The sequence below is a fragment of the Aristolochia californica genome, unplaced genomic scaffold, assembly GCF_029961685.1.
Source record: "Aristolochia californica isolate CCGP_79_NKW_82.1479 unplaced genomic scaffold, dmAriCali1.0.hap1 SCAF_11, whole genome shotgun sequence".
Classification (NCBI taxonomy): Eukaryota; Viridiplantae; Streptophyta; class Magnoliopsida; order Piperales; family Aristolochiaceae; genus Aristolochia; species Aristolochia californica.
The window spans coordinates 33,235,100-33,509,287 of record NW_027181782.1 but is presented as its reverse complement, the minus strand read 5'-3'; the positions used below and the strand labels follow the sequence as shown (position 1 = coordinate 33,509,287).

General features: G+C 38.2%; 40 protein-coding genes, 1 long non-coding RNA gene and 1 pseudogene across 50 annotated transcripts in view; 22 read left to right on the top strand and 20 right to left on the bottom strand.

Moving 5' to 3' along the window:
* Positions 1–4,372, bottom strand: part of LOC137944697 (dolichyl-diphosphooligosaccharide--protein glycosyltransferase subunit 4A-like) — a 4,919-nt gene extending 547 nt beyond the window's left edge. Inside the window, exon 1 of the mRNA XM_068790416.1 lies at positions 4,205–4,372. The gene's annotated coding sequence lies outside the window, so the exon portion shown is untranslated. The remainder of the gene's footprint in view (positions 1–4,204) is intronic.
* A 1,224-nt stretch (positions 4,373–5,596) lies between these two features.
* LOC137944246 (chloroplast protein FOR GROWTH AND FERTILITY 2-like) lies at positions 5,597–10,193 on the top strand. Its single transcript, XM_068789867.1, has 2 exons — positions 5,597–6,052; positions 9,077–10,193. The coding sequence occupies exons 1-2, from the start codon at positions 5,738–5,740 to the stop codon at positions 9,905–9,907; spliced, it is 1,146 nt and encodes a 381-aa protein (XP_068645968.1). The 5' UTR covers positions 5,597–5,737; the 3' UTR covers positions 9,908–10,193.
* Positions 10,194–10,960: 767 nt separating this feature from the next.
* LOC137944893 (GDSL esterase/lipase EXL3-like) lies at positions 10,961–12,995 on the bottom strand. Its single transcript, XM_068790683.1, has 5 exons — positions 12,675–12,995; positions 12,463–12,593; positions 12,132–12,365; positions 11,452–11,707; positions 10,961–11,360 (listed from the first exon to the last, which is right to left on the bottom strand). The coding sequence occupies exons 1-5, from the start codon at positions 12,919–12,921 to the stop codon at positions 11,170–11,172; spliced, it is 1,059 nt and encodes a 352-aa protein (XP_068646784.1). The 5' UTR covers positions 12,922–12,995; the 3' UTR covers positions 10,961–11,169.
* Positions 12,996–16,594: 3,599 nt separating this feature from the next.
* On the bottom strand, positions 16,595–19,734 carry LOC137944892 (GDSL esterase/lipase At1g59030-like). 2 transcript variants are annotated; one of them, XM_068790680.1, is made up of 5 exons: positions 19,412–19,734; positions 18,250–18,380; positions 17,931–18,164; positions 17,255–17,510; positions 16,595–17,117 (listed from the first exon to the last, which is right to left on the bottom strand). In XM_068790680.1, the coding sequence occupies exons 1-5, from the start codon at positions 19,692–19,694 to the stop codon at positions 16,924–16,926; spliced, it is 1,098 nt and encodes a 365-aa protein (XP_068646781.1). In that variant the 5' UTR covers positions 19,695–19,734; the 3' UTR covers positions 16,595–16,923. The 2 variants fall into 2 exon arrangements, with proteins under 2 accessions (XP_068646781.1, XP_068646783.1); XM_068790682.1 differs by lacking the exon at positions 19,412–19,734 and adding an exon at positions 18,597–19,100.
* Positions 19,735–24,077: 4,343 nt separating this feature from the next.
* On the bottom strand, positions 24,078–25,958 carry LOC137944312 (GDSL esterase/lipase EXL3-like). Its single transcript, XM_068789960.1, has 5 exons — positions 25,656–25,958; positions 25,275–25,405; positions 24,943–25,176; positions 24,485–24,740; positions 24,078–24,390 (listed from the first exon to the last, which is right to left on the bottom strand). The coding sequence occupies exons 1-5, from the start codon at positions 25,924–25,926 to the stop codon at positions 24,197–24,199; spliced, it is 1,086 nt and encodes a 361-aa protein (XP_068646061.1). The 5' UTR covers positions 25,927–25,958; the 3' UTR covers positions 24,078–24,196.
* An 8,582-nt stretch (positions 25,959–34,540) lies between these two features.
* Positions 34,541–42,485, bottom strand: LOC137944894 (protein FREE1-like). The gene is made up of 10 exons (XM_068790684.1): positions 41,419–42,485; positions 37,834–37,920; positions 37,592–37,723; positions 37,273–37,419; positions 36,184–36,249; positions 35,979–36,089; positions 35,776–35,868; positions 35,134–35,167; positions 34,962–35,035; positions 34,541–34,865 (listed from the first exon to the last, which is right to left on the bottom strand). The coding sequence occupies exons 1-10, from the start codon at positions 42,292–42,294 to the stop codon at positions 34,788–34,790; spliced, it is 1,698 nt and encodes a 565-aa protein (XP_068646785.1). The 5' UTR covers positions 42,295–42,485; the 3' UTR covers positions 34,541–34,787.
* A 7,956-nt stretch (positions 42,486–50,441) lies between these two features.
* Positions 50,442–52,634, bottom strand: LOC137944358 (probable BOI-related E3 ubiquitin-protein ligase 3). The gene is made up of 3 exons (XM_068790019.1): positions 52,414–52,634; positions 51,338–52,288; positions 50,442–51,123 (listed from the first exon to the last, which is right to left on the bottom strand). The coding sequence occupies exons 2-3, from the start codon at positions 51,578–51,580 to the stop codon at positions 50,611–50,613; spliced, it is 756 nt and encodes a 251-aa protein (XP_068646120.1). The 5' UTR covers positions 51,581–52,288; positions 52,414–52,634; the 3' UTR covers positions 50,442–50,610.
* A 1,967-nt stretch (positions 52,635–54,601) lies between these two features.
* On the top strand, positions 54,602–55,777 carry LOC137944311 (heavy metal-associated isoprenylated plant protein 26-like). The gene is made up of 3 exons (XM_068789959.1): positions 54,602–54,720; positions 54,841–54,916; positions 55,185–55,777. Exons 1-3 carry the CDS (start codon positions 54,640–54,642, stop codon positions 55,493–55,495), a joined length of 468 nt encoding a protein of 155 aa, XP_068646060.1. The 5' UTR covers positions 54,602–54,639; the 3' UTR covers positions 55,496–55,777.
* Positions 55,778–81,843: 26,066 nt separating this feature from the next.
* LOC137944009 (histone-binding protein MSI1-like) lies at positions 81,844–86,327 on the top strand. Its single transcript, XM_068789499.1, has 6 exons — positions 81,844–82,191; positions 82,885–83,214; positions 83,368–83,520; positions 84,596–84,720; positions 85,254–85,349; positions 85,848–86,327. The coding sequence occupies exons 1-6, from the start codon at positions 81,889–81,891 to the stop codon at positions 86,041–86,043; spliced, it is 1,203 nt and encodes a 400-aa protein (XP_068645600.1). The 5' UTR covers positions 81,844–81,888; the 3' UTR covers positions 86,044–86,327.
* A 554-nt stretch (positions 86,328–86,881) lies between these two features.
* Positions 86,882–87,433, top strand: LOC137943815 (NPL4-like protein 1). The gene has a single exon (XM_068789248.1). It carries the CDS (start codon positions 86,882–86,884, stop codon positions 87,431–87,433), a length of 552 nt encoding a protein of 183 aa, XP_068645349.1.
* A 190-nt stretch (positions 87,434–87,623) lies between these two features.
* LOC137945058 (uncharacterized) lies at positions 87,624–91,899 on the bottom strand (annotated as a pseudogene).
* Positions 91,900–97,875: 5,976 nt separating this feature from the next.
* LOC137944500 (protein FD-like) lies at positions 97,876–99,499 on the bottom strand. The gene is made up of 3 exons (XM_068790184.1): positions 98,863–99,499; positions 98,691–98,774; positions 97,876–98,574 (listed from the first exon to the last, which is right to left on the bottom strand). The coding sequence occupies exons 1-3, from the start codon at positions 99,463–99,465 to the stop codon at positions 98,509–98,511; spliced, it is 753 nt and encodes a 250-aa protein (XP_068646285.1). The 5' UTR covers positions 99,466–99,499; the 3' UTR covers positions 97,876–98,508.
* A 2,431-nt stretch (positions 99,500–101,930) lies between these two features.
* LOC137944891 (la-related protein 1C-like) lies at positions 101,931–108,803 on the bottom strand. 3 transcript variants are annotated; one of them, XM_068790677.1, is made up of 6 exons: positions 108,158–108,803; positions 107,399–107,927; positions 107,164–107,320; positions 106,996–107,086; positions 103,359–103,430; positions 101,931–102,882 (listed from the first exon to the last, which is right to left on the bottom strand). In XM_068790677.1, the coding sequence occupies exons 1-6, from the start codon at positions 108,563–108,565 to the stop codon at positions 102,580–102,582; spliced, it is 1,560 nt and encodes a 519-aa protein (XP_068646778.1). In that variant the 5' UTR covers positions 108,566–108,803; the 3' UTR covers positions 101,931–102,579. The 3 variants fall into 3 exon arrangements, with proteins under 3 accessions (XP_068646778.1, XP_068646780.1, XP_068646779.1); XM_068790679.1 differs by having other exon boundaries at positions 107,164–107,305; XM_068790678.1 differs by having other exon boundaries at positions 107,399–107,924.
* Positions 108,804–115,026: 6,223 nt separating this feature from the next.
* LOC137944889 (aquaporin PIP2-7-like) lies at positions 115,027–116,719 on the top strand. Its single transcript, XM_068790676.1, has 4 exons — positions 115,027–115,431; positions 115,724–116,019; positions 116,109–116,249; positions 116,341–116,719. Exons 1-4 carry the CDS (start codon positions 115,140–115,142, stop codon positions 116,458–116,460), a joined length of 849 nt encoding a protein of 282 aa, XP_068646777.1. The 5' UTR covers positions 115,027–115,139; the 3' UTR covers positions 116,461–116,719.
* A 6,328-nt stretch (positions 116,720–123,047) lies between these two features.
* Positions 123,048–125,654, bottom strand: LOC137943814 (transcription factor ABORTED MICROSPORES-like). The gene is made up of 7 exons (XM_068789247.1): positions 125,557–125,654; positions 125,294–125,470; positions 125,030–125,150; positions 124,163–124,807; positions 123,745–124,053; positions 123,472–123,648; positions 123,048–123,392 (listed from the first exon to the last, which is right to left on the bottom strand). Exons 1-7 carry the CDS (start codon positions 125,652–125,654, stop codon positions 123,186–123,188), a joined length of 1,734 nt encoding a protein of 577 aa, XP_068645348.1. The 3' UTR covers positions 123,048–123,185.
* A 3,992-nt stretch (positions 125,655–129,646) lies between these two features.
* Positions 129,647–131,496, top strand: LOC137944888 (probable cinnamyl alcohol dehydrogenase 6). Its single transcript, XM_068790675.1, has 6 exons — positions 129,647–129,846; positions 129,923–130,036; positions 130,133–130,360; positions 130,496–130,781; positions 130,893–131,046; positions 131,151–131,496. Exons 1-6 carry the CDS (start codon positions 129,752–129,754, stop codon positions 131,348–131,350), a joined length of 1,077 nt encoding a protein of 358 aa, XP_068646776.1. The 5' UTR covers positions 129,647–129,751; the 3' UTR covers positions 131,351–131,496.
* Positions 131,497–132,537: 1,041 nt separating this feature from the next.
* LOC137943812 (UPF0496 protein At1g20180) lies at positions 132,538–134,073 on the top strand. The gene is made up of 2 exons (XM_068789246.1): positions 132,538–132,606; positions 132,983–134,073. Exons 1-2 carry the CDS (start codon positions 132,558–132,560, stop codon positions 134,071–134,073), a joined length of 1,140 nt encoding a protein of 379 aa, XP_068645347.1. The 5' UTR covers positions 132,538–132,557.
* Positions 134,074–136,168: 2,095 nt separating this feature from the next.
* LOC137944326 (uncharacterized) lies at positions 136,169–139,186 on the bottom strand. Of its 3 annotated transcripts, XM_068789983.1 has the most exons (6): positions 138,885–139,186; positions 138,440–138,558; positions 136,777–136,834; positions 136,556–136,633; positions 136,417–136,482; positions 136,169–136,326 (listed from the first exon to the last, which is right to left on the bottom strand). In XM_068789983.1, the coding sequence occupies exons 1-6, from the start codon at positions 139,051–139,053 to the stop codon at positions 136,289–136,291; spliced, it is 528 nt and encodes a 175-aa protein (XP_068646084.1). In that variant the 5' UTR covers positions 139,054–139,186; the 3' UTR covers positions 136,169–136,288. The 3 variants fall into 3 exon arrangements, with proteins under 3 accessions (XP_068646084.1, XP_068646083.1, XP_068646085.1); XM_068789982.1 differs by having other exon boundaries at positions 136,169–136,482; XM_068789984.1 differs by lacking the exon at positions 136,169–136,326 and having other exon boundaries at positions 136,423–136,463.
* A 1,006-nt stretch (positions 139,187–140,192) lies between these two features.
* On the top strand, positions 140,193–141,076 carry LOC137944859 (uncharacterized). Its single transcript, XM_068790634.1, has one exon. The coding sequence runs from the start codon at positions 140,342–140,344 to the stop codon at positions 140,804–140,806; it is 465 nt and encodes a 154-aa protein (XP_068646735.1). The 5' UTR covers positions 140,193–140,341; the 3' UTR covers positions 140,807–141,076.
* Positions 141,077–143,849: 2,773 nt separating this feature from the next.
* Positions 143,850–150,582, bottom strand: LOC137944887 (probable ubiquitin-conjugating enzyme E2 23). Its single transcript, XM_068790674.1, has 8 exons — positions 150,297–150,582; positions 146,605–148,644; positions 146,112–146,237; positions 145,536–146,015; positions 145,371–145,443; positions 145,125–145,264; positions 144,717–145,028; positions 143,850–144,427 (listed from the first exon to the last, which is right to left on the bottom strand). Exons 2-8 carry the CDS (start codon positions 148,642–148,644, stop codon positions 144,176–144,178), a joined length of 3,423 nt encoding a protein of 1,140 aa, XP_068646775.1. The 5' UTR covers positions 150,297–150,582; the 3' UTR covers positions 143,850–144,175.
* A 2,764-nt stretch (positions 150,583–153,346) lies between these two features.
* LOC137944008 (peroxidase 64-like) lies at positions 153,347–155,096 on the bottom strand. The gene is made up of 4 exons (XM_068789498.1): positions 154,820–155,096; positions 154,525–154,713; positions 154,246–154,408; positions 153,347–154,143 (listed from the first exon to the last, which is right to left on the bottom strand). Exons 1-4 carry the CDS (start codon positions 155,021–155,023, stop codon positions 153,749–153,751), a joined length of 951 nt encoding a protein of 316 aa, XP_068645599.1. The 5' UTR covers positions 155,024–155,096; the 3' UTR covers positions 153,347–153,748.
* Positions 155,097–156,196: 1,100 nt separating this feature from the next.
* Positions 156,197–160,707, top strand: LOC137944886 (uncharacterized). Of its 2 annotated transcripts, XM_068790672.1 has the most exons (6): positions 156,197–156,385; positions 156,482–156,578; positions 158,775–158,853; positions 158,959–159,040; positions 159,627–159,805; positions 160,626–160,707. In XM_068790672.1, exons 1-5 carry the CDS (start codon positions 156,353–156,355, stop codon positions 159,765–159,767), a joined length of 432 nt encoding a protein of 143 aa, XP_068646773.1. In that variant the 5' UTR covers positions 156,197–156,352; the 3' UTR covers positions 159,768–159,805; positions 160,626–160,707. The 2 variants fall into 2 exon arrangements, with proteins under 2 accessions (XP_068646773.1, XP_068646774.1); XM_068790673.1 differs by lacking the exon at positions 160,626–160,707 and having other exon boundaries at positions 159,627–160,576.
* LOC137944884 (expansin-A11-like) lies at positions 160,633–162,065 on the bottom strand. Its single transcript, XM_068790670.1, has 3 exons — positions 161,665–162,065; positions 161,266–161,587; positions 160,633–161,150 (listed from the first exon to the last, which is right to left on the bottom strand). Exons 1-3 carry the CDS (start codon positions 161,804–161,806, stop codon positions 160,844–160,846), a joined length of 771 nt encoding a protein of 256 aa, XP_068646771.1. The 5' UTR covers positions 161,807–162,065; the 3' UTR covers positions 160,633–160,843.
* A 2,674-nt stretch (positions 162,066–164,739) lies between these two features.
* LOC137944882 (monooxygenase 2-like) lies at positions 164,740–166,744 on the bottom strand. Its single transcript, XM_068790667.1, has 6 exons — positions 166,581–166,744; positions 166,338–166,484; positions 166,120–166,179; positions 165,880–166,036; positions 165,541–165,769; positions 164,740–165,460 (listed from the first exon to the last, which is right to left on the bottom strand). The coding sequence occupies exons 1-6, from the start codon at positions 166,652–166,654 to the stop codon at positions 164,925–164,927; spliced, it is 1,203 nt and encodes a 400-aa protein (XP_068646768.1). The 5' UTR covers positions 166,655–166,744; the 3' UTR covers positions 164,740–164,924.
* A 359-nt stretch (positions 166,745–167,103) lies between these two features.
* LOC137944885 (uncharacterized) lies at positions 167,104–171,071 on the bottom strand. The gene is made up of 9 exons (XM_068790671.1): positions 170,867–171,071; positions 170,508–170,635; positions 169,470–169,550; positions 169,303–169,391; positions 168,731–168,805; positions 168,027–168,088; positions 167,874–167,933; positions 167,581–167,748; positions 167,104–167,467 (listed from the first exon to the last, which is right to left on the bottom strand). The coding sequence occupies exons 2-9, from the start codon at positions 170,628–170,630 to the stop codon at positions 167,370–167,372; spliced, it is 756 nt and encodes a 251-aa protein (XP_068646772.1). The 5' UTR covers positions 170,631–170,635; positions 170,867–171,071; the 3' UTR covers positions 167,104–167,369.
* Positions 171,072–172,456: 1,385 nt separating this feature from the next.
* Positions 172,457–173,314, top strand: LOC137943811 (uncharacterized). Its single transcript, XM_068789245.1, has 2 exons — positions 172,457–173,095; positions 173,237–173,314. Exons 1-2 carry the CDS (start codon positions 172,457–172,459, stop codon positions 173,312–173,314), a joined length of 717 nt encoding a protein of 238 aa, XP_068645346.1.
* A 1,333-nt stretch (positions 173,315–174,647) lies between these two features.
* Positions 174,648–178,787, top strand: LOC137944881 (protein CHAPERONE-LIKE PROTEIN OF POR1, chloroplastic-like). Its single transcript, XM_068790666.1, has 3 exons — positions 174,648–175,059; positions 176,947–177,292; positions 178,417–178,787. The coding sequence occupies exons 1-3, from the start codon at positions 174,691–174,693 to the stop codon at positions 178,590–178,592; spliced, it is 891 nt and encodes a 296-aa protein (XP_068646767.1). The 5' UTR covers positions 174,648–174,690; the 3' UTR covers positions 178,593–178,787.
* A 192-nt stretch (positions 178,788–178,979) lies between these two features.
* LOC137944880 (protein ALTERED PHOSPHATE STARVATION RESPONSE 1-like) lies at positions 178,980–182,911 on the bottom strand. Its single transcript, XM_068790665.1, has 4 exons — positions 181,979–182,911; positions 180,482–180,702; positions 180,180–180,403; positions 178,980–180,092 (listed from the first exon to the last, which is right to left on the bottom strand). Exons 1-4 carry the CDS (start codon positions 182,844–182,846, stop codon positions 179,261–179,263), a joined length of 2,145 nt encoding a protein of 714 aa, XP_068646766.1. The 5' UTR covers positions 182,847–182,911; the 3' UTR covers positions 178,980–179,260.
* Positions 182,912–184,274: 1,363 nt separating this feature from the next.
* On the bottom strand, positions 184,275–190,120 carry LOC137944878 (probable protein phosphatase 2C 60). Its single transcript, XM_068790664.1, has 5 exons — positions 189,698–190,120; positions 188,404–188,956; positions 187,677–188,044; positions 185,662–185,898; positions 184,275–185,038 (listed from the first exon to the last, which is right to left on the bottom strand). The coding sequence occupies exons 2-5, from the start codon at positions 188,720–188,722 to the stop codon at positions 184,769–184,771; spliced, it is 1,194 nt and encodes a 397-aa protein (XP_068646765.1). The 5' UTR covers positions 188,723–188,956; positions 189,698–190,120; the 3' UTR covers positions 184,275–184,768.
* A 7,829-nt stretch (positions 190,121–197,949) lies between these two features.
* LOC137944006 (CSC1-like protein At4g35870) lies at positions 197,950–201,158 on the top strand. The gene has a single exon (XM_068789497.1). The coding sequence runs from the start codon at positions 198,245–198,247 to the stop codon at positions 200,669–200,671; it is 2,427 nt and encodes an 808-aa protein (XP_068645598.1). The 5' UTR covers positions 197,950–198,244; the 3' UTR covers positions 200,672–201,158.
* Positions 201,159–201,626, top strand: LOC137944007 (uncharacterized). Its single transcript, XR_011110776.1, has 2 exons — positions 201,159–201,262; positions 201,345–201,626. It is a non-coding gene; the product is annotated as an uncharacterized lncRNA (long non-coding RNA).
* An 11,597-nt stretch (positions 201,627–213,223) lies between these two features.
* Positions 213,224–217,703, top strand: LOC137944875 (protein DETOXIFICATION 33-like). Its single transcript, XM_068790661.1, has 9 exons — positions 213,224–213,783; positions 215,546–216,087; positions 216,164–216,250; positions 216,342–216,398; positions 216,521–216,759; positions 216,842–216,960; positions 217,086–217,172; positions 217,260–217,328; positions 217,469–217,703. Exons 1-9 carry the CDS (start codon positions 213,520–213,522, stop codon positions 217,496–217,498), a joined length of 1,494 nt encoding a protein of 497 aa, XP_068646762.1. The 5' UTR covers positions 213,224–213,519; the 3' UTR covers positions 217,499–217,703.
* A 3,330-nt stretch (positions 217,704–221,033) lies between these two features.
* LOC137944877 (uncharacterized) lies at positions 221,034–223,370 on the top strand. Its single transcript, XM_068790663.1, has 4 exons — positions 221,034–221,422; positions 222,521–222,623; positions 222,735–222,896; positions 222,996–223,370. The coding sequence occupies exons 1-4, from the start codon at positions 221,142–221,144 to the stop codon at positions 223,161–223,163; spliced, it is 714 nt and encodes a 237-aa protein (XP_068646764.1). The 5' UTR covers positions 221,034–221,141; the 3' UTR covers positions 223,164–223,370.
* A 352-nt stretch (positions 223,371–223,722) lies between these two features.
* On the top strand, positions 223,723–225,651 carry LOC137944876 (uncharacterized). The gene is made up of 4 exons (XM_068790662.1): positions 223,723–224,186; positions 224,723–224,825; positions 225,052–225,213; positions 225,306–225,651. The coding sequence occupies exons 1-4, from the start codon at positions 223,915–223,917 to the stop codon at positions 225,444–225,446; spliced, it is 678 nt and encodes a 225-aa protein (XP_068646763.1). The 5' UTR covers positions 223,723–223,914; the 3' UTR covers positions 225,447–225,651.
* A 2,329-nt stretch (positions 225,652–227,980) lies between these two features.
* LOC137944874 (aspartyl protease family protein 1) lies at positions 227,981–232,370 on the top strand. Of its 2 annotated transcripts, XM_068790660.1 has the most exons (11): positions 227,981–228,111; positions 228,257–228,507; positions 228,633–228,768; positions 229,986–230,218; positions 230,298–230,522; positions 230,640–230,775; positions 231,199–231,272; positions 231,347–231,446; positions 231,530–231,587; positions 231,749–231,820; positions 231,905–232,370. In XM_068790660.1, exons 2-11 carry the CDS (start codon positions 228,371–228,373, stop codon positions 232,147–232,149), a joined length of 1,416 nt encoding a protein of 471 aa, XP_068646761.1. In that variant the 5' UTR covers positions 227,981–228,111; positions 228,257–228,370; the 3' UTR covers positions 232,150–232,370. The 2 variants fall into 2 exon arrangements, with proteins under 2 accessions (XP_068646761.1, XP_068646760.1); XM_068790659.1 differs by having other exon boundaries at positions 227,981–228,507.
* Positions 232,371–233,341: 971 nt separating this feature from the next.
* LOC137944128 (translation initiation factor IF3-1, mitochondrial) lies at positions 233,342–238,959 on the top strand. The gene is made up of 9 exons (XM_068789663.1): positions 233,342–233,478; positions 233,945–234,183; positions 234,272–234,362; positions 234,501–234,568; positions 234,704–234,802; positions 235,426–235,479; positions 236,830–236,898; positions 237,382–237,444; positions 237,545–238,959. Exons 2-9 carry the CDS (start codon positions 233,974–233,976, stop codon positions 238,766–238,768), a joined length of 1,878 nt encoding a protein of 625 aa, XP_068645764.1. The 5' UTR covers positions 233,342–233,478; positions 233,945–233,973; the 3' UTR covers positions 238,769–238,959.
* Positions 238,960–240,327: 1,368 nt separating this feature from the next.
* On the bottom strand, positions 240,328–242,592 carry LOC137944853 (pentatricopeptide repeat-containing protein At1g20230). The gene has a single exon (XM_068790626.1). The coding sequence runs from the start codon at positions 242,590–242,592 to the stop codon at positions 240,328–240,330; it is 2,265 nt and encodes a 754-aa protein (XP_068646727.1).
* Positions 242,593–242,885: 293 nt separating this feature from the next.
* On the top strand, positions 242,886–249,855 carry LOC137944872 (uncharacterized). Of its 3 annotated transcripts, XM_068790655.1 has the most exons (14): positions 242,886–242,939; positions 243,082–243,698; positions 245,427–245,508; positions 245,632–245,688; positions 246,457–246,512; positions 246,702–246,921; positions 247,112–247,198; positions 247,273–247,347; positions 247,443–247,526; positions 247,630–247,691; positions 248,848–249,073; positions 249,152–249,240; positions 249,330–249,444; positions 249,521–249,855. In XM_068790655.1, exons 2-14 carry the CDS (start codon positions 243,109–243,111, stop codon positions 249,560–249,562), a joined length of 1,785 nt encoding a protein of 594 aa, XP_068646756.1. In that variant the 5' UTR covers positions 242,886–242,939; positions 243,082–243,108; the 3' UTR covers positions 249,563–249,855. The 3 variants fall into 3 exon arrangements, with proteins under 3 accessions (XP_068646756.1, XP_068646755.1, XP_068646757.1); XM_068790654.1 differs by having other exon boundaries at positions 242,897–243,698; XM_068790656.1 differs by lacking the exons at positions 249,330–249,444; positions 249,521–249,855 and adding an exon at positions 248,688–248,731 and having other exon boundaries at positions 242,897–243,698; positions 249,152–249,238.
* An 863-nt stretch (positions 249,856–250,718) lies between these two features.
* Positions 250,719–259,840, top strand: LOC137944871 (vacuolar protein sorting-associated protein 41 homolog). Its single transcript, XM_068790653.1, has 19 exons — positions 250,719–251,074; positions 252,304–252,573; positions 252,672–252,851; positions 253,109–253,369; positions 253,612–253,744; positions 253,831–253,921; positions 254,075–254,177; positions 255,579–255,682; positions 255,760–255,853; positions 255,965–256,120; positions 256,208–256,270; positions 256,380–256,445; positions 257,076–257,276; positions 257,382–257,459; positions 257,548–257,667; positions 257,784–257,864; positions 258,119–258,204; positions 258,746–258,827; positions 259,006–259,840. Exons 1-19 carry the CDS (start codon positions 250,778–250,780, stop codon positions 259,411–259,413), a joined length of 2,874 nt encoding a protein of 957 aa, XP_068646754.1. The 5' UTR covers positions 250,719–250,777; the 3' UTR covers positions 259,414–259,840.
* A 1,020-nt stretch (positions 259,841–260,860) lies between these two features.
* On the top strand, positions 260,861–264,455 carry LOC137944899 (uncharacterized). Its single transcript, XM_068790697.1, has 13 exons — positions 260,861–261,138; positions 261,232–261,286; positions 261,482–261,588; positions 261,769–261,837; positions 261,936–261,990; positions 262,354–262,401; positions 262,537–262,694; positions 262,780–263,018; positions 263,183–263,273; positions 263,350–263,478; positions 263,570–263,723; positions 263,973–264,067; positions 264,146–264,455. Exons 1-13 carry the CDS (start codon positions 260,941–260,943, stop codon positions 264,329–264,331), a joined length of 1,584 nt encoding a protein of 527 aa, XP_068646798.1. The 5' UTR covers positions 260,861–260,940; the 3' UTR covers positions 264,332–264,455.
* A 1,629-nt stretch (positions 264,456–266,084) lies between these two features.
* Positions 266,085–270,468, top strand: LOC137944870 (probable nucleoredoxin 2). Its single transcript, XM_068790652.1, has 3 exons — positions 266,085–266,601; positions 267,589–268,083; positions 269,522–270,468. Exons 1-3 carry the CDS (start codon positions 266,440–266,442, stop codon positions 270,143–270,145), a joined length of 1,281 nt encoding a protein of 426 aa, XP_068646753.1. The 5' UTR covers positions 266,085–266,439; the 3' UTR covers positions 270,146–270,468.
* Positions 270,469–272,670: 2,202 nt separating this feature from the next.
* LOC137944255 (NEP1-interacting protein 1-like) overlaps positions 272,671–274,188 on the bottom strand; it is a 2,042-nt gene continuing 524 nt past the window's right edge. Inside the window, exons 2-5 of the mRNA XM_068789882.1 lie at positions 273,540–273,718; positions 273,351–273,434; positions 273,084–273,251; positions 272,671–272,974 (exon numbers count right to left, since the gene is read on the bottom strand). Coding sequence (XP_068645983.1) covers positions 272,852–272,974; positions 273,084–273,251; positions 273,351–273,434; positions 273,540–273,718 — 554 coding nt within the window. The 3' untranslated portion in view covers positions 272,671–272,851. The remainder of the gene's footprint in view (positions 272,975–273,083; positions 273,252–273,350; positions 273,435–273,539; positions 273,719–274,188) is intronic.

The following is a 274,188-nucleotide window of genomic DNA, read 5'->3' as shown; positions in this document are numbered from 1 at the left end:
AGCCAAGACTCCCCCCCCCCCCCCCCCTTTGCTAGCCCCCACCAACTCGGGATGGCAACGGTTCTCTCAGGGTCAGATTTGAAGAAACTCGACCCCACCCACAAACCTGCCCTGTGATGCCATCCATGCAAAAAACCCTGAGAGGCCAAATTTCTAAAACTGTCCTTGCCTCATCCCCAAACCCTGTCTCCTTGCCTCCCTTTGTTATGCATGACACATCCAACCCAGATAAGAAGAAGGAATGGAGCTCAAGCCCAAGTTATTCAGGGGACTTTATTTTCTCTGATTTTCTGTTGTTTTAATAACTAAGGGTTAAGGACATTACACCTGTCATTAGTTATGACCAATTGATCTCTTTGGAGGTGTTTTGTTTTAAGTATATATTTTGGGTCGTAATCAGGGGATCTACTAATTAGAGAGAAGAATTCTAGCAGCCTTCTCAACTTTTTCCTATTCCCCATTTTCGCCCTTTAGGATTTCAGCAGGGAAGCCTTCATTCTCTCAACAATTCACGCATCATCTTCTTCTAGGCATAAGACTCCATTCTCAAAGTTTCAGCTCCAATGGTGATTGAAGATGACTCAGTGTTAGACATTGGTTGGCTTCAGCAAAAATGTGCTGGTTAGATGTTTCAAATAATTTTTTTATGAAAATTACATACATCTAATAATCATACTTATAAGCCCTGATAACTCTCTCTGACTTCCTGGCAAAAGAGAATGTATCTAGCCAAAAATGTAATCATTGGATGTTCCATCCCAATAGTGCAGTCGGCTGAGAACTCTCCGCTCCCTACTCTCCAATTATTCTTCCTTATTACTATTTGAAAACTAAAAAAATTCAGAAAAAATTAGGGCAACACAAGTGTTTTCATGTAAAAATTTTATGAGGCGGGGTTGGGGTATTGGCGGGGAAGTGTTTCTAGTGCTAGGTCTTGGGTTCAAGTCTCACCAGGTACAGAATTTAACATTCAAAAAAAAATAAAAATGATAACAGCAGATTCCTAAATGTTAGATCAAACAGGAACAACGAGATCCCAAATCAATGTCATTTGCTTATATTTGCAGACCCTAGAAACCACATTAGAAAATTCTTTTTTGTTAAAAATGGAGACAAAAACAAAGACTCCTAATAGATGAACAAGTTTTTAAATTTAAGAATAGATAAAACTTACTTCATGCACGTCCTTCTACAAGCACTTTCGTCAAAGCCTGAACCCATGATACAGTATAGACCTCGGTAGTCCTTTTCAACAAGTACTGCCCATTCACTATTATAAATTAATGGCCTTGTAAAATTATGTCATAAATGTTCTAATTTTTGTCACCGATCAGAAGATTCTTTATAATCCCATTACCCAAAGGTCATGATATCATTATGGGTCAAACTTGTCATTTCTAGAGTTCTTGGGCAGTTTGCATCCATCCCGAAGAAAAAACAAAAAGCAATCTTTCTTAACTGAAATCTATTAAGAAGTCCTCTTTAAGGTTCAGTTCTCTCAGGCATGGATGCAGCCTCTGCAGTCTTTTTTGATTGGTGATTCTACAAATGCAACTAAGATTTGTAGCACTGATTTGAGATATCTGCATCACACGTAAGACTGCTTAATGAGCAGTACTTACTGATCTTATTAGATAGATATACACAAACCCAACATCAAAACCTACACCAAATGTCCATCATGTTCACCTACCCATTGCCCTGACCAACTTTCCATTTCTTATGATGAATGATTCTATAAGACCCCTAAATGCTAACTATTTCATACATTTATCTTCTTTAAACAGTTATTTTTCAGGTGCTTGAAGGAGATCCCAAAGATCTAAAGACCTAAACAATCAAAGTTGAATTTTCAGATGCAAAGTGTTTCTATATCCACTAGCAAAGTTAACTTCTCGAGCCTGCTTGCGAGTCCTCAAGTGGAGCTCAACCATGCTTGAGCTCAGCTTGTAAAAACCACCAAGCTTGGGTCAATCCAACTAGCGGGCTTGTTTTAGAGGTTGAGCTCAACTGCTCAGCTCAAGCTCGGGAAAAATCGAGCCTGAGCCAACTTTCAGCCAGGCCCAGGCTAGCCAGCTCCATGCTACCCCTAGTAGCAGGTTCAGAAAATAAATCAAGAGCTCCTTCCTTATCTGAAGTCTCCAAAGGAAAACATGTTATTTTAAAATATTATTGGAGATTCTCCAGATGATAAAGATTATGTGTGTTTAACCCATGGCTACTTTAAGCACAAGAAGTATCAGTTTTCTCACTTGTACCTCCTTACCTCCTTGGATTGTAGATTTTGGGGTGTTTGTAAATATAAAAGGTCTAGGGGCGGCACTATGCCAAGTTGATTCGCGCTCAGCTAAGTGTTGAATCAACTTAGCTTAGCTCAATACTTACCTAAGCTCATGAATGGTAACAAGCCAAGCTCAAGAACAATTGCTCAACTCAAGGGCTCGTGAGTCGCTCAATAAGTTGGCTTCTTCATATAAGAAACTAAGAGCCTAGGTATTGATATTCAAGAGGAAGGCATTGAAGGCTTTTTCAAACTTCAAATTGTTCCAGCTTATAAAAAAAGTAACTAGTCAAATTCCACAATGAATGCCACAATCAATGAGTACATGGCAATGTTTTTTTTTTCTTTTGTCTCTAATCTTTGTTTGTTTTTCTTATCAAAGTCTACTTCAAATAAGACATATCTATTGTGGAACTCTTATTGCTTTTGACATTTCTGGAGTTCAACGTAAGTTCTAAGCAGCAACACTCCAATTCAGCCAAAGACATACTCTTCCATCTTCCGATCTTCTTCCTCTTTCCTTTTCTCTTGTTCGTCACTTCTTCTTTTACATAAGGGCACAGTCACCCCTCTCAGTACAAATAGAGGGGAAGGGTCTCACCCCACTCCCCCTTTGCTCTATTTCGATTTTTTAGTTTTGACGAAGAGAAGAGGGGGGAGACACTGCCCTCTTTCTGCAGTGTTGCTCCTCCCAGATTCATGGAAATGAGGAAGTATCAACCTCCCCCACCCCCATTAAAAGATTTGAGGGCTAGAGTAAGGAAGAGGACTTTTGACCTCGAGTGTGACCTCAAGCTCAACTTGGCTCATTGCTACCTCTAAACAAGGCAACTTAAGACACTCTTACATTTTACTCCACGCTCCTTTGATATATTTGTTTCTAGCCCATGGGTCCCAGTTCAAGTCCATGGTTTGGTTCCTTTTCACTTACTTTGAATTTGTCATTATTTAATGTTCTTCATGATCCCATCTTTCTAGTAAATCTTTTATCTATAAGTCAACTTACTAAAAAACCCATAAATTTTTTCTGTACCCATTGTTTTTTGAAAGACCTTTGATGAAACAAGAAATTGGTGGCAGTCGTGAGCATGGAGGTCTATATAATCTCAAAATTAGTCAACTGCAATAGCAATTTCCAACATCATTGCATTACAATCGCATTCCAACTATGAATACAGTTGATCCATCTTATGTTTATATCTAATTTTTGAGCCTATTGCTATCAAATTGCCCTTCAAAATAAAAAAATGGGTATGAATTATTCAAAAATAAGGTAATGGTATGACAAAGTGTAGAACACAATATCCCATCAAACAAGCAAACTGAAATTGAGAGTAATAACTAACAAGAACACAAGCACAAAATCTGAACCATTCCTTACGCTAACAAGTCCGCACGAGCATTTTGCTCGTTGGCCAAATGAGGAGTTTACTAGTCTTGGATTTGAGTCTCGAGGGAGATAGGAACAGACTGTGGATGTCTGCTTTTGGAGATTGAATAAATGGATGTCACAGTGGTTGTCAGAGTAAACACTCCAAAGGACTTGTTAGAGTACATTTAAAAGAGCAAGTAACTTCTACTATGATTTCTCAATGATAATAAAATCATTTCAAAGCATGAAATTGAAACACTCAAAGACAGTAATCAATTCACACCAAAGAGGCAAATGTCAGACATAAACTGTAAGCCAGATCCATCCTTTCATAACAGAGATCGGACAGTAAAATACAATGAGGGGAAGAGCCGCCTCCCTCTCCCCCCCCCCCACCTCCTAGCACGAGGCAACCGCTGCAGTGCGGAGAAGGGGAAGGCCCCGCCCCCTTTTTTCTTTCCGATCTCTGTACCGGAGATCGGAGAAGAAGGGGAAGGCACTGCCCTCGTCCTTTCAGCCTCTAATGAAAACAAACTAAAAATTTAACATACCGGTAAACTGTAAGCTGACGAACGACAACGCTGGACTCTGGAGGGTGAGAACGGGGTCAACTGGGATGTGAGCGAACGTAGGGTTTTGAATGCAGATTTCGGTATGGAAGGAAAAAGATTAACGAAAATTTTATAGTAACTCTTCTCCAGTTGGGGCTCATAGAGGAAAGAAGTCAAATAAGAGATTCATTTATAGCTTCAACTAAAAAAATAAATGAATCAGAAAATATAATATTAATTTTATTTTACGATCTTATTCTAAAAATAATAAGGATACGAGGGATGAAGATGATATCCTATGTTATAAATATTTTATTGTTTCGAGATCGAAAACCGCTTGCACCCTAGAAATCAACAAGTCGAGTAAAGACTGAAGGATGTGTTTCTAGAATACTAATCCAAAGTCAGGCATCCGAATTGAACCCATTAGGCATGGGTGCATATATGATTTTGTAGAGGATGCATGATAGCAATGTGCTTCATCCGGTGTTTTAAATAGTAAGGTAGGTGGCTGGAGAGATGGGACCTGCATTATCGTCTTGGCTGTTTTTCCACATTCAGCAGTGACCCATTATTTAAAGGAGTTGCCGTGGAGTCTTCGTCTTTCTCGTCAACGTTGTTATGAGTCAATTATGGCTGTATTGACGGAGTTCCGGTGACTTCTGTGCGTCATTCTCTTATTTGCACGGTGGTTAAGGTGGCAACGTCAACACACATTCGGCCAAAAAACAGAAATGAAGGACGAGGAAGAAAGGAAACAAAAAGCACATTTTGCCAAAAGAAAAAGTAATAATGTGATCAAATATTTAGAGTAAATATTTTTGTTTAAGTATATTATTTTTATAATTAATTAAATTAATTTGTTTATTTTACTTTGTAATTATCGTATTAATTTAGATAAACAAAAATCTATCTCATTTTTATTAATAAAATACCTTATTTATTTGTTTGTTATATTTATGATTTTTAATAGTATATTAAATTACTAATTTAAGAATAATAATTTAGATATTATGAAAATAAGAATTTAAATAAGTATCTAGATATTATCAAAGTAACCATTTATTTAGGTATATTATTTTTATACTTAATTAAATTATTATTTTTATTTAAAATTTAAAATTAGTTATCTTATTTTTTAATTAAAAAAATTAAATAAAACTATCTTAATAAAATTAAATCTATCAAAATATTTTATTAATAAACTCATCCTCCATTATCCACTAACTTTTACGCCCACTAACACAATAAAATACTTTACATTGCAATTTTAATTAGTCATCGCCCAGCAAATAAAGCAAAAGCAAGATGAACGGAGGAGATCACATAATCGTGCCTCCACTAACCTTTTTTGACTTATTCAGTGTGGCGACTTCTCTTCGATCCGCCGGCAGTGTGAACCGGAACCAAACAAACCAACCCTCGTTACCGGATCTGCTGAAAATTTTCAGACGCTCTTTATCCAAATCCCGCTCTCTCCCTGTTTACTGGGACTCCTTCCCTTCGCTTTCGTCGAGCCACAGCTTTTCGGCCATGGAGAGGCTTATCTACTCGTCTCCTCTCCCTTCTAAGACACCCCTATTCGCCCGCTCGCGAATCAATCTACCCAATTCTGCTTTCTCCCCGCGGCTGCGGCCGAATTTGAAGCGGGTGGGATATTTTCTCTCCAAGGAGGAAGGCCCGCCCTCTTCTTCCTCCTTCTCTTCTTCTTCTGTCTCGTTTACTGGGTTTCCGGTTAGGTTTTCGAATAGGGAGTCTGATTGTACCAAGGCTGAAGTTGACAACTTGCCGCAATCACACCCTTTTGCCAAATTTCTTGGAGGGATTCCGGAGTCATTGTTTCAAAAGGTATGGTCTTGCATCGATGTGAACTTTGTCTTGAATTTGTACAAGTACCCTTATTGCCCTTACTTGTTACATTTTTGTTTGCATTTGGAGCTCAATTGATTTATCTTCTGAAACATTTTGAATCTTCTGTGCTAATTTTGGTCGAAAGATATTAAATTAGTTATATCATAACAAAATGTTGTTTCTATTTTCTTCTTCCTCATCCTCTTCTTCTCATCTTTCCTTGACATGGTTTTTGTGAACGGAATTCTAATGGCTTTCGCTAGGGAACTTGCTACTGTTGATCTTTATGATAATTCGATATACATAGATAGGACTAGATGTGGAATAATTCTGCAATTTTTCTGTGGATTGAACTCCAGAAGGGGGAAGATGCGTTAAATCTTTACCAGATTACTCGCTTTAACTTTTTGGTTGATCTGAACTTAATTCTTTTTTTTTTTTTTTTAAATGGTGCTGATTTTTATTTAAGGCAAAAGCTCAAGAGAGCATATTACAAGGGAGGGAAGCCTTCCCAAACAATGAGAAATTTCTGGGAAGTTCCGAATTTTGCCAATTCGATGTAGACATATTAGCTATCCGCAGTATACGAAATCAGACAGTTTCTGGATAAACATTTACGAGGGTGTAGTGTCCATACTTTTTTTTTCCTACTTATTATTGTCAAGTATTAGGAAAATGAACGTCCCTGTTATCCATATCTCTGGGTTTAGTGACAGTGAATTTTGTTGAACGACTAACTGACTCAAATTTGGCGGAATGTTCGTTCCTCTTACTCTTACTAGGGACTGCCCCCTGAATTTGTTCTAGAAGCTGCAGTAAGAAGTTCTAATGTGAAAAGTGTTTGCAACGATAAGTTCATGTTGCAATATCCTCTAATTATGTGCTTAGCTGAGCAGGTTGTAATAGCTTTACTACTTTGATTGTAAGGGTTGATCTTTCATTATTTCTTTTTGTATATTTGACTTTTAAACCTCTTCTAGGCTTCTGCTGTTCTTCTCTTTTTGTATTTGATCGTGGTAAAAAATGGTCGTGTGCATCTTTTGGTTACATTGCTAGTGCAAATGTTAGAAAAAATTAAATCGAACATGTCTGTGGGGCCCACTTTCAGCTTTTAGCTCTGTAAGAGAAATCTAGAAAGGGCTCTTTAAGCTTATCCATGATTAGATTTTTAACGAGGTGCATTTATTTGACATCCATATGAGTTTGTGATGCTTTTGGTTGTGCCCCTGAAGAAGGTGAGGAAAATGCTTTTGGATATGATTGGTGTACAATTTTTATCATGACTAGAGTTTTCATTTTATGCCAGTTGGTGAAGTCTGTTAAGAAAAGAAATTTAAGAAATTTGGTCCTTTGATAAAAGTGAAGTATTGGAACATGAAGGTTAGGGTCAAGTGGGAATCTTGTATGCTTCCAATGTATCAAAGCGTTTTAATTTGATCAGTTCTTTGGACAATTCTGCCTTTTGATCATTTTTCAAATTTCCTATGTAAAGGAGTATGCACAATTTTTTCACCAATAAAAGATCTGATAGTGTATTAAAAGTTACTGTTGAAGAAAAAAGAACTTGTTGAGGCCTGACTGCATTAATTTCCATGAATCTTTTATGATACATGTTCTGATTGCATTGATACCTGATTAAGAACTTGTTGAGGCCTGATCACATGAGGAAGTGTTACTCCTGTTTTATTACACTGCATAAATTTCCGTGAATCTTTTATGGTACATGTTCTGATTGCATTGATACCTGATTAAGAACTTCCATGGCTACTTCTTCTTCATCCTTTTTTTTTCTTTTCTTTTTTGAGAAAGTTCCTTAGACTGCAGTCATCCTATTTCAGATTTATATGGTTGGAGTATCAATATGGAGCTGCCATGTTGAACAATATTGTTATAGGTGTACATTGAGCAAATTGATACTCAAATGCTTTGCATTTACAGTGATCATGAAAACTTGTCGTGGTGGCATCTACATTTAACAATATGGGCAAATTTTGCTGCAGGAGATGAAATGGATATTGTGCTTGTATGTTTCAAGGGGTACCATGTAACACTTATCTAATATACTCTTACATTGAAATGTATATGGTTGTAACAAAGGACAGTTATGCAGCTAGCTGTTCATTAATTTTAATATTGATGTTTCGCCATGGACAGTTATGCAGCTAAATGACTAATGATTCCACTACTTAAACCTTATTTTACCTAGTCAATGAAGAGCTTGTTTGTGGTTTGGGCTGCAAATTAACTCAATTGATTAAGGGAACTGACAGAATCATTATCCTGGTTGTCGTTGCGCCTCGTCTGCTGCCAACAGGATACAGACTTAGCTCCTTTTGTGCATGATATGTTATTTCCATTTATACCAATGCAAAATTAGCATTTTCTAAAAAAAAAAAAAAAAAACTGTGACCCTCTGTGGTATTTATTTTTAATTATTATTATTATTTTTGGAATGGGCTTTGTGGTATGTAGGGATGGAATCCTGTCTTGCTAGATACTGAAGGTAAAGGTTGCTAGCAGTGATCTTATGTTAGACTATTCTGTAGATTATTTTGGTAGGAAGCTAGCAGTCTCCTTTTATGCTCATTCTTGTCAAATGTTCCAATAATGACTACAGGTTTTTGGCTCCTTCTCTACAAATCAAAATTTTATGGGGGACATTGACTCTAGCAAACTTTCTGTGATCTAATGTCTTAAGTTTTTTTTTCTAGGAACACCCTTGGTTCGATCTTCGGGATAAGCTAGCAGTACATTTAACCTGTCTGGTTCTCTTTTGAGTCCTAAGAAATCTTCATAATATGCTTTACAGATTTTTTTTCTTTTTTTGTAATTCTGTTAACGATCTTTTACCCACTTCTTGAATTACTGATAGATTCTTGGAAATTGTCTTTAGTTTTATTTTGTACTTTTTAATTGATAAAATAATGAATGATGCTTACTAATCCTTTCTTGGATCAGTTATCATGTTTTTCTTTTGGATCCTTAATCTTTGTAAAAATTGATAGATTGTTGTGCTTTCAGGTTCTTCCTTCGGCTGTTATTGTAGTGCTGTCAGCCTTAATTGCTGTCTTAATTCAGCCATTTCTAGCACCGCAAGCATATGCTTCAGTACAAACTGCTGCTAAAACTGGAGGTTCTACAGCTGCCATAGTTGGAGGAAAGCTTCTTAGAACCGAGTTACTAAGCAGTGCCTGGACTGGTTTCTTTGCTGGCTGCTTACACACACTATCGGGGCCCGATCATCTCGCTGCTTTGGCACCATTATCTATTGGCCGTACTCGCTTAGAAAGTGCAGCAGTTGGGGCCCTCTGGGGCTGTGGTCATGATGCAGGCCAAGTTATATTTGGTCTATTATTTCTTCTTCTGAAAGATAGATTACACATTGAGGTCATTCGTACATGGGGTACTCGAGTTGTTGGTTTGACCTTACTTGTGATTGGTGCAATGGGAATTAGGGAGGCCTCAGAGGTTCCTGCACCATGTGTTGCCCTTGAGAGTGGAGATTGTGAGGTGAGTATGGTTGAACCTCTTGAAGCCCCTAAAAAGAAGATAGGTTTTGCTACTTTTGCTACAGGAATTGTTCATGGGCTCCAGCCTGATGCGCTGATGATGGTATTGCCAGCTCTAGCACTTCCGTCACGGTTGGCAGGGGCTGCTTTTTTGTGTATGTTTTTAGTAGGAACCGTGTTTGCTATGGGAAGTTATACTGTGTTCATAGGTTCTTGTAGTCAAGCTTTGAAAGATAGAATTCCTAGAATAACGGAGAAACTGACTTGGGCTTCTTCCCTTGTGGCAATTGCTCTTGGAATGGCCATTCTCATTAGCCAGTTCTTTGGTTTTAGCCTGTATTGACCCAATCAACCTTACCAGTTTTCAGTTTCCTTTTGAGGTAGGCATTAGCGGCAGGAATTATTGATGTATTCCAAACTGCTTGACTGGGTTCACATGGAGCCATTTTACATGTCAAGCAGAGGACATTCGAGTTCCTCTACAGACAGAGAAAGTGGTCGATTATCAGTTTGTTCCTTGGAAGTTTGTTTTAGTGCCCCTGGTTCTGATACATCAAGCTTTATGTGGACTTATTCCTATCAATATTGCTTCTATTCTTGTAATTTGTGCCTGCTGAATTAAATTTATCCTATCCAATTCTTTTAAGCATTGGCTGTGGTCCATTTGTTGTGGTCTGAGTGCAGCAATGAATGCGTAAAAGATGATATCAACTGAAAGCAGTTCTACTCTGAAGATGGCGAGATAACGAAACCATAAACTGGCGTGTATATATATCCATGCCAATGATCATCGTGCTTGAAAGCTTGGCACCAATTTGGTCCAGTGAAGGTAAAAAACAAGCTTGTTTTGGTTGAACTGGCCGTTATGACAGAACACGAAGGTTAGACTTTAACCAGAAAACAAAATCCCCCTAGAGGAACTCATATTGAGATCTTTTCATGATTTGTTAAACTACATTAGTTTTTTATTCTTCTAACTGTTGCTTTATAAATGATTAACTGAAAGCTCCATGAGTGAAACTGGTTATGTTACATAGTCTCCATTAGCAATTGTGATAGTTAATCAACAAATATTGTAGAAAGATGAGCTGAAAAAAAATCGTCGTTACCAGATCTTTCTTTTCCTCTTCTCTCTCAAGGAGCGCAAAATCCGACCCATATCAGCAGAACATGATGTGTATTTGCAGAACGTCCATCCTCTCTCTCTGTGTCCGTTTCTCTGAGAGTTTTGTTATAGCCTTGGACATTTCATTGGGTACCTTCATGATTTGATGGAATGAGCAGAGAAATGTCAATACCACAGTTACTACGGCTTGCTTGTTTACATTTGTTTTGCTTGCAGGCAAGGACGATGTTAAGGTTGTTGTGTAAATGAACACAACTATCTTCATTTGAAATCCAAATCCGAATTTAAGCGAAATCGATTTTCTTCCACAAGTTTAGAAGGAATATCCAGCTATCTACAGCAATGGAAGTCCAGTCAACTAGTAATGTTTTTGGTACTGGAAATTCGTAGACATTTATATTTTAGCAAATAATCATTTTTCAATCAACGTGAACTGAATATAATATTGAAAAAGGATGACGAATCCAGCGTGAATCAACTCAGAGTGAGGCTTCCAGTTTCTTAAACACTTTCTCGACAATAACGTCTGACGCTTTCTCCGTGGGATGATAACTATCCCAGAACAAGTACTTGGAATCATCCTCGCACGTTTCTGGGTTTAATCTGTTGCACAGAATGGCGAATTCAAGTTTTCCGGTTCCGCAGCATCCTTTACTCACTTCCTCGAATCCTGCACAGGGGTTCAGCAATATTTTCTTTTTTTCATTTCGTATCAAAGTCAGAAAAACCAAAGCAGAACTTCCTTCGAAAGATGAGATTACCATAAGCACTTGGGTTCGCAATCAGATTATAAACAGGACTGTAGAGATCAATGTAAGGCATGGTTGAGCCTGCGAGCATAGAACCCAGTCTGTGCAATTCTTCTGTGAGCTTCGAGTTGTAGAGCACTGCAGCTTCATTGTAAATGTCTACGCATTTCCTGAGGATCCCTCCGGCTAGAGTTCTTTGTGACGGCAGGCAGCCCAGTGGCGGAAGTCCGGCGACGGCGATCTTCCGAGCACCCAGTCGATACAGTTCCTTGCAGAGTTAAACAATTCTGTAATCAGTGGTACTGCACTATGGTTGAAAATTAATCACTATGAAGAATAAAATTTCCCAAAAGCAAAATAAAAAATAAAAAAGCGATTCAAAATCAATTGATTCTGTCAAAGTGTTTGGTGTCGAAATGGGCCAAGAGTAGTTCATGAATTAAATTTTTTGCCAGATCTATGAGGTTTGCATGGATGGGTAAGGTAGATGCCGCTTTAAAGAGGCAAACGGGACAAGTAAGACATTTCCAACGAGCTTTTAAAACCCCACCAGCCTATTACTCCTATAAATGGACTTATTTCCCCATATGAATAGATATCAAGGACACTTTGGAAGTTTTAGGGGGTGGGTGTCCCTTTGGGGTGATTGAAGTGAGACAGTAACACAGGGTCCATATGATTGAAGTTCTTACCTGTACAAAAGTAGAAGCTGTATCAAGAAGGAAACCGATGTAAGTATCGACATCATAACTTTTGAGATTGATAGGGTTCTCAAAATAAGTGAACAGCATATCGTTGGAGCCTGCACAGACTACGTAGAGACTTCTGGAAACGATGCTTTTCCCTGTCTCCTCTCCCGCCACTGCCTTCAGCTTCTCCATGTACTCTTTGAAGAGCTTCAACTGATCCCCGACCGATATAACAGACTGAAAACAGAGAGACAGAAATTAATACTTCAGGAATTCAACAAAAATTGGGACAGCACGATCACAAATAACTGAAAAAAAACATACTGAAAATTACCCAGAAGTTGGCTGTACGCTCATCGTACCCTGTTCCAGCTGACGCGAAGCTGACACCAGTGAGGAGGTCTTGAGGCTTCAGTTGCGGGTCGAGGTAAGCTGGCAGAAGCTCCTTCAATCCAAGCGCCGATGCTGCGAAGAAAGACCTGTCAGATGAGAGTTTCCTGCACGTATTTGCATGTAGCTGAACGTAGTAAGAAGCATTTCGCTTACCTAGAAAGTCAGAGGGCAGCTTCCCATTGCTGAACCTCCCGGTGGGTTTTTGGCCGGAAAATTTCCGGCCGTAGGGAGGGAAGTTGCTCCTGGCGATGGTCGGTAAGACGTTATTGTTTCCAGGATCCACCAGAGAATCCCCGAAAACCAAAAGTGCTGGTACCCTTGTCTTGTTACTCGAACCAAGAGCATAGGCGACCTGAAGAAGGATAAGGAGGAGGAGAAGATGCAGTGGGAGCCTAGCCATGTTGTCGGTGAAGATAACGGTAGCAGGAGAGGGCTTCCGCTCGCATTTATATTTCCACTACAGATCACTTTTCTTTGCTGTTTGGCCATCTAAAGATGAGAAGCAGTGACCAACTGGCCATATTAATGCCATTCCTCCTCAGTTGGATTTCTCACCTCTTTATTTTATGAGGCGTTTCACTCGGCATGAACAGGATAATTGCTGGCAAAGATTCTGAATGTAAGGGGTGGTTGAACGGGAAACAGGCGTTCAAGTATAATGAGTTGCAGATAAATATAAAAGGGTAGTTCCAAATTGAATATTTTCTCTTAATGGAATCAAGACATTTATGATTTGAATCAAGATTCAGCTGTTTCAAATAATTTTGTCTGCTCGGTTTATTTGACAAGTGCCGTCCACGTTGTGTCTCCATGCAGTGGCAGCCCATATCAATTAAATTTTTTTTATGGAATTTTACTAAATCACCCATATTTTAAATATTAAAAAAATAACCAACCACAAAACTTAATATAAAAATACCTAACTTTGATTTGTCAACTACACATGTGTATAGTCCAAAACTACACATAAACTTTGACCGGTTATATGGTGCCACATCAGCGCATGAGGGCATTAATGCCCCGTCACCTACCACATAATCAACACACCACATTTAGGGTTGGGGCTTAGGGCTTAGGACAAGGGGTGGCATCGAGCTGGGCCGAGTCGAGCCGAGCCGAGCCCAACCTGCTTATGTTCAAGTTGAGTTTGATTTAAATATTTCGAACTCGAGCTCGATCCTAATAATTTTAACTTAGTTCGAGCCAAGCTCGAGTCGAGCTCAAGCTTCAACATTCATTTAAAAATTTTCAAAAAATACATGTCAAATAAATTGTATATAAAATTATGCATACATTTTACATAAAATTGAGAATGACCTCTACTTAAAATTGGGCATAAGGGTGGCATCAAATCCAGTTGAGTCCGAACATTGTTCAAGCCGAGCTTGATTTAAATATTTTGAACTCGAGCTCGACCAACCCTAGCCTGGAACCTAAAATTGTAATCGAACTCGAGCCTAATAATTTTAACCGAATTCGAGTTCGAGCTTAACCTACATTTAATACTCTATATAAAATATATGTCAAATAAATTATATATAAAATTATACATACATTTAAAAAAAATAATGATAGGGGAGGTTCAGGATTGAATTTCAATAATGGATTAGAATGTACCAATATTAATCTTTTTTACTCCAAATGTTGTTTAACTTATTTTGTAATTTTTGAATCTGGCCATAAATTTACTATGGCCTCCTTAATGCCCCTAGTTGAAAATTTATATAAATATTTTTCCTATGATACATATTTCCAAAAAAACCTTTAAATAAAATCTTATTACTATTAGTGACTTATTAAAAAATTACAAGAAATATTTTAAAATTTTCTTAGGAAAATTAGGACCTCTTATTGCCTCTTTTAGGGAAATAAATAAAAATTAATAATCAATCTAATATATTATAATTATTGATAATTTTTAATCAAATAAAATGTCAACCACAAAATTGCCTCATGCTAAAAGTATTACAACATCAACTGTCAAATACTTATTCAAAATTTTTTTATACGATTTTCTAGCCCATCTTGGCAGGAAAATCTTACTTAGAAAATTATATGATTTTTTAATAAGAATTTTCAATTAAAAAAATATTTAAAAAAATGAGACACTAATAGTCCCTAGAAACTTATTTATGCTAAAATGTATTTTCAATTTCTTCCAGAGTCATGAGGAAGGAGAGTTTAAGATTTTTAAGATTTTTTTTTCACTTTATGATCTTGCACGTGCGAAATCGCACAAACGAAATCATCTTCGCACTGAGATGGGGGGGGGGGGGGGGTGAAGAAATTATTTCTCCCCCTGCTCGTTCTAGTTTTCCATCGAGACAAGGAATGACGCCGAGGGAAAAACTTCCAGTGGCACTGACGATCATCGGGGATAACGGCTGCGACAGAAACAAAGGTGAAGGCAAACGAGGTGGAAGAAATCGAGTGACGGCCACAGAATCGACGACAATAAAAAGGCAGAAGGCGGCCGGCGATAGAGGTGGCCACACTAGCGGCCAGAGGGGCTCGACAGTGACGAGGGGAGGAAGAATCTCTCCCCCTCGCCCTAGCTCTCGCTGCCGCTCCCAAGTCCCAAATCCTGCGCCGCTCGTTAAATTAATAAGCCGGTTAGCGAGCTTTCGAGCCGAACCTCAATTCGGTCGAGCTCGGCTCTTTAATTTAAACAAACCGATCCCAGATCTCAAACTCGGCTCGAGATTCGGGTATACCAAATTGAACCGAGCCAAGCTCGAGCTGGCTCGGTTCGAAGCCACCCCTACTTAGGACTAAGGGTTTGGGGGTTAGGGCGTAGGGCTTATGATGAGGGTTAGGGGTTCGGGGCTTAGGATTAGGGTTTAGGGCATAGGGTTTAGGGTTTAGGGTTTAGGAGGGTTTCAAACTCTAAACCCTAAAAAAATGGTAAGGGTTTCGGCCCTAAACACACAAATTTACAAATTCTATGAAATAATAAAAATCAACTTCCATTAACCATGGTTTAGGTTTAGGGTTTAGGATTTAGTGGCAGAGAGGAAGGAGTCGACGGCGAGGCCGAGCGAGAGGGAGAGAGGAAGGCATCGAAGCTCTAAAGTGTCAAAATGGAAGCACGCATCGATGAGAGGAGCATTGAGAGAGAGCGAGTGTCGAGAAGGAGGCGGAGATGAGCATCAATAGGGAGTGACTATTGAGAGGGAAGCAGAGAGGAGTGTCAAGAGAGAGTGAATGAAATAAATTAGAGGGTTGAGAGAGGGCTGGCATGGCATTACGATGACAAGATAAGATGACACGACATCCTACATGGATGCTTATGTGGTGATTCGATGGTGTAAGGTGACATGGAGTTAATTCCTTCGGTGCTGATGTAGTGTACTGATGTGGCACCATGTAAACGGTCAAAGCTGACGTGTTGAGTTAGATTATGCACGTGTAGTTGACGGTCAAAAGTTGGGTATTTTTTATATTGAATTTGGAAGTTGGTTATTTTTATTAATATTTGTTTAAAATGGGTAATTCAATAAAATTCTCTTTCTATTATTGCTTTCAGATTGCGCCGGGAAATTCTAGACCAATATTGTAATAAATAATGAGTCATGAAAATATTTCTGTGTCTACCTTATGTCTGTCGCTCACTCAATACTCTAGTTTAATCATTCTTTTACCTCTTGACGGAATGGGGTATGCAGGTATAGTAGCCGTTAACATCACAACCAAGAGTGAGCAGGTTTGGGTCTCTCTCATCATAAAGGATTTGCTTCCTGAAAAAAACTCGACCAAGGTTGGAAAATCAAATCCATCCCCACCCACCCCATCTTGGTATATCTATCTCCTATTCTCTCCCAGTCTCCCTATCCTTGCCCTATCCCAAATCCATTTCTATACCTTGCCCCATCCCTATGGGTTGAGTTCGAAAAAACTCGTCCTTGACCCAATACGTGAAGGGTTTTTTTATCCCCATCCCTTACCCACAAAGTAAAACACAAACTACATCCTTAGGATTTTTGTAATTCTACAATAATGAATAACCATTGCCGCATAAAAAATATGTCTGCATATCACATAGACTATTTAGGTGTAAAAATCTGCAGTGGAAAAATCTGTAAGTAACTTTCGTGTTCCAGGTGACTTCATAGCAATCATGGCAACAACAACACTATTGGTCGACATTGAAAGCAATGGAGTTGTTTTTATCAAGATCTCCAATCCTCTGGTTAACGTCTTAGATAAAATCTAACTTCTCTACCAAAGGCTCACGATTTCTTCTCAGTTCTCACAACTGAATCCTATAATCTTGTTCACCATTTTTTGTTTTTTCAAACAACAAGGAAGGAATGAAAAGTGAGAGATTCGAAATAGCCTCTGGATTTGAAACACATACAAGTTTTTATGAAAGATAAGTAACAATGCAACTTGAGCTACATAATCAAAGGAGGCTAGGGAAATCATTCTTTATAACCTGGGCCAGGACTATCTCAATGAGTCTCTCAGAAGGATGGAAACTATCCCAGAAAGCATACTTGGAAGCATTAGAACATGTGTGAGGACTTAGGTCATTGCATAAAAACGAGATCTCGATTTTCCCTGTGCCGCAACACCCTCTTGATGATTCCTCAAAACCTGAAAGGAGCTCACAAGTTAGAGAAATTTAAAGTCCTATAAAACTAAGTTCAGATTTGTTAGTGGGTGTTCTAGGAACTGGGTTTCTATCTTCAAATTAGATAGCTAGGATTCTGGAAAATGAGACAAGAAATTACCATAATTTGAGGGGTTTTGAATCACTGCATGCAATGGATCATAGAGATTTAAGTAGCTGATTCTTGACCCTTTAAGCTTGGAAGAGAAAGTCTTGGCCTCCTTGATGAGCTTAGAATTGAATTTAATGGCTGCCTGGTTGGCTGGAGTTGCACAAGTTCTTTGAATCCCACCCTTGAAACTTCTTTGGAATGGGAGGCAGCCCAGAGGAGTCAGACCCACGAGTCCTATCTTCCGTGCCCCCAAGCTGTACAACTCCTGCCACAATCATAAAGTCGACTAACTGTCATCTGTTTGCTGCATTGATATTAATGTACGTTTTGGTAGTTGGGACGTTCTTCTGGCATCTTCTATTCCACTTCATGTTCATGAAAATAAGCCTCAGACACCCAACCACTCACATGGTTTTAATACTAATGGTCTCTTGTGATCTTTCTGGGAAGTTTTTATCTTACAAAGATGGTGTCGTGGAAGAAAGACAAAATTTTACATCATTCAAAACAGTGTTTTGATACCGTGAGTGAATCACAGAATACCGGACAAATAGGCTTGTTTTGATGGAGAGGGGAGAGTGCCAGAGCTACCCACTAAAAGCTATGCTATTTTCTGCAACTGAACACCATGAAAATACTTGTGAAAAGCTTCGTCTGAAGAGCAAGGGAAAAGACTGGGATGTACCTTCACAACGTTAGAAGCCGAATGGATCAACAAGTCTACGTAAGAGGAGACATCACGGTGCCACGTTCTGAGTGTAGTATCAAAGTATGTCACCAGTATGTCGTTGCTTCCACCGGAGACGATGTACAGACTGTCTGAGATGATACTGTGAGCTCTCTCTACTCCTGCGACTTGCTTCAACTTCTCTATGTAGTCTCTGAACAGATCCAACTGATCCCACATCGATAGAACGGACTGAAACAGCAGATGTGAAGCATCTAAATAATGGGATTCCTATAAGAAGAAAAATGCGGAAACTTGGAAGTGGAGGACTATTTACCAATGTTTCTGCGGTGAGAACATCATACCCAGTTCCAGCTGAAGCAAAGCTTACACCAGTCAGGAGATCTTCAGGTTTTAATTCTGGGTCTAGATAGGCTGGCAAGAGCTCCTTCAATCCCAAGTATGAAGCTGTCAACGAAGCAAATATTGAATCGTTAAAGCTGGAAAACTTTCTGGTCAGAAAGGAGAAATTAATCTTCCTATTGATTACGTCTCAAGTATTCAAAATGCAATAGAGCTTTCTCACTAGAAACGATTTTCTGTCAAAGGGGTTCTTCTATACGACTAAGTTCTTAGAGAGAAAAGAGTACTCCCGGACGGAAGAGTATGCAGAAGGCTTTTTACCCAAAACATCTGGAGAGATCTTGCCATTGCTGAACCGACCGGTGGCTCTATGACCTATGAAATCTGTGCCGTAAGGAGGAAAATCACTCTTAAGGAAGGTAGGGAGCACGTTGTTGTTCCCCGGATCGTGAAGCGAATCGCCAAAAGCAAGCAAAGCTGGCACTCTGGTTCGATTGTGATTCAGAGAAACGACGAGCAGAGCATGATGCAGCAGGAGAGTGAGCAAGGTGACAGAGAACAGTGATGGAGATGGATTATTCATCTGGCGATGGTTGAAGTTTTTGGCCAATGCAGACCCACTAGTGGGTGCTGACGGGAAGAGACGATGACATGGCGTTTAAGCTGCCAACTACCTCCGGAAAGGCTAAGTTATCACTTAGAGCTTGAAGCTGCAGTAGCTGTTCTGATTTAATCTGTTGTTCTTCATCCATTTGTGGGTTGATTTCGTAGACTCTCTTCAATTATTATCTACCTACCACTCCGGAATATTAAAATATGATGATATTTTTTATTTATTTTTGGGAATTAAACCAATATTAGGAGGTGGCTTCTCATATCAATTTATAATGAAAAGCCTAGACGGGAATTTAACTACAGAAACCAGATTTATTCTCCATACTTTACTCCGTAAATTAGATTCTAAAAATATTTTAAATACAACACTCAAAAGTTAAAAATGAACAGAAATTGGATTAATTAACAGAGAGAATGAGATTTTTTAGATGATAAAAATGCTGGAAGAAAAAATAGTAAAATGGGAAATAGGAACTTAAAAAAAGAAAGAGAGAAATAAGAACTTAAGAAACGTCTGTTACCGACGAAATCCGTGGCGATCTTTCCATTGCTGAACCGTCCGGTAGGTTCGTGGCCTTCAAAATCCTTTCCGTAAGGAGGAAAGTCGCTCTTGAGGACCGTCTGAAGCACATTGTTATTCCCTGGATCCAACAGAGAATCACCGAACGCAAGAAAAGCCGGCACTCTACTTCGATTGGGAATCAGGTGTTGGCCATGGACAATAAGTATCGTATGGAGAAGCAGGAGAGTGAGAAAGGTTGAAGAAGAAGAAAAAGATAGCAGCAAGGATGAAGTCAGCTGCATTCTGGGACTGTTTCAGTTTCTCCGATTGATTAAAATGTGTAACGTTGGCATGAATTTATAAACGACCACCACCTTTCGTTCTTGTTGGAAAGACAGGTAAGCGTCGGCACATATTTAAGAAAACGGGAATTCGTGCAAAGGTTAGAAACCTAACCCATTACTAAGGATGGGAGACATGTCTACTAATAAAAACATTATTCAGGCCAGGATCAAATCACTTATAGCTAGGGGTGGCTTCGAACCGAGCCGGCTCGCGAGCGGCTCGAGTTCGGCTCGGTTCGATTTGTTATCTATCAAGCTCGAGCACCGAAATCGGCTCGTTTACCTTAATGAGTCGAGCTCGACCGAAGCCAAATTCGGTTCGTCGGCTCGTGAGCCGGCTCGAGGTGAGTCGGATCGGTATCGGGATCGGGATCGGAAGCGGGGGAGGGGGAGAGGGAGCGGGATCGAGAGCGAGTGGGGGAAAATCTTTTCCTCCCCTCGTCACCAGTGAGCCCCTCCCGTCGGTTGTTGTCGCCGCCTCTACTGCCGTTGCAGTTGTTCGTCGGCCATCTCTACCGCCGTCACAACTGCTCGCCGGCCGCCTCTGTGGCCGTTCGTTCGATTTCTTCTTCTCCTCGCCGTCGCGTCTGTTTTCGTCGCCGCCACTTCCGTCATTGCCGCCGCCTCCGTCGCAGCCGTCATCCCCGATGACAGGTCCTCCCCGGCGCCATAACCCCCTTCCCTTCGTAACCGTCATCCCCGATGACAGGTCCTCCCCGGCGCCGTAACCCCCTTCCCTTCGCATCGTCTCGGCGGAAACCTAGAACCTAAGTTCAGGGGAGAAATTAGGGGAGAAAGAATCTCCCCCCTCCCCCGTGTGAAGATGATCTCGCACGTCCGAGATCATAAAGTAAAAAAAAAACTTTTTCCACTTGAAAAAATTAATTTTTTTATAGAAATAAGTTTCTATAAACTATTAGTGTCTCATGTTTTTTTAAAATATTTTTCTAATTGAATTTTTTTTATTAAAAATCATATAATTTTCTAAGTAAGATTTTCGTACCAAGATGGGGTAGAAAACTGTACAATGTTTTTTTTGAATAAGTATTTCACATTTGATGATGTAATACTTTTAGCATGAAGCAATTTTCATTGCAATTTTGTGTTTGATATTTTATTTAATTAAAAATTTATCGATAAGTATAATAATATATTAGATTGATTATTAATTTTTATTTATTTCCCTAAAAGAGGCAATAAAAGGTCCATTTAACTTTCCTAAGAAAATTTTAAAATATTTCTTGTAATTTTCTAATAAGTCACTAATAGTAATAAAATTTTATTTAAAGGTTTTTTTTTGGGAATATGTATCATAGGAAAAATATTTTTAGTTTTTTCTAGAATATAAATTTTCATCTAGGGGCGCTAAGGAGGCCATAATAAATTATAGCCAGATTCAAAAATTACAAAACAAGCTAGACAACAATTGGAGTAAAAAAGATTAATATTGGTGCATTTTAATCCATTATTGATATTCAATCCTGAACCTCCCCTATCATTATATATTTTTAAAAATGTATGCATAATTTTATATATAATTTATTCAAAGCCACCCCTACGTGCGAGATTATAAACAAGAAAAAAAAACTCTTTGTCCCTTCCTCATGGCTCTTAAAGAAATTGAAAAGATATTTTAGTAGAAATACGTTTCTAGAGACTATTAGTGGTTTTTTCAATAAATATTGAAAAGACATTTTTAGTAGAAATATAGGGACCATTAGTGCCTCCTGTTTTTTCAAAATATTTTTCTAATTATAAAATATTTTTAAAAAATCATATAATTTTCTAAGTAAGATTTTCTTGCCGAGATGGGTTAGAAAATCATATAGAAATTTTTTGAATAAGTATTTGAAAGTTGATGATATAATACTTTGAGCATGAGGCAATTTTCATAGCAATTTTGTGTTTGACATTTTATGTGATTAAAAATTTATCGATAAGTATAATAATATATTAGATTAATTATTAATTTTATTTATTTCCTTAGAAAAGGCAATAAGAGGTCCATTTAACTTTCCTAAGAAAAATTTAAAATATTTCTTGTAATTTTCTAGTAAGTCTCTAATAGTAATAAGATTTTATTTAAAGGATTTATAGTTTTTATTTGGGTGATTGTAAATTGATAGTGATATTTCATCTAATTTTGTTATGTTTGATTATTGTATGGAGTTTATTTATAATGTATGCAGTGTATGGAGTGTTTAGACTATTTTATGGAGTATCTAAACAATTTCATGGAGTGTTTATGGAATGTATAGACAATTTTATGGAGTGTTTATGCAGGTATTATGTATATTGATTATGCCCAAATTTAAGTAGAGGTCATGCCGAATTTTATACAAGTATTATATATATAGATTATGCTCAATTTTAAGTAGAGGTTATGCCCAATCTTATACATGTATTATATATATAGGTTATGCCCAATTTTATGTAGAGGTCATGCCCAATTTTATGTAAAATGTATGCATAATTTTATATACATTTTATTCGATATATATTTTTTGAAAAGTTTTAAATGTATGTTGAGGCTCGAGCTCGAGCTCAATAACAATTTTAGGTTCGAGATGAGGTTCGAGTCGAAGCTCGGCTCGAAATATTTAAATAAAGCTCGGCTCGAACATAAGCAAGTTCGGGTTTGACTCGGCTCGATGCCACCCCTACTTATAGCCCTTATCAGGAAAACCAAGGAACACACATACAAGGGATCTAGGGAAAACTTTGTTTTGTTGAAATCTTTCATATATGGAAAATATAAGAAACCAAAAATTTGTATGGAGAATCTCAAGGATTTTCCACCTTGGGGTTAAAAATTCACTAAGAATTGCCTTACGACGTCGTCAAGTAATCACCTCTAACGCCAATTATAATGTTGCTCACACATGGGCTTACACTTACTAACTAGGTACACCAAGCCTAGACCCACAACGACTTAAGTCTCACACAACAACAAACAAGACGTCACAATCTTTTCTCTTCAGCCACATATGGATTCATTCATTCAAATTGAGGTGAGGACATTCTTGCTTGCCAAGTGCTCAAGGCAATTTGAAAGTGATACTTGTTCACAATACACCTCACAATACAACCCAATATTAATATCTCTCAATAGGTAGGTTCCACCGATTTAAGCATAATAAATAGATACACCAATCATAAGTACCTACTTAATGTATTCAACAACTCAAATAGTCTTTAATGATTTGATTTCAAAATAGAAACTTAAGGTAAATAAGATTGGTTTTCCAGACAGGGGAAAACGCACAATGCAGGTAAATAGGATAAATGATTCAATTTAGACTTTTCCACTTCCTCAGCTGATCTTGTTGGTGGGATGTTAAGACTATGACATAATTAGCTGATTCATCGAGAGAAATCCAACTAAACTTTTCTAGAGAAATTTCCAACTTTCAAAATTCTCTCAATATTATAATATTGATGAATATTCTTCTATAGGACAGGTTACTTAAGTTTAGGACATAAGATATTGCCGTTTCATCATTATTTTATGAAGACAAGGAGTTCATCTTGAAAGAAACTTTGGAAGATTCATATAAATAGCTGTATAAACACTTATTCAAATTCAAAAGAGATTTTTGTCTCAATCAAATATTCTCAACAAGGGAATGGTAAAGTTTAGAATAGTTGTCTGCTTATTACTAAACTTTAGGACATAAGATATTGAGTTTCCATTCTTGTTTTGTAAAATCAAATTTTAGCCAACTTTCATCTCAAAAGAAACTTGGGATCTTGTATCTCAATAAATCCAATTCAAATCGACGGAAATTTTATCTCAATCAAACATTTTACGACAAGAAGAGTATTAAAAATAATCCTTGATGAATTCAAAATAAAATGACTGTCCTTATTCTTTGGGAAGATTCTTCCTAACTTTGATTAGTCCCTTGGAAATGGACGTAGAGTTATGTTATGGACTCCATAGCATCTAGAGTAACTAGTCGACGCAAAGGGTAGACTATGTAATTTACAGCTTTATTTCATTAGTAGGTTTTAATATAATTTCTTTCAAAACTGATGGCCTCTTTTTTGGCCTATGTTAGCGTCGTTCCCTTATTCTTTTATAGGGACATCTGGTTATGAAATGAATTAAGCATTGATCAAAATTAGTGTAGTGAAATCGAATTCTCTCTCTGACGAGGTCCAAGGTTGAGTCTCCTTTGAAGGCTCATTCTACCCCAGCCATTGGGCGTTCGAGGCATTCCAAATCACTCTCAACCTCAGTATTCAATCTGGAAGCCAGAGGAGATCGCTGGGTGACTCGATCCATGGCAAGGGAACCTAATAAGTTACCTGAAGTCGATCTATTTACGCCATCCCACATAGCTGAACGGACCTAAGACAGCTTTTCTGCTCTTGTTATTCATGAAACAATACAGTCGAAGAAGGAATCTGCTGTGATCAATAATCAGCAGTAATGCCTGCTCAAGCCTTGTCCAGGACTATAATAAGCGAGGAAGGTATTCAGCAACGAGGTCATCGATGATTATCTTGTACGCCTTCTCTGTTGGGTGGTAGCTGTCCCAGAAAACATAATCATCAACATCTGTACATGTGTGGGGGCTCAATTCGTTGCACAGAAGAGTCACCTCGATCGTGCCAGTGCCGCAGCAGCCCTTGTTTGACACCTTGAATCCTGAAGATTTAACCAATTCATGAGTGAGGTAATCGACGAGGAAAACCACCCGTTTTTGTTTTTTTTTCCTGGGGAGAAAGATGGAAGTGGTTACCATAAGAAGATGGATACAGAACTACGTTTAACAGGTTTTTGTAGATATCTACATAGACCATTCGGGCGCCTGGAAGTGCAGCAGAAAGCTTGTCGATCTCCTTGGAGAGTTTTGAATTGAACAAGCGTGCTGCTTGGTTGTAGGAGTCTTGGCACTGTCTGAAGATCCCACCCCCTATGGTTCTCTGTGATGGGAGACATCCCACCGGAGGTGCCCCCGCTATGGCTACCTTCCGAGCTCCCAGTTCATACAATTCCTACAGATTTTCAGGGCAAGAAAGGTTAACAGTTGCAGAAAACAAAAAAGAGTTGAAAAAGATAAACATATTAGCATGGTTTGCTCTTATGGCCTACGCCTATGGATGAAATTAAGAGGAGAGTTTCTTATATTGGCTAAAAAGTACAATTCAAATCCTTTTCACCATATTTATGGGAGAGAGAGAGGGAGAGAGAGGAAACCTGATAAAAGATGGAAGCTTTTTGGACCAAGAAATCAGTATACGTGGGAATATCATAGTGTGCTCTTCTGAAAGGAGTAGAGAAATAAGTATTTGCCAAATCATCAGACCCTGAAATCACCAGGTATACACTATCTGAAACAATTCTGGCTGCCCCATCTGCACCAGCAATTCCCTCCAACTTAGATATGTATTCTCCGAATAGCTTCACCTGATCTTCTAAGGGTATGACAGACTGAAACAGCCCACAAAGAATAGCCATTATTTTGAAAGTAAATAAAAAAATTCAAAGGAAAAAAGCATTTCAAAAAATGAAATCAAACAAATACCCACCACGATTTGAGGTGTTAGAGGATCATATCCAGACCCACCAGAGGCAAAGCTCACTCCAGTCAGGAGGTCTTCTGCTGCTAGAATTGGATCAAGATAGGCTGGCAGAAGTTCCTTGATTCCCAATGACGAAGCTGCAAATTCTCATCAATAAGAAGAAAACCAAACCACATTTTAGGTAGAGTCAAACCATCGAAAGCCTCACTGATTTTATACATGTAAATGAATAAACTAGAAAACGAAACGAAAAAAATGATTTATCAGGAGCAGTCCTTTCCATGCAGTTCCAGAACAGACAAAAAGGCAGAAAATCTATAGGCTTTCTTCTTCTTGTTTCTGTTTGTTCTTGACGATCTCATGAATGTGCACTGTGCAGTGATCTACCTAACAGGTCTGAGGGGATCTTTCCATTGGAGAACCTTCCACTGGGTCTGTGCTGAACGAAGTCCCTTCCGTAAGGAGGGAAATTGCACTTAACAACAGTCTTGAGCCCATTGTTATTGCCGGGATCCACAATCGAATCTCCGAACGCGATCAGTGCCGGAACTCTGGAGTGATTCCGGAGCAGCGAGTCAGCTCCCAACATCTGAACTAAGATGAAAAGAAGAGAGAGCAAGAAAGAAGACGAAGAAATTCTAACCCAGAATCTCCCCATTCTAAATTCTGATTCTCTTTTTCTGTGGAACAAACTTGTAGTCGGAGACTCATATATACGACTCAAGCTGGTTAGTTGCTTAGATAGAATAATAAAAATCTCTTCAGCAACCGAATCGTACGGTGTTCCCTATCTTCCTCAACAGTGATCCGCACAACAGAAGTATCTCTACAAATTCCTGTCTACTGAGTTTATCGTTATAGATGATATTAATTACTGAGAAATAATGAAACCACATTATGCTTCAGAGCGATTTCTGACGACTTTTCCGACAATTTATCTCAATAATACTCGTATAAAACAGTTCAGATGCATCCTTTACTACAACTCCAGTCGCTGAGATCGTGTGACCAATCTTAATAAATGGGATCCAGCGAATACAATCGAGGATAATTATTGAAAATCAAGACGAGCAATAGAAAGACGAGAACTAAGAATTTGTCTTATAATCTTTCAAATAGAATGTACGTGGAATTGTCTTGTCTACAGTATCTTCAAACTTTTAATGAGTTTCACCAACCGGAGAAAATTAATCAGTACTCTCTGCATGCTTATAGCTATATTAAATTAAACCTAGCAGCCTCAACTGCATCTCGTTTTTATTGTAACGTGGGCAACTCCCAACTGACGTTGAGCGGCTGAGCGCATCAATGCCCACCTCCCTTGTCCCAATTGATTTTCCCCCCTCCTTCAGGCATCTGTGAAGAAAAGGAAGGGAGGAAAAGATTTTGCAGAGATTAATAATGACAAACAGGCTCCAAGTAGCTTTAAATCTTTGAGTAAAGAATATAGTTTCATTGGGAGATATGAATCCCTTCTTACGAGCCAAAGAAAGTCCTTAAGAGAGCCTTGATCTCTTATATGAAATTTTGATTTAGAAAAACAACTTGAGGTTAGAGAAGATCTGCTCATCATTGCCTACAATGAAATTATCATCAACATATTCCAATATTACTGTAGATGAGTTTCTGAGTTAACTAAATCCTACACTAACAATTGCATTAGACACTTTCGAGAACTAATTCTGAGATGCTTGTTTGAGCCCATAAATGGATTTCATAGGTCAACAAATGCGGTTCTAACTTTGCAGAGATCATCATGAAGGCAAGCATTATGGACATTAAGGACCAATTTTGAACAACAATAGCAGCTATTGAACAATGAATTATGACAAGTTTGATAATGGGTACAAAAGCTTCATGACATCCATTCCTTCAGTCTAAGTAAGCTTTTTAGCGACAAGTCTGGCTTTATAATGTTCTATACTGCCATCATGTTTCAACTTTTACACCCACTTACAGGTAATTGTTTTCTTGCTAGGAGGTAATTATGTCATAATTAAGGTCATATGGGTACCATTACCTTATAATGTGGCAATCTCATCATTCACATTTCAACAATTAGAGTCTTGCATGGCATGTTCAGTAGTAGCATAGAAGAAAAATGAACAGGATTGAATCATGGATTGGAAGTCTAATTGGACATAGGATAATAAGTACTTGAGAAAGAACTTGGTGTTGAGGTTAATTTGTTGGATGGATGTGGTTGGTTGATGCTAGGATAGTGAAAATCTTTAAGAAAGCACTGATGAAGACAAAGGAGATGGGATTGTGTATATGGGTTTTCTGGTGAGGTTGAAATGAGTTGAGGACTTGTTTCCATATTTTCTGGAAGTAAAGAACTTAGTTCTTGATTGTTTTGGGTTGAGGGATCTGAATCAGATAGGGAACTAGTTGTGTCAGTGGAGTTGGGATTTTGTCATTGTACAATGATTGAAAGATCTAGAGCTGGTTTAGACAAAACTAATCGAGCATCATTACATGAAGATGAAATAGTATGGAAGAGAAACACATCTTCATAAAACTTGACATTATGACTTTTAAACATAGATCTTGCCTCTATGACAATAACCCTTTCGACCAAAAGGAAAACTAAAAAAACACATTTATGAGCTTAGGGTGAAAACTTAGCACTCTCTAGGTTGGTATTTATGGCATAATATAAACTACCAAAGACTCATAAATGTATGTATTGGGGGGTTGTATTGAAGATCAACTCATGTAGAGTCTTGTCACCGAATAAAGGTGTAGGTAACTAATTACTAAGGTAGGCAACTGTTAAAGCACATTCACCCCAAAAATGTAGTTGAATTCACATCAAAATTTAACCAAAGTCTATTAGCACAATGACAAGCATCACACACATGACCTAGAGAAAAACATTTATGGGACATGTGTTGGCTCAGGTGTCTTCTCCGGAGGGGGGTGAATTGAGAATATAAAATAAAATTTTACTTAAAATCCAAAAAGTAAGGAATGAGATATAATTGACAATCATACACCACAAGGAGATACTGATTTTTTTTCTCGATGCTCCTCTAATCATAGTCACCACCCAAGAACCCTTTTAACGGGAAAATTTCACCAATAAGCTCTATTAGCTTAAATTTACATGCAAAAGAAATTATGGCTCTCTTCAAGAGGAGTTTCAGATAGGTGAAAAGTATCTCTAAACAAGGAATCGGCAACGGCTTAGTCAAAAGATTGGCATTATGGTCATGAGTGGAAAAGTGTTGAAGTTTGAGCTCCTCAGCTAACACTTTTCTCAAAACAAACCGTAGTCTATGCATGTATGCTTGTTACAGGAATGTAGCAAAGGATTAACTATAAGGAATTTGTGGTACTTAAGTTGTCACATGCAGTGATGGGTTTAGAAAAAGAAATAGCTTAGTTATTTAGAAGGTATTGAAGTCACATGGTTACAACCGATATTTTGCCTCCATCCTGGAACTAGAAACATTAGGTTGTTTCTTGGAGGACAAAGAACAAGGCTTTGAATAAAGTAAATGGCAATGCCTGTAGTAGACTTTCAAGTGAAAGTGCAACTACTCAATCAACAACTGAAAAACCCAATAAAATTTGTATTATTAATTGAGGGATTAATGGTGATACCAAGAAAAAAGGTTCCTTTAAGGTACCACCGAAGAATCCTTTTGACCAAAGTAAAGTGATAGCAAGATGGATTATGCATAAACCGAACAACCAACTTTATAGCATAGCATATGTTAGAATATGATAATGTAGCATACTGAAGAGTCCCAATGATGCTTTTATAGTGAGTAGGATCTGAATGTGGAGGACTCTCATCACTTTGGTATTGACTGCCAAAGGTGGCTCAACAAGAGTAAAATGTAGTCATACAAACTCTATTCAAATGCCTACAATTTATTTTTGTTGGTTACTGATAAGGCCACGAGATGTCTTATGAATTTGAAGACCAAGAAAAATATCTTAAGTCCCCAAGATTGTTTATGGAAAATTCTTTTTCAAGAGTTTGAGAAAAACTTTGAAATAGTAAAATAGAAGATCCAATAAGAATGATTTTATCAACATAAAGTAAGAGATGGAGTTTACCTTGAGTAGAAGAATAGATAAAAAGTGAAGGATCAGCCTTGCTTTGGTTAAAACCAAAAGTTAACAAAACCTAGTGGAAGAGATCAAACCATGCCCTAGGCACTTGTTTAAGACCATCGATGGCTTGTCTAAGATGACATGCAAGAGTTGGATTGTGAGGATCCTCAAAACCTAGTGGTTGTCTCATAAAGAGCATTTCTTATGCTTGAAAATTTTGTTTTAAAGACTAACTTGACATAGCAAATGAAGCTCATGTTAGATGTGGGCAGTCATAAACTTAAAAGAAGAAAGAAGGAAGAAAAGATAGAAGAAGAAGAAAGAAAAAAGAGCGAAGAGAAAAGAGAGATGACTTCCCAAAGAGCTCTAACCCTTTCAAATTAGGGTTCATTAATGAAGCTTGTGTATTTTATTGGTTTTTATAGACTTAAGATTACATATTAACCAAATTACCCTTGAGCCTAACTAAACTAGAATTAAAAAAAAGTACATTAGGTTTTATCTCTTATGCACATAAGCACATACTAGTCTTCTAACACTCCCCCTCAAGATGGTGAGTATGCATTAGATAAACCCAACTTGGAACGTAATTTCACAAATCGAGCTTTATGGAGAGATTTGGTAAATAGATGAACTAGTTCATTTTAGTTTCACATGATGAGAAGTAATTTTTTCCACTTATAACTTGATGTCAAATGAAGCATCAATCAACTTCTATATGTTTGGTACATTCATGGAACACTAGATTATTTACAATAAAGATTGAGGGTTGATTATAACATTTCATCACCATAGGCAAAGTAACATGAAACCAAATTCATGCAAGAGTGAATGAACCCAAATATGTTCACAATTTGTATGAGGTATAGCTTTATACTCAGTCTTAGTACTAGATCTTGCCCATATAGTTTGTTTTATTGTTTCTCCAGGTTACACAGTTACCTCCCTCAAAGGTACGAAAAATAGATGTAGATTTCTGGTCACTTTTAGACCCTACATATTCTACATCTGAGTATCCTTAAACTTCATAATGTCCATTATATTTTTTGTAACAATCCCTTATCTGGTTCTCTTTTCTAAGTATCGAAGAATTTGAAGAACTGCCTCCATATTAACCTTTCAAGGGTTTTTCATAAATCTACTCACCAACTTCATAGTGTAAATAATACCCATCGAGTAACTATGACATATCAGCTTACCAACCAATTGCCTATATTGATTTTTATCCCTCAACTATGGTGAATGTTCATCACACAAGTGAGCATTGAGCTCTAATGGAGTATTTATAGGTTTAGCTCTCAAAAGGCCTTTTTTAGAAAGTAAATCCATTACATATTTCTTTGTGATAAAAGTATACCTTTTTCATTCCTTGCTACTTCATTTCTCAAAAAAAAAATTACCAAAAATCTCCCAACTCCTTAGTCTAAAAGTGGTGGTACATATGATTCTTTACTTCCCGAGTTGATAATGTCATCAATATATATGATTAAAATTACACAACTTGTTAACCTTTTGAAAATAAACACTGAGTGGTAATAGCTATTTCTCACAAATCCAAACTCAAGAACTAGACTAAATTTTTTAAACTAAGCACAAGGACTTTGTTTCAACCCTTCAATTGCCTAATGCAATTTACACACTATATCAGACTCTTCTTGAACAACAAACCCCGGAGGTTGTTCCATATATACTTCTTTAGCTAAATCACTCTATAGAAAGATACTTTTTACACCTAATTGATGTGAATGCCATCCCTTGTTAATTACAACAGAGATCAAAATATGTATTGAATTCAGCCAAGCAATTGCTGAAAAAGTTTCACCATAGTCCACTCCATCCATTTGTGTATACCCTTTAGCAACCAGTTGAGACTTGTACCTCTTGATGGATTTGGCAGGCTTATGTTTAATAGTAAAAACCACCTACATCCAACCATAGTCACCCTACGAGGAGGATAACACAAACTCCAAGTATTATGAGACACCAATGCAAATATCTCTTCTTGCATAGTTACAATCCACTAAGGAGATTGCAAAGCTTCAATGAAAGATTTTGGAATAGATGTTGACTATATATTAGAAAAAAAATATTTTTGAGGAAGACGAAAACAATCATAAGACACAAATTTATTGATAAAATGACAAGTACATTCACAAATTCTTTTAAGAATAGCAATAGGAAATAAGGGATGGGATTCATTTGTGTAGACCAAGGAGATGAAGGTTGAGAACCATGATAGGGTGTCTAAGTCATAATAACTTCTTGGACCTCTTCAATAGATAAGATTTCTATAGCATGGACCATGATCTTAACAGGCAAAAGTACATGCATCTCCATATTAGAATCACCCATGGGTTGACTAGAATAATAAGGATCATCTCCAGAAAAGGACACATTAGCGAATACGTACCAACTCTTTGTTTTAATATCATAGCATTGATAACCTTTGCGAGTACATTATATAGACCGAGGATAAAACCTTTTCTTGTGAGGATTCTAGTTATACACATAACATGTGCAAGACCTTAGAAGCAAGAGGGAAGAGATCAATACTAGGTTTTAACACACTACGAGGGATTTTCCATTGGAGAACAAAAAAAGGCAGTCGATTGATTAAAAACGTAGGTGTAAGAACCGCCTCTTCCCGAAACCAATCTAGGACATTCATATGAAATATTGAAGTTATAATGGACCCATAATATGCAAATTTTTGTATTTAGCAACCCCATTTTATTGTGGAGTATAGCACACAAGGTTTGTTGCATTATACCATGAACTCAGAAAAAATTATGAAACCTAGAACTCAAGTATTCCTGAACATTTTGCATAAAAACCCTTATTTTTTAATTTCTTTGAATATTAGAAAGCCTTTTCAACGAAATTGAAATCACTCGGAAATATATACATTCTCAAAAAAATTAAATTTCATTGAGAATAACCTTTTTTGTTTAATTTTTTGGTATATTGAAAAACATTTTTCAATGAAATGAAAATTATCATGAAATGCATATATTTCTTGGTAATTTTAAATTTTTTTGAGAATAAATTTATTTGTATTTTATTTATTTAAAATATTGAAAAACTTTCATCGACAATTTGAAATTCAAAACTTGCTAAGAAAAACAAGTCCCACCATTGAGCATAATACATTTTTAGACGAATTAAACTTTTACATTTCTTGGCAATATTAATTTCACTAAAAAACTATATTACATTTGTGAGTGAAAAAAAAATCACCAAGAAATGTAAAACATCGTCAAGAAAAGTCAAAAATTTTAGTGTCTTTTTAAACCATGTTCATATAACAAAAAACATTCTACCCCAGCCACCCAAAAAAAAAAAAATCCTTTGAATAAATGAACAAATCTACTGGACAAGCCTATTCGAATAAATAGGAATTTTAGGGCATGTTGTGTCAATAAAAATATAAGAAAAACCACTACAAGAATTTTTTTAGGGGATGAAAATTTTGCCACCAAAATTCCTCTCATCCTTAAAAGTGTTAAAGGGATAGGATAATCAGTTTGCAATTGTTCTGATAGAAAATGATGAAAAAATAAATTGAGAAAACACACAAAAACAAAAAACTGGCCATAAGAAATTCTTGCCGATGCGAAAATCAGTTAAAAGGAAAAACATTTTTCACCAATTTATTTTTCTATGATGGGATGAATGATCCCTAATATTTATCTTTGAATTTGACAACTTACCCTATGTTGCAAAAGTGACAATAAAGCTTAGTTAGCATTTTTCAAGATTCTCTCTATTTTATGTCATAGAGACATGAAAATAAGAGACAAATATGAACTTTTAATAAATAGTAAAGATAAAAGAACCAAATACAAAGCCAAGAAGAAACTCTAGAAACATAAACAAAAAAATGTGTACACAATATAAATCTAAAGGAACCAAGAATATAAACCTTACTTGACATTGATCTAATTTTCTAAATGTCATTTTGTTAGCTATATCCAATTTTTTTTGTTCATTATCTAGCTTAATTTCATTTTAGCTATTGGAAAAAACACAAGTCATGGAATTGAGAGAAATCTATCTTTTTGCATGCTATATTAAATTTAGTCATTAAGATTTAAATTTTAATAACAAATAGATAATAAGTTTATTGAGTGTAAAAGGTGGTAGAGAGATAAATATAAAGAGTTCCTCATGAAAGAAAAAAAATCCAATATCTAAAAGAAAATATGAAAAAATAACACATAAATATTTTAAATATCCCATGATTAGTCTACATAAGGATGAGGAGGCAGCTAAAGTAAAAACTTAAATAGTTTAAACATTCCTCTAATCTTAAAATTGAATAAAACTTGTGGAAAATGGTTTTTGTTTCGCCTTCCCAATGTTAAGGGTCTTCTTGGAACCCACGGAAAAGAAAAGGGGAGAGAAGATTATTTTTTGTTGTTCGATAGCAGAGAATCATTGAAGAAAAGAAAATGCGAGACAAATTAGTTAATAAATTTTCTCTCACAAAAAGATTGAATTTAGAGAGAAAAGAAAAGAAATAGAATTTTAAAATATTTTTTTTTATTTTCCGTGTATATCCAAACAAGATAAACTATATTTCTCTTTCATTTTCTATGAGAATCCAAACAAGAGAAAATAAAGTTTTTTTCTTTTCCCACTTTTTTTTTTCTCTCCACTTTCTGTGTTCTAAACATAGCCTAAAGGTAGCTAAATAAAAGAGGCAATTAAATAATAAATGAATTCACACACTTTAATCTAATTTCTTGGGAAATAGAGTAGAACCAAAGAAAATAGTTTAAAATTTTTAACTACTGAAATAATCTTCTTCTACTGGCATCTCTTTTGATACGACCCTCGGAGAGCGAAATGCATCTGATTCATTGAGTTTGTTGCCGGCCAGTGGCTTCCAGGGAAAAGACTTAGGAAACAACAATAAAGAGATATATTTCATCCAAGGAAAAGCCTTCGAAATGCAGTTGACAATGCTTCATGTGTATGTATTTGAACTTATTTCTCTTAGGATGTGGGCTGAAATTCTGAAAGGTGATGCAAACGACGTAGTGACGGAGAAACAACTTCTATGGCGACAGTCAAAGCTGCCAGTGGAAGAAAGCTTATCTCACAAGTGTCTCAACGTGAGGACGAATAAAAAAAACAATTAGAAAAGTAGAATTACCAGAAAGAAATCGATCCAGAATTAGAAGAAGACGCAAGGCATTCAGATACAGATTTCTACATTACCCTCAAGATTTATCTACATAAATGTTCAGTGATACACTCTCAAACGAAAGTCATATACATGAACATCAGTATTTCATAAAGGCTTTAATGGAAGCATTAAAGAAAGAAAGAGATATACACAGACCACTACAGTCATGCAGCTTATTCAACCACGTCGTTTAAAAAAATTAAGCACAGTGGTTTAAGTGGTGCATTTACTCGGATGCCATTGAGAAAAATGGAAGCCAATCAATGAGCACTAACAAGGAAAGGGTGCTGGCAGACACCACACTCAATTGTTTCTGAACCAGACGCTGGAACCTGAACCTACACATCAACGGCAGACGAGGCAGAGAAAATGAGGGGCAAAGTAATTTACTGCTATCTTCTTTTCATAGTTTAGCCAAGCAAGGATACTAGTACCTGCAAATGAACAGTGCAAGTGGGGCAGGCAACTTCTCTCATTCGTTTCCCAGATCCATCTGATAACTTGGAAGCTGAAAAGCAGCAATGCAATGTAAGAGATGTGATTCACCATATCTATTAAATAGCATAAAGTTTCTAAAATGCATTTCAATCAAATCCAAATGATTACCTGATGATGCCTTGCGGTTTCTTTCCATCTCCTCCTGTTGTCGGTAAAGAATGAAGAAACTTTTGAGTTAGAAGAAACAGTCTATACCTCCAAGGATGACAATCGATCATGTTTAACAATGAAACATCTGCCATGGGGCACACCTCCCAGAAGAACAAGGAGCAACTAGCAACTAAGCTAAACAACCAACCAGGCCATGAATAGAAATAAAAGAAATACTAAAAAGAATAGCACAAAGCATAAAAGTTTTTTTTTTTTTTTTTGAAGAACCAAAGCATAAATAGCTAGCAGTGTAAACACCATTCAAATTCTGGTGGTTCAGGATTTTGCTGTAAGCATACTCAAAACAAAAAAAAAATTCTGTAAAGTGTGTTGTACCCATTATTTCAACACACTCTGGTAATTTCAAGTTCCTCCAGCCATTCCAACTTAAACCTCTAAAAAAGAAAAAGTAAACAGCAAGAACATGAAAGGGCATGAGACTGCCAATGAAATTTGATCAATTGCTCTCGTCATTTTCATGTGAAAATTGGAAACATGACCATGCAGATCTAGTACATTATATTGTTCACCACCATCACAAAATCTAAAAGAAATAACTAAAGATGCATAATGCACAGATGCAAAATATATGAAATTCACCTGGAGCTTCCTGGCAAGATCCTCATGACTAGAAAGCACAGATGGCCTACTGAGAGCTTCCTTTGCATTGCTCAGCCTTTGTGAAACTTCTGCCTGTAAACAGACAAACAAAATCCTCAAAGGTCAGTAGTGCTACCCAATCATGTAGAATTGAATTTACTTTCACGTATAAATAGAGAACAAAAAGAAAGTTCAATACAAACCAAGCATCTATCACAAACTCGGACTGGCTGAGCATTAGGATCAGCAGTAAGAGCAGTTCTACCATATGTACATTTGTCACAGAATATATCCCCACAGTTCCTGCAGTGATGCTGAAAAGCAAGAACAATGTTCTAAGTCAAGCTAAAGAGCCAACATAAACATGAATTTAAAACAACAAAAAAGATTTTGGAAGAGGACTTCTACCTTACGCAAAAAAGCTCCAAACTCAGTTCCACATGCAGTGCATTTAGTAACCACTTCATCTGGGACCTGAATACGAAAAAGAGAAAAGAATTATAGGTTTAAGCACTAAAAATAAAAATAGGAAACAGAAAAGCAAAAAAGAAGCAAGGCACACTCAGTCAAGATATTTGTGAACACTTAAAGCAGGTCAAATTTAATTTCACAGAGTCATATAGGAAGAAAGTTGAGAAGAGAAGCCACACACTCATATACAGTGAAAGTCAAGAAGAGAAGCCACACAGTTATATACTGTGAAACTCAACATGAGAAGCCACTACGAATATCAATTATAACCTGACAACAATCAACATGACAGATAGAAAATGATAGAAAGATGACATGAAAGCTAGAAAAATTCAATACTTATAAAGCATATGTTGTACTCCATCTCCCTCTCAGAACAGTATACCATCTATTCTGTCACTCTCCTGGTCCACTTCAACAAATTCTATCAGAAATGAAGCCTGGGATGATATGCCTCATACACGAAGGGGCCTGACTATACCAAGAGCCAGCTATTTAAGCAATTCAGACAACAGTTCCCTCAAGAACCCCGACGCCAGATTCTTTAAAGTTGTTCAAATAGTCGGTTTTGGCCTCAAAATATGGCATTTTTCGAATGCACAGGTGTTAAGAAAATTCAATAACCTAATGTTCCTCCACGCACATGCACAAGAATTAACCAAAGATGACTCTGAATGCTTAATTGCTTGAACAAGAATGGCCTGGGTCTCCATTGACATTGCCTAACATCCTCAAGACAATAATGGAACTTCACCAGCCTCCCTGACATTTGCAGTTTCATATCATGGGAGCCAACTCAGCTAAGTAAGAAGTTCAGATACTTCCATTGATTCTCATCAGCATTTGTTGCTCTCTATAGGTCCACATGATTCAACTGTTAAAATTCGTTTCTCATCTTACTCCAAAAATTTTCCACATTACTTTCAAATAAAACAGACTCCATGAAAGACTCCCCTACAATGACATGGAAAGGAAAAAGAGATAAAACATGCACATAAATGTTAAATATAGTTAAATAAAGCTTACCCAGTGGTCTTTCTCCTCATTACCGGGCTTCATCAAGTTCATCCAATCTGTAAAACCTTTTCTCTTTTCACTAGAAGGATCAGGTAGGTTGCCACCGTCAGAAGATCCTTTGCTTCCAATACTGTCCTTTCCACCCATCTCCTTAAGCTGTTAGTCAGGAAAGAATAAAAATGATTTTACTTTGCGAGATAAATGTCCTAGCATATGAGGTTATAAAAATAAACAACTTCCAGTTCATAACCACCAGACAGCATGAGCAAGGAAGAGAGGGAAACAGGAATGAAACCAGTCACTCCAATGAAATGTTTGAAGCCCCAACCTGCACAGTTGCTGCAGTAACGGTGTCAAGTATTGTACTGGTAGTATAGCTGTTTGACTGCAGCCTAATGCGCCTTGGTTCAATGTCGACAGAAGTTTTTGCCCAAAATGTATAGATGGAGGGATCGTTAACCTAAAAGAGAAAAAGAAAACCCTCATAATTGTTTTTTTCTTGATGGTCAGAAGCCTTACGATTCAATCTTTAAAAAAGACAGATTCTTCAACTTATAAAATGGAGATTACCTCCCATCTTGTTACTGTCTCCAGAGGGTATATTCTTAATGTACGGTTACTGTTGGGATCAAGCATGCGAATTCCATCTAGACCAATCTGAAAAGGAAACACAGATAAATATTTTATAAACATAATCCTGTAAATCCAACTACAAGAAAAAGCTTATCACATCTGAACAAATAAATTAGAAGTTGCCTGGATCATCGTAAAAGAAAAATACTGCCTCAAGAAGGTCATGTTTCTAAGTTCGATTTTTTTTTTTTTTTTTTTTTTTTTTTTGAAAAGTCTGAACTTTGACTTCCCTTCTCACAGTTGGAAGTTATAATTTCCCATGTACGGATGTAAGGAGAAATGAGACTCTTGTGCCAGAACCCAATGTAGCTTCGCTCAATTTAGTCTTTAGTTTAGTTAAGCATAGTAATTAGTAAGCATGAAGAAGGCAAGGTTATGAAAGTTCTTAAATACTCTTCATGTTTTGTTTCACTTATTCACCAGGTATTCAACAAACCATGGTTTACAAATGACAAAATAACAATAACAGCAAAAACACAAATAAAATGAAGGGAGAGAATATTAAGAAATCATCCAGTCAAGTCAACAGCATTAAACAGAATCCATAGTGGTTCGTGCATAAAGAAGAAAACAGAAAGTATACTAATTTATCAGTCTCTCACCTGCATGAATCACACTTAGTTCATGAAAATTTTCTTCTATCATTTCCCATAAAACAAAATTTAACTTATTGATATTCTTGTCGAAAAAGGTGTAAAGTGTTTCCATCAAATCATATACAATGGAGTAGTTAAAGATTTTCCTCCTCATTCCAAGAAGAAAGGGAGCCAACATAACTCAGATAATTAGGGAAGTTCGAAATGGAAAAAGAGAAAATTTAAAGCCCAGAGCACAATATACAACATTCAAAGGCAACCCTCAAACCAACAGAGATGATAAAAGACTGAGAATCTCAGGGCGCTTCAAATTTTGATACAACTGCCCAGAACAATGGTTTGGAATAAGAAGAATTACATAGCAAACAGACAAAATAACTTACTTTTATGAGATTGATCTTTCATGAAAGATCACCCTGCAACCTTTCCCAAATTCGAAATTCATGTTGAAGAGAGTTTCATGCATCTAACTTTACTCTAATAATCTAATATTAGAATATGTCAATGCTAGTTTAGTTGAAGACAATCAGTTGCAGGTGCAGTGAACAAGGCCTCATCATGATCAAAGAACATGACAGGCTTTATAATAGAAAATTAAAAATTAAAAGAATTAGTTGTTAGAGTTCAGTTAAAATCTGCCCATGTTGAAACAAAAAAAAAAAAAAAACTCTAATTATGGCTGAGATCTGAACCAAGTTAGACGGCCTCTTCTGATGTAATAAGCACAACTTTCTTATAATGGGTTTACTTGGGACTGTTCTTAACACTCCTCGTGATGTTTGGGCTCTCTTTTGTGACTTCCACACAGGAACAATATTGCGTAGAAGCCCACATGTATGCCCCCACTCTAATACCATGTTAATGTTGGATCCATATCCATTCCAAAATAAATAGCTGAAGTTAGGACAAAAATGGCCAAAGGGCCTAAGACGTGGACAACAAACCGAGCACAGACTACAAAGGCACAAAAACCAGGCCCAACAAGGCAGCCATTTTTTATTTTATTTTTTTGAAAAAGCCAACAAGTCAACCCTTAGAAGGCCTCCTAAAAAACATGTTAAAATTGGATCAAAGTCCATCCTAAAATAGCTAGCCAAGTTAGAAGGCATCTTCCTAAGTAATAAGAATAACTTGTTTCTTATCATGGGTCCATGTGGAACTATTCTTAACAGATACATTCGAACCTAGGCAGTGATTTTTCTGAATAATAAACTACAACAGTTTACTCATGATATCTTAGACATTCAAGATAATTACAGACACCTTCAGATTTGTTTACATCATTAGCACACATCGCTTTGAGACATTGATCACTTATCATCTTCTAAAATTACCAACAAGGACACCTCCAATCTCAGCGTAATGGCAACTGGCATAAGGCTTGCTATTTATGTGCAACACTCATGACCACAGGCTCCCGACATTGCAATAGTTTCCACTACTATTAACAAACATAATCCAATTTTTACAACTGTATAAAACATGACAGATATACTCGTTTTCAGAAAGGAGAAAACATGAGTTTAACACAACTCAACTAATAGAGCTACCTATCAGACTTATAGCACATACCATTTCAGTAGTTAATGCATATACTTCTTGGGGAAAAAAATCTGATCCCTTCTAAAAAAAGACTCGAGAACACTTCTAAGCTATTGACTCATCCATCAACCCTTAGTTTCATTGTGCATCTGGACCCTCCACTCTTCTAAAGTCTTCTATGGAGATCCAGAGACCCACTACATAAATTGTCTGTTTAAAAACATTTTTAAAGTGCTTAAACAACCATGATGAGAATTTGAAATTTATAAACATTCAGCTCCAATACGTTTAGGAGCCCAAGAACTCAACTCAACATCACTTTGCAATCATAAATGTGTCCATCACATATGTGGTTGCATGTTTAACATGCATCTATCTACAAATAACTTGACAGTCAAACATGATCTACCTGGTTTCTGTTGTATTTGCAAGATCATTTGTATTACTTCTTAGCTAATACAGTGTTCCAAAGTGACACTTTTGAATGATACACTTGCTCTAGAGTATATATTCTGCATTAGTTTGCACAAAAAATACATTATATTTTGCATTGATTCTAATGTTTTTCAAAACAAGGAGCACATGTGCAAGTAGTACCTCTAGCATTCCTTCATATCCTAAAACATCCGTAAAACTGGAGCAGCACAGCACCTCCACATTCAATGCCAAGACTAGAGATGACTAACAAACTGCTGATCGACGTTGGTGTTTTTTCTCCTATCTCAGTATAGAATCATAATTAAACTCATTTTTGCATTCCTGTGGTACTTTTTGAACTTTATTACATGACTAATAACTTAAAAACTCATAGAAATTATTAAATTTATTTTAAGAGTAAATCAGTTCCATTCAGTTTCACCGTAAACTATGGTCACTGCCAAAAAATTTATATAGCTGAGGTAAAAATTGTGCAAAAGATTCATGACAGGACTAAAGAGAAAGGAATAAAGCTAGTAACAAGGCCCCCTACTCTAGCATGAAAGTATACACTGAAGAAACAGCATTTACTTAGTTCACACCAATGCGGGGATTCATGGCAGTCTTGATTATTCAAGTTACAGGATAGCAGAAACTCAGAATTAGCTAGTAATGTCTACCTCACCACGTGGATTGAACCATTGGCTCAATGGCCGTAGATATCTAGGTTACCATTGGTATGTGTTTCTGTGAATACATACTTAAAAAAATTAAGTGCTTTCTTCGAGAAAAGAAATTACTGGTACTTATACCAGCAGGTTATATTGGTTTAGAACAGTCCAAAGACTACCAGATCTAAAATTTTCAAATACGCATAAAGAAGTTTGAGCAGATTATTAAGTCATACTACCACATAAAAAAAAAAGAAAAAGAAAAAACATTAAGGCAAAAATTCTCGTTTTTCTACCTGACAAAGAACATCCGTGGTGTTCTGCCCACCGCTCTCAGCAATAAGTTTTACCCGGAACTTTTGAACCCCGTTCCACACGTCCTGCTGGGGGTCCGTCTTGGGCACCGCCCTGACGATCTTACCAGAGGTCGCCGACTCCTTTGGAGACGAATAACTAGTCAATGACCTCCCATAATCATCAAACGCAACAGAAGACGACCTGGATCCACCAGTGCCTCGCGCCCCGTACGGCTCCACTCTTCCTCCATCATAAGCATATACCCCATCTTCAAGCCCATCGCTCCGGTCATAGCCGAAGCTGGTACGGCCATACTGCCCCTCACCGTAACCACCAGAACTCTCAGAACTATAGGCCCCGGACTGATCCAATCTACTACTCTCGTAGGGATTATCATAAACCGGCGGAACTGGGGGAGTAAGATGTGGATATGAATTTGGGTAAAATTCAGGACTGGGAGTAGGATTGGTCACTGGGGCTGGAGGGGTGGAATCATAGTTACCCGTCGGGGGATGATGCTCATAGGAATAGTACGGGACCGTCGCCGGCGGTGGGTACGTCTGCACCGGCGGTTCCGGAACCGAAGCCGGCGGCTGGTAGTTGAATTGCGAGAAGGAAGGAGGGGTCTGTTGGGAGAAGGAAGGAGCAGTCGGGACAGGATCTGGATTATGCGAAAAGGGAGAGTAGTTGTTGGAGTAGGAAGCCATGTCAGGCTGGGGACTGTAAGGGGAGAAAGGAGGAGCAGAAGCGAAAGTTGGTGGATTAGGGGACAGAAGGTTACCAGTGAGCAGATCGTTCTGATTAGGGCTCGGAATTTGGTGGGGAGGAGGTAGGTGGTAATTCGAGGCGGCGTAATCGCTACTGCCCGATTGCATGTTGGATTTCTTCTTCAGAGGTTTCCGCGACAGGGGATAATCTGAGCTAGGTTTTGGTATGGTAACGAATTCGCTTAATTTGGTTTTCTCTGGCTCCGGTTAAATCTGTTCTGCGACGATCGGAAGATTTCTTGGAGAAAACGCGAAGATGCCTGGAAGAACAAACGGAGAAAGCGAGAATATATTTAAACTTTTTGTCATCGCGACGCCTTCAATGACAAGAAGGGGCTCATGAAGCGGCATGAATCACTTTGATAGGCCTGGGCTTGAAAGTTGTTGGGCTCACCATGCTATTTCATTGTAAGAGACCACCTATTGCCCATTGGTGGATAGATCCAGAGACTCCCGCTAGGGAACAATCTAGAGGAATATGATAGCAGAGGCTAGAACCGAAGGGTGTCCATGGATTGGATAGAATCCTCTCTAGAGGCTCACCATATATGAAATGTAACACAGTATACACCATGCTGATTCACCCATTAATAGATATGTCCATTGGCTGAGCTCAAGTATGCAAAGACTATGCAAGAATGATCACTTATGTTGATTTTTAGGGTTATCATATAAACACAAGATATCTCAAAGGAATAGGAGAAGAGAAAGAGAAAAAAAATGAACTCCAGCACTTGGGAGAGAGAGAGGGACGAATTCCAAGAAGGGAATGAGGCTCAAGAAGCTAGAGCTTGAAACTTTTTCCTATGCCCATTGGGTTGTCCTTATAGTTGTAGAGAGATGTTTACAATATCAATAATACCCTTAGGGCTATATCTCTTAAGGGATTAAAGAGATAAAAGGACATACACTGATTACAAAGTCGTGCCACCTCTTGTTGAAGAGTTATCCAATTTAGCATAATGTCACCCTATACACGTGGATGTTTTTTAACTCCCCCTCAAATTGGCTTTTTTAACTTCACTTTGCAAACAATCTTGGTCAAGAAACTTATGTGCTTGAAAAGAAATATTGATCTTGTGTGGGTTAAAAAAAAATCGATTGTCTTGTTTTGATTCATCTTGTTTTTGTTCACATGTTGTTTGTACTCTTCATTTTTTCGTCATTTTTTTTCTCTCCCTCACTTGGATTTTCTAGTCATATAGAATTTGATTACTACAATACTTGTAATTCTTTTTTGTTGGTTACCTCTTTCTTGTACTTCTTTTTCTATTTCTCCCCCTCAAGTTGGAGAATTCTTTGTTCTTTACCAAGAGACCTAGATTGCACAAAATAACGGTGAGAGAATAAAAATCACCCCTAGCCCAATGAAAAAACTCCAACTCCATCCTTGAATGGCCACTTAAAATTTAAAGGCGGTCCAACCCATTTTAGGGCAATAAAAAGAGTCTAATAACTTTTTAAAGGTAGCTCAAAATACCACTTGGTTAAAAAAAAAAAAAAACTGAAATAAGATGGATGTTGTGTACACTCTTGATCTTTGTAGGTAGCGAGTCAGTAGGCATTGCTCTGAAATGTTTTTGAAAAATACAAATTGAAGAAAATACTTTAAGGAATTAAAGGTATGAATAAAAAGATAACAATTGTCATACTTCAAAAGGAAGGAGGTGCACATTGCAACTCTTCATACTTCAAAAGGAAGGAGGTGCACACTACAACTCTTCAGACTTCAAAGTAAGAAGGAAGCGCTTTTAGATCAGTAGATAAATAAAAAGTGACCAAGTTTGACTCAAGAGGAAGATAAAAAAATAATTCGTCTACGACCATAATGATTGAATAAAACTTAAATAATAGAGTTTTGAGATAGAACATAATAATGAAAACTTTCTAGACTCCTCATATAAGGTAATTACTTTTTAACACTACTTGACTAGTTCGAAAAGAAAACATTCAAGGGAAAATTTTTGGAATGAAGGATTTTTAGGACACTAATATTTGAACTTTAAAATGAGATAAAAGGAAAATAAACTCATGTAGAGAAAAACTTCTCTTAGGAAACTAATGTAATATGAGATCAAAGAAGAAAAATCTTAAGGAATGAAAGATTCTCAAGTTGACTAGAGTGAAAAGAAAAAGGAAACTTAACAAAGATTAGCAACTCAAAAAGTGAAGCAAAAAAATGGCTTAAATTTTGATTTTCATGTGCAACAAGCTACCAAATTTTGATTTTTCTAATGTGGATATCTCTCTCTAAAAAGATCGAATTAAGAAACGATTTATTGGGATAGAAAGTAGTCTCATAGAGCTTTATGTATGGAGTTTCATTTTGAGATAGAATTCTCCATATTAATTCTCATTCATGTTGGTACAAAGCATCCAAAAAGTTGTGACTTTCTGCTCTTACTTGAAATTTTTCTATCGTTTGACCTTCGTTGCTTTATATATCAATTTCTCTTTGTAAAAAAATATTTTTTTATAGAAACTAAAATCAGAGATTTTTTAGACAATATATAATTTTCTATAAAAGAATTATGGCAAGAGAGTGTGAAATCCAATGACAAACATGAATCGGGAAAGAAGAAGATTAAAGGGAAAAAATGAAAAACTTTCCTTTTTTTATTTTTATTTTTCTTCTTCTCATTCTTTGTTTTCTTCTCCATTTCCCCCCGCTGATCTTATGTTGATTTTTAGGGCCTTTAGATAAACACAAGAGAAGGAGAGGAGAAGAGGAGAGAAAAGAGGAACTAGCTATTGGGAGAGAGAAGAGAGGGGGGGGGGGGGGGGGGGGGGGGTGTGGGGGTGGCGGAGGATAGAAAAGGAACAAATTCCCATAGGGGAATGAGGTTTAAGAGACTAGATGATCTTCCTTATACCCATTGGGCTAGATTATAGTGGTAGAGAGATGTTTACAATGTCAATAATGTCCTAGGGCTACACCTCTTAAGAAATTAAAGACATAAAAAGACATTCATTGGCTTGTATAGTTACAAAGTCATGCCACCTCTTATTGAAGAGTTGTCCAATTTATCATAATATGACCCTACACATGTGGGTGCCTTTTAACACCCTCACACTGTATCTCACATTCTCCAAGAGGAAGAATTGTTTATTCTATAAGAAATAAACATTTGGCATCCCTTAACTATTGATCAAAGAGAACTTCACAAGTTACAACTAGGAAGAAAACTTTAGAGAGGAAGAACAAAGTAAATTTAGAGGTTTGCTCGTCCGGCATTGGTCCCTCAACTCAAAATCTTTATTGAGGGAAACACCCCAATTTTATGATTATAGTTGTTGAAAAGGGCACATCGGATTCATTGGAGGAGAGGGTTCGGCTATTTCGGATGACCCAAGTTGCTCCACGACCAAGGGTGGTTGAATTGGTTGATCACCACCCAAAACGAAAAGGTCTACATGTGGGGTTGGATGAAAAGGACTCCTTTCCCGTTTACCTTGGTTTGGGGTCTAAGATGATGCCTCCCTGGTTCCCATAAGCCTCCTCAATCCAAGAGTCGTAGGTAGATATGGAAAGTAGGGGAACGTGCCTTAACTGACACAGATGTTGCATATGGTCTTGATACCAAAAAAGGTGTTGATAGAGTAAAAGCAAACATGTTGAGCCAGGAAGTCAATATAGTGAGAGAAGAGGTATTTTTACTTTCTCTTCTCTAAGCGTTGGAAAGATATATTATTGCTCTCGAGCCGCTTCGGGATAAACTTCATCCTCATTAGCAAAGTGATAAACAGATTGCCAACCAGGTCTTTATATGTCTTTGGTCGAGTTGGTCTTTGTTCATTGAACCTTCCTCCCCTTCTAGATGACTGTTTTATTGAAAGTGGAATGGCTCGTGCATTGTGATTCAAGTTCAAGACAAAGGTGCAAGTTTAAAATGAAAGCTGTTCTAGGGTAGGGTTTGTCGGTCTTGCTTTCTCGTATGACGAAGTGAAGTGACTTGCCTAAATGAATCTCTGCTTCCATCTTTGATCATCTCCTTTGATTTTCCTCTATGCGTTTGAAATTGTGTGATCAAGTCAAAATGTGCGCATTAGGATTTGGTCGGTGTTAAGCGCAATTCATGTATCGAGATTCTAGTTGCATATGATGTTGTGCCATTGCACCAAACAAGAATTTTCAATGTTGAACCTAGTTGGTTCAACCATCACATTGAGGAAGGGTCCCACTTTGGTCTTGATTTGGCATGGACAGTATATTTATCTCTATCTAGGGTGATACATCCCTGGTTTTTCGTGTTCCCAAAAAAGGGGCAGTAACATGTTTCTAAGTTCTTGGATGGATTAGGACCACATTTTAATACAACCTGGGCACAACTACATGTTTTACACAATGTCCCATCACAATGCACGGCCTTTAACAAAGTAATGCATGTTGACACCACCATTTCATCTAGGGGGAGTAAAGAGGCGAAAGATGCTAATGAATTTGCTCTTAACATTGAGTTATTTTACATTAGAGGTCATGGTGGAAATATTAGAGGCAGTGGCAGAGTTGGTTCTAGTAGAGGGAAAGGCCGAGGTGATGGTTAAAATGAAAGGAATCACTCATGTCACACAAATCACCTCCCATATGCATATTGAGGATCAACCCGACAAGGAATGGATCATATGGGTTACCTTTTGAACCAATAAAACAAGTCGATTCAGTCAGACTTTTGTCCTCTTTTAAGTCAATTAAACTCAACAGTTGGACAAGGGATGGGGTCAGGTTGAACCTAGCTTAGTGAACAAATACAACATGGGTCTAACACTACTACATTGAACCAATGAATGCATCTTTGTTATAAACTCTTTATTTGTGAGAAATTGATTAAGTGTGTAATTTAACTCACAAACATGCATTCTTTAATTTTTCTAAGTTAAATGTATTAACATGTCATTTCCATCTTTACATTAATAGATCATGGAGTGCCAAAGTATATTTCTAAACAACTTATGTAAAAACAGTAACAAAACTAATAATTAGTGTGCTATAGATTTTTTACGCATATATTTTGTACAAGTTTTAATACTTTGTAAGTTCAAAAATTCTTCAATTAAAGAATAATCCTTGCTAAAATTAAGGGTTTGCATGTTGTTATATTACTCTACAAGACATTTTTTTGTAATGCTTCAACCATGTGGGGTTGATTAATTCAAATTACTTTAGAACTTTATGTTCCACTTGGAGTCGTAACTTACAAAATAAATTTGTAGGAAGTTGCAAAAGTAAATGAACTATTAAATTCAATAGTGTCATCGTTATGGTGGAAAGAGGTAACGACTAAGACAAAGAAGATACATTAATTGCTCAACTTGAAGGTGGTGCATCTAAACCCTATAAATACATCTGATAGAAAAGTTTTAAGATAACTCTGAAGAGGGCAAAGAAGAAAAAGGACATCAAGAAGAAAAAAAGATGGTGAAGGGATATCAACTTATAATGGTCCTTGTCATGGCAATTGCTTCTTTATCGCTGCCAAGTGAAGCGAGACTTCGATATGAAGAACCTCCATTGCCAGTCTACAACTTTACAGAGTTTAAGAAGTGTGATAAAATCTTTAAAGCAGTTGCTGGAGAAGCATTTTTGGAGTGTGCTACGGCGATCATAACACAACTAGTAACAGACACGTTCTCCTTTTCACCAACTTGCTGCAAAGCAGAAAATGCTATAAGCAGCTTGCCATGTTGGAAGGACAGTGTAGAATACTTCTCATCTATTATTCCTCCATGGTACTCGTTTCTACTTAAGGACTATTGTGGATCAGGAAAGGCCCCTACTCCTATTCCTGTAGAGCCATATGCTGAAGCACCTAGTCCATTATAAATGTCTTTTTGAGTCCCTTTAAATTTACGACTATCTTTGTATCTGAACTTTGTTTTACTATTTCAGAAATACAAGAAAAAGATTGAAATGCTATTGCTAATAAACACATGCAATGACAATATGTACTCACTGCTACAATTTTTGGACTTACGATCGGAAATGAAGGATGTAAAGAACATGTTTTTAAAGTTGGTAACATCTTAAGATTAATATTTGGGATGCATTGTATCCTTACTTGGAGGTGATTTAACGATTATGACATGGACCATTATTACAACAAGTATTACCTAATATTGGAAAATTTCACAATTCCTTGCTAGCAATGATGTAAAAAAATGAAGAACGGATAAGTGGCAAGAAGAAATATATAACTCTAATGTTATCTTAAACTAAATTCAATCAATGGTAATATCATAATTTTAGAATATAAACTTGATAATTAGATGGAAGTATTGAACTTTATGTTTGACAATAAACTATTACTCAATGTAGTTTAACATAGCATATTTTTGAATTCCATATCAGTTCCTCAAAAATTGCTCACGGCTAATCCTTTTTAGTTTTATTATTGTTTAAAATATCTACTTTATATATTTTTTATCAAAGACAAATTCCCATCTCGGGTACTTGTCAACTATGTACAATGTTTTCTTTGGCATGTTCATTACGTATAAAAACTCTGCAAGCAATAATTGCAACTCACCTTATATTTGCCAAAGAGTGGCATAACTTAAAATGTTTAGGAAGGGGGATGAAACAATAACAAAGTAGAGAGGAACAATATGGGGCCAAATCTTAATAAGGGAGAAAAAGTAAAAATCTTCAAATTTTGAAAGGGGATTTTAAGCAAAGTAACTAGGACTAAGCTTTGTAGTAGGTTATGTTACATAAATATGCATATAATATTTTTTCAATACCCTTAATTTTACTCCCTAGTAACTAAAGAACACCACTTTCAGTTATGCAAGATACACATTGTCATGCATCACCTCTTAATGGTGGAAAATATATTGTTAATCTAGAAGGTATTTCGTCATACTCTCGCATGTGATGAACAAACAACAACTTTACAAGATGTCACTTTCCAAAACCAACTTTCAAAAATATTTATCACGCACAATATGTGAAATACTTCCCAATTATACTAAAGAGGGTATTTCAAGAAAATGGTTTGAATAGCATATAAAAAACATGGGTTGCAATACCTATACAAGTGCAAAATGTCTAAGTACACTAGAATGGTCAAATTCTGGAGGCAAACAACAGCAACAACCAACTTTAGAATCTTGAATTCACTTAATGAAAACATAAAGAATGAAAACGAAACATAGATCAGCCCCTCTTAACTTCTATGTGGCTCATGATCTATAATAAGTAAATTAGGCACATGCAAGAAGAAGGTAATAGGAACCAATGCACTCAAATTGAGTAATAATTTTTTATTTTGTTTTTATTCTATTTAATGAACTATAAAAAAAAAAAGATCAACACCACTTACTAGGATTGAAAACCTAGTCTTTGTGCATATATCAAGGTTTGTGTCATGGCCCAATCTATATTAACTTGAGTAAAATCGAGTTAGTTTATTTTTCACCCTTAATAGTAATGGATTTTGGGTTACTTTTAAAAGTGAATAGACTCTTAGTAATGCCCTTAAAATGGATTGTTATGTCTTTGAAATGATTCTAAGATTGCTCGAATTGAAGGGAGAAAGTATAGAGACAAGTATAAAGAAATATGTATTAGATAAAGCTTCCAATGAAGAATTTCACTGTAGCATTTCACGAGTTGAAGTAGTTGAAAACGGAGGAAGATTGGAGAGATTAAACCACTCCCATGATACCTCGCCATCAATCAAAAAGAAGAAGATGAATTCATAAATCCCAAAATAGAAAAATCATAACAGGATTCACGGCTCGTTTTACATCAAACGTGAAAAAGGAAATGAAATAAAGAATTCATGGAAGAAAAAAGTAGAAAGAAACAAAAAAAATCCCTTAATGGGAAAGATGCTGTCCTTCGCTGAGGCTCCCTGAAAGAAACGGGTCTTTCCTAATTCATCTCTCGTATTGAAAATGTCGATACAAGGAAAATAAGGAAAAAAACAGAAAGATGCTCTGAAAAAATCTGCAAAAAAAATGGCAGATGGGATTTTCCCACTTAATGAAAAATGGCGAGAAACTGTGATGACCATATTCTATAATCTGAAGGAGGCTCTGTGAAACTGAAATTCTGCAGATTTGAAACCGATTCAACGGAGTGGAAAGTAAAAAAAGAAAGACCCAGTTCTTATTTGCCTCTGGGTAGTGTTGGCTCGAACGAGGAAATGTGAGAGGTTGCTTGCAGATTTCCAGTACTAACGTATCCGATTTCGAGATGAGTTCTTTGCCGTTCTCAAGAACAGAGATTTCGGAAGCCATATTCATTGTAAAGCTAGAGATTCCAGTTTCACTAACTATACATCGAAAGCAAAAGCAACGTCGAGCACTTGATCACGAGCAGTACAAATTCGTCTGTAAATTCTGAATTCGCACCACAAAAGCTCATTGAACGAAGGCGAAAAGCCAATCCTTTCAAGACAACAAAATCGGGCAATTCTCCAATCAAATGAAAACCTCGATGCTCGCTTTCTTCGCGGATTTACAGATGGGACACAAATCCAGAAAAGCTTCGCACGATTTGCACGAGCAGAGGTGCCTGCAGGGAAGCAGAAGAACGCACGAAGGTCGAGAATTACACGCCTTGCACGCCATCTTCTCGTCGATATCTTCTCTTCCCTTCCTCTGAGATGAACCCAATGCCGGCCAGGAGGAGTCGCAACACGACTCGGCATCATCAGCGGATGAAGAGCTGCAGGCGCTCTCTCTCGCTTGTTCCAGCGTGTTGTTCAGAGCTAGAACCATCGCCTCGTTTTCTCTGGCGATTCTTTGCCACGTCTCGTTCTCAATCTGAGCTTTTGTTAAGTATTCTTCCAGTTCTACGGTCCTTTGTCTGATTCTTAAGATGTCTTCTTCTTTCTGTTGGAGCAAGGCCGTTGCTTTGGATTCAAGTCTTCTTATAAGAGACAGAAGTTGTTCTTTACGCTTTTGTTGCAGGGATGTTATTAATTTCTCATTCTGTAAAACACAAGAATTAACCGAAAAATCACTAAACAGAAGAACGAAAAAACGACCAGAAGAAGAAAATTTTGAGTTCCTACTAGCATTAATCATGTACGATTCTTGAAATGAAAACGACCCAGATAGAATTCACAAGTTTAAACGAAGAAAGAAACCATTGAGCAACCCATTAACGGATTTCTCCGAGGCTTAAACACTTTATCTATCTTACCTGCAAGGCGATGAACCGACCAATCTCAACCTTCTGCCTCTCGAGTTGCGAAGCCAAAGAATGAGAAAGCGTCATAGGCGGAGGACAAATATTACAGTAGAAAGAAGCACCTGCAGCAACAGATGACATCTGATTGGCGAAACCTAAGTTGGGATTTGATCTCTGCAGAGGCTGTTCAATCATCGGCTCGAAAAACTCACAAACTCCTCCAATCTCCATCCAGTCCTGCGCCTGGATAGCCATGACAATCCCTCCCCGCTCCTTCTGATCCCCCCACTCACCACTTTAGAATCCCTAGAAATCTCTCTCTCTCTCTCTCTTTTCGTACCGCCACCACCACCACCACCACCCAGATCGTCAAAATCAAAGCGGGATAAAAATAAAAAGGCAGCGAAAGAGACGAAACGGACTGTAAGTTAGATCAGAAGCGCTGCATGAGCTCTTAATATGCCGTTATCTTTGTATACACGTATCCACTGCCATATACGCTCCACGTTCGAAACGGCCAGCTCTTTAAAACCAGGGAATGCGCATACACCTTCCGAGACGTGTGTTTCCTTGGCTGTTTGTCCAGCCCTGCGTCGCATTCATGGAAGGCAGTAATGGGAGTGGGCAGCGTACGCACACGCAGATTTTGTGACAAAACTATCGGTCAGAGATTTCAGAGCGTCCTGGAAATTCAATGGCGGACAGAGGGATAGAGGCTGGGTGAGTCACTGACTCAGAGTATGTGCGATAGACAGCGAATAGATTGATCGTAATTGCATCTCTCTTATATAGCTTAGTTTACAGGAGCGAGATGGATGATTCAGTTTTTCTCCATTGGGAAGAGCTTTCATTCAATTTTTCTTCTCTTTCTGTGATCCACAACTGCAAAATACCCGGAGAGAAAGCCGGCAGGAGAAGTGTAAAGCTAGGAATATATAACTATTGCCCCGCGCGCGACTCCGGCTGAGTGAAAAAAACGAGAAACGATTAAGAAAAAGACTTGTTCTACTTGTTACAGTTCACTGTTCGTCGGTGACTCGGTTCGTGTAATCAAAATCAAAAAGGTGAAGAGGAGGAGATTTTGTTACCCTGTAAGGCGTGTTTATAGATAGAAACATAACTGAATCGTTCGAAATTGGGATGAAGGTCCAACCCAAGCAGCACAGAAGCCTTGAATGTTTCAATGACGGAACCAAACGGTGATAACTGAATCCTGTCTCGGATGGCTCTCTTTCAATTCAATTGTCTTCCCCCCACCCCTTACGAAAGTTTCTTTCAGAATTGGATTCCGGGGGAGAAATACCAGGAGGTAGACCACGTGTCCTGATGGGTTTCTTTACCCATCTTCACCCTTCAATGATGAAACGACACGGACAGGTGACTCGATGCCTCGCTGCTTCTCTGGGCAAGTTCAAAGTCTCTAAGAGGAAGAAGAGGGGAGATGAAGCTGGTATCGTTTTTAATTTTCTGGGCTGGTTTTTTATCCGCGCTTCCATGAATTGCACTTCCCAAGATCTGAATAGTACGGATTTAAAAGGGAGGTCTTCGAACGGCTGGTTGGGTACGCCTCGAGAAAGATGGAGAGAGAGAAAGAGTTTCAGAAAAAGGGTGATGGCCACCCATGTGCCACCCACCTACCAGAATGCAAGAGGCTAAGCTTGCTTGGGGGGCCGAAGGAGAAACCAGTGGTGGGTCATGTGATTCTAAGCTTTGAAGACACCAACAGAAAGACCTCACTAGGATTTATTTTTTTAAACAATTATTTCCCCTCTTCCTCTTGTCTGATCCTACTTCCTAGAGAAAATTACCTTCCACGATCCCTTTCAATCTCTTTCCCTGTTGATATAAATCCAAAACCCTCGTGATTGATGTCTGAGTTGTTGAGAGTGAGCAGGCAGCAGGCCTCAAAACCTTTTTATTTTATTTTTAAATGTTTCTCCCCCCTCCCTTTCCAGCTCCCAGAAAACGAAACCTAGTTTACTTTTCCTCTCTCTGGATTGACTCTGTGCTTCTGATTTCGTCCCCTCTTTCATATCTTCCTTTGCCATGGACTTCAACCCAGTAAGCGATAATAACTACTCTGTATTCTGGACAGTGACAACTCTTTGGTTTCTTTTCAAGAATCCACCCATCGGAACGTAGAAGCTTCCTCTGGACCCCAGGTAGCTTGCATTTAATCTCATAATACAGATTTTGTCCCCTGATAGATTCATCAAAATAAAGACAGAAATAAGCTCAATCAGAATAACAAGGTATCGTTGCACAAACCAGAAGACAGAAGGCTGTGTTACCGTTCTGAATTCTGGTAATACCCAAAAGATCAATCCTTCTTTTCTTCATTATTAGATTGAAAACTGGAAAAGGGCTACTTGTCCATGGATTAGCACAGTAAAGACAAAGAGGAGTACTACTTTTCCCTTACAGAGAAGACAATTGAAAGTAGTTTTTTGTTGCTTGGACGATACGGGTCTTGGCTTGATGCGTCAATTGTTTCTACTTTCTTCAGAAAATTAAAAAAGTCTGAATGGATACGAGCAGCAGAGCCTACCATGTGAAAACCTTCTTTTATACGGTGGTTTATGAAATCCACGTGAAGTGTCCTGTACTGCTCCCATGGTTTCCTCCGCTTAACACAGACACATTACATTAAACCTTTGCGAACTTGCCTCCCTCTTTCCTTCATCAATGAAACTGACGAAAACCCTATCGAATCTCTGTCACTGTGACCCTTTGCTGATCTTTAATTTTCCTTCTTTATGGATTTTTTTATAATTATCTAATTATATCAGTCTTTTATGTGTTTTATTGTATATCATATTACGGGCCCACTCAACGTGATGAACGTGTAGTGGGCCCTCCCCTTGAAGGTGACGAGATTAACGTCCAAGCTGTCGTGGAGTTCCATTATTAATCTTTTATGTCACATGTCACGACTAATGGCTTTGGGCGGTTTGAGAGTGAAGTGTCGTGGGCCGTGGCGTTGTTGGGATGTGGTGCACCCATCTTCTTTGACCTACGGGTCTAATCTGTTGGAATATCACCTCAGCCGACCAAACGCTCTCTGCGCTTAAATCTGACACGTGTACGACACGTGTCGATCCTGGGGACCTCATGTGCTATGTAGGAAACGCCTACACACTTCGAACACTGCGCTCTGTTCCCGCCCTTTCCCTTATCTTCCACTCGCCTCTCTATAAATACAGAAGATGAAGCAGAAACGAGAAGACTTGGAGTCGTTTGTTTAAAGCAGCGATTGCGTGAGGACAGTTGGACAATTGAGATATTTTTTGCTGAAAGAGTTTGTCATTCTCGACATGGGTGCTCTTGACTACATCACCAACCTCTGGGATTTCTCCCACAGTAAGAAGAAGTTCAAGAAGAAGAAGCAGTTGCAGGTTGGTCGTCTTTTCTTACTTTTTCTGTTTTTTGTTGGGCTCGGTCGTCTTGGAATCTGTTCTTTTATTTTCTCAGTTCTGATCTATTTCTGGGTGGTTTTCTCTGGTGGGTGGGATTAGACTGTGGAGATTAAGGTGAGAATCGACTGCGAAGGCTGCGAGAGGAAAGTGAAGAAATCTGTGGAAGGAATGAAAGGTAAGTCCTTGCTGCTTGCTTGCTTTAAACTCAATTATTTTAATCTCTTTCTCCTATCTGTCCGGCATTCACTGCGTAATATACGAACCATTTTGTGTATTCAGTTACTCGAAACTTTTTGATTGACACTTGCCAGCCTTAAAAGTAGAGTAGGAAGCTGCCTTTTCGGCAAAAAATTACTGGAATATACATTACTTATGGTGCATCTCCTTTAATGGAGATGAAATCCGAGTCTTTAGTATCTGACGAATCTCTGGGATGGGCATAGGGGTGACGAGCGTCGAGGTAGACCCGAAACAGCACAAGCTGACGGTAGTGGGTTACGTGGATCCGGACAAAGTTGTAAAGAGGGTGAGGATGCGAACGGGGAAGAAGGCGGAGCTGTGGCCTTACGTGCCCTACGACGTCGTCTTCCACCCTTACGCGCCGGGCGCGTATGATAAGAAAGCTCCACCTGGGTACGTCCGAAATGTCCTGGTCGATCCAGATTCCAAAACAGCCGCGATGGCTAGTCCCACTGAAGAACGCATCTCCACCGCCTTCAGCGACGATAATCCAAACTCCTGCTCTGTCATGTAGCTCCAAACTTCACCGTGGAAAATTCACGGAGATCATGTATATTATCCTAATCTTTTTGGGTGTCGGGTTTTAGATTCTGAAATTTCTTGAGTGAGCTTTTCGGATTGTCTCTCTCGAGAAATTTTTGTATTCTGTAGATTCTGGGGAGACTGAACTGCTATAGTACTGCTTGGAGTTCTCTGGAAGTTTTTTTTTTTTTTTTAAATCCGTATTACTTAAATGTAAAGTAAAGGGTGTATATGGATGAATTTTTATCTTAAGTGCAAATTTTTACTGCAAGTGGAAAAAGCCGAGCTTCGGAAAGACGAAAGGTTCTAAATTCAGATATTGTCGTTCTCTGGAAGCTGCGCACTTAACGTCAATGTCGATTCATTTGCTAGTGGAGATTTTTCTTATTGATTTCTATTTCAATATGGCGATGATCTATGTCGTTTTTTATAAGAAATCTTTAAGGTGATGAATCGAAAGCCTGAAACACTACGCGGGAGGTGAGAAACACTACGCGGGGCCGGCGCGGGGGGGGGGGGGGGGGGGGGAAACGGACTTAAATATTCAGAACTATAAAATGGCGATAGTTTAAAAAAATTTAAATTGTCCATGGAATGAATTCCGTAATTCATTAAAAAATGGCGTTAGTGTAAAAAGAAGATTTAAATTGAAGTCAGATTATACAATGAATTCCCTAGTTCATTAAAATATTTAGTATAAAAAGATTTAAATTGAAGTGAGATCATTGGGGGAAAATTGGTTTTTACCTATTTTGCAAATCTTTCTGCTCCCTCCGATCGTTCAGCAAAATGTTTTTTTCTCCTCCATCTTCCCCACCCCGTCCTTTGTCCTCCCTCTAAAGGGGGACTTGGTGTTGCGGCATATGGCTCTATAGGAATAGGAGTAAGGACCTTTCCTGATGCACAATAGTCTATAAGTAAAAACAAGTACCAATGAGGAATAATAGGTGAAGAAGTACTCTTTACTATCCTTCTAACATGGTAAGCTGCTTATATCATTTTTTCCTTTGCAGCATGTTGGTGAAGAGGAGAATGTGTCGGGTTTGGGGGGGGGGAGGGGGGGGGGGGGGTGTCCAAAGTGGAATGAATTCCCTAGTTCATTAAAAAATTAATGTTCTCCCTCTAATCTCTGCTCCCTCCGCGATCGTTCAGCAAAATGTTTTTTTTCTCCTCCCTCTTCCCCAGCCCCGTCCGTCGTCCTCCCTCTACAAGAGGATTTGGTACTTCGGCATATGGCTCTATAGGAATAGGAGAAGGGGCCTTTCTTGATTTGCACAATAGTCCTTAAATAAAAATGAGTACCAATGAGGAATAATAGGTGAGAAGTACTCTCTACTATCCTTCCAACATGGAAAGCTGCTTATACCATTTTCTGCTTTGCAGCATGTTGGTTAAAAGGAGAACGTGTCCTCAACTAGTTGTGATATGATCGTTGTAGCACACTCCAAAAATGTTTCTCTAGCAACCGCTTTAAAGATTCTATCACACTTCTTAAATTTTGTATAGTTGTAGACTGGCAGTGGAGGTTCTACATACCGAAGTATCGCATAACTTGGCACAGATAAAGAAGCAATTGCCATGACAAAGACCATCATAAGTTGATTTCCCTTCACCATCTTTTCTTTCTTGATGCCCCTCTTCTTCTTTGTCCCCTTAAGAGTTATCTTAAAACATTTCTATCGAATCTATTTATAGGGTTTAGATGCACAACAAACAAGTTGAGCAATTAAATTTATCTTCTTTGTCTTAGTCGTTACCTCTTTCCTCCATAAAGATGGAATTATTGAATTTAATAGTTCACTTACTTTCGCAACTTCCTAAAAATTTATTTTGTAAGTCAAGGCAAGTTCTAAATTAATTTCAATTAATAGACACCACATGGTTGAAGCATTAAAAAAATGTGTGGGAGAGTAATATAACAACATGCAGGGATTAATCTTTAATTCGAGAATTTTTTAACTTAAAAAGTATGAACATTTGTGCAAAATATATGCGTTCTGTAGCACACTAATTATTAGTTTTTTTTAATGTTTTTCACATAAGTTGATTATAAATATATTCTAGCACTCCATGATTCACTAATGTAAAGACACTAATGTAAAGAGGGTAATGCCAAGGCAATATATTTAACATAATGAAATTAAAGAATGCATGCCCGTGAGTTAAATAACTTACTTAATCAATTCCGCACAAACAAAGAGTTTATAATAGAGATGCATTCATTGGTTCAATGTAGTGTTGTTAGACCCATGTTGTATTTTTTGACTAAGCTAGATTCAATCTGACCCCATCCCTTGTCCAACTGATGACTTTAGTAGACTTAAAAGAGGACAAAAGTCCGACCGCACCCACTAGTTTTATTGGTTAACTGTAACCCACATGATCCATTCCTTGTCGGGTCAATCCCATTACACCTATATGCTTATGCAGATTGGAAAGAAGCTACAACGTCTTTGTTTGTAGGCATTAAGGATGACGATTCCTACTATGCACTCTTTAAGTACCAATTGGGAGGCGCTCTCTTTCTTCTTCATTGTCTGTCTAGGTTGACTTAAAAAGTATGAGGGGAGGCCATGGGAGCCACCATCCTTCATTCTTATGAGCAAAAACAGGGGGCAAACATTCTTCCTCTTGTACCATTTCTTTTGCATCACTAATCAAGCAATCCCACATACTCCCTTCCATGGAAACAAAATCACTTTGTCACAACAAGGAGGTTGGGGATTCTCATGACCCTTCCTTGAAATATAAGTTGGGTGATGAAACATTGCTTCTATCCTCTTCACAGTCAGCAAGGGAGGAGCCTACAACCTATTCACCAAAATGAATAGGCTCCGTTAGATGATGGATAGAGTATCAGTCACTCTCCATCAACCAAAAGATATTGCGAGGGCGGGGTTACCCCACCCCACAATCTTTTCAAGTTTTTTTTAACACATTATCTATGACTATCAGTGCATTGATTCCTATTACATTCTTCTTACCTGTACCCAATTTACATATTCTAGATCACGAGCTACATAGAAATTATAGGGGGGGATCGATGTTTCATTAAGTTTTCATTAAGTGAATTCAAGATTCTAAAGTTGGCTGGTCCTACTTGCCACTAGAATTTGGCCATTCCGATGTACTTGGACATTTTGCACTTGCATAGGAATTGCACCCCATTCTTCTGATATCCTGATCAAACCATTTTCTCAATATACCCTATTGAAGTATAACTGATAAGTGTTTCATATGTTGTGCTTGATATATATTTTTGAAGTCCAGCTGTGGAGAGTGATTTCTTGTAAAGTTGATGCTAGTTCCTCTCATTTGAGAGTATCACAAATTGCCTTCTAAATTAACAACAAATTTTCCACCATTAAATGCTGATGCATGGCAATGTGTATTTTTCAAAAATAAAAACAATGATCCTTTCTAGTGTGATGTTACATAGTTACTAGGGAGTAAAATTAAGGATATTTAAAAAATATTATACGCATATTTAAGTAACATAATATACATAATTCCCTAGAATTTTTGGCAAATGTCTGTATCAACCTACAATAAGGTATTTGTCACAGTGCTTAAGACCCCCCTTAATAATTTGAAGAGTTTTACCTTTTGTCTCCACTTATTAAGATTAGCCCCCATTCGATACCTCTCTACTTTGTTATAGTTTCCTCCCCCTTCCTAAATAATTTAGGTTAAGCCACTATATGGACAATATGAGGTGAGTTGCAATTATTGCTTGTAGAGATTTTATACGTAATGAGTAATGTAAAGAAAATGTTGTACATAGTTGACAAGAGCTAAATTTTTTACGTTTACCTGAGATAGGAATTTGTGTACAATAAAAAAATTAAACTAGATATTTTAACAATAAAAAAACAGGATCAGCTGTGAGAAATTTTTGAGGAACCCTTAAGGAATTTGAAAAAATTCCATGTTATCCAACATTGACAAATAGTTTGTTGAGAAACTTAACGTTCAATACTATCTAATTATCAAGTTCTTATTTTAAAATTATGATATAACCATCATATCGAGTTTGAGATTATATTAGATATATATATATATATTTGTTCTTACCATTTATCTATTCTTCCTTGTATTATATTTTTTACAACCAAAGAGTTGTGCAATTTTTCGATATCAGGTGATACTTTTTGTTTTATTGGTTCATGTCATATTTCTTAAATCTCCTCTAAGTCCGGATACAATGCATCCATAAATATTAATCTTAATATGTTACCAACTATAACACCATCTTCTATACATACTCCATCTCCAATCGTAAATCCAAATATCGCAATAGTGAGCACAAGGACATATTATCATTGCTTGTGTTTATTAGCAATAGAATTCCATTCTTCTTTTTCTTCTTCAACATTTTTTTTTAAAACAAAGTTCGGATACAAAGACAACTAAATATTTAAAAGGACTAAAAAGGCATTTAAAATGGACTTGGTGCTTTGGCATATGGCTCTACAGGAATAGGAGTAGGGTTCTTTCCTGATGCACAATAGTCCTTAAGTAAAAACGAGTACCAATGAGGAATAATAGGTGAGAAGTACTCTATACTATCCTTCCAACATGGCAAGTTGCTTATAGCATTTTCTGCTTTGCAGCATGTTGGTGAAAAGGAGAACGTGTCCTCAACTAGTTGTGATATGATCGCGGTAGCACACTCCAAAAATGTTTCTCCAGCAACCGCTTTAAAGATTCTATCACACTTCTTAAACTCTGTATAGTTGTAGACTGGCAATGGAGGTTCTTCATACCGAAGTATCGCATAACTTGGCACAGATAAAGAAGCAATTGCCATGAGAAAGACCATCATAAGTTGATTTCCCTTCACCATCTTTTCTTTCTTGATGCCCCTCTTCTTCTTTGTCCTCTTCAGAGTTATCTTAAAACATTTCTATCGAATCTATTTATAGGGTTTAGATGCACAACAAACAAGTTGAGCAATTAAATTTATCTTCTTTGTCTTAGTCGTTACATCTTTCCTCCATAAAGATGGAATTATTGAATTTAATAGTTCACTTACTTTTGCAACTTCCTACAAATTTATTTTGTAAATCAAGGCTCCATGTTAAACATAAAGTTCTAAATTAATTTCAATAAATAGACACCACATGGTTGAAGCATTAAAAAAATGTGTGGGAGACTAATATAACAACATGCAAGGATGAACCTTTAATTCGAAAATTTTTTAACTTAAAAAGTATGGACAATTGTACAAAATATATGCGTCAAAGATCTGTAGCACACTAATTATTAGTTTTTTTTTAATGTGTTTTACATAAGTTGATTAGAAATATACTCTAGCACTCCATGATCCACTAATGTAAAGAGGGTAATGCCAAGGCAATATATTTAACATAATGAAATTAAAGAATGCATGCCCGTGAGTTAAATAACTTACTTAATCAGTTCCGCACAAAGAAAGAGTTTATAATAGAGATGCATTCATTGGTTCAATGTAGTGTTGTTAGACCCATGTTGTATTTTTTGACTAAGCTAGATTCAACCTGACCCCATCCCTTGTCCAACTGATGACTTTAGTAGACTTAAAAGAGGACAAAAGTCCGACTGCACCCACTAGTTTTAATGGTTAAATGTAACCCACATGATCCATTCCTTGTCGGGTCGATCCCATTACATCTATATGCTTATGCTGATTGGAAAGAAGCTACCACGTCTTTGTTTGTAGGCATAGAGGATGACGATTCCTACTATGCACTCTTTAAGTACCAATTGGGAGGCGCTCTCTTTCTTCTTCATTGTCTATCTAGGTTGACATAAAAAGTATGAGAGGAGGCCATGGGAGCCATCATCCTTCATTCTTATGAGCAAAAACAGGGGGCAAACATTCTTCCTCTTGTACCATTTCTTTTGCATCACTAATCGAGCGATCCCACATACTCCCTTCCATGGAAACAAAATCACTTCATCACAACAAGGAGGTTGGGGATTCTCATGACTCTTCCTTGAAATATAAGGTGGGTGATGAAACATTGCTTCTATCCTCTTCACGGTCAGCAGGGGAGGAGCCTACAACCTATTCACCAAAGTGAATTGGCTCCGTTACATGATGGATAGAGTATCAGTCACTCTCCATCAACCAAAAGTTATTGAGAGGGCGGGGTTACCCCACCCCACAATCTTTTCAAGTTTTTTTTAACACATTATCTATGACTGTCAGTGCATCGATTCCTATTACATTCTTCTTACTTGTCCCTAATTTACATATTCTAGATCACAAGCCACATAGAAATTAGAGGGGGGGATCGATGTTTCGTTTTCTTTCTTTAAGTTTTCGTTAAGTGAATTCAAGATTCTAAAGTTGGCTGGTCCTACTTTCCACTAGAATTTTGTCATTCCGATGTACTTTGACATTTCGCACTTGAATAGGAATGGCACCCCATTCTTCTGATATCCTGGTCAAACCATTTTCTCGATATACCCTATTGAAGTATAACTGAGAAGTGTTTCATATGTTGTTCTTGATATGTATTTTTGAAATCCAGATGCGGAGAGTGATTTCTTGTAAAGTTTATGCTACTTCCTCTCATGTGAGAATATCACAAACTGCCTTCTAAATTAACAACAAATTTTCCACCATTAAATGCTGATGCATGGCGATGTGTATTTTTCAAAACTAAAAACAATGATCCTTTCTAGTGTGATGTTACATAGTTACTAGGGAGTAAAATTAAGGATATTTAAAAAATATTATACGCATATTTAAATAAAATAACATACATAATTCTCTAGAATGTTGGGCAAATGGCAGTATCAACCTACAATAAGGTATTTGTCACAGTGCTTAAGACTCCACTTAATAATTTGAACAGTTTTACCGTTTGTCTCCACTTATTAAGATTAGCCCCCATACGGTGCCTCTCTACTTTGTTATAGTTTCCTCCCCCGTCCTAAATATTTTAGGTTAAGCCGCTATTTGGATAATATGAGGTGAGTTGCAATTATTGCTTGTAGAGATTTTATACGTAATGAGAAATGTAAAGAAAATGTTGTACATAGTTGACAAGAGCTAAATTTTTTATGTTTACCTGAGACAGGAATTTGTCTTCAATAAAAAATATTAAACTAGATATTTTAACAATAAAAAAAAAGAGGATCAGCTGTGAGAAATTTTTGAGGAACTCTTATAGAATTCGAAAAAATTCCAAGTTATCCGACATTGAAATATAGCTTGTTGAGAAACTTAACGCTCAATACTATCTAATTATCAAGTTTATATTTTAAAATTATGATATAACCATCATATCGAGTGTTAGATTATAATAGATTTACATATTTCTTCTTACCATTTATCTATTCTTCCTTTTATTATATTTTTTACTACCAAAGAGTTGTGCAATTTTTCGATATCTAGAGATACTTTTTGTTTTATTGGTTCATGTCATATTTCTTAAATCTCCCCTACGTCCGGATACAATAAGTCCATAAATATTAATCTTAATATGTTACCAACTATAACACCATATTCTATACATACTCCATCTCCAAACGTAAATCCGTTTATTAGCAATAGAATTCCATTCTTCTTCTTCTTCTTCTTCTTCTAATTTTTTTTTTTAATACTAAAACAAAGTTCGGATACAAAGATAGCTAAATATTTAAAAGGACTAAAAAGGCATTTAAAATGGACTTGGTGCTTCGGCATATGGCTCTACAGGAATAGGAGTAGGGGCCTTTCCTGATGCACAATAGTCCTTAAGTAAAAACGAGTACCAATGAGGAATAATAGGTGAGAAGTACTCTATACTATCCTTCCAACATGGCAAGTTGCTTATAGCATTTTCTGCTTTGCAGCATGTTGGAGAAAAGGAGAACGTGTCCTCAACTAGTTGTGATATGATCGCGGTAGCACACTCCAAAAATGCGTCTCCAGCAACCGCTTTAAAGATTCTATCACACTTCTTAAACTCTGTATAGTTGTAGACTGGCAGTGGAGGTTCTTCATACCGAAGTATCGCATAACTTGGCACAGATAAAGAAGCAATTGCCATGAGAAAGACCATCATAAGTTGATTTCCCTTCACCATCTTTTCTTTCTTGATGCCCCTCTTCTTCTTTGTCCTCTTCAGAGTTATCTTAAAACATTTCTATCGAATCTATTTATAGGGTTTAGATGCACAACAAACAAGTTGAGCAATTAAATTTATCTTCTTTGTCTTAGTCGTTACCTCTTTCCTCCATAAAGATGGAATTATTGAATTTAATAGTTCACTAACTTTTGCAACTTCCTACAAATTAATTTTGTAAGTCAAGGCTCCATGTTAAACATAAAGTTCTAAATTAATTTCAATTAATAGACACCACATGGTTGAAGCATTAAAAAAATGTGTGGGAGAGTAATATAACAACATGCAGGGATTAACCTTTAATTCGAGAATTTTTTAACTTAAAAAGTATGAACATTTGTACAAAATATATGCGTCAAAGATCTATAGCACACTAATTACTAGTTTTTTTTAATGTGTTTCATATAAGTTGATTAGAAATATGCTCTAGCACTCCATGATCCACTAATGTAAAGAGGGTAATGTCATGGCAATATATTTAACATAATGAAATTAAAAAATGCATGCCCGCGAGTTAAATAACTTACTTAATCAGTTCCGTTCAAACAAAGAGTTTACAATAGAGATGCATTCATTGGTTCAATGTAGTGTTGTTCGACCCATGTTGTATTTTTTGACTAAGCTAGATTCAACCTGACCCCATTCCTTGTCCAAGTGATGAGTTTAGTAGATTTAAAAGAGGACAAAAGTCCGACTACACCGACTAGTTTTATTGGTTAAATGTAACCCACATGATCCATTCCTTGTCGGGTCGATCCCATTACACCTATATGCTTATGCAGATTGGAAGGAAGCTACCACGTCTTTGTTTGTAGGCATTGAGGATGACGATTCCTACTATGAACTCTTTAAGTACCAATTGGGAGGTGCTCACTTTATTCTTCATTGTTTGTCTAGGTTGACTTAAAAAGTATGAGGGGAGGCCATGGGAGCCACCATCCTTCATTCTTATGAGCAAAAATAGGGGGCAAATATTCTTCCCCTTGTACCATTTCTTTTGCATCACTAATCGAGCGATCCCACATACTCCTTTTCATGGAAACAAAATCACTTCATCACAACAACGAGGTTGGGGATTCCCATCACTCTTCCATGAAATATAAGGTGGGTGATGAAACATTGCTTCTATCCTCTTCACAGTCAGCAGGGGAGGAGCCTGCAACCTATTCACCAAAGTGAATTGGCTCCGTTAGATGATGGATAGAGTATCAGTCACTCTCCATCAACCAAAAGATATTGCGAGGGCGGGGTTACCCCACCCCACAATCTTTTCAAGTTTTTTTAACACATTATCTATGACTGTCAGTGCATCGATTCCTATTACATTCTTCCTACTTGTCCCTAATTTACATATTCTAGATCATGAGCCACATAGAAATTAGAGGGGGGGATCGATGTTTCATTTTCTTTCTTTAAATTTTCATTAAGTGAATTCAAGATTCTAAAGTTGGCTGGTCCTACTTGCCACTAGAATTTTGTCATTCCGATGTACTTTGACATTTCGCACTTGCATAGGAATTGCACCCCATTCTTCTGATATCCTGATCAAACCATTTTCTCGATATACCCTATTGAAGTATAACTGAGAAGTGTTTCATATGTTGTTCTTGATATGTATTTTTGAAATCTAGCTGCGGAGAGTGATTTCTTGTAAAGTTTATGCTACTTCCTCTCATGTGAGAGTATCACAAACTGCCTTCTAAATTAACAACAAATTTTCCACCATTAAATGTTGATGCATGGCGATGTGTATTTTTCAAAACTAAAAACAATGATCCTTTCTAGTGTGATGTTACATAGTTACTAGGGAGTAAAATTAAGGATATTTAAAAAATATTATACGCATATTTAAATAACATAACATACATAATTCTCTAGAATGTTGGGCAAATGGCAGTATCAACCTACAATAAGGTATTTGTCACAGTGCTTAAGACCCCACTTAATAATTTGAACAGTTTTACCGTTTGTCTCCACTTATTAAGATTAGCTCCCATACGGTGCCTCTCTACTTTGTTATAGTTTCCTCCCCCGTCCTAAATATTTTAGGTTAAGCCGCTATTTGGATAATATGAGGTGAGTTGCAATTATTGCTTGTGGAGATTTTATACGTAATGAGAAATGTAAAGAAAATGTTGTACATAGTTGACAAGAGCTAAATTTTTTATGTTTACCTGAGACAGGAATTTGTCTTCAATAAAAAAAATTAAACTAGATATTTTAACAATAAAAAAAAGAGGATCAGCTGTGAGAAATTTTTGAGGAACTCTTATAGAATTCAAAAAAATTCCAAGTTATCCGACATTGAAAAATAGTTTGTTGATAAACTTAACGTTCAATACTATCTAATTATCAAGTGTATATTTTTAAATTATGATATAACCATCATATCGAGTGTTAGATTATATTAGATTTATATATTTCTTCTTACCATTTATTTATTCTTCCTTTTATTATATTTTATACTACCAAAGAGTTGTGCAATTTTTCGATATCAAGAGATACTTTTTGTTTTATTGGTTCATGTCATATTTCTTAAATCTCCTCTACATCCGGATACAATACATCCATAAATATTAATCTTAATATGGTACCAACTATAACACCATATTCTATACATACTCCATCTCCAAACGTAAATCCAAATATCGCAGCAGTGAGCACAAGGACATATTATCATTGCTTGTATTTATTAGCAATACAATTCCATTCTTCTTCTTCTTCTTCTTCTTCTTCTTCTAATTTTTTTTTAATACTAAAACAAAGTTCGGATGCAAAGATAGCTACATATTTAAAAGGACTAAAAAGGCATTTAAAATGGACTTGGTGCTTCGGCATATGGCTCTACAGGAATAGGAGTAGAGGCCTTTCCTGATGCACAATAGTCCTTTACTAAAAACGAGTACCAATGAGGAATAATAGATGAGAAGTACTCTATACTATCCTTCCAACATGGCAAGTTGCTTATAGCATTTTCAGCTTTGCAGCATGTTGGTGAAAAGGAGAACGTGTCCTCAACTAGTTGTGATATGATCGCGGTAGCACACTCCAAAAATGCGTCTCCAGCAACCGCTTTAAAGATTCTATCACACTTCTTAAACTCTGTATAGTTGTAAACTGGCAGTGGAGGTTCTTCATACCGAAGTATCGCATAACTTGGCACAGATAAAGAAGCAATTGCCATGACAAAGACCATCATAAGTTGATTTCCCTTCACCGTCTTTTCTTTCTTGATGCCCCTCTTCTTCTTTGTCCTCTTCAGAGTTATCTTAAAACATTTCTATCGAATCTATTTATAGGGTTTAGATACACAACAAACAAGTTGAGCAATTAAATTTATCTTCTTTGTCTTAGTCGTTACCTCTTTCCTCCATAAAGATGGAATTATTGAATTTAATAGTTCATTTACTTTTGCAACTTCCTACAAATTAATTTTGTAAGTCAAGGCTCCATGTTAAACATAAAGTTCTAAATTAATTTAAATTAATAGACACCTCATGGTTGAAGCATTAAAAAAATGTGTGGGAGAGTAATATAACAACATGCAAGGATTAACCTTTAATTCGAGAATTTTTTAACTTAAAAAGTATGAACATTTGTACAAAATATATACGTCAAAGATCTATAGCACACTAATTACTAGTTTTTTTTAATGTGTTTCATATAAGTTGATTAGAAATATGCTCTAGCACTCCATGATCCACTAATGTAAAGAGGGTAATGTCATGGCAATATATTTAACATAATGAAATTAAAGAATGCATGCCCGCGAGTTAAATAACTTACTTAATCAGTTCCGTTCAAACAAAGAGTTTATAATAGAGATGCATTCATTGGTTCAATGCAGTGTTGTTCGACCCATGTTGTATTTTTTGACTAAGCTAGATTCAACCTGACCCCATTCCTTGTCCAAGTGATGAGTTTAGTAGATTTAAAAGAGGACAAAAGTCCGACTGCACCGACTAGTTTTATTGGTTAAATGTAACCCACATGATCCATTCCTTGTCGGGTCGATCCCATTACACCTATATTCTTATGCAGATTGGAAAGAAGCTACCACATCTTTGTTTGTAGGCATTGAGGATGGCGATTCCTACTATGAACTCTTTAAGTACCAATTGGGAGGCGCTCTCTTTCTTCTTCATTGTTTGTCTAGGTCGACTCAAAAAGTATGAGGGGAGGCCATGGGAGCCACCATCCTTCATTCTTATGAGCAAAAACAAGGGGCAAACATTCTTCCTCTTGTACCATTTCTTTTGCATCACTAATCGAGCGATCCCACATACTCCCTTTCATGGAAACAAAATCACTTCATCACAACAACGAGGTTGGGGATTCCCATCACTCTTCCTTGAAATATAAGGTGGGTGATGAAACATTGCTTCTATCCTCTTCACAGTCAGCAGGGGAGGAGCCTGCAACCTATTCACCAAAGTGAATAGGATCCGTTAGATGATGGATAGAGTATGAGTCACTCTCCATCAACCAAAAGATATTGCAAGGGCGGGGTTACCCCACCCCACAATCTTTTCAAGTTTTTTTTAACACATTATCTATGACTGTCAGTGCATCTATTCCTATTACATTCTTCTTACTTGTCCCTAATTTACATATTCTAGATCACGAGCTACATAGAAATTAGAGGGGGGGATCGATTTTTCGTTTTCTTTCTTTAAAGTTTTCATTAAGTGAATTCAAGATTCTAAAGTTGGCTGGTCCTACTTGCCACTAGAATTTTGCCATTCCGATGTACTTGGACATTTCACACTTGCATAGGAATTGCACCCCATTCTTCTAATATCCTGGTCAAACCATTTTCTCGATATACCCTATTGAAGTATAACTGAGAAGTGTTTCATATGTTGTTCTTGATATGTATTTTTGAAATCCAACTGTGGAGAGTGATTTCTTGTAAACTTTATGCTAGTTCCTCTCATGTGAGAGTATCACAAACTGCCTTCTAAATTAACAACAAATTTTCCACCATTAAATGTTGAAGCATGGCGATGTGTATTTTTCAAAACTAAAAACAATGATCCTTTCTTGTGTGATGTTACATAGTTATTAGGGAGTAAAATTAAGGATATTTAAAAAATATTATACGCATATTTAAATAACATAACATACATAATTCTCTAGAATGTTGGGCAAATGCCTGTATCAACCTACAATAAGGTATTTGTCAGAGTGCTTAAGACCCCACTTAATAATTTGAAGAGTTTTACCTTTTGTCTCCACTTATTAAGATTAGCCCCCATACGATGCCTCTCTACTTTGTTATAGTTTCCTCCCCCATCCTAAATATTTTAGGTTAAGCCACTATTTGGATAATATGAGGTGAGTTGCAATTATTGCTTGTAGAGATTTTATACGTAATGAGAAATGTAAAGAAAATGTTGTACATAGTTGACAAGAGCAAAAAATTTTATGTTTACCTGAGACAAGAATTTGTCTTCAACAAAAAAAAATTAAACTAGATATTTTAACAATAAAAAAAGAGAATCAGCTGTGAGAAATTTTTGAGGAACCCTTATGGAATTCAAAAAAATTCCATGTTATCCGACATTGAAAAATAGTTTGTTGAGAAACTTAACCTTCAATACTATCTAATTATCAAGTTTATATTTTAAAATTATGATATAACCATCATATCGAGTTTGAGATTATATTAGATTTATATATTTCTTCTTACCATTTACCTATTCTTCATTTTATTATATTGTTTACTACCAAAGAGTTGTGCAATTTTTCGATATCTAGAGATACTTTTTGTTTTATTGGTTCATGTCATATTTCTTAAATCTCCCCTACGTCCGGATACAATAAGTCCATAAATATTAATCTTAATATGTTACCAACTATAACACCATATTCTATACATACTCCATCTCCAATCGTAAATCCAAATATCGCAGCAGTGAGCACAAGGACATATTATCATTGCTTGTGTTTATTAGCAATAGAATTCCATTCTTCTTGTTCTTCTTCTTCTTCTTCTAATTTTTTTTTTTTTTGTAATACTAAAACAAAGTTCGGATACAAAGATAGCTAAATATTTAAAAGGACTAAAAAGGCATTTAAAATGGACTTGGTGCTTCGGCATATGGCTCTACAGGAATAGGAGTAGGGGCCTTTCCTGATGCACAATAGTCCTTAAGTAAAAACGAGTACCAATGAGGAATAATAGGTGAGAAGTACTCTATACTATCCTTCCAACATGGCAAGTTGCTTATAGCATTTTCTGCTTTGCAGCATGTTGGTGAAAAGGAGAACGTGTCCTCAACTAGTTGTGATATGATCGCGGTAGCACACTCCAAAAATGCGTCTCCAGCAACAGCTTTAAAGATTCTATCACACTTCTTAAACTCTGTATAGTTGTAGACTGGCAGTGGAGGTTCTTCATACCGAAGTATCGCATAACTTGGCACAGATAAAGAAGCAATTGCCATGAGAAAGACCATCATAAGTTGATTTCCCTTCACCATCTTTTCTTTCTTGATGCCCCTCTTCTTCTTTGTCCTCTTCAGAGTTATCTTAAAACATTTCTATCGAATCTATTTATAGCGTTTAGATGCACAACAAACAAGTTGAGCAATTAAATTTATCTTCTTTGTCTTAGTCGTTACCTCTTTCCTCCATAAAGATGGAATTATTGAATTTAATAGTTCACTTACTTTTGCAACTTCCTACAAATTAATTTTGTAAGTCAAGGCTCCATGTTAAACTTAAAGTTCTAAATTAATTTCAATTAATAGACACCACATAGTTGAAGCATTAAATAAATGCGTGGGAGAGTAATATAACAACATGCAGGGATTAACCTTTAATTCGACAATTTTTTAACTTAAAAAGTATGAACATTTGTACAAAATATACGCGTCAAAGATCTACAGCACACTAATTACTAGTTTTTTTTAATGTGTTTCATATAAGTTGATTAGAAATATGCTCTAGCACTCCATGATCCACTAATGTAAAGAGGGTAATGTCATGGCAATATATTTAACTTAATGAAATTAAAGAATGTATGCCCGCGAGTTAAATAACTTACTTAATCAGTTCCGTTCAAACAAAGAGTTTGTAATAGAGATGCATTCATTGGTTCAATGTAGTGTTGTTAGACCCATGTTGTATTTTTTGACTAAGCTAGATTCAACCTAACCTCATTCCTTGTCCAAGTGATGAGTTTAGTAGATTTAAAAGAGAACAAAAGTCCGACTGCACCGACTAGTTTTATTGGTTAAATGTAACCCACATGATCGATTCCTTGTCGGGTCGATCCCATTACACCTATATTCTTATGCAGATTGGAAAGAAGCTACCACGTCTTTGTTTGTAGGCATTGAGGATGACGATTCCTACTATGAACTCTTTAAGTAACAATTGGGAGGCGCTGTCTTTCTTCTTCATTGTTTGTCTAGGTTGACTCAAAAAGTATGAGGGGAGGCCATGGGAGCCACCATCCTTCATTCTTATGAGCAAAAACAAGGGGCAAACATTCTTCCTCTTGTACCATTTCTTTTGCATCACTAATCGAGCGATCCCACATACTCCCTTTCATGGAAACAAAATCACTTCATCACAACAACGACGTTGGGGATTCTCATCACTCTTCCTTGAAATATAAGGTGGGTGATGAAACATTGCTTCTATCCTCTTCACAATCAGTAGGGGAGGAGCCTACAACCTATTCACCAAAGTGAATAGGCTCCGTTAGATGATGGATAGAGTATCAGTCACTCTCCATCAACCAAAAGATATTGCGAGGGCGGGGTTACCCACCCCACAATCTTTTCAAGTGTTTTTTTAACACATTATCTATGACTGTCAGTGCATCGATTCCTATTACATTCTTCTTACTTGTCCCTAATGTACATATTCTAGATCACGAGCTACATAGAAATTAGAGGGGGGGTCGATGTTTTGTTTTCTTTCTTTAAAGTTTTCATTAAGTGAATTCAAGATTCTAAAGTTGGCTTGTCCTACTTGCCACTAGAATTTTGCCATTCCGATGTACTTGAACATTTCGCACTTGCATAGGAATTGCACCCCATTCTTCTGATATCATGGTCAAACCATTTTCTCAATATACCCTATTGAAGTATAATTGAGAAGTGTTTCATATGTTGTTGTTGATATGTATTTTTAAAATCCAACTGTGGACAGTGATTTCTTGTAAACTTTATGCTAGTTCCTCTCATGTGAGAGTATCACAAACTGCCTTCTAAATTAACAACAAATTTTCCACCATTAAATGCTGATGCATGGCGATGTGTATTTTTCAAAACTAAAAACAATGATCCTTTCTTGTGTGATGTTACATAGTTACTAGGGAGTAAAATTAAGGATATTTAAAAAATATTATATGCATATTTAAATAACATAACATACATAATTCTCTAGAATGTTGGGCAAATGCCTGTATACCCCTACAATAAGGTATTTGTCACAGTGCGTAAGACCCCACTTAATAATTTGAAGAGTTTTACCTTTTGTCTCCACTTATTAAGATTAGCCCCCATACGGTGCCTCTCTACTTTGTTATAGTTTCCTCCCCCGTCCTAAATATTTTAGGTTAAGCCACTATTTGGATAATATGAGGTGAGTTGCAATTATTGCTTGTAGAGATTTTATACGTAATGAGAAATGTAAAGAAAATATTGTACATAGTTGACAAGAGCTAATTTTTTTATGTTTACCTGAGACGGGAATTTGTCTTCAATAAAAAAAATTAAACTAGATATTTTAACAATAAAAAAAGAGGATCAGCTGTGAGAAATTTTTGAGGAACCCTTATGGAATTCTAAAAAATTCCATGTTATACGACATTGAAAAATAGTTTATTGAGAAACTTAACCTTCAATACTATCTAATTATCAAGTTTATATTTTAAAATTATGATATAACCATCATATCGAGTTTGAGATTATATTAGATTTATATATTTTTTCTTACCATTTATCTATTCTTCCTTTTATTATATTTTTTACTACCAAAGAGTTGTTCAATTTTTCGATATCTAGAGATACTTTTTGTTTTATTGGTTCATGTCATATTTCTTAAATCTCCTCTACGTCCGGATACAATACATCCATAAATATTAATCTTAATATGTTACCAACTATAACACCATATTCTATACATACTCCATCTCCAAACGTAAATCCAAATATCGCAGCAGTGAGCACAAGGACATATTATCATTGCATGTGTTTATTAGCAATAGAATTTCATTCTTCTTCTTCTTCTTCTTCTTCTTCTTCTAATTTTTTTTTTTAATACTAAAACAAAGTTCGGATACAAAGATAGCTAAATATTTAAAAGGACTAAAAAGGTATTTAAAATGGACTTGGTGCTTCGGCATATGGCTCTACAGGAATAGGAGTAGGGGCCTTTCCTGATGCACAATAGTCCTTAAGTAAAAACGAGTACCATTGAGGAATAATAGGTGAGAAGTACTCTATACTATCCTTCCAACATGGCAAGTTGCTTATAGCATTTTCAGCTTTGCAGCATGTTGGTGAAAAGGAGAACGTGTCCTCAACTAGTTGTGATATGATCGCGGTAGCACACTCCAAAAATGAGTCTCCAGCAACCGCTTTAAAGATTCTATCACACTTCTTAAACTCTGTATAGTTGTAGACTGGCAGTGGAGGTTCTTCATACCGAAGTATCGCATAACTTGGCACATATAAAGAAGCAATTGCCATGACAAAGACCATCATAAGTTGATTTCCCTTCACCATCTTTTCTTTCTTGATGCCCCTCTTCTTCTTTGTCCTCTTCAGAGTTATCTTAAAACATTTCTATCGAATCTATTTATAGGGTTTAGATGCACAACAAACAAGTTGAGCAATTAAATTTATCTTCTTTGTCTTAGTCGTTACCTCTTTCCTCCATAAAGATGGAATTATTGAATTTAATAGTTCACTAACTTTTGCAACTTCCTACAAATTAATTTTGTAAGTCAAGGCTCCATGTTAAACATAAAGTTCTAAATTAATTTCAATTAATAGACACCACATGGTTGAAGCATTAAAAAAATGTGTGGGAGAGTAATATAACAACATGCAGGGATTAACCTTTAATTCGAGAATTTTTTAACTTAAAAAGTATGAACATTTGTACAAAATATATGCGTCAAAGATCTATAGCACACTAATTACTAGTTTTTTTTAATGTGTTTCATATAAGTTGATTAGAAATATGCTCTAGCACTCCATGATCCACTAATGTAAAGAGGGTAATGTCATGGCAATATATTTAACATAATGAAATTAAAAAATGCATGCCCGCGAGTTAAATAACTTACTTAATCAGTTCCGTTCAAACAAAGAGTTTACAATAGAGATGCATTCATTGGTTCAATGTAGTGTTGTTCGACCCATGTTGTATTTTTTGACTAAGCTAGATTCAACCTGACCCCATTCCTTGTCCAAGTGATGAGTTTAGTAGATTTAAAAGAGGACAAAAGTCCGACTACACCGACTAGTTTTATTGGTTAAATGTAACCCACATGATCCATTCCTTGTCGGGTCGATCCCATTACACCTATATTCTTATGCAGATTGGAAAGAAGCTACCACGTCTTTGTTTGTAGGCATTGAGGATGACGATTCCTACTATGAACTCTTTAAGTAACAATTGGGAGGCGCTCTCTTTCTTCTTCATTGTTTGTCTAGGTTGACTCAAAAAGTATGAGGGGAGGCCATGGGAGCCACCATCCTTCATTCTTATGAGCAAAAACAGGGGGCAAACATTCTTCCTCTTGTACCATTTCTTTTGCATCACTAATCGAGCGATCCCACATACTCCCTTTCATGGAAACAAAATCACTTCATCACAACAATGAGGTTGGGGATTCTCATCACTCTTCCTTGAAATATAAGGTGGGTGATGAAACATTGCTTCGATCCTCTTCACAGTCAGCAGGGGAGGAGCCTGCAACCTATTCACCAAAGTGAATTGGCTCCGTTAGATGATGGATAGAGTATCAGTCACTCTCCATCAACCAAAAGAAATTGCGAAGGCGGGGTTACCCCACCCCACAATCTTTTCAAGATTTTTTTAACACATTATCTATAACTGTCAGTGCATCGATTCCTATTACATTCTTCTTACTTGTCCCTAATTTACATATTCTAGATCACGAGCTACATAGAAATTAGAGGGGGGATTGATGTTTTCGTTTTCTTTCTTTAAATTTTTCGTTAAGTGTATTCATGATTCTAAAGTTGGTTGGTCCTACTTGCCACTAGAATTTTGCCATTCCGATGTACTTGGACATTTCGCACTTGCATAGGAATTGCACCCCATTCTTCTGATATCCTGGTCAAACCATTTTCGCGATATACCCTATTGAAGTATAACTGAGAAGTGTTTCATATGTTGTTCTTGATATGTATTTTTGAAATCCAGCTGTGGAGAGTGATTTCTTGTAAACTTTATGCTAGTTCCTCTCATGTGAGAGTATCACAAACTGCCTTCTAAATTAACAACAAATTTTCCGCCATTAAATGTTGATGCACGGCGATGTGTATTTTTCAAAACTAAAAACAATGATCCTTTCTTGTGTGATGTTACATAGTTTCTAGGGAGTAAAATTATGGATATTTAAAAAATATTATACGCATATTTAAATAACATAACATACATAATTCTCTAGAATGTTGGGCAAATGCCTGTATCAACCTACAATAAGGTATTTGTCAGAGTGCTTAAGACCCCACTTAATAATTTGAAGAGTTTTACCTTTTGTCTCCACTTATTAAGATTAGCCCCCATACGGTGCCTCTCTACTTTGTTATAGTTTCCTCCCCCATCCTAAATATTTTACGGTAAGCCACTATTTGGATAATATGAGGTGAGTTGCAATTATTGCTTGTAGAGATTTTATACGCAATGAGAAATGTAAAGAAAATGTTGTACATAGTTGACAAGAGCTAATTTTTTTATGTTTACCTGAGACAGGAATTTGTCTTCAATAAAAAAAATTAAACTAGATATTTTAACAATAAAAAAAGAGGATCAGCTGTGAGAAATTTTTGAGGAACCCCTATGGAATTCGAAAAAATTCCATGTTTTTCTACATTGACAAAGAGTTTTTTGAGAAACTTAAATTTCAATACTTGCATCTAATTATCAAGTTTATATTTTAAAATTATGATATAACCATCATATCTAGGTTGAGATTATATTATATTTATGTATTTCTTTTTAGCATTTATTTATTCTTCCTTTTATTATATTTTTTACTACCAAAGAGTTGTGCAATTTTTCGATATCTAGAGATACTTTTTGTTTTATTGGTTCATGTCATATTTCTTAAATCTCCTCTACGTCCGGATACAATACATCCATAAATATTAATCTTAATATGTTACCAACTATAACACTATATTCTATACATACTCCATCTCCAATCGTAAATCCAAATATCGCAGCAGTGAGCACAAGGACATATTATCATTGCTTGTGTTTATTAGCAATAGAATTCCATTCTTCTTCTTCTTCTTCTTCTTCTACCTTTTTTTTTTTTTGAAATACTAAAACAAAGTTCAGATACAAAGATAGCTAAATATTTAAAAGGACTAAAAAGGCATTTAAAATGGACTTGGTGCTTCGGCATATGGCTCTATAGGAATTGGAGTAGGGGCCTTTCCTGATGCACAATAGTCCTTAAGTAAAAATGAGTACCAATGAGGAATAATAGGGGAGAAGTACTCTATACTATCCTTCCAACATGGCAAGTTGCTTATAGCATTTTCTGCTTTGCAGCATGTTGGCGAAATGGAGAACATGTCCTCTACTAGTTGTGATATGATCGATGTAGCACACTCCAAAAATGCTTCTCCAGCAACTGCTTTAAAGATTCTATCACACTTCTTAAACTCTTTATAGTTGTAGACTGGCAGTGGAGGTTCTTCATACCGAAGTATCGCATAACTTGGCACTGATAAAGAAGCAATTGCCATGACAAGGACCATCATAAGTTGATTTCCCTTCACCATCTTTTTTTCTTTCTTGATGCCCTTTTTCTTCTTTGCTCTCTTCAGAGTTATCTTAAAACATTTCTTTCGGATGTATTTATAGGGTTTAGATTCACCGCCATCAAGTTGAGCAATTAAATTTATCTTCTTTGTCTTAGTCGTTACCTCTTTCCACCATAAAGATGGCACTATTGAATTTAATAGTTCACTTACTTTTGATACTTCCTACTAATTTATTTATTAAGTTAAGGCTCCATGTTAAACATGAAGTTCTAAATTAATTTCAATTGATAGACACCACATGGTTGAAGCATTAAAAAAATGTGTGGGAGAGTAATATAACAACATGAAGACCCTTAATTGTTTCAAGGGTTAACCTTTAAAACAGATGCCACCCCTACCTACAGTCTCTCAAGTAGATGATTCCCACATTGCAATTCATTTTCCATTCTAAATTGTGAAGATTGTTAACTATACACCAACACAAAACTTATTCTCCTTGTGGCGAAATCAAAGGTGTTGCTTCATTTTCTTTAGTTCATAGTGATGTGTTGGGCCCTATAAATATCTCTAATGTTTCTTGTTCATAGTACTTCATTACATTTGTGGATGATTTCTCTTGGGCTACGTGGTTGTTCTTATTAAAAGAGAGTTCAAAAGTCTTACCTCTTTTTAAGTTTTTTTGTGTCATGTTGTCTACTCAGTGTAACACTACCTTAAAGATTTTTTTCTCAGATAATTCCAAGGAATATCTATTTGCGGATTTCTAATTATTTTGCCAAAAAAATGTATCATTCACCAAACCTCTTGTATCTACACACCACAACAAAATGGTGTGGCTGCAAGAAAAAATAGACACCTTCTTGAAGTTGCCCATGCTCTACTACTTCATATGCATGTGCCTCATTTCTACTGGCCATATGTCATCCTTACAACCCGTTATCTTTTCAACAGGATACCTTCTTCGGTGCTTGGTAATTAGACACAATACTCTAATCTCTTTCCTTGTGATAAGTTATTTTCTCTTCCTTTGAGAGTTTTTGGGTGTACCTATTTTGTTCATGATACTTCCCCTCATACTACTAAATTAGATCCTAGGGCAATTAAATGTATTATTTTGGGGTACTCTCATACTTAGAAAGGGTACGTGTGCTATAACCCGTCTCTCCGGAAGATGTTTGTTTCGAGTGATATCACAATCTTTGAGGAGCAGCCCTTATATCCATCCACCTAGCCCCCACCTAGTTTTTTTGCAACAAATGAGTTTCCTAAGCCTATTGTACCGATTGATGACTCAGTAGCTCATGGCCGTGCTAATGTGCCTGCTCCGCCTCTTGAAGCATTGGTTGACTCTACACTTGTGGAGTCTCCAGACCTCTGAGGTAAGTTCTCTTTCTCCACCCCTTATTTTTGGTCCTTCATTTGATACCCGGCCGATTGCTCTTCGAAAAGAACCAAGATCATGCACATAACCTTCTACCTCTCACCCCATTGTTCATATTTTATCCACTCATCGGTTATCCCCATCTTGTTGTCAGATTCTTGCTTCTATTTCTTTTGTTGCTAGTCATCGGTCTTATTAAGAGGCCCTACAACATCTAGGATGGAAAATAGTCATGGACGAAGAGATGGCAGCCCTTTATGAGAATCAAACGTGGTGACTTATTTTCCTACCATCTGGAAAAAAATCAGTGGGCTATAATGGGTCTTCACTATCAAAAAAATTTGGATGGCATTGTGGCCTACCTTAAAGCCCAACTTGTGGCTAAAAGTTATACTCAATGGGATGGATTATGTGCAAACGTTTTCTCCAATTGCCAAGTTCGACTCGATAAATCTTTTATTATCTCTTGTTGCTAACTCTCAATGGCCTATCTTTCAACTAAATGTAAAGAATGTCTTCCTAAATAGCAATATTAAGGAGAAAATTTATATGCAACAACCACTTGGACATGTGGTTGAGGGGGAGTTCATGTCTCGCTTAAAAAATCATTATATGGTCTGAAGCAATCTCTGCAGGCCTGCTTTGACAAGTTTAGTCAAGTGATGATCCGATTTGGGTTCACAAGGTACTCTATGGAGCATTTCCTATTTGACAAACATATTGAGAAAGGTGTCATACTACTTGCTATGTACATGGGTGATATTATTTTGATGGGTAGTGACACTGATTGTATTAGTCAAGTCAAAAACAAGATATGCAATGAATTCAAGACGAAAGACTTGGAACTCCTTAAATGCTTTCTTGGTATAGAGGTTCTTCGGTCCAATCATGGTATATCTTATCATAGAGAAAACATGTTCTTGACTTGCTTAAAGAAACAGGAATGATAGGATGTCGCCCTATTGACACCCCTATGGAGACAAATACAAAACTATGTGTTGGTTCGGGAGAAGAAGTTGATGTGGGCAAGTACCAAAGGATAGTTAGCAAGTTTATCTATCTCATTGTGACTAGACCAAATATTTCCTTTGTCGTAAGTATGGTCAGTCAATATATGCATAAACCTCAATTGTCCCATTTACAAGCATTGGAGAGGATTCTCAGGTGCTTGAAAAAGGCACCAGGACAAGGGCTCCTATATAAGTGTTATCGTCATTTCAATGTTAAAAGCTTTACCGATGGGGACTAGGCTGGATCACAAGATGATAGAAAATCTACTTTAGGATATTTTACACTAGTTGGAGGCAATCTTGTTACATGGATGAGTAAAAAACAAAATGTAGTTGCAAGATCCAGTGCAAAAATAGAATATAGAGCCATGGCACATACGGTAAGTGAACTTCTATGGGTTAAATATCTTCTAGCAAAGTTGGGATTCCACAAAGAAGGCTCTATGGAACTCTATTGTTACAATCAAAATTGTGATGCACATTGGCCCTAACCCTGTTTTCATGAGAGAACTAGCATATCAAGGTGGACTATCACTTTGTGAGAGAAAAGTTGCAAGCTGAAATTATTAGTCTTAAACATGTCGCAACTCAATTGACAACTTACTGATATATTCATGAAGTCAGTCAACTCCAAAGATTTCTCCGCTCCATGTACCAAGTTGGGGATATATGATATTTTTTTACCACCAACTTGAGGGGGAGTTTTGAAAGATATAGACAAGCAAGTTTAGGTGTCATTATTGTAAAAAAAATAAAATTGTTTCTTCTTCTCTCCTACTATGGTGAAGGGTATACTTGTAATTTATGTACTTTTGACATCTGTAAATAAAGCTTAAGGGGGAGGGTTTGGATATAATCCACAACCCTAATTCTCTCCCTTTCTTCTCTCCTCTACGTGACCACTTCTCTCCCTTTCTCTATCAGTCGTCCTCACTTTTCTCTTCCTTCTCCTCTCCTCTTCTCTCCAACACTCTTAAGTTGAATATTTTGATAGTATGGAATCATGAAATCGACATTAATTTAATAGTTCATTTACATTACAACTTCCTACAAATTTACTTTGTGAGTTAAAGCTCCATGTTAAACATAAATTTCCCAATTAATGTGAATTAAAAAGTCTCTAACAGAGGTATAGCAGCATGCGAACCTTTAATTTTACAAGGATTATCCTTTAATTCTAGAGTTTTTGAACTTCAAAGGTATTAACACTTGTACAAAACAAATGCATCAAAGATCTTTATCACTTGTCCTTGTAATCAGCTTCAAGCTCCCCCAACTTGGGTTCAACTTAAGACTTGAGGTCAAGCACAAGCTTAGGTCCTTGAATTCAAGCCAAGTTTAAGCTTTGGATCGGCTTGATGCCACCCCTATACATACCTCTCTTTGAATGTCACAGTAGATTGTTGGAGCTGAACCCCCATAGGGGAGATAACTTACCATGTTTTTTGGGAATCACCTTCAAAATGTACAACTATAAAAAAATATAGTAATATCGTTATAAAACAGTTGAGTGAATTTAGTTACAATTTCTTATTAAACATGTAGATGATCAAATCAGTCTTAACAGAAAAACTAGAGTAAGTTTTTTACTAATCACAAAAAATATAACTTTGAAGCCTATAATAAGGATTGAATCCTCATTCTTCCTGTTTTTTGGAGCAGGAAGGTCTGGGTTTATTATACTAAATAATAGTTAAAAAGAAAGACCCTACATCTCCTCCTCTCTCTCTCTCTCCTAGTGTTAGCCCATACCTCAAGATTAAGTGGGTGAGTGTAACCCAAGTGAGAGTACCAAAATTGAAATTATAAATATTCCAAAGTAATATCTAACTACCTCGCTACAATAGTGCAATGTTAGTTTACATTAGAATTTAATGCATATAGAGCATGGATTTACGACTCATCGAGTCAACTCACGAGTCAGGTTTTTAACAAATTGGGTCAATTCTAAGGGATAGAATCGGCTTATCTACTTGAACCGCTCTATATTTAAAGAACTGGGTAGTTACGGGTTTGGTTCCAAGCTCACCCTGAGTCAAGGATCAAGTCGAACCAAGTCAGAACCATTTCTTCAAAAAAGTTTGTTTAAAATGTCATTTAATGAATTTAAAGTTTAATATACTTTTCACTATATTATAAAAAAGCATTTCATGCATTTATAAAAATTGATTCACTATGCATAATTTAATGAGTAAACACATTTTTTTATGTATCATTTTGATTGATGTGTTTAACTATCAACTAATGAGACTATTGGTTACTATTAATGCTTTAATGCAATTTAAAAATTTTCAGTTTAAGATTGTTATTATTTATTAATGGGTATAACCATTTTAGGAATAATGGCTCCTATTAATATCCAAATGCAATTTAAATGTTTCTAAAATACAAAAAGTGTTATCTTGATTAATGTATTTAACCATTTATTAGATGTTATAATATGCTTAATGGAGAATGCTACAAGTGTATTGTGGATGAAAAATATTTTTTGATTATCTTAGTCAATTATACAAATGTAATTAATAGTTAATAATTAATAATTGTGTCTGAACCATGATAATTGATTGCTAAATAGGTACTTAGACTAAAAAATACTAAGTTTATGCCAAATTAATTATTATATTTTTTAGATAATTATATATAACATATTATATTATTTAATTTAATTAATTTTTTTTATTTTTGGCCTTGTTGCCCTGTCAAAAAATGGGAACGGCTTGACTCAGGCGAGTCGACTCGAGTCACTCGATCCGACTCGGATCGGGAGACGCCGAGTAGGGTCCGATCCCGAGTCGCAAAACCATGGTCATCGCCATTTTCCCACCTCATTTTTTGGCGGGAGAGTGAAGAGAGAGAAAGGCAGAGAGAGACGGTGAGCTTTCTTCCCAGAGACAAAGAGGGAGATGGGAGATGGAGGAGATGCAGACATGGCCCAGCTGGACGAGGAGTTCAAAGTGTGGAAGAGAAACAGTCCGTATCTGTATGATCTGGTGATCTCACACGCCCTAGAATGGCCGTCCCTTACTGTCGAGTGGCTTCCTCAGCCGCCGCAACCCGTCCCACCTTTCTCCTTCCACAACATCATTCTCGGGACCCACACCTCTGAAGGCGTCCCCAACTTCCTCATGGTCGCCGCTGTCGCAGCTCCTCTCGCCGGAGTCACCAACACACTTTCCGATCCCACACAGCCCCCTGCAATCCCGAAGGTGAGCTGTTCATAATTCTTTTTCTTGATGGCGGAACTCGGAATTGCATTCTTTGAATCCTCAAACAACCCTAGAGATGCCATAGCTAAATGTAAGTGTTAAGGATAGAGTACAAAGATATTGCGTTTATTAGTCAAAAGAAGAGGTTTCTAAGTGGCTAGTCATTTTAGGATAAGGCCTTGAACCCAATTTAATATGGAATCTGAGCAAAGTTCTCATATGTGGGCATCCACCCAAAATTATCCACGTGCCACCACGTGAGGAGCCTCTACCCAAATTATCCACGTGCCTACACGTGAAGGGGAGTGTTAAAAGGATAGTCCCACATACATTAGTGAGTATAAAGATTTTGTATTTATTAGCTGGAAAAAAGGTTTTCTACGTAGCTAGTCATTTTGGGATAGGGTCTTCGACCCAAATTTAACATGGTATCAGAGCAAGGTTCTCATATGTGGGCATCCACCCAAATTATCCACGTGCTACCACGTGAGGGCCTCCACCCAAATTATCCACGTGTCTATACATGAGGGGGAGTGTTAAGGATAGTCCCACATACATTAATGAGTACAAAGATCTTGCATTTATTAGTCGGTAGAAGAGGTTTCCTAAGTGGCTAGTCATTTTAGGATAAGGGCTTGGACCCAATTTAACAGTAAGTTTTAGCTTAACTTGTTCCTTTTCTCTTTTCTGCAGATTTTGATAACCCAATTGATACCCCATGATGGGGAGGTGAACAAGGCACGGTATATGCCCCAAAATCCTGCAGTGATTGCAACGAAGACCCGCTGCTCGGATGTCTACGTGTTCGATTGCAGTAAGCAGCCAAAGCAACCGGAAGGAGGTATTTGCATTTGTAACCCGGACTTGAAATTGAAGGGTCATGAGAGAGAAGGTTATGGTTTGTCCTGGAGCCCGCTCAAGGAAGGGTACTTGTTGAGCGGTTCCGATGATTCCAAAATTTGCTTATGGGACGTTCATGCTCCCTCTAAGAATAAGATTATGGGAGCGAAGGAGGTATATGAGGTAATAATTGTCTTGCACTTTACCACTACATATGAAGTTTCACATGATAGCCTTTTGACTTCTATAATTATTTTGTTATTGGGAAAACAAACCTTCTGTTTGTCTGATGAATAAAGAGCTCCTTTATATTTAACATTGGTTTTGATTTTCTAGGTTCATGAGGATGTGGTTGAAGATGTGGCTTGGCACTTGAGTAATGAAAATTTATTTGGTTCTGTCAGTGATGATCGGAAACTGATGATATGGGATTTACGCTCATATGAGGGCAAAAGGCCACAACAAGCTGTTATAGCACACGAGAAAAATGTAAACAAAGATCAAACTATATTAGTATTTCCACTAGTTTCGATATCTACTTTCAAATGGTTATTGTTTAGATCATAATATTAATGTATGTACCTCATGTATGTACTCTTCATCTCCTTGTAGGTAGGCTTCTTCTGGAGGTTAATTTAGTTTGCATGCGAGGATTAATTTTCAAAAGTTGTTTCCCTTCTTTTCTTGAGCTACATTTTGCTAATGTACAATTTAAGAGGTTTTAGTGGGCTTCATGTGTGCATCTTTGTCCACATCCTAACTTGTTGTTTTCTCCCCTTTGTCTGACTATGTTTAATTGAACTAGAGCTACTAATAAAAGTCATGAGTGTGAGTAATCTGATTCATTCTCTATTCACAAGTATTTCTGCACAAAATCTTTTAAAAATGAAACTGGAAATAGAGAAATAGGCACAGGATCCTTATGATATGAGCAAAAAAGTCTCCTTGTTCACAATTGATCTGCTTCTGTCTTTGTTGATAATCCTCTGCATCAAATGTCTCATGAGAGTTGAGCCGCACTCAAAAGTAAAAATTCATGTATAATGCTAGTGCGCAAAGGACAGTTAGGGAGCATTCATTTAAAAATTTATTCAAATGTAAGTTTGAGCTGAAAATTATAGTTACTTTGTTACTCTGAACATGTACCCTTTTTATTGAACTACAGATAGTGTGGCCTTTTTATTTTCCTTGCTCATAAGTGTATACTCTTCTTCTTTTCAAAGAAATCTTAACACAAACCTCTGTTTTCATGTCTTCTTAATGCACATTCATTGTTAGGCACACATTATGTGTTTTTCTTTTAAATGGTCGTTATGTAGTTTGTCATTGGCTGATCTTTCTTAGGAACTCTTCTGTGGCCTTTTTATAATATGATTGTTGAAATCCTGTGGTAGGTAGTAATATCCTTGGTGCTTGTTTTAGTTGAAGTGGGTATATTGTGCCTTCATGAATTTTATCTTTGTCTTCTTTCTTTGTGTCTTTCTTGTGTTCCTCTGAAGTGAAGTTCCATGCTCTTTTGAATGGAAATACATTGCTCATACTAATTGTTTTGTCCTTTGACCAGGTGAATTCTTTATCGTTTAACCCATTCAATGAATGGGCATTGGCCACAGGGTCTTCTGACACAACTGTTAATTTGTTTGACTTGAGAAAGCTCACATCTCCATTGCATACTTTTGCTAGTCACACGTAAGATTCTTAATGTCCTCATTCATCTTTACTTATTCATCATGATCTGTGATGAAATGAATAAAATGATGAACTTTTTTCTTAAATTTTTTTAAAAGTATAACCTATCCACAAGGCTATGGGTGGTTTCCTTTTTTCTTTTTTCTCATAACAAACTTATTTGTCAATCCAAGCAATATTTCTCCAACCATAGAAGGCTTCCTTTTTACCAGTAACCTTACTAAGATAGTCCCACTGGAAGCGATAGAGTTCTAATAAGCTTGCAGGCTTCTTCTTGGTTTCTTTGTTGAAATGAAGACTAATCAAGAGAAAGAAATGCAGTAGAAGAAGGCCAGTGAAAGGTTCATTGGTTTTGTGAGCATTGAAGCTAGCTCTAGACGTTTAGGTTTTTACAGGATTTAGATTTTCATATTTATGTGATCTTTGGGCCGAAAACTGCTTGTTTAGTGGTGCTAAAATATCTAATCCTTATTCGGAGAAATGTGATGATGCATTTATAGAAGATTCTTATTGTTATGGTGTTTGTGTTACAGAGATGAGGTCTTCCAGGTAGAGTGGAATCCACTGCAGGAAACTGCATTAGTTTCCTCTGCAGCTGATCGCAGGATTATGGTTTGGGACCTTAACAGGTACATATATTTATTTTTTATGTTAATATGTAGCATGTTAAGTTACCTTAACCTAAGTACCAGTTCCTTCCTCTCCTGATCTGGAGTAATGAAGATCTGTACAGAAACGTATAGGTTTAAATTGCCACCAGTGTCATATGCTACTAAAAAGGATTGGTGTGGGAAGAGTGTTACATCAATAGAAAGAACTTGGAGATAGTGCAAGTCAAGGACTCAAAAGTCCATCCATTGGTTAACCAGATCTATGGATTTCGTTGAGAAAAGAACTTTACTTACCTATGGAACTAGGAATTCTTCTTGCCTTTTCATGGGTGTGTTGGATGCTCCTTTAGATCATCAATATTTACAAAACTTATAATACTAATCCAAAACATGACTATCATCTCCAGAGGATCAATACTCCCTTATCTGATATTTCACATTTTTACTAATTGCATGGTGAATTGTTATAAAGAGAACCATTATGAGCATCCTCTGACTTTGATGAGATCGACACAGGATCGGTGATGAGCAGACACCTGAAGATGCAGAGGATGGACCTCCTGAACTTCTGTTTGTCCATGGAGGACATACTGCCAAGATATCTGACTTTTCTTGGAACAGAAATGAACCTTGGACTGTAGCAAGTGTTGCTGAGGATAATATTCTTCAGGTCTGGCAGATGGCTGAGAGCATTTATCGGGATGATCACTGATTCAGTGCATCTGCTGTGGATTTTTTCACAAGCTACTCTAAGGGAGGAATTTGCATTCCGTTATATGCAGTTTCAGCTTCCTCTATGATCCACCCTCTTCATTCAATCAGTTGTATAGCCAAAGTGGAAAATTCACATCATTTAGGTTAGTTGTAGTCAAAAACTAAAATATGGCACTCTGGGTGAAATTCCGCTGGTTAAGTCGATCCCAATAGTTTGATTGCAGAGTAGAGGTTCAACTGCCAAATGATCTTATGAAATCGGCCGGATGTTTTTTTTTTTTTCCGGTCATGCCTAGTTAAACAAAATAAGAGCTGGAGAGAGTGTTAATTACTAGATACTAGGAGTGGTATCAAGCTAAACTGGCTTGTAAACCGTTCAAGCTCGGTTCGAATAAAGTTCTGTTCGGTTTAGTTTTTACTTGAATTCGGTTCGAATTCTAACTTGAAATAAGATTCGTTAAGTCTAATCAATTAAACTCAAAAATTTTCAAGTTCATGAACTGATTTATTAGCATAATTTTTTTTATAAAAATACTCGTCAAATACTCTTGTCAATTCCTTCTTTAGATTGATATATTATATTATCATAATATTTTCTTTATTTATTTTAAAAATTTTAAATATATATTAGAGATTGAATTTGCCAAACTCGTGTTCATAATAGGGAGTTCGAGTTTGGATTCGGAATAATGTGAAATTGGCTAATACAACCCACGCCAAAGACGACTATCCGGAAGCGATATGCGTAGTTAAAAAGCAACTCCTTCCTGAGAACTATAAATAGGAAACTGAAGACGACGGAGTTTCCATCAAAAACAGTTGTGATGGAGACGATGATGACGATCAGGCTGCGTAGCCGCGACGGGACGGAGCGTGTGACGCTGCCCAGCCCGTACGCCACCGTTGGTCACCTGCGCGAGGCAATCCAGGCGCATCTCGGGGTGCCTATTGTTTACCAGACGCTCTCCACTGATCAGAATCTCCTCCTCGCCAAAATGCCCCATGAGCTCTACTCTTTCTCGTCGCATATGCGCGATCCTGCCGCGTCGCTGTTCTGCTTTGGCATCTCGCACGGTTCCGTTGTCTATCTCGCGTACCCCTGGGAGCGGTCTGTTCCCGGCGGGCGTCACGTCGCCGGCGAGCCGCGAATTGTCACCATTGCCGATCTTGTTGGAAACCCTCGGATGGACGTCGGTGACGGAGCTATTCACTTTGTTGTGGAACCCCAACTGCAGCAGCGGCCGCAGCAGATACAATCCTTTCTCCCTGCGCTGCGGGATCCCGATGAGGCCGTCATGGAGGCGACCGCGGCCGTTAGATCATTGGAGCGGAAAAGAATTCGCGAAGGAGAAGCAGCATTTACTGCCAAAAGAATGCGGAAAGACTGAAATTTCTTGGGTACAATGTACCCTTTCTTGTTCTTGGTTTTTGGTCATTCTAGCAGCCAAGAAAGAACTTGAAGAAGTACGGTTGGCTTTTTGTGTACATATGAATTACAGTCTTCTTAAACTGAACTTGTTGATTCAAGAGATGGCATCGATTCGAACAGCGAAAACACCAAGCCGATTATTTCCCTAATCTTTAAACATCGAAAACCTGATCAAAATTGCGAATTTGCTCGCTAAAAAAATGGATTGCAAGAGCAGCAGTATCAAATTATTAACTCGCTAAAAGTTCTAAGCACTAACTCTGGATGAATTTCCGACAACAGATTCCATTCTCCCATACCATTCTCCAATTTTTGTGTTCTCAACCATGTCTTTCCCAGACTTCAGATATCTAATCGGTCTTAGAACTCCATAGACAGCAAGGTCAGCCAAGTTGGGTCTAGACCCTCCTGTGAACATGTATTATTATGAACTGTTGTTAATCACAAAAAAATATTGTGGTTTGCATATTAAATAAAAGAAGAGATATTACCCAGAAAATCTCTGCCATTCAGAGCTTCAACCCAGGTTTCCGCAGCTTCATACAGGACTGCACGTTCATCAGTTATGTTATGTCGCTTCTTCAGCTTCTTGGATACGAAGTACATAGCAGCTGCTCCAGCATATTTCACACTAAACCTTTCCATGAAACTGAAATTGCCTGCAAATCATGAGGATGATGATTGACTTGAACAACTTATGTTTTGTAAAACAAAATGAAACAATTTAAAACAGGAAAATAAAAGAATCCTGATTAGGGTCATTCATGCCTGCTTCTAGCAACCAATAGATTTTTGGTGTAACTCTCCTATATTTTAAATTAAGTTCAGTGCTTATACTCTGTGTTGATTAAAGCATCCTAATGAGCACCTAAGTACATCCTCTGATAGAATCTTGACTCATGCATATAGACTTATGCAATTTGGTTAGAAGATTTGACTGTTAGAATATTCACATGTTCACAATACTTCCCATTCAATTTACCCAGCTGCAGTTGTTATCTTCAAGTTTCAGGATAAAGATAACAGAAACCCAATTTTTGTTACATGAACAAGAAGAAAAGGCAGTACAATATTAGAGATGTGTACTAGAACCACTATAACAAACAGAGACACTTCTAATATCCGTCATTAGGAAAGATTTAACGCATCAAGGTCCCTCTGATGATTACACTCCTCATTCCATGTCTGCTTCTAACGAGTCGAGCAAAGAAGTTTTACGCTCCATCAACACATATATTCTACAGCATAGTCTAATATTGTAGCAAATGATCGGATAGAGTTTCTTTCGCTTTTGTCACACCTTATTTCTCTATCCTTTTCTCTTTCCTTCATGTACAAAGAATTAAGTAAAACTCAAGAAAGTTTGGATAAAATTTATCTTACCATTGCGTGTGATATAATCAAGTGCCTCCAGGGCTTCAGAAGTACTGCGGTATATATTTGGAGACAGCACATGCACCAAGTGATCATCAACCCACCTATATGACATAAAAAATCATCAACAATCCAATGTTAAGACTCGTACATAAAAATTGACAACTTGCCACATCTGGCCACGGCTACATGTTTAGTCTGACATAATAGGAAGCTTTTATGCTCAAACATCCCTATGTATAGGGAGGACCCTTCAATGAAAAAAGAAAACAAACAAACAAACAAACAAACAAACAAAAAAAACTCGTCAATCTAGGTTGCATGACCTTTTTTTTTTCTTTAAATGTTTGATATGACCTCATTCCAACAACTTATTCACATTTGAGTCATATAGATCTTTATTAGGCAAAGAGAATACAAAACCAAACATTTGAGCCATCTGAACTTTATTAGACGAAGAGAATACAAAACCAAATTAGACAATCTCAAGAACTCTCAGGTTATGATCATGCAGACAGAGTCAAACTCCCCAGTTTCAATGATATTTACCTCTATGACTCGTGTGCATGAAGCATTCATCATTTTATTCTGAAGATGATAGCAAAGGAAATAATATCGATAACATTTAAAGTTCTACTTTCTGATAGAAAGGCAATAATAGAGGAAGATATTATTTTGCAACAATCTGGATTCTGAGCATTGTAGTTAGTAGCTGATATCATCCAGAAAAAGAAGAAGAAGAAGAAGAAAGGACGAATATACTTGCGCCACTTGTTTTCCTCCTCATCCTTCAAGATTGGTTCATCAGGATGAATCTTCCGACTCATTTTGACAATAATATCTGCAATATTAGTATTTAACAAAGCATTAAAATTTTGATTCTTTAATGTCTTTGTCTGAATTTAAAAAAAAAGGCAACATTAGTACTTTGAAAACCATATATGCTTAACAACCCGATGAGTCAACTAGTGGTTCGCCATCAACTGTCAATATTGGGACCTTCTGGTAATCAGACCACTTAATTTCCTTTTTAGTGAGGGGATTGACTTCAACAACTTTGTATGGTATATTGTGATAGTCCAAGAATGCTGAAAATGGAAAAAAACGCACCAAGAGGTCACAGTGTGAGGAGCTTAATACAGATGAAATTTTGCACAAAATATAGGCACGAATGATATCATAGCAAAAAGCGTTTCACATATTGAGAACTTTCCTTCCCATCCATTCTCGCCCTCTCTTTGAGACAACTAACAATCAAGCTCTAAATTTTAATTTGCCATAGACAACGTTTTCCAATTCTTAGTTCTATTACACTTGAACTACTACATAGAAAGCTAGAGAGAGTATATGTACTATCTGAAAGCATGAGCTCATGTTGTTGTGGGAACAACAACTTAAGCTTCACAAAACCATCACTAAGTCTGCCAAACCTGTGACTCATCAGACACACCACATAACCAAGAAAATTTCACCGTATAGCACATAATAATAAAAAAGTAACACTATTTCATTCAAGATATCATGGTGATTTCCTAAAAATTTCACAACCAACTTTTCGTTCAGCACACTCTTCACAAATGCTGATGCCACAGTCATCAAGAAATTTTCACCAAATAGCAAACAATAATAGCAAAGAACACTTGTCTTTCATTCGAAAATCGCCATGTTACTTTCTATAAAAGTGGACAACCAAACTCTTAACTCAGCTTAATCACATATGTTGCTCCTAGTTTGGTGGAAACAAAACCATGCATCGACAAGTAACTAGCTTTTACAGTCTCAGAACTTATTGTTAATTTCAAATGCCAGCTTTCTATTTGATCATTGTTAGTAATGTGATAGTGGTAATGAAATGATTATTTGAAAGAATAATTGCCTGGAAGCTCTGACTGTAAACTGATCATTTCACTGCTTCCCTTGCTTACCAGGAGTCCATACTATCTCTTTGTTGCCATGAGTAATTCCTGCCTAAAACTGTTTTTATCTTTGAGATTTTCAAGAACTTTCTATCTTCTCTAGTCAAAGAGGTGAAGATTGTGATTATGTGTGTGCATGGTTTGGGAGGTGAAGGGATATATTTATGCTTCGCATAACTAGCACATAACTTTTCAAAATCAAGGTACAAAAAGACCCCAGGATGCCATGTTGGTTGTACCAAGAAGAAATAGAAAACGAGTGTCAGTATAGCGACAGGTTCTTACACAAACATTAGAGAGTTTAAAGCAAGAGCTAAATGTTCCGCTTAATTAAAAAACAAATGCATGCTTCTCTGAAGTCATTGCTTCCATATACTCAATGATAGTCGAATGATAAAGCCATAGAAAATAGAGCGTCTAATACTAAAAGCTCACTCAGCATTTGTCCATAAGAGATCAGAAAGGCTATATCATGTGCAAAGGAGAAATTCAAAAGGATCAGATTCTGGCTCCATAATTGACGTCAACAGTTCATTCCCCTAGCCAAATATCAACCAACAACAGAAAAGGCTCTCGAATAATCTTAACGACGTTCAGATTTTTTTTTTTGGGGGGGGTGGGTGGGGGCGATTGAGGTTGTTCAGTAGACTAGTATTACTACTACTATTGACATTGGCTCGTTAAGAAGTATTATAACAAAAATGAACTAAACAAAACTTTTAGAGGCGGAATAACCCCAACAAAGACCACGGGAGCCTTCCATTAAAACAAATATCATCCTGAAAAAGTATAAGATATTTAAAATAACTATACCTTTAACCTTGTTACAAAACGGGCACCCCTCGTATTGGTAGAGCACCACGTTCTGAGGAAGGCACTCTGCAGCGAGCTCCTCTTTAGCGTGGGCAACAGATGAAACTGCGGCAACCGAGAAAGAGATCGCACCGGCTAGTGCAAAGAGGACCGACTTGAATGAGGATTTACCGGAGAGGTCAGTGGAAGAACCGCAACCAGAGTAACTGTGGAAGGCAGCGTATACGATTCTCCGATCTATGACAACGCCGACGGCAGGTCCTCGCGAAGAAACTAGAGCTCCGCGAAGAAGGCAAGAGGCGAGGCCCCGAACGTTTCTCATCGTTGGGAAGGAAATGGAGAAACAGAGAAACGTGCCACCGAGTCAGCGAGACCAGAGGAGAGATCTGTTTTCTAAGCTCTTCCGAGGTGGGGTTTAACTCGGTTGAACAACGCGGAGAGGTTTTAGTGTTCTTTTCCTTTCGGCCTTTATATACGGAGGCCAAAAGACTAAGGGGTGGCATCGAACCGAGCCGACCGAGCCGGTTCGAACCAGCTCAGTTCGATTAGTTATCTATTAGTTCTAGCACCGAAATCGGCTCTTTTACCTTAACGAGCCAAACTTGACCAAAGCCAGGTTCGGTTCGTCGGCTTGCGAGCTGGCTCGAGGTAAGTCTGAATCAATATCGAGATCGGGAACGGGGGAGCGAGCGTCACCGCCAAGCCCCTCCCGTCGGCTGTTGTCTCCGCCTCAACTCCGTTGCATCTGTTCACCAGCCGTCTCTACCACCGTCACAGTTGCTCCTCGGCCGCCTCTGTGGCCGTCCGTTCGATTTTTTCCTCTCCTCGCCGCCGCCTCCGTCTCAGTTGTCATCCCCGATGACAAGTCCTCCTCGACGCCGTAACCCCCTTCCCTCCGCGTAGTCTAGACGAAAAACCAGAACCTAACTTCAGGGGAGAAATAATCTCCCCCCTCCCCCGCGCGAAGATGATCTCGCACGTGCGATTTCACACATACGAGATCATAAAGTAAAAAAAAAAAAAAAGTTTTTCCCTCTCGAAAAAATTAAAAATAAATTTTATAGAAATAAGATTCTATAAAATATTAGTGTCTCATGTTTTTTTAAACATTTTTATAATTGAATTTTTTTATTAAAAATCATATAATTTCTAAGTAAGATTTTCTTACCAAGATGGGGTAGAAAACTGTATAGAAATTTTTTGAATAAGTATTTAACAGTTGATGCTGTAATACTTTTAGCACGAAGCAATTTTCATTGTAATTTTGTGTTTGATATTTTATTTAATTAAAAATTTATCGATAAGTATAATAATATATTAGATTGATTATTAATTTTTATTTATTTCCCTAGAGGACACAATAAAAGGTCCATTTAACTTTCCTAAGAAAATTTTAAAATATTTCTTGTAATTTTCTAATAAGTCACTAATAATAATAAGATTTTATTTAAAGGTTTTTTTGGGAATATGTATCGTAGGAAAAATATTTTTAGTTTTTCCTAGAATATAAATGTTCATCTAGGGGAATTCAAAAATCACAAAACAAGCTAGACAACAATTGGAGTAAAAAATATTAATATTGGTGCACTTTAATCCATTATTGAAATTCAATCTTGAACCTCCCCTACCATTATATTTTTTAAAAATGTATACATAATTTTTTATATAATTTATTCAAAGCCACCCCTACAGGCAAGATCATAAACAAGGGAAAAAAAAAAACTCTTTGTCCCTTCCTGGCTCTTAAAGAAATTGAAAAGATATTTTAGTAGAAATACGTTTCTAGAGACTATTAGTGGTTTTTTCAATAAATGTTGAAAAGACATTTTAGTAGAAATATAGGGACCATTAGTGCCTCATGTTTTTTTAAAATATTTTTTTAATTATAAATTCTTTTTAAAAAATCATATAATTTTATAAGTAAGATTTTCTTGCCAAGAAGGGTTAGAAAACCATATAGAAAATTTTTGAATAAGTATTTGACAGTTGATGATATAATACTTTGAGCATGAGGCAATTTTCATAACAATTTTGTGTTAGACATTTTATGTGATTAAAAATTTATCGATAAGTATAATAATATATTAGATTAATTATTAATATTTATTTATTTCCTTAGAAAAGGCAATAAGAGGTCCATTTAACTTTCCTGAGAAAATTTTAAAATATTTCAAGTAATTTTCTAGTAAGTCTCTAATAGTAATAGGATTTTATTTAAAGGATTTATAATTTTTATTTGGGTGATTGTAAATTGATAGTGATATTTCATTTAATTTTGTTGTGTTTGATTATTGTATAGAGTTTATTTATAATGTTATGCAGTGTATGCAGTGTTTAGACTATTTTATGGAATGTATAAACAATTTCATGGAGTGTTTATGGAATGTATAGACAATTTTATGGAGTGTTTATGCAGGTATTATGTATATTGATTATGCCCAATTTTAAGTAGAGGTCATGCCAAATTTTATACAAGTATTATATATATAGATTATACTCAATTTTAAGTAGAGGTTATCCCCAATCTTATACACGTATTATATATATATATATATAGGTATTATGTATAGGCTCGAAGCTCGGCTCGAACATAGGCAGGTTCGGGCTCGGATTGGCTCGATGCCACCCCTAACAGAAGGTGTGTTTGTGTGTGCACGGAGAGGAGCTTCTAATCAAGAACATAAGGGCAGCTTCAACACTTCAAACAAACTATTAAAAGAAAGACGTGGTCTAATGAAATTTTTCTTTATGTAATCTTATTTTGAAAGTTAGGGAGATACGAGAAGATTAAGGTTTATTAAGTATATCATGGTGTTTTTATAATTTGTAACTCAAAATAGTTATTAAGAAATCTGCGAATTCATACCCAATTCTAACTAATAAGCCTTTTCAGACTCTTAAAAGAAAACTTATGAAGTGGGTTAAAGAATTTTCATGGTTGTCACTGTTGTTGTTGCCATATTCAACAGTGTTGAGGTGGGCTAGATAGTTTATGCACTCCCATTAAGCTCAATTAGTTGCTAGTTTGGTTACTAGAGTGTTTCCTCTTCTGGAAATGTCTTTGATTCATGCTTATGCAAGTATACTGTCTTCACCACAACCATCATCTCCAGACTCTCTTCCAACTGTATTGGGGTTGGCTACATGGATTCTCCTCTGTATTCAGCCCTACCTACCATGGTTGCTAGTTGACCTTCTTCAAGCTTTCTACATTATTTATGTCATTTTTCACTATCCTCTGTTACTTGTTTATATCACAGTTGACATCCAGAAATCCCTTTTTAACTGCACATGCCCAAACTATGTAAAATTTCTCGTGTTTAGTTAATTGGTCTCTTGGTTGCTCTCTTATATTTGATTTTGGTCATCTCTAGACAGAGTTTGGTGGGATAAGATAGTTTCCATCTAGATCTAGGAGCAATAGAAATGCTGAAAAAACTTTCAGGTCTGTTCGTCAAAACAGAGGCCCCTGAAAGTCAAATTTCTTATTTGTCGAATACTAGATTTGCTTCCACCTTTAGCTGCTAATTTACATAACAATTCCTACTAGTTCGTGGATGCTTATTACTGAAACTAGTCCTCATCCATCTTGATTAGACACGCTGCCCAACAGTTTTGCCAATGAAAACCTGCAATTTGAAGCTATCTCTTAACATAAATCTTCCACCAAATAAAGCGATGTGCAGCCATGTTTTTATTTCTGCAAGTAAAATGTCAAAGGGGGAGATGGTCGCGCGTAGGTGCAACTGCTCCTGTTGAGCACTCAAAATCGCCTCTCCCATCCAACCAACCTTCTGAACTAAGCAAAAAAAGAGAAAAAAGGCAGAAGCTGATATAAACGTCCCAAACTGTCAAAACGTCTTGCTTCGGTACCCTCTGTACCCACCTTCGGCAACCGCTATGAAGAACTTCGTGGCCTTCATCTTGCAGACGTTGGGTCTGAGGAGAGGCCCCAAAGAGGCTGATATAGTGATTCGGTACAAGTTTCTCTGGGGAGTGGTGAGTGAGGATCTGCCGGCTTTGGGAAGTGAAAGTAGAGGAGAGGCTGACCATGGGGAGTGTTCTGTTTGTTTGTCGAGGCTGAGGGAAGAAGAAGGAACCAGGAGGTTGCCTTGCCGTCATTTGTTTCACAGAGTCTGTGTCGATAGGTGGTTAAATTTTTACCAGAAAACATGTCCGCTTTGTCGGATTCCGGTGGCCGAGGGCGGACCTTCTTGGCGGAGGGAGGAGCTTACGGATGAGATGGTGATATGGTTTTCTTCGTTTCATGTGGCTGGATTTTGAAGTGGTTTCTGGCTGCTGTGACGGTGAGCTTCAGCGGAAGAGAGCTCCATTGCTGAAGGAATTGGAACTCGGTGATATTTTCATATAAAAAAATGGCTTTCTGATTTCTGAGCAAGCAGAAAAACCAGTAAGATCTCGTTTTGTTAAGATGATCTCGTATACAAACACTGCAAATGGGAATCAAAACATGAAAGTTAGTCTTTTATGCCAATCTTATGCTTGGTTTATCCTGAAAACAGGAAAGATAGATACATCCGATCGTTTGTTTATGGAATCAGTTTGATCGGGTAAGTAGGGCAAATTTGTTGTTCAATTCACGGATCCACTTCTTTTGTAATAACCAAATTGTCACCCACAAACTCATTTAATTATCTATTTCATAATAATGAAAAAAAATAGAGAACAAAAAATTTATATCCATGTAAGTAATTACTTGTTTGCCCATGTATTATTTATTAAGTAGAACAAATATTGATAAATATTATATTATATCTAATTACCCTAACAAAGAAAGAGATTTTTTTTTTTTTTGCCATATCTTTCTATAAAATTTTGTCATATTATACATAGAATTTTATTTATAATTATAATATATATACACGACTGATCCATGCAAAATAGCCGCAATAACTCTTTTGGTGGGCATTCTGTCGTTACTCTGTACTGGTAAAGTTGTATTCTGAGGTTCACAAATTCTCACTTCTATTAGGTTTAAGAAGCTCCACGAGGCTGAGGAAGAAGACAATCCGTGCGAAGAGGGGGTGAGCAAAAATTTTCTCTCACAGGGTAGAAGCTTGAGGTCATTTTAAGCTCTTGAAGTTGATCCTTCGATGTGAACATCTACTTTTTAGAGCCCCAGATACTAGACAAGAAGCTGGGTGCACAGAACTGAACAGCGCAGCTATGACCCCACGAATATAGAAGATGAATCAAATTTACGGAAGTGGAGAAAATAATATGCGGATTCTGGCGCTGTCAATGGCTGCTTGAACTTTTTATAAAGAAGAGAGTAAAACAAACTGTGGAGGCAGCAGCAGAATACAGTTATTTTTATCAGCGAATAGTGTCAAGCAGAAACGAAGAAATGCTTAATCATTTCAGAAGAAAGCAAATGAGAGTGGGACTGGGTGAAAATAAACATTAATGGCAACGGAGACAGATCCCTCCACTGGGACCAAAAACTAACACAGAACAAGTCAGTCTCTGCAATGATGCTCTTCTTGGCTAGTTGAAGGGCGCTTCTGAGTCGCCATGGAGGCATCATCCAAGCTACAAGTACCCGACCAATCTCATAAATCCAAAATTTCTGTAAGATCCATGCTCTGGAAACATCTGTACTTCTTGAGGTATGGGGAACCCCACACTCTTTTTGCTATCTCTCGGTCTTCAAACTTTGTCTCTGTGCCAAAACGTCAGTCTCTCTCCTCTTCTGCATGGATGTCAAAACGCCCCCCACCTCTCATTTTACTGTGCGTGTCGAGCTCACATCCTCTTTACTCAGTAGGGAGGAAGGCCCCCCACACTCTTTTCTGCTACCTCTCCCGTCTCTTTCACTTGGACAGGCCTCTGCTCTCAGCTTTCAAGTTCTTGTCTAATTCTGATTATAAGAGAATCTAAAATGTATAAAGTAGTCCTAAACATCCAAATAGTATCAAATCGACTTTAAATGCCTTGTCTGTACTTGAAACCGAAATGAAAAAGATTTCCTTGTCTTACTCATTGGGGTAAAAAAAAAAAATTGAAAATTTTTCTCTACCCTAATATTTGTTCGGAATGTAGAACAGATGAGTTCACTGTGATTACAACGAAACCTTTAGAAATTGCTCTTTTTTATATTTAAAAGTTTCAAATCAAGATTTTACCTTTTCTTAAAGATACAGAATTACGATAAGAAAACCTTTCATCTCTGCGTCTGGAGTATTTTTAATGTCTCGACTACGTTAAAATTCGAGATTGCTCATATATAATAAAACTTATTTTCATGCATTTGATTCTGTAGGCAAAACTTCTCCGTCACAACGGAAGAAATGAACACAGGATCCCCGCCAGGATTATAATGACAACTGATGCCTCATCTGTAGATGGGCTTTCCTCAGTGGTCTGCTTTCCTCGCCTTCTTCTTCCTCACCAAGAAGCAGGGGCCAGAAATCCACTCAGTACAGTACAATTCCAACCGTTACTGCGCATCCTCCGTGCAAAATTTGCATGAAAAATTTGTACATCTTTGGTGTAGCGATGAGAAAACCTTATGCGTCGACAAATATTATATCTGGTCACCTTGATCGACACGTAGGTGATCGGGGTTCGTTCCATCACAGTGATCCACGCGGAGAAAAAGTTCGAAAAGGGTCTGTAACCGCAATAATGAAAGAGAAGGAAAAAAATGGTGGGTAGATGCAGATTAAAGAAACCAGAAACGTCCCATCCTTCCAGGAAACACTAGAGTTGCTTTCAAAGAGATAACCGGAGCCCATTTCGCTTTCCGAATTCCCGTCCATTTTGGCCAAAAACAAGCTAAAAGATGGCAAAGAGAAAGACCAATGAACTGTCTCGCTTTAATCTGCACTAACCAAATACTCCTTAGTCGACATTCTGCATTTTACAGGAGGAGTCGCCGTAGTCGCCTTTTTCTTTCTTCACTAAATAGTCATATTGTTGAGGTTCTGCAGAGGCTGCGCCGCTGGGAAAGATGACCTGAGCCGGCTAAGCGGCCCTGCCCGTGTAACCAAAAGACGGAGATGGAACGTCAGTTGATGAACATAATCAAATTCAAAAACAAAAATCCCACATAACAAAGAGTTTGTATGTTACAATGTTCTTGTTTCTAACCTGCTGCTGTTGCTGCTGCTTTTTCAGCCTGACATTCTCTTCCATGAGATTGGCCACCTCCTGCTCCAGCTCGCCAGTGTAAGCCTGTAAATTTAAGATTATAGCAGAAAGAGGAAATTCAGTCCTTTTCGACAAAAAACAGGAAGAGACAGGATAGCAGAGAGTGTGAAACCTGCTTCCTCGCTCTTGACCTTGCGGCCGAATCCCTGTTTTTGATCATACGTTTAAGCCTCCGATCCGCACACTTCTCCGCAGATTCAGTCATTCTTCTCTTGGGTAACGAGGATTGCAAAACGTCAAACGGACTAGCAAGTGAAGTAGTACCGAAGGACGCGTTGAAATTTCCACCATACAAGTTCTTGAATGGATTCGAATTTTTCAAACCCGGTGAATCAAGATACTGAAACTCCGGCCCCGAATTCAAGCTTAACGCCGTTGCCGGATGAGGGGTGGAGGCGAAAGCATGAATACCCATATCAGGAGAAGGATCGAGGAGAGCAGTTTTCAAATGTTGCTGATCTCCAAAGGGTCTGGCGAGAAACTCCTGCAAGATGGTCCTTCGGTAGCTGCTCTTGGATTCGGCCTCTTCTCTGGGAGGTGGATTTTGGAGGCTCCTGAGGCCTATATCCTTCCAGACTTCTTCCATGGTCCTCTTCTTAGACGGCGCTGTAAGAGAGGAGGAAGGAGAGAAGTTTGAAGAAGAAGTGGAGGAAGATTTGGAAGAGAAACTCGATGTGCATCTGTTGGTGCTGTTATCTTCACCACACGACCACATGGCGGAGGGGAATGAAAAATATCTCGACGGAGGAGAAATATTTATAACAGCGTAGGAGAGCGCACGGCGAGAAGTGAGGAGATATCAACTGATATTTTAATTCGGGAAGACAGATCTCTGTAGCGACAGTGGAGAATCGAGACAAGACAGTGTGGCAAGAGATTGAAGACTGATACAGACGCCTTACAGTGCATCCTGGAAGAGTCGTCTAAAGTCTAATGGACGTACATCCACACGTGCTGGCGCATTTCAGTGTTTTTCTACCCACGAAGGAGAAAAGGATTTGAATCTCTCACCATTTTTAATCCAGAGCTCTTCCAACGAATCAGTCTTTTTCTGGCTTTCGATTCAATGACCTAATCTCTCTATTTACGAGCTACGAGGACTGATCTTTTGGATTTCCCGTCCAGTTCGGGCCTAAACCGGAAGAGTGGATCAGTTCGGGCCTAATCAACACCGCCGCCGGTAGGAAGAGATGACGGATCTGACTGTGACTTGGAAAGAAGAGTGCACAGTGATGGTTGCGCTGTACGAACTAGGCTGGGTATGAGCCAGCACGTGTGGATGTACGAAAGAGGGAAATAAGAAAATAATTTTTTTAATGGAAATTGAGAAAAAAAAATTAGAAAAAATCTTAATTATCAAAATTTTAAAATATTATTGTTTTTTCCTCTTACTATATAGTCGACTTACCACCCGTTGTTAATCCCTGTCCTCGCCCCTTCCCCAGCTGTGGGTTAATGAGGCGAGTCTCTCTCATCCTCTCTCTGTCTGTCCCCCTCCCCTTCCTCGTTGTCTGGTATTCTGTAGAAAGAGATCAGAATATCATTAATTGGAAAACCTAATGCAATTCAACGGCGCCTTTCGTTTCCAAAGTAAAGTCAGGCGGAGCTGCTGCAGAAGACGGAAACAAAAGGTAAAAGGAAACTGGGAAGGTCAGCAGTGCCTAGGCCTCATCAGACTTTCAGAGTCCTGTCAACTCCAACTCCCAGACCCACAACACCCTCTACATACTCATGTCCAAAGGGAGAAAACCAAAACGTAAGCACCGGCTCTTTTGGCCATGCTTTGTTTTCTCCATTGGTTACAGTTAAGGAGAATGTTCTTGCCCACACTCTCTTAACGTCCGTTTTTTTTTTCTTTTTAGTCTCTTCTCAAGCTGAAATAAACCCATCAGAGGAGGGAAACCATTGGTTTTTTACTGACAGATCCTGATGGCTACTATAGGACAGAGAAGGCCAAAAGGAGAAAACGTTTTACTTACTAGAAATACAATTTTCCCAATTCCATCGCTTCATCTGCACTCAAAGTTTCCTCCAAAAACGGAGGGGTTCTGTTAATGCTTCATGGTTTTGCGGTATTGAGTACATTATTATTCTCTCTCGCTATCTCTCTCCTTGTCAGTTGTCACTCTCTCTAGGGACTTCTAACATTGTCTTGCCTTCCTGATTTGGGATTTGAAAAACGGAGCGAAGGATATAATGGGGCGTACTGTGAATTTGTTAAGCTCTGAAGAGGTGAAAAGACAAGTTCACGTGCCCTTCTTCTTTTGGACGTTGTTTTCACTTTCAAAAGGCCGCTGGTTACAGCCACAACAAATTTCCCCACCATCATCGACTGCACTTTCTGCGTCACGCTAAGACTAACTAGTCCAAGAAGATTCTGGGCATGAGTAGGCTTATATTAACACCACTACATCGTAGCAATCAAATATCTTGTTAAAGCGAGGCAACGGCGCCTCTTACAGTTTGATACCATTCAAAAGTAAGACAGAACATCCACATCAAAGTAAAACCTTAGCCGCGTCTTAGGGCTCCAAGATATCTCTGCTAAGGAACGTACCAACAACTAAAAGACTGATACACACAACCCCACTGCCAACAATCATGGATGTGAGGACTTGGGAAAGAAGCCAAACTAAATGAGTGGAGTGGAGTTGGTGGCCGGAATGATAAATTACACTAGAGAAGTGGTGTCTGGAAGAGGACAACAGTGCGCCTCATTGTCACTGATCAATACCACCACAAACTCTGTAGAGTGCCTCTAAAATCTTCACAGAAATCATGACGCAGTACTTAACCGTGCAGTTCCTATAAACAGCACAAGGCATGACGGTGCTGAGGCGCATTGCAAACAAGCAGAGAGCAACACCGGGAAGTAGACAAAAAAAAAAAAAAAAGCACCCCTAGAGAAAGGGCAGTAGAAACCTCAGAATGGATCTGGAGGAGCCCATAATCAAACTATCATCTAATATCATTTTTTTTTTTATTCAAACAACTTTTTTAACCATATGAAGAAGCAATGGGAGCAAAACCATAAAACCAATATATCAAAACTAAATCCCATCAAACCCAGGACAAGTTCCTGGCAATTAATAAATAATACGTTTCTCACCTAACAATTTATAGATATGTCTGGCCCTCCTATCAGGGCAGTTTTATGCAGTAAAAATCTTCATCAAGTCATGAAGAAAAGGTATCAGATTGTAAAATATAATATAATATATCAACAAAAATAAAAAATATAATTTTTTCAGTCAAAAAGAAAACGAAGCAGCCTAGAGAAGTGTAATAATAGCATCCACCTTTTCCTCCCAACTCTTGAAATCCTTCACACACTGCAGACCCTCCTCAAAAATGGAGGTTAAAGCAATGCAAAAATGCTGTGGATGGCTAGGGATATTTCCTCAAAATTTGCTCCCCCAAAACCCCAACCATGGCAAGAAAAAACAAAAACACAATAAAGGAGCACCGAGACAATCACTACAAACCCATCTATACATACCCCAGCAACCTCAAACTAGTTCACTAAAACTAGGCTTTACTTTGGTCTCTTTTGAAATATTTATCCTTTTTTCATTTTTTTTTTCTTTTTTCCATCTTTTCTTCTTTTTTTTTTCCCTACTTTTGTATTCCTTCAACTCTTCCTCTCCAAGAAATCCCTTCCCTCCATCTCAGTATTCAGGCTTTCTAAATACCACTTTTTTACAAGTTCAAAATGCACTTTTACCTTCTCCAAACCACAGCCTCTTCTGCTCCCAAATCTCATCATCAACTCCATACTATACTAGTCTGTGTCTCAACGCCTGAACTTCTGGTGGACAGAGATCGGTCGCTACCTGCTTGGTTCGAGATTTGGCCTGTGCCCTTCTCTATTTGAGGTTCCGGCCAGCACAGCAGAGTGGCTACTCTCCCCAGATGACGATCTACTGAGTACTCCATCTATTTTGGTGTCCATTTGATCCCTGGAATTGTTGTGAATGATTGAACCTTCTTCCAATACAACATTTTGAACTTGAGTTGCCAATACACTTAACACTGGTGAGGATACAGGACCAGGTGCAGGTGCAGCAGCAAGTTGATTATGTGGTGGCAATGGCCAATTCATCCAATCATGGCGCTTTCTTATTTTGTCACCCTACAAAGAAGCAACCATTATGATAACACTTAAAAACTACATGCCCGCAAAGAAATTAGCAAAGATAAGAGCAGTTAAGCACCAGAATCATAAGCATGTAAAAGAGTCAAAGCAGCATTTTAAATGTAGTTATTATGTTATCCACAAAAAAGTCTAAATAAACTATGCAGACACCACCCCAACAAACTCCATAAGTGAAGTCCATTATTTTTTCACAAGTTTAGAGGCAGATATCACCTTCATTTCAGTAACACAAAGGTAGGCCAGAGATGAAAAAAAGTTCTAGAAACAAGCTCAAGAAATCCTTGGACTAACCATTCCAGTAGGCCAAAGTTTCAAAATTTACGACTGGGCATTTCCTCTATTCACAGATCTGCACTCCAACACGAGTGCAGACCCTGCTCAACAGACCAGGCCCATTTTATTTTTATAAAACATAAATATAAAATATAAAAGAAAAATGAAACATATCTTACCTGCACCTCAACTACACTCGATGTCCGTAGTGCCTCCAATATGAACTGGACATTAGTTGTTAATTGTCTGACCTGCAAAAGTGATCAATACATGCTCCTCAAAAAGTTTAAATAAAAATACAAAAAAAAAAAAACCAAAGCTCAACAAAAAAAAAAAAAAAAAACAAGATTTATATCAAAGTATTAAACCATATAAATTGGGAAAAGGATCGGCATTAACATGCTCAGCAAATCAATATAAACAGATGATCAATATCATCCAAAACTTGAAAAAAGAACAAAAAACCTAATACCACCATATCTTTTTTTGGAACATCAGAACTCACCATGTCAAAGCATAATATTCCAGCATCATTTCAAAAAAAAAAAAAAGCATAATATTCTACAATTTAGGCAAAAGCCCAAAGTTTGATGATTATGGTCTTCAATCCAGTACCTAGACAACATAACTATTCTTTAAAAAAAAAAAAAATCTATACTTCTACTTTGAGAATGCACCACCAAACCACTAAAGGTTGAGTAAAACAGTGCTGTTGCCATATTGCTACTAATAGTGTAAATTCCAATTCTAGTTTCAAACCACAATTCGACTAAAGAACTGATCGCTTTAAAAGGCAAAGATTTTCATTTTATGACAAAAAAAAGGCAAATATTTTCTTTTTAAACTCATAGAGCACCAATGGGAATGCCAAATGGCTAACCCTCCTTCACTTTGAAACAAATACAAATTAAAAGTGCATCACTGATTGTTCATCATGCAGAAGCATGTTCAGCATTGCTCATCCAAATGTAACACTCACATGCAACAGGAATACAATGTCAAGAAATAATTGCCAAAACTGCTCAGCAACAGATGTCAATTGCGTACTTGGTAAAACCATAAAGATAGAAACTATTATCATAGACTATATGGAGTGGTCAACCTACTTCAAATAAATCAAATCTCCTAATAGCTAAAGGAAAACAAAAAATGAATTCGAAGCATGTTGAATCAACAGTGGTTCATGAAGAAATTAAGCTAGAGTATATACACCATAATCCATTCCTCCACTCATAGTTATTAACAGCATCCACAGATGCTGGCAATACAGGCTTCCTAAGCTTCTCTCCATGTGAACTGAAAAGAAGTGCTTCCATTACACAGGACTAAAAGAGATCTCCAGATCTGGAATCAGTATGAAGCATTTCTCATGGTTTCCCTCCCAATGTTCTCTCCTTTCAACAAATTATGCCATGCATCATGTTAAACAATCAAGCAAACTGCATAACCCATGAACAAAATATAGGATATCAAATTCGAAAAAAGAGTCATTTGATCTCTTAAAAAGATGTTTGACATGGTCAGATAGTCACAGAAAGCTAATCTACTTCCATCCTCTATTTTATTTATTTATCAAGCTAGATGATAAATATGCCAGCTTGCACAGCACATATGCAAGTGGCAGCTAGCACATTTTTAAATTTAACTTTTTTCACCACACCATTGTTCATTTTCAACACTTTTATTCCACCAGGAGCCCATCACACCTGGCAAATACCCTCCATCCGGGCACCTAACTGTAAAAGGCATGACACTGGCTCTCCTCTAGCATTGACAAAAACTTGGTCCGACTATCCAAACCCACTAAATTCCCTTTGGAATATAAAAGACTGAGTAATGAGAGGATAACTCAGTTCCACTATGAACTTTACCAGAGTAGCTTAGCTATTCTCAGAAAGAAATTCAGTTAAGTCATACTCAACAGTAAAGTACTGACACTTGAATTTCAAAGAATACAATTGTAAGATTTTCTATGTTTGCATCATAGTAATCCTCATTTACACAAGATACTGTATCAGGTAGCAAAGCCAAATGTTTGCTATTAGCAAACCAAAGCTGAGTGATGGCATAAATTCTGTGGCTAACATCTCTATGGTAGTATTAGGACTCCAAATGTTTTCAAAATGTATCTAATCTCATATGCAGAAGACCCAAAATATAAATGGATTCGTGAAGAAACGAGTTTGCAAGTGATCAGAGATGCTCAAATTTAGAATACTATTCTTCCCCCACCCACCTGACAAAAAAAAACCAAATCTAATTATATCTATATCAAGTCTTTATCCAGTGTTCATACAAGACTGAAGTTCTATGTCAAGTCAGATTAGTAGAAATTGGAGTTGTGCCAAGTAATGACATTCTTTAAAGTAAGCTACTCTCAACCCCCGCTATTAGTGAATGCTGCAGTTAACACTCTTCAAGTTATTGCTCCACTGCAGCATACATTCACAAGCATAAAATGGTAAAAGCTGACATAAAAACTTGCAAACATTTTTTCCATTGCATTTTAGTAGGGTTACTTAAATTGACTGAACCTGCTGCTGCAGAGTGCATACAGTAAACAAATCAGTGGAGAGCAACCCCATAAAGCATAAAATCTAAGGAGAGCAAAAAAAAATGTAAATTTCTAGCCTAAAAATGACATCATATGAAATCATCTAGTGATTACTAATCCTAAAAAAAGATTCTAACAGTATTAAGAAACTAAAGGTAAGGCTGCAGAAAGGAAGCCTCACACAATTGGAAACCCTGTTAATCAAACCATTGGAAAGCCTGACCGCTTTAAACTCTATAAATATCAAGTACCAAAAATTCCGATACATACGACCATCCTAGCCAACAAAAAGGGTCATATGGGTCCATATCAAACAATATAACTGATGCAGGATCTTACCATATCAGTCCCTCTGTATCATGATTCAGCAAAACAGGTATGAGTACAAGTTTATAAAGACAGTCAAGACATCTGACAATATTATAAAGTTTTACAGTCATGCACTCCCACAAAATGATGCTCATGAACAAAGGTCAAGTGATGCTGTATCTTAAAGAGCAATATCAAGAAGTAAATCAAAGATAAAAAGTGATCTAAGTGAGAGTTTACTTTTGTTTGAAAAGATGTAAGAAAAGATATAAACAAGTAACATCCACCCTCCCCCCCCCCCCCCCCCCCCAATAACATTGAAACCTATAGTTCAAAGAATCAATAAAGACCAACATACCCCTTCTTCAACACATCATCAGCAACTCCATATGCAGTTCTTTTATTTGTGTTCATGCAGTATCCAATATCTACTTTCCAACTCCAAACTATTACATGTTAATTATTAAAAATACCCTCCACAAAATCATGAAATTAAAATGTAAATATGGTAAATATAGTTTTTTATAGCACGTAATGAATCATAGACTTACAGACATGCGACCAAATTTAACCCACCTCTATTTAACGCATTCAAGTGTCAAGGTAATACAGAACTGAAGGGTTCTCAATTATGGGTAAGCTACCAAAGTTCTGCATCAATTCATAAATACAAGCAACATTTAACAAGAAAAAAGAAACAAGATGTCAGCCTAAAATTCAAAGAAAAGACCTTGGTTGTAACATGGGAAACAGACTAAGAAAATTCAAAGAAACAGACCTTGGTTGTAATACAAAGAACATTTTAATGCACTAATTAGCATGGGAAACAGAATAAGAAAATTGAAGCAAAACTGGGAATATAAAGGTCGATCAAGGAGGAGAATGGTAAATGTAGGCAGACATCAACAAGCTATAACTAAGAACCTACATAAATGCTGAAAGGAAGAACTTACTCTATTGAATCCTGCAATTAAAGATATTGGCACCCATCCCTGCTCATTCATATTTTGCCGCAGGTAAATGTCCTTGCACAAATTCTCAGGGCTGAGAACCAAGAATCACCATGGAAGTTAGCACTGCAAACAACAACAACAACAACCACAGCAAGAAAATTAATTTACCTGAAATAATAATCTATCTGCTTCACAAGCAGAGTTCGCAACTGAGAATCTGGCCCTGGGAAGAACACTTGTGGAGGCCCTGGGTGAGGCATAAACTGGAGCCCCCTGAGTGCATCAGGATGCGGAGCTGGAACATAATATACTGGCGAAGAAATGTCTGCAAGAAGTAAGATAATCAGAACCCAACTAAACACGAACTAAAAAGCTACTGGGAATTGCAAAGAAAGTGACATACCAGGGAAACCCATTGGATTTCCAAACGGTCTTGGAGGTGCGATAAAAGGGCCAGAAGTAGGCGGCCTCATAAAGCCTCCCCTAGGCATAGGTCTTGGCTGCTGTATGTGGACATCCCTATTGCTAAAATTTCGATGAGGATTCCACTCATAATTTGGACGGTCTTGATCACGCCGGTTTCCATAATTTCCATGGTAATGTCCATCACCACGCGGGTGATGTCCACTGCTGCCTCGCCTGAAGGAGCTGCGAGGTTGATCATTTGCAACATGTGATTGAGGAACTAATCCTCCCTTTAAACCAGGCTCCGAGTTATTACTGCCCTTATGTGCAACATCCCGGGGAGAAGAATCCGTAGTTGGTGATACAGACTTCTCAGAAGCAGATTGAGGTGTTTCTGGAGCTGTTGAAACTGCAGGGGCAGGGGCTCCATTGGGAATCCCACGATCCCCTCGCTTCATGGATTTCTGACGAACGGGAAATGCATGGTTCGGGATCGGGTTAGGGTTGGCATTACCAATAACGGGCTTCTGTGGAGAAGATATAGTAACAGGTCATCATATCAAGCCATGAATGCGCGAATACTAGTTTAACATAGAACAGCAAAAATAATCCACTTCTGGACAGAAACTAAATTCTTGTTTAAGCAGAATAACAATTGATCATAGATGCACTGACTTTTGTCTACAACAGAAAAATTTAATGCAAGAAGGAAAATATTAGCATCTTAAAAGAATAATAATGAGAAGAATTCCAGAACCTGAGAAACCTGAACAGATCCATCAGAAGGCAGCCTGGAATCGGATGAAGACTTGGGGGACGCCCGGAAGGATTCCGATAGAGCCGGCCACGAGACGGCGCCCATAACAGGACCCACCTCGACCACGCCATTGGCCGGCTTATTCCAAGGGGGCTTTTTGGCTTTACCAGCCGCAGCATTGCCACCATAGTTATCGGAGTTTTCAACGCTAGGCTCCACGGGCGAATTCTCAGAGCGATCGGAATGAACCGAGACATCTACAGCCGCATCGGACGAAGAAACCGGAGATCCCGGTGCCGTCGCCGCCACTTCAGACTCGCCGCGGACAACATGAGCCCACGGGGACGCAAAATTCCGAGCCCCTCGTCGGAACTGGGGACTATTCATGCCATCAGCCGTCGTCGCCATTAACAATAAGAATTAGGGTTTTTGTATCGAAAAGATTGAGATAAAAATAGGCAGGCCCGAAAAGAAAGAAAGAAAAAATGGCAAGGGGTTGAAGATGAAGGGATTCGGGACTCCGGAATTTCTACTGAATTAGACCTAAACGATCGTATCAAAAATATTCCAAGGAGAGATCAGATCAGGAAACCCGAGCTGCGAGCGAGACGAGCGATCTCTCTCTAGCTCTCCTCTCTCTCTCCCTTCGTTTCCCCTCTTTTGCCTTGCTCTCCTCCGCCCTTCCCTATTTTGTTACTACGTAAGTGGTTTTCCCTTTATACCCTTCCCTTTCCTCCCTTTTTACTCTTTACTAGTTCAATTCCAACTCAACTCGAACTCCTTCAAATGACCGATCTACCCCTCTTTTCCCGCAGCTTTCAATCTTATTCAAATATATATATATATTCCCATATTATGAAAAATCAATTTTTATTCCCTTTCCCAAGAAAAAGACCTTCTGGAACCTTCTTCCACGCCCCATATCACATCCCCTCCCTTCGTTTGAACCTCAGTCGAGGCGGGGCCCGTTACCAGTTTCTTCAGCCGATCATTCAAGAAAGTGGGCCCACTTGTACCAAAACCAAAAAAATCCCATAAATCGTGATTCGTAATGCCCTAATCCAGTGGCAGAGGGCATTATGGGAAAAGAACAAACAGTAGGAAAATTAGGGTAAAGTTCTCAAACCGCCGCTGGCGGCACGGCTGATGATGCGGTTACGACTTACGCGTCTCTTCTTTTTTATTTTTCCTAATTCAAAAAAAAAAACGATAATTAATTGGAAATTAGAATCCTTGCGTAATTAAAACACCTAATGAATTTCGAGTTTCGTCAATCCAAAACTCTTCCTTTGATCTGTTTCAAGGGAGGATCGTTTGTCCAATCTAGGACGTCCACGTGGCGATAGGTAAGAGAACGGTGGAGATGATAAGTTCAAAGGAAAGAACATTCTAACCGTTTGCTTTTGACCGGAAGGAAGGGATTCCGTTCAGACTGATGGTCTAACTGTCTGCTACCTAATTCCACTATATTAATGTGGAAGTATAGCGTGCATTATGGGAGACACATATGTTACAAATTTTTAGTGGGGGTATCAATTTTATCAATTTATTACTCTCTTTTTTTATTTATTATTTATTAAATAAAAAAGATAAAAATTATTTCCCAATTAGGGTTTTGAATAATAATTTTATCTAGTTACTCGGTTTACAATTTATTACATCGAACTTCGAATGAACGAAAGCTATTTTGCGCCTTATTAAACATTTACTTGATTATATAAAAGCGTAATTTAGTAAATTTTTACTTGAGTTGATGTAAATTCAAAATAAAACATGATTCAAGTGTTTTTTTTTATAGTTTTTATTTATATAATGATTTTGTTATATATTAGAACGACTATGTACATGATTATGTGATTCTTATTCTTTTTATAAATTTTTACCCATTTTATGTGTTTGATTACCTGTGCCATTATTTGGTAAATAAGTAATTAAATAATATATAAAATGGTTTATTTTATGTACGATTATTATTGTATATCGAACTTTTATATAAATGAAACAATATATGGAATAACTTACTAGAATCCATTTTATATACCATTATAGGCCAGAATAGAATAGTTTCCTGTGATTATTTTTACAAGGGAATGTGAATGAAAGACTAACCTTAGGTGGTTTGGATTTTGTGTTTTCATAACAAATCGAGCCTTATGTTTATCCTAAATATTACTCTTAATCTTGTCGAAATGATAGGTATTTTTATCAAAGTAGTTTTGTCCACTCTTGTAGACGTTAACTTTTCGCACTTAATAGATCGGTCTTTTTGGGGTGTATTGGTTAACCTCTTTCATGGTTTCAGAGTTGGGCATGCCACGTCCCGTGTTCAAATCACAAGAGAGGCAGTCAAGAATGGGCAAGGTGGGTGTCAGAGTGGTTCCGTCCACTGTTGTAGGTGCTAGCTTTCCATACCTAACAGATCGGTCTTTTCAGTGTATTGGCTAGTCGTTATCATGGTATCAAAGCTGGACACGCCACGTCCCGTGACAATTCTTGCATTTTTTTATGAAAAAATATAAATAACGAAAAAAAGATGGTTTTCATATAGAATAATGCTTTAAATTTTGAATATAAAAAAAGGAGTACTTTCATAATTATAAAATTTAATTTGGAGGTTGATCTAACCATGTTAGATACAAAAATTAATTGATGAAATAAATCTCAAAGTCTAGAGGTACAACTCTCACATAATTTGTACCATCAATCTTGTAAATATTATGGTTTTCCACATACCAAGTTGTAAAAATTGTTCATATACAATTAGAATTTTTTAATGTACGATAAAAATATTAATTAATAACAACAAAAATTAGTTCTCAAATTTTTATATATTTTGATAATTGAGGCTAAATTTGTTGGACGGGTTGGCCTAAGTAAATCGAACCCTATCCCTGTTTCGATCGATCAATCACATAGTAAACAAACCGCTTGCAGTATCTTAATAAAATTATAAATTTAAAGTTTGAAATAGTTTTAATAGAGAGAAAAAAGGGGTTAAATTTCATGTCTCTTAAGTCTTGAGGAATTGGGTGGGTTATAAAAAAGTCCCCTTTTCCCTATATTTAATAATTGAAGACTCGGACTTTTTTAATGTGGAACACAACATTGGTGCCACTTTGCCTTGAGGATGGACAAATAAATGGACCCAACTGCAGTTTGTAATTTATGTACCTTCTCTGTGGATATTGCTTCGAAAACAGTCCTTCTCTATAAGAATGCCAGTGGGCCTTTATGGCCCATGTTTTTCAATATTTCAAGATCAAAGGTTAAGCCCAGTTTACGCATTCTTTGGAATGTAAGATGGTCCTGGTGAAACTACTAAAAATTTTAACAAAAACTCATTAAGAGTTTTTTGTTTTAAAGCCAAAAGAGAATAAAATAAAAATATAAAATAAAAATATTTACAAGAATACTATTTATTTTTTTTATTTTCAAAAATAATAATTAAAATTGTCTAAAATAACAATACTGATGAAAATAAATAAAAATTATTTTAATGCTTAAAAATATATAAAATATAAAATATATTCAATTATTTAACAAAATAATAAATATTTATCATTATCTCAAATGCTAGTTTTTTATGTTATGAGCGACTTTGGAAAATTAAAGCTCGTTCGAAAAAAATAAGACAAAAAATTCTAATTGCTTGTAGGTAGGAGAAAATACTCCAAAAAAAAAATAGAAGCCAAAGTGCTACAAATAAACACAAGTAAATCATTTTATTTTGAACTATATTTTCGTGAAAAATAGTAAGGGTTAATCGACTAACCAAATAATATCGAACCGATGCTAGTAGCTACTCTTGGGAGTACACTAAACTCTTTTTTTACAAAGAACAAAGACATCAACCATGATTAATTGCATTCATTGACTGTACACTAAAAAATAGTTCCTAGCATATATCAATAAAAATATCAATAAAACGAACATAAAAAGTGAGATGCTACTATTAAGAGATAATATCAGTAATAGCCCAATTTTAATTAAAAGTTAATCACTTACCTTTGTTTAAGTGATAGTTTATATTGTTGGGTATACAACCAAAGTCTCACATTGGTTTGAAGTGGGGAGGATCTTAGATATAAAAGTGTTGACACTATCTTTATTGGTATGAAGTTTTTTAGGGGTAAAACCCAAGAGCAAATCCATGAGGGCTTAGGCCCAAAATGGACAATATCATACCAATGTGGAGATAGGTTGTGTCCATAGTCCTTACAAATAGTATCAGAGCTATGCCCCAGAGTTAGCCATGGTGGATGATTCTTCTAAATGCTGAACGAAGGTGATGGGCCTCTGATTCTTCATAGACGATTCCAGGTCCCAACACAGTGAAGAGGAGTTGATTCGGATAGAACGCTCTCGAGATAGGTGGTACTCCATATAAGGCATGTGCTTCCAACACATTGAAGTGAAAAATCCGGGTTGGTAGATAATGGACGGATGAATGATTATTTGAGAGGAGGCTCGGTGGTCCTTTGTTCGAGGAGAAGATTGTTGGGTATAGGACCAAAGTCCCACATTGGATAGAAGTGGGGAGGATCTTGGATATAAAAGTGTGGACATTATCTCTATTGGTATGAGGCATTTTGGAGCCCAAGAATAAATCCACGAGGACTTAGGTCCAAAGTGGACAATATCATACCAATGTAGAGAGATAGGTTGTATGCATAGTCCTTACACATATAGCTCCAAGATAGAAACTAGCCTATATAAAAGAGTCTACATAGCCACTTGAACAATACAATGTTAGTTAATTTTAAGATACCATAATAAAACTATGACATTAATTTTACTTTATAAAAAGTGTTGGTCCATGAAGGGTGCAACTTTCTTTAGTCTAATCAAGAGTTTTATTTACTACCTACTATGCCAAATAAAGGGTATAAGGGATGTTGATAGAAACTCCATTTCCTTTTCTTATAATTAAAAGACTAAAAGTGATTAAAGCGATAAGCATATGATTCTCCTCACATCATCCTCCACAATTAAAATAAGAAGCTTGAATGATTAAGTTAGGGACATATAATATCCTAAAGATTTATTACATTATCCCTTGATCAAATCCAATTTTTTTTATATTATAAAGTCTGATGAGGCTAAACCAACCTTCATGTGACAACATGATGTGACATTACAAGAAGGTCTCATAATCTCTTTGGAAACTTCAAAGGAAGGTTTAGGTGTCATTAAAGGTTAGATTTGTGTTTAGTGAAGCTTCAAAGGGAAGATACATGTAGCATGTAACAAGCCTTGATCTACTCAGTCTATGAGCGATCCTATGTCGCCGACCATTTCTTCCATTAACGACAATCACAGAGACAGAAATCCTCCTTCCTGCCGAATCAATCCACCCAATCATCATCACCGTCATCGATCCTTCCCCGCGGCGAATTTACTCGACTCGAGCGAAACCGCTGATCTGTCGGGCATCTCGATCCTTCTCTGCGTAAGAAAGAATTTATCCCGCCGGACCAGTTGAGCTATCAATCAAGTTTCTTAAAAGTCTAACAATAATTAAGAATTAGCTATCGGAGTAAGCAAATTTGGCCACACCCAGCCGACCAATCATCCTCTTCCTCCTGCTTATCAATCATTAAGGCCCCATCGTCTTCCTTCTTTCAAAATTGAATCCCTCTTCTTCTTCTTCTCTTCCTCCTCCGTCTCTGCAAATTATATATAAGATCCCATGATAGTGGCTGTCGGAAAAATAATAAAGAAACCGTGACGAGGGTTCGCGCTTATCATTCTTTGTCATTTCCCGACGGGATTCCGATTGTTTATTTCAGCTAAACTCGATTACGGAGAGAGATGGGTTTGTCTATTTGATTGGAGATAAGCCTGACAAGCTTCCATTTTTTATTTATTTTTAATTTGGGAGGAATTAATCTAGGTTTATAAATCATGTAATTATCGGATAATGTGAGACAATGACACGGTTGAATCGCACGAGTGAAGTTTCTTTCTAGCCGTTGTAGTTGGGTTAAGTGGGGCCTTACTTGCATAGTTGCATTTACGAAAATAGCCCTGATATCGAAAAGGCTGACTCAGTAAAGTGCGTTCTGGATTCCGGAACCCAAGTCCCAAAGGGGTCAACAAGGTTTGACTCGTGGGATTGAGCGCATCCGAGCCGTTGATCCCTGCTTTAGTGGTCTACGAAACCTAAGCATCAAAAGGGAGGGTATTTTAGTCAAACGTAAAATTCTGAACGGCAAAAAGCCAGTTAGGCCATTCGTCAATCCAGGGTGGTGGGTTGGCTTTCTTTTGTCTTCGGATTCGCTTTCGAGAAAATTGGCGGGTCGCTTTCATCCATTTACAGCCGCAGGATTTTTGAATTTTTTTTCCGAGGGGCAAAGATTGAAGATGGATGACCGTTGGGACCCCGACCCGAACGATAAGCCCTAGTCCATAAGCCTCCCGACACGTCTAGACTCCGACGTTAAACACGTGGCGAACTATTATTGGTTAAAAACATGTGTCATCCCCTCTGTTGCGCGATTACCGCCACGTGTATTTGATTAAAATTAAGATTGGAATCGTGGAGTTGAAGAAATGTACGCTGAGGTGGGGCCGGTGAGGGGCAAAATAGGGATTCTTGAAAGAAAAGTTTTAACAGATGTAAAGAAACAAAAAAAAGCATTGTCAGGTTACGGTTGGTAAAGCGGGCTGGCCTTTAGAGGGCAAATGTAGCCGTTATGCGCGCGCATGCCAGGCTGACGGGCGGCCCGAGCTCGGCAACGGATGATTAGGCCCTCACATGGTCTTGCTGTACGTCAGCCCCACCACTCGCCTCGCCCCTTTCTCTCTCTCTTCTCATTATTCTCATCATTTTTTTTTATTTTCCTGACCTGCCTCACTCCTCCCTCTTTATCCATAAATTCTCACCCTCTCACCGCTTCCTCCCACCAAATCCTACTGTCGCCTTTCTGCTACTGCGTCTAATTCGTTCAGAGAGGTTGAGCCGTCTTCACTGTAGCGAAAGATGTCGAAAGAGGTGACTGAAGCCGAGTCTACTCACCACGGCAAAGACTACCACGATCCACCTCCGGCGCCGCTTTTGGATGTCGGGGAGCTGAAGCTCTGGTCTTTCTACAGAGCCCTCATAGCGGAGTTTATTGCTACTCTGCTCTTCCTTTACGTGACCATCGCTACAGTTATTGGCCACAAGAAGCTGAACGCTGCCGATGCCTGCAACGGTGTCGGACTTCTTGGGATCGCCTGGGCTTTTGGGGGCATGATCTTTATCCTTGTCTACTGCACTGCCGGAATCTCAGGTTAGTAGACTCGGCGAGAAGAAGCGGATGCGTAGCAGTACTGGGGAATTTCCTTTCGTTGATTCTTCTTTCCCCTTTATTTTATTTTTATTTCAATTTTTTTTCCTCTGCTTCGTTTCTGTCATGCGACTGTTTTACCTTGAACTTCCTCGGTCGTTTTTGTCTTTATTTAATTAATTTATAGTCTGTTCTTCCCGTCGAGAGGCAGCGACACGGTTAGCTGAAGGAGCACGAAGGTAGATTTTGTTCCTTTTGGAGCTTTCTGAAAACCGTCTCTTGTGAATGTTTGCAGGAGGGCACATCAACCCAGCCGTGACCTTCGGGCTGTTCTTGGCGCGCAAGGTTTCCTTGATCCGTGCCTTGGCTTACATAGTGTTCCAGTGCCTGGGAGCTATTTGCGGTGTCGGCCTCGTGAAGGCCTTCATGAAGGGTCCCTACAACTCTTTGGGTGGCGGAGCCAACGAAGTCGCCTCGGGCTACTCCAGGGGAACTGCCCTCGGCGCCGAGATCATTGGCACCTTCGTCCTCGTCTACACCGTCTTCTCCGCTACCGACCCCAAGAGGAGTGCACGCGACTCCCACGTACCCGTAAGTACTCTTCTTTCCTTGATATGCAGTGAAATCTACGGGTTCTGTGCTTCTCATATTCTCTGACTAACTGTTTCTTGTCCTTGAAGGTCTTGGCTCCTCTGCCCATCGGGTTCGCTGTTTTCATGGTTCACTTGGCCACCATCCCCATCACCGGAACCGGCATCAACCCAGCCAGGAGCTTCGGTGCTGCTGTCATCTACAACAACGACAAGGCCTGGGATGATCACGTAAGTTACTTGAACGAACCCAAGATTCTGTCCACTCTTTCACTCAGTTCCTTCGAGAAATCCTAATTGTTCTGTTTGGTATCACGCGCAGTGGATTTTCTGGGTCGGCCCCTTGGTAGGAGCACTGGCCGCAGCCGCTTACCACCAGTACATCCTCAGAGCGGCCGCCATCAAAGCCCTCGGATCCTTCCGCAGCAACCCCCATAACTGAGCTTGAAGAAGCAGTCCTCCAGTTTTCATCTCGTCCTTCAACGTGTGGAGTGAAGAAAGAAAGTCCCTTCTTCTTCTTCTTCTTTTCTTTGCTGTTTTTTCTATTTTTAATTTATCTGGGCTGTTCATGTTCATGTCCATGTGTAGCTCTGTAAGATGCGAGGTCATGTACTGTGTCTAATCGGTGTTCAATCTCTCCTCATCTGTGTATTATTATGAAGAAAAAAAATAGGATTCTTTCTTTTCTTCAGAAACAAAAAGCTCACTTGTTTTTTTATCCACAAAACCATGCACTGTCATCGCGTTAGATTCATCGGGTGAAACGGGTAACTCCAACGTCATAAATACATCAGAAGGAGACAAATAATTCGTACAGGGGTAGTTTGGGGAATCGATGAAAAGAAAGCTGAGTGGACGGTGGGTCCGGACAAGTGTCGCGATGCTTTCAAATTCCAATCCCTTTCCAAAAGATTGGAATCAGCGCCAGGTCACCAACGTCTTACCATACAAGGCCACGTTTCAAACAGGAACAGGGGGGGCCGTCATGCGCGTCACATGAAGTCTTGTCCCGTATCGCGCCTTATCCATGAAAGGCTCTTGACGATTATCTAAATCTTTATTTCTAAAAATTTCTCCAGTGGGCCCGGGATAGTTGGGGAGAGAATATGCCCCCAGGCAGGCAGATGCTTGCGGCCATGGTTGGTGGGCCCCACGTACCAATGCAGAATCATTATCGGCCGTTGATGGGCGAGGGTCACTTTTTGAGGTTTTGAAAAAAGGAGCGAGTGAGAGGGACAAAAGCTCTCGAGGCTATTTTCGGGTCAGGTCAGGGTGGAGATGGACAACCAGAATATTGCGCACGTGGGGCCCCACCTATCGTGCCGGGTTGAGGAGGTCCGTGCTCGCTGTCAGTAGCTTCTTTGATAAAGCCAGGCCATTGCTTTTTTTGTAAAAGAGCTCGACAGTTGGATGCCACTATTAGGTGCCTAGAGATGTCGCCATGTGGGTCCCATCACGCCACTGTTTGTTTTTTTGGCAGGGGTTATATATAGCCTGATCGGCCTTGAATTTGTAGCATCAGTCTCTCCTAACCTGATCTGAGTCCTGTTATTACACAATTTAGACTCGTATCAACTCATCCAACTCGGGTAACCACAATTCACGAGTTGGCACCGGAGTCAGAATAAAGATTGGCCTTTTATGTCCGGCTAAAGGGGTTTATATGGACCAACCACCTAACTTTGTTGCTTAGGGCGAGTTTGGTTTGGTTTGTTAGTTGCATAGGGCCAGATTGATGCAAAAGGATATTTTAATGCTAATTATGCAGTGTCTAAAATAAATAGATGGTTTATTTTTTCCCCAAGAGATTGGTTGGATTTTAGCTCTAGTTTGGCCTTTTCTATCTAGATTACAATAGGTTCTAGATAAACCATTTTCAAAGGAGAAATACAAAAAAGAGAAAATAACTTACACCTTTTTACACTTGGAGAGTATCTTCTCCTTGAGAGATCCAACCCACAAGCTTTCTAGCACAGTGGAAATATAGGAACTTGTCTAATGCAAATGCAAAGGTAAGAGTTTCAGAAGAGAGTTGGATTTTCAAGAGTATGGGTTCGCTCTTTCTCACTAAAACACTTTGAGAAGATTTTTAAGGATTTGAGAATAAAGAGTTAAGAATATGCCAATAAATGCTCATTAACTTCTCAAAGAAAGGTTTGATGGGGGTATTTATAATTGAGTGAAATGGCTATTTTTTTTTCAGAATGTGTCTTATTGATAGATGGATACCATGGATCAATATCTTCCTGTTGGGTCTGATATTTTAAGTTAATTGATCAATGTCGAGGTCCCTCTGATAGTGCATTGCAAGTAAGATTGATCCATGAACTTCCCATGATCAATCATGCTTTATGTCATTGACTTGCCAAGTTTTGAATGATTATTCATGTAAGTTGATCAATTAGTCTTTATAGCACGGTTTGGCTGTGTTTGGGATGATCAATCAATCGACATATGCTAATCAATTATGTTTTATAATCTAGGCATGTTCACTCCTGGATGATCGATCATTGGCAGATGTTGATCGATCATTCCAGTAGTAGTTCAACTAAATTGACTTTGAAAGCAAGAGAATGAGTGATCCTAAGTGTTTCTAACATGGTTTTAATTCATGTATAAACACAAAGTATGTCATAAAGCTCCAAGTACGCACTGTACATCAAATCGAAGGAGTCGGACTACTCTCTTTTACAAAGATTGAATTTTGACATATCTGGGTAAATCCTAATATCTAATCTTCACTTTGTCTTTATCTTTCAAGGGTGCTTCTTCAAGAGTTGACTTTCCATGATGTTTGAGGTCTTTGTGAAGTTTGGTTCATTTTGATGCTTAGACCTTGAAATTGCATGTCTCTTGAAGGAAAAATATCTGAAATACTTAAATTTTAATTTTCAACTCTATTAATTTTTGTTATCAACAAAATCAAGAAGGGAGCAAATATATGGTCAACACTTGTGAGTTGATTTGGGTTCACTCTATTTTGCAAGAGTTTGTTGGAGTTAAGCTTCCCGTGGTGATGCACAATAACAATTAAGGCGTTATATTCATAGCAAATAATTATGTGGTTTAAGAGATAACTAAGCACATTGAGATAAATAGTTAGTTTATTCGCGACCAAGTTATGAATGGAAAAATTACTAATTTGTTGGTGCAAACAAGATTATGGGATTGAAGTCGCTCACATATAAGAGGGTGTTGTGTTGGCCCAGATAAAATATATTACTAATTTGTTAGTGCAAACAAGATTGATAGGAGCAAAATCGGTTCAAATTTCAATTGATACGAGTAGTGCTATTTACAAGACATAGGTTGGTAAGAAGATTGCCATATGCTACTATTAATCATACTATTATACATAAATTGTTGGAGTTATCTGTTATTTTATGAAGGAACCAAGGAAAGTTCATCATAAAGTAGTAGTTTGAATCTTAAAATATCTTAAAAGAGCTCTACGGAAACATTCAAATTTCGTCCACATAGTTGGCTATTCTGATGGTGACTATGCTCGTTTTAGGTTGAACAGAAGGTCCACAATAAGCTAATAAATGTTAGAGGGTGGCATCATGGTGAATTAGAAGAACAAGAAACAAACAGTGGTGGCCCCATTTAGTGTTAAAATAGATTATAAAGCGATGTCTCACACTACTTATGAATTGATGTGGGGTCTTAAGTATTTATGGCTAACATCGGATTCTTAATCAACAAACCAATATAATATTTTATGACAATAAAACAACAATCTTTATTGCAAGTAACCCAATGTTCCATGATATAACCGAACACTTAAGAGCTTAATCCTCATTTTATAAGAGAAGCGCTTTGTCCGGAAAGATTTCCATGTCTTCACTAAGCCTTTACCTAAAATGGAGTTCCTTTTTTCATGTACCGAGACGGGCTAATTAGACCAAGGGAGAGTTGAAGGAAGATGGGTTAAGAAAGAGTAGTCTTATAATTTCTAATTTAATTAGTTTTGTAATTTAATTAGCATATTTTTCATCATTTGTAATTTAAAGGGAATTTCACTTAAATACCTATTTAAAATAAAATATTTTAAAAAATACCGACATCATCAAAATATTTCTAAAACTACCCAACTTTGACCGGTCAAATGCCTATGTGTGCAGTCAAAAGTGACACATAAGCTTTGATTGCTTATGTGTTGCCACGTCATCTGTGCAGTAAACATAAATCAACACGTCATCTGCCACATCATTATTTTGCCATGTCATCTGCCACATAAGCTGACATGTCATTAAATAAAAATTAAATAATCCTCACTGTATTCCACCGCATTGTATTTCAAAATAATTTATTTTAAATGCCTTATGTGTCCCCACCCATCTTTCTCTCTCCTCTCGCCCTCTCGCCGCCCCGCTCGGCCTCCTCTCCTCTCGCCCTCTCGCTCCCTCTCGCCCTCTCGCCGCCACTCGGCCTCCTCTCCTCTCCTCTCGCTCCCTCTCCTCTCGCCTTCTCGCCGCCGCTCTGGCCTTGCCGTCTTTCCTCTCGCTGTCGTCGCGTGGCCTCGACCTCCTCTCCTCTCCTTTTTCCCCCTCCTCTCGCCATCTCACTGTCGCTCGGCCTCGCCCTCTCTCCTCTCGCTGTCGTCGCTCAGTCTCGACCTCCTCTCCTCTCCTCTCCTCTCCCCCCCTCTCCCCTCTCCTCTCCTCTCCCCTCTCGCAGTGCCTGCTGTCGCCGTTCCCCACCGCTCGGCCTCAGACTTCGCCCTCGACGCCCCTCTCTCAAAAAATTAAAAAATTAAAAAATTAAAATTTTTTTATATCGATAATAAAATATGTTAAATTAGTAAGAGTAAATTTTTTTAATTAATTATATATTTATTTTATTTTTATTTATTTTAAATATAAGGTAAAAATAAATTTAAAAAAAACGTATTGATAAATTTGATTTTTAAACTCAAAACTAAAATTTTCAAATTTTTTTATTAAAATAAATTTTAATCGATAATAAAAAGGTGTTAAAATGGTAAGAGTAAGATTTTTTATAACTTATTATTTTAAATATAAGGTAATAAAAAGTGTACCGGTACATTTATTTTTTAAACTCAAGTAAATTTTTTATATTTTTTTAGTTAATAAATATTTTTAATTGATAATAAAAGGTGTTGTAAGATTTTTAATTAACTAATATATATTTTTAATAATTTATTATTTTGTAAATAATATGATAAAAATTATACAAATAAATTGTATTTTTAAACTCTAAAATAATTTTTAGGCTTCGAGACATAACATTTATTACTTTTCCCAAAGATGAATGTCCAAAATTGTAGATATTAGGTAATAAAAAAAGTATCTGATTTTTTATTTTTTAAAAAAATATTTAATTTTTATTTAATGACATGTCAGCCTATGTGGCAGATGACATGGTAAAGTAATGACGTGGCAGACAACGTGTTGACATATGTTTACTGCATAGATGACGTGGCGACACATAAGCAGTCAAAGCTTATGTGTCACTTTTGACTGCACACAGGCATTTGACTGGTCAAAGTTGGGTGGTTTTAGAAATATTTTGATGACGTCGGTATTTTTAAAAATATTTTATTTTAAATGGGTATTTAAGTGAAATTCCCTAATTTAAATTGATCTAAGCATATTTTTATTTGACAAAAATGTCTAAGGGTGAACCAGTCCGTAGTGCCACCGAATCTCAACTTTGAAACTGTTTTAAAAAATGGTGGCTTCAACTTGCACGAAGCAATTCCACCTTTGAAACGCTCAAATAGGTTCGGTGGCAGGGTTATTTTAATCCATAAAGCACGATGATGCCGGCCATTTCCAGCTAATAACCAGACACTACGAATACATACAGACATGATTCAGCAAATGAAAGCTCTCTCTGTACCCCGAGAACACTCCTCTCGCAGGCCGGTCCCCTCTTGACAGAGTCTCTCATGCGGCCATGTCTTCATCAGCTGTAATCAAAAGTCCCACCCACCTGCAAAATTTCATCAGCTTTTGATCATCTCTACCCGAAACGAATAATTATGGGTCTCCACGCCTTTTTATCTAAGACCTTCTTCATCGCCTTGTTCGTATGTTTTCTGTATTGTGATCGTGTAGGAGCGGACGTTTACACAGTCGGGGGCGATGAAGGCTGGACTTCCTCGAACAACTATCTGGAATGGTCGCAGGGGTATAGTTTCACTGTAGGGGATGTTTTAGGTCAGACTGATCCAAAACCTGAACCCGTATCTGCTTCTGTTAATCAGCCGTTTTAATTTAATGCAATTGATCATCCGGGTCTCCATTTTGTTGCAGTGTTTAACTACGTGAGAGGACAGCACAACATACTGGAGGTGACGGAAGATACATTCAGATCGTGCGATGACAGCTCGGGCGTTATAAAGAGGTACGAGAACGGTAACGATCGAGTCACGCTTGACGAGGTCAGGAAGTACTGGTTCATTTGTAGCATTTCGGGGCATTGCCTGGGAGGGATGAAGGTGGAGGTGAATGTGAAGGAAGGCGGCGGAGCTCCGGTGGAGACGAAGACCAATGGAACTGCACCGGCTACTGATCAGGCCAGCAATGGAGTCGGCAGTACTCGGAGATGGAGCTTCAGATCGTCGGGTTTGATCTCTGTAACGCTTTTGATACTGCTTTTATCGATATATTGATTGTTAACGTAGATCATGAAGCCGTTGATTGTCAAATATGAAAGGAATCGTACTTTTTGCCTGGTTGTTGGTGATCAATCTTGCTTTCTTTTTAGTTTTGATGAAGGTTGACGTTGGTTTAACGCAAGGAGGTGAGGAGACTTGGGAACGAGTCGTCTGAAGTTGGGGCCCGGTGATGGGATGGTTGGAATGAGCCAAAGTTTGACCAAGTCGTCAGGCCTTGAGTCATATTAGAAAGGACCAAGCCAGTTTTTATTACAGATTGGATGTTTAATTATTATAATAACTCAAAACGAGGCCCGAATTTGATTTCGATAAACCACGAGTCATCCTTCAATGCCAGTGTGGGAAGAAACTCTCCCAAGAATGAAGATAGAGATCTCTTTGATTTTATTCTGATCAACCCAACAGCTACAATGACGGCACAATGTACGATCTTTCTCAGAATAGTTTCCTCGCACGTTAAACAAATCCCCGAACTGTATAACGTGAACGTGAGGATTTTTACGGAAAAAAAATGAAAACAGTTAGCGGCAGTGGTGGCGATGGTGGAGATGATTTGGGCTGAGCTGTTGTTGTTCATGGTGGTGACGGTGGTGGAGCTGCTCTCGGAAGCCCGCTGGAACGCCTTCCGTCGTAGTCTCGGGTTCCGACCATCCGCCTGTTGGGTTGCGGGTGAGCTCGAGAAGAGACTCCCGTACTTGGTCTGCTTGGACGGTTTCGCTGTCCCTCTTCTGTTCATCGAAGGTTTCTTCTGTTAATCTCAGTACGTTTTTCTGTTTTTCCTCAGTGGTAGAGTCGAACGAATTTTACCTCGACTTTGACGACATTGAGGACGAGGCCTCTGAATGTGGTTATGTTGGCGTTTGTTACTTCGAGCCCCAAGGAATTCATGGCCTCCATTAGCCTCACGAACCCGCCTGCTTTATGTTCGCAGAAAATCTTGACGAAGAACTCGTTCCCGTTAACCTCGCTCACCTCTGCTTGAACCTGAGAATTCAGTAGGTATGGATGGATTGAGAAGTGACTCACGATTGGTTTGCATATCCTAGAAGGAAAATGATGTGGGTTACCAGTATATGATACCTCCATTTGCTGTCCCTTGTCGTCGGTGCTCAAGGAGTCGGGATTTTTCTTTGAAGCATCGGAGGTTTTGTTGCTGGAAGAGCACCTGGTTCCCTGATCAATGATTACCAAACCGGAGCCCTCCTCCGGAGATTTGTTGTCACCTTGAGCAACCGCATGTAGATTTTGAGTATCCAGTTGGCCATTGCCGTTCTTCTTTGCTGCTTCTTCATCTGGAGCTTCCTCCAGCTCGTCCTGAAGATCTTTCACTTGCTTCTGCAACTCCTTTACAAATTCTATGGCATCTCCGAGGATCGATGCTCTATCCATCTTTGAAGTCGAGATATTGAAGATCGGACGAACAGTTGATCAATGCCTAAGAGGAAGTATGAAAGAATAAAGTTGTTTGATGTAGAGAAGTAATTAGAAATCGTATTACCTTAGTGATTTTCGGGACTAGAGCACGTAAAGCGTAGAGCCTATCATTTAGTTTCTTTCTTCTCTTCCTCTCTGCTACTAAATTTTTCGACTGGTTTCGCCTACCAGATCTATTCACAAACTTTTGATCTTCATCATCCTCCATCTGATCACTGCAATCTGATAAAGAATCGCCCCTGCCCAGCTCTTGTTTGACAGATTCTTTGTCATAATCCGCCAAGGAATGGTGCAAACTTGGGTTGTTCGCCTCGATAGATTGCTGCAAAGTAACAGTCTCCGGAAGGCCATGCTCGATGCCGGAATTGAATGATGTGGGCTTGTCGTAGAGGATATTGTCGACCTGTTGGTTACTCGGGAAATTAAGAGGCGAGTTGCCGAGGCGGCCCATTTGGTCTTGTGGAAGTTCCCACAGGAAGTTAAGATTATCGGTAGCAGGCTGTATCCATGGCTGGAAATGGTTGGTGTTTTTCAAGGAGTAGTCGTTGCAGGAAAAGGGTTTTGAAGTGTGATGATCAATGGTGCTTTCCGACAAGAAGGCGTCATTGAGAACCGAGCTCCCGAGTGTTTGATCATGAAAACCGGGGTCCCAGGAGGGGCTGTTGCACTGCGCCATAACGAATTCTACGATCTGATGATCTTCAGGCACCTGAATCACATCATATAAGTTCTTAATTTACACAATTAATCTTCCTTGGTTGAAAAGAATGGCACGTAAAGATCATTCTGTTTGGTTTACTTACGGAAATTCATACTTAATTCGGATCATCAGAAAAGCATGTTTTTAGAAGATGAACGGGGAATCAGGAGGAAGAAGAAAAAAATATATTACGTGTTTAGCAGCGAATAGTTCGATCAGTCCACACGTTACCGGAATCAAGACCTTTGTCTTAACCGTTTCCTGCATTAAAGCTTCTGAGTTCGAGGAAATTTCTTCAGCAGGATTAATGGGTAATGTAAAATTTGGGAGAGAGACGGAGACAATACCACATCTGTAAAGTTTGAAGATGAAATGCCGGGGAGATTCAGCCATACGGGTTTATTCGTAACCAAAGCTTCTGTGTGATTCCTGTATGAAACTTACAGTTAGGAAAAGAGGGAATCGGAGAGGGAGACGGAGACGGAGACGTCGTACCCTGAATACAAAGGCATGGAAGCAGGCAACTCGTCAAGAGCTTCACAGGCTTTGGTTCTTGGGTGCTGATACATAACATCTCTGCAAATGAGCAAGGGAGTTACGGCCAAGCGATGTTCTTCTTCTTTCCGGCTTGTTTCTGCCCCTCCGCAACAGCAACCCATCCACTCAACACACCTATAAACACCATAAATCAAATCAAATACTTTTAAAATGCGAAGAACACGCCTGAAACTACAGTGAATTCATTTAATTTCTCTCACCTTTGGTCATCACTGAGCTTCCATATCACACAATAATCCCAGCTTTTGTTCCCCACCAGAGGTCTGAGCTTCTCTGTGCAGTTTTGAGAAATCTTCATCTCTCCTCTCTCACGGGGAAGCCTACACAAGAACATCGATTTTCTGAGGCGGATCTTTCTGTAATTGCTACATCATAATTAGACTACCTCCAGCACAGAACGAAAAGAACTTACACGATTTGAAACCAGGAAGAAGAAAGTTTTTTATGTATCGATTTGACTTTTTGACTACACTTGAGTCTCTGACAAAGATGATAGGTATCGATAACTGCAACGTGATTCAACTCAGGAACCACATCTCAGAGCTTTTCGATCGAGTCCTGCAGGTTCACATAAGAGGAAAGCAGATAAACGTGTAATCTCAAAACGGATTATATTTCCATTTGGAGTCTGTTATAGGTAGGTGAAATGCTGCGAAGGCGTGAAGGGCTCAGTTTATATGGCCATTAGGGCATGTTTTCTTTCTTGAATTCAGGGGTGGCCCACTTTGTATTCCTACCACTAGACAGGGATTCATGGAAATTACAATCACTATAAGATTCAGATTGTCAACATTGGTTAATGACTAAGATCAAGGAAACTTGATCATCAGTTGACTAATGGTCAAAGTCAAAACTCTTGAAGGTCAATTTTATAGAATTTTTGTCAAATAGTACGTAATTATCAAAATCTGGATCAATATAGAGAACTTAAACGCCACTTAAGCGGCAAATAAACAAATGAGGTGATGCATAGGTAAAATGTGGCATTGCAATAAGTTTCACCCCACATTAAATAGAGCCACCCATAGGAGAATTTTTTAGGAGAGGAGAGTTTTTTGGATAGGAGAAATCGCTTCGTAAATCTTATGGAGCTCAATATCCCAGAATCTACTCAAATTCCCATAGAACTTGTAACAAGCATAAATTCTACCACTAATCTATCAAATTCTCTTGAAATTGTCATGGAGTTTCACAAAGTAGACACTTTGTCACAATTTTGTCATCCCTCGCAACACGTACAAGTTTAAGTTAGCTTGAAACCTTATCGGATTTTTGTAGTCGTCTTTGATGCCACCTTGCCACCTAGTCAAAGATAAATGGAGAAAAAAAAGGTGGAATGGTTGAATCACCTTCAAATTTCAAGTTAGCCTGAATCCTACTCAGATTTCTGTAGTAAAGATAACAATAAACAATTATTTTTGCTGCTACTTTGTCACCTTCTCTAGACTCGCCACTGTAATACAAGGGCAATTTTCTGCTCTGGTTGTAAGTGGAGGCTAACTTAAAATTGAAGCTAGTTAACCAAGGGAAGTTGTAGTACACGATCGGGTCATTCAAGGCTCAAAGCAAATTTGTGCGTAGGGATCGAATCAAAGTACTAAATTGGAGATATGACCTCATATCACTTAAAATTTTGTACCTTGCTCTTTGTTGTAGTACTTATTGTCATACTACTTTGTAGTCTAGATTTCTCTGTACATATACAACATGATAAATCATGAAATTGGTAAATATTGAGTTAAAAATGATTAACGATATAAAAATTAAAATTGATAAAATTTTTATCAGGCATCATGTATTTACATTATACAAAACTTTATATATATCACCATTGTGAATTAGGGATATAAACTCATGCTTGTATAATTTTCCTAGTGAAGAAAAGTGGTTTTGTTCCTATTGCAAATATTTTAAGTTCAAATGAGGTTGAGGTGATCAATATATAACATGCTTGTTCAATTTAGACAGTTGAGAGAGAGAGAGAGAGAGAGAGAGAGAGAGAGAGAAGGCCTACTTCCCCTTCTCTTCCTAGTTATCCCCTCATTACTAGAAAAGAGCCACTATTTTAATTTTAAAACTTTTAACATATAGTTCTTTATAAAAATAAAAAAAAATATTATTTAAATTTTTTTAATAAAAATTTCCCTTAAAATAAACAAATTCTATTGACATTATTTGGAATCTAGCTTCATAAAAAATGATACCTAGAGAATTATATTTAGAACTATGATACAGTTTAAAAATACCATATTTAAAAAATTGCCCTTATCATCATAAATATCAAGTTACCGGTGAAGTCGACGAATTCTTCCAAACTTGAATCTTTTAAAATAAATCCTTGTTATATATACAATTATGCAGTAAATCTCAATGCTCAAGAAATGTAAATATTTCTCTGGTTTGGACAATCGATAAGAGAGCTTGATGACAAGGTGGGTAATTCTATTAAAATTGAGTTTTCGTTATACAACCAAACTGTAGTTGTATTAAAGTATAAATGCATCAATCTATAAGTAACTCACATAAGGGTATCAGTATTATTCATTAGTAAATAGCCCAACTGAGCATTTTGAAGGATAAAATAATCAACAATTAAGATTACATTGTCAAAATAATTTTTGTTTTGGTATAGAACTAAGTAATTGTTGGAATCTTTGATGCTATATATGCTATATGGGAGACCATATGTCATTGCCAATGAATTAAAGCACATGCTATCTACCACATCTTGGTGAAGAAGAGGTTGAGAAAAAAATAAATTTATGGTCAAAAATTATTTTTGTCATTGAGGGACCATTTGTATCACTATAGGAAAATAAAAGGGAAATTTAGGTTTTTACCCAATTTTTAAAACTTAATCAGATAAATGACAACCGTTTAAACTTATTTAGAAAAATACCAAACTTTGACCAATCAACTACACATGTGTATGGTCAAAGGTGACACTTAGACTTTTATTGATTACGTGTCACCGCATCATCATGCCACATCAATACTTGGTGAGTCGAATGACAAGTCAACTGACACATAATTTTATAGACTCGTCATCGCCCATGTAGGATGCCACATCTAATGACAAAAAAACCCATTGTTTAAAATATAACATGGCAAACCACGTCATCATCCATGTAAATACCTTTTATCATCAATTTAAAATATTTATAAATTTAATTTTTTTTAAAAAAAATTAGATTTTAAAAATCAAATTTATCAATACACTTTTTATTACCTTATATTTAATTAATAAATTATAAAAGTATATTAATTAATTAAAAAATTAACTCTTACCTATTTAATGACATGACATCTTACATGGGTGATGACGTGTCGGAACTGTGATGTGGTAATTGAGATGTCAATTGACTCACCGAGTACCGCTGTCACCTTTGACCATACACATGTACAATTGATCGGTCAAAATTGGGTATTTTTCTAATAAGGTCAAATTTTCGTCATTTATCTAATTAACTTTAAAAAATTGGGTAAAAACCTAAAAGTCACATAAAAAAAGTAAAAGAAAATTATTTTTAATTTAAACAATTTCTCATTGCAGTAGGATACAACAGAAAAATTAGTTATAATGCTGAGTTTACACCATAAATAAAAAAAACAAAAAATGAAGAGATAAAAAATTCCTGATCATTATCTGAAATTCATCCTTGTATTTTCATGATATATTGTCATCTGTTAGTTGCTTCTCTATTAATTTCATGCCTCCTTTCAATAAATTTGCCATGAAAGTTGGTTCAGAGTTGGGTGAGACCACTGACAGACCTGTAACTCATTATATTTATTAAACCTTCAGTCAATTCAAACTAAAGAAAAATCTCTTGATCAGAAAGAGACTGAATTAAGATAGAAAACTAAATGGTAAGTCCTACTAATTTCCTATTTCCTTCTTCTGCACATCAGGTCAGAGTCAATTCAATCCGAAAGAAGTTTTTTTTGAGGTCAGACGGAACAATTTCAACGTAATTTCTTCTCAGCATCAATGTGTGGAACAGCTTCTGAGTTCATACGGATAGATTACGTTCTATTGGTTTTCTCTTTGCGTGATCGATACGAGGGCATCTCCTTCACTAAACACGATCTGCTACTCGTGTTCTGATTTGAAAGCAGGGATATAGTCAGCATCTCACAAATGCGAGTACCACGAGGTCGGTGGAATAGTTATTTCCCCATTTAATATGAAGCGGCGAAGGAGGGATGAAGACAGCGGGAAAGAACGGAGAATTGAAACGGTGAGACCCAGGAGGGACTTTATTTAACTGAGGGGAGCGTGCTGGAGGAGCAGAACCACCCATCGCGCTATCAGCCACAGGGTCTGGGAGCCTTGCAGGAGACTTTTCTTTGTCTTCGAGAGACTGGGGAGTGGTCGGATTTGTCTAGGTGAAGATGACTGAAACCACCCCAAATCACACTCAGACGGTGGAGGGCTGGGCGGCCCACCAACCCAGAGGACAGATCACACCCTTCGTCTTCAAGAGAAGGTACTGTTCGATCCGGGGAGCTCAATTACTGGTTTGTTGAATGGTCGTCGCTGAAAGTTTCATTCGTTTTCTGCAGGGCAACCGGCGTCGACGATGTTGTCATCAAGATCCTATACTGCGGGATGTGCCACACTGATCTCCATCACATTAACAACGATTGGGGCATCTCCATGTACCCTCTTGTGCCGGGGTAAGTATAAAGCAGAACATCTCATGATTGTTTTCTCTTCAGTTCTGGAGTCTGTTTTTCATGGAGGTTGATTGATGGAGTGTTCTGTTGCTCCAGACATGAGATCACCGGACTCATAACGGAGGTGGGGACGAACGTGAGCGAATTCAAGATCGGAGACCGAGTGGGAGTAGGCTGCTTGGCGGCCTCTTGCCTCCAGTGCGAGTTCTGTAACGACTGCGAGGAGAATTACTGCGAGCAGGTGCAGTTCACCTATGGCGGCATCTTCTGGGACGGAAGCATCACTTACGGCGGATACTCCAAAATGCTGGTGGCGCACCGGAGGTGAGCCCACTTCCATGGCCACCTCGCTTTCCAAGCTTTTCCAAATTATGGGTCAATTTATTAACAAAATATCTCTTCGTTAATTGATAGTAAATATTATTATACGAGTGAAATCGTAATTAAATTGTAACGCAGGTACGTGGTGCACGTGCCTGAGAACCTGCCGATGGACGCAGCAGCACCGCTACTCTGCGCGGGGATAACAGTGTATAGCCCCATGAAGCTGCACGGCATGTTGCAGGCCGGAAAGAAGCTCGGAGTGGTCGGACTGGGCGGACTGGGTCACGTGGCGGTGAAATTCGGTAAGGCGTTTGGACTGCAGGTGACCGTGATAAGCACTTCTCCGGCCAAGGAGGAGGAGGCCAGGAGCCGCTTGGGAGCCGACAACTTCCTCCTCAGCACCGACTACAAGCAGATGAAGGTTCTCTTCTTCGAACCTTTCGTCTTAATCTAATTATTGAATAGTGACTCGTTCAAGTCCTGATTTGGATATCGATTATGTTGGCTTTAATTTGTTCTTGGCACCAAAAAGAAAGAAAGCCGCACATTGGATTTCATCATCGATACAGTCTCCGCCCCTCATTCTCTGGGTTCCGTCCTCGACCTCCTGAAGGTGAAGGGGATCTTGGTGCTCGTGGGTGCCCCAGAAAAGCCCGTTCAAGTCCCTGCGTTTCCTCTCATTTTCGGTAAGATCGGCTCTCCACCCTCCGTCGATTACCATTCACTGCGCAAAAAAGTTTGAGGTTCAGTGAGAGATAAAGAGGTTTAAAAAAACATTTCTCTGTTGCAGGGAAACGAGTGGTGGCCGGAAGCGTGATAGGGGGCATGAAGGAGACGCAGGAAATGCTGGATATCTGCGGCAAACACAACATCACTTGCGACATCGAGCTCATCAAACCAGACTACATCAACACAGCAGTAGAGCGGCTGGCAAAAAACGATGTCAGATACCGTTTCGTTATTGACATTGCCCAGGAATTGAAGCCATAAGCGTCTAGAGACCATGAAGCATCGTCGTCGTCCCTGTTATTTCATCATCTCTGTTATTTGTTCTAGTTATTTCATCGTCCCTGTTATTGTGTTTTTCGGTTTTCCGCCCTGCAATAAACCGATTTCCATGATTGCAAAACAAAAAACTCGAAGAACATAAAAAACACGAGTCGTTTGATTGAATAAAAACTGTTACTGGGCTCCACCTTTAGTTGATCCCATTCAAATTAAGGCCTTATGTTTGCCACGATTTCCGCCGAGTCCAAACACGGCAGCCGATGATGATCCATCGGAAGCAACGCAAAGCAACGAAATCTCCCCAGGCACGCCAAATTGCCAAGTGGCACTAATCGTGAGCCGTTTCTGGAGATTACTCGCCATCGTGGCAATCGGTGGCTTCCTCCATGACTCATCGGACTCATCAGACTCTTATCGGACTCTACCAGACTCTTATCGGACATCACCTCACGTAAAGCAATTACACACCAGATTTTATCCGTAACGGTATTCTACGCGGAGCCGTGCACTCATGGTGCGGGCCCCTTTTCTTAACCAATCCTGGTTGATTAGCCTAACATAAACCAATTATTAGAACTCCGATTTGAAACCCGGTTCGATTTGGAACGAATATTGAACCAATCAATTCTATTTTGATAATTATCTTAGTAAGTTGACAGCCCTAAATTTGGTCCAAGTAACTGAACCAGACCTGGTCGTGCCAGCGGTAGTCAACCGCCTGGGTCGGGTTTTATAACTCTGGCTTAGAAGACGGAGAGACGGAGACACAGTGGGCTGTTGGAGAGCTGCAGACGAAAGATTAAACTTTTTCGAGTCTGGTTTTGACTACCATCCATGTGAATCCTTTTCAGGAGATTGAACGAGCCTGTCTTGATTTCCGGAAAAAAACTCCGGCCGGAAAATTGACAGAAAGAGGAAATCGCGTGAAGGCGCGAGAAGCGGTGAAAGCGAGGTAAAGCGAGATGATTGTTTGCTTCCTTTTCTTTTAAATTTGCTCTTTGTGTTGCTTCCTTGTTTTAGACGCGCTTCAGTTTCTGAGCTTTCTGAGTCAGTCGAAGCAAGCCCTGTCTTCTTACTTCCCGCTTTTTCGTTTCCTTATCTGTCTTCTGGATTCGGTGGCGAAAGAAAGTTTTCTGATGGGTTGATGTAGGTTTGCAGAGGTAGAACTAGTAAAAAAACGGTGATCAAGATGAGAGCTTCTGCCGTGAAGGCCCGATTTCGCCTGCAGTCGTCAACAGGTGGGCGATGGGTTGGAGACCCCTTAACTTCTCTTTCGAATACACGACACGTTTTAGCAGAAAGATTAAAATCTCTACGTACGAGTCGTTTTTTTTTTCTTTTTCTTTTCTCAGCTGATAATTCTAGTTGTTTTTTCCTCGCGCCGCTGATTGCTTTTGATGGAGAGACAACCAGGGATAAACTTGATGCAGTTTGAGCAGAACTGAAAAACTAATTTAATGTAATCCGATCAGATATTTGAGCGTTTTCACTTCATTCAATCTTCCTGTGATTGTTTCTTTGATCCCTCTGGGAAAGATTTTTCTTTCATTAGGGAGAGTTTGATAGTTTTTCTTCTGTGTTTGATTTGGATACCCTTTCTTTCGTCTTCTTCAGGTATGTTTCCCAAGGAACAGACAGCTAACGTGTCCAACAAGTTAAATGTAAATCAGGAGTACATGCAGGCCTTGAGAACAAAATCGTACACAGATATCTGGACCAAAGTTCACGGAGAACCAGGAAGATCATATGAAGAACAACAAATTCCCGTAACTCCCCTTCGGCCGCCGCCGAATCTCTCGTCGGACCTCCTCGAACCACGGCAAGACATCTTAATGGCGGTCGGTCACGATTCCCACCTCCACACCCTCCTTCTCGATTACTTCGAACGAAGCGTGGAGGCCTTCGACATCTGCCGCACGCTTCTGGAGAAAATCAACCAGACGCGCTCGAACTATCGCGTAATCCAGAAAATCCTCAAACGGGTCAAAAGGGTTTCTGGAGATTACACAGAAGAGCAATGCCTGGTTATCTCTAGCAAGCTCGCCTCCTACGCCATGCTCGAAAACCCCCTCTCTGGTTCAACCCTAGTGCAATTCGGCCAAGTTCACGACCTCTATAGCTCGTTGCTTGAACAGCTTACCTCGACTCGGAGAAAAATCATGAGAAGGGTGAAAATAGTCAGATTCGTAAAGAAGGCTTCGGGAATAGGCCTGCTGATCGTGTTCGGAGCTCTCAACATAGCTCTGATAGTCGTTGCAGCGCATACGATCGTGGGTCTCGCGTCGATTCCCATTATCGTCTGTCAGTCCACAGCTTTCCTGAAACGAGGTCCCCCGTCTGAAAATAAACTCATGGAAGGATTGCTGGTGAGAATGGGAGCACAACTTGACGCTGCGGCGAAGGGGGCTTACATCCTGAACCGGGATTTGGAAACGATGAGCAGGCTGGTGAGGAGACTAGACGACGAGATCGAGCACAGTAAGGCGATGATCAAGATATGCCTGAGGAGCCCGAAAGGGTACCTTGTGAGAGAAGTGATGAAGGAGTTCGAGAGCAGTGAATGTACCTTCCTGGACCAGCTCAAGGAACTGGAAGAGCATATCTACTTGTGTTTTCTCACCATTAACAGAGCCAGAAGGCTTGTTGTGCAAGAGCTGTCATTCAAGCAAAGAAACACATTAGATGAAACATCACCAGCTTCGTAAATTAATCGTTTGTATTCCTTTGTTTGATTCATATTCATTTTGTAGTCCAGGATTTGTTCTGTTCAGATCATTCTTTCTTCTGTTTCTGCAAACAATACTGAACAAAGAGGACGTGTAGTAATGAAATTTTTGGATCTAATGCCCGGGATTCCATTAATTTTCTCTATGAAGGATCAAATTTTCTAAGTTCCAAATCAATTTTTTTTGGTGTTTCTGCTAGTTTTTAGGGACAAGAAATATTTTGCTTTATTACTCTTCATTTTAAAAAATATTAAAAAATGAAAAATGAGTTTAATAAACTTAGAAATATGAAAACTGTTCTTGATTATTGATACCTTATTCTATAGTATTTTCTATTTTTTGCACTTTTTTAGTTTATTTCTAATATAAGAGACAAATACTAATAAATCTTCCAAGGATTTCCAATGGCAATTGGAATACAAGAAAATCGATCAAAAGAGAATTTTTACGATAAGAAAATCTTACGAAGAATTAATCAAAAGAAAAGAAAAGAATTTTTTTTTCATGTCTTGGGGTTATATTTCAATAACAAAGTACTTCATTTTTTACTAATTGAGGTCATATAAAAATTGAGGTCATATAAAAATTGAACATTAAAATCCTTTTTTTTTTTTTTTTTGGCCTTTTGATAATGAGGATTAGTTTCTTGAAGTTATTTGGCCATGATTTTTTATAAAACTTGTAACTTTTTATCATTTTATTATGTACATCAACTAATATGTCTATATTTTATAGATCTCTGATGGATGTTTATCTTCAATACTCCCCCTTAAGTTGGAGTTTATGTTAATGATACCCAATTTGTCGAGTAATGTCTCAAATTGGGACGAACTCAACACATTAGTGAATAAGTCTGCAATTTGATGGTTGGTTCGTATATGAGTTGTCTTAATCATCCATTCTTGAATCTTTTCACGAACTAAGTGACAATCAATTTCAATGTGTTTGGTTCGTTAATGAAAAACTGGATTTAATTATACCATGTTAAGTTGGGTCCAAGACCCATCCCAAAATGATTAACCCATATACAAACCAATAACCAAACTGTAGACTTATTCACTAAGTCGTTGAATTAGTCCCAATTTGAGATATTACTCGACAAATTGGATATCATTAACACTCCAACTTGAGAGAGAGTATTAAAGATAAACATCCATCAAAGATCGATTAGAGATTTATTGAAGCTAAAATTCCAGATTGAAGACAAACAATGAATCTAATATTGCAATTCATCGTTGGCATCCCCGTCTGCGCTTCAATTATCCATCAACAAAACCATATTTGTTTTTTTACGGATAAAACCATAGTCATGGAATGACTCCATGTGATCTGAACGGTGAAGATACATTGGGTGATTGGGATGGATCTTTGATCGATGTTTATCTTCAATAAGTAGAAAACCAGTTTGACCCACAAAAGATCTTATGGTTTGGATGGGACAAAGGTCTAAGGAAACCCAAATGGCTGAAATAGAATAAACAGCAACACAAAGTTATAGGGACAGAAAACAGAATTGGGTGTCCTACACAACTCAATCTATGATGTGGGCTTGTTTAACAACATGAAGAGGAAACTGAAAATTGATTAACGTTTACGTCTCAGTGGAGGCTAGTTCCAATCATGCCATGGTATCTATGAAGCACTCTAATGCAAGCTTTCACCGTCGTCTCATGCTTTGTAATTCTGGTCATTCCGTCATGCCATCATCTTCGTGGACGCGGCTGGGCGTCTCTGTTTCAGGGAATTTTCAGCGAAATACATTGACAACGTAGCATCTGATTCAGTCAAAAATAGTGGCGATTGTATCGAAATTTTAAGACATCTCGAGTTCTATAACGTAAAGACACATATCAGAAAGGCCGCTACTGCAAAAGGGCCCTCACCCAGAAATGAAGATTAATGAGCAATCTCATAAACTGATAATATTCTTTAACACCTGAAGTTGACTGGGTTTCTCTCCAAAATTTTGATTCAGTTAATTTGCCTAACCACCAAACTTTTCCGATGAATCTATGTTTCTCTTGTTTCTCTAAGTTCATATCAGCTCGACAGAAGAGATCTAAACCAGATGATGTTTAAGGAAACACAGTAATAGCTAAATTTTATTTTCATGAAATTTGTCAAACTGTGAAATTCTGATGCATGACTAGCGTTTGCTTACAGGTTGCATAAAAAGCAAAACAGAAAGGATTCACTACAGAGGCAAAAGCAAGACCGGGCATGGGATGAATTCTGCCAACAAATTTCCATCTACATGCTTTGAGTGGATGGATTCCATACTTAACACAACTAAGTCCAAGTTTAAGTCATCTGCAACCTCACCTATGATAGCAGTTGGCTTCTTGCCTACACCAAGCCTCTCCATCAGCCTGAATTCTTGAAAGCCACCTAACCAGTGGAAGTCATAGTAGTGAATACCAGAGAAATGAAGAATTATGCAAAATAAGATTGCAGAAACAACCTTCTGACAGATGCCACCGAATACTTGATAGTTTTGCATCATGCTCTGGAATGGAATCTTTTTCCTTTTCATTAATCACTGCAAAGGAAGATCAAGTTCTATATCCCTTGAAATCCTTCACTCAAACTTCTGTCAAATACACAAAATATCTCTCTACAGCTCATGCTTCTAAAAACTTGGGCAAGAGTATTAAGTTTTGTAGAAGGATTAATAGGCATTACCAACTACGGTAATTTCCGCTCCATACTTCTTAGCCAAAGCAGTGGTAGTTGCTGCAGCCTGCCAATCCAAAAAATAACAATAATAATACCATCAATTGGCAGCGAACATGCATCAATAATATAAAATTTTGAAGACTACTTCCTGGTAGCAATAAACTCCACCAGTTATATAAACGCTGCCCATCACAATTAACTGCCTGACCTAAGTCTGGTAAAGGACAAAGGTCGCATCAGGTCCATTGCCAGTAAAAACTTAGGAAAAAAAAAATAGGAATCTAATTCCACTACTAGAATTATCTTTCAAAAAAAAAAAAAAAAAAACACCAATATTTTAAACTAGCATATGATAGAGCAGGATGGAACGTGAGGATCCAAAACAACCCCAACATAGTTGGGACAAAGCTTTGATGAAATTTTTTTTTTTTTTGGGAGAATTGTGATAGCTTTATTTCTTGAATAAAAATATTACATAACAATTAAAAGTCAAGAAGGACGATTTCCACAAATTTACAACCGAGAGGACCTAACAGTGATGTGCTATCAAGAAACTCCAGCTCTAGCTAACTAATAAACCATGATGAAATTTCCCCAAATTTACAACCGAGAGGACCTAACAGTGATGTGCTATCAAGAAACTCCAGCTCTAGCTAACTAATAAACCATGATGAAATATCAAATATTTCGTCAAACCCATGCAAAACCTTCATGGAGGGCAGACCTTATACCAGCCCAGCTAATGACATTAAAGGAATCCCCTTCGAAGATGATGATACTGATTCCGGAAAATCAGATTAATTCCCATTGCTATCAATAGGCCTTTCTTCCCTATTCAAATATCTGCACTAAAATCCAGTTATATGCTCCCATACACTGGGACAAGGCAAAACTAGCCCAAAATACAAAAGGGTAAAATCAGTTTACTTGTTTTGATTAAAGTGCACATCAGGAAAAAGTATCGTTTCTAGATATCCAGCACACTTAGGATAAATAGAATTTGTATGATCAAAATATTTTGCATGTAGACACAGAAGAGCAACATACTCTATTAGAAAGCTTTCAACAACATATCTGAGTCAACTAGTAATTGTCTCCCATCTACAACTTTTGTCATTTCTTCGTCTACAAAAGCCTTAGCATATGGACACCAAAATGAAAGAGAAAATGTAGAAATGCCATCGCAGTTTCTTATACCTAATGAATAAAGAATGCCCGTCATTTACTGAGAACTTGATGGATTTTCACCTCAAACAGAAATGAGTTACTCACAAATTAAATGTACATATTAGCATCCCAAATATGCCGATTATCTTAAATAGTGCAAATCGAAGCGTGAAAAAGATTCAGATTCCATCTTCAAGTTAAGAAATTACATGATGCAATTGGATCATAACTAAAAAACATTTTTTTAACAGATTACAAAGAGATTACAGCATTAGAAAAACTTTCCGTTTGAGCACAGTGACTCTGCAATATTACTAAATCTTATGTTACTTTTAACTGTCTCAGGTGAGAGTCCAAACCATGATCTGAAATTGATTATAAATAAGCATTTCCCTTATACTCCAAGCCAAGCACTAGACAAAATTAATATGCATGCATCACTGTAATCAATTCATAGAAGTGTTCTAATGACTTAAATGTAACCTGGGCCAGAAAACACCACCTGTCTTGTTCCTTCAGAAAGATAAGGTTTTTCATCGGTAATTGGAAGAAGAACATGTTTGACCTCCTGAAAAGCATCAACGGCTAGACCACCGACTACTTGTCCCGATTCCGCCCTAGCTGAAAACAGTCAAAATTGGTCCATCAAACTTTAGGGTAAATATACATGCAAATTTGCGAAGAAAGTATATACAAAAAAAAAAAAAAAAAAAAAAGAAAAAAAAGCCGCCTCTTTCTGATACCAATATTCATTTTCCCGAGTATCCTCCCATCAAAATTTTCGTATCAAACCAAATTGACAAAACGAAATAACACTTTCCTGCTATCCACTAAAAGTAACTTGCATAAAACAAAATCAGTAACAGGAAATAAAAAAACAGCACGGGGCAACTCAAGAATCCAGAAGCTAAAAAAATGAGAATAACGCTTCGATTGCAGGAGATTACCTTTGAGCAGGTTTGTCGAACGGCGTGAGACCGCTTGAAACTGGCGAGATTTGGTGGAAAATCGTTCAAGGGGAAAAGCCGGGAAAGCAGAATAAGTTCTATGGGGCGAGATTTTCGACGGGGAAGGTTTAGCGAGTGGCAGACGAAGCAGATTTTGAGAAAACGCCATGGATGAATTGGTATCTACACAGAAAATTTGTGCAGATCAGCTCTTAGCTTCAAGCTTCTACTGTAACTTAATACTGAGAAAATGAGAGGCGCTTCGAGAACGCCCCCCAGGGCGTTTGATGAATTGTGTAGCAGACAAGCAGTGGAAGAGCGGCTCTATAGTACGAATGGTGCGTACTGCGCCCTCAGTTTTTGAAACAGCTGCGGGGCCTCTCGCCCGATTCTATACCATTTCAACTTTACATAAAAATAATTTTTTTTTTTTTAAATACGTCCTCCATGTACAACACATTTTAACTAGTCCTTCCTAATTAATATTTTTTAAAAATGGAACGTAATTGTTAAAATTAAAATCCAAACCTCAATGAACATTTAATTGTCATGTGGTAGTAGTTAAGTTGCCAAGGCGCAAGTCACGGCCAACCAAATTATAATTTAAACCCAATGCAAGTCCAATATAAAATTTTGGGGGGTGGAGACCCTCCTCAGGCTCATTTTCTAATGAGAATTTGAAGTTGAGAGGGAGAGGAACCTCTAACTCCCATTTTTGTTGGGAATATTACCAGATAAGAGAGGGGGGTCCCCTCCCCTTCTTTGACACTTTGCAGAGGAGTCATTCCACTCTTCTATCGATAATGTTCCTACTGAAGCTAAGGGAGGAGGGGCCTTTTCCAAGTTGGTAGAGTATTTGTCGGAAAACATAACTCAAACAAACTTGTTCTTTAACAATTCACCACCATTTTGAAAATAATATGACATTTGAAAGGGCAGATAGTTTTGAAATTCGAAGTACGAGTAAACAATATATTATTGCTTTTGGGGATAGTTGTCTTGAACCCCCCTCATAGTTGGTATTTCGCTACCCATATTGATCTTATGTTGATTTCTAAGGCCAACACATAAGCACAAAAGATCTAAAGGGAATGAGAAAAGAAAAGAACTTTAACTCTTGGACGAGAGGAGAGAAGAAACCAAATGAGAGAAAGAAGAGGAAGAGAGAGGTGTAAAGACGAATGTGAGCCAAGAAGAAGTGGTTTGAGTGTTCTATTCGATGCTTTGAGTGTTTACAATAACTACAATATCTTAGAGCTATACACTAGCTCCCACCAATCATATTGTAGTTATCCTCTCGATAAAGCCTTGGTCAGGTGAGCCCTATGGAGCCTAAATTCTTGGTTCGGGGTGTCCAAAATTGAGAATAGTAAAACTCCATTTTCTCGGCCCCAAATCCACTGCCCCTAAGACCCTAAAACCCCTAAACCCTCACAAACGTCTCGGCGTGAGCAAAAATGGCGATAGGTGGTCGATTCCGGGAATTGATCAAGAAGTACGGGAAGGTCGCCCTCGGCGTTCATTTCACCGTCTCCGCTGCCTCCATCGCTGGCCTTTATGTTGCTATAAAAAGCAATGTCGACGTTGAAGCTCTCTTCGACAAGGTTGGCCTCTCAGGTCTCTCCGAAAGAGATGAGCACGATCATCCTGCGGATGCTACCGAACCTATTCCTTTCTCTGATAAAGACGAGTTCGATCATGCCCATGGAGATCACACCTCCGCTGACTTGGTCGTCGAGAAGAAGCTTCCATTTCCCGAGCACAGGAATAGGACGACCGATCTGGCTACTTCGACAGGCGGTGCTCTTGCGGTCGCCATTCTTTGCAACAAAGCACTTTTTCCTCTCCGGGTTCCTATTACTATAGCTCTCACGCCTGCCGTCTCTAGATTTTTGGCGAAGAGAGGGCTTATTCATCATTAGGCCCCATTTATGATACTAGATGGTGATTTCTCTCTCTCTTTATTTAACTACGACGAAAAAAACAAAAGGGAAACGAGAAACTCGTTTTAATTTTTATCATCCCTTTGGTGGTTACTGTTGTTATTCTTTTCTTTGTTTTGTTAATGAGGAAAAATCTGTAAAATGTTTACATAAATTTTCTTCTTGTATGATTCCATTACGTTGTAACTTTTGATACTGGATGTTGATTTCTCTCTCTCTCTCTCCCTTTATATTACTGCGATGAACAAAACAAAAAGGAAACTAGAAACTCGTTCAAATTTTTACTATCCCTTATGTGATTACTGTTGTTATTCTTTTCTTGGTTTTGTTAAGGTGGAAAAATCTGTTAAATGTTTACATAAATTTTCCTTCTCCATTACGCAGTAACTTTCGATAACTTCTTGTAATGCTAATGCTTGTGATGAATGGCATTTGATTGGTTAGTTTACTGCATATGATGATGTTTAGCTTATTGGAGATTGTAATTTGTGTTTCTATGTGCATGTCTATTTCATTGAATCAGAGCAATAAGATGAATAATTCTGATATGAAAATTGGTTGTTGAGCTTGAATAATTGGGTAATAGTATATCATACTCCTTCAAGAAACTCATTTTCAAGCTGATAAAGTTGGAGTTTGTAACGGGGAAATCACTCTCTTGTCAAGTGACGAGTTTAACAATAATGGACTGCTATCATTCGAGAAAAACAATAATACTAGTTGTTGGCGTGAAAGCTCCCTTTAGGTAAGATAACTCATACTCAGGCTAACGGCCAAAGATGCCACAAGAGTGTTCTAATGCTTATTCTCACAGGGAGGAAAACCGCTGTTGTAGAATAGTTCCCCATAATTTCTTTATTGTTATGTTTCACTGCAACTTGGTCTCTCATTGACTGTTAGATTGAAATTCATTGTGGTCTTGAGCACTTATTCGGGCTTTGATGTTAGGATCTCTGTATATATTGATGGACCCTTTGGAGGTAGTGGTACTTGACTGTTTGATGAGTTTCTTTTGCAAATTTACTAGAGAAGACATTCCTCTGTGACAAGCACTGGTTGAAAATCTGTCAGTATCTTCTTGAGTGTTCTAGTACTGCAGAATTTCTAAATATTTGCTCATGGGATTGTGAATACTCTCCAGATATCAAAACTTAAGCTTACCTTTATTATATCCTCAAATCTGCAAGTTCAGAAATAGTTCATCCAAGTTGAGCTGGTCGGATTCGATTTCATCACATCCAGGTGATGTAATTGTGGATTACAAGCTTGATATATTCTTCTCTTACCTTCTTAGCTAGCCAGAGAAACTTCAAGAAGTTAGGAAATTAAAGTTAGTGCCTTTGTAAGCTGCACTACAGATCTCTCTTAATGTTTCTTCTCTCTGTCTGATTGGCCACTTGCTTCATTTTTCATTACCTTCTTCTTCACCTCTGTGAAATTTGTCAAATATTTACATCCGAACTAGATTTGATGCATAACTAGATTAACCGTGCAGGACAATTTTTTGTTCTCAGCCTTGTGTTTCAATGTAACAAGTTGTGCTCAAAGGGCTCAAGTCAGATTTTCTTCCCAATAAGCACTATAAGGAGGCAAGGTTTTATGGGACTTGAGCCTTTGATTCATTGGTCACTAGGGGTTGTTTAAGGGGGTAGTCTTAGTTTCATGTCTCTTTTGGTTTTACTTGGGGAAAAGCCAAGGTTTTATTTTGAGCAAACTCTTTCAGTTTCTATCCTCTGGTTAAGCCCTGAATCTGAACCTCTAATCTTTAACTATTTGAAACAATTTTAGCACCAGTTTGAGAATATCTTTTGTTTGGAGTAACTCAGTTTATGTTGGTATAACTCCAATACCTGGTTATTTGCATTCTTCCGACTACTTCCAGACTTGTTTCTTTGTATTGATAGTATTCTGCAGTTTTGATTTGAACTAAGTTTTTTTTCTTGGAGAAAAAAGAGTACAGACGTGTACTCAATTTTCATTTTTACCAGTCGACCTAAATGATTCAAAAATCGATTTATTCTTATTCTAAATTTAGTTACTATCCTATACATTTATGTTAATATTGTTCTGAGATTTTTATTTTTTAATAATTTTAAAAATAAAATTGAGATAATGGCTTTGTTACTAATGCAATAAAACTAAGGGTGTAAACGGTATTGGATGAAATAAAGTAAGGTTATTTTGTATTATTCTTGTATTCCGTATCGTTACGTCTGATATTTTTAAGGTATTATGTTGTTTTTTATTTACCCAGTTATTGGTGGGGAAATGGGTAATTCAAGAAAACTAGTAAAAAATAATGATAATTGACAAAATATTAAAATTTAAAAACATTACAATATGTTTATAATGCCTTAAGATTGTTAAAAGTTATATAATAATAGTATGTATAATAAGGTCCTCCCACATAAATATGTCTGAATTACAATAATACATTTACATATATGTAATCGGGTAATTGGTTCTAGAATAGGTATTATCCAATATTGATCCGTTCAATAAATAGGTAAATAGGTACAATTAGGGGTGGTACTGACCCAAAAACCGACTTGCAAGTTGTTCGAGTTCAGCTAAAAAAAAGTTCGGCTCAAACTCAAACTTCAAACAAAGCTTATTACTTATAACAAATTGAGTTTGAGATTTTTCAAGCTTAGATTGTCAACTCGTGAGCTGACTCCTTAGTATAAATTCTTTTATTAAAATACCTTTATCTTCATTGTTCTCGTTCATTAAGCCCTTTCGTTGCAAAGTCTTAGACTCCTCTACAATAGATGTACTAAGTTTATCACCAAATTTTCTTTATTCATTTTTGTGATTTTTAAAAATTTTAATCTTAAATATATATTGAGGTCAAACAGCTTGAGATTGAACTCATTTATAATTTCTATGTTCTAGTTCGATGTAGGAGAGAGCAATATTGTACCCACTTATTACATGTTCTTAGTCTCCTTCAACTACAATTGAAGAGGAGAATATATGCTTTATAGCATCAGAGGGCTCCTATTTGCATGGAGCAATAGTCTAAGCTTAAATAGATTCTATTGATCATATTTACACTACAACATCCAATTGACCTTATGCAGAAATACAACATATAAGGGAGTTATATGTGAAGATTACCTTCAGAGAAATGAACCTTGAATTACAAGAAGCTCAAATCTCACCATCCAATTCACAAAAAGAGACCCAACTTTGCTTCAAGGAAAATTAATTGTTAAAAAGAAAGAATGAAAAAACCAACTCTTCCCCTATGGGAAGCTTCACTTTACAAACAAGCGCCTCGCAAATTCGCCCACCCGAGACTTTCTTCAAACACAAAAAAAAAAAAAAAAAACCAGTAGGGTTTTGTTACGACTGGTGGAGATGTTCATATTGTTGGCAATCTACTCCGACTTCACTTAAAGCAGAAATGAGCCTTGACACTATCTTGCCTAACATCAGTTTAAATCCAATTGAATTTGAATCTTCCCCACTCCTCTCGCTTCTGCATGCATTTGTGGTGAGGGAACCCACCAAGCCACCTTTCATGTACTCATCACAGGCTTTCAGGATGAAAGGACCGCGTGTCTGGAAGTGCTGCTTCACAAATTCTTCAAAATGCTACAATTGCACATGAGAAATGAATCAGATACAAGCAAATCACATTCTCAAGAAGGAATTGAACGTAGAGAATGTTGTTTGTTAAAATGAAGCAGACAGCAAGAAAATGAGTGGCTTCGCAACATGTATTTCTTTTAGTATCACTAAGAACTGGAAGCCATGGATGACGACTTGAAGCAATCATGGGTACAATAACAGCTATTACACCTTCAGTCAATTGTACTCGCACATTCCTCATAAACCAAAAAATATTTAATGCAATATATGGCAGACATAATATGTTTTTTACCTTTGGTGGCCTCCGCAAAGTATATAACATTGTCTTGCAGTTTAACAAGAAAGTGTTCTCATTGTAGGATAAAGAATTCTTCTCTCCTTCAGCTGTTCCAACCTGCTTATCATATCCGGCTTCATTGAAATATGGCTTTGTGTTCAAAACCAACCCCTGAAGAGAAACTAAAACTTGAAGAATGCTCGAGGAAGATGGGTCCCACACTTCATTGCCTTTCCCATTCCAAGTATTTAGAAGGCTAAGGCAAACTTTTCCATCCTCATACAAATTTGGATTTATCCGCAAGCCACTAGAATGATAATATGCTGACTACATGATTTACAGAAGTTTCATAAATTAGAATAGACTAAAATCAGCTAAGCATACTTAAATTGCGCCATTCATGAATAACTCCGTGTCACTTACAGGTGGTACTTGAGGGTATTCTGGTGGAAGCTGAAAATCGAAGAAGAAGAGGCCATCTTGGTAAGGTGTACCATATGCTCCCACAATGACAGCCCTCAATATATCCATTCGATCCTCATATACTCGTACATAAATCTCATCTGTTAAATAAAATTTAAAATTTTTTACTTAATAAAAGCCCCAGATTGCAACTCATCCACGTACTCTGGAAAACTTTTTAAAAGAGAAGCTGATGGATTTGCTTACTAGGTAAATTCTTCTCCAGTATGCTCCAATCTTGCTGTATTTTCTTGAACCACTTCTTTCCACCACTTGAGTTCTGCAAATTAAATTGCATGTCCAGGAATCACATGCAAATCAGAGGATAGAATAGATCTAATTTTATATGGTAAGAGAATCAACAATTTTTACCTGTCCACCATCGCCTAGAAAATAATGATCCTCAGGTTCTTTAGCTATATCAAAGTGTTTGAAACTGCATGAATCATCATCATAGCATGCTAATTGGCTCATGCCATCTATTACATTCTCTTCAGAGCCTGTGAGACCTGACAAAGGGCAAGATTCTTCTCTAGTCTCATGAGTACTCACAGTTGCATGGTTGTCCACAGCATTAGAGTCTTCTGAGCTAAGTTCATCATTAGCGTCTCTTTCTGATCCAGAACACTCTGATTCTTTTGAATGTTTAGCATCTGAACCTACAAATGGAGCTGAAACAGACCCACTTCTTCCTCTCAAGAATAAGCCAGATGCTAGTCGTGTAACAAACCCGAGAGCAGCCAAAGGAATTGACAAAGGCCCACTTCTTGCAGCATTCTTCTCTTCAGGATGAACAATAGTGCAGTTCTCCATCTCATTCTGGCTGTCGCCAGTATTTTGCAAGACTGCTTTCTGGACACAATTGCTTGTGAGTCATTTTAATACACAAAAAGGATAAACGAATAGAAAAAGTAAAGAAATAGATATAAATTTGTATCGGATATGAACCTCTCGATCAATCTCAAGCTCATCTTCGCTCCCTTCAAATGTTTCCCAACTAGCTGCATCGTTGTCATTAAAGTCATTGCCATCGTCATCATCCCGACCCACCACATAAATAGCTCGAGGACCCACCTAATGCCAAGAGGATAAAAATAATGCAGCTGAGAAACTTACATATATATTGGTGGAAGAAGAGGTTTGGTTTTCCTAAGTTGTCAAGGATAGACATCATGAAAAGAAGAAATTTCTAAACCTTTAAGTGGCTTAAATTTTTTTGAAGTTAATGTCACTAGCTTTAGATAATTTGGAAGGCCTTCATCCATAATTAGACTATTATGAATCACATGTAATCACACAGTCAACCCCTCTCAAACAGACAAGAAAGTGGCCTTTATTATTATTATTTTTTGAATGGTATTGCCTTCCTTTTCATTAATAAAGCAAAAAGAAACATATGAGGGTGAATTGATTACAGAAAATCAAAGGACCATATAAATACCTTTGAGACCATTCCATCAGCCCATGTAACTTCAATATCACCATCTTCAAGACCAGTTATATTCCCAACCCAAGACAGCGAAGGAGATGCAGCATCAGTTTTTGATGTTTCTTTGGAATTTTCAGGCTGCCCTTTATTAATTCCTGTTCCAATAGTATCCGGCTCAGACAACTCCTCCCTCTCTTGGTCCCAAAGAAGATATTCAGAACGAGGGCCCCCACCAGTTGGAAGAACTGGAGAGAGCAGAACAACTAGATCTCCATAACAATAGTCATAATCAGGATGTTCCTCCAGTTCATAGACACTCACCAGCTCCTCATTGTCAAATTCGCGAGGATCCTCAGGCCTGGCAACTGGCTTCAACCATCTCACATGTGCAGTGCGATCTTTTGCATTAACAGTTCTCACAACTCCAACCCTTTTGACTTCCCCATCTTCCCCTTCATCTGAAGCCTTTTCTACCACATATTGTCCAGGACAAAATTCCTGGTCCCCTGGACTTTCATTTGGAATAAGTGTTGTAGAGTCCCGTCCCAATTCTCTGCTCCCATCTTGCCATACTACATCCACTTTTGTCTTAGTATACACAATCAGAAAAGCTCTTTGAAACGTTTCACTTTTCCTTCGACGTTTCTTATCTTTTCTAATTGCAACTTTGCATAATTTCTTGCGGAGGAAAGTTCCACCTTCATGGACAGGTTCATTTGCAACTGAAGTCAAATGGCTGCAAGACCCTGAACCTAAACTCGGCTTGTTTTCAAGAGTTCGCACATTTCCATCTAAGTTAGTATCTGGAATTACTTGTTCTGAATCAGTAACAGCTCTATCATTGATGTTCATGCCTTCTTCGTTTGATCTAAGCTGCTCGCAACCCGGAACAGCAGATTTTAGTGAAGCCTCATAAGAATTGGGTGGAAGCAGACACCAATCTCCAAGCTGCCAACTTGCATGTGTAAAGCAAGACACTAGGGTCAAATCCTTTGGTTTTTGCTCCTCACGAGGCACACCAGTTGACTCAGATCCAAAGCCAGGGTTTGCTGAAGCCATCCAATAAACAAAAACAGACGCTGCTTGGACTTTATTAACCGTGCCTTCCATACGGTTAGCTTTCCAAGCCCCAGAAAGCCACTTTGAGTTCTTAAAAACAGATAATGAAGTAGCTCTTACCCGTTGACCTGGGTGGTATGGAAAGTTTTCATCTTCTATGGTATTTTTGGAAACTGGCTTGACCTGTGTTGGGTTTGTCTTCAGGACCTTACAAGATGACCCGTCATCAAATAAAACAGTCAAATTATCCACAACCTCATCAACCCTACCAAGCCAATGTCCAAGGACCACATAATCCCCAATTGTGAACTCTCGAACTCGATCTAGAACTTTGGAAGAGACGTCTTTTACGATTGATCCATCCATTGCTTGCAGATCAACAGAGATATGAACATCCACAACAACACCCAATTGTCCTGTGGGATCTGTAACAGATGAAACAATATCCCCATGCAGGAAACCCCTATCTACCAATGTAATTTCACTAAGACTGTTTGTTGTTTCAGAATTGTCAAGCCACATTACTCTCACTTGGCCATCTTTCAGACTATCGTGTTCATCCTCATTACCTTCATCATCGCCATTATTGCCATTATCATCACAATCATGGTTAGTATCTTCATGATCACTACCCCCATCATCATTGTCAACACTCACATCTTCGTCATCATCATTATCGTCTTCATCATCATTATCGTCTTCATCATCATTCTCATCAGCACCATCATCGTCCACATCACTGTCTGAATCAGAATCACCAGCAACCTCTTGAACAATCCCAAGCAGGCCTTTTGTCTTGCACCTTACAATGTCTTCCCTGTAAACAAATGGTCCATAAGAAAGGACTTCTGTTGACTCCTTTTGTGTTCTGACTCCATTAGGAAATACTTCTCTGGGATCCTTCCTTATGCATTCTGTTGATACCATGTCCCTCACTTCTGCCCTCTCAAAGGATTTAGACACGACCTTGGCAACAAGGTGCTCATTCCCCATCTAAAAAGAAATATAGAGTTAACACGAAACATGTAGAGATCAGAAGTCAACAAGTCAACCAGCAAATCTTCTATACAATATCAACTCTTTTGAATCAAAGAGAAACAGAAGGATCAGGCCAAACACCCAGGGTGGAAAAACAGTTGTTCGACTAGAAAGTCTAGTTTTCTAGAAAGAAGAGATTCGACATTAATTCATTTAAAGTGTATAACTACTTAAGAAGTAGGTGGAAAAAGGCAGTGGAATTGTATGCTTTATTTGTGTAAAGACAAGGCCTAAATATATTAGCTAATTTTCTGCCAAAAAAATGGGACTTGGTTCATTCTCGTTTTATTCAAAGACATGTATGGAAAAAATTTGGTGGAACCCTTAAAGGCAAAGCCTAGCAAGGTCCTTGTCTCCATTTATAACCAAGTCAAAACTTTTAAGATACATGTGGATGGGTGGGTGGCTAGGAGGAGGTGGAGGGGGGTCCATTGTTTTTATTGTGTGATTTTGGGTTCAAGTCTCACTGGGTGGAAAGGGGATTACAGTGCATGTGTGATCAACATTCAAAAAAAAAAAAGGACACTTCTATATCCAGTTGAAATTGACTTTAACAAATGAACATGAAAATGTGGTAGTATGATGCAAAAAAAAAATTGAACTCAACACTGAACATGAACACCATTAGCAAGCAGGTATGGAATGGGTTTAGGCAACTAGCCCAGAGTTGCAGATATGGATCTGAAAAGGAAAACAGAGCAACATTAGGCTTCAGTTCTCAGCAATTTATGGCACTAGATTAAAATGTCTTGAAATTGAGAAGTTGATATAAAAGCATAATTGGAAACTTTGAATCAATTTTATATCTGTGTCAACTGCTACTCGACCACCCAACTGAACTGAAAAAAGCACAGATTGTAACTAAGCTTCTACTTTTAATGAGGAATGGAGCTGTTTGTTGGAATTGCATGCAAAGTACACACCTTGAGAGGAGCTGAATAGAACTTTCCCTGGATGCGTTTTTCCTCAAGTTGGCTATTTACAGGACAAACTACCAACTCTTTAAATTGAGTTTATGAACAAACAAGGAAGAAATATATCTTACCTGGAGAGATGAGAGCCCATGTATCTAAACCATGGAACTGTTAGATGTTTGGAAGCCTACTAATGAGCTATAGGAGCTACGTGTAGTTCTTGTATAACAGGTTGCAGATTAACCACTAGACTGATTATCGTCCTATCCTTCTAAAGGCTAAACGGTCAGCAGACGCCAAAGTGAAATGCCACAGGTCTGTTAATTTGGCGTCCCTCTTCTCACACCATTTCATTTACTTAGGGAGGAAACTAGTTGGGGAATCTCGGAATGCTTTTGAAACCAGATATGAAAAAGGTAACTGATACGATCAATAAAAATCGAACACTTGTATTGGTCGGAAAGAAAGTTTAATATTGCTCTCAGTCATGGTTTCCTCCTTCCCAGCACAACACATTCAAGCAACTAAAAAGACGTTAATGTCTGTCCACCAACAAAATGATCCATCCAGAAATTAAACACGTCAACCATTTACAAAATACAAGGAGTGAAAAACAAATTGAATAATCAAGAATTCAAAAAATTAACTAGAAAAAACATTTTTCAATAAGAAAGCGACCGAACACCGTCTTACGATTTAGAAACTGAAGATTCGAATCTCCACAAGAGAAACGAGCTCAAAACCGCGTCTATCTCCTAAAAGAGCCGGATTGGACGATAAGCAAAAACGAAGATTTGCATCTGCAAACCGCGCGTTTTGATTGCAGCAGCTACACGAAAAGAATCGAAAAGGAGAATACTTGCGTTCGTCGTGACAAATTTACAAATATAGGAAAGGGAAGAGGAGCTGCGAGGCCCATCGACGAGCGAGACAGAAGAGGAAAATTTTAGTGTCCTCTTTGTATCGGTCGCTACTAGTGACTTGGGAGTCGCCGAAGAGTTTTGATTTGGAGACATGACAAAGGCGAAATCCTTGCGTCAGGTATTTGTTGACACCATGCGTAATTACCCCACCACAATAAAAAATTTACGAGGGTAAGTGCACTTAAGAGGTAGAAAAGGAAAGTGAAAGTGAAAGTGAACGAACTAGTTAAAGTGAAATGGAAAGTGAATTATTTTTTTGTGTTAGGGTACTCAATGTAAAGTGCATTAGAAAATACTTTCTTGTGTTAATACCTATAATGGAAAATGTAATGGAAACAAGATAAGGTTTTTTTTATAATATACCTAAACTAATAATAAACCTAAATAAACATGGTTATTTTTATAATTAATAATTTAATATAATATTAAAATATATTAACATAGTAAATAATTAAGTAGGGTATTTTGTTAATAAATTAAGATAGATTGTAATTTAATCTAAATTAATACAATACTTACGAGTTAAATTTAAATTATTAATTTAATTAATTATAAATATATAGAATTATAAAAAAAATTTACTTTTATAATGTTTGGATACTTGATCAAATGTTTAGTTTAACAATATCTTAGTTATCATTCTTAAATTAGTAATTTAATATAATATTAAAATATATTAACATAATAAATAATTAAGTATGGTATTTTATTAATAAATTAAGATAGATTGTAGTTTAATCTAAATTAATACAATAATTAAGAGTTAAATTAAATTAATAATTTATTTAATTATAAAATATAGGGTGCTCGATGATTAAGCAAGAGAGATGAGGGTTGAGAAGAAGAAAGAGTTGAGAAAGATGAGGACGTAGAGGGAAGGTCAAGAAAGAGCAGAACGCAAAGAACGTCGAGCGAGCAAGTGACAGTGAATGAAGTAGGTTTAGGGTCGAAATTCACTTTCACTCATTTTACATTGGAGCGAGTGAAAATGAATGAAAAGTGGAGAATGAGTTTATTAATAAAATACTCTAAAAAATTTAACTTTATTAAGATAGTTTTATTTTAATTTTTAGTTAAAAAACAAGATAACTTATTTAATTTTTTAAATAAATTAATTAAATATAAAATATAATATACCTAAACAAATACGGTTACTTTTATAATGTCTAGATACTTAATCAAATTTGTATTTTTATAATATCTAAATTATCACTCTTAAATTAGTAATTTAATATACTCTTAAAAGTCATGAATATAACAAATAATTAAATAGGGTATTTTATTAATAAAATAAGATAGATATTTGTTTAGTCTAAATTAATACAATAATTATAAATAAAATAAAATATTAATTTAATTAATTATAAATAAATAGAACTAAAAAAATGTTTACTCTAGATACTTGATCAAATTTTTACTTTTATTATATCTTAATTATCATTCTTAAATTAGTAATATAATATAATATTAAAAGTCAAGAATATAAGAAATAAAAAAAAATAATACAAGTATTTCTATTAAAATCCAACTAAATTAGTCAATATATATATATAAATGTCTAGTTCAAAATACTAAAGCGTAACTTCATTATGTGCATGTAGGTCAAGTTTCCTCAAGTCGAGGTTTAGAAAACCCTTCCATACAAAATGTGGGCATGGCAATGTCTCACTAGTTGTGTGCCAATGTTACGTAGGTTTGAGAAAGTTCATAATGTCTGAAAATAGAGGAGATCACAATTGTGCCATCTCAATTTGGATGTTGTGACTGTTCATAGAGGATCTCAGCTCCAATAGGGTCATAATTTTATTTTATTTTATTTAGATTTAAGTAAAATAACAATCTATTGATTTATTTAATGCTTTTCTAACTTTAATACCTTAATTTATTTTTTATATTTTATTTATATAATTTCATTAAGATATACAATATAAAGTAGGCTAAATTTGGAAATATGCCATTTAATAGGTGTAAATAATTGATATTTTGAGTAAATGGCATTAGTAATAAATGAGAAATCTTAATTAGTATTTTCCTAGTAGGACAAAAATATTGGAAGAAAAGAAAATATACTTGTAAAATACTCAGTAGAAAAAAACGCACCGGTTCAAGTCATGAAGATATCAAGGTATAAAACACGATGATGAGAAACAAAAACTAAAATCAAATGTTTGTACCTAGAGGTGGCCACCAAGTAGGTTTAAACATCAAACTGACCTAACTTAAATAATCTAGGTTTAGGGTTTCTCCCTCCCGAAAGACTAAGACAGGGTTTCCCTCCCCACCGTGGCTTTGGAGTAGAGACCGGTTTCCCTAAACCTGACCAAAATACCTTATATACCTTGAAACTGATCCAAATCAGACCAAAACTTGAACTAAATGCCTTATATACTTTTTAAAAAAATTAAAATAATATATATAGACAAAAAAGTCTTATTTTCATGGATTTTTCTTAATTATTCTTTATTTTTGTGTTGTAAAATTGATTTATGTACTATGGATAATTGCTAAAAAAATTAAATTTTCATAATGTTAATTTTATGGTGGGTTGGGCCATGATTAAAGTGGAGGTGTGAGGCTTCAGGGAAGGGGAATGCCTCTATAGCAAACACTATGTAGTTTACTCCTGAACAAAGTAGTCTTTACACAAGGGTTTTGGTAGACATCTGCCTTAGTTTACAAGAGAAGTTTGTCTCTTACTAGTTGGTATGGTACTCCCCCAGCGAATCTACCCAACCATGTCATTTCATTAAGGGACAAATGAATAGCTCTATTGGGATGAGTAACACTTACAGGTCCAGAATATAAAGCTCAAGCCACATTTGTCAGCAAATAAGGTTAGACCCATTTCTTTGACAAGACTAGAGAACCAACTCCATTGACAATTTCTTATCTTTTATCACAGACCAGCTTACATCATTCATGCACTAGAATATGTTGAAGAACAGTTCTGCTCCACTTTGTTATTAAACAAACAGAGCAAACTTCTCTTTCAAAGCCAAACCTAATCAACTCCACTCAGACAAACAGCACTTTGATTAATTTCCCATTAACTTACAATCTTTGATGCCTTTTCTTCCACCAAACCAGCTAACTGTTCTAGTTATTGCTTGCACACCTTAAAAGAACAAAAAACGGAAGACAGAATAACTGGATTAGGCCTTGCTGGTGTCTATTGCGAATTCTCCACAATGAAACCGCAGGCTTCAGCTAGCTTGAAGCTCTTCAGTTAACCTTTCCACACTTGCGCCTCACTTCCTGCCCACTTGTGAGGCTACTCATCTTGACCATGGACTTGGCGAAAGCATCATGAAAGGCTTGTTGGGAGGAAGCAAACTTGGAGACAAGAGACTTTGTTTTGGAGGAGGTCAAGAGGGCCTGGTCTGAAGAGAACAAACTCTTTCCTTGCAGGAGTAGCTTGAAGTAAGTGTTGTCGAAAGTGGTCGAACTGGGATCCATGGTGGAGCCGGCGTTCTTTGCCTTGTTGTGCGCCGGGCAGACGTTTTTGAGGCTTCCGGCGAACGACGGGTTCAGTGTGGGATCGACGTCGTGAGTGCTGTCGAAGTTGTGGATCCTATTTTGGAAGGATGAACAGTGAGAGAACCCGAGTGTGTGTCCACCTGAAAATACAAATAATTCATCAGGTTTTCAAGAGGTTGATACAAAGTGTATCAGTTGATGTAAACCGGTGGATTGAAGGTTGGTTTGTTTTCTTTTTTTACCTGAGAGAGCTACCAGGTCTTCTCCAGAGAGACCCCTTTGAGAGAAGCTTTGACTCAGCTGGGAGAAGTTGAAGGTCGGAGCTGGGAGCTGCCTTGTGTCAGTTGCTCTTGACACTCTTCCATCTTTTCTTCCTTTAGGAACTTCCCAGTCGGGTCCTCCAGACTACCAGAGAAAAATGTAATTGAACCAAATCATTAAGTTACATGAAGAACGAATCTGTAGCCTGAACTTCTGAAGACTAATTTTTACAGAAAACTCATCTCTTGCATGTAGCTTACCAGAGCTACAGCATCTCGGGCAGCAAGAGCCAGGATGTCAGCACAAGAGACAACTCCTGGGCAGATAGCTTCTATTGCCTCCTTCGCATTGTCGATGATATAAAATGCATGGAGGGACACATTAGGAGGTCCGTCCTTCTCCGCCGTGTTCGTTCCGACCGAATTCAGCAGCACCGAGCCATCACAACCCTTCAGAAGAGCCAAAACAAAAGCACGAAACTGATCAGTTCAGGCAATGGCCGGCTAAAAGGACCCAGTAAGAAGAAACAGTGAGAGAGAAAGAGAGAGGGGCAACCCGAATGAAGCAGTCATGGAAATGCATTCGCAGCAACGCCGCCGAGGCCGTTTTGTCACTCGCCATCGCCTGCTTGACCGCACTCCTCACAGTCTCCTCCAATTTCGGGCAGGTCTTGTCGTAGTAGTTGGAGCTCAGAGCATCAGTTCTTAGAGGAGCTAGAAAGAAGAAGATCATGACAAGGGACCACATTGGTGCAACCATGGCTGTCACTACACCCAGAGCTTTCTTCCCTTATATAATGCTGCCGATTGACTCTGCTTCTGTGTGGAATCTAAGCCAAAGAAAAGGGTATTTATAGTTAAAGAGCTGATGGGATTTTGGAGTTGTTACAGGTGGTGGTTCCGATAAGAACATTTGGTGAGGAGAATCTCAATAATAATGGAGTACGTTTGAAGTAGGCTCATTTGGTCACCAACTGAGTCACATCGTCTTCTTTTTTGCATGGATTAGACCACATTATATTGGATTTTCCTTCGTCATGTTTCAGGTAACAGCGTTACACCAGATTGAAAAAAACTATTCATGACACCCATGGTCCCCCACCCATGGTTCTCAAACATCTAATCTCGATTACTCTCGTGAATAAGATTCGTTCGCTCGCTCACGTGAATAAATCGCATCCATGAAACTAATTTTATTATTCATGAAATTGTTTAATTATCGACTAATATAGATCGAGTCGATTCCCTTGGATACCCACTACTAACATGACAAACCTTAATCATGATCTTAAAGAAAACTTTCCTAAGTACCCATTGATTCTTAATAATATTTCTCTTTCAAGTCCAAAACATTATAATAACATGAAAGTTATGTTCAAGGTTATGTCTGTTTAAGATTCTAATTAGATAATGACACCTCTACAACTACACGCACGATCTTGTCTTTCAATCCAAGAGAGTTCAGTTCCATCAACTTGGAATCTTTCTTTTTTCACATATGGCCCACATTTCAATTTCCAAATACAGTGTCTGCCTTAGTTTGTTGCTAACTAATTGGTGATTAAGCTAATTAAGGGGCTGTGGACACTACTTGGGCTCACCTTTTAGTCTAAGTGGATTTTCCCTGTTTGGTTAACCATAAACAACGACCGGAAGTGTAAGATGAGTCCACGTCTAAGTCTGAGATTAGTGGGGGAATTAGTGTTGGTTAGTTAGGCCCGATACATCGGTTCTGTTAATGGCTTCTTGTACACGTCAAAAGATTATGGATTTGGACGTTTTCCGGAAGAAAAAGCCCACGCATGGCCCGTCTAACCACTCCTTTCCTATTGAAATACGAGTCTTCCCGGTGACGTGACTATATTAAATTGTACCCCACCATTATAATAATTCAATTTTGAGGTTTTTCATTTATTTTTTTATATTAAATAAATATTACACTTTATTTAAAATGGTAATTTTTATTTATTAATATTTTCTAAAATTATTAGAACACCCCCGTTCTGTGGAACCAGCCCATACTCTTACAGCATTTTGATTCTGTCATTGTCGCTGCCCTCTGAAACAGGGTGGAGGGAGAGAGGAGAAGATGATCGTCTGCGTTGCCGTCGTGGGCCACCAGGTGAGGATCTCATTCCTCTTCATACTTGAATTATATCACGATCTTCCGTTGTCGGTTTTGAATCTTATGAGCGGGGATGATCTCTCTGTTGTGCAGAATAATCCCTTGCATCTGCAGAGCTTCACGGAGGCCGACGATGCTCTCAAGCTCCACCACATCGTACATTGTTCTTTGGATGTCATAGATGAACGAGGTCTCTCTCTCTCTCTCTCTCTCTCTCTCTCTCTCATTGAAATTCATGTCTTTGCGGTTGTTGGGTGTATTTCTGGATAAGTCTAATTGCTGCTGAGGAATTATAAGTTATGAATTCAGTTTATTTAGAAATTATTTTTAATGTTTTTTATTGGTCTATGTCGGGTATATTTGATTTCGGAAACTCGAAATGTGAAGTCGTGTCTTATTATTCAGATGACTGAGTCGGAAATTTAATTTAGCTTCTAAGTTCCTTTTGCCTTCTTGCACAATCCATCAAATGAACAAGGCTTTTGGCCATTCAGTGATCAGGTAGGATAGTCTAACTTCTCTGCCTATGATTGAGTATGATTCTGGGACTGTGGGCTTGCATTTTATGGAAGTCATTCTTCTAGACCTAGTTGCCGGATAAAATGAGATCAAACATCAGGGTTATACATGAGCATCTGAATTTTTTATTTGGATGCTAATTTCTGTCAAAATCAACCTCCGATATGAGGTCTGAGAAATGATGCATATGATATATAGCTTTTAAACAAACAGCATTTTTGATAAAACTTTATGTATGCTTGTCACTTTTGGTGGTTGGCGAGAGGAGAATGCCCCTTTAGTTAGCTCTGGAATCTCTTTGGAAGCAAGTTAAGTATACTCCATCTGCTTTTGGTCAAGTTCTTTGGCAGCTCTTGTGTGTGTTTTACTTTTTAAACAGAAAATCATAATGAAAGACTTAACGCTTTTGATGCCTAATGTGTTAGTAAAATACTAAATCAGCTTTCCTTCTTGTTTGAGATTTGTTACTTTGCAAGTCCAGATTGTTGAACCATGTAAGCTACTGCTTTTACCAGTGTGGTTAAGATTAGGTTTCTGCCTCAATACAAGGTGGATATGTCAAGCGTCCTCTCATTTGCACATGGCGAGGCAGCCAGTTGTAGGGCCATTTTTCAAGTGTTTTTCGACTCCTTTGATGAATTGCTGTCAGTTTGCACTTCTAAGTCTTTAACCTACTGATAAGTTTAAGGAAGCGTCAAGCTATTTCCTTACCTATTGAGCTAAACTCTCAGCTGTGACTTGTTTTCTCAACATCAGCCTACTAACCTTCCTCATCTTCCCTTGCTGCTCTTGTCTATCAAATTAAGTTTCTCTGCACATGTTGTGTCTGTAAAAAATTCTAATGATATTCACCTTAGGATGTTCAAGCAATGGTTATAAGGTTGCTTTGAACAATTTTGGTCTTTCAAGTCATTTTCTGCTTGCCCTTGTCTTTAATTCTGATTTTGGGTTTACTTCTGCTGCATCTGTTTCAGTTTGAGACTGTTTGTGTTATATCAGAACGTGCTGTCATTTACAAACTTGACCCTGGAAATGTTCTTTATTATAGAAAGGGTTCATGCAGTCCTGTCTTGAAAGCTATACATACATGTGGACAAGGACTGACAAACTGTAACTAGTGAATCGAAGTATCTGCTATTTATGTTTGTATTTGAAGCCTGTAAGTAATTAATATATCTAGGGGAAAATACTATACCTGGTAAACATTATGCATGTCTTCGTCAATCATTTAAGCATATCCGGGACAATGTAGAGCACCTAGTCCGCTTTATGCTTGTTTGTTCACATTGTTGTTGTAATATATGTCTTTAAAAATATATCACATCTGCTCTGCTTTATGTGTATCTTCTCTTGCATTAACTACGGTCCTAGCTATTTCTTGGTTTATAACTGGAAGAACTTAGACACCCAACTCTGTAGTTCTTAAAGTCTGTGTCTTTGCTATTTTCTTAGATATATCCTGCTTTTCTCAATATCCCAACTTGGGCATGCTAATCCATTGGTTCTGTTCATCATTTTAAGTGGGGACTATGTCCTGAGGATTGCTTGCATTTTCATTATATTAAATTTTTATGATTGACTTGATAGCCGATTCCTTGTTCGAAAAATAAAAAAATGATAATCCAACAATTAAGGCAATCTAGTTTCAATTTCCTTGTACTGTAGGTCCATTATGCTTTCTAAATATTATATGGATTTTTTTAAGGCAAGTCTTTATGTTGATTAATCTTGGCTTTAAAATTTTCAAAGAAAATCTGGTCTTACAATTGTTATTATATGGCAACTGAACCTTGTGTTGTTGATGGATCTGACAATAATGCAAAGATGAGGTTAACTTTTCCTTTTGTTTTGTGTTTTGACCTTCCAGTGAACAAACCAAAGAAAACTGGACCAACATTGAGTGAGACATTCCTTGGTCTCCTTTATCCTGCAGAGAACTACAAAGTGTGAGTTTTAATCTTGCTATTATTATAAGGCAAAATTTTCATTATATAGTTATATTATTTTCTTGCTTTTGACACTTAGTTTCTCATTAAATAGACGATATGTAGGTATGGATATTTGACAAATACCAAGGTGAAATTTATTATGGTCACAACTGATCTTGATGTCAGAGATGTGGATGTGAGAAATGTAAGTTGGATCTATATTGCATGACTTATCTCATAAAAATTTGTGTCTAAAATTTTTAGTATTGTTATTATTTGTTGTAATTACTACTGTTAATTGTGAAGTCCTATGCATGAAACAATTATGAAGAGCAATTGGCAAACTTAAACTGAAAAGGCTATAGTCAAATCCTTTCTTCAACATTATCAATGTTACATTTCAAAAAAAAAAAACATTATCAATGTTATAAACCCGTAGTGGCATAATCAAACCAGTGTATGGCTGGTTCTGGTTCAACTAAGTTTAACTACCAGTTGGGCATATAACTTTTAGTACGTAACAAGTATAACAACTAGCTTTTTATGAGGTTTTTATTCTGTATTTTTATTGATATATTTGCTTTTCTTATTATTTGACAAGTTTTTCATATGGTCCATCCCTCTTTTATATGTCCTTAAAGATTGTAATACATTCTTTTTTTTTAATGTGTGATTTATGTGGAAAATAATTTCTGGTCACCTTGTTTCTAATAACGGATTTGCATGTTCATGAATCTATGACTAATCTCTTTGAATTTGTTGGATTTTCATTTGTTTTGTGCCCTTCCCAGTTCTTTAGGAAATTCCATGCGGCCTATGTGGATGCTGTGTCAAATCCATTTCATGTTCCAGGGAAGAAAATTACCTCCACTACTTATGCCCAAAGAGTGAGTGCAATTGTCAAGTCATTTGGGGGAAGCGAAGCTGTATAAGACTATCTGCATCGTGCATTCAAATGTCCATTCAGAAAGTATGGAGCTTATCTGATTTGCATTTTCCTTTCATAATACACCTATACTGCTCTGTGAAATACAACTTTCTAGTGATTTCAACCAAGTATATTCTTATCAAAAGCACTGTTAAATGCAGACTGTACAACGTCAGGAATATTGTATAGCTTATGCATTTAATTGTAGCTTCTTCATGTTCCTTTTGTGCACTCAGTAGTCAGTCTGTCTTTGCAATTAACTGCTAAAGTTGTTTTCCTCTCGCTCAAGGTGTTTTAATCTCATACTGTCTTGTCAATGACTAGTATCTGTGTTGTATTGCTTACATGAAGATGTTATCCTACCGTCCTTAATATGAGTAAAATTATCACCTGTAAGAAAGATTACATAAAATCCTCTTGGGATTCGATTTGGTCCTGGTGAAATCTGATTCAGATCACCCAAGTCAGGCTGGTTTTCTTGAGTTCAGAAGCTGGATTTAGAGCAAGGGAAAATTGGTCAGAGTTAAACCCCTCAACTGGGAAGGTTACTAACCTCTACGTTGAGGCTGAAGCCTTGATAGGCAAAAGGGGTGAGATGACCTGGGAGAGATCCCCATCTTAACTGTGTCGTTAAGAAGCATAAGAATGCCGACAAAGAAGAGTTGGTTTTCATGCTTATGTCCATCAGAGGCCAGTCTGCATAAGTGTTCTTGTTTTAAAATGTTTCCACCGGCTGAGGTAAATTTTTTAATTTAAACAAGTTTTCTCGTTCGTTCTTTCTTCAATATTTCACTGCAATGACTCTTATTTTAATCGGAATCAGAAATTTTTAGCTCTGTAACTCTTTATAATTTCATGACAGTGACAGCTGCAGATAAAAAATAATAATAGCAGTAACAGCAATGTTGTGAGGTAGAATACTTTGAACTTGCAACAATCTACATGGAGATTCAGGCAGAGGCTTACAAGTACCATCATAAGCTACATACAGTTTTTCTCATCTTCCTCGATCCGAATGGCGGGCAGCTCCGGTTAAATAACGAGCAGGCCTCGGCCACCATTAACCCCAAACCCAGAAACTCAGAATTGCTCATTGCTGGTGAAGGTCTGACCAAAGTGCCACCCTGGTGGAACGATATCAGGGAAAACCCTGGTTTCTCCGTCAGTTGCTGTAACCTTGAACGACAGAGATTGTCCGTCCAAATATGCATTGGATTGCCAATTGGCTCCCCAGTTCCGTGACATTGCAATCCAGCCTGTCTTGGAGCCCTTAATCCATGCCGCTTGAATCGATCCAGCGCCTGCAACGTTGTGAATCAGGACAAGCTCGAAGTAGTCTCTGCCGTTGATCGTGAACCTTACTCCTCCCGGCTTCGTGCAGGGAACCCTGAAACATCGGTGAGTAAAATTTCTTTACTACCCTCTTTTACAGAGTTTTGGATAGATATTTCTTTCCTCAAAAATCGAAATTTGAGTAAGGAGACAAGAGAACGATTAAGGACCTTTGGTACATGACTGGTACGATTCCCCCCCGGTAGACACCGATCTGTTCCCACGCAGGTTGGGCCATGTCAAAATGACGGAGTGGAGGGTTGCACCATCCTCCGTCATTGTTGGGAAGAGCGTAGTTTGGCGGGCAGAAGTTGGTTGCAGTAATGGTGATTGATTTTCCTTTGAGACACCATCTGGGATCCATCTGATAATCACAAATAATCTTGTAGCACTCCCCACATGAAGCTCCATCGTTGAATAGAGCAGTACTCAGAGCAGCAGTCCTGGTTCCATATCCAGTCGAGTACAAGTTCCCGTACCCACAAGCACCCCCTGAGTTCGACAAAATTCCACCAAAAATCAGTACGTTGCCAATATTGATTCAGTGCAAAATCGATAAATTTACATACCCATTGTTCCCGAAGCATCACTGCCGCCGTAGAACGTTGCATGAGCCTTGGTCAACCCAGAAGGGGCGAAGGCGTCGACCTGAGCGAACCTATAACAAAGAAGAAAAGCAATAGCCAAGAGGAAGAAGGACTGGACTGCCATCACAGAGGAAGACGAAGACGAGGAGGACGACGGTGAGAGTAATTTCCTCACATTAAATGGCTGCTACCCTACCCTGAATGGGCACTACGTCGTCCTTTAAGTAAGGAGCAGAGAGTAGATACCCCCCTGCAACAAAGCTCACATGTGATTGCTGCAAAGCAAAACAATCCCATTTCTTTAATGCAATCCAATCCTGCAACCGACTTCTTATCGCCACTGCAGGACAGTACTGCTGCAATTATTCCCACGTTCTCCTCTCCCTACCAGAGGCTGAAAAACTATGGATTTACAGAAACAAGTGCCCTTTCCTTCCATTTACGGAGTGACAGAAACCTACATGAATCAAATAAGAACTAGCGGATCACATCTGAGACCTTTGCACATGGTCTTCTCCGCTCGTCTGAGCCTTCTCTCTCCCATTGGAACTGTTCTGCACAAGACTCCATTTCACACTAAGGACTTCTGACAATGCATCGCCGTAAGACACATCACCGGCCTACTTGTCCGGCTGATGGGTGGCCTAGAGAACCTCCACAGGTCCCCAGTACAGGACCACCACATGGCGTGCACGTGGTGTTTAGTAAAGACGCTTGTATAGCTCACATGGATATAGTTTAATTATTGAAAGCAGGATCTCTGGGTATTACTCAGTTAATCCCAAAACTATATTTTAAACTAAGCTCGTTTTTGCTGATGAAATCACATCTTGCCACGTCCATCTTTTGTAGGATTTGAGCAGAAAACGATTACAAGACAAACGCCTCGTAACGAGGCAAGTTGCAGAGGGTAACCACGGAAAGATTAACACATCAGTTCAGTATCTTTTTATCTTCTTCTGTTCTAGTTACAATTGTCTTATTATTCTGCGTTATATAATATGAACATTGTACAGGCCATGCTCTGCACACAAGCTGAATAAAGGTTAGAACTGGGTAAGAAACACGTCGTGGAGCAGAAATGTTTGGGAGATAAAGATGGTAAGCTCTCGACTTCAGAGAGGTAGGTTTTCCAAGTTTTCAGTGTTCCGCAGATAAATTGGAGCCATGCTTACTAAGATTTTGAGTGTCGGGGCGTTTCTGTCTGGCTTGATTGTCACACCTGGGGATGGCTACAGTGAGCTAAACGAGGAGTCTGACCAACGTTCTATAAGCATTAACACACAAAACATATCTATATAGACGATATTGGATTTTAGGATTTCTAATATGATACAAAAAAATAATGTTCCCCTACAGGGAACCAAACATTTTTTTTAACAACATATTTGTATTGATTGAAATTTGGTATTTATATATACTTTATAACAGAAAGGATAAATACAATCATCAAAGATCTTGATAACTGTGTGAATGACAAAATGGCTTTGTAAGGAGATTATACCCGATAAGGACGAATTTGAGCCAAGAGGGAGAGACTTAATTTTGGGGAGAGATTTTGCAGTGAGGGTTTTCGATGAATAGGGTTTGGAGTCATCAATATATCCAAGGAGATTATGCCCAATAAAAACGAATTTGATCTAAGAGGGAGAAACTTAAATTTGGAGAGAGATTTGCAATGAATTAGAATTGAAAAATAGTAGAGGAATCGGATGAACGAGGGGCGAGGCAGAAACGTGAGTAGGTCAACTTGCAGTTTCCGGCGCTCTTTGTTGAAGACGAAGTGATCAATTTTGAGTATGACAAAATTGTCAGTGCAATGTACAAATTTTGAGTATGACAAAATTGTCAGTGCAATGTGCATCAAAGGCGTCGCATGAACAGAGGAGAAAGAGAAGAGGAAAAGATGGCGGGGATGCAATCCATCACTTCTGGTGGCTCAGCTTGAATAGGAGGAGGTGCACGGAAGCTTAATCGGTGCAAATTTTTGTTGGAGGAGGTGCACGGAAGCTTAATCGGTGCAAATTTTTGTTGGAGAAGTTGTTGCATAGAGGGAGTGACAAGTGGAGAGTATTTCAAAATAAAAATAAAAATTGGAAGAAGGTAGAAGATTAATCTATCTGCTTTAATACCATAACTGCTTTAAACTGAACTACATCTTTGCATTGATTGAGAGTAGTATTTATGTCCACTTTACAACAAAAAGGATAATTACAATCATTAGAGATCTTATCTCCTAAATCGAAGAAAAAATCCCTTATCAATGGGGAGTTCCATTTGATTTCCTCTTCAACCTCAGCCTCACTCCATTGTGGAGCACCTCCTACATGCTATCCACAACATTTGCTGCATTTTACCATAGTTGGTTTCAAAATATAACCCAAGCTCAGGACAACAAAAAATCATGCACCTAAAAATCTGAAACAGGCAGGCACTGAAGTAATCATTCTTGATAATGGGTATAAATAATACAAAAGAAGAGTTCTATTAGAACAAAAACTTGATAATGACAACTTTTTATCATTATCTTCTGCAATCGTGACAGCATGATTTGACGAAAAGTTTTGTTTTTGTTTCTTTGTGCTGAGAGGACCTACAGTCTGCGTTCTCTCTATTATGCACCGCAATCATCTGGGTGCTGAAAGTGATCGTTTAAATTGCTGTTTATGTGCTGAATGATGTCCTCATGAAATTCCAGAGAGTTGATTTCCTCTGCTGAATCTGAAACTGAGGGGAAACTAATTACCCATATCAAATGGTAAAAACTCTTGATTATGGACTAGGGCTATTGGACTTTTCCTCCTATTCAGTCAAGTATATGAAGGGGGATGTACCGATAATGACCTGGTTGGTTAAGAGTATGGAGTCATTCATGAACAGTTCTTATGCAATTCTATGAAACTTACTTCCAAAGAGATACAAGACACTACATTGAGAGATTCTTACAGGATAGAACTGCCCAAAAACCCTACTAATGCAACTCCTGTATACAAGTCTATCGGGAAGGTTTTATTCTTAAAAAGGTTGCACAATATGCAATATATAATTGCATTAATATAAGATAATAAAAATATCATTAAAACTATTAAAAATCCTTTGAAGTAATTAAAACCACTAGTATCATTGAGCCTCCACCTAAATAGCTCATATAATTAATAAACATATAAAATATTTTTCCAATTTTTTGCACCAACAGGTTGCCCAGATAATGCACCACTACATAGGTTCTGGTGTCATAGTCATCAAGGTTTGTAGAGCTCTCCACAGTCAAAATCAGATCTCCTCAGCATAATTCCAGCCAGTATTCCAGCCAGAAACTTATCTCTGAAGAAACTCATCACCCTGTTGTCACTTTGCTGTATCAAACCTGTGACATAAGAAGTACTGATCAGATTAATGGATCTCCATCTCCTCTCCTTTGCAAACTTCTCTAATGCATTCTTGATCCTAGCCTCTTCATTTGGTGCTCCATGTCTTGGTTTCCCCAAAAAAGCTTCTCCGAGGCACCGGGCCAAGGTGATAGCATCTTCTAGAGCAGAGCAGGCTCCTTGGCCAAGATCAGGCGTCATGGGATGAAGGGCATCCCCTGTTACACAAATGTTACCGTCACAGATGCTGCCCCAGAGCAACTCCCAGGGCCACCTGAATGTCAACGGAGCAGAGACTACTGTCTCCAATTCACTTGCTTCAACAATGGTCATCATCTCTTTAGGGACTTTGCCGAGGTTGCTCAGTATGTACGGCTTCATTTTCTTTGCATCGTCTTCGCACTCCTCGCCTGTAAGAAAAGCAACTCAAGTGTTGAGATACTGCATCCAAGATGGTAATAATGGGTGGGAATTTTCAGGGAATGTTTACTTTGAGGGGAAGTACGGTAAGTGAAAAACCAGTAGACGGTCTTGTCATCACAGGGAATGAAGCCAGACCGGAATCCATTCCCCACGAACTGCGACATCTCAGGCTTCAGATCATGGCCATCTGGAAACTCTGCAACACCTCTCACCGCTGAACGTCCTGTAAAGGCTGGTTTTCGAAGACCCAGTGATTTTGCGATGATCGAGTTGACCCCGTCACTCCCTATCAAAATCTAACGAACAGAGAAGGTACAAGTCTTTGAGAAATCCATGAATTCTACAAGCAATGCAACAATCTATTGCTATTGTTTGTATTTTGACAGGGCAAACAAAGATCAAATACCTTAGTTTTGATGATGGATCCATCCGCAAGATGTACCAGCTGTAGGTTCCCTGATTTCTCTACTAAGACCACTTTGGAGTCGAATCTGATGGTGCCATGAGGCAACTCCCTTTCAAGAGTTTCAAGCAGCAGTTTCCTTCTCAAACATCGAACCTCCCTGCAAAGAATGTAGAAGGAAAAATCAGAGCTAACTGCAGCTGATAATTTCAATCTCAGACTTGATTCACCCAAGTATCTTACCCTTTCGTAAACGATATTTCAGACGCAGAAAGGCCAGTTACTGAAGATGCCACATGCAATCTGCCATGATCAGTTCAAAATCAAAAGAAAGTTTCATTTCTCGGTACATAAGACCAGCTTCCTATAAGCTTTAACGAAGAAGAGGAAAAAGAAGAAAAACACAAGCAATCAGATGCAAGACGATGAACAGAACTTCCAACTTTTCTTCGGCAATTCACCTCCTAAGTTGAACGTGTTCTTGCCGGAGGGTATCACCAATACCCAAAGCGTCCAATGCCTTCCAGGCGTTTTTCCATGTTGTAAAGGCAAACCCAGTTATCCTCAACCTGTCTGAAGATTCCAGTATCAAGCTACGTAGTCCAACCCTGCAAATGCGCCAAGAAAATCAGAAAACTAAAATCGTACTCGCCAGTTCTTTGAATCTATCTTCCAAGTGATCAAGAGACAGTTTCCCCACGTACCGATGCAAACCCAGTGCGGTGGCAAGCCCTGCTATCCCTGCACCCACGATGACAATATCCTCTATGGCCTCCATGTTCCACCTATCCGATACCTTCACGACTGCTGCGAGGATGTGGCTGGCCGGAATAGAGAATCAAGGGCGACTCCGCGAGCTAAATAAGCTGAGAGGACTGAAGGAGGCCTTGGTAGCCAGACAAGTTGGTAGAAGATGCTGGCGTCATTGCTGAGGAAATTTTGTCAGCTTAGAAATTAGAATCTTCCCACGAGATGAAACAGAAACTAGTACTTCCAAAAAAGATCGATTCAGCCGCCGCCGACGCTCGCCGGCAGCGTTTGGAAATTTGACCAGGGTGAACCACTTGCTTACATAATAAACAAATCAGTACATGTATCGCGACTTCAGTATAGAAGGACTAACAGTAACACAAGATGTCTGGGCTGGTGGTGTGACAAATGGGTTCGCTACTTCAGGTGCATCTCACACAAGACAATAATTATAGGCATCAGGATTTCCCAATGAAATTTGAAAACAAGGAAGCAACCTTTGTACGGAACAAAAACTCTGCTCTCTGTTAGAGAAGGTCTACAAATGAGGACGGAGGAGAACACTAGAAGAGGATTAAACATTACAAAAGATAATTTTTTTTGGAGCTAGATGGAGTGCTTATACAATTTGGGTCGATCTAAAATGAAACTTAAAAAAATGGAGATAAAAACTAAGCTATAAAAGTTACAGAGGGGAAGAAGAGCAGCCGTCCACATCTCTAAAAACTTCACAAAAGGCAGGGTCATGCAGCTACGCCACCACCATTAGCATGGATCGCTTCATTTGATCTAATATTGCGACCCCTTCCTCGATACAGTCCCCTGCCTTGACCACGTCCACCTGGGAAGAAATCAGCTTTCATTAAACTCCAAAATGGAGACAGAAAGCAAACTAAACCAAAACCAAGAGTAGTGAGTAAATAATCCAAACAACACTCAAATCTTTGTTCATACCGCGGCCCTGAGCATGAGTTTCATCGTTGTAGCCGCTTCCATCACCAGCAGGTCCTCCATATCCTCTTCCACGGCCACGAAATCCGCGAGCCCTTCCACGTCCCCATGCACGGCCACGACCCCTGTCATAACCTCCATCTGCATAGTCACCATTAACATTTCCATTTCCTGACAACAAGGTTGCAAAAGTCATTATCTTTTGTAAATGCTGCTATAATCATTCCTGTCAAAAAATAATTAAATAACTCAATTAAATCTAAAACGAAAAGTTCTTTCTTATTTTAGAGCACCACCTCTAGCCCTTCCACGTCCCCGGCCACCACGTCCTCTGCCTAGACCACTCGGAGAACCCTCTGTATTGTTTATAGAAGTAAACAATTAGAAAGCATGGGAAAACAACAACATTGATATCATGCCTTCTATGTTGTCAATGGCTTTTTGGTTACCTCCTTCGTAATCAAATTCTGCAATAGGTTTGACCTGCTCAGGTGGTAAAGGAGACTGGTATCTGCAAGATGGCACAGGTTATCTCAAAATAGAGCCCAGAAGAAAGGAAGCACAAAGGGCCCCGCAAGAGGGAATTTGGTAATATGACTGGTCAAAATACCCATCAGAAGATATTTCAAGAAGTATATCCATCCCAAGACTCGTGCCAAAAGAAATTTTAGTTGGCGCATTTCACTCCTCAAAAGAAAGGAACAACATCTCATTCCCATTTGTTTTCACTTTCATCAGCACTATACAGAGAAGGAATAGTTGTTAGGTAGACTCTGGAATTTTGCTTCCCACCTTCCCACATTCAAATTGTTTTGACCATCCCTTCTTTCCTTTTCTACTTTTGTTTCCAAGCCGGACAACAATGATGAAAACACATGACCAGAATACTGAATTTGAAAATACAGTATGAACTGCATGGTCCGCATCTAATTTTTCAGCTTATGAAAAATGCCCAAAACAGCTCTAAAATTTATAGTTAAAAAAATGCTTAACTTGATTATGCACAATAATAAGGATAAGTGTGTGGCTGCTGCCAGTTATAGAAACAATTTTGAAAGAAAATTAAAAGGAAAAAACTTCCACTTCTTATTTACCAAGAAAGGTAACATATACACACATTAGCATGTAGAACAGAAAAACAATTCTTACTGACCCAATGGAAGATGCATCGAGATCCTTCTGGGACAATGTTATAGTAATCATGGATACATGCCGTGTGGTTTCAATGCTGCAATAGAAGCAGAATACTTGTTAGAAGAGATGCACACATTTGGGGATGCCAATAGGCCAGATATAGCCTCATAACAACATTGACCTCCCCCCTTCAAATCCAGTTTTCCACAAGAAAAATTAAATCAAACCTGGTTCAAATTTAATTTTCGGGATCAAAAAATTATTGCAATCAATTTCAAATCCACATGTGGACCTTGAACCTTAAATTGAATCTCAGTCATTAAGCTACTTACTAACAGGTTTTCAAATAAATCTTACACTTCTCTAAAATAAATATCTAAAAAATTCTAAATACTTCCAATGTTTTGAATTTTTTTATTGGATTCATAGATTCACATAATTTTTTTATCATTCATCAAACAGAAGTATTGAATAACGAGGAACAGTCTCACACACATATCAATGCAGGAAGGCATGATGACACACTACTTTTCCTCTATGTAACAGAAACCATCAAATTCAAAAGTTGATAGGGCTCAACGGGTTTCTTACGGAAGAAGGCCTTCCTCAAGGGGCTCCCATATATCAGTGATGTCAGTTGATCCAATTGTAGTATTTTGATGAAGACCAGCAATCCTTCTCTGCATTAGAATTACAGTGAGACGCTTACAAACATGACTGGACAATGAAAAAGAACAACTAAGTGCTGCAGATGATACTTTGATTAGTTCCACAATCATCACAGTCTTGTTGATTGCCCTTCCCATAGCCTTGAAGACGATCTCATTAGAACCTTTTTCCTTCAAAATATGGAATATTATCAGTAAAATACAAGAGAAAAAGATAAAATTTATTGACAGTAGTAAGAATACAATAATCACTATCCAGATATGCTACTTTATACATATATGTTTTTTATGTACCAAAATAAAATATAAAAAATTAATAATATACAAATGTTGCATAAATAAGTAATGTTCTTTTCTTAAATATGAAGCATATTAGATTTTACGAGCTAAAATTATAAAATAACAGTCTAGGACGGTGAACGCCACCATATGACTACCATTGAGGTCCTCCTGTAAGAGGATCTAAGGCAAATTAAGTGAAACGCTCACAGAGCTATATGACAGTAGCAGTATGAGTTTTAGAGATCTTTCTTCAAATTTCTTTCTGAAACATTGCAGCACAGACACAGGAATTGGCATTTTGGAATCAGAAAACAAAAATAAAAAAATCTCCTTGGACACTTAAACAACAACAGTGATGAGGATGACGATAGAACCAAACAGGAATCTGAGAATGAGAAAGGTGAAGACGTCAAAGGCACAAGGCAATCGTATAAACCATGCTACAAGTACCAGAAGGTTGAGACATAGGTGAGTCATTTGATCCATGGAGCCCAGAAATCAGAACAAGATAATTCGACATTTCTCATATCTAATAAAACTAAATATTGAACCACTAAAACACATAAAGACGAAACACCCAAAAAATAAAAAGTTTCTAGAATCCATTCAAAGATTTCCCTGGTGAACTTACTTCGGTCCACTACAACTACTTCGAAACAGAGACACAAATTCAACAGAATCAATACCATATTCCGCAGCAATCCCATCTTGTTAGTTCGCTATATTGCGAACTTCAACCGAAGAAAAGAACAATCTCTTCAGTCTTTGATTTCAAAACCAAGCACTCCACTCCATGAGTAAAAAGTTTAACACACTGATAAGAACATAAAAAAGACACAGAAGTACCTGAAGTAGACTAGTAGCATAGGTGATATAGCTCCGCATTCTCCCCTGCGTCGTAATTCTGATCTCATTCTCATTAATAGGCGTGCCTGCCTTCGGCTTCTCCACCCTCTGGTACCGATCCATCCTCTCTGAACAAAACCATTCGACAAAATCAGCCACTTCAAAATTTGTTTAAAAAAAAAAACACAGGCAACAAGTTACAAAATTTAAGTAAAAAATAAATAAATACAGCACTGTAACCAAAACACACTGACGCAAAGTAAGTATAGCAATAGAGTTTCGCAAACAATCGCGAAATGAAGAAACGAGAATCACTATAGAGAGAGAGAGAGAGAGAGAGAGAGAGAGAGAGAGAACACCTCTAGAAAGCCCCCTACTTCGGCTTCGTTTCTTCGTTTCCGCCCTGAAAATTCTTTTGCCGCGATAACCTTTTTCTTATATAGAGACCTTGTACTCCAATCCAAACGGCCTCCTCTGTTCCAACGGCGGGCTCCTTCGTCCTCCCAACTAGGGTTAGGACCAGCGTAATTACAAAAAACGTCATCTCCAAAGCATAAAACTACAAAAAGCCCAAGCACGTAAGGCTAATGAAGTCATTTCAACAACATCGGTTTGACCGCATCTCCATCGATGCGGTTCGTTAAAACGATCCCAGCCGTCCACAGAATTCTCAGGGTCCGCATTTGAACTTGACTGAAGCCGTTACAGTCTCACAGTACCAAGAGGCAAAAGAAGGTCTAGAAAACCGGGACCTAACAAAAAGGTTGGCAAGTGGAGCCGTCGAATTGGGTGGGCTTCAAACGAACGGAGTCCATTTACGTGTTTCCAGGGTCAAATTCGAGTTTAGTGACTAAATTCAAGCATTACCCTTAAATCCAAGACAATATCGGGATATTTAAGGTTTTAATTTACTAAAAATGAGACACTCTTATGTAATCCGTTTCGATCGTCTGCTTTATCGGCTAGAGTCCATGCCTTTCTGATCTTCTTTCTGACTCTCTGTACCAATTGATGCTACCCGCACAGTTGTTTTGGAGCCTGTGACTGCTTTGCTTCGTGCTTCATCGAGATCACTACCTTCCCGTGAAATAAAACCATAAACTAGCTTTACAACTTAAACATGTCAACTTTTTGTTTTATCGATTTGATTAAGACTTTTTTACAGCAATTGAGACAGGGCATGCAAATGCAAGGTTCAAAGACAAATTCTTACAAAAAAAAAAAAAAAACAGAGGACGGATATGATGATGGGAGTCTGTAATTGCGCATTCAGATTGGGTTAGTTGCTTACCTCATTTCTGGTGAAGCAGCAGGCGTGCAGAGATGCTGAGTCAAGTAAAATAAAGAAGATAACCAGTGGTTCAGGAAAGTAGGTATGAAGAGCAGAGAGCATGCTGTCACTGGTTGATGTAGAAAGGACCGGAAAAGTACCTGCAGGTACAGGCAGGTGGAACTATATCTGACACGGAAAGCTCGTCAAACCAGAAAAAAGATGACTACGGGACATCTGACGGACAAAGATACTGATGAATAGAGGGTGATCTGAGATAATGGCGGCCGTCTTGAAATAGATGAAATTATTATTTATTAGTGATTTTGGCTGTATTTTTTTGAGGTTTCTCCATTCCAATTAATAAAAAAAATCCTATTCGGTTGTCAACCTCTTGGAACACCATTGATTATCAGAGAATTCTGTTCTAACTTCTAATGTTGTCTTTATGGGGCAGTTTCTTGTACCTGAATTCTTAGTTTTGTATGTTGCCGTATTGCAGAAGTTAAAACTCTGAACTACATGAATCTACACCAACAAACAGGTGCTGGAATTAAAACTTTGAATTCTTTGAGGTAGATTCATGTGTCCTTTTGCCTGATAATTAATCTGTGGAACTAACGATTGAAGATACTAAGCTGTGCAACTCAAAGCGAAAGCACAGTAAAAGCAAGGCACTATGCAAGGCAAACAAACAGGAAACAGAGAGGAGGAGAAGAGCTGCAATCCCAAACCAAACCCTAAACAGGAAGAAGAAGAAGCGGAGGAGGTAGTCGAGGGGAAACAAAGAACCGCCGTTAAAGAATCTGATCGCCAACCTCCGGCGGAGCGGGCTCGAGGCTCGTCCGGCAAACGGGACAAATGGCCTTCTGAGCGAGCCAAGCATCGACACAAGAGACATGAAAAGCGTGGTTGCATGATGGCAGAAGGCGAGTCGTCTGTCCTTTCTCGATCGGATCCAGGCAGACCGCGCATTCGACCTCCTCCATCCTCGCCCCCTCAGCCACCGGCAGCTGCTCCAGCTCCGCAGCCGTCAGACCCTTCACCGGCCGCGCCTTCACCGGCAGAGGCGGCGGCGCCCTGCTCACAGTGTACCACAACAAAAACAAGTACACCAAAAACACCACTCCGATGCCGGCTAAAGGCAGCAAGATCGCCACGAATATCCGCAACAGCATTTCTCCAATCTCCAGATCCAGCTCGTCCCTCTCCCCAAGCCTCTCCAGCAGCCAAAGTACGAGATCAAGATTCACGAGTCGCAAGCAAGGCACCAGGACCTCCGACCGGTTGCCTTTTCAGCAGAGCCCGTAACCGCTCGGTATGGAGCCAAGCGGCTTCCGTTACGGAGGACGTCGATTCGTTTTCTTGCCGGAGAAGGAAACGATCATGTGAGACGCCATCATCATTCTCTCTTTGGATCATTCAAACAGTGTGAGTCACTTCATTCGTGTTTTTGTAGCTCACTGACTCCACTCACCCCGACGAGACACGGGTATCTTCTGTTCCAGGTGTTTTCAAGTGGGCCCAGCCCTATTAATCTACGTGGCAAAGCACGAGTAACGCTTCTCACTTATCATTTCACTTTCCCGCCCGCTCTTAATGGAGTTACAGCTGTACTCAATCAACGTTAATAATTAAAAAAAACAAATTACTCTTTTTTCTGCGGCTGAGTTGGTTGGCAGAGCTAGTGCTGAGTCAGCAGACACGTGACGTGGCGAGTAGAACCCACTATCGGAGGTAGGTGGTGGTGACGAAGGCTGTACAATCGAGGGAGGTCTGTTACGATGACTTGGCGAGTAAACTTTATAAAATAGGGTGAAAAAATGTGGAATCCAGTTTGTCGAAGTGAGTTCAGAGATCAGCTTCGGATTCCTGAAACGACAACGGCTAAACCTCTGCAAATTTAGCGATTTAGGTCGAGTTCTCTTACGTTTCTTGCGGCGAGGAATGATTCTGTTTCGAGAAAAATCTCTACTTTGCGGAAGCTGGAAGTGTTTCACCAGATGCTCCTCCGGTATCTGTTAGCGTTGTTGCTGGGGATGATTTAGTGCGGAGAGTTCATTTTTCTACTTCTGATTTAATGGCTGCCAACAAACGCAGTTACCTTGCTTTCTACTGGTTCCTTTTCTATTTCTGTTTCTGTGGTAATTTGTCCCGGTTCGTCCCTTCGTTGTCTTGGCACTGTTCTGAGTTCAATCCACGGATTCGTGCAACAGCGGAAATGATCCGAGCCTTTTTGTTTTTTTGACCCTCGATTCCTTGCATGTCTGCAGTCTCGAGAGAATCATGGCTCCACTCGAAAGAAAGAAGGACCATTTGTTTTGGATATTACTATTTAATGGATTCTTCTGATGGGTTGTTTGGAAGAAGAGAGTTTCTTGGAGAAGACGAGAGAGTTTTTTAATAGTCAGGTTATGATGATGGAATGGATGTCTCACCAGTCTGGTATGAAACCAATCAGGATAAAGTGCTCTATATTATTTTAAAATTTATTATCCTTTCATATGTTAATTTAGGAATTCTCAACTATTTAAAATATGTTTTTGGTAAAATAATAATATTAATTTATTTAATTTTAAAATTATTAATGGAATTCAGATTTTGCCCAATGTGATTGAAAAATATACCCATTGGGATTTCCAAATGTTTTAAATTAAATACATTTATCTTCTTAAAAATTTTGAGAAATCCCCAAAAAAAATTTAGTTTATGGACTGGGCCGTAATGGGCCTATAGTATAGTAGTATGTGTACAGTAATCTTAGGATCAGATGGGACCCATTTAGAATAAAACGACAGAGATTTTCTTTCTCTTCTTCCTCACGTCGCCTAATAAGGAAGAACCTGAGAAGGAACTGATGATGCATATATTTGCACGTCTCTGCGAGGCAGACGAAGCAGCGAGATTCCCAGGATGAAGGAAATGTCGGCAACTCTTTCCTTCGGGCCCGACCGCGCGCTACTGTATAGAAAACCATGCTGCTTTGCGGAGGCCAAGTCCGGGCCCACCTCGCCCCGCCGAACCGCTGCCTTGGCCGTCGCGTCACCTACCGCCCACCGCTGCTGGGGGTTTGTTCTGCCTTCTCCGCGCAGGGTGGGTTACTTTTCATCCTTGACGACCTTCGCTGGGTCCAGAGCTGATGACTCGGCACCGTTCGAGATGTCCGTGGAGAACGCGCTCAAGGTTCTGGGTGTCTCGGAGGGTGCCACTTTTGATGAAATCCTTCGCGCCAAAAAATTGATTCTTGCTTCTTGTAAGGATGATCAAGATACTATTGCTCAGGTGATTTCTGGTGGTACCCTTTTTTTTTTTTTTTTTTTTTGTCTGCAAAATCTGTGCTAGATGTGGGTGTGAGTGTTGCCTTCTGTTTTTTTATTTCTTCTCTCGTCTCGAGCTGAGCTTCTGGGGATTTTTTGAAGGGTCATTTATATCAGTTTGTTCTTGAATTTGAGCTACACACGTTGAATTTTGTGACTCAAATGATGCAAAGACAGTCAGTTGGAGAATTCCGTTGAATAATTCTCGCCGTGTAATGAACTACGAATTTACTACTAGCTGGTTTTGGCTGAAGCCCAAAGTGCATGAATTTTTAAAAATCTATTAGATTGTTATTCCACATTCAGAAAAACGAGGTTGTGGTCGGAAAATATAATGTTATGGCCTTATTGCATACTCATTCTCATCATTTTTTTTTCTTATTCAAGCAGTATAATGGTATTCTTTTAGTATCTGGTGAAGCTCAGCTGTCGACAGTACAGATATCTCAGTAGGCACATATACCGTCTAGAGAGTGAAATGGATTATTTTGGGTTCAAGTTCCAAACGAAGTTGTGTGGTTATACTAATTTATCGTAGTTCATATGAACTTCATTCAAGTGGAACTGTTACTGGTGGGGTTGGACTTCTTGATTTGTTTCTAGAAAATGATAAGCACTAGTGTGAAATTCGTTGTTGTTTCTTCCTGGAATTGCTGAACTTTGTCATAGTTTGATGCAGCTGTGTATTTCTCAAATTCACTTGTCCTACTAACTGGTATGATTTTATTTTTAGCTTAACTTTTTTATTCTCGCTACATTGCATTCATTGTGAAAGATTGTGTTTGATTATCATTGGAACTTATCCTTATTCATATTTATGAAAATGATGAAGGATAAAAGTGCCCTGGTTAAAGCAAAAATTTTCATGCCATAGTTGATGAACTTGATGTGGGATTTTTATGGATGAGTGTATTTATGCTCATAAAGGGGTTCTTGGAAAACATGTTGGAAATTGAAAATCATTGTTTGAATTATTCATATTATTCTATGACTCAAATATATATATATATATATATATATATATTTTCACATTATTCTAGCATTTGCCCGTCAATTTTTAAGCTGAGTCTCTCAGGCATGGTTCTATAACTGCGACAGAGTATTTTACAAGCAAATAAGAAGGTAAATATTTTACAACATGAAAGCATGGATGTAACTCTCAACTTTTTCTGCCTATAGTCAAAATTTTCCAAAGTCAATAAAACCTCAACCATGTTCCTCATGTAGGTTGGCAATACTGAGACAAACAAGGAAATACACTCTTTGGAGTCCAACAAGCAATGGATGATAAGTCCAATGGTTCTTGTGGCAGTTCAATGAATGACCAAGTTGCAAAAGCACATGTATATAAAAAGATTTATCAAGGACATTTAAAGCACATATATAAAATTGGTATTTGGGATCTTTGCATCTTATATTTAGATGAGTCTTCTGCATTTGAGCTTATTTAGTGAAGCTGGTGTTCTAGCATGGACAAAGAAAACTATCTTGTCCTGTTTTTATTTCATCTACTTCTGAATGCACCGCTGAATTGCTTTATTCTTTGTTATTTTCATTAGTTTCTGGTGGTTTGTCTAGATTATAACGGTTTCCTAGTGGAACAAAAAATGAGCTTTCATATCACTATTTTTTTGATTCATTTAGTTCTGACTCGAGATGCAAGACCCGTTTGAAAGCGATTTTCTTCTTATTCTATTCTTCTTATTCTATTAATACTTTTGGCTCCACGGTGTCAATGAAGTGCTTGTTTCCACTTTATATAATGAAAAAATGCAGAAACATCAAAAGCCTCATAGACCAGTATGTACAAAACTATTTGGATCACAAATTATATAGCTTTCCTGTGTTTCAGGTGGAGGCTGCATATGATATGTTACTTATGCAAAGATTAACACAGAGGAGAGCAGGTAAGGTTGTAAGTAGCAGCATCCGCTATGCAGATGTGAAGCCCAGCAGTGGGTCAAGTTCATTGCCTCAGTGGCTACAGACAACTGTGAAGAATGCACCTGTTTCAATCGAAACGCCGTCTACTGGAAGCTTGGGAATACAAGCAGGGGTGTATGGAGCCATGATGGCTCTCACCTATGTCAATGGAGCATCAGCTGGTCCTTATCCTGGAGCTGATGTTTCCGGACTAATTTTAGCGACTAGTTTTGGAGCATCACTGTACTTCTTGAGTAAGAAGAACATAAGCTTAGGTAGCATTCTCTACTTTTTTCTTGCATTTCCGTTAAGCTTTGCTATCTGTAACATCTTTAAGGGACACATCTGGTTGCCAGCCTATTAGACCCATTCTCAGTCTCCTTTTCTTTTTCTGTTTTTAAAACTGCACTAGTGTGGTTCTTCTCTTTTTTCTCTTTTATTTTTCTTGGGGAAGGTAGATTGTGGAACTGTGGCCAGGACCGGGGGTGGTGAAGGTTGAGAATTAACTTTTCAAAATTCAACAGACTGTAGAGAACTATGGTTAAAAGCAAAAAGAAGTCAAAGGTACGTCCAAAAATGAGTAAATTTTCTGCTTTTGTTGGTAAAGCTTATGTGACACCTCTGATTAGATGGTGTGGAAACTTTACCACAAAATAAAAGAGAAGTCGAAGGCATCAATGAATGAAGCTGGGACTATGAAAGATGAATACTGATGAGGCATTCCATTTAACAGATACCTACTGTTACTGCACCAGTAAGACCAATTAGTGCTTTAACTCTTTTCAGATGCCTCTACTTGCTCATCAGCCACAAGTTTGACACACTAGTTCAATGAACCTGCTGTACACAGAATTCCATTGAGAGGTATTTCACAGCAGGTGAAGATTTGCCGGAAGTGCGATGGTACATGCGCTGTCCTGCAGAGCCTTTTTAGAAGGCAGGATTTCTGTTTACAGTGACCTGATTGTAAGCTGAAATTGAACACTAAGACAACTGTACTAACTTGAAAATTAATCCCCAAAAAAAGCTGAATGTTGGGAGCGTTTTTTTCAGCTAGGGACTAGTGGAGGATTGGTCCTAAGCATTAGAAGAATCCAAACTTTATAGATGCTTTACAGGATTTGTATTTTTTATTTTTTTCAGTTTCGTGATGGCTGATGGCTGATGGCTTATATCTCAATCAAGCATGAATGTCATTATTGTTTTACATACTTGAAGATGCAGTTTAATTTTTTTTTATCATGCCTATGGACTGCACAATTTCTACATTTGCGCTTGCATGATATATGCCCCTCCATTGAGTTAATAGGCTTATCACTATTTCCTTCTAGGAGAGAGTCAAAATTGAAAGAGCTAAATTTGAGTAAATGCTTAAGACGGTTTAGCCATGTTTTTGCAGGGAAAGCAACTGTGATAACTGCAGGCGGTCTGGTTGTTGGTGCTGTTGTGGGTTCTGCAGTGGAGAGCTGGCTGCAGGTAGACTTAGTTCCTTTCTTAGGCATACACTCACCTGCTATTGTAGTAAGCGAACTTATTCTCATCTCACAGTTCTTGGTATCTCTCTATTTAAGATAGGCTTGGAGTAGAAGTGTCTCTCTAAGTTATAATTATTAGTTAACTTTTGGTGTAATTCTTTCCCATGGGACATGCAGTAATGTACAAAAAGCACAGTGCTTTCATGTTCTGTGAAGTAGGCACTGAATTGTTAGTGTATGTACAGTATAATTGCATTCTTCATCAAATGATCCACGTCCTACCGGGAAAAAAACAATCTGTTTCTGAAACAGTTTGTGAGGGTGAAATCAGGAAACATGGGTGAAGATTTTTTAGAATTTAGCTTCAGTTATGTTCCAGTAAAATACAATTAATAACAATAAAGCAAACCACAATTTTGAACCACCATAGTTGCTCTATTACCACAACCTCTGCATTCATTCAAAGAACATTTAACCAAGCTGCTGGTGCAATGAACAAGCAAACCAATACTTACAACAGTTACAGTCCACCAGGGTTTAACCCGTCAAAAGTTTTCAACTCTGTCGAGCTGATTGATGCTTAACGAGGTCTATAAAATTGGGAGCACATCGAACAGAATAAATAAATATATAACAACTTGCTACTAGTGATAAACCTACTTCAATCACCTTGTAATATACACAGCTCCTCTTAAGATCATGACAGAGGAGCAGAAAGAGTTACAGAGAGGTCAACCCACTGGATTTTCTCAGAAGCCAGCTTCATCATCAATCTACATGCTTTTGAGAACCTTCTATGCAGGATTGTTTCTCATCCGTAGCCCTTGTTTTTTCACCATACAGAACAAGTTCATTATACATATTCAGAGAGGCTTTCGAGAACTCAGACAATGACTCAAAAATGGAAGTAAACCCTGTCTGAAATCCATTCACTATTATTCTTTGTGTTTCTTGCATGCAGTCACGATGCTTTGCTTTCTCTAAATCCAGTCTATTACGATATGTGTCAAGCAGATCCTTCCTCCCGGATAAGTACTCAACCTGCTGCCTTACATTTGGTTCAGAATTTTCTGAAATTTTGGACTCCAGAATTCTTTTCTCAGTTCTTTGGAAGGCAAGCACCCTCCTGTCAAGCTCTTTGGCTAGATTATCAACTTTTCTCTTTTGTTGTTGCTCCTCTCCTTGCTGAACCCACAAAGCTCTAACATCTCTGGTGAAACTTTTCATGGCATAAGCAACTGAAGTATCTGGTAGTTTTTCAAGGGCATTTAACCAATCATGACAAATGATGACTAAAGGAGGGACACCCACACTGTATGGATGCAGTGAAGACTTATCCCGGGAATAAAATTCAACCTCAGGGACTAAGAACTTTGACAGCCAGCCACTGAGAGCTTTGACATATGCCATCTGAGCTCCGATATAGGCTGTAAAGCATGCTCGCCAATTCTGAATTTCAGTCTCTAGTTGAAGTGTTGCATGCTGGTGTGGGTCGCCACAGAACCTTCCATATGTTGAGGATGTAAAAGATGTGACCTCAGTCATGATATGTTTCTGAGTTTCATGTGACTCAAGCATCACCTTCCAGGTTTTCATTAGGCTGCAGAAGAAAATAGGAGTGCAAGTGTAAGACCCAGTAACCACATCTATATTATAGTACCATAGAGTTTGATTTGAATATTTTTACCCTTCGAGCAGCTCAAGGAGCTGAGGTTGTAGCTCTTCATCTCTGAGTTTTTGAATTTTATTAGATATTGATTCAGCTGTTCTGAGAGCAACCCATATTCTTGTATATAAATCTTTGACTGCATTTCGTGTTTTGTCCACAGTTCTTGACTCGTCCCCCCTGACATCTAGGTTTCTTAGCTGCGAGCATCTTCGTTCATAAATTCGCCTGGTGCGGTCTCCACCCTATACAAACAGTATAAACATATTAATAAGAACTACAACTGACAGAGTGGGAAATGAGGGTGACAAACCAACACTTACTTTCACTTCATTATAAAGCTTCTTCTCCCAAGCATACAACCTCCCTAATGTGAGTGAGTGGCTGCCTGATTCCATTCCACCCTGGTCATCAAAGAGGTCATTCTTATATTCTGTCCAAGTACCATTGTTTTTCAGGGTAGTACTGACAGAGCTTTTATGTGATGAAGATTGAGAAGACGCCCTATGCCATGTGATAGCTTGGATCAGTTTTGATGAATTCTCTGCATTAGAGAGGATAGAACCATCACAGAGAGTTTTACAATACAAAAAGTTAAAATGGTCCAGATGAGAACTTCCTTCATGTGCGAAGACAAAAGATCAGTAATCAGAACTTCCTTCATGTGTGAAGACTCAGCTACAATTGAAAAATCACAGATATCATAACCTATTACAGCAAACCCTTCAGTTTCAGATTGTCATCCCAAATCACAATGAAAGTCTTCAACACTAGCAATTATTCTTAAAACAGTGTCCATATTTGTTAAGTTTTTTTTTTTTATCACCCATACCCACTTCCCAGTATTTAAAAATTCCAGATGATGCCCAGATCATTTAAATATAGACCAGAACTAAATGCAGCTTTAAAAGAATAATGATTTAACTTTTAATCCAAGAAAGGAGCTTCAAATAACAACAAGGTGGGAGACAAGGTGAAGGCTTTTGTATTCCTACTTAAAAGTAGAAATCGGTGCGGTTTTAAAAGAAGAAAAAAAGAAAGAAAGATCTAGGCAATCAACGCAGCAGGAAGATCCATGCCAAAACCTTTGGAAAGAAATACGAATAAATTTATAAACAAATGATAGAAACCTGACAGATTGCCACTGTCTTCTCATGAAGGCAAGAGAAAGTAGTCGCTGCATATAGAAGCCAACAAGGCATTGCAAGAAGAGCAGGAAAAGAAACATGAATTTTCGAAATGCAGATATGAAAAACTTATCAACCATCCCCTCAGAGAAAAACTGTAAGAGGAATCAATAATTGCGCCCCCTGTGATTCCTTGTGCCACGAAGTTATAAATCATAAAACAGCAATTTCGAGCGATGGCCAAAAACAATAAATGCATATCAAACGAGACAGAAAACGCAAAAAACAGTTCCGTACCTACTGTATAATTGTCGATCAAAGATGGACGACAGCACGTTCCAAAAGCTTAAAATTTAACAAATAATGGAGAAGATTAAAGAAAGAGGGAAAATTTCTTTAGTTCTATTAAATCATGGCGAGAAGTTTAGAATTTGTGAAAATGGGCAAGAATCAGTAAGAAAGACAGGAAAAACAATTTACAAAATTTGGGCTCTGTAAAAATACAAAGGTTGACGTCTACTCCTTCAATCTAGGTTACAGACATACACGACAGGTCCATCTTAATCCGAAACAAACAAATGCGAAGTGAAAAACACTTTGACTTTCAGTAATCGCAAACACAGCGCAGCACCCTTGTAAACGATTTAAAACAGACAAGGAAGAAAAAGACCAAGAAACCCAACGAACACCAACCTTTAATTTCCTCCAAACCAGACTGCAGATGAACTCTGTTTGCCTCTAACATTATGGAAACCTCCTTTCCGGAGTCATAAGCCCTTATGAAATGGTCCTCAACATCTCTCAGAGCGTCCAGAAGCTCTCTTTCTCTCGATGGAGTATCGATTACGGTCAAACCTTTCTGCTCTTTCCCGCTCATATTACAATCCTTACTAGTTGCCTTCACAACCCCGACAGCATTTCCCACAACAACTTCCTTCTCCTCCTGCAACCCTTCATCCTCCTCCACACGATCTCTTTCTTCTTCCTCTTCCAGCTCCGGAATCCCTTCCTCTTCTCTCACTACTTTCAAATCCTCGTCCCAAGTCCTACCTAAACCCCCCATCATCATCGCCTCCGTTCTCACCCCATGAAATGGATTAAAGCTAAAAAAATCCCACTCTACATCGTTCTCCGGCTGCTGAACGGGCACCTCCGAGTAAGAGTACGCACACTTGGACGGCTCGCTTTCCGACGTGTCCGAAGAAGATGAAGACGAAGGAGAAGACGGGGGACCTACAACAGGCAACGGAGGCTCCTGGTTCGCCGCCGCCGTCGTGGTCGTCGTCGTCTGGGAGGTTTCAAAACAGGGGAATGGAGGCGGCTCCGGGTTCGACGGTAAGGTAATGAGGTACGGCGCAGCCGGCGCGGAATGACGAGCAACGAAAAGATGTAGCGCAGCGGCAACGGACTGGAGGGAGTGGACGTACCGGCAATGCGCGTCGGCGAGGGCGTAGCGACGGTCGACGGCGGACTTGAGGAGGCGTTTCCGGTCACGACAGAGTGAAACGACGTCGTCCTCGTCATCGTCTCCGCTGAGCCGCGAAGCCGTACAGTTACCCATTCTCTCTAAATGTCCACTTCGATGGGTTCTGTTTGCCACAGAGGAAAGAAAGAGAGAAGAGACAGAGTGAGTGCGGAAGCGGGGATCAGGGGGAGGAGGGAAGGAGTATGTTCTTGGCTTTGGTGATGTCGTTTCCGTGATTAATTTAATAATAGCAGGTTTTGTATTTCATTATTATTTCCCGCGCCCCATTACCTACTTTTCGTTCCATCCCTACCCCTCTTCTTTCAAAACAATGACTAATCTATTCTTTCTTCTCTTCTGAAGAAGCGCGCCAAATGTGGGTCCCACTGAGAGAACAGCTAAACACCCCGAAATGCACAGTGCACAGTCCGGTGACTCGCAGGACCATCGAAGGTTCTAGTAACAGAAAAATGTCAGAGATCAGCTGTCGCTCTAACACCCGTTTCTTACAATTTTACCAGAAAAACCCCTCTCATAAATGAAAATTATCTGATTAGGTCACATGAATAGGTAACGGGTGTGACTTAACCATGCCTATTACCTATTGAATTTTATTATTGATTAAGTTGAATTATAAATTTGACTTTGGTTTTAATATAATTTAATGTTATTTAAAAATTCTAAAAATATGAAATACAAAAAGCTCCCCAGGGTGGAATCAATATAATAAAACCCAAATTAAACCGATTCAAGCCGTTTCGGGTCCAATCAAATGTAACCCCTTCTCCCTTAATTCAACCTGTTATTCAATCGGGTTTTTCACTAATCATTAGGTCGTTGTGTTATTGAACTCGTGAATCAAATCCGATTCAATCGACCAGGTCCGGTCCGGTCCGGTCAAAACGGGTCTGCTATTTTAAACAATAAAACTTCAAACACGTGTAAGGAATCAAGCATGATCCACTGCACGTGTAAACAGCTGGGATTCCCCTAGAAAAAAGGCAGTCACGGCTTTCAAGTCTGACCTCTCAGTGGGACCCTTCTCTGATCGTCTTGGCACATGGCTCGACAACCTTTCCGGCGACGATTGTACCGGCAGAGTACTAGATGCTGAGGGCAATTACGTCATTCCACTCGCGACGCTAGTTCACTCGCCAGCGAGGACCATTTGACCACTGTTCACTTCTGGCGTCAAACGTGGAAATTTGCGCCCCGATGTAGGGTTAAAAGAGTAAAAAAACAGTCTTTCGTAGGACAGTGCATCATGGCCTGCCTGCCAAAGTCTACCATGCGGGCCCACCCTCGTATATCATTCCTTTCGTCCATATCCAATGACCCGAGTAAAAAACATGTAACTTTCAATAGATTCCAATCTCCAAGGCCCCACTAGATATTACATGGGACCCATCGCCTTTCCACCATGACCCACACCGCATCCAGTCAAGTGAAAAAAAAAAAAAACCTCCCAAAAGGGGGTCATGATCATGAGCTGATAAAAAACTAGAAAGAATGAAAGGCGAGAAGTGGAGCAGGAAACATGAAATTAGATTGCCAAGAAAGACATTTCACACAATTTACAAAGCAACAAAGGGAGAGGATCCAAAAGGAAAGGACAAAAAGAACAAAGAGAGAAAATGAATTTTTTAAGTAGAGAGAACTGAGTAGAGTGCCCTAGAAAATAATTTGCTTTTAACTATTCACCTTGAAGCTCTTCCTTTTTGCTGCTGAAGCTGTTCATATGCAAAAACTAAAGCTCAATAGAGTACCTGTCCCTAGTTTATAAGCACATTGGGGAGAGATGGGGGGGGGGGGGGGGGGGGGGATTCTCTGCTGAAACCAAATGTTACAGTGTACACTGAAAGAATTGGAAGGCATCTCCACAGTTTCTTTCTTCATCGTCTCTTCTTCTTTTCATGCAGTGGTAGTACAGTGACAGTGACAGTGGCGGTGGCGGTGGCGGTGGCGGTGGCGGCAACGTACACCTACAGTGGAGAGTTTTAGGAGCTTTTGCTACGTACTTAACAAGTATTAAGTTCCGTAGGTGTGGTACAGGGGGCAAGGGAGTTTGCCAGAAGGTTGATCCCACCACCTCTAACCGATAGTGTCGGGCCCTTGACTGTGCTTGCCCGGCTTACAAGATTAGAATCCAGAAACACAACAATTACTGTGATGTCATCGTGGAAATGGCGACGGACTCCTCGATCAATTTTCTTCAAGTCTGAGTACCTCATCTCTCTCTTTTTTGCCGCTTCTTGTAAAGCGGCCTTCACAAGCCTTCGAGCACTTCCCTGCATCAACATCAGCAAAATAAAGTAATTTTCCTTTTTAACCAAAAGACAGATCTTGACCATGTACAACACATCACAAACACATAATCTTGAAGGCAAGTGCCCGAAATCTAGAGGAACCATCCTCCCATCCCCACCCACAAGGAGATTATAAGGCAGAACCATTTTTTTTTAAGAGAAGCAGAGAATTCAAATGGAATGAAGTGAAAAACTGCTTTGCATGTAAACCATGTTTTCTAGAGGTTCATCATCGTTTCTGTTAGTCAGGTTGAGCACCTTGGCTCCATTACAGAACTTCAACTACTCAACTAGAGGAGCCCAAGCAAATATCTCTAACACAAGTGCATCAGCCAATAAGGTTCATGGCAACCGGTGGATCCACCCTTCTGGTCCTTGAAAACTGTATCACTCATACTTCGCAGATCAAATTTTAGTTACCTATCAATGAGGACTCATTATTTAAATCTTACTACAAACCACAGGCAAAAGGACAGAATCAAGAACCTTTCAGTAGGCTGACTGTACTTTAGAAATCTATTATATAAAAACCTGCTTCCCAGAAAAAAAAATTCAGTTTATTTTCTTTAACCCATAAGCAGAAAGATCAGCTATAGCTAACTTACATTGCGCGGATTGTCTTGCACGATATTAACTGCTTCCTGATTGCTAAGATGCTCCCAAAGCCCGTCAGAAGCAAAAATAAGAAACTGATCATGTGGCTGAAGTGGAAGCACGGATATTGAAGGCTCAGCACTCAGTATTGGCCTTCGAAAAGGCTCACGAAGCCTAAATTTGGCATACAATGGCTCTCGGTTGAATTCAGTCTTTTTCAAGTATACATCACCGATAGATCTAGAAACCTGAAAGCATAATCACAGAAGCAATTAAAGACCACTTCAAATTTCACATGAAACACTGAGCTTCTTCCATTCAAATTCCTTTTGAAACACAGAGCTTCTATTCAGGGTAAGTCACACTCGAAAAAATGACAAAGGAACTTTAAAATTTTAAAAAATAAAATAATAAACAAGGCACAGAACAAAAAACCCATTCTCCAAGTCCTCGATAAAATGGCCATCCCAGTCAAGTACCATTCAATGTGTCACCAAAAAATCACTCAAAAGTTCCATACAGATTCAAATGGTGTTTCTTTACGAAATCTGGAGAATCTTAACTCTTTAAATTTAATCAGATTCAACCTACTTTTACCTTTTTAAAAAGTTGAGAAGCCAGGTGCCCAACTTGGATGCGTTAGAAGTAGAAGTCAAGAAAACAATCAAACATGACCATGGGTGTTCTTTGTCACCACTGAAGTAACCCATCCACCCACCCAACTCCTCCCCCTCCCCCCCTCTTTTTTCCTCTACCTTCTCTTTCCATATTGTCATTTCTAATACCAGGCATTTGTAGTTTATCTCCCACATCTCCATTCAAGAGGTTTAGCATATTATTAGAGGAACCTTTAAAGAGTACCAGGAAGCATCTCTTCTGCATTAGTCGGTCCCCATCTGATGATAAGCTTCCTCCCACACCAGGTTTCTCATTATAGGAGGATTTTGTCCCCCCCCCCCCCCCCCCCCCCCCCCAACCACAAAAGCACATCCCTCTTTGTCTACAGTAGAAGAAGGAATAAGAGGAATATGGAGAAAGATGGTACATGAGAAAAAGAACAAGATAAAACAACACTCTTGACTTGGTAACAACATTTTTAACTGGCTCCAAAATAATCATCACAAATGCCAGTGAAATTTCTAAGCCTTCTGCTATTTCAGATGTTATTTTATTGAACCACAACATTAAAAGTTATGGGTTGCATCCAGCAAGAATGCAAATACATGTATCATTAACATGATCTGCTACATACCTGGTAGCAAAACCAGTGATCGAAACTGATAATACATGTCACAGCGAGAACTGATACAGACTGAAAGAGTAGTCCACACTGGTCGATACATCCAATACAGAATAACATCAACGGGCCAGATCTGACGTGTCTCAGCTAACAGCCCTATGCATATCTTGAATAGGCAAACAACGGTAATGAAAAAGAAATTGATTCAGTGTTGTGGCCTATAGAGAGGCTGCCACAAAACAGTAGCTCCCTTTGTTAGAAATCATATTCTCTTGATATGTTGTGAATTTCTGAAATACGGAATGAGCTTCTTCCCTTTAACATTCTTCCATTGATGTATCAAAGTTTCTCTCATCAGAATCATGCGACTTCTTTTATGGCAGTAGAAAATGTCCTAATTAGAATTAAGCTTCTAAACTGTCATCAATTCACCTTTCCTCAAGCATACACAGATTTGCACAGACAGCAAAAATAAATTCTCAAGCTCCTACCGAGAGCATAAAACACAGTATCTGCTCTGTGTTTAGTGAGGTATATTCCCAAGGTATAGTGTCAAGGTATTATGAGCGATCAATAAAAATTACACACAAATGAAGTCAAACACTACAAATTGGTTCAGCCAAAAAGAAGGTAAAGCTTTGAGACACCCCAGAAGGAATAACTCAAAGCATAAACAAAAGAAGAAACAAAGCCCAATGAGAGTCCATCAAAATTCACAACAGGTCAGATATGCAAAACAAAATTCCACATAAATAGATGCTCCATTCCCAACAAAAGGCAGTTTACCTGTATGAGGCCCTTTACACGCCAGACATTATGCTTTAAGACTACAATCTGGGAGTCATCTGGATGCAATGAGTTTAGCTCCTGTCTCACAGATTCAATCCCTGCATTGTGCTCTGCTGACAGCTGAACAGAGAGAACCTCACCAGTTGCCTTAACTAGCCTGCCCAAAACTGCACGAGAATCTCCCACATTTGCAATGTACAGGGTCCCACCACATATGACACCAACCAAACAGCAGGAGCCCACAGCAGCAATCTGGGGTTTTGTAGGCCATTGTTTGGAAACAAGGGAGAAAAACCCTTCTTCAGTTGCTTGAAATGCCTTCTTTATCACATCTGCTGACATTCCCTGTTGTTCTGCAGCAAACCCTGAAAAAGAACAAGGACCAAAAAAAGGCATCCTCATAACTAGCTATCCAATGTCAAATTGCACCATTTTCATTTTAATTTGCATAAATGCTTCTACCAACACACCACGGTTTGCTCATTTAACCTGCTCAGATATGGATGCAACAGCTGACACTGAATGATGGAATCCAAGCCTCTAAATGATTCAAACACAAAGATTTTCCAAAAAAAAGATGACACAGACTAAAATTTCACATTTCAGTTACATCAATAAAAAACCATTTCACTACACCATAATAACTCTTATTCCACAACCAACAGAGTTCAGATAATAGATAACATAATTCCAAAGCATAAAAATAACATATTAAGGTTCTCACTCTTGAGGTGGGGGAAAAGATGATTGTTGATGTATCTCGAGGTCTCGGGGCCACCATGCCCATCATATATACCAAGAAATGTTCCATAGGGGCCTGACTCAAGTGAGCTCAGTGGACCCGACTCTATCTGGCTTTGGTCCTCAAGCAAATTATTTGCCTGAACTACTGCCATTGAGAACTCCCCATTCATGTGTTGTCCAGTGTCCTTGTACCAGAGAAGCCCATCTTGCCGGCCAACAGCATCTGAGCCACTGTGAACATACCGATCTGACGATGGGCGCCAACAAGCCCTCAGAAGGTTCATTAACCCCGCTAACATCCCTCATCTCACCCAAAGCAGCCACCAATTTCTCCACATCCAGAAGGATGCAATAGGACACAGATCATTCAAAAGGCTTGAATATCTTCTTGTGGGCTGATATCCAATAAGAATACACAATATTACAAGAAACAGAGTACTGAGTGCATCAGATGAGTTGAACAAGGTGCAAGATTAATCTTCCAGGCTCCAAAAATCAAAAGAACGACAACAAGCCTCTCCCCCTCTTCAACTCTGAAGACAACCATGAACAAGAAGAAAAAAATCAATGTCAATGAACAGTATGAAACAAGATAATACCAAAAATGACAAAAAGTGGAAAAAGAAAACGAACTTCGGAGTTCCGAATTAGTGAGATCAAAATATCCGAGTCCAAATACTCAAACCCAAATCCTTCTTGTTTTTATTTTTTTGTACTCATTGAGAACCCAACCAATCAGAAACACTCAAGATATGGAGGAAGTTGTGCAATAGATATTTTGAGCAAAAGACCCAAAACAATACACTGAATTTACTCCAACATCAAGATTAACAATCTATTGACCATTTAAATTTCCATTGAGTACGTTGACAAAGCACAGAAAGAACCAACCAATTGGAGTTCTTAAGCACAGATGCAGCAGACATGTAAACAGAACAGAAGGAAAGACTCACTTTCTGTAATACACAAACAGAGAATTTTCGGATCAGCCAATGCAAACACAAAACCCCCCCAATATTTCTTGCACCGAAAACTCAGACAACTCTAAAAATTCCAAAACATAAGATAAACAAAATCATCAGAAAAAACCCCCCACTTCTCTACTGCCACAATTTATCCAAATAAAAAAAGTGCCACTGCCCCAAAAAAGACCCCTACCATTTTTTCTTCACTCCGACGAAAACCCACAAAAAGAAAGCCAGAAAACAACCACAAGTGGTGAACTTTCTTTAGCATTGCAGTAAACAGCCGAGCAACCAACCCAAAATCCTCACCTTTCTCAGCGCGTCTCTCTGTTCGATTACGTATCTGCCCGCTCACGCAATGATCTGAGGAACCATGACTTCATGTGATTCAGTCGAAGCGTTAGATCTAGAGATCCATCGAATCACAGAAGAGGGTTTCAGCCCTTCATCGCCTTTTTTTCTAGATAGAAATTTTCAAGACACAACCAAGAGTAAGAGAAAGAAAAGGAGAAAAAGAAAGAACAAGGGTTTCTTTCTTTCTTTCTTTCCTTTTTTTTCAATGAGTGGATTTGGCTATGGGGGAACTGAAAACCATCGACTCTCTCAGCAGACAAAACCCATAAAAACCAACAGGCGAGAGCTTAAAGCCAGCAAAGCAGGAGGGGCAACTCTGGGCTCCACTCACAAAGCAAAGAGAGAGAAATCAAGAAGAGAGAGAAACTAGAAAGAGAAAATAAAAAAGAAAGAAAGATAGAGAACGCCAAAGCAGAGGAGGAGAGCGAGAGCGAGAGCGAGACCGAGAGAGAGAGAGAGAAAAAGGAGGTCTGGCACACTGATTTAACCCCTTGGACAAGTTCAATTTCAACCCACGACCAACGGTTCCCTTGAGTTGGCCTCCTTCTGGCCGTGGACGTTTTCGAACCCCCCGCCGACTTCACCAGCCAACTGTGATCCAACCATCCATGCCCCACCTCCCTTCACATTCCCACCGTCCAATTCCCGGCCCCACCCCATAACTATCTATTTTTTAACTTCTCTTTAATATTTTGATTAATGCAAGGTTCTTAACTACAATCGCCTAATTTTTTATTCAAGTGTTTGAGCTCGAATTAATTAGATAATAACGCATTAATTAAGGTTGATTGATGTCACATTTTGATTAGATTCAGGCGGATGACGTGGACCGGAAGAAAAGAGAAAAAAATCTGAAAAGAATTACCCCAAAACCAGGGAATTATTTTTGGGGGCGGTCAAAGTTCAAACCAGCAAGGGGTAAAATTGTGAAAAGAAAATTAAGAGAAAATAGTCAAACCTGTTTTTTTAAAGTCAAAGGGTTCTAATTTTCCTCCTGAATTTCTCCCCACGGTAGAAGAAAAAAATTGTTGGCTGTCAATGCACCTTTGATCAAGTAATTCACTTCCATGCATTTTCAAGATCAAAACTTTGAACTCAGAGATCCATGGATGTCAGCCACCAAGGGTTCACATTAACCCTTTTGAATTTCCGAGCACCTGGTCTCTCTCTCTGAATGTTTCCCAAACTCCTCGCTGGATTCAGAGTTTTCGCAACAAGCCGATGTTTATTCAATTTTTCACAAGAACGGCACTCGGGTATGCTTCGTTATTTCATCCTTGTCCAAAATCGATTTGGAAAAGATTTAAAATGGTCAGAAGAGAGGAAGTTGAGCAGGAAGCACATCTCCCTCTGAACTGCTCTGCAACTCGTGATTAATCAGTCTCCGGTACTAGTTCACGCATATAGACAAGCATCTGGTGTTCAAAATCGATTTGAAAAGATTTAAAATGGTCAGAAGAGTGGAAGTTGAGCAGGAAGCACATCTCCCTCTGAACCTGCTCTGCAACTCCTGATTAATCAGTCTCGAGTACTAGTTCACGCATATAGACAAGCATCTGGTGTTCAACTTTCTCCCATTGTTTTCCTCATATGAAAAAAGAAAAAATTAGAAACCTTTTCACCTTCCAATACTATAGGTTTCTCTGTACGAGACCAAAAGAGAGATTGTTCAATGTTCCCCAGGAGCTGAATAACGCAGCCAGGTCCCACTCTCATCCTCCCCTCTGCACCTTTTTCCTCCTGGATGGGATGGGATGGGATGGGATGGGATGGAATGGACAGAGAAATATTTGTAAATCTGGCAGATGAAGTTAGGGGCTTTGTGGGTCCAGCTTCCTTCCATTGTAATCCATGAAAAAAGAAGAAAAGGAAGAAATAAAAGAAAGCAAAGATGGGTCATGGCGGCAGCAGCGGCAGCAGCACCACGCACCCTCATCTTTTGAAGCTTGAACAAGACCTTCCTTTTCATCCTTTTCTTTAGATTTTCATCTAAACCAACCAGATGATTTTCTTCTGCCGATCTTCCCACTGAACCAGTCTGAAAGTCTGAAATGACTTTCCTTGCAATCAAAGTTTTCTTGTCTGGATAAAGCCTGCCCGGAAAATGATCTTCTGATAAGGATTTTTTAAGGGTCACCCTCTTCTAGAAATCACTTTCTGCCCAAGGGAAGAACCTCGTTTCTATTTATTTTTCAAGCTTTGGCCACTAACTTGGATTTCAAGGTGTCTTCTTCATCAAACCCTTTTCCCCTGTTTCTTCTGGATATTCCAGAGAGAGAAGACTAATGGATTATTAAAACATATAAAGAGATAATTAAACCCTTTTTAGTGGTAGAGGAACATGGATGGTGCTCATTAGATAAAAAATGCCCCTGTGCGATGTATCTGCAATTGGGTCCCATTGACATGTCCATTTTAAATATTAGGTCAAGCATCAAGGTCACCCTGGTTTAAAGTGGTTATGATTCTGTATCTGCCTCTGGTACAAGATAATGTCAGGTAAAGAGGGGGTGATATCATGGGATTAAGCTCTACTGGTGAATTATTTGAGAAGATGGTATAAATGGATAGAGATCAAAGGCCTCAGTCATGGGTGTTCAATCAAAGATGGCTAAATCAATCAACTTCTTTTAAGAGTTTAGACACAAAAAGTTTAAATTTGTAGTGATGGGTTAGTTTTGGATGAGGATCATGAGCTTCTTTGATCAATCAATAAGTCATGTCAATTTGTCAATTTGAACTCATTTGACACAAGATGGAAAACACTTTACTATAATTTTTTTTAATAGCTATAGAGAATGATATTTCATGAAAATATTATAAGAGTGAATTGCATAATTGAAGAGGACTTTTGAAAGTTGGGTTTGGTTGACTAGGGGTAACCAGTCTTGTTTCAAACAAGAGAAATGTAAGGAACATGCATCTTTGAATGGTCGAAATTATGGTATTATCTTTAAATTTTGACTTGGAAGATGATGTTTAAATGCATAATTGTCTTGGTGATCGGTTCTCCTTCTTTATACTAAGAACAACATTAGCGTAAGTAATCGAGTATTAAAAAAACTAGTAGATGTGATAAAATAATGGTAAAAAGAGTAAGTTTGGAATATTCGATCCTTGTTTTGAGAAATATTAGCACAGGAATCAAGTTTTTGTTGTCTTGTTAGGAACATAATGGATTGGATCAACCTAAATCACTTGTTAAATGAGCTGCCCAAATCCATCCCCTTTATTAAACAGGTCATTAATATTTAAATTTTTACAATTTAGGTTTAGATAATCAAATCACTCCAATTAAAATCCTAAAAATTATATAAAATATAAAAAAATATAGAAAATGAGGGTATAAATTCAAAATAAGTTTTATGGGTATTCAGTTTGTTTTAAGTAGTACAAAATATCAAAACTAGTGGTTTGTCCCTTTCAATTTAATTCAAATTTATCTAATCAGACATATTCTTACTATTTTGAACAATTAAACTAAGATATTTCGAGTCCTTGTATCAAACTTGAACCCAACTTGAATATTAATCAGGTTAGGTACATAAGATCAAGCCGTACGTATTGATAACGTGTGTCGGATTGAGTTAGATAAATGGGTCAAATTGTTGAGTGGGATCAAATTTTGTTGACCCTATATGTAACTTACCAATGTGAAGTTATACTTTTCCTAGTTAGATAGGCTAGCTCCATCTAGTTATTATAAGAATGCCTTAAATATGTCTTTTTTTTTATATTTGATGATATCATCTTACAAAATGCTTTTAATAAGTGTTAATAGCCTCTATGCCTCCTAAAATATCACATAATCACATCTATATGTAACTTAATATAATTGAAATGTTAATTTCCATTCACTTAAAAAGTAAGGATAACAACAAGAGGGAAAACACCTAACGAGTCTAATTTGTTTGAATAGCGATAGAGAATGACATTTCATGAAAATGTTATAATAGTGAATTGCATAATTGAAGAGTCTTGAAAATTGGGTTTGGTTGACTAGTGACCGGTCTTGTTTCAAACAAGAGAAATGCAAGAAACATGCATCTTTGAATGGTGGAAATTGTGGCAATATCTTTAAATTTGACTTGGAAGAGGATGTTTCAATCCAACTTGTTTTTAAGAGAACAAATATGGTGTTCCGGGTACTTTTGTAATTGTCTTTTTTGTATGGTGTAGTGATCGTATTGCACAATGTTGAATTTAGGATCCCTTTTTCTGAAATCAGGAGCAAGAAGAAAGATGGAGAAAAAAGAAAGAGGAGAGAGAGTACTCTCGGGTAAGGAGGAGAAGAGAGAAAATGGAAAAAGAAAAGAGAGAGGTTAAGCGAGAGAAGAGTTCTTCATGTGAAAGAGAAAAACTTAAATTCCTTTCTTAATTATAATCCGTGTACACGGTCCTTTATTTTTAGTAGAGGATGTCGTAGAGTTTATGAATAATTACACTTCATTTTCTTAATTACATTCAATCTATAACTCTTAAAGATAAGTTTATCAAGATAAAATAACTCAAAGTAAACTAGAAGTCTAACATAACTCAAATACTAACTCCTTATGAGGACATGACCTTTAGGATAAGAGGCCAGCTTGTGGCTATCTTCTGGGTCCCACTAATTTAGGTTGCTACTATACTCCTATGGAACTCTTTCCTTGGAATTAAAATTTGTACTCTAAAATACCTTACGACACCTATAGCCAAGCTGGTTCAAATTTACAATATTTACCCAAAACACAATACAAAACTTACGATCAATAGTACTAAGTGCGACCACCTCGACCTAAAAGGGATTTCTTACAAGTTTATGAATTTGAGACTAGATAGAACTCAATACAAGGAATACTTATTTTTTTAATGAAGTACAATTGTCTCTCAATTAGATAGATATAACGATCAGCACAAAAAACATATGTTACACCTTATTCTTAGGTGAAAGTTATCGAGTTTGAAAATAATAGCTGAATTAATAAATATGATCAAAACTCTTTTCTCTTGAAAAGTATTCAATAGTGAAAGTAACTTAAAAAAATACTTAATTGTTGAGACTAGAGCGTTGAAAACATTGAAAAGATAACCTCTTTTTTAGATTTCAAAGAGTTTGGAAAACCTGGAATTTTGTGTCGACAACTCAGTTAATTTGGCTAGATAGGACTTGAATATTTATAGGAAAAAATCTAACTTTAAAAACTGGCCATTATCAATTCTAGACATATTTATAATCCTTGTCAAAATTCAAGATTTTTTTTAAAACTATAAAAATATTCCTAAAAGTCTATTTGAACCGATGAACATCGTTGGTATGTTACTTACATAATTGAAATTCTATGACCAAAATTATGGCCCTAAATTATCTAAAATTTTAATATTTGTCAAATGGGGTCGAGTCTTTTACTTCGATGTCAAATCCTTTGTAGTCCAATGACTCTTTTGAGTGTCAAATCCTCAACTCGAATCCCATGCATTTTATCTCCTTAAGGGACAACTCCTTGTAGAGGTTGAATCTTCCTTGAAATCAAAACCTGAAAATTATTGATTATACTCAAAATCATAAATAGTTTGATTCCCATATTTGGTTTTACAAATAACTGTTTTAATTTTGATTACCTATTCCCTTTGTTTGCATTTGACGACCTAATGGGAAAACTTTGTCTTGGTTAGTTTTAATAGGTTTGGTGACACATAAAATGTAGATAAGACATGGTGGCATAAGTAATCGATTAAATTTTTTGTTTGAGATTTAAATTAGCTTTGGTTGTGTAAGATCTAGTGAGGCCTCAAGGCTGGTCTGCGGAGAAGACACGTTGTAGCCGTCTAGCATTACTTTATCGATTGATGGATCTGAGTGGTAACTCGAGTTATTTTTCTTTTCTAATGGTTGTAGGGTATGCACATTCTTATATGATTCAATACTCAAATGAAATGATATTTTTCCTAATTTGGCATTTCCTCATTCCAGCCAGTGATGGATTTTTTGGCTATTAAATTAATGCATTAGTGGTTATGTTTCTGCTCTTACTCAAGGGATTAGCTGCAAAAGTCATCTATACTTCTCATTAGAGAAATTTTAGACATGTCCTGAGTATGTCAATTTAGTACTCTTACATGTGTGGAGTCCTCCCATGGATGGTTGGTTAATCTTGCAGATAACTTGGACATGACCTGTTAAGTTGTGGATCCTAATCAATGCCCTATGCTGAGTCGATAAGCGAATCAACCTCTATATATTTGGGGCACCGCTATTAGGATTTTATAATCCGAGGAGCATCAGTTGTGGCTGAGAAAGATTAGAGAAAAACAACACCTATCTTAGCCATATTCAATCTAGTCTCCAAAGTCAAGAGTCCATCTTCCTCCTATAAATAAGCCCCCTTAGACCAGGAAAACAATTTAGAATATCGGAATCTAATTATTTGTACGTAGACTATGTTGTTTTGTCTTTGAGCAGTCTTGATTACTCATCCTCCTAGCCAGATGATTGTTTTGATCATCCAAGGGACAACAAGTGAACTGGTCTTTGCTCAACCTAGGGATGACTTGTGGACTTCTATTTGCAAAACAGAAGGAAGGAGTTCATTCTATATTCCATGGTAGTTGGCTGCCATTTAAAGATTTTTATTTGTTAATTTGTAGTAAATGAGTGTATAATTCTTCTGGTATAGTTCAATGAAATGGAGATTGTAATACATTATTCCTTCTTGTATGGTTCAATGAGAAGGTCTTTATGTTGTGAGATGAGGTTTCCACTCTTTATTTACACTAATCTTACTTCATTGCATTTATAACACTGTCATTGCTTTTGTTTTATCATTGAGAAAAAAAAATAACTAGAAAAATATCTAAAATGAATTCAAAACATGAATACATGAGATGAGAAAAAAGATGTAGAGTAAGATTAAATTAAGTGTTAAAGAATTCAATTTAAATGAAATATTTAAATTAAAAAATAGGTCCACTCAACTTACAACTTAATTAGAATATTTTGTATGTTTTTTTGTCATTTGCATGTTCTTTCGTTTATAATTTAGGGTACCCTTAGAAAAAGTGAAAGTGAATTCAAATTCATTCGTTAGTGTTCACACGAGAGGGAAAATCAAAGTGAATTCCAAGGGTGAAGCCAGTTCATTCACTTTTACTCACTCATTTGACTCTCTTTGCGTCTTCCTCTCTCGCAATGCCTCTCTTTCTTTGATTCTTCTCTCGTCGTTTGAACCCTCTCATTGTCTCAAATCCTCTCTTTCTTCCCCTTTTTCGCTTTGATTTCTGCTTCAATTTCCCTCTTGCAATGCCTTTCTTTCTTTGAATTCCCCCATTCGGCCTCAATTTTCCAAAAAAATTTCTCCCCATTCAGCTTTGATTTCCTTGAATTTATCTTTTATTTGTTATAATTAATTAAACTAATAATTTTATATTACATTGTAATTATATTATTAATTTATATTACACTAAAATCTATCTTATATTATTAATAAAATCCATATTTATTTATTTATTATATTAATTACTGTTAATACTATATTAAATTAGTAATTTAAGAGTGATAATTAAGATATTATTAAAATTAAGATTGTGATCAAGTACCTAGACATTATAAAAGTAAACATTAAAAAAAAGTCTATATTTCATAATTAATTTAATTAATAATTGGGGATTTAACTCGTAATTATTTTATTATTTTAGATAATTTTTCTTAATTTATTAATAAATTACGTTATTTAATTATTTATAATTTTAATATATTTAATATTATATTAAATTACTAATAAGGTATATTATAAAAAATAACTCATTATCTTATTTCCACTATATTTTTCATTTTGGGCATTAACACAAGAAAATACTTTCCAATGCACTTTCCATCTAATTCACTTTTCTTTTCATTATCTCTAGTTCATTCATTTTACTTTCCATTTCCCTTCCCCACTTTAACCGACTCTCCTCCATAGTAGTGTAGTACTCAGTTCAATATAGGCGAGTCCCACCCACCCACCAGGACAAAATACTCGTTAAAATCTGGGTTAACCCGCTGGGTCGAAAAACCTAGTTAGAATTTGTTAGGACAAGAAGACCATTGAAAAACCTGATTTTAAGACAAAATAATTCTGAGTCAATTAGTTCCCTTCGAGCTTAATTAAAAGATTGATTAGGTTATAAAGTAAAATTAATGTTGCTCCATTCATGGCTGCAACTGCGCAGGAATATTAAAACTGGACTTTGAGCTGGAGACTCGTCGCTTTTGGAGACTGGTGAGTGAGTCCATGTGAGGCAAAAGAAGAGCAGCCTGTCCATCTTTTCAATACGACGGACCCCCGTAAACTGTTCGCCTCTCTGCAACTTGACGAGCACAACAGAAGGGCAGAATTAGGTTAATTTTGTCGTGATGATCTCAAACCCTAGCTTTTCTTGTCTCCTTCAGTCAATTCAAACTCGAAAGGTTCCTCGTCCATCTCTCAATTTATCATTCCTGATTCGATAGCTTCTTTTCCTCTTTTTTTGTTTTTGGCGGTCATGGCGTCTTTTTACCCAATGTCTCCTCCGCCCTCTTCCTCGGGCGGCTCCGGCGACGGCGATATGGACATGTCGTGGTATGGAAATATTCAGTATATCCTCAATATTTCTGCAATTGGAGCCTTCTTCTGCCTCTGTCTCTTCCTCTTCGTGAAGCTCCGTTCCGACCATCGACGCATACCTGGACCCTCGGCCCTAATAACTAAGCTTCTCGCGGTCTGGCACGCTACGGCCTCGCAAATTGCTCACAACTGTGGTGCGGACGCCGCTCAGTTCCTCATATTCGAAGGAGGCAGCTTTGCTCTTCTCCTCTGTATTGCTTTCTTCGCCGTTGCCGTGCTTCTGCCCGTAAATCTCTCTGCCGGGACACGCCCCATCGCTGACCAGTTCTCCAAAACCACAATTAACCATATTTCCAAAGGTTCGCCTCTTTTATGGGTCCATTTCCTTTTTGTTGTTCTTGTCGTAGTTTTTTTGTATTACGGGATCTCCACCATGGAAGAACGACTGAGAATTACTCGGTTCCGTGATGGGAATGGAAATCCTAGCGAAGTTAGCATGAACTCTGTTGCGATTTTCACGGTTATAGTGCACGGAATACCCAAAACCCTTGCAGCGGATAAGTCTCAGCTGGAAGAGTATTTTCAGCATAGATACCCCGGGAAGGTTTATCGTGTTATTGTGCCAATGGATTTGTGCTCTTTGGACGATTTGATGTCGGAATTAGTTGACGTTAGAAATGATATTTCCTGGTTAGAGGCACGAATTGACTCCCAACAGTTCTCCTCAGACAGTGAAGAAAATGGGGTAACGACGAACAACAGGTTGTGGGATCTGGTTCAGTCTTTCTGGAGGAGATTGAAGTTTATTCGGGAACAGGTTTGTGCTTGGTTTGGTCTTACTGATGAAGAGAGGTTGAAAAGATCGCAAGAGAGGAGACTAGAGTTAGAGGCTGAGCTGCAGTTGTATAAAGAAGGCCGAGCCCGTGGTGCTGGTGTGGCATTTGTGATATTCAAAGATGTGTACACGACTAATAAGGCTGTGCAGGACTTTCGTACAGAGAAGAAGAGGCCGCCTGGAAAATTATTCTCTGTCATGGAGCTCCGACTTGAGCGGAACAGGTGGAAAGTTGAGCGTGCCCCAATTGCAGCTGACATATATTGGAATCATCTTGGATCCAGCAAGCTTTCACTTAAACTACGCCGAGTTGCTGTGAATTCCTGCCTCCTATTGATGCTTTTATTCTGCAGTTCTCCTCTTGCCGTTATTAGTGCTCTCAAAAGTGCTGCAAGGATTATAAATGCTGAGGCACTAGACAATGCACAGACATGGTGGGCATGGATCCAAAGCTCGACCTGGGCTTCCTCTCTAGTACTTCAATTCTTACCCAATGTGCTTATATTTGTCAGTATGTATATAGTTATACCATCAGTTCTTTCCTATCTTTCAAAGTTCGAAAGGCATATAACTGTCTCTGGAGAACAACGGGCAGCGCTGTTGAAGATGGTCTGCTTCTTTTTGGTCAATCTCATCATTTTGCGGGCTTTGGTTGAATCATCCTTGGAGGGAGCTATCCTCCGCATGGGGAGGTGTTATTTGGATGGTGAAGACTGTAAAAAGATTGAACAGTATATGAGTCCATCTTTCTTGTCCAGGTCTTGCCTCTCTTCCCTGGCGTTTTTAATCACTAGCACGTTCTTGGGTATCTCATATGATTTGTTGGCTCCAATTCCTTGGATCAAGAGGAAACTTCAGAAGTTTCGAAAGAATGATATGCTTCAGCTGGTCCCTGAACAAACAGAAGAATACTCGTTAGCCGAGGGAGAAAACCCGCTGCATAGACCCCTCATGCGAGACATGGAGCAGAGTAATGGAATTTCACATGGATTGGGCTTAAATGGGGTTGATCTTCAAGGGCAAGACCTCTCGGTGTATCCAATCAATAGAAGCATCCATGTCCCCAAGCAGACTTTTGACTTTGCTCAATATTATGCTTTTAATCTTACAATCTTTGCCCTGACCATGATCTATTCTGCGTTTGCTCCCCTTGTGGTCCCTGTTGGTGCGGCTTACTTTGGATACAGATATGTGGTGGACAAATATAACTTTCTGTTCGTGTACAGAGTTCGTGGGTTCCCAGCAGGAAATGATGGAAGGCTGATGGATAGTGTTTTGTGCATAATGAAGTTTTGTGTGGTCTTGTTCCTTCTTTCAATGCTCTTATACTTCTCAATTCAAGGGGACTCCACAAAGCTGCAGGCAATTTTTACATTTGGGTTGTTATTGATGTATAAGTTGTTGCCTTCTCAGAGTGATGGTTTCCAGCCATCTCTTTTGGAAAGCATCCAGACAGTTGATGGCGTTGTGGATGGGCCAACTGATTATGAGCTATTCTCACAACCTAATTTTGAATGGGATACATCTTAAATAGTGGGAGTCTGCCGCTTCTAAATTCTTGTATCACTCCTCTCCATGGGATACATCTTAAATAGTGGATGTTTGGCGCTTCTAAATTCTTGATGTACAGTGAAACATATTTCTCAAAGGTTTCTCCTATTAAATAGATACCACAAGCATTTCTGAAATGTTAGGCGAAGTTGCTAGTTTGTGAATTAGTGATTCTGTTGTATGAAGAATTGTTGCAGCCATAGCTTGTTCTTTTGGATTAGTTTGCAGAAGCTGTGGTTGTATGATAGAGAACATTTACTATTCTGCAAAAGTTTCTTAGCAACTTTTATTCTTCTCCTACTCTGGGCATGTGCTGATTTTAATTCTTTCTTTTTACTTTCTTTTTTGTTATTTGTTAAAGATTGGATAGTGGGGTAAAAAAGAGGGAGCTATGGTTTGAGAGATATGCAAAAATAGGTAGGATGATTAAATCACTCTTTTTTCAATGGGAGGTGTACTTGTTTGTTTCTAGTTTTTATTTGTTTTGTCATATTTTTTTAGGTTTTAGTTTTTCAGCTGCGATGTTAGAGCTGGTAGTGTGAAGAAGCTCAGGTGGTTTCATATTTTAAGGTAATCGTTTTTCATGTGCTTTTTAATTGAACTGTCTCTTCTTTTGTGGTAGTTCTGATTTAAATATATTAACTGTTTGTAGATAACTGGAGTGTGTCATCAGTCACTTTTTTATCCATGTAGAGGAGTATGACGGTCGTGTGTGTTCTGTGCACAAAATGCAGGGATGAGGTAGCTATTTGACCTAAGGGCTGGATGGGGTGAAGTTCAAAAACTCACACGGGTTCAAGGTGGTTTTGGAATATATACCCTTATTTTTTAATTGAATATTTTGATTTATCTAGTTTTTTATATTTTATGTGATTTTATTTGTATACATATAAGGTCAGGTACAAACAGGTTAAAATCGATCCCACTTTTGGTGTGTTTTGGGTTGCAAGGTAAGATGACGTTGAAAAACTAACCTTTTTGTGCAGTGGGCTGGGAACAGTATTTCGAAGTGGGGTTTAAAGAAGGGGATGGGGGCAACACATGCACAGTTTACGGGGTGGGTTTGGGTTTCTTAAAATCCTCTTTGAATCTGCCCCGCTACCATCCTTACATGTAGATTGAGTCTAATTCTAGTGGTCCTGCTTGTTCTTTATTTTATGTGGACTCAATTCTACGATAGACCATTATAATCTGTGCTTCTTTGAAATGGTTCATTATAGTTTATGGGTACTGTCAAATGAAAAATTATGCGTATCATCTTTCTTAAGACCTATTGTTATGACTGTGTTGCTGTTGGATCGAAATGGGATAGGACTCTATAATTAAGTTTTAGTGGGATGTTCAGGACAAGATTTGTTAACTTATTTACGTAACCTCAATTATTCATTTTTTATTTTGCATAAACATTTGAGGAAAATGTAGAGTTCCCCATCATATGGTGCTCTATACTGTTGTCTGTAGAGATGACCAAATTGAGTGCTCAGAAGATTGTGTAGAAATACCTGAAGGATGTATTGTGCTGGAGATCTCCAAAAATTTTAAAACTGTGTGGAATTGGGTTGGCTATATTCTTTTTGTTGTCTAGAGCTGTGTAAATTTGTTGAAGGAACCATCAATGATAGCTAGGGAACATCCATCTTCCACTATAAATATAACACAAAGAAGCATTAGTGTTACTGTTTCTGAATGTCTGTTTTGTTAAACAAAATCAGTCAGTTATTCTATCTCAAAGCATCAGAACTGAAACCTAGTGAACATGATGAAAACTTCAATAGAACTGTGATCTTATTATCATAGAGGGCGTGACAAATGTGGAGACACTGGCTGAACTATAAGCAATATGTGAAGAGCATAGAATGTGTAAATTTTGTGAAAGCTGTTACTGGATAAATCACTTAGATAAACATTTTTGCTGTGTTAGTTGAATGAAAGTTCTCCAACAATCAAGATTCTCATAAGACCAACTACCATTGTTATATTTTAGCTGATTTACTGAAGAAAAACATTGTAAGCGTATGAGAACCCATAAAAAAGGTTAGAAATGGCAACCATAAATAAAATTGATGCTCCCATTGAAAAGTAGTAACATGATCTACTCTTCTTATGCCTACCATATACCTACCAAAAAGATTCTGTTTGGTCTGGTGAACTGAATGTCTGAATCAAGTAGAAACTATTCAGCGAGATCTGGATGTATATTGAACAGCATATGTGGAATAGAGGAATATTGAGCATTTGGTTCTTGTACCAGGTTCAGGTTTTTTTCAATGGGAGTATGGATCCGGTTAAAACCCGAAATTTCGAATGATCCTGATCAGGTATAAGAGGCTACTGGAATTTGCTCCAGATATTATCTGAATCAATTAAATCGAAGATTCCAATATCTTGATCGAATCTGATCCGTTTACATCCAAGATGCCATTTTCTTTTACGTTTATAGTTCAGACCATGGAAGGCTAATATGGTGAAATATAAGTATCAAACTGCAGTATTAAAAGAAGTATTTGAAACCCAATACTTGCAGACTGTGTACAATGGGAGTAAAAATGTTTTGGGAACTGCATTGAAAGCCAATAATCATTCTAGCAACAAGCAAATTCATGCTCATGCATTGAATTGTAATTTCATTGGGAGCTCTTTGGTAGATGGGTATTCAAAATGCAGAGGTTAGAATCTACAATGAATGCATTTGATGATATTGCCGTTCTTGATTTGATCTCGTGGAACATTATAATTGATAGTTGTTCAATTAATGATAGGGAAGAAGATGCATTGAGGATATTCTCTAGAATGCAAGAAGAAGGTATGGGATTTGTCTGCTTCACATTGACTGGGTATACTTAAGATATGTTTGGATTCCAAACAATTAAACCAAGGAATGCAAATTCATACTCGTGTTGTAAAATTCTTGTTGGATTTGGAGAAACCTGTAGGAAATGCAATCACCTCCATATACACCAAGTGCCACAAAGGGTTGAATCCTGCCCAAAGGGTCTTCTCAGGTTTAGACAGTTGAATCAGAAAATCAAACTGAAGTACTCTGAAGCACATGCACTTTACCCAGAGCTGTCAATAGGTTTTCCTAGTCTTGTAAAATATTTGAGGCTACAAGAACTGAGATATCTTACCTATTACTGGATTAAATTCTCCAGAGAGAACTTGTAGGCCAACCTTGTCATGAAGGAGATTTATACTTTGCAATTCTGCTATAACAAACTAAGGAACATTCATCAAGCTGAGTTAAGAGCCAGTTGAGAAAATCACAATAACTGCCAGCAAGCAACTGTGGAGTTTTTTATTTGGCTGATAAATTCTGATTCATTTCAATAATGAAGCTTTCCAGTGAGCCGAATAAATAGAAGTACTTGTAGCTTGACATACATCAGTGCTTTTTGTAGAGACGATCGTGAACTTTAACAGTGAAGACTGAGAATCTTCTTGTCTTCATCGGCTGTGGAGGGTTGTCAGACAATCTGGTTTTCGTCGTTGATTCTGGTGGGAACCAACTTCAAAAAAAATTCTGAATCTTTTCAATGTGTCTTTTGCATGATAAAACAATGAAAACTTTTTTTTTTGTCATATTCAAACAAAAACGTAATACACTGTCATATAGCAAAAAGACTAATGCTAAAATCATGCACTATCATAGAAGGAACGGGTAAATTATTCCTGTAATTCTTCATTGACAGCTAACAATCCAAAGATGATCCTTTAATCTCTCATTGATAGGTCACGCCAAAAGTCAATGCTTTCATTAGAATAAAATCGGCAAGCACCTAAAAAAGTACCCCACACTCTTTCATTTGGTTCTATTGGCATTTGTTTAATAAACTCATATGCATCCTCTACCTGCCCAACTTGTCCAAGCTGATCTACCATGCATGCAAATGCTCTATTGTTGGAACAATCTTATCCTGAATCATACAATTAAAGTAAAATCAACCATCTCTAAGCATACCTGAGTGGTTGCAAGCAGAAAGGAAGGAAACAAAGGTAATATGTTCTAGTTATAGACCTAATTCTCTCATCTTATGGACCAGGCCAACGACTTATTGATCTTTTGCATGCATACCATAGGCTGAAATGATTGAAGTCCAAGACACAACATCTTGCTTATTCATTCAGCCAAAAACCTGCCTTGCATATCGTAGGCAACTACATTTGGCATACATGTTGATTAAAGCATTATCCAAGAACAAATTCATATTGAATTTTTTTCACTAATATATTCTTATATATGTTTTCACTGTACTAAAGCTGATAGTTCTTGCATGTAGGTGGAACATCGACAAGGGTCACATGAGCGGGTTCTACACCTTGGGCTTCCATTTGGGAATAGAGTTCTACCGCCATACCATTATTTATATATATTGCTATCATAGCATTCTAAGAGATTATATCCTTACATGACGTCATCTAACCCGCAACTTCTGGTAAACTATAAAAGATATAGGCATGCAACCACTAACTCGCAACTTTTGGTAAACGATAAAAGATACAGGAACTTAGCTGAAGAATTGTAAACACTACGACACTTGTTGTAAATCTATATATACCTCATACCTCATCAATGGAAGACAAGACAAAATTATGCATCATTCCAAAAATTTTATATGGTATCAGAGCTCTCAATCGGCAATCCAACGTCAACAGATGTTTTGGCGACCACTCCAAACTACTAACGATGCTCCATATCTTCTCTGTCATCGTTGAGCAGAGGAAATCCACCACAGCTGCAGCTGCAGGCTCACTGTTGCTGTTGCTGGAAGCCATCGGTGTTGATTGTTGTTTTCCTGCCCGACACCAAATTAGGTTTCCCTCCGGAAGCCATTGTTACGGTGCTCATCATCCACAATTCAATCAAACTCACATCCACCAATTATCTATACTGGAAGCTTCAAATGGAAATTATTCTTATTAGTTATGATCTCTACAAGTTTGTTGTTGGTTCTTATCTTGCACCCTCAGCCACAAAGACAATCAATAATTTAACCGCTCCTAATTCTGAATACCATATATGGCTTCGTCAAGACAAACTGATTTTTGGTACTTTTGTCGGCTCGTTCATACCATCTCTCATTCGTCTTATTACTCAATCAAGGACCTCTCATGAAACCTGGAATACTCTAGTGCATACCCATGCCCAACCTTCGCATGATCACTTCAAGTAGATCAAGGAACAACTTAAACATGTCACTAAGGGATCTCAAACAATTTTCGAGTATAACCAATTTATTAAAACACGTGCCAATGAACTTATGACCCTAGGAAAACCTATGGATATGGATGATCTCATTGAGAAGATTTTGGATGGACTAAACGATGATTACAAACACTCGTTGATATTATCAATGGTCGTGACACATTAATTTCTTTTGATGAATTGCATGAAAAACTCATCAACAAAGAACTCTCACTATGAGTCCATCAACCTCACTCCTCTCCACTTCCAACTTCTGCAAATCCCGATAATGCTCGCTCCAATTTCGACAAGTCAAGTAATCGTAACCAAAGACAACATGGGGTGTCCTCCTACCTCCCACAACCAGCTCATGCCTCAAGTCTCACCAACATTCCAGATGGTCGATCTCAACCTCGACCCTACCTCAGACATTGCCAGTGGTGTCGTGAAAAAGGACAGATCGTTCCATATTGTCTTGTCTTTTGTCAGATGCTACCGCACTTGCCACCGCCCTAGGCTCCTCGCTAAACTCCTCACCGGCCACCTCTCCCTTCAGCATCATGGCAACCACAAGCACATCTTGCAATCGCCAATTCTCCTACTGGTTTTAACTTGGCTTTTGGATAGTGGAGCATCGCACCATGTTACACCGACTCGAGTAATCTCTCTATTTACACTCCTTATGATGGCATTGACGACATTATGGTTGGTGATGGCACTGGTCTCCCTATTACTCATCCTGGTTACAAATCCCTCTCTACACCCTCACACAAATTTTCCTTAAATAATGTTTTGTGTTCCTATCATGCAAAAGAATCTTATTTCTATTTCTCAATTATGTAAATCTAATAATACCTCCATTGAATTCTAACCTACTTTTTGTATAAAGGATCTTTGCATGGGGGTAACACTTTTGCAGGATCAAACTGAGGATGGTGTGTATGAATGGTCGTCGTCCTCAATCCATTCTTCACCAATAATTACCTTCTACAGTGTCAAGACCACTTCACCTGCGCGGAATCATAGCTTAAGTCATTTGTCGTCTACAATTCTCAGGCACATTATGTCCACCTTTCAGTAAGATTTATCGTACTCTTTGAATTTTTATTTAACTTGCAATTCTTGTCAATACAATAAGAGTCACAAATTACTATTTTTCCAATCCACCCTTGTCTCTTCTTCCCCTCTTGACACTATTTTCTCGGATGTCTGGACCTCTCCTATTTATTCTATTGATGATTTCAAATATTATGTTATTTTTTTTATTTCTTTACAAAGTATATTTGGTTTTACCCTCTCAAACGAAAATCACATGTGTTTGATACATTTATCAAGTTTAAATCTTTTGTTGAAAACTTCTTTGGGAAAAAAATTAAAATGCTTTATTCTGATAATGGGGTGGGGGAGGTGCGTATAATGTAATGTCCTCTTTTCTGGCTACCAATGACATTTCTCATCACACGTCTCCTCCACATACACTTGAGCACAATGGGTAATGCGAACAGCGACATCAACATATTGTCGAAATAGGTCTGTATCTTATTTCTCAAGCCTCTATACCTTTATTTTACTAGTCATATGCTTTCTCCATTGATATTTATCTCATCAACTGTCTACTTACTCCTACACTCAGTTTTCTTTCACCATATGCCAAACTCTTTGGCACTCCTCCTAACAACTCTAAACTCCGAAGTTTTGTTTGTCTCTGTTATACATGACTCAGGCTATACTCCCCTCCACAAACTCACTCCACATTTCTCTCCTTGTGTCTTTCTTGGGTATTCTACCACTCAAAATGCATATTTATGTCTTGAACCCAATACCTCCTGTCTTTATGCGTCACGTCATGTTAAATTCATTGAGTATATCTTCTCCTTCACCACACTTCAGTCACACCTCGACCATCCTTCGTCTGACACACTCTCCCACTGTGTCCTTACTTCCGGCTACCGGCACATCTACCTCAACTTCGATCCATGCGCTCTCTGCAAGATCCATTCAAGAGCTCACACCTAACCCCAATCATACACCTCCCTCATTGGTCGACCCACAACCATCATCCCTACCTACCTCCTCCCCTTCCCGTGTTATTGTCATTAGATCAAAGAATAACATTTACAAGCCCATCCAAAAATTAAACCTCACAACCTAGTTTCCTACATCTGCCAATCGTGAACCAACAACTATAACTCAAATTCTCACAGATCTCAAATGATGTCAGACTATGTCTGATGAGTATGATGCTCTTGTTCGGAATGGGACATGGGAACTTGTTCCCTTGAATTCCTCGCAGAATCTGGTTGGTTGCAAATGAATTTTTCGTCCTAAATATCTCTTGGATGGCTCGCTTAGTAGCCAAAGGGTTTCACCAACGCAATGTGGTTGATTATCATGAAATCTTTAGTCCCATTGTCACACCTACCAATATTCGCGTTGTTCTTAACCTCGCAGTAAGTCGTGGCTAGCGCTTCGACAACTTAATGTCCATAATGTGTTTCTCCAAGGTACCCTGTCTGAGAATATTTTTATGGCACAACCACTGGGCTTCATTGATTGTGATCTTCCCCATCATGTCTGCAAACTTTGCAAGGTTATCTATGGTCTCATGAGTTGCGCGAGTTTCTCAGCACCTCTGGTTTCACCAACTCTCTTGCAAATTCCTTTTTATTTATCTCTCACACAAGTACTATTGTGCTGTATATTCTGGTTTATGTGGGTGACATTAATATTACAGGAGACAATGATCAAACTATAACAACGTTCATGCACCTTCTTGATCAGAGGTTTTCACTCAAGGATCTTGGCTCCTTGACTTACTTTCTCGGAATTGAAATTGTTCCTAGAGGTGACATCGAATCAAGTCGAGCCTGAACCTACCTATGTTCGAGTTAAGTTTTATTTAAATATTTCAAACTCGACTTCGAGCCTAAAATTGTAATCGAGCTCAAGCCCAATAATTTTAATTGAGTTCGAGTTCGAGCTCCAACCTACATTTAAAACTTTGCATAAATACATGTCAAATAAATTGTATATAAAATTATGCATATATTTTACATAAAATTGGACATGACTTCTACTTAAAATTGGGCATAACCTCTGTATATTAACCTTGCATAAAATTATCTATACACTTTGCATAAAATTATTCATAAAAATTGCATAATTATGCATAAACTTTATTCAATAATCAAACACAAAAACATTCCTTTGAAAAGCAAGGCTAGTTTTGTCTATTTGTACTCAATCAGATCATTCTAATTCAAGGATTGGAAAACCAGTTAAGAAAAATGGTTTTGGTTGACTTAATCACATGCCCATTTTTGTTTTTTCTTCGGAGCATGAAATGATAGTATTTATAATAAAAAAATTCGCATGTGCGAAACTCGCACGTTTGAACTACACGTGCGAGTACGCACGTTGTGCGAGACGGGGGGAGTTACTCCGATTAATCATAAGAAGTAACGATTAAATGTTGTACCTACCCCTTATAATTATTATTGTGTAACTAGACCTATTTTTTATAACATGTATTAATTTTTTATTTTTATCACCCTAAAATTTGTAGTCACATTTGATGGATCGAAAATCAATAATAGATAGATAATAAGTTTAAATAAATAATAATATTTATTGGCGAAGGCCCCATATATTACATGGATTCAACAAAAATAAAAAATGAAAGATATTGTAATAGTATCTAATTTGAAATTGCAATTACTTTTATCATGGAAAAAATAGAAATATATTTATATTCATGATTTAATAATTTGTTTCAGGTAAAAAATTATTGGTGATTTAAGAATGGTTAGGTACAAGTTCCAAAAAATAAATATTAATCTAAATTTGAGGAGATGGTCTTGGGATAATTTCATGATTGTAAACTATGAGGAAGTGTGGACCTTCCATTTCCAAGCGAAGGAGATAAGTACATTCTCATGTCTTGTTTGTCTTTTTCTTCAAAAATCACGGTAGCACGATATTGATTTTTTTGCGCTGGTCTCGATTGCTTCTCTCTTCCATCAACCTGCTTTTGTCACAGATTGAGACCCTGGAGCTTGAAGAGGAGGACGACGGCGACGAGGACAGTTGAGCAGAGAGGATGACGACAAAGACGAGGACATCAGGCAATAGTGATGGTGACGGTAGAAGCGTCGGGGAGTGGGGAATGAGAGACAAAGACAAAAAAGAGGGAGAGAAAGTTACGGGAAGGGCTCAACGGTGATAAGGATCGACGACGACAGACGGGGGAAGGAAGAAATCGAATAGGAAGAATGAAAAATAAGAAGGCGAAATCAATCATCCCCCCAAATCCCCAATTTTTCTCCCTGATTCCCAAGAAGTTGAGAACAAAAGAAGAAGAGTCAACGTCTTGAACTCGAAGAGTCAAAGACAACTCCCGCCTCCGACCTCGGGCCGTTGTTAAGTTAATGAGTCAGCTTACAAGCTTTTGAACCGAACCATGGTTTGGTTGAGCTCGACTTGTTAAGTTAAAGTTTGAGATCCAAATAAACCGATCCGAGCATGATCCGCTCGACAACCGGCTCAGTTCGATGCCACCCCTACTTGTTCCTCATTCTCAAGGATTACTTCTATCTCAACACCAGTATATCTCGGATCTACATGCTCGCACATGCATGACAAATGCAAAGCCTGTAGCTATGCCTCTTGTTATGTCATCTACACTCACACTTCAGTCTGGCATGACACTCTTTGATCCATCTGAATATCGGGTTGTTGTTGGTAGTCTATAATACTTGTGTCTTACTCGCCCTGACATTGCTTATGAAGTGAATAAGTTATCCCAATGTATGCATTGCCCTAATACTAACCACTGGGATATTGTCAAACGATTGTTGCACTATCATGGAAAAAATAGAAATATATTTATATTCATGATTTAATAATTTGTTTCAGGTAAAAAATTATTGGTGATTTAAGAATGGTTAGGTACAAGTTCCAAAAAATAAATATTAATCTAAATTTGAGGAGATGGTCTTGGGATAATTTCATGATTGTGAACTGTGAGGAAGTGTGGACCTTCCATTTCCAAGCGAAGGAGATAAGTACATTCCCATTTCTTGTTTGCCTTCTTCTTCAAAAATCACGGTAGCACGATATTGATTTTTTTGCGCTGGTCTCGATTGCTTCTCTCTTCCATCAACCTGCTTTTGTCACAGATTGAGACCGTGGAGCTTGAAGAGGAGGACGACGGCGACGAGGACAGTTGAGCAGAGCGGATGACGACAAAGACGAGGACATCAGGCAATAGTGATGGTGACGGTAGAAGCGTCGGGGAGTGGGGAATGAGAGACAAAGACAAAAAAGAGGGAGAGAAAGTTACGGGAAGGGCTCAACGGTGATAAGGATCGACGACGACAGACGGGGGAAGGAAGAAATCGAAGAGGAAGAATGAAAAATAAGAAGGTGAAATCAATCATCCCCCCAAATCCCCAATTTTGCTCCCTGATTCCCAAGAAGTTGAGAACAAAAAAAGAAGAGTCGACGTCTTGAACTCGAAGAGTCAAAGACAACTCCCGCCTCCGACCTCGGGCCGTTGTTAAGTTAATGAGTCAGCTTGCAAGCTTTTGAACCGAACCATGGTTTGGTTGAACTCGACTTGTTAAGTTAAAGTTTGAGATCCAAATAAACCGATCCGAGCTTGATCCGCTCGACAACCGGCTCGGTTCGATGCCACCCCTAGTTGTTCCTCATTCTCAAGGATTACTTCTATCTCAACACCAGTATATCTCGGATCTACATGCTCGCACATGCGTGACAAATGCAAAGCCTGTAGCTATGCCTCTTGTCATGTCATCTACACTCACACTTCAGTCTGGCATGACACTCTTTGATCCATCTGAATATCGGGTTGTTGTTGGTAATCTGCAATACTTGTGTCTTACTCGCCCTGACATTGCTTATGAAGTGAATAAGTTATCCCAATGTATGCATTGCCCTAATACTAACCACTGGGATATTGTCAAACGATTGTTGCACTATCTTTGTGGGACTCTGGATCATGGTATTAAACTACATTGACAATCTTCTTTGTCTCTCCTTGTGTTCTCTAATATTGACTAGACAAGAAACAAAGATGATTTTACTTCCACAAGTGCCTATCTTGTTTACCTAGATCGCAATCCTATCTCTTGGAGTTTTAAGAAGCAACGGAGTGTGGCTTGATCCTCTATTGCAAAATATCAATATGTTGCAACCACTGCATCTGAGATCTATTGGATTTGGTCTATTCTCACTAAACTTGGTATTTTTCTTCCACAACAACTGATGCTTTATTATGCAATGTTGGTGCTATAAATCTGTGCTCCAATCCAATATTTCACTCGTTCATGAAACATGTAGTTTTAGATTGCCACTTCATTCGAGAACAAGTTCATAGTGGTGCTCTTTCGGTTTCTCGTGTCTCCTTTGCTGATCAGTTAGCCGATGCTTTCACTAAACCGCTTTCCACGAACCTGCTTCATCTTCTGGAAGACCAAAATTGGACTCTTCTTTCAAAACAAAAATTATTCTTCATTCCAAATTTTTTATAAGTAGTCAGTTCTAAACCGAATCCCATCTTTCCTAGTTTAAGTAATCTAAATAATGACTCACCTGACATCATACCCAAGTTACAAAATTCCATAAAAACAACATGCAAACCCAAGAAACAACAGCAACTGTTCTCAGCCAGAACTATAAATAGAGCATAGACAATACAAACTTATTGTTCCAATTAGACAATAGATAAATGAATTAATGAACGGAAAACAAGAAGATGGTGAGTACTCACCAGGTGACTTCTGTAGAGAGAACCCCAAGGATATAACTTAGGCAAAAGAGATTTAGTGCCAAGACCCATGCCGTGCAAAACCGGTTGTGCCTAAAATACCGCCTTAGAAGTACCCTCCCTAACCAAAGAAACCTTAGCACTTCTCAGAGTGTGGCACCAACAGATAGAGACGGAGCTAAAGACAAAAAAACTGAAGTGGCAGTCCATGTCAAGAAAAACTTTTTCTATTTCTTCTCCTGAAACACTGAAGAAGACATCGTGTCATCGTGTCGTATTGAAACGAAGCGTCAATCTTCCATTTTTATTTTCATTTTATCGACTTCCATGAGGTGATGATCGAGAGAAAACAACCTTATCCTTCTGGTTCGACTGCTAACGATCTCCCGAAACCGATTCCTCCAGATTCTTATTTTTTTATTTAACACAGTCTTTTCCTGCCTCTACAAATGGGTATTCTCATGATGTCATAGTGAGGTCCAGATGTGCTTTAGTCTTGAAGTGATAAAATCTTAGAGGCTTATAAAGTATCAAACCAAGACACTATATACAGAGATTACAAAAGGACAAATCCAGAGAGGCGCAGAACCGCAGCCAAGGACCTTTCTCTTCTGCCTCCTTCTTCCCCACGAGAAGTCTGCCTCCCACGCGCTTCTTGTCTTACCAGCATGCAGAACCCGAACTGCAGAGTCTCTGCACTTCTCTCCTGTTCTATAAAGTATCAGTATTACTAGTGTAAAAGCATATCCATAAAAAATGACTCCCTTTTCTTCTTTTTCTCTCTCTGCATCTCTCTGTAGTCCGTAGAAAAGAAAACAAAGAGGAGAGAAGAAGAAGAAGAAGAAGAAGAAGAGAGGCATGGCGGGAGATTCTCTTCTTGACCCACTTCTGGAATCCAGTGCTGATATAGACGAGATTAAAACATGTAGGCAGTTTTTCAAGGAGGCTGCAGCGGAGAACCGGCGGCTCTGGTACCTGGCCGGCCCAGCCATCATCACCGCCATCGCCCAATACTCCCTCGGTGCAATCACTCAGGTCTTCGCCGGCCATCTCACAACCCTCGAGCTCGACGCCGTCTCTACTGAGAACATGGTCATCGCCGGTCTCGCCTTCGGTATCATGGTAATTATTACTTCCAAACTGAGAACACCCGTGAGCTTATCTACGGTTAATTCGTTTCTTTTCTTCTCCACGGAACATATCCATGCATGCATGCATCCATGGCCGAACATCTATTGAATCATCGTTTTCCTCTCCACAGTAATGGCTATACAGCCACTGTGGCGGTGTGGATCTGACGTTTCATGAGATTCGTGGTAGCTACGGAGATCTAAGTTAGATGCTTAGTAATCTGCACAGAAGTATATAATAAATTAGAGAAGAAAAGGTCTTGGACAAAGACTCGTACTGGTGCCGACACATCCATCCATTACAAAGACCGATTTGAATATGCACCTGCCATGATTTAATTTTTCGAAAGTTAGCAGATAAAAATCATAAATGAGACCTCTTTAGGGAAGGGACCATTTGATAGGAGATGTGACAAGTCTCGTTCACGGGACCCCAACCTAGGCCACATCGTAACTAAATATTGTACATAATATTTTTAATATAAGCATGTCATTTTAGTATTAAACATAAATCTTCTTTTATGTGCTGTTATAAAAAAATTAACAAATAACAATGTGGCTGTTAATTTTTATGTTTAAAATTATGTTAAAAAATTGCATTATCTTATAGAGGAATTTTTAAGGGCTCCCATAAACCGAGTCATTGCATGTACATAAGGGTGGCACCAAGCCAAATCGGCTTATAAACCATTCGACCTCAGCTCGAAAAAAGGTCGACTTAGTTTGGTTTTTACTTGAGCTCAGTTCGAACTCAAACTTGAAATAAGGTTTGTTAAGTATAACATGCCAAACTCGAGATTTTTCAAGTTCAGCTTATTAGTTCGTGGGCCGATTCGTTAGCATATATTTTTTTATGAAAATACCCTTTACTCTAATCGCTCTCATCAATTCCCTCTTTAGTTGGTTGATAATTGCTCTTATTTACCTCAAACCTCAAATGCAATTGATTATTCAGTCTTTTTGGGTTCCTCAACATCTAATGTTATTGTTTGCCAATAGAATAAACACTATGATAGATGTGTTTGCTCTTTCTTTTAGGTCTATTATGCTGGTTATTATACATTAATATGCTCTATTGCAAAGTCTTTGACTCCTTTGCGATACCTTGCAGTTCAATGGTACTAAGGTCATTACAATATTCTCTTTATTTATTATTATAATTTTTTAAAAATTTTAAATACAGGTTGGAGCTCGAACTCGACTCAAACTCGATTAAATTTTTTGAACTCTGAACTTGATTCCAATTTTAAGCTCTAGCTAGAGATCAAAGAATTTAGATGCAGCATGATAAATAGTATCTTTATTTATATTATATTCGATATGAATACTCGTAGAAAGCTTTTGTCTTAGATTGAGTGGGTTTGATTTTTCTGACTGAACTGATTTTAGTCGGCATAAACAGCCAAAACAACTGATACGTAAGATAAACAAATCTGTGTCTCTTTCGTGCCGGATGTCAGTGGCAGATCAGATCAAGTGGTGGGCTTCAACGCTGAATTAACAAATTCGACTGTGAACTGTACAGTTTTTTACTCCGTCTCCTGACGCTGTCTGGACGGGAACCCCACCCCAAAGCAGTCTTCTTTAGAGCAGTTGAGGATCACTATTAGCTTGTTTTAGCACTAAGGGTGTCATATTGGTATCGGGTGTGAGAGATTAAATTAAAAATTGAATTTGATTCATATCAACACTGGTTCAGTGCAGAATAAGCTCCAATAGAATGACCTTTGTGAATGGATTTCCTGTTTTTGCAGTTAGGGATGGGAAGTGCCCTTGAGACACTGTGTGGCCAAGCATATGGAGCCAAGCAGTTACACATGCTGGGGATTTACATGCAACGTTCATGGGTCATACTGAACATAACCTGCATCGTCCTCCTTCCCATCTACCTCTTTGCAACGCCGATTCTCCGGTTGTTCGGCCAGGATGAGTCGATCGCAAATCTATCCGGCAAGTTCTCACTGTACATGATCCCCCAGTTGTTTGCTTATGGGTTCAATTTCCCCATACAGAAGTTCCTTCAAGCACAAAGCAAGGTCCTGACAATGGCATGGATCTCCTGTGTAGCCTTGGTGTTCCACATTTTCCTTAGCTGGCTCTTCATAGTCCAGTTGAAGTGGGGTTTGCCAGGGGCTGCTGCTTCACTGAACATCTCATGGTGGATCGTGGTGCTGGGTCAGTTTGCCTACATAGTTATGGGTTACTGTCCTGGTGCCTGGACTGGTTTCAGCTGGGGTGCATTCAAGAACTTGGGGGCCTTCGCTCGACTGTCCGTCGCTTCAGCGATAATGATGTGGTAAGTCAGAAACTCCTCTGCTTCACTTTGCCATGAATAGATTCAGGAGTCTGATCTTTGAAACTGTTTTCTGCAGCCTTGAGTTCTGGTACTACATGCTGCTCATTGTCTTGGCCGGCAGACTCAAGAATGCAGAGGTAGCAGTGGCTGCAATATCAATATGGTAAAGTTCAAAACTCAGATTAGCTCCGGATGTTTTTGATGTGTGACTTCTAGATATGATTTTCCTCACTCTTGCTTTCACCCATGAGCAGCAACAACTTGAATGGATGGGAGATCATGCTTTTCTTCGGATTTAATGCTGCAATCAGGTAAACCACACCCACCGTCTAGTTTCTCAAACAGGAGTAGTGAGAGAAACAAAATGACAAACAGTTGAACTGCAGCTTTGAGTAGAACACTAGAACCATCTAATTGTGGCATATTACTGCAGTGTGAGGATCTCCAATGAACTAGGGGCAGGGAGGCCCAGAGCAGCCAAGCTCTCCATTCTGGTAGTGGTTTTGTCTTCAATAATTCTGGGCATTTTCTTCTTTGCTCTTGTGTTGGGACTGAAAGAGGTGTATGCAAATCCCTTCACCATAAGTGAAGATGTTCGGCATGTAGTATCCAACCTTGCCCTCATCTTCTCCTTCACACTCTTCCTCAACAGTGTTCAACCTGTTCTAACTGGTACAGACGCTTCTGCTTCGGTTGTTTATATTTTTGCTTAACTCAATCTCCAGACTGTTCACATAGTTGGCTGTGGGTGTAGGTGTGGCTGTTGGAGCTGGATGGCAGTGGCTGGTAGCTTATGTGAATGTGGGGTGCTACTACATTATTGGCCTTCCACTTGGGTTTCTGCTTGGCTCTAAGTTCAACATGGGAGTTAAGGTAGGTCAAAATTAAAAACTCAAATCACATTAGCAAACGATATTCAGAGTTTAGACAAAGCCATTTTCCTTCAGCTGCATTTCACAAGTCTTTCTGAGTGATCGAGATTCTGGGGCTGATTGCAGGGGATTTGGACGGGGATGATCTCTGGGGTTGGCCTGCAAACCTTGATACTTCTTGGCATAACACTTGGAACAAATTGGAATAAAGAGGTCACTCTCTCTTTCCTTCTATCTGCCTGCTTCTCTCTCTCTAGTCTCTTTAGAAGCAGCAACTTAAAAATCAGTTCTGTATTGCAGGCCATGGCGGCAGAATCCAGGATAAGAAAATGGGGTGGGTCAGTCGGCAATCCAGAAAATGGCATCAAGGTTGTGACTCTCTTCTCTTCGTATGAACTTTTTTTAATCAGATTCGAAAAGCACCGTGCTGTTCACCTTCTGAAAAATGTTTTTTTTTCCCTTCAACAATCTATTCTAAGTTCTAACCAGCTTCTGTTTCTGGGTGACAGAGTAAAGAAAAACAAGGGGGGCTGGTGTAACTGCAAGACGCAGAATCCCTCCTTCGACCAGTACTCGCCAACCTGCGGGATTCTTTTTCATTGATCACTCCCACGAAATTAACCCATCTCGCTGTAGTCTTTCTTTCTGAAACAAAGTGAGAAGAATAATTAGTTACTTTTGCGGCTGTGTTGTTGTAGATCAAAAATCTCTCAATGGGTTTCAAGAATCCTCAATCAATTTCATTTTCCCAGAATTTCCAAATGAAAATTTAAGTGATAATGAATTAAATATCATATGTGAGATTAGGGACGAACAGGAAAAGCCCATAGATTAAAATGATTTACAGGCAAAACTTCCGTTTCTTCTGCAAAGAACCAGAAATACCAGGCAGTAACATGTTTAAAACTAAATCATGTGCGCAGTCAGCCTGAGGATGCGACCGACCAATGTTCCCAGACGAAAGAATATTATATTAACCGGTCTGGGCCAAACTAGTGATAGACTCCATCAAACTTGTTTATGTTCGAGCTGAGTTAAATTTAAATATTTTGAATTTGAGTTCGAGCTCTACCCTAAACCTAAAATTGTTATTAACCTCGAACCCAATAATTTTAACCGAATTGGAGCTCCAACATACATTTAAAACTTTTCAAAAAATACATGTCTTGAGTTCGAGCTCCAATATATATTTAATTTTTTTAAAAAATACATATCAAATAAATTAAATTGTATATAAAATTATATATATTTTTTACATAAAATTTGGCATAAATTTTATATAAAATTGGACATGATCTTTATATAAAATTAGACATAACCTCTACTTAAAATTAGGCATAACCTAGGTATACAATACCTGCATAAAATTGGGCATAACCTATGCTCATAATACGTGCATAATTATGTCACCCGGGAGAATCAAACACTTAAGAAATCTTTGGACGTGAAAAGTTGTTACACTTAAATGGTGTCATGACGACGCATTTGGAGCCAACCGGGGCCTGAGTGGAGTAGCTACATTCTCTACATTGTTTTTGTCTATAAAACTTATGGTAGAATTAATTATAAGCAGTGCCATGATACCAAAGAAATCATGGTAAACTGTACCCTTATTCTGCAATGTAAAATATTTTTGAGAGAGTAAGACGCTGATAGCAAAGATTTAACGAGCGGCACAAGATTCGAGGGATTTGGGGGAGTCTGGAGCGGGATCGAGTTGGAGGCTGGAGCGTCGAGTGGAGCGGGAGCGAGAGAGAGGGGGGAAAAATTCTTCCTCCCCTCGTCACTGTTGAGCCCCTCCGTCCGCTGTTGTGGCCTCTGTCGTCGTCGACAGCTGCCTCTCCGGCTGCCTTCTACCTTTCCGTCGTCGTCGATTCTATGGTCGTCGCTCGATTTGTTCTCCCTCGTCTGCCTTTACCTTTGTTTCCATCGCCTCCGCTTTTGTCGCCGCCCCGTTATCCCCGATGAAAGTTCCTTGCCAGTGCCGTTGGAAGCTTTTCCCTCCGCATCGTTCCTTGTCCTCGGCGAAAACCAGAGGACCTAAGTTAAAAGGGAAAAATAATTTCAATGTTGAAAATACATTTGTAGTAGAAATACGTTTCTATGGACTATTATTGCTTCATGTTTTTTTGAAATATTTTTTTAATTGGAAATTCTTATTAAAAAAATTATATAATTTTCTAAGTAAGATTTTCCTGCGAAAACCGTATAGAAAATTTTTGAATAAGTATTTGACAGTTAATGCTGTAATACTTTTAGCATGAGGTAATTTTCATAGCAATTTTGTGTTTAACATTTTATTTGATTAAAATTTTATCTATAAATATAGTAATATATTAGATTAATTATTAATTTTTATTTATTTTACTAGAAGATGCAATAAGAGGTCCATATAACTTTCTTAAGAAAATTTTAAAATATTTCTTGTAAATTTTTAGTAAGTCACTGATAGTAATAAGATTTTATTTAAAGGTTTTTTTTGGAAATAAGTATCCTAGGAAAAATATTTCTAGTTTTTTTTAGAATATAAATTTTCAACCAGGGGCACTAAGGAGGCCATAGTAAACTTATGGCTGGATTCAAAAATTACAAAATAAGCTAGACAACATTTGGGGTAAAAAAGATTAATATTAGTGCGTTCTAATCCATTATCGAGATTCAATCCTGAACCTCCTCACTTATCATTCTTTTTATAAAATGTATGTAATTTATTTGACATATATTTTATGTAGAGTATTAAATGTAGGTTAAGCTTGAACTCGGCTAGAGCTCGAACTTGAACTCGGTTAAAATTATTAGGCTCGAACTCGATTATAATTTTAGGCTCGAGGCTAGGGTCGACTCAAACATAAGAAGGTTCGAACTCAACTCAATTTGATGTCACTCTTATGCCCAATTTTAAGTAGAGGTCATGCACAATTTTATGTAGAGGTAATGCCTAATTTTATGTAAAATGTATGTCCAATTTTATATACAATTTATTTAACATGTATTTTTTGAAAAGTTTTAAATGAATGTTGATGCTAGAGCTTGTCTCGATTTCAGCTCAAACTAGGTTACAATTATTGGGCTCGAGCTCGATAACAATTCCAGCCTCGAGCTCGAGTTCAAAATATTTAAATTAAATTTGGCTCAAACATAGTCAGGTTTGTGATCAAACTGCCATGATAATCAACTGCCACGATAAAGGATTCCACATAAAGCCCAAAAATTTCAACACTTTACTTTCCTACAATAAGATCTTAAAATGTGAAAACCGAAAGCATTTTTCTGCCTCTGAAATCTACATCTAGCTTATGTCTGACTCTGAAATCTACATCTAGCTTATGTCTGACTTTCTTCTCCTCAAGTTTGTTATACCCGAACACTTCTAAAATAGGATAGAAACAGCCAAACAGGCCTTCCACCAAAATGAAAACCAAGCAACTCTTATCTGAGAGTTAAGCTACCTTTTCAGTCCCAATATCTGATACCCAAAACCACGTTGAGAAGCTCTGAGACAGGAGAATATATAATACACAAGAAGAATAAGAAGAATAAATCCCCCCATTTTAGTTGAATCACCGCCAAGTGACGAACGCCGATATCTGTTCCCTAATTCCCGTTGAGAGAACGAAAGTGGAAAAAACAAAGTTGAAATCATTCGACCTCCCGTTTGCTAGTAGCTCTTGCTCAGAGTTCCCGATTCTTCAAATCCCACCTCCCTACTCCCAACTCTTTGGATCCCGGGCTGCTCGTTAAGTTAACAAGCCAGTTCGTAAGCTTTTGAATCAAACCATGGTTCGGTAAAACTGGGCTCGTTAACTTAAATGAACCTTATTTGAGTTCAAAATCCAAATAAATTGAACCGAACTCCAGCCGTTCACGAACCGGCTCAGTTCAATGGTCCGTAGGCCAACCCATCTTGGGTTTCAACCGGCTTTGAATTTGGCTGTATACAAAGAATTTTTTTTGTTATGCACGGTGCAGCATATCCCATTTCCAGATGATCACGGCCGTGCGTTATGAAACGGCTCATGATTTTCTTACCAAACAAAATACAGTCTTTTGTCGGATCGAGTGAGAAATTTCGATCGATCGATACGCCTACTTCACTCTACAAAACCTTCGGCTTTTCCAACAGAATCCAGTGCGCTACTCTTGTCTTCTTCTCTGTGTAACCAGCGCGAACGCTGGGAAACGATGACGACGAGGCAGAGCTTATCAGGATTGATGCTTCTTCTGATTTTATCCGTTTCTTCTCTGCACCTAATCGCTGCCCAGACCTCGATCCCCCCAAAGTACGACGGATTCGTGTACAAGGGTAAGGGTGCCCACGGGGGAGCTCTCTTGGATTCTATCATTGTCGAGGCCTTCTTTGATCCCGTTTGCCCTGACAGCAGAGACTCGTGGCCGCCGTTGAAGCAAGTTCTCAAATACTACTCTCATCGCATTTCGCTTATCGTTCACCCCTTTCCGTTGCCGTAAGAGCTCTGCATCTTTTGCTCTTGTTTGTTTTCGCTGGTTTATTGGCGTCTGCTCTGTAATGGGTGGTTTTGAGCTATGAAGCTCCGTTTTCTATTGAAATTGGGATTGGAATCTGTTCTTTTGGATGACCGAAGTTGGTTTGTTGAATAATGGAAGTTTGAATTGAGAATTTAAGTGAATTGCTAAAATAGTTCTCTGTATTTTTCATTTTTTTTCTTTTGTGTTTCAATTTGGTTTTCCTTAGTTTGCATTGCTGGTGCCTTTTTTATTTTATTGAGATGCCCAGGGGATCGTTTTACATGACATTAGAAAGAGCGAACCCTTGAATTTTTCAACAACATTAGGCTGTTCTTCGCGGTGGAGACTGGTCCAAGTTTTTATGTTCTTGTCCCAGTTTAGAAACCGACCATCGTATGTAAATGGAGTTTGATTTGATTTTGTCTTATTTCTTTGTCCTGCCCCATCTAAACGTTTCTGCAATATTGGATTTACTTTTTTTTGCTTGCTTTTCTGCTTGTCTTCAATTTATGAGCAATTTCAATTCAAGGTCATTATGTTGATCAACTTTCTTCAGAACATTCCTAACTACTGCAATCGTTTGGGGAACACATATATATCCATATTGAGTGACTGGATTGATTTCTGATAATAGATAGTTTAGTCATTTTCCTTTTCATGGACAAATTGTCCTGCCCTTCTCTCATTTGAGCTTGTTCAGTGGAACTGGTGCCTGTATGACCTAATTTGAGAGACCATTTTCAATGAAAAGTTTAAGAAGGAAATCTTCCTGTATTTGCTAGATTTTGTGGTCCTGTTTTCACAAAGTTTTTGGGGAGTTAACAGCACCTTATCAAGGAGATCATGTTTGGCTTCTCTTCTAACTCGAGAAAATTTAGCATCAAACCAAGTTCTCATCGTCCATCTTCTCTCTTTCTTTTCTAGTTTATATTGAAATCCTGCAAGTGAAACAGGATGAGTTACTTTGTTCTGCTATCCCTCTAAAGAAAGTCTGATTGACTTTGTTCTGCTACCCCTCAAGTGAATCAGTCTGAATGACTTCATTTTGTTGATTACTCACACTCTTGAAAATGCAGTTACCATGATAATGCCTTTGTTTCTTCCCGTGCTCTCCATATTGCGAACAAGCTGAACGCATCCACTACATATCCTTTGTTGGAAAAGTTCTTCAAGCATCAGGTTGGAAGTGTTTCAATATTGAAATCATCTTTATTTTTTCTGATTATTTCTGTTGCATTACATTGATGGTTCTCCAATGTCTCTAATCTCAGTTGCTATGCATGCAAACAGGAGAAATTTTACAATAAGCCAACCCACAATATATCTAGAGCCTCTGTAGTTTCCCTTATATCGAAATTCATGACCAAGGTTTTGGGAAACTCTTCCTTACCTGACATCGAGTCTGGTTTCCTAGACACCAAAACCGATCATGCGACTCGGGTCTCCTTCAAGGTGAGGAAGAAATTTATCTCAACTTCATTATCATTACCTCATTACCTCATTACTATCATGCTTATAGGTGTATTTAACTCATTGGATTATCTATGGCAGTATGGTTGCTCTCGTGGGGTGATAGGTACACCTTTCTTCTTCGTAAATGGATTTCCGCTGCCCGATGCTGGATCTGCCCTTGGTTATAACAAATGGAGAAGTATCATCGATCCCCTGGTGAATGATAATACAGAGATGACAAAGGAGCCGTTTCACTTCTTGTTATGAGTTATAATTCCTATAGCAACAAACTCAGCTTTTGTCTCTGAATTGTCAGTTTAGAATATTAGAACCAGTTGCTTATTTTCAGAACCAGTAATTAGTCAATTGTATCCACTCTCTTTTGCTTTGGAGAATGAGATGCAAATCTGATGGCAGTTGAAAGTTGTTTTGAACTTGTGAATTGCCAATAACTCCTGTTGAAATCCAGGATTATGAAGGGCATTCATTCATGAATCTTCTTGCCGTCTTTTATTTGGACAAGAGGGAAGGGGTGGAGCTCTCTGTCAACGAGGAGAGGCTCATGAAAGGAGGGATTGTGGCAGGTCTCTACGCACCTCTCTCGTTGAATTTCCGAATAGGAGAGGGGTTCCCTTCCCTATTGTTAAGAGTAAGAGGAAAAATTAAAGAAGATTTATGTATAAATTAATTAAAAGACAAGAATAATTTATGTATAAATTAAATTTATGATGTATATAGATTTGGAATCCACTCCAAACTGGCAGAATCTAAGCAGGCCGTCTATTCGCTTAATTATATTTTGAATCTGGAGTTGAGAGATGAATTTGGACTGTTACTGAGGAAAATTCATACATCCTTTCATCGGCTTCACTGAGCGCACATGAAACGGGCAAATATCAATCCAGCGCCTCAAATTCCGCAAAAGTCACCTTAGGCGGCGCTTATCTCTCATTCTCTTCGGAAGATATTTACCTCCAACTCGTCTTCTCTGTTTCTGTGAGTGAGGGGGGAAGAAAAGATGGGGACGTGGAGCTTCATGGAATTGATTCTTCTGGTGATCGTTTCTGGGTCTTTGTTGATCGAAGCGCAGGCGCCAATTCCACCCAAGTATGATGGTTTCGTGTATGGAGGAGGGAAGGAACGAGGTTTCACTGATTCGATTGTCATCGAAGCGTTCTATGATCCTCTGTGCCCCTTCAGCAGAGACTCGTGGCCGCCGTTGAAGAAGACCATCAAACACTACTCTCGTTCTCATGCGGTTACGCTTATCGTTCATCCCTTCCCCTTACCGTGAGCACTCCCTCTCCTGCTCTTCCCCTTTTTCTTTCTCATCTGTGTGCTACTGATTTTGGGACCGTGTCAATTTTGTGGTTTCTGGGTCGCACCATTTTCGCTTTTTCAAGAGGGCATTGTGAAGATAAATTTGTGTTTTCTTGTTCATTGAAAAACCCATGGTACTGTAATTTCGTCAAGTTTTCCCATGGTTTCCATATTTATTGTTTATTTCGTCTTGTTTCTATGTTGTGCAGGATGGAGATTACCTTTGTCGTTTCCGATCTTAGTTTAGGAACCAGTAAAACTTCAATTTCTCTGTACAGAGCAACTGTTATTTCTCTTTTTTCTTTCTTGTGCTTTTTCTCTTTCATAGACGATCCATATCAATTCTTTGCAAGATTATACAAGCAATTCTGTGCAGCTCATGAGTGGTCTCATTAAAAAAACTTCTGCCTTTCTGGCAATTCTAATCCGGCCAGCATTTCTGTTTTCTCTTTCATAAGTTTGATACTGTTTTTGGTGCTAATCCTACGCATTTGTGGAAACTGCAGTTACCATGATAACGCGTTTGTTGCTTCCCGGGCTCTCCATATTGCCAACAACTTGAATTCATCAACAACATACCATCTGCTCGAATTGTTCTTCAAGCATCAGGTCCTACTTCCCTTACATGTTTCATTCTGCAAGTTCCATATTTCTTCAGTGTGCAGAAAATGGTGTGTGCTAATAAGATTTTGATCCTTTCATTACTGCAGAGTAATCCAACCTTCTTTTCTTCTCTGAACAGTTTCAGGAATTTCATATTTTGTTAAGGCTTAACATTCTTTTTTCCATTTAACAAATTCAGTTCATACTAACCCCATTGAGCATCCATAACCAGGAGAGATTTTACCACAAACCAACACGCCTACTGTCCAGAGCTTCCATTGTTTCCCACATAGCAAAATTCATGACCCGAGCACTCGGGAACTCTTCCCTGCCAGACATTGAATCTGCTTTCGAAGACAGTAAAACTGATCAACAAACACGCATCTCCTTCAAGGTAAGAAACAGCAGTAGCTCGATGAGTTCTTTACCTGTTGTCTCCATTTGCTTCAATAAATTCTACTCACCACACGGATTCTCTATTTGCAGTACTCTTGTTCAAGGAGTGTAATAGGGACACCCACCTTCTTTGTAAATGGATTTCCAGCGCCTGATGATGGCTCAGACTTTGATTATAAGAAATGGAAAAGCATCATTGATCCCCTTTTGTCAGCAAATGGAGATCAGTAGAAGAACCAGTCTCACATCCTAAGACTCTTCTGAATGACGTACCCTTGCCTGTTCGGCTACTTTAATATTTTGATGGATTTGATGAAATAATTCTTGGTGAAATAATTAATGGTGGGATAGTGTTCTAAAAAATCTTTATCTTTGTCGGGGACATCTATGATGTTAACTTTAAGGCAAAATCTATGTTAATTGAGGAAGGCAAACTTCAATGTAAGGCTGAACAGTGCGAGTTCGGCTCGATCAATCCCGAACTCAAACCGAATTCGAGTTCTGAGTTGCGTTCGTTTAGTTACACGAGCTGAGTTCGACCAAGCCTTGGTTCAAAGATAGATAACCAGAAACGCCATTTTCGTAGTTTTTGCAGTTTTGTACCTGATCACGCCTCTAATAACAATATCTAACTAATGACATTGTAATATCAGTATAGGTAGTCAAAGAAGGGCAGAGTTTCAACTTTCAAAGCAGTAAGAAAGTGGAAATTTTAGCAAACTCCAAAGCAGATGAGTAAAACCTCATCCGTGTTCTTCTTCCTCCCAACCTCCTGCTGCTTTCTTTCCTTCCAATTCCTTCGTCCTTCATCTTTCATACCTTTCCCCTGATCCGTCTTCTCTTCTTCAGACATCAGTCCTTTTTACCTATCCACTGTCTCGGCCTTTTGCACTAATTTTCTTTCCAATTTCGCCACCATCTAATCAAATTTCTCGTGGGTATCCAAGATATGCACTGCTTGGCAATGCAGGGCAACCTCGTTCGCTGGTTCAGACAAATGAAGCACTGTTCGATTCTGAACGGCTGCAGCAGTGTTTGCCCAAAGCCTCGTCGTCTCAGCCCCACCTCGCCGGAGTTTCTCAACCCCATCCGGAGCAAACACACGTATAACCACCTTCCTCTCTTTCTCTCAGTTTCTCATCTCTTATATATCAACGAATGACTTGTCGTGTTACTGTGACTGAGATTAACTCACGTCTTCTTCCCTGTGATCTTAGTCACTCGAACGATGAGTCCAGTAGCGAAGTCTTGGGAATGATCAGGACATGCAAGGTTAGAACTCTTTATGGATTATACTGTGCAGTGCAATTATCTGAAATTATTTCTGTTCCATTGGCTTTAACCAATTCATCTTCTCGGTCATGCATGCACTCTCGAGCATAATTATAGCTCAATGTAGCTGTATCCTCCATTTCCAGCTTCTGCTGCAAGAATTTACTCAGCAAAATTCTACACAGTGTCAGCTTATACGCCTGTATTTTCCCAATTTACCGCATCTGGGTTCTGATAAATTAGTATATACGTAACGACGTTGAATTGATCCTTTCCAATCACATAAAATAGTGGATAAGAAAATTAGTGCAGAGTCGTATGATCAGAAAAATACCGACTTGATAATAGATTTATAACTGGACTGTCTTTTTGGGATGATCTTAACCTAACTCTATTAATAATTAGATCCCATTTCTTAATTCTTAATTGAAGTTGCAGCAAATCGTTAGTGATTGAAGCTTTCAAAACCCAGAATTTGCTGTACTGTTTGGTTGGATTTATAATATAACACCCAAGCTATGAGACAGAACAGGTGGTTGAGATGTTCGACTTGGATATATGAAAACACCGATCACATCTGAGTCAAACGAATCAATCGGTTATTGTTCATTCATGTATAGAACGACACAACAGGTTTCTATAATCAATCCATTTGGCTCGACTTCACTTTCTGCTTTTCCATCAGCAACGCCCCCCATTTTTCTATTCGACGAAGAGTAAGAATAGATTAAAAACATGATTTTGTTTCATGCAGACCAGTGACGAGGGATCTAGGGAGTTGACGAGGACGGGATGCTCCCCGTCGTGCTACTGTAGATCACCGCCGCTGCTACTTTGACCTTGCCTTGAGTTCGGACACAGTTCAACTCGGTCCCCTCGAGCAATGCGAACGGGCCGGGTTAAACTGAAAATCTGAAAAGCATAAAGCGAACCAAATGAGACGCCACGGCTTCCTCCAAAAGTTGACAAATCTCAGTTGCCTCGCGATTTCTTTTTATATCTTATTGGTTAGTTGCAAGTCCTTTTCGCCACCGTCAGCTCGTCTTCTCCTCCCGAACACCCTTTCCACCCATCCGATCCGTTGATTTCTTGTTTCATCGGCTGATTTTTCAGTTACTTTAAATCAACGGCTGTGGTTTCGCTCCTCGCCGCAATCAGCTCCATAAAGCCAAGGCTTACTCCGCTCAAAGTTCAACCTACGTGTCAATTTTGCGGTAATTCAGCTTTCTACGCGGCAAAATTTTGGTCAAAATTGTGCTGCCGGACTCAATCCAACGGTCAAGATCATTAGAAGGACTATTAAGTGGGTCCCGCTGTCTGCTCGTTTTCGCCTTTGTCGACGTCTGGGTGCTCTCCCCATTGAAGGAAGACTTTGAGGTCTTCCACAAATGAGCCGTTTGCCGACCTGTAGAGAGAGAAAGTATAAACTTTGAAAAACCAATAGAAGAGAGAGAAGTGGGACCCACGGGAACGTTCTCTGTTACGTCGTTGGTGTGAAGAGCTAGTGAGGAAGAAGGAGAGACGTCGACGACGAGGAGTACGTAACGAACGAGCACTCTCTTCCTTGTCCTCTCCTCCGTTTTAACTCCTCGAGTCCTCACCTGGACTTCATTTGCTTGGCTGGGTAAGGAGAGGATCTGGGTCTCCCGGATGCATTTTAGTTCCGGGTTAGTGCGGATTCTGGCGTTTGTCTAGCCATGAGTTCTCGCAGTGAGATTTTCTATGTGCTTCTACTGGCTTTTGTCACACTTGGGTTGTTGGATTTGCAGAAATGCTATGCGAAAACTTTCTCCTTCGATATCCATCACCGCTTCTCTGATCCCGTCAAGAAATGGTTGGCTGCCAGAGCCTATCAGGGAGTCGTGCCCCGGGATTGGCCTGAAATGGGCACCGTTGATTACTATGCGGCGTTGGCCCACCGTGACAGGACTTTTCGAGGTCGTGGACTGGCGGACGACCCCGATCGCACGCTTACCTTCTCTGATGGGAACCAGACGGTTAAATTAGCCTCGTTGGGATTGTATGTTTCTCGTTATTCTGTTTTCGGTTTAGGGTTTTTAGAATTGGGACTCCTCTATTTCGACAATATGGGTCTATTCCCTTTTATTTAATCTTACCGGTTCTTTGTTTCTTTTGGAAACTCAGTTTGCATTACACGGTCGTCTCGTTGGGGACGCCGAATGTGACCTTCCTGGTAGCGCTTGATACTGGCAGTGATTTGTTTTGGGTACCCTGCGACTGTATCAGCTGTGCACCAACTTCTTCTTCACGTTACTCATATGTGAGGTTTCTGGCCTCTTCACATCTCACTTGAACAATTTCCCTTTTTCTGAATTACGGGTTCTCTATATGGGAAAAGTTTGTCTCTGCCCTTATCAATGCGATCGAGGGAGAGAGAAGACCATGACTTTTGCTTGTTAATTTATATTTGTACTTTTCATTTTCTCCTCGTGTGCGAATAAAATTATTTGAAAAGTAACAAAAGCCTGTGAAGAGCACTTTGCTGGACACAGATATTTATTTGTTTCTAGGAAAAATAAAACATTTTTGAAAGAAATGCTTGGGAAGGCTGGTGGCTTTAATAAGATCCTAAAAATGAAGTATTCTTCTTCATATTTATCACTCTATGGCTTTCACTTTGATGTTTTTTTTTTAGGTTAAGTCTTATTCCTTTCTTTATTTTCTTTGGAGAGGCAAAATTGGTAATCTGTGAAGGATACCTTGGCCATGCTTTTGGTAATGATTCTCTCTGTAGTTTAGGGGTTATTCCTTTCGTAAGTTTTTTTTTTTTTTGAAATGGGTTCCCCAAAAATTATTGCTCTTCTGGCAACCACCCGCTTATAGTTTATCAGACTTACTTTAATTGTCTATCAGCTGATGCATGTCATGTTTGGGGTTTTCTTAATGCGACATTGTGGTTCAATTATACTGCTGTTTGTGGTGTCTTTTGTGCGAGTAGAACCAATATTCAGAAGAAAAAAAAATATTTTAAAGAAAGTCAAAATCTGTTGTATAGCAGCCTGTAGATTGATGCAATCTGCTGGGTCACTAACTCTGCTTCAAAATGGTTTCTCACTCACCTGGAGAACTCAAGAGATATTGCAAGCAGCACCATTAACTTGTAGTCTACAAAACTGGTGCTGCCAGACTGCATGATTTTCTGGCTGTATTTTACATTTCATAGGTTTAGGGTTTACAGCAACTATAAAATCAAGCAACATCTTGCATAATTAGGTCAGCTGTGAGAATAGGTTGGTCTTTCAACTGGAGATTTTAGGTTCTTTATTAGGCTTTTCTTTTTAATTTTAGATGAAAATAAGGTACTCTGCATATTTTTGGTCCTCATCTGATTTAAGTATGGGAAAATGAAATAGAGACTTTGTGATTTTTTAGGTATTCTAACATTCTGTGGGATTTTTTAGAAAGTGAATCACCAGTTTGGTCTTTCTGATTTCAAATTTAATGACTTAGCCATGTGAATTATCTTTCTGTGAACAGAATCTGGAATTCAGCATTTACAGCCCCAATTCATCTAGTACAAGTTCAAGAGTCTCCTGCAATAACAGTTTATGCGAGGGCAAAAGTAAATGTGTTGATTCACGGGGTTGCCCCTACAATATTGCTTATGTTTCAGCAGATACATCATCTTCTGGTTTTTTAGTAAAAGATGTTATGTATCTGACACCTGAAGATGGTAAACACGATATTGTTGCGGCACAAATCACATTTGGGTGGGTTTCTTTACATTATTTCCTGCTGCATGTTATCTTTAAGGACTTTAGTCTGCATACTAATTTGGTTTTTGTGCAGTTGTGGACAAGTTCAAACTGGGTCATTTCTGGGTGCTGCAGCTCCAAATGGGCTGTTTGGTCTTGGTATGGAGAAGATATCTGTCCCTAGTGTCTTGTCAGCTGCAGGCCTCACACCAAATTCCTTCTCCATGTGCTTTGGACATGATGACATTGGAAGAATTACATTTGGAGACAAAGGTAGTCCAGATCAAGATGAGACTCCATTCAACCTTAGACAGTTTCAGTGAGTGTTTGCGACTTTCATTTAGTTTGTGTTTGTTTTGACTGCATATTGGACTCATCTTCTAGCGTGGTCCAAGGATAGGATTAGTTAGTAATCTGACCTCTGTGAATTTACCAGCTCAACATACAATGTTACTGTCACTGGAATCCGTGTTGGAGGAAGTCTCATTGATACAAGTTTCCATTCTATTATTGACTCGGGTACCTCATTCACATACTTGGCAGATCCGGCCTACACCCTTCTTTCTGAGAGTGTAAGTCTACTTCTATAAAAGAATGGAAAAACTTTCCTGGAGCATCTGTGCTTATTTATACGAAATAATGTGTAGAAGTGTAGGATTGTAAGTTTGTATACCTGGCCATGTAGCTTTTTAATGGACAACCTAGGAACAAGAGGACCATGTGATAATTAAAAGGTCCTTTGCATAATATAGAGGCCAGTTAGTTAATTTCTTAGAAGAAAGCAAGTAGTCTGTTACTTCTGAAGATCCTAAATCCTAGTAACTGCAATTTTTTATACATGGTCCATCTTCTACTATACATAAGCTGTATCCTATTTCAACAATCTAGTTTGACAGTCACAGGGCAGACAACCACTTGGAAGCTACCCATTTACCTTGATATTTCTTCATATTGTCTAAGAACTACCCACTGTATCCTGTTTACTCTTTTTACAGTTCCAGTCACAAGTGCTTGATACCCGCCGCCCATCTGATGAGAGGATACCTTTTGAATATTGTTACTCCATGAGGTGACTTACGGTGACAATTGATTCAGTATTTTTGCTGTCTCCACTTACTGAAGTTGCTTAATCTTAATGTGCAGTTCTAATCAGAATACAAGTTTGATACCCCGTCTTAGTCTCACAATGAAGGGTGGGGCTGCGTATTCCGTATACGATCCAATCATTGTTATTTCCATTCAGGTATATCCTCATTTATATCGGAACTCAGAATAATCTAATGTTATTGGCCATAGAAATAATTCATTTTATTTGTAATTTTGCAGAGTGAACTTCTGTATTGCTTGGCCATCGTCAAGAGTCGTGATATAAGTATCATTGGACGTAAGTTTCACTTCTCTTGTAACGTTTTGTGTAATATAGTGTTGTTCTTCACAACCCACTCTAAAATTCCATCATCATCAATGATAGTTTGTGCTGTTAATCAACACCATTCAGTGTCTTATGTTAGTGAGATCCTGACAGTACTTGGCGTCTGCATGCAGAGAATTTCATGACAGGGAACCGAATTGTATTTGATCGGGAAAAAATGGTCTTGGGATGGAAACAGTCTGATTGTAAGTGTGCTTCTTTTCTTTCAGTCTTCCTCCTTGTATGGTTAAGAACTTCCTGAATTGAAGTTGATAGCTGTGGCAACCCAGGTTACTCTTCTGAAGATTCAAGCAATACCCTTCCGATAAACCCGCATAAAAACACTACAGCGGAACCTCCGTCGGTTCCCATCGGCCCAGGTAAATACAGTCCAGAAGCCACAAAAGAGACGGGCAATCGTGGAACTCAAGGCTCCGTCGTCCCTCTTGCCAACCATTCACCTCTATCTATATCTCGTCTCAGTCAAGCTAAAATCTTCTTGATGCTTTGTATATTTTATTTAGCTATTCTTTGATCATTCTTTTTTTTTCCAGATGAAGTAGGTTTTGGTCACCCACTTGCCATTGTTTTATATCACAGTTCATAGATTATACAATGTTCGATTTACAGGTCATCTTCTCTGCATTTTCATTTCTCCGGCATTCCTGTAAACTAATTTTTTTTTTCTGCGTAATGTCAAATTATATCACTGGATGTATGAACGACATGATAAATAATTTTAATGCATCGATTGAAACATGGATTGTTAGATGTATGCAGGGAATTTAAAACCAAATTGGCCAGTTCAACTGGACTTGATCTCTTGTCCGATTAGGGTCTTGTAAAATCCGAAAATGAATCAAAATCGAATTGACCAGACTGGATTTATTCGTTCAATCGATGGTTAATTCAATCATCCATTGAGCAAGGTCAGTAATCCTTGGGTGACACAGAATGAAGACTCCACACCATAATCGAAGTGGAAGTACTCTTTTCTGAGTTTGGAGTTGGAGTGATCATGAAATCGAAGCTCTTCATTCTGATAGATCCTGGTTTAATTAATTTATGTATAATAAAATAAAATAGTTTATTTCAATAAATTTTTAATTTGAACTAAATGTCCGATTCAATAGAGATCAAATGCTTGCTTTTACTGTTTAAAACTTTTATCTTTTAATTATAAATAATTACATACATTTTTTCATATATTTTATTTTTTATATTTTTTAATATTTAAATAAGTTTACCCGAATCCGAACAGGTCCAGTGTTTACTAGGGCTAGTACTTAGTAGAATCAAGCTCGAACTTGGACAAGTTTGATCTTAGTTTGATATTAACTTCAAGTTCAAGCTTGAGTTCAGTGTTGAACCCTGAAAGGGCTGAACGATTTATTATCTTTGAAGTTTGAGATAAATAAGAGTAGTCATCAACCGACATAGAATTGACAAGAGTAATTAGAGTTTCGTACGAAAATTTACGTTAACTAGTCGGTACACAAGCTAATTGTCAAGTGTAAAATATTTTTAGTTTGATTTGTTACACTTAAATGAGTCTTGTTCAGCTTGAATCGAGTTTAAGTAAAAACTAAATTTAACCGAGTTCTTTCCAGCTCAGCTGGAGTAGCTTGCAACTCGGTTAGGCTCATGGTGCGGATCAACCCGTTCAACAACAGGTTTAAGTTTTACCCGACCCAACGCATCGTCCCCTAGCTCGCATGCCCGCATGCCCTTCTCCTCCTGCTCTCTTCTGTAGCTCCCGCGATCCTCCCTGGAATCTTCGTGGACGATCTGGTAGTTCTTTCGCGCGCTGTAATCAACGTATTTGCTTGCAGGAACTGTGCCTTTTTCTATCGCTGGTGATTGGGTGAGTTTACTGTCTCCTGAAATCAGATTCCCTGTTTTTCGGGATCATCTAAGTTCGAATTTTTATTTACGTTTCGGAACATTACCTAGTAAAGCCTTAGGTATGTTAGTGGGAGGATTGTGCTTGTCGAGCTGATACTGAGTCTTTAATGCCTAACATCTCTCTCTTGTGGTGCTGGTATAGATAGAGACGGGGAGTGCTAGATGTCATCTTTTTCTAGCATTTTTAGGTGGAGGAGGCATTTTAGTGGTTCGAAACATTGACTGTGTATTGGTTTTCTTTTTTCTCCCAAATGCTGGACGCAACTGTTTACTTTTTTGTTCCGATGATTGTTTATGATTCTTTCATAAGGGGTTGTAGTTATTTTCCTTTTCTTGGAATATCTACAACTTTGAAGTCTTAGTTAGAGGTGATTGATTTTTTAGATTTCAATTTTTCTGATTTTGGATCCCCACCCACTGTGTAGGATGCAGCTGTTTTAGGGATCCAACCAGGATGGTTCTCTGCTATCGTGTTCGCCCAGAGAGATTAAAGTGCTTGTCTAATCATGTCAAAAGATGGTATTCTCAGACGTCTCGAATTACTTCAAGTGGTTACATCTCCGCAGATAGGAGAACTGGGTTTCCAGAGAATCCTGGTTTATTCATTCACCATAGGCCAAATGCAAACTATGTAACCATCAGATCATTTGCAGCTCCTATACAGGTAGTTCATAATTCTGCTGCAAATTTGTACTTCTGATCAGTTCGGAAGCTACTTCCCTGCAGATAACCCTGGATCAATTTGCTTGCAGGCCAAGCCAAAAGCAGAAGCTAAGGACTCGCAAGGACCACGACTTAATAATGCTATCACTGCTCCCAAAGTTAGGCTCGTTGTTGATGAAGGTAAAGCACTCTTTTCTGGTGGGGGGTATGTCTTTTCTAGTTCTTCTACTAGATGTAGTTTATTGTGAGTAATTTTTGTGCCATGACAGAGTTAACATTCCTTCAAGCACATGCAAATTTTTATCCCTCTATTTGCAGGACACTGTATCGTCTCAAGGCGTGAAGCTTTAGAGCGTGCAAAGTACCTCAAGCTGGATTTAGTTGAGGTTAGCTCTTTAGATTGTAGATTATAACTTTCTGGTGCTCGAACTGTTTAAAATGTTTCCACCTTTGTAAAATTGTAGTCATGGTAAATCTTCATTTTCTTTAGATAACAAGACCTTAGCTTTTCAATCCTACAGGTTCAACAACATGCAGATCCTCCTGTTTGTAAGATCATGGACTTCCATAAAGAGAAGTACAAACAACAGCTAAAAGAAAAGGATCGCTCAAAAAGCAAGGTAAGTTCAAAGCCAGACACTTTATGGATGTTAAAATACCGGTCTAGGGGTATTGTGGTCATTTTTCACATTACATTTTTGTCTTATAGTATAGCTATTAGATAGACAATGTTTTACTTTATCACTGATTCAATTTAGACATGTATTTTAGGAGTTATGTATTTTTTGAGTATTGAGTGTATTTTTGTCCTTTTATAAAATTTCACTTAAAACCCTGATTATAAAAGAGGAGGACGTGCCCTTCTGGCACTGTCTCCAAGGCAGCAAGACTTCTGTTCATCCGGGCCACTTTTTCTCCTTTTTTTCCTCTATTTTCTCCCCAAATCACATATTTTTCAATAGAAATGGAGGTCATGCTATGATATTATTTTTGGGAGAATCTTGTGTCTCTTATTTCGAAAATGATAGGTACATAGTTTTTACAATTAGTTTTTCTTTTACATTTTACTCATGGTTACTACCATCCCCTTCAATACAAAAGTTGATGATTTTCAGTACTTCAGTCTGCAAATGTCTATTTGACACTGTGGAAGTATAACGAAGCACTCAGGAATTAACCAACCTTTGGGTTTTCTGAGTCTAAACATTATGAAAAGTTACTAAATGTTAAATTTTTTGTGCAGTCAGAAGCAACTCTTCGCAAGGATGTCAAAGAAGTTCGTTTTACTGGGAAAATCGTGAGTTCTTGTTTCATATCATCTGATTTTTTATATATATCAACTGAATTTTTTATTGTTCATTTGTCATAATTCCAGTCATTTGGATATTAGTCACACTTCCTTTGATGTTTTACTCATGTATATCTCTGATATCTGTTTTACGCCATCAACCAAAAAGATATATTACATATAATATTACAATATGAGTAACTCAGCTCCGTCAACCTGAGACATGGTTAAAAGTGTTCACGGAGCATATTGTTTCTGTTTCGGGGGGGGGTTGCTGTGTGTGTTCTCTTTTGACAAAATAGAGGAGAAATTAAGAAAACTCACAGTACACTTACAAAGAACAGGAAAAAGAGAAAGAGAATGCAGGGGATTGGAGCAAAACTTTGACTCATTAACGAAAAAAGTCAAAATCTTATTTATGTGTTTGCATCCTTATTGTCCTTAAGGTTTGGTTGCATCCATTCTTTGACATCAACTTGTTGCATTTAGATGTTTAGAGAACAGAACCTTCCATGAAACTCATTGATCATTTCAGCTCTCGGGCTCCATTTAGTTGATCTCTACTTCACTGAAGAATTCCAGCTAATCTGACACTAACACCCAAATTTTAATCATGGACCATAAGTGTTTTCACTTAAGTTTCTCTTCTCCTTTTGGTCATTGCAACTCCTGAAGCAAGATTTTCGTCTTCCTTCATGGGCTTATATAATATTTGAACAAATTCCCTTTGCCTCTAATTATTGAAGGTAAATTGGTGGTCATCATGAGCTAGTTTTCTTGGAAAAAAGCCTCCTATGGCGATTTCTTCAGATTTTTATGATATCACAGACCTTTGACAATTGAGTGTGCCCAAACCACCAAAAGCACAATTATTGTAGCTGATGTTTTGTTAATGCTTGTAGGTTTTTTATTTAATGACCTTTATGGACCATTAAGTGGGCTCACACCTCCACAGGTGCTATCAACTTAGCTGACTTTTTGGCTAATGCCAGTTTTTGCCTACTAATGTCGTGTATACCTTTCCCATCCTTGGCTTTCCTCCATTCTCTCATTGTTAGTTTTCACTCTACTTCTCTCCTTTAGAGAGCTTTATAGTCTATTTGGCATCTGCTTTTCTTCTCAATGTAAATCTCATTTCTCATAGTTTCCAAAAAAAACAAACAAAAAGGCACTTTCACTTATGACTAAGTTTACAAAGTCATATAATCAAGCTGACATCTCTCTCTCAAGTTTTTACTCGACGTCACTACCCTAATGATCATTATGCTTCTTCTATTCTGATTCTATGCGATGTTACTACTAATTTGTTTTGCTCAAAGAAACAAAAAGGACAAATTTCACAGCTGCTCACCTTCTCAGGAACAAAAGGATCTTCAAATGAAAGCAAATATGGTCAAAAGATTGATGGAACGTGGTTATCGGGTGAAGGTATTTACCCATTTATGGAGGAATCCTCTTCTCTATCTTTGTTCTTTTGGTTCTAATATAAGGCCTAAAAACAAACTACAGTTTATTTTTTAAGTCAGATGGTGTATAGCATCTGAAATCAACTAAGGTTTTCAGGGGATAGAACAAGTATTAAGAAAATTAACTTTAGCTATCTTTATGAAACTTTTTTTCAGCTATTGTGGCTTTCTATTATTCACATTTGAGGTGCATTTAAAATTGAAAATTAGTTCCACCAGAGGAACATACATTCTCATTTGCTGTTGGAGCTCTTTGTTTTCCAATCTGCTACTTTGACGGGATGCTACAATAATATATTCGGAATCCACTGTGACTCAGCAGGATAGTTATTCTATCAACCCACAGCAAAGTTAGGCAACGATGCAAATATTTCATATATCAGCGAAGAACTGTATTATTTTTTTCTCTTTTTATTTGTGTGATTCTAGATATTTTTGTCAACAGTGTGTGGCCATGGGCAAAGAAGAGGAAGATTTGGGGGGCCAGCTATCACGTCTATCAGTTCTGGTAGCTGCCATTATCTTCTTTTTCTTTCTAGTTCTCAATATTTGTTTCCAACTACCTAGTGTTTCCTAGCTCAGAGGCCTTTTATCTGTTTGTCTTACAGATAGAAGATGTTGCTTATGTGGAGAGTGCCCCAAGGGTGGAAAGAAGACAAGCTTTTGCTGTAGTCAGACATATCAAGTATGGTGCCCCAAAGAAGAATCCTGGGAAAAAGGCCATTGGTACCATAGGTTCCACAAAAACTGTGTTGAAGTCCACTGACACATCAACCATTACATTTAGTAAGATTTCTGTTAAAGACGGAGTAGATTCCAATATGGAAGATGATGATCTTTCAGACCAAGAAGTAGTTGAAGAGACACAAGTGGAAAATGACAATGTGGACGAAGTCATGGCCCATTCTTCTGATACTACAATCAGCCTTGAAATGGAAAAGTCTAAAGACTCAGAACAGTTTTTCAGTGAACAGAAAACCTGGTCAGCTTTTGGTGCTGACAGTTCTGGTGATATATTTGATTTCAATGACAATGATAAAACTTTGTCTGCAAAGGAAGTGAACCTTTCACTTTTAGAAGGGACAGATGTTACAAAAGTGCTACAACAGAAGCCTCCAGTTGCATCGAAGGTAAATGATGAGGGGAACCGAGTTGCCAACTACAGAAGTGTGATTAACGCACAGCAACATGTGGAGTTCCGAGAACCAACCTTTGAGTCAGTTCTACCTAACATCAAACAGACAAAATCAGTCGAGAGACTGACTAGGTCTGTTGAGAGAGTCAATATAGGGGCTGAAACAAAGTTGGGCACTGGTTCTGTGAGTTCATCTTTCAGCAATTTGAAGCCACCCCCTCAGGAGGAAGCTCTGAAGAACGTAGACCAAAAACAAGGGCCTAACGTCAAACAGACAAAATCAGTCGAGAGACTGACTCGGTCAGTTGACAGAATCAATATAAGGGCTGAAACAAAGTTGGGCACTGATTCTGTGAGTTCGTCTTTAAGAAATTTGAAGCCACCCCCTCAGGTGGAAGCTCAGAAGAACGTCGACCCAAAACAAGGACAGCCATTATCAAGCTATGGCATCTTTAGTAATCCAAAAACTGCAAGAGATCTAAGAGCCTCTAGGGAGGCTAACAATGGTAGACAACAGAACCCAGTAAACTTGCCTAGTCCCAATTTGGGTGGACCTGGCCTTAATAAGAATTTGCTGAAACCAGATGCTGAGAACAAACAGCAGGAGGCAGAAAAGAGCAAACAAGGGGGTTGGGGTGTATTTAGCACTCCCAGTGAGCCTAGGAGTTCTGACAGTTCAACCAAGGCTCAAAGATGATTTTAACATTCTTCTTTTGCCTCTACTTTCTTGTTAACCTCTTATGCAGCCACAGTAGAGGATGTGGAAATTTTTGCATAGGAAATTAATTTTTACTTGTTTTAGTGAATGAAAGCAAGTGGCTTTAGTGCACTTTGAAAGTGAATTACTTAATCAAAGTAAAATTGAAAGTGAATTATTTTTTTGTGTTAGTGGATGCAATGAAAAAGAAGTAATTTTTGTGTTAGTGTAAAGTGGAAAGTTTGTAAATTATTTATTAATAAAATAAATAAATAAAGTTTATTTTAATAAGATATTTTTGTTTATTTTTTATTAATAAGTTATAAATTTGAAGTTGTCTGAGTTAATAAATAATTAAGAAATAAAATATTTTTATTTATTTAAATTAAATATATCCAAATATTTAATTAAATTGTTATTTTTTAATATCTAAATTCTCAGTCTTAAAATATTAATTAAATATTATATTAAAAACCATAAATTTAAGTAAATAAAAACGATGGTACTTTATTATTCAAAATTATTTTTATAGATTTAATTTTATAAGATAGTTTTATATAACTAAACTAAAAAAAAATTAACTTTTGTTAAAATTAATAAATAATTTAAAATTGTTTATTTAATTAAGTATATAAAAATAACATGATTAAAAAATATTTAATTTTATAATTTTTAAATGTTAAGAAATGATTACTTTTATAATATCTAAATTCTAATTCTTAAAATAGTCATTAAATATAATATTAAAAATAAGAAATTTATATAAATAAAAAGGGTATTTTATTACATAAAATTACTTTAGTAGATTTCACTTTTATTTTATATAGTTTTATTTGACTAAACAAAAATAAAATTTTAATTTTTTTTAAAATAATGTTTTAATTAAATATTTAATTAAATAAATACAAAAAGTATTAAATAAATACTTATTTATATAATATCCAAATACTTAAATCAAATTGTTAGTTTTGTAATATCTATGTTCTCACTCTTAAATTAGAAATTAAATATAATAATAAAATCATGAATTTATATAAATAAAAAAGTGTATTTTATTATATAAAATTACTTTGATTGATTTAATTTTATAAGATAATTTTATTTTAGTATTCTGTTAATAAACTAAGATAATTTTTAACTTATAAGAAATAATAAATAATTAAAAATTTAAATTATGATTTTTTTATTTAATTAAATGTATAAAATAAAAATACTTAAGCAAATGCATAATTTTATAATATCCAAATGAATGAGTAAGAAGGTGGAATGAGCAGAACAAGAGTAAGAGAATGAGTGAGAATGCGAGCATGCGAGCGAAAGTGAATTCACTAGCTCTAGGGAGTGATTTCACTTTCACTCGCTTTTCTTAAGAACGGGTAGATCTTACTTTCATTCGTTTTTTCTTAAGAACTTACAGTACTAATAGGTTTTGGGTTATTTTTACTAGTGAAAATACTTTCATTTTCACATAGTGGACTACCAGGCCATTGTAATACTTTAACTGTCTAAAGTGTCAATTTGATTTTATTTATTTGTTTGTTTTTGCTTTGGCTTGAGTTTCACCAGAAGTCCTCGCAAGAACAAACCCCATCCTTAAAATGATGAAATCTATTGGTATCTCTAACAAATATTTCTCTTCCTTCAAATTTTGATATAAACTTGATTGTATTGTGGCAATCACCACATATCCGGAGGTTCTTAATAACGCGAAGAGGGAATCCAGGTGGTGTGTTCAGAAGCGCCAGCCCAACAGCCAACTTCTCACTGTGCCCACATAAAATGTGCTCCTTCTCTTGTTCCTCTACATCTTGGAGCACAAAATGAGTATCCGGAAAGTACCCAGATTTGTGCATCTCCAGACTTAATCTCTTCAACCTCTCAAGGATTTGGGTCATCTGGGGATGTGATTTATCCCCTGCCAGAAGTGTGTGGACCTTGTTCTTCAACTCGATCCAGCTACAACCTGGATCTTTCTTTAGACCAATGTGTTTCATTCTCTCTCTCACTCGGTTTACTCCATCCCACATACGTTTAGAAGCGTATATGTTAGAAAGGAGTACATAGTTCCCAGCATTTCTAGGCTCTAGCCTGAAGAGCTCCTCTGCTGCAGTCTCACCCAAAATTGTATTTCCATGTATCCTACAGGAACTAAGTAGTGCTCCCCAAACACACGCATCAGGTTCAGCTGGCATCTGAGTGATCATCTTATAGGCATCTTCCAGCCTCCCAACACGACCAAGAAGGTTAACCATGCAAGCATAGTGCTCCATCCGAACTGTGATACCGTGCTCATGAAACATGCTATGAAAATATCCTCTCCCCTCCTTTATTAAGCCACTTTGGCTACAAGCAGATAACACACAAGTGAAACTAATACGATCTGGTTTCTGGCCACTTTCTTGCATCAGATTAAACATATGAATAGCCTCCTTTGCCTTCCCATGCATGGAGTACCCACCAATAATTGCATTCCAAGAAACCACATTTTTCAAGGGGATCGCATTAAACACAACTCTTGCACCCCAAATTTTTCCACACTTGGCATACATATCAACCAGAGCACTACTTACATAAACATCTTCAAAAATTCCTTGCCTCAGAGAGTAACAGTGGATGGCCTTTCCATATGTTAAAGCTGCAATGTTGGCACAAGCAGGTAATAAGCAAGGAACTGTCACCGAGTTAGGTTTTATTCCCACAGTTTGCATCTCTCTAAAGAGCTCCAATGCTTCAATGTCTTTTCCATTTTGTGCACAACACGCGACCATAGAGGTCCACGATACCACATTCAATTCTATCTGTTGCCGCTTCAATTGCTTAAACACCCTCAGTGCATCTTCCACAAGGCCATTCCGAGAAAGCCCAGTTACCAAAGCATTGCAAGAAGCCACATCCATTTCAACCATCTCATCAAACACTTGCATCATATTTTTTGTTGATCGGCACTTCCCATACATATCAACAAGTGCACTAACTACACATGCATCAGCTGCAGACCCATTCTTAATAACACAATCATGAATCTGGAGTCCAGTGACTAAATCCGATAGATCTCCAACAGAAGGAAGGACACTCGAAATTGTAGTGCCATCAGGCTTAAACCCTTGTGTATGCATCTCCTTTAAGATAGAAACAGCCTCAGCAGAGTGCCCGCTTTGGTTAAACCCCGCAATCAAACCATTCCAAGAGACCAAATTAGGTTCCACCCCCGAATCCCTCATCTTCTCGAAAAGCTCCATTGCCTCGCCAATATACCCCTCCCTGGCATAACCTGAGACCATTGCACTCCAGCTAACAACGTTCCTTTGACCCATTCGATCAAACATCTTCCGGGCCTCTGACATTTCACCACATTTTACATACATGTGTGCAAGGGACGACTGCACGAAGGGGTCTGAACCAAAACCACTCACGGAAACAAGATTATGAATTTGGCGACCGACTTGGAGGGCTGATAGGCCCGCGCAGGCCTTGAGAGCACTTGGGGAAACGAAATTGTCGCAAGGGAGGTTAAGGGACACCATTCGTTCAAAAAGACGGAGGGCTTTGTGGAAGAGATTGGATTTCGAAAAAGCAGATATGAGTGCAGAGAACGAGAAAGAATCGGGAGCGGCAACAGAGTTAAGGAGGCAACTAGCGTCGGAGAACTGGAAACGAGAAGCATAGAGGGAGATAAGCTTGGTAGCCAAGTGTGTATCATTACACAGGCCTGTTTTAAGGATCTGAGCATGGCTCTTCTGGATTTGAGGGAGAGAAGCAGTCGGGGAGAGAGCATGCAGGCTGGTGTATGAGTTGTCTAGTGAAGCAATCGCTTGCCTTGCCATGAAATGGTTACGAGATGAGCATATGTCATCAGTCATCAGTGTCGAATGTCGATAACGCAGACGGTAGCTTTAATCGGGCCGTGGGCCGGATCTGGGCGCATTTCCGGTCTAAAATTAATTAGAAGATAAAGGTATTTAAATAAATAATTTGAAATTAATATTTAAGAATTAAGATATATAGAAAATTTTGATATACGAAGTTATACACGTGTGAATCTACCTCGTGGGCCCGAGCTACTATTCTGCTTCTCCAGAAGCCGCGAAGGTTTTTGTATTTTCGGCTTTTGATTTCAGGACACCAGATTTAGCTTTCTCACTTCCTTCCGTCGTTCATTCTTCTCTGCAAGGTGAGTCCCCGTTTCGGTTAGGGTTTCTCGTTGTAATCCCCTGAAATCCCATTCCTTTTATTCTTCGGCAGGCTGCAGTTTTGTCCTTTTCAGCGAATCTTATCCGGCTGATTGTTCCACTTCTGTTTTGTGCAATTTCTAGTCACTACCCTTTCTGGCGAGAGATTCCATGGACTTCGACGAGTATAATTACCTAGAGACAGCGGTGGAGAATCCCTGGCAAGGCAGAGAGAAGGAAGTTGTGTCGGCGAATGGAAATGTCGACCACCACGACAGCAAGAGTTCGAAGCGGCGCAGTGATGAAGCTGGTCGAGATTCAGGTCACAGGTCCAAACGGTCCAAGTCGGAAGGTGAAAGTCGCGACCGGGACCGAGAGACGAGCTCTTCCCGTCATAGGTCATCACCGGATGATCGTTCGAGAGAGGATAGGCATCGAAGCTGCAGAGAGAGGAGAGACATGGACAGGGACGGTGAAGACAGGAACGGAAAAGATAGGAACCGCGACAGAGAACGAGATAGAGAGAGGAGCAAGGATAGAGAACGAGACAGAGAGAGGAGCAAGGATAGAGAACGAGATAGAGAGAGGAGCAAGGATAGAGAACGAGAGCGAGACCTGGAAAGAGAACGGGAGCGGTCTCGCCGGAGCAGGAGTCGTTCTGAGAGGTACTACAGTGAACACGAAACGGATAGGGAAAGGAGCAGAGACAGAGAGTTGCGAGAAAGAGAAAGAGAATTAAGACAAAGAGACATAGAGAGCAGGTATTTTGTTGTGTTCTTTTGATGTTAGCTGACACCCTTACAGTCGGGGCCATGTCTCAATAGAACTTTAGTTGACACCTTTTTTTTTTGTTTGTTTGATTGAATGACACTTTAGCTGATACGTTATCTTCAATTATGAAGCTTCTGAATTGATTTAAATTGTGATGCTTTTAGTTGGCAAGAGAGTTTTTTTATACATTCCTAGGGAAATTGTGGCTTTCAAGCTATCCTTCGGACAATAGCTTCGTGGGTTTTCCACTTAACATCTGGTGGCGCACGCATGCTCTTTAATTTGACTACTCAAATTCTGTGGTGGCTAAGAAGTTTGTAATTGACCTATTTGTTTAATTATACCCGGGTATGGGTTCCTTGGGTTTATATTCTTTTTAGTATTTTTTGATCCATAAATATTTTTCTTGGTAATGGTTTGTTCTCTTGCTTTTCCTGCCTAATCTTTCTCTTGTTTTTCCTGCTTAATCTCTCTTGCCGCTTTTGTACTATTCAGACACGTGTTTTCCCTGGCTACCTGGAACCGTTTGTGCTGAATTTTCTTTTTTTTTTTAATTATTGCTTTCAATCAAATTTGGAGAAATTTCTGAATATTGAACATTAGGATCTGAACACTCGCAGATATGGTAGAGCAATCTTCAGATGGTCATTCTGGCAACCGAACTCAGGTCATGGGTCTTGAAAGCATTCTCTTTAGAATAACTGAAATATGTTTTAGAAGCTTGCATCCCGAGGGTGGGATTGTGGAATTGGGGTCTGTCAAGGATGGCTGATGTCATTATTATAATTTTGGTTATCCTCCACCTCAAAAGATAGTGGCTTAATTGGTATTTATTCTGTTGCAGACATGCTGATGAAGGGAATCTTGGGCTAGGCTTTACAGAAGCATTTCATCTTCTGATCTTTGTGAAGAAAAATGGTTGTTTCAGTTGTCTACCAAACAAAACTATTTGTTTTTGCAGGATATAGTGCAATTGTTTTGGTTGACAACGTTAAATTATTAGGGTAGCATAACTTTTGGATGCTAAATTTGTCCCCTTGAAACATTTTTTTCTGGCGTCAAAACTTTCTTACATCCTCGTAGCCTTCTTAATGGGATGCTGGAGTCTACACTTTTCATGGGTCACTGATAAGCTAGATTTTTTTCTTTCAAGTTATGGTCACAATAGAAGCCATAGAAGCCTCTTTAGTGTGTAAGTTATTCATAGGAAATTCCACTTCGATAGGTATTGATACCTACATCTACATTGCCTTTTGTCTAACTAGTATTTATGTATGAAGAATCCATTCTATTTGAAGATACTAGAACCTCCTAGTTAGTCTTTGATTTGAAAATTTTGAAGCTAGTAGGACATGATATTCTAACTTGTCTCATAGTCACCTTTGTTTACAAAATTACATGTAAAAAAAAAGCCTAGATGTAAGGTTTCTGTCACTGACCTAGAGTGTTTTAACTGAGTTTCTATCCATCCTATGAAGAGTGGGAAAACATTTTTTTGCCCTGCTTTTGCCTATTCTGGTTGAATCCTGCAGGAACATTACGATGTGCATCTCATGTCTGTGCACGTGGAGCAAAATCATAGCTGCCATCACTGTTTTCATGATTGTGCCTATGCAACAAAGGATCCTTTTTTTTCCTGACATAGTGTACTTGGGTCCTTGTGCTTTGCTCCTTTTCTTGTTTTTCTGGCCTGAACATAAAAGGCCATTTTCGTGCAGGAGATATAGAGAAAAGAAGGAAGAGGTCACAGAGCCAGAGGCTGATCCTGAACGGGATCAAAGAACAGTATTTGTATATCAGGTAGTCGTGTGTTAGTATTCATGCTTTTTCAGTTTTTTTAAATGTGCTCTCTATCATTTTTTTATGCTATGATCCATATTTGAATGATTTCACTAATGACACTTTGTCTAAAATTTTTACCAGCTTCCATTGAAGGCGGATGAGAGAGATGTTTATGAGTTCTTTTCAAGAGCAGGGAAGGTTAATTTTCTACTTCCATCTTGTCTTTAATTTTCTGCTCATGTCATTTTGGTTCCTTGGATATTGAGAATGCCTGGAAACTCGTTTTTTTTAGAAAAGGCCTAGAAATTGCTTTGTGGACCAGAGCAGGTCCTAACTATCATATTAGAAGTCACTTGCATAAATGATTCTGTCTTAGTCATGTAACTGTGAGTTTTGTGAATTCCATGTTTGGGCCCAAAAACTGGTGCTAAAACCTCTTTGTCTGGAATAGGGTCCATTTGCATTTAGGCAGAATTAGAAATGATACTCAACATTGCATTAGGTGCAATTCACAAAAAAAAAAAAAAAAAAAAAAAAAAAAAAAAAGGAAGAAGAAGAAGAAGAAAAACATTGCTATTTGGTGCTCATTGATGATATAGTATCAATAAAGTATTGATTGTAATATTTTGTTCTACATTGTCTTTTAACTGTAGTGTAGGTTCATCCAACCCGCGAGACCATTTCATAGAACCATTTGAGATGCAGTTCCAACTGAAAGTAGCTCTTTTTGATAACTTTTTCATGTCATTTCTGTTGAGTTTTGTTCTTTGTTGTTTTGTGTGTTTTATGGATTTAATGGTCCATTGAAAACGTGACAGGCACTGCCTTTCATGATGCACTAACTATAAATTATAAAGTATCTTTGTGAGGGGAACATCTTTTTTTGTAAGTCATATGATTTCCAGATATGTTGATGCACTGCTCCCCTTATCCTCTTCATGATAATTTTAAATTGCTTTTCTTCAGGTGCGGGACGTTCGTCTCATAATGGATCGAAACTCAAGGCGCTCCAAGGGAGTTGGGTATGCTACACTAGTGAACACAGATTTCTAAAGACTTTTATTTTTCTATTTTATTGAAATTAAACATGATATGTTACTTGGCCACTGATAGGTTACCTATATCTTCAAAACTTTTGAGCATTCTTCTGTATCTTGACATAAATACAATCTAATAAACTTTGGGCTAACTATTCGTCAGGACATTTACAGGTATATTGAGTTTTATGATGTGATGTCAGTTCCAATGGCTATAGCACTCTCCGGTCAGCCTCTTCTTGGTCAACCAGTAATGGTTAAACCATCAGAAGCTGAAAAGAATTTGGTCCAGTCAACTTCTGTTTCTGGTCTCTCTGGTCCCTACTCTGGAGGGGCTAGAAGGTTATATGTTGGCAATTTGCACTTCAACATCACAGAAGATCAGCTTTGGCAGGTAAGGGTATATTCAGTTATTTACTTTGCTGTTTTATATCATTTTCGACAACCTGATCTGGCAAATTCCACTGGAGATACAGAAGGTGTTGTTTCTGGTGCATAGGTCATCCCTGCATATCTCTCTTAGTCACTTTTAAGTTACTTCCATATTATCTATCAAGCTCATATTTGATTGGTACTTGTAATAGGTATTCGAACCATTTGGTCAGGTGGAGCTGGTGCAGTTACCTCTTGACCCGGAGACTGGCCATTGCAAGGGTTTTGGTTTTGTCCAAGTAAATATCTGAACCCATATAATTTTGGCCTATTTAATTGTTGGCTAATGTTGGTTCTGGTGCCTTTCTTTTAGTTTACACGACTTGAAGATGCTAAAGCTGCACAGAGCTTGAATAGTCAGCTGGAAATTGCTGGCAGGACAATAAAGGTATTTAATATTTTTCTTTATTATTCAGTTTTATTACTCGTCTCTTTAAGTTGCACTACTTACGACGATGTTCATTGTCTTTGGATAACTGTTAGGTTTCTGCTGTTACTGATCAATCTGGGATGGAAGATGTTGGGGCAAATGCCAGTGATTTTGATGATGATGATGGAGGCTATTTGGTTAGTCATAATTTTTTCATTGGTTTATACTGTTTATTGCACATTAATTGCAAATGTGCAGTTCGTTTGTTTTATACAATGTTTATGTTTTATTTCCTTGCAGGCTTTAAATGCACGTTCTCGAGCTCTTCTCATGCAGAAGTTGGACCGCAGTGGCACTGCAAGGTTAGTATTGAATGGAGTATGGACCATTTCCCCCCTCCCTTTGACATGTATAAGCTAGGGGTGGCAAAATTGGTCCAAACCATGAATCCAGTCTGTACCTGACTTGAGCATTAATGTGTTGGGTAGGGGGTGGTGACCCAATTAACAATTGGCTCAGGTTACCTTATGTCAAGGCATATGTCCTTTACAAAAAAAAATATTTTTTTAGAAAAAAGAAAAAATGCTGTTAAAAAATGAAAAGAATAGTTAAGTTGAGACTCAAAAATCTAAGACTGCCCCAATAGAAAGCTATTGTCTTACCAACTACACCATCAATATTGGTTGTATGACTGCCTTTGAAAAAAAAATTGTTTGCATGACCAACAATAGAACTTTTGTGTAAGAAGCATTTTATTGTAGCCCATTTGACTAGAGAAAGATATCAAGTAAAAATCTAAGACTGCCCCAATAGAAAGCTATTGTCTTACCAACTACACCATCAATATGGGTTGTATGACTGCCTTTGAAAAAAAATTGTTTGCATGACCAACAATAGAACTATTGTGTAAGAAGCATTTTATTGTAGCCCATTTGACTAGAGAAAGATATCAAGTAAAATTTCTTATGATTACATTTAATTTTTCTCCCATGTACTTGAGGGAGAAAATCTTGTCATTTCTTCTCTACTCTATTTTGGACAATTAAGCAAGTGAACGATCACTTTATTGATTGTGCAATTTATCTAGTATTAGAAGTAATCTTTACATTTGAAACAATTTTACCGATGGCCGTTTGGTCTAGTGTTATTCTTCTTACATTAGGTGTGTCAGGTCGCGAGTTCGAATCGCGCCGTGCCCCTCTAAAAAAAAATAACATTTGAAACAATTTTCTCAAGTTTTTTCCATTATTTGGTGAAATTTATGATTGTTTCCTGTAATTTTCCTGGGTAGGTTAACCTGAACCCTACCCGAATTTCCCAATCTGACTTTTGGTCTATTACTTTTTTCGCTTATTCAGTAACAGGGTGGTTTTGAGGTCTGCCCAATTAGAGAAAAGAAAAGGTTCAAGTTGAACCAACCTGTCTTACTGGAACCTATCCCATTGCCCTCTCCATGTATATTTTTTGTTCTGACTTGTTCTGACTGCTGAACCATCTGTATTCTCTTGGGTGTTGTAGCACAAGTGCTTCTGCCATCACTTTACCATCAGGATCTGTACTCGGTGTTCTGCCTGTGGTCACACCCCTGGTGTCATCCCCCCTTGGACAGGCATCTATCCCTGCATTTGCTGGTTTGCCAGGTCCAGGCATTCTTCCTTTTCCTGGGGTGGCACCCCAAATGGACACTATTGGGGTCCCTAGTGAGTGCCTACTGTTGAAGAATATGTTTGATCCAAAGCTTGAGGTTAGTTGAATCTCATTCTTCCACTGACTTAAGGTTTCTTACTTCTATGTTGCACTGAAGCAAATGTTCTTGGTGCAGGTTGAACCAGACTTTGATTTGGATATTAAAGATGATGTTCAAGTAGAATGTGGAAATTTTGGGGCTGTGAAACACATATTTGTTGACAAGTGACCTCCTAGTTGAACATTTCTTCTGTTCTGAACGCTATACGCACCATCCTTGTCTCTGAAACTTTATGTTTCGTTTTTTCTTCCAGGAATAGTACCGGTTTTGTATATTTACGTTTTGAGAAAGCTGCATCTGCGGTTAATGCACAAAGGGCCCTTCATGGAAGGTGGTTTGCCGGGAAAATGATCACAGCGACCTTCTTGGTAAGATCTTTTGACTGGTTCCCATTTCTCATTTTTTATTCAAGATTGTCTAATCTAGTGTTGTTTTTATGTTCAGTCCACTCAGGCTTATGATGCGAAGTTCCCGAACAGCAAATAGTGGTTGCAGAAACATATATAATCTGCGGGGAGGGATATGCTTTTTAGTGTCTTGAATGGTTAAAAGAGCATGGTTTGTTCCCTCACTCGTTGACTACAGACGGAGAAAAACAGGAATTGGTAAGCAGGCTTGTGATGATATTATGATAGGCATAGATTCTGTATATTTTTTCTGTGGCATGGTAGTGTTGAAAAGTTGCACCTGGAACCGAAGAAATGAGTTAACAAGCGTAATTCCTGTGCTTGACATGGGTTTGCCCAACTACTAAATCGTTAAAGAAGTTTTAACTTTTTCATGGGACCGAATCGTCTTGCCTCACGAGCACAAAGAAGCTCCATTGCGTTGGCGACTTTTTATGTGCAGACAAGATCACGGTTAATGTGTTAAAAGTAGAGTGGCGATGGCGATGTCAAAACCCTGTAAATAATTTTCCAGTAGCTATTGAATATTTTCCCTTTTTTCCCTAAAAAGTTGTAAATTAGTGCCTAGATTTGAGCCACTCGACGACTCAGAGATAGCAAAGGTGGAATTAGGAAAAAATCAAGGCCAATCCTGTAATCAGGTTGAGTTGTCTAGATTTGGGGTCTCTTTCACTGAAAACTAATCAAGACACCTCTTGGGCGTTAAAAGTAAGGAAAGAGCCCCTCATCTCTTCTATTTCTCTTGTTTGTTGCTAATTAATGATTCATTAAGAAGATAAAACTCTTTAATGCTTAGTATTTAATACTAAACCAAAGCAGATCACTACTTTAGATCGAATTCATCGCCCTATTACACATCATCTCTCTGTTCCAATTAGACTTGTTTACTCTCTTGTATTTGTCACTCCCAAACCTTAGTAAAGATGGCCGTCTGGTTTCATCTCAGATCTCTCAAAAATTCAGAGATAATTTTTGAATTTTTTGTATGATAAAAAATCATGAAAATCTACGATGATTAGGTCTGAAATTGAGATTTAACATAAACAGAAATCTGATCCGATGATTTTTAAGAAACATTTGTGAAGGAAGATCTATCTAAGCCGTCTCTCTAGTGAACCACTAAAAGTTGTTCCTGCATGGTGCCTCGCGCGAGACAGGCTAGAATTCGGAGTTCCTCGGCGATTCGAAGCCCTGTAATTCTCTAAAAGTCGCCGAACAACTCGTCGCGCGAAATTCAGCCGCTCTCTGCGAGGACAGATCTCGAAAATATGCTTTGCGCAGAGAAAAGCAGAGCATGAGCAGGGAAGGCAGAGGGGGAGAGCCAGACAGACAGAGGAAGATGGGTCGTAGGCAGAGGGAGAATGGCGTAGACGGTGATGACGAAAGGGACGAGTTGGAAGAAGAGGAAGATGAAGAGGATGAAGAGGAGGAAGAAGAGGATGAACCGAGGCTGAAATACCAGAGAATGGGAGGGAGCATTCCTTCTTTACTTTCAAATGATGCTGCTTCGTGTATCTCCGTAGCTGAGCGAATGATCGCTCTGGGGACCCACGATGGTTCTGTTCATATCCTTGATTTTATGGGGAATCAGGTTAGATAATGTTTACGTTATTTTTTCTTTTTCTTTCTTCTTGTAATTTTGAGGCCTTTTTCACGTTGTTTTTTATGTTTTGCATGGAATGGGGTCTGGGAACTGTTTTTCTTTAGTTTCGCAGTGTTTTTTTTTATCATGTTCATAACGTTGTGTTGTTGCTATTATTGGTGATTGCGAAGGGTGTCTGGGATTACATTCTTGTTTTTCTTTTTTCGTTTTACTATGACACTGTTTTGGAGTAAAAGGGTTCTGCACTTAAGACCAGAAGATGATAGTCAGTTGATAGAAAGTTTAAGTTCTGCTTTTTGAGCGAATTGGATTTTAGTTTGCTCTCATTGTTGGAAGAGGCTGATAAGGCGAAATTGGATGTGGCTGGTGACTATGTGAGAGAATATTAATGTGGGATTTTGTTACCTCATGTCTGAAGTTTGTATCTTTTCCTCCTGTCTTCCGTTCTTCGTTTTTGAAAGAAGAGTCATGGTGTGTGCCACAGTGGCTCGGAAATAGGAGCTTATTTGATCACGTCTCCTAGACCGTGATATTTGGAAGTTCGATGTTGGTTCTCTTTTCATCTTCTTTTCCTTTCTTCTTTTTTTCCTTTGCTTGATTTGCTTTGCTGCATTGAAATAGAAATGGGAAGAAACCTGTTTGCTTTCCTTTTCTCCAGCATGGGAACTGAATTTTTTTGCCATTTCGGAGCATATTTCTTGGCAAGAGCTGCGCATACTGGCTGACTACTGGGTATGCCAGTATTGTCCACAATTCAGCAAAACATGCTTTTGTATTGGTTATTATTAAGGAATAGTCCCACATGGATTATTGAGTATACAAATTTTGAGTTTATTAGCCGGGAAAGAAGTTTCCTAAGTTGGCTAATCATTTTTGGGATGGGCCTTGGACCCAACTTCACAGTTATCTTTAATCTGGTAATGTTGGTCATTGAGCTGGTTCTTGTCTTAACTCAGGAGACCATGAGAGGATGCTCTTTCTCTTACATGAAAAAATAAGTGTATTGTCACTTTAGATTGGTAATTTCTTTCCTAATAGAAATAACAAGAGCCTTCCAGTCTGACTATGTTTCCTGTTTGTTTGAACTTGAGGCTATCAGAGATCTCATATTGCCACATCTTTTCTTCTTTTTGTAATTCTAATTTTTAATTACATCTCACATAGTTTTCATTTAGATTTCAATAGATGCATAGTGAGAAATTCGTTCTTTTATACAGATCAAGGAATTCCCTGCTCATGCTGCCACTGTTAATGACCTAAGCTTTGACAGAGAAGGTGAATTCATAGCGAGCTGCTCAGATGATGGATTTGTTGTCATCAACAGTCTTTTTACTGATGAGAGGTTGAAGTTTGAATACCATCGGCCCATGAAGGCCATTGCTCTGGACCCAGATTATTCAAGAAACTCCTCAAGAAGGTTTGTTGCCGGTGGTTTAGCTGGTAATCTTTTCCTGAACATGAAGAAATGGCTAGGCTATCGTGATCAGGTTCATATAATTTCTATAGTGGGATGTCAATTTGTGGGTTGTTCCAGAAAATCTCTGTGTTTAACTTTTTTTTCTCCTAATCTATGTTGCTTCTTTAGGTTTTACACTCTGGAGAAGGTCCCATACATGCAGTCAAATGGAGGGCAAGCATTGTTGCATGGGCAAATGATGCAGGCGTGAAACTTCTTGACATGATAAATGATCAAAGGCTGACATTTATTGAGAGGCCTCGAGGAAGTCCTCGACCTGAGCTCTTACTCCCTCATTTAGTTTGGCAGGTTGGTGGTAGGTTTTTCGGGTGGGGAACAAAATGATTTGTCTGTTACAGTCTCCAACTCATGGGTTTCAAAAAAGAATTAGGACATCTTTCAGCCCCAAAAGGCTGAAAGATGATCATGATAGAATTTTCTTTTAATAACAGAGAAAAAAAAAGGATGCCATTGAAAGAACTCCTGGGGAACCACATCAATATCTTGGTTATGAACTGATTTAAAAACATTTATGGAATAAAACCTGTGCTTTTTTTTGGATGTAGGACGATAGTCTCTTGGTTATTGGGTGGGGTACATCTGTGAAAATTGCGGCCATTACATCAAGCTTATCTAATGGAGCAAATGGAACTCAAAGGAATATTCACACATCAAATATTAAGCGTGTGGATATTGTGGCATCTTTTCAGACAAGCTACTTCATTTCAGGGCTTGCACCTTATGGTGATGCTTTAGTTGTTCTGGCTTATATCCCTGAGGAAGGAAAAAATGAAAGAGACTTCAGTAATGCTCTTCCTTCTCGACAGGTCTCTCTCTCTCTATCCATCTATCTTTTTATCTATTTATCTATTTATCTGTCTACATGTGCAGTTATTAATTCAATTGAAGTGGGGAAGAATACTCACTGATCTCTATTTTTTCAATGCAATTCAAGTCACTTAAACACCATTTCATTGTACTGCCAAGTTTATAAGAAAAGAACTTGGAAGTTGAGCTAGGTCTGCTATTGTTTAGATATCCTTGACAGTGGTATTTAAATGTTTGACAGGGAACTGCACAAAGACCAGAAGTACAGATTGTAACATGGAATAATGATGAACTTGCAACTGATGCGCTTCCTATACATGGGTATGAGCACTACAAGGCAAATGACTACTCCCTTGCCCATGCACCTTTTTCTGGTAATAAAATAAAAATATCTAAACTTTTCTTCCAGTCATTTTACTCTTGCTCAGAAAGACGTAACTGGTAATGCTTTTGAATGTAGGAAGCAGTTATGCAGGTGGTCAGTGGGCAGCTGGGGATGAACCATTATATTACATTGTGTCTCCAAAAGATGTAGTCATTGCAAAGCCTAGGCAAGTGTTATACCAATGCTAGAATCAATTACAAACAATTGTAGTCCTCAGTGGATAATATTTTTTAGAATTTTAATAGCACTTTGGACCTTTTTTTGCCTTAAAATCTGATTGTAGTTTTTGTTGAAGAAAATTCATGCCTATGTAATTCAGGGATGCTGAAGATCATATTGCTTGGCTTCTACAACATGGGTATCATGAAAAGGCATTAGCTGCCGTTGAAGCAGGGCAAGGGCACACTGAGCTTCTTGATGAGGTGTGTTCAGTTATTGTTGAGTGGGAACAGTCTTCATTGATTAGACTTAAGAAGTGTTATAGGGTTATACTATCGAGCAATAGGTCCCTTTCAGTTGGCTAGTCATTTTGGGATAGAAATGGACTCAATCCAACAATTGTATCAAAGCAGGATGTCTGCTTGGGCATATTGCTCAACCTTATTACACAAAGGCATTTTTATGTCATTTATCAATGTGGGGTTGTTCCCATTCATCAGTTAGAATCATTTATTTATTTTTTATACTATTAGGTTTGGGTTTGGTTTAAGCTTGAAATAATTCTCTTTCTAATTTGGAGAGAAGGTTAGGCCTTTGTACTTTTTATCTTTACACTCGGTATGCATCTGTTTGTTCTACAAACAATGGGAGTGATCGGGAAAAGAATGTAGATGCTGATTTATGGGAAAAGATTGCAGTTTAGCAATGGGCATTACAATGAACGAAGAAATGTAGCATTGATGGGTTAGAAAATCAGAGAAATTCATTGGGGATGGTTCGGGCATGTTACATTGAGCGTTAGTAGTGCACTAGCTGGCAGGGTTTTGTTCAACGTCAATTAGGAAATGGCAAGAAATAGAGGAAAGCTGAAATTCACTTGGATGAAAGTGGTGAAGAAATATTTAGGCAAAGGGCAATCATGCGACAGAAAAAGTGAATGGTATGATCATAATGGAGGAGAAAAATTCATGTATTTGAACCCAAAAGTTGTTTCTGATGATGATGATGCACCTATTTGTTTCTCTCATAGTTCTGCAGATGCTCCTTGGTGAAGTGGACTTTATGAATGATTTTTGTTGTGCTTCTTGGTAAAAAAATCTTAGAGAAACATATACATAGATTCATTGGCTTCTCATACTAACCCTCAACTTTCAACCCAATGTTAGTGGCAATAATACAGCATGTGACATAAGGGCAAATCTTATGTTAATAGTAGAAAAAAAGGCCTCTTAAATTTTGCCAATCATTTTAGAATGGGCCTATACCCAACTTTAACATGGTACTAGAGTAAAATGTTTGTTTTGTTGGGCATAGTTTGTGCTCTTTTTTGTCTGTACCTTGTCTGTGTTGTCCATGTCCCAGACCTGTTGTCTGTCTATGCTGGCCTGGACGTGAGGGGAATGTAGGAATAATCTCACAAAGATTAATGCTAGGAAAAATCTTGGGGTAATTAGTTGGGAAAAAACTTCCTAACTTAGGTTAGTCTTGTTGGGATGGACTTAGACCAACTTTAACACCCAAGAAGCATCTATTGTTTTTATTAGGCTGAAAATAAGGTGTTATAATTGATGCATGAGCAGTCAGTGGAGATAGGAAATTGTAGCACTGTAAGGGCATATGATGTGGCCTAAATCTTAACTCCCTGTATTTTTTCCCACTTATAGGTGGGCTCAAGGTACCTTGATCATTTGATTTTAGAAAGGAAGTATGCTGAGGCTGCTTCCTTGTGCCCAAAGTTGCTCCGTGGGTCAGCTTCAGCATGGGAAAGGTAGACAGTTACTTTCCTTTATTTCCCGTCTACATCATCTGAATGTGTTTTTCTTTCTCTCTTTACTTCTATTGCAGATGGGTTTTCCACTTTGCACATCTCCGCCAGCTTCCTGTTTTAGTTCAATACATGCCAACAGAAAATCCAAGGTTGCGTGATACTGCTTATGAGGTCAATAAACTTACATCTTGATGTTTGTTAAGTTAAAATCCACATGCTTGTCTTTTTTTTTTTAAAAATCCTCATGCTTATGAGTCTGAAAGGATTTTTGTAATGTCGCAGGTAGCTCTTGTAGCATTAGCAACAAATCCTGTATTGCACAAGGATCTTTTATCAACCATCAAATCCTGGCCACCTGTGATATACAATGCAGTGCCTGTTATCTCTGCTATTGAGCCGCATCTAAACACTTCCTCCATGACAGATGTGCTGAAAGAGGTGGTTAGATTTATTATTGTTCGAATAGGTTTACTTTGATGGCATTATTTATCTATTTTTACAGTATCAACTCCTTGTGCATTACAGGCATTAGCTGAGCTGTATATAATCAGTAGACAGTACGAGAAAGCCCTTGCTTTGTATGCTGATGTAAGTAGTGCGTGTATGTACAGGTTATATATGTATAATATATATACATACTTACTTTTCCGTTTTCTAACAATAATACCTTTTTTTTTTCTTTCTTTTTCTATATCAGCTGATGAAACCAGAGATGTTTGATTTCATTGAGAAGTGTAGCTTGCACGATGCAATTCATGACAAGGTATGTTGACTGTGTAATAGTACTATGCAGTCCATTCTATATTTGAAATTAATATAGGCACTTCCATTTTCTTGCATAGTTATCAGTGGCAAAGTTGTTATCTACAAAATCATTCTCTGCCATTTTGTTCTCTTTTTTTAGTGGTTTTCTGTAATCAAACATTAATCTAAAAATAAAAAACGAATAAATTTTTTTTTGATGTAAAAAATATTTTTGGTGGGAAATCCACTGTTTTTCTTTTGAATCTTACTGGTTCCTTTAGTTTCTTCTTATTTTAAATACATTAATTTAAAGAGTGACTTCATTCAAAGGAAAAAAGTAAATAAAATGTAAAATATAGAATGCTGGTTTGGAGAACCATTATGATAGTTTAGTATTAGCGAGAAAGTTTTGAGTGTTGAATAAGCTCCACACCAATGGAATTTGGTAGTAGGTTGACAAAGCCTAGGAAACCTGAAAATCAGCTCAATTAACATCCATTGTCCAAAAGTTCTCCATATGGTGGTATCTTAAAATAAGCACTTCAATATTGTTCTCGTTTTTGAATTTTTCTGGGATGGTTTTTGGCTGACCAACTACTTAAAAGTTTCAAATATGAAGTGCTTTGTTGAACTACTTCCTTGATTACAGGTGGTCCAGTTAATGATATTGGATTGCAAACGAGCAGTCTCTTTATTTATCCAACACAGAGACATAATTGCTCCATCCGAAGTAGTTTCACAACTATTGGCTGCTAGAAAAAAATGTGATCATAAGTATTTTTTGCATCTCTATCTGCATGCCCTATTTGAAGTCAATCCTGATGCTGGAAAAGAGTTCCATGATTTGCAGGTTAGTCGATGTGCATGGCGTCTACTTTTAAATATAATGTTTCTTTAGTTTGTTGACTTAACCACTGGGATGTCTTGTTAATTTCTTCAAATGTTACTGGAATAGGTAGAACTCTATGCTGATTATGAACCTCGGTTGCTACTTCCCTTTCTACGAAGTAGTCAACATTATAAACTTGACAAGGTACTTGTTGAACCCAATAATTTAAGTTAAGAGTGCTTGTTCACCCTTCTTTGGTGGTAAAACAATCTCTTGATCCTTCACTTACCAGGCACTTGAGATTTGTGTCAAGCGAGAACTTCTGAGAGAACAGGTCTTCATCCTGGGGAGGATGGGTAATACGAAAAAAGCTTTGGCTGTTATCATTAACAAGTTGGAGGATATTGAGGAGGTTTGCTTATCCCACTTATTCTTTATTTCTCGTCTTTTATAAAATTTACATTTTTTCGATTAGTCGGTATCAGCAGAGGCTGGAGATTGATTGGTGAAGCTGTACAAGATTTGCAGGCTGTAGAGTTTGTAACCATGCAGCACGATGATGATCTTTGGGAAGAGCTGATTAAGCAGTGCCTGCGGAAGCCTGAAATGGTATGTAGCTATTTTTTTGGACTTCAGTAGTTATACACGAGGTGGATCAAAACCGCATAGGCACGTGGAAAGTACCTATTTAATTATTTTTGTGCCATTAATTTCATCTACATCAAATATTTGCTTCTCCGGTCTCCTCTGTGATACTGTGAGAAGTCCTCTTTCTGTGTCTTTTTTGAAGGCATCAGTGCCACCTGATTTCTACTTCTGGTTTGCCAGTTGGAATGTTTATAAAGAATTAAAACAATGGGCAGGTGGGCATGTTGTTGGAGCACACTGTTGGCAATCTTGATCCCCTCTATATTGTTAATATGGTGCCAAACGGGTTACATATACCCAGGTACATTTCAATGTGTTGCAGCTTCTTTCCGTTTTAATTTTTTTTTTTCCATCCAATGTTTCAGTTTATGTGATTTGTTCTGTTTCAATTATCTGGCCATCTTATTAATCGAGTCCAGTTATGCTGGTCCACCAGCATTTTGTTAAATGGAGTGAGCAATTTTCAATCCTCCAAGTATCACACCCATTCCGCAGGTTAGATGGCTCCTATGAGTGACCTATAGGTTGATGTCCCACAATAAAAAAAATCGATTATAAAGTTAAACCATCTGGCTGGACCATTCTTAATTGAATGAAAAAAGTTAAGCCACATGGAGTTTTGAATTTCAAAAATCCTACAGAGACAGTTATTAAGTGGTTGGGGTAGAACTGTTGGAAGGACCCTTGTCCCTTTTATGATGTAACCTGTATGACGAACCGAGCAATTATAAGATGTGCCATTTTCCTGCTTGTCGATTCATATACAGGAAAGATGATGGAGCAAACCGTGTTTTTGCTTCTCTGGATTCTTCTCTTGATATTTGTTGTTTTTACCTTTGCAGGCTTAGAGATCGCCTGGTAAAAATAATCACTGATTACCGGACTGAGACTTCACTTCGACATGGATGCAATGATATTCTCAAGGTATTTGTCATGTATCATTTAAAAAAAAAGAAGGTATTTGTCATGTTGTTTGTATTCCAAAAAAAGGATTATGTTGTTGCATCTTAATGAATCATCATTATATTGGAGCTGTAGGACATTTAAAGAAATACTCTGCCACTTTCTCTTATCTTTCAGTTTTTGTTTCCCTTTATGACAGGCTGATTGTGTAAATCTTCTCGTGAAATATTATACGGAGGCACGGCATGCAGTCTATTTGGGCAGTTCAGAAGATGAAGATCACACCAAGAGGGAGGATAATAGAGCTAACCAGACAACTGAGAGTTTGATAAATGGGAAAACAGTGGAGGTGAAGTCGAAAAGAACAAGGGGTGGTGGGAGGTGTTGCATGTGTTTTGATCCTTTATCAATCCAAAACCTCTCAGTAATTGTTTTCTTCTGTCGTCATGCTTATCATGTAACCTGCCTCACCACTGATTCAGCAGTCAAAGGTGGTGAATCCTCTTCACGAGTGCACTTGTCAGATGATGAGAGTGAAGATGATGAAAATAAGGAATCGGGTGAACCCCGGATGCGATGTATACTTTGTACTACCGCTTCAAAATAAGGTATTTGTGTGGGAGTAAATGGTGGGTGCATATGCTCGCTATGCAAGTTTTGGGCCTCTTGTTTCATTTGCTGAATCTTCTATATTTTGGTGTATAATTTCGGGTTTGCCAGTGAGAAGGTATGTGCAATTTTTTAGCATCCTGATTCCTGGGCAGTGTTTTCTTGTATTTTGGTGTATCTATGATGAGTTTTTCTAATTTATTTGGCTTTGTTTTACTTGTGGATGCTCTTCTATCCAGTTTATTGTTCTTTTGTTTTGTGCTAAAGTTGTGGGAAGAAAAGCCTTTTATATTCTTTGGACTACTCCGGTCTTTCACAGCTCAGTTTGATTTATAAGCTACGAGCCTCAATTTTGGTCTGAATAAACCGGGAGAAACGAAATTGGCCTTGTGAAGGTGAAATACTTTGCTTCTACCTCTTCTGCATGAGTGAAAGCTTCATATTTGTGTCTGCTTATGCTTATGTGGAAGCGTCTGTATATTATTATCGTGTTTTTGTGAAGCTTTTAATCTCAAAAACCTTTATTTGGCAAGAGTTTATTATTGATCTGATTGATGTTATTATTTAAAAAAATAAAAAAAAGCTGAATTATAAATCCAGATCTTGCAATAGTTCTCCAACTACCTCATCAAGTCCTTATTTGACCAACTTATGTTCGAAGTTTGAAATTTTGCTTGGACTGATTTTTTCAATGGTGAAAAATAATATAGTATAAAATCGATTCGAGACCCAATCACCTCATCAGCTCCAGAGTTAATGGTAATGCCATAGTTTGATAAGAAAAAAAAATCAAAATTTAGCAGGAGTGTTCTCCCCAATGAAGAGGGCAATGCACAAAGTCTCTTGCAATGTTGCCATTAATTTCAAAACAACATCACGATCAATCTGTTAAATGTCGTATGGCGATTAGCATGAACTGAAATGGAGATCGAGGGATTGAGGTCAAAATTTTGATCTTATCATCAGATTAGCAAGATTCTTCTTATAATTCATTTCAGAGTAATTTCAGAGATTGTATGTCGCTTGGTCCAAATCATATTTCGTTTTATTGGACTTACAAATACAATGTGAGCATATAAAAATATTTTAACGGGGGTATTCCATGAATTTCGGAATGTTGGATTTTGATATTTCGTTTTACCTGCTACGATCACCTTCCATTCACTTAAAATGGATATGAAAAAGAGGAACATCCAATAATTTATGGTTATACTTTTTTTTCCATACCCAAAGAATGATTTTTCGTAATCCAATCCTACAGAAAAAAATCTCGTCTACTCCAAACAGTTTCCTCCATTGATCCTCTGTTACTGAGTCATCCCCTCTGCTCTGCGTGGACGTTGGTTCGTCCACTTATTCAGCAACTTCTCCATCTCACAGTCGACTCTTCTTTGTTGTTTTTCGTTTGTGAGGTAGCCTTCGTAATCGCCGGCCTCGTCCAGTCAGGAGCAGCTACAGAAGGCTATGCCCATTCACACTGTTTGTCTACAGGTCTCCAACTGATCGTCACTACCCACAAGCCATAATGGTTGTTGCCGGCAGTTGGGCAGCGGTAGGGACTTCTGGACTCGTCGCTGGTTCTTGCTTTCCGCACGCAAACCGTTGTGCACTTCTTTGCAGAGCAGCGGGTATGGACAGTAGTCATGCCCCAGAAAGAAAGAAGGTAGTTGTCGTGGGTGCCGGTTGGGCTGGTCTCGCTGCTGCTCATCACCTCTCGAAACAGGTTTTTATCTCTTGTGCAGTTTGTTTTTCGGTATTGTTTCTCTTCTGTATGGGCTGGTGATTGTGGGAGTGCTTTTATGGAATTTGACTCCAGGGTGCCAGTGTGACAGTCCTTGATGCAGGGGACCCGGTTGAAGTTGGAATGAATGGTAGTTTTCCTTTATATATTTCTCCATGAAAGACTTGAATTTGAGCCTGATAGTTGAACATGAGTTCCTTTCTCCATTAGTATTTCTTTATCAATGTAGTTTTCTGTTCTCAGTTTGTTTCTATTGGCACCTTTAATTTCTTTATCTAGAATTAGGTTCTTGAACAACATATACTCCTCTGATGCTTAATTTCAGGTTTCTGGTATCCATATAGAAACATCTTTTCACTGGTTGATGAGCTTGGTATAAGGCCTTTTACCAACTGGACAAGATCAGCACTGTACTCTCCTGAGGGTATGCAGGTACGTTTGTTGGTGGTGATTGAGTTACTTTAATGCATAGAAACCTCCTAATGGGCATGCAAACTTCACGTAAATTCAAGAAAAATATTGCCACCTTTTTATGGATGTTATCATTTTATTTTATTTTGTGGAATTGACTTTTATCTAGAGAATCCACTAAGTCGGAGATCATTGGAGCAGGTTGAGATTCCCATATATGGAGATCGTCCTCGGCTGCCAGCACCATTTGGGGCCTTAGTCTACACTCAAGTAATTTGTTCAGGAATTAAACCTTTTCCTTATCCTTAAACACAGAGATAATTCACATTCATTACAGATGATGTATTGTTTTATTTCTTCAATTGCAGTTTCTCCAGCTTCCAGTGGTGGATCAGCTCACATCACTTCCTCTCATGGCAACTGGTATTGAGTTCTTGTTAATTAAATAAGCGGCAGTTTATATAATAATGCAGAAATTCCAAGACTTGTCTGTTATGCACTTCCATTGTACACATTTTATAACATCATCTAGCCAGGGTTCATATTTATTTCTTCTTTCATTTTCCTGAGACATACATGAGAGCTGCACAGTTCTATTATAGGAGAACTCCTTTTTTTCTTTTTCTAGATTAAATGCTTAGCTCAACAATTAATTTTCCCTTTTGAAATTTTAATTCTTAATTCCGGTGATGTTTTATTGTTGGATGAACTCATAGTTATCCAACCCTTCATTTCTATAAATTGATATGCTATTACTGACCTCCGGTTGTTGCTCTAAATTTGCAGTCATTGACTTTGACAACACTGATGTTGCATGGAGAAAATATGATCCAAGTGAGAAACTCTCAAGACAATCTCTTTATTGTGTTCAATTCTGTTTCATATATCTAAACAAATTATGTGGGTTCTGTCAAATCTGCTGAAACTTTCAAAGGCTGACATTCTTATATCTAATTATCTCAATCACAGTGACTGCAAGAGAGCTCTTTAAATGGTATGGCTGTTCAGAAAGGCTTTACCAGGAATCTTTTAGTCCGATTCTTCAAGTGGGCTTGTTTGCTCCTGCTGAGCAATGCAGTGCTGCTGCAGCACTGGGAATGCTTTACTATTTCATTCTAGCCCATCAGGTTCAGTTCAGCGAGTTTTTGTTTTTAATTAATGATAGAACTTTTTAGCAAATGGTGACATCTATTACTGTACTTTTATTTACAGCAAGATTTTGATGTCAAGTGGTGTCGTGGGACTGTGAAAGAAAAGATTTTTAATCCTTGGGTGGAGTCCATGATATTAAAAAATTGTCAGGTTCACGAGAACAAAACTGTTACAGATTTTTCTTTAGACGAAGAGACTGGAGGAATTTCTGAAGTTATTTGTGGAAGAGAATCATATCCTGCCGATGCAGTGATCTTAGCACTTGGTGTCACCCAACTTCAAGAGATTGTTAAGAAGAGGTATAGTGGAGTTCCGTTAAGAGATTCACTCTAGTTCTCTTAGTTGGATCAATATCAACTAATTGGCTTCCCACTTCATGTTGATCGTAGTATCTTCTCAAACGTTCTTTTAGGTATCTTCAACCTTCATTTAAAGTCTTCACTGATGGTTGGATTTTGTTTAGTTCAGCGTTAAAGACCAAGCAGGAGTTTTTAAATGTCTTGAGACTGGCTGCCGTTGATGTTGTTTCTATTAGAATGAGGTTGGATAGGAGGGTAAGTAAAGGAGTATATTCTGTCCTATATCAATTCTAAAATCTGTGTTGTAAATAACTTTCAGTCATGTGATCAGATATACATTCCCAAGGCGAGTAATGCATGTTTTGGATTCGATGAATCAAGTGGATGGACTTTCTTTGATTTGAATGCTATTTACGACGAATATAAAGACGAGCCTGTAACAGTAGTAGCGGTTGATTTTGTAAGAGTTCCATCTTGCGGAGTTAGAATTCAAAGGTTTTAGTTATTTTATCAATTTTCGTATGTTATTAAAGTCACTTTGGTTCTTGCAGTACTATGCCAACCAGTTCTTGCCACTGACTGATGAACAGATTGTTTCAAGGGCTAAGTCATACCTTTCTAAATGCACTAAAGAGTTTGAGGAGGCCTCTGTGATGCAGCAAGAAGTCTTCAGATATCCAAAATCTGTTACTCACTTCTTCCCTGGTAATAAATCTGATAGCTCTTATCCTCGATTCTATGACTCATCAATTGTTTGTTATCCTGCACCACTATAATAATGGGACGAGCACCGAAACAAAAACAAAAAGAGGGACAATTCTGTGTGTTTGAATTGATGGGGAATCACAAATAGTAAATTAAGACAAATAATGATACTTATTCTGTGCCACAAGTGTGGCCTACAATGTAAAAATGTGGCACATGAGGAGAGGACTCAATCATCTGTATTGTCAGGTTCATACAAGTACATGATGCGTGGCTCGACAAGTTTTGAAAACCTTTTTATGGCTGGGGATTGGATCATCAACCGGCATGGATCATGGTCACAGGTTAGTAAACCACAGCAATTGAATAATAAATTATGTGTTTGTGTGACTAGTAGTTTCTCTTTCATAATCCTTCTGCAGGAAAAAGCATATGTAAGTGGTCTAGAGGCTGCTAACAGAGTTGTAGACTACTTTGGAGAGGGAGAGTTTGCAAGAATCATACCAATAGAAGAAGATGAACCTCATATTCAGATGCTTCGAAACCTAAACAGATCCATCAACGAGATAAGGGCTCAAATTCCCTTATCTGGTTTTTTTCTCCAGTAGGTTTATTGGATTAGTCATGGTTATATATGCTTTTGTATAAGAATAATGATAGGGGGAAAGGTGATAAATGAATGCTTCCCACTGTTATATTAAAGAATCCTTCTTCTGGTGGAGAATTTTATTCCTTTTCCTTCATAAATTTCTCAGGTAATAAATTGGAAGTAGGCCACAGCCACAGCCTCAGTAATCTATAATGATTTTCTCTATCATTCAAAAGACTGACTCTGAATTGCAATCCTCAGTGACCCAAAAATTGATTTGATAAGCATCAATAATGAAGAACTGACATTGACTCACTGACCCCAATTTCACTAACAAACTTTCTTCCCCTGAATTCTAATATTTCAGTTCTTCATGATGTAACCCAGAATTATTACCTGTTTTTTTTTTGGTTTTTAAAATGGATCACTACATGATGATTGAGACTTTTGAACTTTAGTTTGCTTCTGGAGACACTGATGTGTATCAAGGTTATTAGTTGTTAGATAGAAGGAGACTAGTTGAGGAGCATTGCATCCATCAAGGGACATGTGTCAGCCACTTTTAACAAAGTATGATACTTTCAAACCAACTTTCTTCAAGCTTCATCACATCTTGATTTATGTATTCCACAAGTTCCTTGACAGAAGCTGGAAGCTGATAGGAAGTAGATCTGCCTACTTATCATAATCAAAATTTGAAAGATACACACCACACCTTTTGGTGTTTGCAAGAAACACACAATCAAACAGCCACAGATGGATGGCCTTTGATAAAGCAGGGTAGGCAAAAGTATGTTTCTGTGTATACTTTTGCAGTTTTATTCGATAAAGACGATGTTGGTAAAAAAAAACAAAACTGGTGTTTACTAGGGAAGAGTGAAAAATTGCAAACCGACGAAGGAACCCGCAAATTCCGAATCCCGTCACACGCGTAGCCATCGATGCATCTTGCAACACACGCGTCGCAATCTGGAGGCGCCACGCACTGGTCGTTGTCTTGCCTTCTCGTTCTTTCTCGACAGCAAATAAAGAGGCCGGGACGACTCTTTACCGCTCGCTTTTGTCCTTTTCCCGACTTGGTCACGGCAACGCCCGGGACACGTGGAGTGCGCCTCCCCCGCTCAGATCTTTATCGCTAACGTGGACGGATATGATCGAAACTTGCTCTCGGTGGTGGGCCCCGCGGATCTTTTCGAATTATTGCTCGAGCCAAGGACTTTTCCTGACATGTGACACATATGCGGCCGGCGATACACGTGGCGCCATTGCCTCAGGAGAGATACTAAACGTCGCGTTTCGCAATCACTACGACTCGTTGCTTCGCGAGTTGATGAGATATCGCAAGATTTTGGGAGGCTTTTTGTTTTTGACGATATCTCGCCGGCGGCTTCGGTCGGCGTGAGAGGCTCTCCAAGCTTTTAGGATGAGGATTTTTATTTTATTTTTTAAATAAATTATTGAAGCTGGAATTTTTCTTGTACGGACATATCTCTAAATTTTTTAAATTTTTTATATAAAATTCTGGCTTTTTAATTAAAAACTTAGTTAAAATTAATATTAATAAATTAAAATTATATTATTAAAAATTTTAATAGTGTAATATCACGTGGTGTAAAATAGTAATAAAAATAATAATTTTAGCTCCTCCGATGTGGGCCACGTGGTTCGGCTGCCTGCAACAAAGTCCATGAATATTCTAATAAAATCATTACTTAAGAAAGTCCATAAAAAAATCGCCGATCCTGTCACTCGCGACACGTAACAGTCCGAATTCGGCAAAGAGAAATTGGTGGAGGGAAAATAATAAAAAAGACGAGGCATAAATGATGGAGATTCTTTACATCCCCACCTGGTTTCGAGTCGTTGGCCGTCGTCTTCGAAAACCTAGAAAATGATGTGAAGAAACCACATAAAGAGATCTGCTGCCATTGCGCTGTGGCGCGAGACATTTCCCCTCTCTCGCTCCTCTCTGATATTCTGCTCAATTCAAGTTTTCTATGCCGAGACGGCGCTCAACCTTGGAAAGAGAAGTGAGGATGACAGAATAAAAGGCTGTGAGTTGGGGGGTGTAGCTTATAAGCATCGATCTGGATCTGCAAGTAGAGAGAGAGAGAGAGAGAGAGAAAGATGAGGAAGGAGGAGTTGCCCATGGCCACTGTGAGCAAGAGGATCGGTGATGAAGATTTCTGGGTTTTCTACGACGGCAATGATAAGCTCCATGGGAGCAGATTTTCGCCCCGGCTCGCTTCAAAAGATAAAGATCTTCTTGTTTCTTCACAGGGAAGCCAGGTTCTCTCTCTTTCCTCTCTTTGTCTCTTCCTTTTTTCTTTCTTCTGCCTCTGCCATGGAAGTTGCTGTGATTGGTGGTGGTACCCACTGCCCAGTGACTGCACACAGAGGGACCCGCCGATTCCACCACTGACAACAGCTAATGTACTTGACCGCTTTCCACGACGATATGTGTCGAGTTCACCGACAAGTCGCCGGCTAAGGTCGTACCTCTGGCGCTTTTTTTCTGGGTGCAACGGTTTTTCTCCAAGTGCATGCAGTTACACAGTTTTGAGTCTACCCCGTTATCACTTGCCTGTAACCTGCACGTACTTTGAGACGGATGTACCGGTTTTTTCGCCGATAACCGATACGAACTCGTGACCTGAGGTACGGCGGGACTGGTGGCCGGCATCTGCCCGTCCCGCTTCCTGAGACCTGGGTCCTGGCCGAGATTTCTGACGTCTCTTGAGTCTCTGCAGTCTCTACTAGTGAGTTTTTCTATTTCGGTATCGTAACCCTTACCGGTATTAAGAGATGATTAAGGGTCCTAAATCTTTCTAGCCGAGTAAGAAAGAGAAGAATATGGCTACTCGTTTCAGTCTGCTACTGATCTCCAGCAGTGTAACCGCTAGGCTGCATTAAAAGTTTGGTTCCGATCACATACACCTGGTCTTTTAATGCGGTGGTGGGTCGCCTTAAGCTACCATTATTTCATGATTTTCTGGTTAAATCACTAATATCTGCTGCCAAGAACAGAAACAAAAAAACAAAAAAAAAATTGTTCATCTGACAATACTTTATAACGTCGAGTTGATGATAACGGGTATATTTTATGTTAATAATTTCTGATAACTTGCAAACGGTTATGGTTATAAGCATGTAAAAATTTTGGTTTGAAAGGAAATTTAACTGATTATATAAATGAATGGTGCGTTCAGTAAGATTTTAAAGGCTTTCGTAATTGCAGACGCAAATCTGTCGATTACCTTGTCGACTTGCTTGCAGGTGGACGCTTCGGCGCTGGAAGGTAAGGTGGTGGGACTATATTTCTCGGCCAATTGGTACCCATTATGTCAACAATTCACACAGGTGCTAGCCAGCGTCTACGCGCACTTGAAGGAACGGGGAGCTCCGTTCGAGATCGTCTTCGTATCTGCCGACGAGAATATGGAAGCCTTCAACAGCTACCGAGCAACCATGCCTTGGCTGGCGATACCCTTCTCCAACCTGAATCCAAAGAAGAACTTGAACCGGAAGTACAACATTGAAGGGATACCTTCACTGATCATTCTGCAACCTTGGGACGAAGAAGATGAGTTGGTGCGATACGATGGAGTCGACCTTGTGTATCGGTACGGTGCCCGAGCATTTCCCTTTACGAAGGAGAAACTGAAACTTTTGGAAGATGAAGAGGAAGAGAAGCATGAACGACAGACCCTTGTCAATCTGTTAACGAATCATTCCAGGGACTACCTTTTGGCCAATTCATCGCCTAAGCGGGTTAGTCACTGCTGATTATTTGAATTAATTTTCTGTTTTCTTACCGAAAGATTTCATTAATTCGTGCATGATTTTGACGGGACTGACTATACTTTTCTTAATAAGGGCATTTTAGTCTGTATCTTGAATTAATTGTTTTGTTTAGTTGGTGAAAGAAGCAACTGTTGACAATCGGGAAATCCTTCCCTTGAAAGAAGCGAGAAACGATGAAAAGGTGAACCAGATAATAAAGCTTCAGAAGTAGCGCCCTTACATAATAAGATCCCTCAATTCACATTCCCCAATTTTTACTAGAGTTCAACCCATAGAAATTTCAATTTCTGCTTCTGAGCTGATGAATCTCTGTCGACTCAGAGAAAATGTTTGGCGGTGCTCTGTGATATGATAACTATAGTTTCAATCATTTAGTCATCTCACATATGTATAATGCTAACGGAAGATTACTCTTAGATAGTCAAGGTTACAGTTAGAAGAATCTCAGAATGAGTAATCATTTCTAATAAGGATGGTTGTAGCTTCCTGTCTTCAGCAGTAAACTCAGGTGGATGAGCTAATTTGCATGAAGTAGCTGATCTATCCAGGAATCAAATGAGTCATCTTCATCTGGCAGGTCTTTGTTCGAATCATGAGTTGGGTGGTTCCTGGAGTAGAACCCAGAGTCCAAAGTTGTCTCTTCATCAACGAACTCATGAGTTGTTATCTTGGATGAATTTTTTTTAGAGAAAAGTGAAATTTCATCTTTCTGATAGATACAATCCGACTTTCTCTTTTTATGCATAAACTTGATTATTTACTTTTCCTTGTGTGGATTCTTATTTAACTTTATATATGTATTAATTCTCTTAAAACTTATCACTCACTTTCAGCATCCCTTGTGCACAGTAAAGTGAGCATAATAAGGAAGACGATTTATGTAGTGGACTACAATACAGTCAGAACAAGCTTTGAATGACAATGAATTGAAAAAGAAGTTTTATTTATCATAATCAAAGCTATTTTAGTCACTATTTTAGGCAGTGGTAGAATATTTTCTTCTCCATTTTGATCTATCTATCACTTGCTGTCGTTTATTTGACCTTTTCAAACCTTCTTTCCTTAACAATTTTCCATCTTGATTATTTAAGAATTTGCCTCTTCTTCCTTCTATCCAATTCTTACAAATAACTTATCTCTTAGGGGGGCTATTACTTGAACAACACTCAATAGTTAGAAAAATCAAGGTTGATTGCCTAAAACGTTAATACACTACCATTGGAGAAGTACTTGGCAAAGTAGTGTCATGGCTTGATTACTTTGATAATATTGGTTTATTGATGTTCGATTGTAGTCTGACAGCCTATTTCTAAGTTAACATGACATACCATTTCATACCATTTCTTCATCTGTTAGTTTTTATTTTTTGTTTGGTTGTATCTCATGTAGTGTTACAGCTTTGCAGGTAACAGTTGCTTCTCTAGTAGGGAAAACAGTGGGGCTCTACTTCTCAGCTCAGTGGTGCCTGCCAGGCCTGAAATTCACTCCCAAACTGATCACAGTCTACCACAACATAAAACAAAGCCTTGTGAACGAGCAAGACCAAGACTTCGAGATCGTCCTTGTGTCGAGTGATCGTGACCAATCACTGTTCGACTTGTACTACTCCTCCATGCCATGGCTGGCTCTACCTTTTGGTGATCCCACAATTAAGAACCTCACCAAGTACTTCGATGTGCAAGGAATCCCATGTTTAGTGATCATTGGACCTGATGGGAAAACTCTCACCAAGCAAGGAAGGATGCTTATAAACCTGCACTTGGAGAAGGCCTACCCTTTCACTCAAAAACAACTGGAATCACTTGAGAAACAGATGGAAGAAGAAGCCAAGAGCTTTCCCAGAACTGAGTCCCATGAGGGTCACCCGCACCAATTGACCCTGGTCACACAGGGTTCAGGTGGCGGACCGTTCATATGTTGCATGTGTGACGAGCAAGGATCAGGGTGGGCGTACTTGTGCTTGGAGTGTGGGTATGAGGTCCACCCTAGGTGTGTGAAGGCAGTGAGCAAGCATGATAGTGGTAGTTAAGAGCAGTGAAGCAGAATCTGATTGTGGAAGCGTGTGTGTGGTATTTTTCAGGTTGACTGCATCCTTCTGGCTCTATGGTGGAAGAATTCATGGGGATGAGGGTCATTAGTTGCATAAGTTGACCAAGAAAAGTGGGTTCCCATTCTCATTGGTGTTGCTGCAAATATGTTCTTAACCACAGACAGGATCATTTTGTTGATGTAACTACTGAACCTTGGTTGGGTACTGCTTTGTTGATCCTCATTGTTTTTATCTTTTCTACTTAAAAGAGACTTTGGAAACCAAAGAAAAAAAAAAGAAAGAAAGAAAGAAAGTTATTTGTTGTTGTTTGTTAGTATATTGAGAGAAAAGAAAAGAAAATAAAAATATTTTTCTCTTAGTTATTAATTTATTTTACAATAATGAAATTTGGGAAAAACATAAAATTTTGAGAGAAAATTTTAAAATATTACTATTTACTATTCAAAAATTTATTCTATCTTGTAACATTTGAAATAGATTAACCAATTTTGATGTAGTGCACCAAGTGGTCTTAACCACAAACTCTTAGTTTATGTTACTACTAGGCCTTGGTTGGTTGCTACCTGTGATATGAATTGACCCTCATTGACACTTCCTTCTCTTTTCATTGCCCAATTTCAATGGAAAAAAGCATTCTATCTCAATCACAAATAAGTGAAAGTGGAAGAGGAAGAAGAGCATTGTAAGGTGCATTAATGGGGTTTCTACTACAACAATGTACATTAACACCAATGTCGAATGTATGAGAAAACTATGAGCCAAACAAAGGGGAAGATGTGAAGGCAAGAAACTGTGAAACCCAAGTCATAATGAGGATATCTACCACCCATTTCCTTGAATAGATGGAAGCCTGGCTTCTTTCTCAGAATGTCAACTTCAATAATATTAACGGTTTCCTGGCTACCAACTTTCCCATCATATCACAATAGACTTCATTCAACTGAGACCAAAACAGCCTTTTCCAATCCTTCCTTAGGTTCAGAAGCATATGAAACTATATTTATAGCATTTGTAGTCATTTCAGAGATGTCTTAGTTCAGAAGCAACTATTCAACTGGAAACTGAAGATCAAAAAGGGGAGCTCATTCATGAATCAATTAAGATACTTTGGAGTTCTCTCTGAATTTAGCGAAGGGGAAAGGAAAAGGAAAATATTTGGAGGAAGAGAAACTCCTGTTATGTAATTGTAATTTATTGTTGCACTTTTCATGTTTCTGTTGAAATCTAATAGAAGAAGCTTCTTGAGTAAGCATGGCTGAAACTAAGATCTAGTTTTCCAAAAGGGAAAAATGATGCTTCTTCAGTAGAAGAATTTCCATTTCAGAAAGAAAATAATGGGGTCTCTGTAAGCCAGATCTCCTCCACCGACAGCGCTTGAGGGAGATTCAGGGGACAAGTAGAAGACAGTATTTGAAAGAAAGTTTTGAGTGGCTACGATGGGAAGAACACGGCTTCTCAGCTCATTTTCAAAATTTCAATCGGTCTCCAGTCTCCATCCAGGAGTTTCTTAAAAGTTGGGTTTCAATTTGACGACTCTAGCGGGAATTTTCTCACCCAATAATTCAACATCTAGCTCCGGAAGAAAATTTAGCATTTAATTTACCCAGAGAGAACGATACACGCAGGCTTCCTCGATCCATCTGAACTACAAAACCAGTTTTTTCATGATTCTCACCATTAAAGAAGCACTTCAAGGTCATTCTGTAAATCTGCACTCTTACTTTTACCCAACTGAGCACCCCACAAATTCATTTTTCATGGAGTTCGGTGAATCGATGCGCGACAAACTGCAACATCCTGAGACTATTTCTCAACGCGGATATTTCAAATTCCGTACGAGCCAAATTCCTCTGGTCAAGTCATTTTTTTGGGCTCTGTCTTAAATTCCATGGCAAAGAACTCAACTCCGCGAAGTTTTCAGTCTGGAAGGCTGAAGTCGAAGTGGGTCTCACGCGGTTGAAGGCCAGGGTTTGACATTGTAGATGGCACCAAGTGGGTGGTCAGTCACCTTTGAATTTCTTGCATCTCCATGGTCAACAATGGGGTTCCTCTTCTCCATTTTTCTCCAGAAATTCTCTCCTTCCCAACTACCAACTACCCACCGAAATCCATACAATTTCAAGGCTGAATTATTTGACAATGGATGGCCGCGTTGCGGAATCCATCTGAAGAGTACAAGTTTCCGCTTTCCAGATTCTGTTGCGATCTGTTAGCTGGAAGGTGCTTGGAGAAGAGCGACGAATTTTTTGGAATCACGCTGCGTCGTTGTTATAGCAATTCTTTTCTCGATAACTTTATGCTTGAAGAGGAACAACAATTACCCCCAAAAGATTGATCTTTGCAATTAAGCTTGCAAGAAAAGAAACGACGATTCTGGTTTGATTTGACCAACTAACCGGAATCGAAAATGGATACGCAACCACAGGGCTCAAATGCAGAGGGAGATGGAGAGACTTAACCCAGTCAATTCAGTTAGCTTTAATCGAGCTTCCACAACAGTGACAATGGAGAAATGGGGCGTGATTAAGTAGTATATACTGAAGAGATAGTTACAGAGAAGAGTATAGATCAAAAAGGGGAGAAAAAATAAAAATATTAATGAAAAAAAGGGAGAAAAAATAAATCTAATGCCTCATCGACAAGTGGATATACATCTCTCAACATCCTGTAATTTACACTCTGTATCTACAGATCTCTTCTGCAAAGGGGACAAGAGCCATGCCTGGTGAGCCAATTATCGATACAAGGAAGATGAAACATGTGCTGACAATGAGGCAAGCACCGGACTGATTCTCCGAGTAGGAAGTCCTGCAATCCGCGAAGAGCAAGCGGGTAAGAAACAAAATTCAGTGGGGAAGAACAGTTAACGCTTTTCTGATGGAAAAAATTGAAAAAACAAAGAGAAATCAACACTTACCTGCAGGCAAACGGAACAGGTAATTTTTTCTCCGGCAGCATCCACAGAGTTTTTCTTTGTAATCGTGATCTTTGGCAGCTTCTCGAGCGAATCCGCTGAAAGCCCTTTTGTGCCACCAGTCGAGAAAATGTCAACAACCTCTTCCGAGTTCCTTTCAACTGATCTCATCTGTGAAATACCATCAAAGTAATAGGTAATTAGATCCCCAGAAGCTCAGAACAGAGTTTCATGGCTCGTATTTCAGTTTCAAGATGTTTTCTCTGGTACCTGACTCTGTACTGCGCTTAACATCACGGGGCCGACTTGCTCCCGAACGAGTCGTCCACTCAGAAGGCTTGAGAAGATGTCAATCTGTAGCATTCACATCCAATTGAAATGAATAGAGAATTTCGGTTTATGGTGAATGTCAACCAGTTCAATTGAACGAGGCGGAAAGGATGGGAGTTTAATAATTACCATATACAGGAGACTCCAGAACCCTGATACGTCGGACCGCCAGAGATGTAGAGAAGATTCCAAGACCTCCATTGAGAAGACAGCTCCAGAGATGGCGCCAATACCAGCTCCACGACAGAATCCACTCTCGGTTGCTTGGCCGAGGAAAGCACCCGTCATCGCCCCAATCAAAGAACCCACTGGAGAAAACACACAGAAATTCAGGTTCCAGAATGAAAAAGATTAAAGAAACTAATGCCGATAAAAAAAATTCTGAATAAAAAGCAAACAAAGAATGAACTCGCGCTTTCTCTTTTTTTTTTTCCAAGAAATAGAAAGAACGAAGCCAGATGAAAGACGCAAATCCATTTCCTATTAAAGGATAGAAAAACACCAATTTCAAAAACGCCTTTGTTTAAGACAAGGGATTTCATGGCAACTGACATACGATTACAGAAATCCCCAGAAACATAAAGTATTTAACCATTAAATTCCTTCCAGAAACACAAAAACTGAAATCAGACGGAAGTCTTTGATCCATGCGGTTTAAAACCAGATAAACCAAAATAAAGAAACATAAAGTTCAGAAATCACATCCATTCCTTCACTCTCTACAACTAGTTCAAACGACCAAGAAGAATCAACAAATGAATATTCAGAAAAAAAGGCA

Bases quoted from the DNA above. Each gene is read 5' to 3' on its own strand.
- LOC137943814 (XM_068789247.1), bottom strand. From the start codon at position 125,654: ATGAAGATTTCTCAAAACTGCACAGAGAAGCTCAGACCTCTGGTGGGG. The intron at 125,151-125,293 runs GTACGACGTCTC...CAAACTTTACAG, and splicing joins TCCATGCCTTTGTATTCAGG to ATGTGGTATTGTCTCCGTCT. The intron at 124,808-125,029 runs GTAACGTGTGGA...GATGTGATTCAG, and splicing joins AGACAAAGGTCTTGATTCCG to GTGCCTGAAGATCATCAGAT.
- LOC137944859 (XM_068790634.1), top strand. From the start codon at position 140,342: ATGGCGATAGGTGGTCGATTCCGGGAATTGATCAAGAAGTACGGGAAG.
- LOC137944891 (XM_068790677.1), bottom strand. From the start codon at position 108,565: ATGGCGACGACGGCTGATGGCATGAATAGTCCCCAGTTCCGACGAGGG. The intron at 107,321-107,398 runs GTATGTCACTTT...TACTTCTTGCAG, and splicing joins AAATCCAATGGGTTTCCCTG to ACATTTCTTCGCCAGTATAT. The intron at 102,883-103,358 runs GTAAGATATGTT...GCTTCTTTGTAG, and splicing joins CGAGTGTAGTTGAGGTGCAG to GGTGACAAAATAAGAAAGCG.
- LOC137944009 (XM_068789499.1), top strand. From the start codon at position 81,889: ATGGGAGATGGAGGAGATGCAGACATGGCCCAGCTGGACGAGGAGTTC. The intron at 83,521-84,595 runs GTAAACAAAGAT...TCCTTTGACCAG, and splicing joins TTATAGCACACGAGAAAAAT to GTGAATTCTTTATCGTTTAA. The intron at 84,721-85,253 runs GTAAGATTCTTA...TTTGTGTTACAG, and splicing joins CATACTTTTGCTAGTCACAC to AGATGAGGTCTTCCAGGTAG.
- LOC137944871 (XM_068790653.1), top strand. From the start codon at position 250,778: ATGAGCAGGGAAGGCAGAGGGGGAGAGCCAGACAGACAGAGGAAGATG. The intron at 253,745-253,830 runs GTAATAAAATAA...TTTTGAATGTAG, and splicing joins TGCCCATGCACCTTTTTCTG to GAAGCAGTTATGCAGGTGGT. The intron at 257,460-257,547 runs GTACTTGTTGAA...TTCACTTACCAG, and splicing joins AACATTATAAACTTGACAAG to GCACTTGAGATTTGTGTCAA.
- LOC137944881 (XM_068790666.1), top strand. From the start codon at position 174,691: ATGAAGGAAATGTCGGCAACTCTTTCCTTCGGGCCCGACCGCGCGCTA. The intron at 175,060-176,946 runs GTGATTTCTGGT...CCTGTGTTTCAG, and splicing joins ATCAAGATACTATTGCTCAG to GTGGAGGCTGCATATGATAT. The intron at 177,293-178,416 runs GTAGCATTCTCT...ATGTTTTTGCAG, and splicing joins TAAGAAGAACATAAGCTTAG to GGAAAGCAACTGTGATAACT.
- LOC137944311 (XM_068789959.1), top strand. From the start codon at position 54,640: ATGGGTGCTCTTGACTACATCACCAACCTCTGGGATTTCTCCCACAGT. The intron at 54,721-54,840 runs GTTGGTCGTCTT...GGGTGGGATTAG, and splicing joins AGAAGAAGAAGCAGTTGCAG to ACTGTGGAGATTAAGGTGAG. The intron at 54,917-55,184 runs GTAAGTCCTTGC...GGATGGGCATAG, and splicing joins ATCTGTGGAAGGAATGAAAG to GGGTGACGAGCGTCGAGGTA.
- LOC137944128 (XM_068789663.1), top strand. From the start codon at position 233,974: ATGGTTCTCTGCTATCGTGTTCGCCCAGAGAGATTAAAGTGCTTGTCT. The intron at 234,803-235,425 runs GTAAGTTCAAAG...TTTTTTGTGCAG, and splicing joins AGGATCGCTCAAAAAGCAAG to TCAGAAGCAACTCTTCGCAA. The intron at 236,899-237,381 runs GTATTTACCCAT...TTTTGTCAACAG, and splicing joins AACGTGGTTATCGGGTGAAG to TGTGTGGCCATGGGCAAAGA.
- LOC137944876 (XM_068790662.1), top strand. From the start codon at position 223,915: ATGGGGACGTGGAGCTTCATGGAATTGATTCTTCTGGTGATCGTTTCT. The intron at 224,187-224,722 runs GTGAGCACTCCC...TGGAAACTGCAG, and splicing joins GTTCATCCCTTCCCCTTACC to TTACCATGATAACGCGTTTG. The intron at 224,826-225,051 runs GTCCTACTTCCC...ATCCATAACCAG, and splicing joins AATTGTTCTTCAAGCATCAG to GAGAGATTTTACCACAAACC.
- LOC137944887 (XM_068790674.1), bottom strand. From the start codon at position 148,644: ATGGGGAATGAGCACCTTGTTGCCAAGGTCGTGTCTAAATCCTTTGAG. The intron at 146,238-146,604 runs GTATTTATATGG...TCTTGGCATTAG, and splicing joins CTGATGGAATGGTCTCAAAG to GTGGGTCCTCGAGCTATTTA. The intron at 146,016-146,111 runs GTTCATATCCGA...AATTGTGTCCAG, and splicing joins AGCTTGAGATTGATCGAGAG to AAAGCAGTCTTGCAAAATAC.
- LOC137944878 (XM_068790664.1), bottom strand. From the start codon at position 188,722: ATGTTAGCGGGGTTAATGAACCTTCTGAGGGCTTGTTGGCGCCCATCG. The intron at 188,045-188,403 runs GTGAGAACCTTA...GTTCTTTTTCAG, and splicing joins TCTTTTCCCCCACCTCAAGA to GGTTTGCTGCAGAACAACAG. The intron at 185,899-187,676 runs GTAAACTGCCTT...TTATGCTTTCAG, and splicing joins GTGTAAAGGGCCTCATACAG to GTTTCTAGATCTATCGGTGA.
- LOC137944874 (XM_068790659.1), top strand. From the start codon at position 228,185: ATGAGTTCTCGCAGTGAGATTTTCTATGTGCTTCTACTGGCTTTTGTC. The intron at 230,776-231,198 runs GTAAGTCTACTT...CTCTTTTTACAG, and splicing joins ACACCCTTCTTTCTGAGAGT to TTCCAGTCACAAGTGCTTGA. The intron at 231,588-231,748 runs GTAAGTTTCACT...GTCTGCATGCAG, and splicing joins TGATATAAGTATCATTGGAC to AGAATTTCATGACAGGGAAC.
- LOC137944893 (XM_068790683.1), bottom strand. From the start codon at position 12,921: ATGGCTAGGCTCCCACTGCATCTTCTCCTCCTCCTTATCCTTCTTCAG. The intron at 12,594-12,674 runs GTAAGCGAAATG...CTTTCTTCGCAG, and splicing joins GCTGCCCTCTGACTTTCTAG to CATCGGCGCTTGGATTGAAG. The intron at 11,708-12,131 runs GTAAGAACTTCA...TAACTCTGCAAG, and splicing joins CAGCTTCTACTTTTGTACAG to GAACTGTATCGACTGGGTGC.
- LOC137944870 (XM_068790652.1), top strand. From the start codon at position 266,440: ATGAGGAAGGAGGAGTTGCCCATGGCCACTGTGAGCAAGAGGATCGGT. The intron at 266,602-267,588 runs GTTCTCTCTCTT...ACTTGCTTGCAG, and splicing joins TTTCTTCACAGGGAAGCCAG to GTGGACGCTTCGGCGCTGGA. The intron at 268,084-269,521 runs GTTAGTCACTGC...ACAGCTTTGCAG, and splicing joins CCAATTCATCGCCTAAGCGG to GTAACAGTTGCTTCTCTAGT.
- LOC137944882 (XM_068790667.1), bottom strand. From the start codon at position 166,654: ATGGAGGCCATAGAGGATATTGTCATCGTGGGTGCAGGGATAGCAGGG. The intron at 166,180-166,337 runs GTGAATTGCCGA...TGATCATGGCAG, and splicing joins GAACACGTTCAACTTAGGAG to ATTGCATGTGGCATCTTCAG. The intron at 165,770-165,879 runs GTATTTGATCTT...TCTGTTCGTTAG, and splicing joins GATCCATCATCAAAACTAAG to ATTTTGATAGGGAGTGACGG.
- LOC137944885 (XM_068790671.1), bottom strand. From the start codon at position 170,630: ATGGATCGGTACCAGAGGGTGGAGAAGCCGAAGGCAGGCACGCCTATT. The intron at 169,551-170,507 runs GTACTTCTGTGT...CATATTTTGAAG, and splicing joins ATGCTACTAGTCTACTTCAG to GAAAAAGGTTCTAATGAGAT. The intron at 168,089-168,730 runs GTCAGTAAGAAT...GCCATCTTGCAG, and splicing joins CTCGATGCATCTTCCATTGG to ATACCAGTCTCCTTTACCAC.
- LOC137944853 (XM_068790626.1), bottom strand. From the start codon at position 242,592: ATGGCAAGGCAAGCGATTGCTTCACTAGACAACTCATACACCAGCCTG.
- LOC137944884 (XM_068790670.1), bottom strand. From the start codon at position 161,806: ATGGCAGTCCAGTCCTTCTTCCTCTTGGCTATTGCTTTTCTTCTTTGT. The intron at 161,588-161,664 runs GTATGTAAATTT...TGTCGAACTCAG, and splicing joins TGATGCTTCGGGAACAATGG to GGGGTGCTTGTGGGTACGGG. The intron at 161,151-161,265 runs GTCCTTAATCGT...CCGATGTTTCAG, and splicing joins GTACCAGTCATGTACCAAAG to GGTTCCCTGCACGAAGCCGG.
- LOC137943812 (XM_068789246.1), top strand. From the start codon at position 132,558: ATGAGAGCTTCTGCCGTGAAGGCCCGATTTCGCCTGCAGTCGTCAACA. The intron at 132,607-132,982 runs GTGGGCGATGGG...CGTCTTCTTCAG, and splicing joins TCGCCTGCAGTCGTCAACAG to GTATGTTTCCCAAGGAACAG.
- LOC137944899 (XM_068790697.1), top strand. From the start codon at position 260,941: ATGGTTGTTGCCGGCAGTTGGGCAGCGGTAGGGACTTCTGGACTCGTC. The intron at 263,724-263,972 runs GTAATAAATCTG...CTGTATTGTCAG, and splicing joins TGTTACTCACTTCTTCCCTG to GTTCATACAAGTACATGATG. The intron at 264,068-264,145 runs GTTAGTAAACCA...ATCCTTCTGCAG, and splicing joins GGCATGGATCATGGTCACAG to GAAAAAGCATATGTAAGTGG.
- LOC137944006 (XM_068789497.1), top strand. From the start codon at position 198,245: ATGGCGTCTTTTTACCCAATGTCTCCTCCGCCCTCTTCCTCGGGCGGC.
- LOC137944886 (XM_068790672.1), top strand. From the start codon at position 156,353: ATGATCGTCTGCGTTGCCGTCGTGGGCCACCAG. The intron at 156,579-158,774 runs GTCTCTCTCTCT...TTGACCTTCCAG, and splicing joins GGATGTCATAGATGAACGAG to TGAACAAACCAAAGAAAACT. The intron at 159,041-159,626 runs GTAAGTTGGATC...TGCCCTTCCCAG, and splicing joins GAGATGTGGATGTGAGAAAT to TTCTTTAGGAAATTCCATGC.
- LOC137944880 (XM_068790665.1), bottom strand. From the start codon at position 182,846: ATGGGTAACTGTACGGCTTCGCGGCTCAGCGGAGACGATGACGAGGAC. The intron at 180,703-181,978 runs GTTGGTGTTCGT...TCTCTAATGCAG, and splicing joins TGGTTTGGAGGAAATTAAAG to AGAATTCATCAAAACTGATC. The intron at 180,093-180,179 runs GTAAAAATATTC...TTTCTTCTGCAG, and splicing joins CTCCTTGAGCTGCTCGAAGG to CCTAATGAAAACCTGGAAGG.
- LOC137944894 (XM_068790684.1), bottom strand. From the start codon at position 42,294: ATGCAATCGGGCAGTAGCGATTACGCCGCCTCGAATTACCACCTACCT. The intron at 37,921-41,418 runs GTAGAAAAACGA...TTTCCTTTTCAG, and splicing joins CCACGGATGTTCTTTGTCAG to ATTGGTCTAGATGGAATTCG. The intron at 34,866-34,961 runs GTACTAGTATCC...GTTGATGTGTAG, and splicing joins CTTGCACTGTTCATTTGCAG to GTTCAGGTTCCAGCGTCTGG.
- LOC137944889 (XM_068790676.1), top strand. From the start codon at position 115,140: ATGTCGAAAGAGGTGACTGAAGCCGAGTCTACTCACCACGGCAAAGAC. The intron at 115,432-115,723 runs GTTAGTAGACTC...GAATGTTTGCAG, and splicing joins CTGCACTGCCGGAATCTCAG to GAGGGCACATCAACCCAGCC. The intron at 116,250-116,340 runs GTAAGTTACTTG...TATCACGCGCAG, and splicing joins ACAAGGCCTGGGATGATCAC to TGGATTTTCTGGGTCGGCCC.
- LOC137943815 (XM_068789248.1), top strand. From the start codon at position 86,882: ATGACGATCAGGCTGCGTAGCCGCGACGGGACGGAGCGTGTGACGCTG.
- LOC137944872 (XM_068790655.1), top strand. From the start codon at position 243,109: ATGGACTTCGACGAGTATAATTACCTAGAGACAGCGGTGGAGAATCCC. The intron at 245,509-245,631 runs GTAGTCGTGTGT...AATTTTTACCAG, and splicing joins GAACAGTATTTGTATATCAG to CTTCCATTGAAGGCGGATGA. The intron at 247,199-247,272 runs GTAAATATCTGA...CCTTTCTTTTAG, and splicing joins AGGGTTTTGGTTTTGTCCAA to TTTACACGACTTGAAGATGC.
- LOC137944500 (XM_068790184.1), bottom strand. From the start codon at position 99,465: ATGTGGTCGTGTGGTGAAGATAACAGCACCAACAGATGCACATCGAGT. The intron at 98,775-98,862 runs GTTTCACACTCT...TTAAATTTACAG, and splicing joins GGTCAAGAGCGAGGAAGCAG to GCTTACACTGGCGAGCTGGA. The intron at 98,575-98,690 runs GTTAGAAACAAG...TTACACGGGCAG, and splicing joins AGCAGCAGCAACAGCAGCAG to GGCCGCTTAGCCGGCTCAGG.
- LOC137944892 (XM_068790680.1), bottom strand. From the start codon at position 19,694: ATGCAGCTGACTTCATCCTTGCTGCTATCTTTTTCTTCTTCTTCAACC. The intron at 18,165-18,249 runs GTAAATAGTCCT...CTGCTGTTTCAG, and splicing joins TTCTCACCGCAGAAACATTG to TCCGTTCTATCGATGTGGGA. The intron at 17,118-17,254 runs GTAATTTCTTGT...AGCTCCTTTCAG, and splicing joins TCAAAACCCCTCAAATTATG to GTTTTGAGGAATCATCAAGA.
- LOC137944877 (XM_068790663.1), top strand. From the start codon at position 221,142: ATGACGACGAGGCAGAGCTTATCAGGATTGATGCTTCTTCTGATTTTA. The intron at 222,624-222,734 runs GTTGGAAGTGTT...GCATGCAAACAG, and splicing joins AAAAGTTCTTCAAGCATCAG to GAGAAATTTTACAATAAGCC. The intron at 222,897-222,995 runs GTGAGGAAGAAA...TATCTATGGCAG, and splicing joins CGACTCGGGTCTCCTTCAAG to TATGGTTGCTCTCGTGGGGT.
- LOC137944312 (XM_068789960.1), bottom strand. From the start codon at position 25,926: ATGGGGAGATTCTGGGTTAGAATTTCTTCGTCTTCTTTCTTGCTCTCT. The intron at 24,741-24,942 runs GTTTCCTCTCTC...GAAAATCTGTAG, and splicing joins AAGCTTCCATCTTTTATCAG to GAATTGTATGAACTGGGAGC. The intron at 24,391-24,484 runs GTAACCACTTCC...TTAAATCTTCAG, and splicing joins TCTGTATCCATCTTCTTATG to GATTCAAGGTGTCAAACAAG.
- LOC137944326 (XM_068789982.1), bottom strand. From the start codon at position 139,053: ATGGCGTTTTCTCAAAATCTGCTTCGTCTGCCACTCGCTAAACCTTCC. The intron at 136,634-136,776 runs GTAATGCCTATT...CTTCCTTTGCAG, and splicing joins AGCGGAAATTACCGTAGTTG to TGATTAATGAAAAGGAAAAA. The intron at 136,483-136,555 runs GTTGTTTCTGCA...TCCACTGGTTAG, and splicing joins TCGGTGGCATCTGTCAGAAG to GTGGCTTTCAAGAATTCAGG.
- LOC137944888 (XM_068790675.1), top strand. From the start codon at position 129,752: ATGACTGAAACCACCCCAAATCACACTCAGACGGTGGAGGGCTGGGCG. The intron at 129,847-129,922 runs GTACTGTTCGAT...CGTTTTCTGCAG, and splicing joins CCCTTCGTCTTCAAGAGAAG to GGCAACCGGCGTCGACGATG. The intron at 130,361-130,495 runs GTGAGCCCACTT...ATTGTAACGCAG, and splicing joins ATGCTGGTGGCGCACCGGAG to GTACGTGGTGCACGTGCCTG.
- LOC137944246 (XM_068789867.1), top strand. From the start codon at position 5,738: ATGGAGAGGCTTATCTACTCGTCTCCTCTCCCTTCTAAGACACCCCTA. The intron at 6,053-9,076 runs GTATGGTCTTGC...TTGTGCTTTCAG, and splicing joins CGGAGTCATTGTTTCAAAAG to GTTCTTCCTTCGGCTGTTAT.
- LOC137944008 (XM_068789498.1), bottom strand. From the start codon at position 155,023: ATGGTTGCACCAATGTGGTCCCTTGTCATGATCTTCTTCTTTCTAGCT. The intron at 154,409-154,524 runs GTAAGCTACATG...TTTCTCTGGTAG, and splicing joins CCCGAGATGCTGTAGCTCTG to TCTGGAGGACCCGACTGGGA. The intron at 154,144-154,245 runs GTAAAAAAAGAA...TTGTATTTTCAG, and splicing joins AGACCTGGTAGCTCTCTCAG to GTGGACACACACTCGGGTTC.
- LOC137944875 (XM_068790661.1), top strand. From the start codon at position 213,520: ATGGCGGGAGATTCTCTTCTTGACCCACTTCTGGAATCCAGTGCTGAT. The intron at 216,760-216,841 runs GTACAGACGCTT...CTGTGGGTGTAG, and splicing joins TGTTCAACCTGTTCTAACTG to GTGTGGCTGTTGGAGCTGGA. The intron at 217,329-217,468 runs GTTGTGACTCTC...TCTGGGTGACAG, and splicing joins ATCCAGAAAATGGCATCAAG to AGTAAAGAAAAACAAGGGGG.
- LOC137943811 (XM_068789245.1), top strand. From the start codon at position 172,457: ATGCAAGGCAAACAAACAGGAAACAGAGAGGAGGAGAAGAGCTGCAAT. The intron at 173,096-173,236 runs GTATGGAGCCAA...GTGTTTTTGTAG, and splicing joins GCAGAGCCCGTAACCGCTCG to CTCACTGACTCCACTCACCC.
- LOC137944358 (XM_068790019.1), bottom strand. From the start codon at position 51,580: ATGGCTATCCAGGCGCAGGACTGGATGGAGATTGGAGGAGTTTGTGAG. The intron at 51,124-51,337 runs GTAAGATAGATA...TGTGTTTTACAG, and splicing joins GTCGGTTCATCGCCTTGCAG to AATGAGAAATTAATAACATC.